The sequence below is a fragment of the Callithrix jacchus genome, chromosome 9 (genome assembly GCF_049354715.1).
Source record: "Callithrix jacchus isolate 240 chromosome 9, calJac240_pri, whole genome shotgun sequence".
In the NCBI taxonomy this organism is placed as follows: Eukaryota; Metazoa; Chordata; class Mammalia; order Primates; family Cebidae; genus Callithrix; species Callithrix jacchus.
In genome coordinates, this window is record NC_133510.1 from 119,922,822 (window position 1) to 120,155,855 (window position 233,034).

General features: G+C 45.9%; 2 protein-coding genes across 6 annotated transcripts; one reads left to right on the forward strand and one right to left on the reverse strand.

Moving 5' to 3' along the window:
- The first annotated feature begins 27,072 nt into the window (after positions 1-27,072).
- On the forward strand, positions 27,073-155,549 carry FBXW8 (F-box and WD repeat domain containing 8). Its single transcript, XM_035257753.3, is given in 12 exon segments — positions 27,073-27,351; positions 27,354-27,464; positions 44,553-44,657; positions 70,627-70,791; positions 75,103-75,191; positions 91,020-91,177; positions 112,871-113,067; positions 116,038-116,244; positions 136,831-136,958; positions 148,890-149,063; positions 151,876-151,986; positions 152,619-155,549. Coding segments are annotated over 12 exon segments (1,812 nt in total). The 5' UTR covers positions 27,073-27,129; the 3' UTR covers positions 152,764-155,549.
- An 8,539-nt stretch (positions 155,550-164,088) lies between these two features.
- TESC (tescalcin) lies at positions 164,089-222,388 on the reverse strand. Of its 5 annotated transcripts, none has more exons than XR_013522144.1 (8): positions 222,186-222,388; positions 199,012-199,081; positions 181,804-181,884; positions 173,917-174,095; positions 171,749-171,815; positions 171,544-171,651; positions 167,073-167,120; positions 164,089-164,378 (listed from the first exon to the last, which is right to left on the reverse strand). XR_013522144.1 is itself a non-coding variant. In XM_035257755.3 (8 exons), exons 1-8 carry the CDS (start codon positions 222,241-222,243, stop codon positions 164,301-164,303), a joined length of 645 nt encoding a protein of 214 aa, XP_035113646.1. In that variant the 5' UTR covers positions 222,244-222,388; the 3' UTR covers positions 164,089-164,300. The 5 variants fall into 5 exon arrangements, 4 of the variants coding, with proteins under 4 accessions (XP_035113646.1, XP_035113645.1, XP_035113648.1 ...); XM_035257755.3 differs by having other exon boundaries at positions 171,754-171,815; positions 173,956-174,095; XM_035257754.3 differs by having other exon boundaries at positions 171,754-171,815.
- Between the last annotated feature and the right edge of the window lie 10,646 nt (positions 222,389-233,034).

Sequence of the window (233,034 nt, forward strand, 5' to 3'; positions counted from 1 at the left end):
GACTGTGAAATATCTGGTCTTACTGTGGGGCACGTGTGTGGACATTTTTCTGTGTTCTTGGGAAGGGTGGGTTCTAGGATGTTTCCCTGTTCCTCTTCTTCCTCATTGGTGTCCTGTTGGAGATCTTTAAGGGAGGAAGAGTTTTAGGAGATTATTTTGGAAAACAGTTTGTGGAAATCCAGTTGATTGTACAGGGAAAACTTTTCTACCAGTTGCAAAAAAATGCAACCTCTCTCTCATGAAGTGAAGAAATGAAGCAGGCTTCCTAGTCCACAAATGTTTCCTGTGGTCTCCCGGCTTAAAACTGGGCACACAGCAGGCACTCAAACTTTGTTTAAAATGAAGATTCAGGCTGGGTGCAGTGGCTCATGCCTGGATTCCCAGCACTTTGGGAGGCCGAGGTGGGCAGATTGCCTGAGCTCAGGAGTTCGAAATCAGCCTGGGCAACACAGCAAAACCGCATCTCTATTAAAAATACAAAAAATTAGCTGAACGTGGTGGTGCATGCCTGTAGTCCCAGCAACTCAGGGGCCTAAGGCACGAGGATTGCTTGAACCCGGGAGGCTGAGGTTGCAGTAAGCTGAGATTGCACCACTTCACTCCAGCTTCGGCAATAGAGTGAAACTCTGTCTCAAAAAAAAAAAAAAAAAATTAAAAAAGAAATAAAGACTTAATGAATGAATGAACAAATAGTAAGCATCCTGATTTATCTTTCTCTCTTTCTGCTTTTTTTTTTTTTTGAGATGGAGTTTCACTCTGTTGCCCAGACACAAGTTCAGTGAGTGGCGTGATCTCAGCTCCCTGCAACCTCCGCCTCCCAGGCTCAAGTGATCCTCCTGCCTCAGCCACCCAAGTAGCTGGATAACAGGTGTGCTCTACCATGCCCAGCTATATTAGTAGCAACGGGGTTTCACCGTGTTAGCCAGGCTGGTCTCAAACTCCTGACCTCAAGTGATCCACCTGTCTCGGCCTCCCAAAGTGCTGGAATTACAGACGTGAGCCACCGCTCCTGGACTTTATCTCTTTCAAACATACACAATGATATATGTACAATCGCTATAATTATGTGTGTGCGTGTGTGTGTGTGTGTGAATCCTTTCCCCAACTTCTTTTCTTACCTCCTACAGAAATCAGTACTCAAGTGTGTTGAACAGGAAGGGGCTGGGTATTTCTTTTCTTTAATTAAAACAATTACCTATCCTGGTGTTTGAGACCAAGCGAGCCTTACCTTATGGTGTTTTAATTTGTGTGGCTTGGTGGAGTGGTAAATGAAAGTGAACAGCTGTTGCCTCCTCCAAACAGCTGTGTTTCCTGAAGCCATGCATTAAAGCCAGGGCCAGATTCGATGCCAGGAGCCTGCTTGGTGAACAACAGATTTCTTGAATTGGAGTCAGAGTTATAGCAGAGTGGTCTGACACTTGGAGCCAGAGAGACCTGGGTTTGAACCCCAGCCTCGCTCTGCAATAGTTGGGTACCTCGAGCATATTTTCCATCCCTCCGAGCCTCTACTTTCCCATCTGCAAAATGGGACTAATAAACCTCATATCTACCTCATTGGGTTGTGGGGAGGATTAAAAAGAGAACGCTTGTCAAGCGTTTAGCAAAGTAGTTGGCATTCAATAAATATTAGTTATGGTCTTCGTTGATATCTCAGGATTAAGCTGCCGCTTAAGAAACAGAACAGGGACCCTTCCCCAAGCCCACTGGGGAAACAAAAGGATTCAGATTTCAGTGAGTACCATATTCAATTACATCATAGCTATTCCCAGGAAAGTTCTCTCCATGCAATAGACCCAGATCAGGACAGGGCTGATTTCTCACATTTATCCTATTTAACCCTCCCATACCTGAAAAAAAATGGGGCAACCCCTTCTCCAGAGACCTCCTTGTAATTCATTTGATCCCTCTCCCTTAAGGATCTTGTTGTAAGCGAACGGAGAAGAGCAGATGAATGTCCACAGCAGGGGAGAAAAAATTAACCAGCCCATAATTATAGTCTCATCAATACTTTAAGTGTAAAGGGTAAACTTCACTTAAATAAAACCTAATTCCCTGATTACCGGAGTCACAAGAGATAGGGTTGATTAAATGTGCCCCCCTGCTGTGAAAATCCAGTCACATTGTCCTTTGCTCAGGCAATAATCACTTTATGGAAGGCAACTGAGCTCAGTTGAAACGTGCGAATCACTAGACTTGAAATTATACTGATGAGAGTGTAAATGAGGATAAATGCTGGAGAACAATTTGGCAGGACTGGAGAAACTGGAAATGCACATGGCCTATGACCTGGTGATCCACTTCCAGCTATTTACTCTAAACCAGTGGTTCTCAAATGAGGACAGCGTTGCTCCTCGGGAGACGTTTGGCAATGTGTAGAGACATTTTTGGTTGTTAGAACTGAGGGATGTTATTGACATCCAGTGGGTAGAAGCGAGGGACGCTGCTAAAATCTTACAGGGCACAGACAACCAGAAATTACCAGGCCCAAAATGTTGTGACAGTTGTCAGAATCAAAATGGAGTCACTAATGTGAAGAAAACCCTGACAGGGCCAGGCCTAGTGGCTCACACACGTAATCCCAACACTTTTGAGAGGCCAAGGCGGGTGATCTTGAGGTCAGGAGTTCAAAACCAGCCTTGCCAACATGATGAAACCCCATGTCTACTAAAAATACAAAAATTAGCAGGATGTGGTGGTGCATGCTTGTAATCCCAGCTGCTGGGGAGGCTGAGGCAGGACAACCCAGGAGGCAGAGGTTGCTGTGAGCCAAGATCACACCACTGCACTCCAGCCTGGGTGGCAAAGTGAGATTCTGTCGGAAAGAAAAGAAAAGGAAAGAAAGAGAGAGAAAGCCCCTTATATGCCTTTGGGAGGAGGGTGAGGATCCAAAAATATAACTATTGGGTACTAGGCTTAGTACCTGGGTAATGAAATACTCTGTACAACAAACCCCTGTGACACAAGTTTATCTGTCTAACAAACCTGCACATGTACCCCTGACCCCTGAACCTAAAATAAAAGTTAAAAAAAAGGAAAACTCTGACAGATAAAGCCATGTAGAGAAGGTTCTTGTGCTTGTGTGCCTGATAACAGAAATGATCACAGAAGCCTGCAAAACCCACAGCCTTACACAAGGCCTTTTGTGTAAGACCATCACAGCCTTACACAAAAAAATACTCCTGCAGGGGACATCTGCCCAGCAACTGCCTGTCCAGCTTTGGACCGGCGTCACCTTGTTATTGATCTTTGTCGCCAAGGATAATTATTTCTAAGCAATTATGTAATCCTCCTCATTTTTTTTTCCTTGAAAAACCCTTGTCTTCTTCTACTTCTCTGCATGCACACACAGTTTACTATGGCCTGCATATTCTCGTTGCAATACATTGCTCCCCAAAAAAATATTGTTTTCTAGAGAGCCTCTCTCTGTTTGTCCTTTAGGTTGACAATGTTGACAGTGCCCAGTGTGAGAAACCCGGCCCCAGGTTGTGTGCAGTGGTGCAATCTCAACTCACTGCAACCTTCACTTTCTGGGTTCAAGTGATTCTCCTGCCTCAGCTTCCCGAGTAGCTGGGATTGCAGGCACCTGCCACCACACCTGGCTAATTTTTGTTTTTTGGTAAAGACAGGGTTTTGCCATATTGGCCAGGCTGGTCTCAAACTCCTGACCTCAGGTGATACTCCCACCTCAGCCTCCCAAAGTGCTGGGATTACAGGCATGAGCCACCGCACCCAGCCAGTTATAAGATTTTATTGTTTACTTGTTAAGTCCAGAACAGGGGTTGCCAAACTATAGCCTATGGGCCAATCTGGTCTGCTTCCTGCTTTTGTAATAGATAAATCAATTATTGATTGATTGATTGATTGATTGATGGGGTCTCACTCTGTCACTCAGGCTGGAGTGTAGTGGCACAATCACAGTTCACTGCAACCTCAACCTCCTGGGTTCAAACGATCTTCCCACCTTGACCTTCTGAGTTGCTGGGACCATGGGCGTGCACCACAATTCCTGACTAACTTATTTTTATATTTTGTAGACATGGGGTCTTTCTATGTTGCCCAAGCTGGTCTCAGACTTCTGGGTTTAAGCAATCCTCCCACCTCAACCTTCCAAAGTGCTGGGATTACAGGCAAGAGCCACTGCACACAGCTGTAATGGTTGTGTTGACACTCAGTCATGCGTATTCATTTACATATTATTTTTGGATCCTTTTCTACTTCAATAGTGGAGTTGAATACTTTCAGTAGAGATTATATGGCCTGCAAAGCCTAAAATATTTACTATCTGGCCCTTTACAGAAAAAGTGTGCTGATCCCTGGTCCAGGGGAAGGCATGGCCTTTCGAGGTTGGATTTGTGGTGGACATATCTCATTAAAGAGCAGGCTGTGCCTGTGCTTCCACTCTGTCATTCTTAGCATGTTGGTTTTAGTCTTCAGGCTTATTGCCTCATGGCAGCAAGATGGCTGCCGCAGCTCCAGCTATCACATCCTCAATGCAAAAGGAGAGAAAAGAAAAAGGAAAAGATCTCCTTTGTGCAGATCTCTTGTTCAGGGGAAAAGCCTTTCTTAGAAGCCTCCCAGCAGATTTTTCTTAATCTTCTTGTCCACCAGTTGATCTCATGCTCAACTTCAGACCAATGGCTGGCAGAAGGTAATATAACTGCCAGATGTACTAGACTGAATAATGTCTCTTCCAAAATTCTTCACCCGGGACCTGTGAATGTGACCTTATTTGGAAATTGGGTGTTTGCACGTGTAAGCAAGTTAACATGAGGTCACACCGGATTAGGATGAGTCTTAAACAATGACTACTGTCCTTATAAAAAGAGAGGAATTTGGAAACAGATATACACAGAGGGAGGGTCGCTATGTGAAGATGGAGGCGGCTGGAGTTACCCTGCTCAAGTCAAGGAACACCAAGGACTGCCAGCCACCACCAGGAGCTAAAAGAAGCAAAGAAAAATTCTTCCCTAAGGCCTTTGGAGAGAGCGTGGCCCTGCTGACATCTTGACGTCAGACTTCCCGTCTCCAGAACCATGAGAGAATATGTTATGTCTGTTGTTTTAAGCCACCCAGTTGTTGGTAACTTGTTATAGCAGCCTAGAACATGAATATGCCATATGCATTTGGTTGGTGCAAAAGCAATTGAGGTTTTTGCCATTAAAAGTAATGGCAACAATTAGCCATTGGTCTGGAGGTGAGCACATGACCTACCGCTGGTCAATGAGATTAAGAAAAATCTGCTTGGAGCCTTCTAAGAAAGGCTTTCCCCCAAACAAGAGACCTGCACCAGGAAATCTTTTCCTTTTCCTTCTCTCTACTTTTGCATTGAGGATGTGATATCTGGCAGAAAAAGAAATCTCATTAGTTAGACTTAGGCTGGCCTGGCACAGAGGCTCATGCCTGTAATCCCAGTGCTTTGAGAGGCTGAGGCAGGTGGATCACTTGAGGTCAGGAGTTCAAAACCAGCCTAGCCAACATGCTGAAACCCTGTCTCTACTATACAAAAATTAGCCAGGTGTAGTGGTGTGTGCCTATAATCCCAGCTACTCAGGAGGCTGAGGCACAAGAATCGCTTGAATTCAGGAGGCAGAGGTTGCAGTGAGCCAGAATGCACCACTGCACTCCAGCCTGGTGACAGAGTGAGACTGTGCCAAAAACACTCAAACTGATGCAGGGCAGGCAAGTCCCAAAGTGGGGCTTAGCCTGCAAGAGTTCTTGGCTTCACCCAGGAATTCAGGGAATTCAAGGGTGAGCCAGTAGTAGGGTAGAAGAAAACAGCTTTATTGAAGCAGCAGTGTTACGGTCCTGGCAGGGCTACAGATCCGTGACTGCTCCTGCAGAGCAGGGCCACCCCATAGGCAGTGTGCTGACGGCAGCAGATGCGGGCAGTTCTGCAATCAGATTTATACCTACTTTTAATTATATGTGGACTAAGGGGCAGTTTATGCAGAAACTTCTAAGAAAAGGGTGGCAGCTTTTGAGTCTTCAGGTCATTGCCATGGAAAGGGGCAGTAACTCCCACGTGTTGCCATGGCAATGGTAACTGACACGGCATCCTGGTGGGCGTTTCTTATGGAAAGCTGCTTCCACCTGATCCCTGTGTTGGTCCTCAATTTGGTCCAGTGTCCGAGCCCTGCTTCTGGACTTTAATCCTGCCTCTTACCCCAAAACCACAGTGGCTTAAATAAGAGAATGTATTTCCCTCTCATATACACAAAGAGTGAGGAAGGTGGTATCGCTACATAGACATCAGAGTAAGAGAGTCCTTCGATCTTGTTCTTCCATCCACCAGCATTCCACACTGTCTCATGATCTGAGATGGCTGCTTGAATGCCTGCCACACTCTTACATTCCCAGAACTACCATTTAACATTTTCATGTAGGCTTCATATGTCAAAACGTAGCCGTGTGGCCACACCTAGCTGCATGGACTGCTGGGAAATGTAGTCTTTTGGCGAGACGTCAATGTGCCTACCTAATGTATGTTATTAAAAGGGAAGAGAAGAACAGAAGGTCTCTGCTTCACCATCATGGCCTTAAATCAAAGACTGACAAATTGTGAGCTGTGGCCAAATTCCTGCTTCCATCTGTTTGTTTGTTTTTAATTGGAATTTTTATTGAGATAAGTAGTCCCCCCCAATCCAAGGGGGATACTTGCCAAGACCCCAGTGGGTGCAGAAACTGAGGATAGTACCAGGCCCTGTATATATCTACACTTTGCTTTTCCTGTACATACATTACATACCTATTGTGAAAGGAAAATAAAAACCTGGGACCCCAATTCACTATGCCAAAAGAAAAACAAATAAGCTGGAACCTGAGAGTATGGCAAGAAACTGCCTTTCTGTTAGTTTAAAAGCTACAGATAAAAGGTTAATATCCCCCCAGGTCGCTACTCTATGATCACCTTATCTATGTAAAGTACAGATTTACTGAGCATGAGACACCACGTGCTCAGAATTGACTATTCCTCTACCTGCTCCTTTTCTCTTGCAACCTGTGGGTGACCATACCCTCCCTCTTTCCCTTCCAGTCCACTTTCCCCCTAGAAGATTGAAGCCCTCAAAGTCATCCTTGGAGAAAGGCACAGACTGTTTCTGTGATTCCATGTTCATTGCTTCCTGGCATGACCTTAACCTTGGTAAAATACACTTCTAAATGGATGGAGAATGTCTCAGATACTTTTTGGTTTATACCGTGATAAAATTTAATTTATAAATTAGTCACAGTAAGAGGTTAGTGACAATAATTTAAAAAATAGAACAATTATAGCTATATGCCAGCATCACCGCTCTTGTGCTTTGGGGCCGTTATTAAGAAAAATGAGGGTTACTTGAACACAAGCACTGCAATACCTCAATAGTCAACCTGATAACCAAGATGATGGCTATGTGACTAATGGATTGGTAGCGTCTATGGCATGAATGTGCTGGAGAGAGGGATGACTCACATCCTAGGCGGGATGGAGCAATGGACCAGGATGACAAGAAATTTCATCACTATTCAGAAGAGTACACAATTAAAAACTTACAAATTTTTTTTTTTGAGACGGAGTTTTGCTCTTGTTACCCCAGTCTGGAGTACAGTGGCGCGATCTCGGCTCACTGCAACCTCTGCCTCCTGGGTTCAAGCAATGCTCCTGCCTCAGCCTCACAAGTGGCTGGGACTACAGGCATGTGCCACCACGCCTGGCTAATTTTTGTATTTTTCGGTAGAGATAGAGTTTCACCATGTTGGCCAGGATTGTCTCAAACTCCTGACCTCAAGTAATCCACCTGCCTCAGCCTCCCAAAGTGCTGGGATTACAGGCATGAGCTGCTGTGCCCGGCCATAAATTTTTTATTTCTGGAATTTTCCATTTAATATTTCCAGAAGTCAGCAGATGGGGGGCAACTGACACCTTGGATAGTGTAGCCATGGGTAAAGGGGGACTACTGTAGTTATAGATTTATGTGAAATTCTAGAAGTAATATGGAGAGTCTCCTTCTACACAGTGCCCTAACTGTAATAGTTTACAAAACTGTAGTATAATATCGTAACCAGGATATTGATCCACTGATCTTAACACAGATTTCCCCAGTTTCACTTATATGCTTGGGTGTATGTGTGTGTGTGTGGGTGTGTATGTTAGGTTCCATACAATTTCATTGCCTACGTAGATCCATGTATCTGCTCCCACAGTAAAGATACTGATTCCATGGCACGGTTGTATCGTAGTTTGTTTAACCATTCACGCTTTGAAGAATGTCTGAATCGCTTACAGTTTTTGGCTATGAGAAATAAAACTGCTGTGAACATTTGCGGACAGGTTTTTGTGTGAACATAAGTTTTCCTTTTTCTGGGATAAATGCCCAGGAATGCAATTGTTGAGTCATATGGTAGTTGCATGTTTAGTTTTCTAAGAAACTGCTGAACTGTTTTCCAGAGTAGCTGCGCCATTGTGCATTCCCACCAGCCATGTATGTGTATGACCCTGTTTCTCTGCATCCTCTCCAGCATTTGGCGTTTCACTATTTTTTATTTTAGCCATTCTGATAGGTATATAGTGATACTTCATTGTGGTTTTTTGTTTGTTCGTCTTGTTTTTTTGAGACAGTCTCACTCTGTTCTCTAGGCTGGAGTGCAGTGCTGCGATCTCAGCTCACTGCAACCTCTGCCTCCCAGGTTCAAGTGATTCTTCTGCCTCTGCCTCCCCAGTAGCTGGGATTACAGGCACCCACCGCCATGGCCGGCTAATTTTTTGTATTTTCAGTAGAGATGGGGTTTCACCGTGTTGGCCGGGCTGGTCTTGAACACCTGATCTCAGGTGATCCGCCCACCTCAGCCTTTCAAAATGCTGGGATTACAGGCATGAGCAACCAAGCCCAGCCTCATTGAGGTTTTGATTTGCTTTTCCCTAATAAGTAGCCAATGATGTTGACCATCTTTTCAAGTGCATATCTGCTATCTGTTTATCCTCTTGGATCACTCCATCTATTTTTGTAAATAAAGTTTTATAGAAACACATACCTGTTCATTTATGTATCATTGCTGTCAGCATTTACACTACAATAGCAGGGTTAGGACAGAGATTATATGGCCTGCAAGCCTGAGATATTTCCCATCCTTGACCTTTGTAGAAAAATGTTGCCAATTGCTGTCTTAGGCAAATCATGATTTATTCCTTGAGGCAGCTGGGCACAAGGCTGTCCAGACACAATCAGGGTTTTGTTGGCAAGGGAGAAGAGAGGAAATGATGGTATCTGCTGTATTAGACAAACTCTTCCAGTGGTACTCAGAGATGTTCACTGCAGCATTGTTTGAAATAACCAAAATTTGGAAGCAACAAAAAGAGCCTCCAAGAGGAGACTGTGTAAACAAATGTGGTATATTCTTACTATGGAACAGTGTAACAAATCACAAGAAATGGACTAGATTTATAGATAGATGTATTTCAAAAATATAACATTGAGCAAAATAAGGCATTTGTAAAATGAGGCAATTATTTGTACAGTTTGATACTGTTTATGTGAATTTGAAATACACAGGAAACAGTACTATCAATTATTCATGAACACACACATATTTCTTTAAAATAGGCTGGAAGGATACACATGAAATATACAATGGTGGTTTTGCCTTTGCCCTTGGGAGTGGAAGGGTAGAAACAGCACCGGGATAATTGATGCAGGGGACTTTGGAAAGATACATGTGCACTGGTTAAGACTTTAAGCCAGGTGAGCTTAATAATCCCAGCTATTTATGAGGCTGAGGCAGGAAGATCTTGAGTTCAGGAGTTTGGGACCCACTTAGGCAACATAACAAGATCACCATCTGAAAAAAAAATAGATAATTTAAAAAAGTTTAAGTGCATTTTCCAAATATTTCAATTTCAGGAATTTTTTTTCTCTTTTATTTTTTTTGAGACGGAGTCTCACTCTGTCCCCCAGGCTGGAGTGCAATAGCGTGATCTTGGCTCACTGCAACCTCTGCCTCCTGGGTTCTAGCTATTCTCCTGCCTTAGCCTCCTGAGTATCTGGGATTACAGGTGCCTGCCACCACGCCTGGCTAATTTTTGTATTTTTAGTAGAGGCAGGGTTTCACCATATTGGCTAGGCTGGTCTCGAATTCCTGACTTCATGTGATGTGCTGATGCCTGCTCAGCACTCACTCCCTGCCTTTAGGGAGTATCCTTTAGCCATATCCCATTTCAACCCTGTACTTCTGATAGAGGCTGCCAGTCTTCTATCAGAATTACAGGGTTGAAATGCACTTCATTGGCCACAGAGGTGGGTACTGAACCACACTGGGCCCTTACATCTTCCTGGCCTCAGTACTTGCTTGGAGATGGACATGTGGCTAGCTTCCCGCTTGCTGTAGAAGCAAGCACCCTGCTGAGGTGTGGCCTTTGGAATTGATCCTGAGAGCTGAGCTCAGGATCTGTTTCTTCAGACCTCTCAACAAGCTTGCGAGCAAGTTAACCCACTGTGCTATTCCCTCTCTGCTCACTAGGAATTCTCTCCTGTACAGCTGAACTCTGACTGAAAGTCAGTAGATAAGCAAATAGGTTGGGCATCGTGGCTCCCGCCTATAATCTCAGCACTTTCGAAGGCTGAGGCAGGAGGATTACCTGAGGTCAGGAGTTCGAGACCAGCCTGGCCAACATGGTGAAATCTCATCTTCACTAAAAATACAAAAATGAGCTGGGTGTGGTGGCACACTCCTGTAATCCCAGCTACTTGGGAGGCTGAGGCACAAGAATCACTTCAACCCAGGAGGCGGAGGTTGCAGTGAGCTGAGATGGAGCCACTGCACTCCAGCCTGGGCAACAGAGGGAGACTCTATCTGAAAAAAAAAAGAAGATAAAATCTGGGACCTTACAGGTAGTATGTTCCCAGAGCCCCTCTCAAGAAGTAAAACAGTAAGTGACTCTATGGGGTGGAGAAATGCTCATAAAAGAATAATTGATCAAATGCAATTGAATAACTCTGGCGTACATTGTGATGTGCTACTCAGACCCATTTCAGCAGTATTTCTCAATTCTTGCTGCAGGTTACGATCACTTGGGAGCTTAAAAAAAAATCCTGATATCCTGGATATCTTGATACCCAAACCAATAAAATCAGAATGTCTGGAGCGGGAGCCAGACAGCGGGTGTTGTTACAGATCCCAGGTGATTCCAGTGTGCAGCCAAGTTTGAGATGCACTGACCTTCAGGAAGGAAAGGGTGTATTCCTCCAGGTGCTATGAGTGTTGCAGGAAGACTGCCCTCACCTCTCAGTCCCCTTTGGGAATTGCCTCATCCAAGATCATATTTCCTTCCAGAGGCAGTCCACATCTGTTGACTAACCAATAGGGGGTTACGAAGGCCTGGTTCTTTTGCTACAAAGGGAGAACAATGGGAGGTGACTGTAATGTACAGTGCTTCTTGTCACAGGAACCACATTCCGCAGCTACATTCTTGTGATTCCCTCCTTCCTTTTCTTTCTTTTCATAGGTAGTGATCCCGACTGTATCCTTAAAAAACTGTCTGCATGCTAATCTCCATCTCAGATTCCACCTGCCAGGAAACCCAACCTGTGACAATAACCACGTCAGATCTTCCACTTCTGACCACCTGACACGGAAGTCAAAGGGCAATGCAGGTGAGGTCACTGAATCGACCGGAGGGGTTACCTGATCGGAGACAGCCCAGGCAGTAAACCAATCAGACATGCTCTCTCGGATGGGACTCCACGCATTAGAGAGGATTTGCCAGTTGGCAGTGAAGAGAGAGAAGGAAGCAAGCACGGTGGCACCAGCTGATGGTCCTGTCCTTAGGTCTGTCTTGGATCCTAGTGGTTTTCGGTTGGAACTTGATCCACTCATTCTTCATCCATTCGTTCAGGAATAGGTGAGTTCTAGAAAGAGGGATTAGCTTTCTCTCTGCTTAGCATGTTTCTAGTCACTAACTGCTTAGATCAAGATTCCAGATTCAACTCTCTAGGTGTCTGGCCCATTCCTCCAGCTCTGAACAGCTTTTTTTTTTTTTTTTTTTTTTTTGAGATGGAGTTTTGCTTTTATTGCCCAGGCCGGAGTGCAATGGTGCAGTCTCAGCTCACCGCAACCTCCGCTTCCCAGGTTCAAGCAATTCTCCCACCTCAGCCTCCCTAGTAGCTGATATTACAGGCATCCACCACCACACCTGGCTAATTTTTGTATTTTTAGTAGAGACAGGGGTTTCACCATGTTGGCCAGGCCGGTCTTGAGCTCCTGACCTCAGGTGATCCGGCCGCCTTAGCCTCCCAGACTGCTGGGATTACAGGCCTGAGTTCACTATGCCTGGCCCTCTGAACTGCTTTACATTCACAATATAGAAAACTTTCACTCTTTTCACACAGAGCCTTCCATTTCTGAGGCTGCATTGTACTGCTTGTTGTTGTTGTTTTGAGATGGAGTCTCACTCTGTTACCCAGACTGGAGTGCAGTGGTGTGCTCTCAGCTCACTGCAGCCTTCATCTCCCAGGTTCAAGTGATTCTCGTGCCTCGGCCTCCTGAGTAGCCGGATTACAGGTCCATACCACCACACCTGGCTAATTTTTTTATTTTTAATAGAGATGGCATTTTGCCATGTTGGCCAGGCTGGTCTCAGACTCCTGGCCTCATGTCATCCTCCCACCTCAGCCTCCCAAAGTGCTGGAATTACAGGCGTGAGCTACCATGCCCGGCCCTGTACTGTTATTTTTTATTTTCATGAATGTGATCTGCCTTGAGGAAACTCCTTAAGGAAGGTACAGTGAGACTCTGTCTCCCTAGGGCCTTATATGATGTATGTACCCCCGAAACACATGCTAATATTTTGGGTTTTGATACTAGGAATGAGAAGGAAAAACATGAAGTTAAAGAAGACTGGAATAGAATGTGGGGCCTACACTACTAATTAGCATTCAACATTCAGTCATTCCATAGATATTTACTGAGCAATTCAGTGCTAGAAGCTGGGACCGAGAGAGTTTCCTCCATGTCTATGGGTAACATCATCCCTATTCCTCTAGAGAAATGGCCATCTCTCATTGCATATGGTTCTGATGGGACTGGCAATTATAGGACATGTATGTACTATGTGTATACAGGGTACATGTGATCAGTCCCAGCCTATCACAATATCACCCTCCCTGAATAGCACTGTGGACATGTGACCCAAGATGGACCAATCAGAGTCCTTCCCTGAGACATTTATCTGTGGATGCTGGAAGTGAGAAGTATCTTCTTTTCTCTGGTTCTACTAAACTGGAATAATATAAGCTTGGAGCTGTGTACAGCAATGCTTTTTCCCTAAGTGCAATAAAAGAAAGTAAGACCAACAGAGAAAAAGAAGAAAAGAAGGGGAGAGACAGAATCAGAAAGAGAAGGCTGAAGGCTGGTTTCAGAGCCCGAGTTTCCCTTTTTATTTTATTTTATTTTATTTTATTTATTTATTTGATAAAGAGTCTTGATCTGTCACCCAGGCTGGAATGCAGTGGTGCAATCTTGGCTCACTGCAACCTTCACCTCCCAGGTTCAAGCGATTCTTCTGCCTCAGCCTCCTGAGTAGCTGGGACTACAGGCTCTCCTCACCATGCCCAGCTAATTTTTGTATCTTTAGTAGAGACGGGGTTTTACCATATTGGCCAGGTTGGTCTCAAACTCCCGACCTCAGGTGATCCACCCATCTCAACCTCCCAAAGTGCTGGGATTACAGGCATGAGCCACTGTGCCCGCCCTCATGTTTTTTATCTTTTGAGACAATCTTGCTCTGCCACTCAGACTGGAGTACAGTGATGCCATCTCAGCTCATTGCAACCTCCACTTCCCAGGCTCAAGTGATTCTCCTGCCTCAGCACCCCTAGTAGCTAGATTACGGGAGTGCACCATCACAGCCAGCTAATTTTTGTATTTTTAGTAGAGACGAGGTTTCATCATGCTGACCATGCTGGTTTCAAACTCCTGACCTCAAGTGATCCACCTGCCTCAGTCTCCCAAACTGCTGGGATTACAAGCATGAGCCACCGTGCTCGGCCTGAGTGTCCCTTTTACCTTTGGACTTCCCAGAGCAAAACTGTTTCTATTTTTCGCTAAAGTCATTTTCAGTCGAGTTTTTTTTTTCAACCTATGGATCTTAAGTAATACAAGACTTAATCCTGTCTGGAGAATAAGGAAGGCAAGGAGGGCTTCTTGAAGGAGGTGACCTCTAAAATGAAACCTGGTAGGAGTTAGGCAGGTGCCGGTGGGAGGCGTGGAGAGTTCCAGGCAGGAGAGAGCATGACAAAGTGAAAGCTAAAAGAGGTTGTGATTATTAGATTAGATTGGAGACGGAGGATAGTGTTGAGAGGTCAGCTACAGATAGAAGTGGGGAGAGACCTCAAAAGGTTTTACATGGCATCCACCTTGGAGAAATCTCATAAAACTGGACATTAAGATTTACAAAGCAGATGGACACGTCCTCAAAGGACTCAAGTGTGTTCCAGACATTCCTGACTTATCCTCACGATGGCCCCAGTGACGTCCATCTGCAAAGTGCTTTGAGAAAATTCTGAGTGGCTTAGGGTACTTTGCGGCTATTAAGTGCCCATATAAATCCCAACTTATTGGCTCAAATGTTTGATTTCCTATTTTTCTTTCCATTTGCGTGTCACCTGTAATTAGAGTTCCAAAGTGCTTCATGTACCAAAGTGCTCAGAGTGATTTTTCTATTAAAACAGAAAGGAGAGAGGACTCATTGCTTCTGCACATTGCAAAGTGGAACAGGCAACTCTTTCCATCACGTGTCTGGGCAGTTGTGCTGAGATTAATGAAACTTACAATGATACCCCTCACTTTTTTCTTAAAGGACTGAATTTATCTTTCTCTCTCAAACTCTGTGTGTGTGTGGATGTGTGTACAATTGTGTGTCTACCTTTATTACTTGCAGGCTCATCAGCAGCACAAATATTTTTGTTTGTTTGTTTTCTTGAGATAGGGTCTCACCCAGGCTGTAACACAGTGGCATGATCACAGCTCACTGCAACCTTTATCTCCTGGGCTCAAGCGATTTTCCCACCTCAGCCTTCCAAGTGGCTGGGACTACAGGCATGTGCTACCATGGCTGGCTAATTTTTTTTTTTTCATAGAGACGAGGTCTTGCGACGTTGCCCAGGCTGGTCTTGAACTCCTGGGCTCAAGTGGTCCTCTTGCTTCGGCCTCCCAAAGTGCTGGGATTACAAGTGTGAGCCATTGTGCCAGGCTAAGCAGCACAGATATTGAGCATCACTATGTATGGACACAAATCTCAGAAACACCTTCTGTTCTCTCTGAGCTCCATCATTCATTCATCAATTGATTCATTCATTCCACCAAGCAAGAGTTACCGAGCACATTCTAGGAACCAGGCTGTGTGAAGGGGATGAGACCCTGATGAACAAGATAGGCACGGCCCCCAGCCTCAGGGAGCCTACCTTCTAATGGAGAGGACACACAAAACAAACAGATAATAAACAAAACCTCTTAGCTATTGAGGTACAGGTCCGTTTCAGTGATAGGGATAATCGTGTGTGGATGCATCACTTAGATGGAATGATGGGGGTGGTCACGTTCAAACTGAGAGCTGAAAGATGAAGAGACAACCTCACTGAGGAGTGAAGCAGGAAGAGTGTTTTAGGAAGAGGGAAGTAGGTTCAGAAGCCCCCAAGGTGAAAAAGAAGTTAGCTTTTCTCAGACTACTGGTAAGTTTGAATGGGAAGATATAAAACGCACACTGGAACCCTCACACAGTGCTGGTGGGGATGTAAAGTGGTGTATGGCAGGTCCTCAAGTGTTAAACCTGAATTCAAATGATTTAACTCAGCAATTCCACTCCTAATGATATACGCAGAAGAAATAAGAGGACTGTGCCTACACAAAACCTGAACAGGAATGTTTATAGAAGCATTATTCTATTTTGTTTAATAATTTTTTTAAAAGACAGAGTCTCACTGGGTCACCCAGGCTGGAGTGCAGTGGTGCCAACATAGCTCACCGCAGCCTTGACCTCCCATGCTCCAGAAAGCGATCCTCCCACTTCAGTCCCCCGAGTAGCTGTGAGGTGTGCACCGAGACTACAGGTGTGCACCACCACACCTGGCAAATTTTTGTATTTTTTGTAAAGATGGGGTTTTGATATGTTGCTCAGGCTGGTCTTGAACTCCTGAGCTCAAGCAATCCATCTACCTCAGCCTCCCAAAGTGCTGGGATTACAAGTATGAGCCACAGCACCTGGTCAGAAGCATTATTCTTAATGGCCAAAAGATGGAAGCACCTCAAGCGCCCATCAATATCTGTAAAATAGGGATTATTTTTTAAAAGATGAATTGAGAAACAAATTTTAGTCTATCCACACAATGGAATATTATTCAGCCATGAAAAAGAATGAAGTACTGATACATGCTGGAATGGGATGAACCTGGAAAAGATGATACTGAATGAAAGAAGCTAGACACAAAAGGTCCCAATCATATTGTATGATTCCATCTGTAGGAAATGTCCAGAATAGAGAAATCTACCGAGATAGAAAGCACAATGACGTTTGCCAAGGGAGGACTGGAGTTGACGGCTAAAGTGAGTAGGGTTTTAGGGTTTCTTTTGTGGGGTGAGGAGAGCATTCTAAAATTGTGGCAATGGTGATATATATCTATGCATACTCTAAAATACATTGAATTGTATGCTTTACATGGGTGAATGGTGCAGTATGTGTAATATATTTCAATAAAGCTGTTGCAAAATATGATCTTGTTTATTACTGCAAAAACAGTGGAGGTATCTTTAGGTGCTTTTTTTTTTGAGACAGGGTCTCGCTCTGTTGCCCAGGCTGGAGTGCAGTGGTGCAGTGGTGCAATCACAGTCACTGCAACCTCCGCCTCCCGGGTTCAAGCTATTCTCCTGCCTCAGCCTCCTGAGTAGCTGGGATTACAGGCGGGTGCCACCACACCTGGCTAATTTTTGTATTATTAGTAAAGACGGGGTTTCACCACATTGGCCAGGGTAGTCTTGAACTCCTGACCTTGTGATCTGCCCACCTTGGCCTCCCAAAGTGCTGGGATTACAGACATGAGCCACTGCGACTGGCCTTATGTGTTTTAAATAGGGAAATGTCCTGATCTGATTCATTTTTCCAAAAGCTCTCTGGCAGCTCTGTGATTCATTGGCAGGAGCGAGAATTGAGATGGGGAGACCAGTGGGGAGGTTCTGCAGTGGGCTAGGCTCCATGATGGTGCCTTGGATTTAGGGTTGTCAGATTTAGCAAAGAGAAATACAGGATGCCCAGTTAAATTTGAATTTCAGATAAGCAAAGAATATTTTTAGTATAATATATCCCAAATATTGCATAGGACAAAATTATTCTTTGCTTATCTAAAATTTAAATTTTACATGGGTATACTTACACTAAAATAATTCATTGTCTATCTGAAATTCCACTTTAACTGGGTATCTTGCATTTTACCTGGTGACCCTCCTTGGACAAGGATGGTGCTGGGGCAGATAGAGAGAAGAGACAGATTAAAGATACAGTTTTCTTTTCTTTTCCTTTCTTTTCTTCTTTCCTGTTTTCTTTCTCTCTCTCTTTTCTCTTTCTCTCTCTCTCTTTCTCTCTTTCTTTTTTCAGGGTTTTGCTCTGTCTCCCAGGCTGGAGTGCAGGGGTGCAATCTCAGCTCACTGTAGGCTTTACCTCCTAGGCTCAAGCAATTCTCTGGCTTCACCTCCCTAGTAGCTGGGGCTACAGGAATGCACCACCACACCCGGTTAATTTTTTTTTTAATTATTTTTTTTGAGAGACAAGGTTGCCTTATGTTGCCCAGGCTGGTCTCAAACTCCTAAGGCCTCTGCCTCCCAAATTGCTGGGATTATAAGAGTGAGCCACCTTGCTTGGCCTCAAGATATAGTTTGAAAGTAGAATTATCAGTACTTGAGCTGGGTGTGGTGGCTCTCGCCTGTAGTTTCAGCACTTTGGGAGCCTGACTAGGGCAGATCACCCGAGACCAGGAGTTTGAGACCAGCCTGACCAACATGGTGAAATCCTGTCTCTACTAAAACTACAAAAATTAGCTGTGCCTGGTGGTGGGCACCTGTAATCTCAGCTACTCGGGACGCTGAGGCAGGAGAATGGCTTCAACCGGGAAGGGGGAGGTTGCAATGAGCAGAGATTGCACCACTGCACCCCAGCCTGGGTGACAGAGCAAGATTCTATCTCAAAAAAAAAAAAAAAAAAAAAATTATCAGCACATGATACAAGAAGTGAGGGGGAGCAAGAACTCAAGTTCTTGGCTGAAGTATCAAGGTAGTGGCATCATGTGCTGAGATGGGAAAAACTTGGTTGGGTTGCAAAGAAATAAGATGAAAGGAATAATTTTGAATTTAATAATTTGAGAGGAATGATTTGGAATAAAGAAAATAATTTTGAGTCTGGGTGCGTTGGTTCACACCTGTAATCCCAGCACTTTGGGAGGCTGAGGCCAGTGGATGACGTAAGGTCAGGAGTTCAAGACCAGCCTGACCAATATGGTGAAACCCAGTCTCTACTAAAAATACAAAAATTAGCCAGGCATGGTGGCAGACACCTGTGGTCCCAGCTATTCAGGAAGCTGAGTCAGGAGAATTGCTTGAACTTAGGAGGTAGAGGTTGCAGTAAGCTGAGATCACTTTAAAAATACAAAAATTAGTGGGGTGTGGTGGCGGGCACCTGTAATCCCAGCTACTCGGGAGGCTGAGGTAGGAGAATTGCTTGAACCTGGGAGGTAGAGGTTGGAGTGAGCCATGATTGGGCCACTGCACTCCAGCCTGGGCGACAGAGCGAGACTCCATCTCAAAATAAAATAAAAAATAATTTTGAGGTTCTTTGTTACATAGGTGTCAGAGTTAAAGTCACACTAATGACAAGAGTATCTTTGCTTCATGTAAGCCCAGACGAGGCTGGCTTCGCAAGCTTGCCCTGGTGCCTAGACAGGCAAGGAAATTGGCTCTTGCTGTCTCAGGGTCTGAGCTGGAGTCTGGGCACTTATCCTGGGGATCCAAGCCATTGCCTCCTCCTTCAGCGCCAGCAGTAACTGAGCAAAGTGTCTCTCATGAGCATCAGGCTGCAAGTGAATTCTCAAGACAAAAAAATGGAGAGGTGAGAGAGAGAGAGAGAGAGAGAGAGAGAGAGAGAGAGAGAGAGAGAGAGAGAGAGAGAGAGAGACCCAAGAATGGAATGCAATGTTTTCTCTGGGGGAGGGTAACACTTTCAGAGGGAGAGGCTTTGGATCCAGACTGGAGAGATGAAAAAGAAAAAGCTTTAATAAAAGCAAGAGGGGATTGAGGAGAGAGAAAGAGGTGGGAAGGGAGTTGGGTCCATATGGGACAAGCTTTGAATGACTAAGTCTGAAGTGGCAGCTGACACTGAATCCCGTCTGTGCAGCATTTTTAAAAAACGGAATTATTGATGGGAAAGTTCTCAAGAACAAGGAAATTTTTTTAAAAAATTTTATTTTGCTACAGATCGTTTTTCTTTTATTTCAAGCCCAGTTTTTTTAAAAAAATTGTTTACAGAATTTTATATTTTGCTAATATGAAATTATAAAATAGCAACAGGGCAATAGTATCTACAGCAAGGGAGGCCTTGGGCGAGGCTGACATTCAGAATGGCCACTCACACCATCCCAACGCTTTGCTCATGTTTCTAAGCAACATACTTTAAAACCGTCACTATTTCTTATTTTCATTTTCATATTAATTTCCTGGTGTTCGCACATTAGTGATCCCAAATGAGGTGTGATTCTTCCATCTCTACTTACAAGAGGGAAGGAAGTAGTAATGTAAGTTGAAAGGAGTTTTGACTCAACTCATGTCTTGTTCAGGAATAAACTACTGTTTGCTTGTTTGCTATTTTTTTATTTTTGAGATGGAATCTCGCTCTGTTGCCCAGGCTGGAGTGCAATGGCTCAATCTCGGCTCACTGCAACCTCCGTCTCCTGGGTTCAAGCAATTCTCCTGCCTCAGCAGGAGGAAACTCCAACTCAAAAAAAAAAAAAAATTGGCTTTGTGCTCTACATGGACATCCATTCTCCAGTTTGTTACAGTCTGTGGCTGGCTCAGCTGTCCCACTTTTGTTTCTTGGGGTCATCTGTATGTGCTGATGAGCACTGAATGTGACCCCTCAAAAAAATCCAGGTCCTAATCTGTGGCACCTGTTACCTTAAATGACAAAAGATTTTTGTAAATGTTAGCCAGGTGTGGTGGCTCATGCCTCTAATCCCAGCACTTTGAGAGACTGAGGCAGGGGATCACTTGAGGCCAAGAGTTTGAGACCAGCCTGGCCAACATGGTGAAACCCTGTCTCTACTAAAAATATAAAACAATCAGTTGGGTATAGTGGTGTGCACCTGTAATCCCATTTACAGGTATGAAAATTGCTGGAACCAGGGTGTCAGATATTGCAGTGACCTGGAATCATGTCACTGCACTCCAGAGTGAGACCGTCTAATTTTTTTTTTTTAAAGTTTTTTTGCCAATGTCACTAAATTAAGGATCTTGAGATGGGGAGGTTATCCTGGATTGCCAGGTGGGCCCTTTGTAATCACAAGCATCATTCTAAGAGGGAGGCAGGCTGGGCATGGTGGCTCATGCCTGTAATCCCAGCAACTGAGCAGGCTGAGGTGGGAGGATTGCTTGAGGCCAGGAGTCCGAAACCAGCCTGGGCAACACAGCAAGACCCTATCTCTTAAAAAAATTTTTTTTAAACAGCCTGGGCAACATAGCAAAACCCTATCTCTACAAAAAAATTTTAAAAATTAGTAAGGCATGGTGGCACGCACCTGTAGTCCCAGCTACTCAGGTAGCCGATGCAGGAGGATCACTTGAACCCGGGAGTTCGAGGCTGCAGTGAGACATGATCATACCGCTCTTCAGCCTGGGTGACAGGTGGAGGCCCTGTTTCAAAACAAAACAAGGAGGCAGAGGGAGATTTGCACACAGAGACAGAAAGCAACATGACCACTGAAGCAAGATGTTTCACTGCTAGCTTTGAAGAGGGAGGAAGAGGCAACAAGCCAAGGAGTGCAAGGACTGTGAAGCCCAAATCAGGAAAAGGCAAGACAACAGATACTCCCTTGGAGACTCAGAAGGGAGCATTCTGCCAACACCTTAATTTCAGCCCAGTGAAATGGATTTTGGACTTCTCCCCTCTAGAGCTGTTAGAGAATAATTGTGTGTTGTTTTAAGCCACTTATTTTGTGACAGCAGCAAGGGGAGACTGAGACACGCTTTCTTACCTTGTACGTGAGAACAAATTCATCTCTGCTCTTGTCTCCCCCACCCTCACCACCTTTTTGAAATCTACTGAAGTACAGGAATTCTTGCACCTCTGTAGTCCTGTGTGTGACTGGTCTGAGGAAGGTAAGTAAGGTAAGAGGTACTTGGGGGAAGGATGATGACCATGTCTCTGCTGCCTTTCTGGGGCTCCAGTAGAAGCTGAGCTGGGGTTCCTAAGGGAACATATCACCTTATCAACAGTGAGCAGAGAAGACCCAGGTAGCACAGTGGAAGCTGAGCTGGGGGTCCTAGGGAAACACATCACATATATGAACAATGAGCAGAGAAGACCCAGGTAGCATAGAAGACAATAAGGCTGAATTCCTAGAATCTTCTCCCACGATAGCTTTGCTGATGCTATCTACAAAGTGGATAGTGGCCTAACATCCCTTCTCCCTCCTGTTTTTGGGGAACTCTGCCTCTTGTAGTTTATGTGGTCCTGGAAATCCAGCACATTGTAAACCCCTCCCCACTCAATCGAGAACTGGGAATGTGACTCCCTTAAGCCAGTCAGATGGTCCTCCAGGAGAGTGATTCTTAAACTGGGTTATGTATCAGAATCACAAGGAAGGATTGTTAAAAACACACATTGCTGGGGTTGGACCCCTAGTGTTTCCAATTTAGTGGTCTCGGCTGAGAATTTGCATTTCAAACAAACTCTCAGATATTGCTGGTTCAGGGGCCACACTCTGAGAACCTCTGCTCTGGGAATTTGAACCCTAGGAAATAGAAGATAAGCAGCGATCGGATCCTGCAGAGATGGTTCAGGAGTTCCTGTGATGAAATCCCTGAATCTGATCTGGTTATTGGTATTCATTCCAAGGGTCTGGTTATTCTTCTTTTTGTTTAACTTAGTGAGCCAACCTCTGAGTTCGATTCCTTTTTCCTTAAGGTAGCAAGAATTGGCGTCTGTTGCTTGCAAACAAAGAATTTAACAGATTGAGGTTGCAAAATATACCCTCAATGTGGAAAAAGGTGGGGTCCCGTGGAATACTGGATTTATAGAGCACAGGTTAGATGCAATCTCTGTCTGCCAAGACTGTATTAATATGGATCATAGACATCATTTATTCAATGCCTACATGAGGTTTTATGGATGCTAAGAGTTTTATAGGCATTTTATCAGCCTTACAGTTATACTGAAAGAAAGATATTTTTATCTTCACTTTTCACTTGAGGAAATGGAGGTCCAGGAATTTACTACTGGAAAGATATAAAATCAACATAAATATCATCAAGGAGTGGTAAGCAATACTGAAGAAAAGACAATATTTTCCTTCCTCTTAGCATGCTTCTCTTTCTGGTTTCCATTTTCTCTGGGTGACTAATGGCCCCGTTAGCCTGTCTGCACTGCCCATGTAAAAATTCTTTTAAAGGGGCAGCAGGAAACATTGATCTTGACCAGCATAATTGGGTGTTTAGAATTTTCCAGTTTGAGGCCAGGATTGGGGGCTTATGCCTGTAATCCCCTGAGGTGGGAGGATTGCTTGAGGCCAGGAGTTCAAGACCAGCCTGGGCAACATAGCAAGACTTTATCTCTATGAAAAACTTAAAAATTAGCCTGAGATAGTGGCATTCTTCTATCTCCCAAGTGTAGTCCCAGCTACTTGGGAGGCTGCGGCAGGAGGATCACTTGAGCTCAGGAGTTCGAGGCTGCAGTGAGCTATGATCCTGCCACTGCACTCCAGCCTGGGTGACAGAGCGAGACTCATCTTATTTATTTATTTTTTAAATTCCAGTTTGCTTGCTTCCTTTCTTTTCTTTTCCAGACAGAGTCTCACTCTGTCACCCAGGCTGGAGTGCAGTGGCGTGATCTCGACTCACTGCAACTTCCACCTCCCAGCTTCAAGCGATTCTCCTGCCTCAGCCTCCCAAGTAGCTGAGATTATAGGAACCCACCACCATGCCAGGCTAGTTTTTTGTATTTAGTAGAGATGGGGTTTCTCCATGTTGACTAGGCTGGTCTTCAACTCCTGACCTCAGGTGATCCACCCACCTTGACCTCCCAAAGTGCTGGAATTACAGGCGTGAGCCACTGTGCTTGGCCCCAGTTTGCTTTCTGTTTTAAGTGTTAGATGGTCCATAAAATCTGAAGATTTCCGAAGAGAAGATATCAGAAACGTGATATTTGGCTTTTGACTTGCAAGTAGATAATCAAAGCAAGTTTGCCTGACCTTGGATTTCACATGGAAGGCACACAGGGTGAATGAGATGTGAGCAGAACAGGAACAATTAGCTCATTGTTTTTATACAAATAATACTTATCGACAGCAGCCATTGACGAGCAGCAGCCAGAGCTCTGTGGTCTCCCATGTCTGTGGATCCCAATGAGGGTCACAAGATGAGGACCAAGAATGTGAGGAAACCCAGGCACGGCTGCTGCTGCCACTGCAGGCACCCACCAAGCACAGAAAGTTCGTGTGGACATGATGTGAGAGGTGTGTGGCTTTACTCCATGTAAGTGATGCACCTTGGAATTGTTCAAGGTCTCTGAGAAAAAGTGGACTCTCAAGTTCATCAAGAGGGCAGGTACACATGTCTGCACCAAGAGGAAGTGAGAGGAGCTGAGCAATGTCTTCACCTCCAGGAAGTGAGTGGTACCAAGAAGGACTGAAACTCTTTCCCCTTCTGTGTATAAGAAAACCTTTACAGGCCGGGTGTGGTGACTCACGCCTGTAATCCCAGCACTTTGTGGGGCCAAGGTGGGTGGATCACGAGGTCAAGAGATGGAGACCCTCCTGGCCAACACGGTGAAACCCCATCCCTACTAAAAATACAAAAATTAGCCAGGCATGGTGGTGCACGCCTGTAGTCTCAGCTACTTGGGAGGCTGACGCAGGAGAATCGCTTGAACCTGGGAGGTGGAGGTTGCAGTGAGCCGAGATCACGCCTCTGCCCTCCAGCCTGGTGACAGAGTGAGACTCAGTCTCAAAAAGAAAAAGAAAATCTTTACAGAAAAAAAGGGAATGCTTATTTGTATTGGATGCCTGTGTTCCATCGTGCATCACTTGATCGTCTTTTGCCTTAGTCATCGCTATAGCAACTGGCTTTGCGCACGTGTAACCTGACAGTGCTTCCTGTTAGTTGCACTGGGGACCTCCTGCTTTTTATCCTAGAGCATCTCTGCTGCCTTGGTATGGAACATCCATGAGAATCCATTTACTTATACCCAATCTAGAAGTGGGAGGTTGTTAAGACTCCTGGTCTGGCCTTTTTCCAGTAGGGGATGAGTCACTGGATAAATGCTTCCCTCTTCCGGCTCTTATTTCTTGTAAGGACCATTCTGAGCTGTGTTCTAAGTCTCCTTAGAAGGTGCTAGTGGGAGGAGCCTAAATTGCTACAGTCGGACCAACTCAAAGATGCTCTTTTCTTTTTTTTGAGATGGAGTCTTGCTGTGTCACCCAGGCTGGAGTGCAGTGGCGCGATCTCGGCTCACTGCAAACTCCGCCTCCCAGGCTCAAGCAATTTTCCTACCTCAGCCTCTCAAGTAGCTGGGATTACAGGCGTCTGCCACCACATCCCACTAATTTTATAGTTTTAGTAGAAATGGGGTTTCACCATGTTGGGCAGGCTGGTCTTGAACTCCTGACCTGAAGTGATCCGCCTACCTCAGCCTCCCAAAGTGCTAGAATTACAGGCGGCAGCCACCATGCCCGGCTCAAAAATGCTCTTTCAATTAACTGTCCGTTCTTCCCTGTCTCATTCTTCTTAGTCTCCCAGGCCTCTTTTCTGGAATCAGTGCTCTAAATAAACTAGCTGCCTACAAACCCAGGGCTCAGGCTTGCTTACTGTGGGAACCCGGGCTAGGACAACATTCACTGTAGAAAATTAGACTATACGGTTGGGCATGGTGGTTCACACCTGTAATTCCAGGATTTTAGGAGGCTGAGGTAGGCAGATTGCTTGAGCCCAGGAGTTTGAGACCAGCCTGGACACCATGGCAAAACCCTCTCTACTTAATAAAGAAATAAATAAGTTGGGTGTGGTAGCACATGCTGTAGTCCCAGCTACTCAGGAGGCTGAGGCAGGAGGATTGATTGAATCTGGAAAGTGGAGGTTGCAGTAAGCTGAGGCAGCACTTCAGCCTGGGTGATAGCATGAGACCCCATCTCAAAAGAAAGGAAGAGAAAAGAAAGGAAAAGAAAATTAGAATATGGAGATAAAGAAAAAGAATATGAAAATCACCCATAATCTTGCCTTCTCTAGAAATTTCTTCCATGCAAGTTTGGGTGTATATTCTTCCTTTTAGAATGCACATACACACTTCAAAAAAAAAAAAAAAAGATGCAACACAGTTACAATGTATATATGGTTATATAGCCTGACTTTTTTCACTTGCTATATTGTGAAATTCTCTTCATGTGATAAAATTTTCTTCTCCAATGTCACATTTAATAGCTTTACAGTAGTTCATTTATTCATCCATCATTTACTGAGCAGCTACTATGTCCCAGGCACTGTTTGGGGTGCTGAAAACATAGTAGTGAATAAAATAGATCAGGCCTCTATTCTCATGGAGCTAGCATTCTAGATAGGGTCTGTTTCTTTTTATTTTTTTTCTCCCTCTCTCCTTCTTTATTTTTCTTTTTCTTTCTCTCTTTCCTTCCTTCCTTTTCTCCCTCTTTCCCCTCCCTCCCCCCCTCCTTCCTTCCTTCCCTCTCTCTCTTGTCTTTCTTTCTTGCTTGCTTTTCCATTTCCATTTCCGTTTCTGTTTCCTTTTCCTTTTCCTTTTTTTTTTTTTTTGAGATAGAGTCTCACTCTGTCACCCAGGCTGGAATGCAGTGGCACAATCTTAGCTTACTGCAACCTCTGCCTCCCAGGTTCCAGCAATTTTCTTGCCTCAGCCTCCTGAGTAGCTGGGTTTACAGGTGTGCACCACCATGGCCAGCTAATTTTTGTATTTTTAGTAGAGACAGGGTTTCATCATGTTGGCCAAGATGGTCTCGATCTCTTGATCTCATGATCTGCCGTCCTCGGCCTCCCAAAGTGTTGGGATTACATGGACTTTGGGGATGGGAGGGGGAAGCGAGGGGAGGAATACATATATATGTATGTGTGTGTATGTGTGTGTGTGTGTGTGTGTATAGTCACATAAAAATAAAGTCATTCTTATGCCTTTGCATCCTCCTAGCTTAGCTCCCACTTATGAGTGAGAACACATGATGATTGGTTTTCCATTCCTTAGTTACTTCACTTAGAGTAATAGTCTCCAGTCCCATCCAGGTTGCTACGAATGCAATTAATTCATTTTTTATGGCTGAGTAGTATTCTATCTTATGTATATACCACAATTTCTTTTCCCACCTGTTGATTCTTTTTTAGATTTTAATTGAAATAACATCTTAGAGAGATTTTCACTATCAATCCTTACTCCTGCCCCTTGCCTTACCTTATTTTTTTTCTTCCTAATACTTATCACTGATTCAAATGTTCACATTTATTTGTTTAAAGTCTCCCTTCCCACTTAAATGACGTCAGGGTTTTTTGTTTTGTTTAAATGCTGAATTCTTGGGACCTGGCATATAGTAGTCGCTCAATGCATGTTTGTTGAATGAAGGAACAATGCTTGGCGCGAAGTCAGAGCTTAGCATAAGTGATAGGCAGGAGAGCTGATGGGGTGAAGAGCAGGTGCGTAGACGTCCGCCTCGGGCGCCACAAGTCACTAGCCTGACCAAGTGCGCACAGGGGCAGCCCGGGGGGCGTGGCGGGGGCGTGGCCGCCCACCCGGAACCCTAGAGCGACGGCGGCGGCGGTTTCCGGCCGTAGCGGACACTTCCCGTGGAGGGACTGTCCCGTGGCACCCAGTGGAGCCGAAGAGAACGCGGAGCGGCGACGATGGACGAATGCAGCTTAGAGGAGTTCCGTCGGCGCTGGCAGGAGGAGCTGGCGCAGGCCCAGGCGCCTAGGAAGTGGCGGCGGTCTGATGCTGCCGAGAGGCGGGCGCGACGGCCGGAGGTGGCCCCCGGGCGCAGCGAACAGGCCTTGGGAGACCCGGCGCTGGCCCAGGGTCTCCTGGAGGGCGCAGGGAGGCCTCCGGCGGCGCGGGCGACTCGGGCCGAGGCGCAGGACGTGGCGAGGCGCAGGACGTGGCGAGCCGGTCCGGTTTTCCTCGGGCCCGCGAGGGCGCCGGGGGCGGGGAGCAGCTGGTGGACCAGCTAATCCGCGACCTGGTGAGTGGCAGTCGCCTCTGGCCGAGGCCCGCGCCCGCCCCTGCCCTCAGGACAAACCCCTGCAGTGATTTGGAGAGTAACTGTGTGCCTCTAGTTGCCCGAGAAAATGAGTAGATGCACAAACACCGATGTTTGTGCGTGCATGGGGTCTTGCTGGAAGCAGCGCTTCTCAGTCGGGGCGATTTTGTTCCCCCAGATTTGGCAGTGTCTGCAGAGATTTTTGGGTATCTCATCGGGGTGTGTATGTGTGCATGTTACTCGGCATCTAGTGGGTAGAGGCCAGAGATGCTCGTGAACATCCTACAGTGCACAACAGGACAGCACGCACAAAAAATTATCTAGGCCAAAATGTCAGCGAGTGTGTGTGGGGTTGAGAAATCTTGCTCTTGAAAGCTACCTAAACTTTGAACAAAGGTTGCTTTTGAAAAGGAGGACCCAGGTAATGAACAGGAAGGAATTTTAACTTTTTTTTGCATACTGTTTGCACTAATTTTTGTAACCGTGCACGTATTTAAAAAGATTCAGGAAAAAAAGGAGAGGGGGAAGAACTCTTGGGCACTTTCATTAGGATTTCTTATCTTTTTGTGGGGCGTAGATCCTTTGGAGAATCTGGAGGAAACTGGGGACCCTCTGTCCGTTAAAAATCTGGGAAAAGCCAGATCATCTGATATGCATCTGTGGCTCCCAGGTTAAGAGGACAAGGCAGCAGGTTTTAATGGTTTGATTTAAATTAGGCTCAAAGAAAGGCTTTACAGCTTTCTAATTGGGAACAATTCTCCCCTCTCCCTCTCCCACCTCTCCCTGTCTCCTTCCCTCCTCTCCCTCCATCTCTCTCTCTCTTTTTTTTTTTGAGAAAGGGTTTTGCTCTGTTCTCTCTCTCTCTCTCTTCCTTTTTCTTTTCTCTCTCTTTCTTTCTTTTCTTTCTTTTTTTTTGAGACAGGGTCTTGCTGTGTTGCCCAGGTTAGAGTGCAGTGTTGCCCTCTCAGCTCACTGCAGCTTCAAACTGTCTGGCTCAAGCCATCCTCCTGCCTCAGTATCCTGAGTAGCTGGGACTACACGCAGGCGTCACCACACTCAGATAATTTTTTAAATTTTTTGGTAGCGACAAGGTCTCCCGGTGTTGTCCAGTCTGGTTTCAAACTCCTGGGCTCACGTGATCCTCTCAATTGAGAATAATTCTTTAAGTAGCAAGCTGTTTCAATAATGGCCTATTATTTTATGTAATATGTAGTTTACTCAAATGACATTAATAGCTACTGTTTGAGTTTTTACCAAGTGTTTGGTCCTATGCTTTGCCTAAATTCGAATACAACAATCCTGTGAGGTAGGTTTGAACTCTTCTTTTACAGATGAAGAAACTCAGAGATTCTCTGTAACTTGCCCAGGGTTATCTCACTGATAGATTCTGGGGATCCAGGTCTTTTCAACTCCAGATTTCACCAAGTTAAACTTGAGTTGGCATAAGAATCATGGGAGGCTTTGTTAAAATATAGGTTCTGGGCCTTCCCCAGACCTGCTAACTCCATCACCAGGGAAGGGGCCCTGAAATCTGATGACTGACTTGATCAGGCAAGTTGAAGACATTATGCTCTATAGCTTCCAGGTCCTGATTCTCAAGGCTTTCCAGTTGTAACCCTTAGAGGTATAGGCATTGATACCAAAAATTGTAAAGAAGTAAATCAAGTACAGTTGACCCTTGAACAGTGTGGGGGTTAGGGGCACTGACCTTGCAGTCAAAAATCTGCGTATAATTTTTGACTCTCCCAAAACTTAACCATGAATAGCCTACTGTTGACCAGAAGCCTTACTGATAACAGTCCATTAATGCGTATTGTGTATCTTATGTGTGTTATATACCGTAGCCTTACAATAAAGTAAGCTAGAGGAGAAAGTGTCCTTAAGACAATTATAAGAGAAAATGTGTTTACTATTTATTAAGTGGAAATGGCTCATCACAAAGGCCTTCATTCTCATTGCCTTCACACTGGGTAGGTGGCGGCGGTGGTTGCTGCTGCGAAGGAGGGATTGTCTTGCTGTTTTAGTGGTGGCAGAGGCACATTTGATGTAACGTGTATGGAAAACACCTGCATATAAGTGGACGGACCCATGTGGTTCAAACCCATGGTGTTCAAGGGTCTGCTTTATTCTAAAAACAGAAGGAGCCTGTGTACTGCAGGATCTAGAGGGCACATCCAAATCTGTTTCATGTTGCTGGGAAAGGCCTGCCGTGTCTTCTGGGAATTTATGTCCCTGGTCTTCTCTGCCCCCTTCAGAATCACCACATTAGGTACTACCAGGCTTTACTATGAGTAGCATACAACCTTTGGGGCACCTCTAATTTTAAAGAGGACTTTGTAGGCCAGGTGTGGTGGTACACACCTGTAATCCCAGCACTTTAGAGGCTGAGGCAGGAGGATCGCTTGAACCCAGGAATTCAAGACCAGCCTGGGCAACATAGTGAAACCCCGTCTCTACAAAAAAAATTTTTTTTTTTTAATTGAGACAGAGTTTCACCGTTGTTACCCAGGCCGGAGTGCAATGGCGCGATCTCGGCTCACCGCAACCTCTGCCTCCTGGGTTCAGGCAATTCTCCTGCCTCAGCCTCCTGAGTAGCCGGGATTACAGGCATGCGCCACCATGCCCAGCTAATTTTTTGTATTTTGAGTAGAGACGGGGTTTCACCATGTTGACCAGGATTGTCTTGATCTCTTGACCTCGTGATCCACCTGCCTCGGCCTCCCAAAGTGCTGGGATTACAGGCGTGAGCCACTGCGCCCGGCCCAAAAATTTTTAAAAATAAGCTAGATGTGGTGGTGCACCCCTTTAGTTTTAGCTACTTGGGAGGTTGAGGTGGGAGGATCACTTGAGCCCAGGAAGTTGAGGGTGCAGTGAGCCATGATTGTACCACTGTAATTCAGCCTGAGTGACAGAGCAAGATCCTGTCAAAAATAGGCAAAAAGCAGACTGTGTGGCTGGGCAGGGTGGCTCATGCCTGTAATCCTAGCACTTTGGGAGGCCGAGGTAGGTGGATCTCTTGAGCTCAGGAACTCCAGACCAACCTGGACAACATGGAGAAACCCCATCTGTACAGACATTGGCCAGGCATCGTGGCATGCTCCTGTAGTCCTAGCTACTTGGGAGGCTGACATGGGAGGATTGATTGAGCATGGGAGGTCAAGACTGCAGTGAGCCAGAATCGCACTACTGCACTCCAGCCGAGTGAAACCCTGTCTCAAAACAAAAACAAACAAGACTTTGCAATCATCAGTAACACTGCTATAAATAAAGTGATAATTCATTGTGTGTGTACTTACTGTCTCCTTGGTACTGTCTTAAGGGTTTAGAGACATTATAGTTTTCATTTCTCCCAACAACTCTTTCAAGTGATTATTTTCAACAGATTTGTAGATAAGCATTAGGAAAGTAACTGATTTTTGGATAATAAACCTGCCCCTTATCTCCAGTCTGTTAAATGATGACAGGGCTTATGGAAAAGGCTTGGATCTCTGTGTCAGTGGTTGCAAGCCCAGAGCCCATAGGGCTAAGGCAGGTGATGCATGTGAGTGAGGCAGGCTGGGAGTTGCACAGTAGGTCCTTTGTCCCAGCTCATGAGGTGTTTTTATGTGTTCTGGTCATAGTTTTATAATGATTTGTTTCATAGTGGTGACTGTTCTTTTTGTCACATTAAACATGTCTGATATTGTAGAAATTGTCTTGAAACATGGCCAACTTGGTCTTGTTTTCCCACTTTTAAAGTTTTTAAGCTCAAACTATGTCTTGACACATATAAGTCCTAAATGCACAGCTTGATTTTTTTTTTTTTTTTTTTGAGTCTTGCTCTGTTGCCCAGGCTGGAGTGCAGTGGTGCAATCTTGGCTCACTGCAACTTCTGCCTCCCAAGTTCAAGAAATTATCCTGCCTCAGCCTCCTGAGTAGCTGGGATTACAGGTGCACACCACTATGCCCAGCTAATTTTTGTATTTTTAGTAGAGACAGGGTTTCACCATGTCAGTCAGGCTGGTCTCTAACTCCTGACTTTGTGATCTGCCTGCCTCAGCCTCCCAGAGTGCTGGGATTACAGGCGTGAGCCACCGTGTCTGACTCCTTGATGAATTTTCAAGTGTACACATCCATGTAAGCAGCAGCCTGGTCACAGGACAGCATTATCAGCATGTCAGAACCACATCCCCCACCCTGAGTTCCCTTCCACCCAGGGGTAACCACTCACCTGTCATTTTTTTTTTTTTTTTTTTTTTTTTTGAGACAGGGTTGCTCTGTCACCTAGGCTGGAGTGCTCTGGTACAATCTTGGCTCACTGCAACTCTACCTCCTGGGTTCAAGTGATTCTTGTGCCTCAGCCTCCCAAGTAGCTGTGACTACAGGCATGCATCGCCATGGCCAGCTAATTTTTGTATTTTTTTTTTATTGCATTTTAGGTTTTGGGGTACATGTGAAGAACATGCAAGATAGTTGCATAGGTACACACGTGGCAGTGTGATTTGCTGCCTTCCTCCCCTTCACCTATATCTGGCATTTCTCCCCATGCTCTCTCCCTAACTCCCCCCACTGCTGTCCCTCCCCTATTCCCCCCAACAGACCCCAGTGTGTAGTGCTCCCCTCCCTGTGTCCATGTGTTCTCATTGTTCATCACCCACCTATGAGTGAGAACATGCAGTATTTCATTTTCTGTTCTTGTGTCAGTTTGCTGAGAATGATGTTCTCCAGGTTCATCCATGTCCCTGCCAAGGACATGAACTCATCGTTTTTGATGGCTGCATAATAGTCCATGGTGTATATGTGCCACATTTTCCCAGTCCAGTCTATCGTATTTTTAGTAGAGACTGGGTTTCACTGTGTTGGCCAGCCTGGTCTCGAACTCCTGGCTTCATGTCATCTGCCTGCTTTGGCCTCCCAAAGTGCTGGGACTAAAGGTGAGCCTCCGTGGCTGGCCTTACCTGACTTCTAACACGACATTTAGTTTGTTTTTGAACATATATTAAGTGGAGTCATACAGCGTATACTCATGTGTCTGAGTTCTTGTGAATGGCATTATCTGTGAGCTTGATCTCTATGAATATGCCATATTTTATCTGTTGTTGATGGGAATTGCTGCTAGTTTGTTGATAGCCGGCTTGGGACTCTCAGAAATGATGCCAACAGGGTACAGTGGCTCACACCTGTAATCCCAGCACTTTGGGAGGCAGAGCCAGGCAGATCACAAGGTCGGGAGTTCAAGACCAGCCTGGCCAATGTGGTGAAACTGTCTCTACTAGAAATAGAGAAAAAATTAGCCGGGTCTGGTGGCGGGCACCTGTTGTTTCAGCTGCTTGGGAGGCTGAGGCAGGAGAATCGCTTGAACCTGGGAGGTGGAGGTCGCAGTGAGCCGATATCGTGCCACTGCACTCCAGCCTGGGCAACAGAGCGAGAATCTGTCTCCAAAAAAAAAGAAAGAAATGATGCCAACATAAATGTTTTGTACATCTTTTGGAAAATGTATCCACATTTTTCCTGAGTATTCACTTGGGAGTGGAATTGGTAGGTTATAAGGTATGCATAGATTAGCCTTGGTAGATACAGTTTTCCAAAGTGGTTGTACTGGTTTTCTCACATTTGGTAGTAACTCATGTATGTGCAATGTAGTATTTCACTTTCTTCTTTACCATAATGAGATGACATGACAGCAGAACTTGACCACAGCATGAGCGAGATGATAAAGACACATTGGGAAATACATGCTGTGGCTGAGGTCAGGGTAGTAGCCACTGGCCCCATTAGCTGGTTATTGCCCTGTAGGAATGTGGTCCTAGTGTTGTAAGGTCTTTAGATTTTTAAAAAATTGGCAATATGTGTTTTTGTGTGGACTCTCAGTTTTTTCTGCATGAGAAAACCATCCAAGCTGGGCATGGTGGCACACACTTGTACTCCCAGCTGCTGGGGGAACTGAGGCAGGAGGATTGCTTGAGCCCAAGAGTTTGAGACCAGACTGGGCAACATAGATTCTGTCTCACTTAAAAACCACCATCCAAAACTTTGGCTTCAAACAACCACTATTTAGCTCACCATTTTGTAGGCTGGCAGCTTGGGCTGGGCATGGTTGAGCTCACTCCTGTGTCTGAGGTTAGCTGCAGTCACCCAGGCTGGTCTGCTTTTGGGGTTGACAAATTGGCTCTGTGTGTGTGTGTGTGTGTGTGTGTGTGTGTGTGTGTGAGAGAGAGAGAGAGAGAGAAGAGGCGGGGGGGGGAGGGGAGGGGGAGATGGAGAGGGAAGGAGAGACAGGTGTGTCTCTGGGTTATGAGTCATCATATAGCAGCTTAGCCCCAAGTGGGCTTTCTCAGAGTTACGAGAGAATCGAGGGCAAGCCCCAATGGCCAGATGCAGTGGTGCTTTTGAAGTCTGCGTAGGTCGTGTTTGTACTGTCATGTGGCCAAGTCCAGAGTCAGTGTGGATTTACCCAAGTGCTTGCTTACAGAGAGACATGAACAGATTTGGGGCCATCACTGTCAATCTGCCTCACAAACTCTTCCCATTTTTAATTTTTGGTAACTAAAAGAATTAACAAAATTTTAGGTGCTAACACTGCAGGTTAAACAAAACCTGCCTGTGGGCTAGATCTGCCTTGGGTAACCATATTATTGTCTTTGCCTTGTGCCTTCCCAAGAATCCTTTCTTCATCCACGGGTGGCTCCTGAAAGGAAGAGTTCATTCCATTTGGGACTCTCCAGAATCTCTAACAGAAGCTGATCCAGTTGACATGAATGGGAAATAAAATCCGGTATCACCTTCTTACACTTTCTCTCTGCCCTGGTTTCTTCTCAACCTTTGGCACACTTTCATTAGTGCACCCTGTTGTATTTCTGGTGCAGTCTCCTTCACTTGAGAGTCTTCAGTGTCTATCACTAGAGTGAAAACAACTAGTAAGTTAGCAGTCAAGAGTGAAGTTGCCTTTGGATAGGTAGGTGAGCAGTGCTGCCTTCGAGTGTCATCTGGCTGGGTATAGGCCAGAACCTCTGATGGGCAAGCAAAGCTGACATGAAAACATAGGACTTGGCCGGGCGCGGTAGTTCACGCCTGTAATTGCAGCACTTCGGAAGGCCAAGGAGAGTGGATCATGAGGTCAGGAGATCAAGACCATCCTGGCCAACATGGTGAAACCCTGTCTCTACTAAAATACAAAAAACTAGCTTGGCGTGGTGGTGCGCACCTGTAGTCCCAGCTACTCGGAGGCTGAGGCAGGAGAATTGCTTGAACCTGGGAGGCAGAGGTTGCAGTGAGCCAAGATCACACCACTGCACTCCAGCCTGGTGACAGAGCGAGACTCTGTCTCAAAAAAAAAAAGGAAAATGCGGGATTCCTCCCAAGCCTCATCTTTTATGAAGCTTTTAATAATAGTGCTTAGCATCCATTTCTTTTTAGGTGATGAGTTGGGAATACCTAAATTGGCACTTGATAGTGTTTTTAGTGTAAGTAAACTAACGAAAGAAACAACACATACCTGGTCAGAATTTGAGAGGCAGTCAGCACTTTCTCTGCTGTTGTCTTCCCTTCTCTTTCCATAAACCCAGGCTTCTTGGAGATAATGGATATACCTGAGTACAACTGCAAGTGTGCTGCTTTCTTCAGTGGAGTGGTTGTGATACCCACTTGCTTGGGCCCCATTTTTATTTAGGTGGTGTATCAGGACTCTGGGCTGTAAGCAACAAGCACCCAACTCAGACTGGCTTAAAAAACCCAAACTGACTTTACGCAAACTGGAATCTGTTGATTACTGTAACTCAGAATTCCACGTGGTAGTGTTTGTTTGGGTGCTTATCTAAGGTAAGTAGGAGTTGCCTTCTCTTAATCCTGTTTTCCTTTTGTTGGCTTTATTCACAGACAGGCTCTCCTCTTGGGGAAAAGCGGCTACCAGCCACTCTAGTCTTACATTCTATCTGCCTAGCAACTCGGGAAAGAGCAACAAGTCATGAACCTAAATTCCCATTGGTGCAAACTGGGTCATGGTTCCACCTTTGAGCCAATCACTGATTCAAATTGACCAGACTTGTATTCATTGCCCATTCCTGAAGATAAAGGTGAGGTCAGCTCCGCCTAAATCATGTTGACTAAGAGAGAGAGTGGGATGGTTTCTTCAAGAGAGGAAGTGGATATTGGGCAGGAAAACCATCAATAACTGATACCCACTTTAGGTGGGTGTGTGACACAGCACTAACTCTGGGAGTACAGTAGGCTCACCTTATCCACTGGGGATACACTTTAGGAACCCCAGTGGGTGCTTGAAAATACAGATAGTACTGAACCCTATTTATACCATGTTTTTTTCCTATACACACAGACCAATGATAAAGTTTATAAACAAGGCACAGTAAGAGATTAACAGCAACAAAAAAATAGAACAATTACAACAATATACTATAATAAACATGAATGTGGGGGTCTCATAATATTGTACTGTGATTAACTGATGCTGTGGAAAGCAAAACTGGATAAGGGGGGGCGACTGTGTTTTCTGTTCATCCAATGTATATTCATTGATCAGCTCAATGCTGGGGAATCAGCAGTAAACAGAATGGCTTCTTGTCCTCAGAGAGCCCTAAAGTCTTGTTTCTTTTAACTAAAAACATGACATTAATGGAGTCAGGACAGCCTTGGCTATGGGGCTGGGCTCTGCAGTCTGGTAGGCCCGAGTTCAGGTTCAGGCTCTGCTGCTATCAGTTTGCCTTGGGCAGGTTAATTTACCCTGTCTTAGCTGTCAAATGATGATGATGTTAGTACCTGTCTTATGAAGAGGCAATGAAATAAGGCATGGAACTTGCTTAGCACCGAGCCCGGAGTACAGAAAGGGGCCGATACAGTTAAGCTGGTGCTGTTATAATTAGTACTCAGAAGAGTTTGCTGTGCTGTTTTACTTCTTTGCCAAAACTTACCACTGATTAGCCCTTAGCATCTCTTGTGAATCTCTGGAGGGCGGGATCTGTTGCCTTACCATTCTGCCTCCACCTGCCTTTACTAGCACAGTAGAGGCTCTGTCTACATTTGCTGAGTTGAAATAACGTGGGCAAAATTATCTGCTTCTGACAGCAACTTTATAAAGAGGCTCTGAGGTGGTTAGAACCCTTGAACATTCAAAGCATCCTTCCAGGTTCAGATACGGAGTTTTAGGGCTGCTATAAGTTTTAATACTGCTGGCAATATTTATCACTCCCCATGTCAATATTTAACCTGTCAGATCCTGCATTTATGTTGCCAACAAGATAGATTTAATGGCTTAACTTTCTTCTATTTTTAAGTTAAATACAAATAAGGAAGCTCCCTAATGTAAACCCTTTTCTTCTGGCTAAGAAGCAGTGAGACAGCAAACCAAACCAAATGTGTACTCATGAATTGACTTACCTGGAATAACATTCTTGCCTCTTTCCTGTCCTTTGCCTGCCTTTTAAAGCTCAGCTTGAGTTCCATCTCCCGTGTTAATTCTTCCCTGATTTCTCCAGCGCAAATCTCTCCCTTTCCCCCAACTAAAAAGTTCTTATCTTCAGTGGCATTCGGTTTTTCACGTTATTCACGAATTCATAAATACAAACAGGCCTCTACTTAGGAACGTTTTGAAATGAGGCCTGTGTGTACCAGAACAACTGTGACTTACATCAGGTCTTTGTTGGAAGGATCTGCTGCGTGAATCAGCTTGGGTTTCATTCATTCATCCCACAGATATTTATTAAGCGTCTTCTTAGTACCAGCCACTGTTCTAGGCACTGAGAATATGCATCGAATAAGACAGAAAAAGGCATGTGTCCTTGTATAACTTACATTCAGGGGAATAGAGAGTTAGACAATGGTCAAATAATTGTCAGGTAATAAATAAGTGTTCTGGGGAAAAAAGCGGAGTGGATACAGTGTATCTGTCAGGGGAGGGGCTGTAATTTTCAATAGTGCTGTCCAACAAAGTCTTTCTGGGAAGGTCACATTTTGTGGAAAACTTAAAGGAGGTGAGGGAGTGAACATACAGAGATCAGGATGAGGGGATTCTAGGCCCAGAAGGCAAGTGAAAGGTTCTATGGTGGCCAGGACCCACACTTAGTTCAGTGCTCTGTTCCCTTGAAATTCTTAATCATTTTTGACCAAGGGACCCCACAAATTCTATAGCCAATCCTGATGGTGGGAATGTGCCTGCAGTGTCTGGGACCCTTAATGTGAACATCTTTTTGCATTTCATTAACAATACCATGCCCACCCTGGTACCTGTCTGGAGCCTGAAGCTTCTCCTCTTCTTGTCTTCTCTCTCTGCTGTGTTCTGAAGCTCAGATCCCAGTTTACCCTAAAAGGGGGCTCAAAGCAGAGGCCTACCCCATTTTGCTTCACATCACCCTCCTTCACCACCACACCCAGCCTCCTGGGTTTTCCCCCAGCACTTGCTTGTCTTTAGGTTGGCGTCTTCTACCTTCTTTCCTTGTCAGAGTCCCCAGGGGAGTGAGAATGTGTCTTGAAGCTGGAAAGCCTATTCCCGTAAAAAAAGGATAAATCAAATTCCATGGACATTTATTGTGCATCTACTGTGTGCAAGGCACTGAGCTAGTTAGATTCTGTAGTACTGTAGTTCACTTTTATCACCCGCACTTGTGATCGACAAATATTTATTGAATACCTTTTGCTCTTCCTCATAGCTAGGCATGGGGATTAGGTTAAACATTAAGAGATAAATTGGTTTTTTGTGCACCGCTTGGGAGCTTAGCCGCTCTTTATAGCATTGTTTGTTAGGAGAAATGATTTCCAACTTCTATATAGTTGGCTTACTAATGAACTTTGGAGTACCTTGGGGGATGATCTATATTGCCTGTTGTAGTCTCCTGTATTTATTTCATTTTACATGACAGTGACTTATCTCTACAAAGATTTTAGCTCTCTGAGTGTGGACTCCATTTCTTATGTACTTGCTAACAGCAGCTCTCTTCCCCCTAGCACCTTGTGTGGCCCTGAATTTAGAGAGTATTTTGAACATAAATTATCTTACTTTAAAAGTGTGTTGCTTTTGTGTGTCTGTGAAAATACCATGTGCTCACTGTAGAAATATTTAGGAAGTTCAGAAGAATAGAAATAAGAAAATAAGAATCTTTAGTGATGTCATTGCTTAGAGGCTACCATTGTTACATTTTGATGTGTTTCTGACATTCGTTTTTTGTTTCCTGTTTGAGACAGGATCTCTCTCTTTTGTCTAGGCTGGAGTGCAGTGGTGTGATCATGGCTCACTGTAGCCTCGACCTCCCAAGCTCAAGTGATCCTCCCACCTCAGCCTCCTGAGTAGCTGGGAGGCGCCACCACACCTGGCTAATTTGTTTGAATTTTTTCTAGAGAGGATGGCTCACTGTGTTACCTGGGCTGGTCTTGAACTCCTGGCCCCTAATAATCTGCCCACCTCGGTCACCCAAACTGTTGGGATTACAGATGTGAGCCACTGTGCCTGGCGTATTTCTGACTTTTTTTTTCTGTGTGTTTATCAGAATATATATGTCAAGACCAGTTGTGGATTATAAATGGATGCCTATTTATCTTGACTGCCTTTCAGACCTTCTCACCCTCACAACCAGCCAACCAGTTTTTTTTTCTTCTCAAAGAAGACACAGGTGAAACTGAAACTCATCTGTTTCTGCTACTGAGATTGTGTGGGTCTGCTCTACTCAGCTTTTGCAGTATGTGGAAAGTTGAGATAAATGCCTTTAGAGAACAATCTCCTTTCAGTCATAGATTTAGTAGAAATGTTATTGCAAATCTCTTCTTTGAACTCAAGGTGCTTTTCTCAGTTTCCTAAACCACCACCCAGAGGGATCTTTCATGTTCTCTTTGCCCTGGAGATGTACATTGGGAACAAAAACCTTAAGTCAGTTTCTTCACTTTTTACTGCTTTGGCTCTTAGTAATTATCCCTTCTTCTATTAAACAAGAGAAGACAGATTAAATTTCTAACAGTAAGGCACAAAACCAATCCATTTACAGAATTAGTCTTACATTAGCACGTAGGAATACAAATCAGCCTCCCTAGGGATGGATCTCTTTGCAATTTCTCTCAGTGTTTTTGGAGTAAGTCCAGTAGACTTTGGGAAAATCTAGTATTCACTGACTTTAAGTTAACCAAGTAATATGACCCCTTTGTAGTTTTTTTTTCCCCCCTTGATTAGGAAAGAGGGGATGGATAGATTTTTATATCTGCCTATGATGTAGGGTTGTGTTCTCAACTTTTAATGTGCATGAGGATTGCCGGAGAAAGAGGTACTTGAGGTGGGGTGCAGTGGTTCATGCCTGTAATCCCAGCACTCTGGGAGGCCAAGGTCGGGGGGATCACTTGAGGCCAGGAGTTCGAGACCAGCCTGGCCAACATGGCAAAACCCTGTCTCTATTAAAAACTACAAAAATTAGCTAGGTGTGGTGATGTGTGCCTGTAATCTCAGCTACTTGTGAGGCTGAGACACAAGAATCAGTTGAAAGTGGGAGGTGAAGATTTCATTGAGCCAAGATCATGTCACTGCACTCTAGCCTGGGCAACAGAGTGAGACTCTGTCTCAAAAAAAAGAAAAAACGGTGCATTAGTCCTATCCCTGGAAATGCAGGGCAGTAGGTCTGGGTAGGGCCCTGGGCATTTTTTTTTTTAATTCCACAGGTGATTTTGATGTATAATACAGGGCAAAAGTCTGCAGTAGTGATACAGAATCGATGTCTGAGCCATTGTCAGAGAACTAAAAGCAAGTTGTATGTTATCAAACTGATACTTTCCCTAACATTGAAGGAATACTAATATTTTGAATTTATTGGTCTCCTATAGAATAAATTTGGCTAGTCTCACATTGCTGGGAGCACTACTGCAAAATTATTTTCTCTAAACATTGTAGCCACATTGATATTTTTATAGTTTGACCAAATTTCCCTATATTCATATTTCCAGTGTCTTTAATTCCTTTTCCTTCTTGTTGGAATATCTTTGTTTCCAAAATACCAGGATGTCCATTTTCATGTTTTTAAGTCAGTATAGAGTTGGGTTAATGTGACCCAAAACTTTTTGGATGGCTGTGTGCTTCATAGTAGTCTAGGCGGAAGACCGATAGCACCTTTTATTTATTTTTTATTTTTAATTGATGCATTATAGTTGTACATATTTATGGGGCACAGTGTGATACATATATACAATGTATATGGACCAAATCAGGGTAATTGACACCTAAAACAGTTATTATTTGTGTTGTAAACATTCAAAATTTGCTCTTCTAGCTATTTGAAAATATGCACTAAATTGTTTTGAATTATAGTCACCCTGTAGTGCTACAGAACACCAGAACTCACGCCTCCTGTCTAGCTGCACTTCTATGTCCGTTAACCAACCTCTGGCTGATAGCATCTTTTAGATAAGAAAGTATTTCTCTGCACACTAGTAGCAAGTAGTATTTTTAACCTACATTTATGAACTGTGGGAAGTACCCAATCAGAGTGCCTAAGACATTCTGCTGCCGCTACAGTAGCAGGATTTACGTGGTTACTAGGCCACAGCTTTTGTCCAGGATGTGGCTTCATATCCTTGTCAAATCATCCACACCTATAAACGAGGTGTGTTTTCAGCCACAGGGCCAAATATGCTCACGGCTCTGCCTCTCGTAAGGTGTTTCCCAAATGATATTTCCAATAATAACAAACCGAAGTTGATGAATCAGTTACTTAACCTTGAATTTACTCTGGTTTGTTGGTTGGCTGGTGTAGTGACGTCACTCACCTGCATTCTAGTACCCTCCTTGAGTAGGGGAGAGGGAAGTAGCTTACCTGGACTAATGTCTCTGCAGGTGTGCAACAGAACCCTTGGGAATATATTGAACACAGGACTATCATGAGTCATGTCTATTGCTTTTCAAAAACTACACTCTGAGATGGAGATTTGCATGTAGGTGGTTTAGCGGGTTTTCTGTTCAGAGAGGTCCTGAACTGAGCAAGGGGGCCAGGCCTTTGTACCCAGCCATGGACTAGTCATTGGATGCAGGCTGCCCTAGAGGGTTGGAGGGGTTGCAACTTGGGTGAGGCAGCTCGTTTGGCCAAAGGCATTGCCTAGGAATGGACTCAGCTATGATTCAACAGCAGGCAGCATTTTCATCTAGGGGAATGAGGGGGACCCGAAGGGGGCATCTGAGTGACCCACGGCAGTATCTATGACAAGGACCATTGATAGAATGTCTTGCTGGAATTATTCTAAGTGTGCAGCATGAAACTTGAGCATTTGATCTCCTCACCTTTGGTGTGGGGGGTGGGGTCTACATATTTTCTAAGATGTGGACCATCCTTTAGTGTATTGGTTTCTGTTTTTTACCCTGCCATTTTCCAGTGGTTAGCCACAGAAGGTCATCTACATGAAAGTCCAGGACTTGATCTCTTTTGGAGTTTAGATCGTAATTTTGAGGGCACTGTTTTGTTTTTGTTTTAAGTTTGGCTGTGTAATGCCTTTCACAGAATTTCAATTCAATGCTTTGAAACAGTGGTTGCCCTTCAGAACTTTTAAATGATCAAGAACCATCATACTGCATGCATTAACAATGAGACCAGCATGGGTCTCATTTTTCTTCTTAATAGCATACCTATTTCATAGAGTGGTTATATCTGTTTTGCAGATGAGGAAGCACAGATGCACTTAGCCTGGTTGCTTGTTGGTAAGGTGGCCGAACAGGTTTATCAGTTTGAGTCTTTGCTCTGAACCTCCAAGCTGTGTTGCATCCCAGAGATTATGGTGGTTGGTATCAAGGATACCTGGCAGGGCTAGGGTGTGCCAAGGTACAGGCATTGTCTCCCAGGATGAGGGTAGAGGCTAAGCCAACTGAGTAGACAAAAGATGGAAGGCTTGGGGTGGGCACTGTGGCTCACGCCTGTAATCCCAGCACTTTGGGAGGCCGAGGCAGTCAGACTGCCTGAGGTCGGGAGTTTGAGACCAGACTGGCTAGCATGGTGAAACCCCATCTCTACTAAAAACAATACAAAAATTAGCCAGGTGTGGTGGCAGGCGCCTGTAATCCCAGCTACTTGGGAGGCTGAGGCAGGAGGATCGCTTGAACCTGGGAGGTTGCAGTGAGCTGAGATCACGCCATTGCACTCCAGCCTGGGCAGCAGAGCAAGACCGTCTCAAAACAAAACAAAACAACAACAACAACAACAAAAACAAAACTGGAAGGCTCCTGTTACCAGAAGTGTGACTTTTCTGCATCAGAATAGCTAAAAACAAAGATGATGTCCTGTGCCTCTGTGGAGTAGTGTCAAGCCCAAAAACCAGTTCATAGTCAGTCCTAAATAGAAGAAAGCAATGCCTGGCAAGTCTCTAAGAGGGAAAGGCTAAACGAGACTTCAGATTCAGTGAACACAGGCTTTTCTTTGGCTTTATTTGTATGAGGATAAGGAACATTTTTCTCTTATTTTTTTACCAAGTAGGTAAAGTAGTCCTCTCCACAAAGTCAAAATCCTAAAAAGAAAGTAGGAGGAGGACCACAATTGCAAAGGAAAGTTTCATCTTGAGTGCTGCTTTCCTTGGCAAACAAACAGTGACTCCCTCCAGTGTTGATTTGAGGAGTCTCAAGTTGTATCTAGGCCGAGAGAGAAAGTGATGCCTCTTTTTCCTGATGAGTGAAACCGATTAGTTGTGGGAGGGGAAGGAGCCTGACATTAAACCAATGACTTTCCTTTATTTTTTTAGGCACGAACCCCTGAGCCTTCTAATTACACTTGCAGATTTTTTTTCCTGTGTTTTTCTGTACGGCCAAAATTTCTCTTGATTTAACATTCTGTTCCTTCTCTTTGCCCACAGAGAGCTGTCAACTCTTACTCTTTTTTTCCTCCAGAGAACCCTTTTGGCCTTCATCCTTTGCACTGTTTTTACAGTTAAATACTGCATTTCCTTTTTATGCTCTGGGATATCTTTTAGTCCCGAGACCCCTAGATGAACAGAAATTTCATTCCAGAGTCTTGGTAGGGTCTAAATCAGTGCTTACACTCCCTTAAAAACAATGAGGCGATTTTTGTTTTGAGACAGCAGCCTTGCAGTATGTAAGACTGCTGCGTTTGAGTGGTGAATTAACAATTTGCTTGCAAGCACTAAGTCACTGATGTCAGCCAAAGCTTATTAAAAATGGGTTTTATTAAGCGAATGCTATTGGGACAAAGAGCACAGCTTTTCCTAGCTTTGCAGAAGCACATACCAAAGTGAGCTTTGGCAGGTGGATTGGGAACAGGCAGAGGGGTACTTACGTACATTTGGCTTTTTTTCTGTTTCACACTCATATTTCTTTGTGCTACCAGGATCGTCATGACAGCCTTATCTCTCAAGTAAAGCCTGTTACCTCATCTCTAATTGCTTATCCAAAGGCAGGCGAGCTCTGATTTCTCTGCATTAATAAATGACACCGAAGAAGAACTGCTTTGTTTGCCCTGGCTCGCTCAGGTTAACCAGTGTAAGCCCCTGAGAACATTGGGAAACCTTGCACTTTGCCAGTGGTCAAGGAGAGGTGGCGTTCACTGTGATCAAGAGCAGTGTTCCGCTTGTTTACTTTTTGCTCTCGTTTGTAGCCCTATTCTTTTCCCAGTGAAAACCCCTTAGTGACCTAAAGCAGCTTTTCTCTAGCTGTGGGTACCCACTCCCTTCCTACTTGGGAATAGTGGCGGTTGCCCCGGGAGGAGGGGTGGCTTCCCTGATTTCAAGGCTCACTTTCTTGGCTGCTTGCTGCTTACCTTTCCTTAGAAGTCAGGAGCCTCTCCACAGACCTTGGCACTGATTGCTGTGCCATACACAAGGCTGGAAGATAGCACCCCTGCTGCTCTGTGAAGCACGATGGGAAATGGGCATACAAGTTTCATAAGTAGATATGAGGAGTGGAGACGTGTGGGAGTCTGAGAATGGTGGATGGCTGGCAGGTTCTGCAATAGTTCCATGACTGCCTGGTGAAACAGTGCGGATGCCTACCTCCTGGGAAACAGCCTCAACTGTCTTGTCACCACCTAAGGATATCTCTGGTCATTTAAAGGGCCTGTACATTTGAGTTATTTCCATATCTAAGAATTGTAAACTTATTTCCTTTTTTGTCCCCCACAGAATGAAATGAATGATGTGCCCTTCTTTGATATCCAACTGCCTTACGAATTGGCAATCAATATATTTCAGTATTTGGACAGGAAAGAACTAGGAAGATGTGCACAGGTAAGCTGACGCCAACAGATGTTCAAGATTTCCCTAAATGAGTGATTAAAGTATAGGACACTCCTGGGTAATAGAAATTTACTTACAGAATTTAAAACTTTGCAGAATGAATGAATTGGATGGCAAGATTGCTTGAAGGAAAGCCACCTTGACCTTAAAGGATTATATTCCACATCACCACTCGGTGTGTATCTTTCTGTGACCCAAAAGCTCTCTTCTCCCTGCAGCCTGAGTTACGGCTGACCTGTGGCAGCGTGCTAGTGGCTGACAACTTGATGCTCAGCCTTTATTGAGCTTGCCTGTGCTGTTAATGTACTCACAGTTTTTAATGCAAAGATGTGAGCCCTTGGTTAAATCAAGCCAGTTGTTAGGTTAGTAGCTCAGGGTCAGCCCCAGGACAGAACAGTGAAGTCACGTTTTAGGTGCATAGTCCAAATTACCCTTTAAACTTTAGGATCTCAATCAGTAATGTGCAAGGCAGGTGAGAACTGAGACCCACCAAAGGAATTGCAGGTCAGTGTCACCCATCTCATGCATACTCTGGGTCATATGCCGGTGGAGTGGAATGATGGGAGATATCATTCAGGCCAAACTGTATTGTGTATAGGAATCATGGGGGGATCTTGATAAAATGCAGATTCAAATTCAGGAGGTCTGGGGTTGGCCTGATAGTCTATTTTCTTTCTTTTTTTTTTTTTTTTTGAGACAGAGTCTTGCTCTGTTGCCCAGGCTGGAGTGCTGTGGCACAATCTTGGCTCACTGCAACGTCTGTCCTCCCTTCCCATGGTCCAAGCAGTTCTCCTGCCTCAGCCTCCTGAGTAGCTTGGACTACAGGCACATGCCACCACACCCAGCTAATTTTTGTATTTTTAGTAGCGATGGTTTCACTGGCCAGGCTGGTCTCAAACTCCTTATCTCAGGTAATCTGCCCGTCTTGGCCTCCCAAAGTGCTGGGATTACAGGTGTGAGCCACCGCGCCCGGCCCCATTAATAGTCTGCTCTCTAAGCAGGGGATGCCAGCATGGCTCTGGCCACATTTTGAGAGAGGCAAAGGCTTAAAATTGTTCTTTTGTTCTCGCCTTTTTGGCCAAGAGTGTGTGATTGATATTTCTTTTCTTTTCTTGAGACAGAGTCTTGCTCTGTAACCCAGGCTGGAGTGCAGTGCCATGATCTTGGCTTCCTGCAACCTTTGCTTCCTGGGTTAAAGCAGTTCTCCTGCCTCATCCACCCGAGTAGCTGGGATTACAAGCGCATGCCACCATGCCCAGCTAATTTTTGTTTTTTTAGTAGAGACAGGGTCTTGTAATGTTGGCCAGGCTGGTCTCGAACTCCTGACCTCAAGTGACCTGCGCAACTCATCCTCCCAAAGTGTTAGGATTACAGGCATGAGCCACTGCGCCTGGCCTGATTTTTTTTTTTTTAAAATTTGATTTTATTTTTTTAAATGGACAAAGTTATGTATGTTTATCAGGTATAATATGATTTTTGAAATATCTATGCATTGTGGAATGGCTCTGTGGAGGTAACTAACATGTATTACCTCACATAATTATTTTCTGTGGTGAGAACACTTCAAATCTATTCTCTCAGTGATTTTCAAGACATCACTAACTGAAGTCACTGTTGTACAGTGGAGCTCTGAACTTATTTCTTCCATCTAACTGAAGTTTTGTATTCTTTGCCATCCTGCTCCGCCAGCTGCTGGTGACCACCATTTTACTCTCTACTTCTATGAGCTCAACTTTTTTAGATTCTGCATTTAAGTGAGATCATGCAACATTTGTCTTTCTGTGCCTGGTTTATTTCACTTACCATAATGCCCTGTAGGTTCAAACATGTTGTAAATGACAGGATTTTCTTCTTCTTTTTTTTTTTTTTTTTTTTTAAGACTGAATAGTATTCCTTTGTGTGTATATGCCACATTATCTTTATCCATTTATCTGTTGATTCTGTATCTTGGCTGTTGCGAATAACATTGCATCGAACCTAGGAGTACGGAGATCTCTTTGACTTACTGTTTTCACTTCCTTTGGATATATATCCAGCAACCAGAATTGCTGGATCATATGGTAGTTCTGTTTTTAATATTCTAAGGAACCTCTATTTCCTTAATGGCTGTGTTAATTCACATTCCCACTAACAGTGTGCAAGGGTTCCCTTCCCTCCACCTCTTCGCCAGCACTTGTTTTGTCTTTTTGGCAATAGCCGTTCTAACCGGTGTCATTTTAATTTGCATTTCTTTGAGGATTAGTGCTGTCGAGCGTTTTTAAATATACCTATTGGCCATCTGTATGTCTTCTTTTGAGAAATGTCTATTCAGGTCCTTTGTTCATTTTCAAGTTGGATTGTTTGTCTTCTTGCTATTGAGTTGTTTGAGTTCCTTATGTAGCATGTTGGATACTAACTGCTTATCAGATACATGGTTTGGAAATATTTTTTCTCATTTTGTAGGTTGTCTCTGTACTATGCTGATTGTTTCCTTCACTGTGCAAGAGCTTTTTAGTTTGATGTAATTCCATTTGTCTGTTTTTGTTGCCTGTTCCTTTGGGGTCATATCCAAAAAATCATTATCTATACCAGTGTCATGGAGTTTTCCCTCTAATTTTCTTTCTTATAGTTTTACAGTTGCAAGTCTTACATTTAAGACTTTAATCCATTTTGAATTCATTTATTTTTTTTTTATTGAGACATGCTGTTGCCCAAGCTGGCATGCAGTGGTGCGATCATAGCTCACTGTAGCCTTGAACTCTTGGGCTCACATGATTTTCCCACCTCAACCTCCTGAGTTGCTGGGACTATGGGCTCATGCCAACAGGACCAGCTAACTTTTAAATTTTTTGTAGGGATAGGGTCTTGCTTGGTTGCCCAGGCTAGTCTCAAACTCCTGGCTTCAAGTGAAAGTTAATTTCTTTATAATAGTGTGAGATGGGGTCTAATTTCATTCTTCTGTATGTGGCTATCCAGTTTTCACAACACCATTTATTGACGAGACTTTTTTCCCTCATTGTGTCTTTTTGGAACCTTCCTTGAAAATCAATTGACTGTAAATGCACAGGCTTATTTCTGGGCTCTCAAATCTATTCTGTTGGTCTGTGTATCTGTTTTTATGCCAGTGCCATGCTGTTTACATTGCTATAGCTTTGTAGTATATTTTGAAATGAGGTATTGTGATGCCTCCAGCATTGTTCTTTTTGCTCAGGATTGCTTTGGCTATTTGTGATGTTTTGTGTTTTTATGAATGTTTTATCATTGTTTTTTCTATGTCTGTGAAAAATGTCTTTGGAATTTTGATAGAGATTGCATTTCACTCACTTTGAGTGGACATTTTGATAGTATTCTTCCAACCCTTGAACATGGATTATCTTTCTATTTATTTACATCTTCTTCCCTTTTCTTCTTAATGCTTTATAGTTTTCAGCATACTGGTCTTCAGCTTCCTTGGTTGAATTTGTTCCTAAGTATTTTTGGTGTGGCTATTGTGAATGGGATTATTTTCTTGACTTCATTTACAGATAGCTTGTTGTTGGTGTGTTCTAATGATTTTTGTATATTGACTTTGTACCCTGCAACATTACCAAATTCGTTTATTAGTTTATTGGTGGAGTATTTAGGGTTTTCTATGTTTACGTTTATATTGTCTGTAAACAGGGACCGTTTAACTTCATCCTTTCCTATTTGGATGCCTTTTCTTTCTTTCTGTTACCTAATTGCTGTGACTGGGACTTCTAATACTATGTTGAATGGTGGTCAGAGTGCACATCCTTGTCTTATTCCTGAAGAAAAGCTTTCAACTTTTCACTGAGTATGAGGTTAGCTTTGGTTTTGTCACATACCTCCTCTGTTGTGTTAAGGTTCTTTCTATGCCTCATTTATTAAGAGTTTTTATCATGAAAGGATCTTGAATTTTGTCAAATGCTTTTTCTGCAACTGACATGATTATATCGTTTTTCCCCTTCTGTTAATGTATTGTATTACATTTTTAGATTTCTGTTGATTGCTCATAAGTTAAATGGGTGTACGATTGCTAACCATTTGGCTTTTGATGGACAACTGTATTCTCTAGGAGACACTGGAGTATCCATTCTCCATAACTGCCAAAACATTAGTTTGTTTAGTGCTTAGCATTTTCATCCCTGGATTCTATCATGCATTTTACACAGTTGTTTATAGATTTAAGAGAAAGGGATCGCAAAATTCAGTGGTAGGAAAACTGCACACTAAAATTGAAAGCACCACGGAGACTATGACGTTCAGCATAGGAAGGCGGTTTGAGAGTGGTGAAAACTGTAGCCAAATCTGGACTCTGCAGCTTGCTACCTCCATGGCAGTTCAGTGAAGTCACACATGATACAGGACCATTTAGATTTTTTTAAATTCTTTTTTCTTTTTTTTGAGATGGAGTCTCACTCTGTTGCCAGGCTGGAGTGCAATGGCACAATCTCGGCTCACTGCAACCTCCGCCTCCCGGGTTCAAGTGATTCTCCTGCCTCAGCCTCCTGAGTAGCTAGGACTACAGGTGTGTGCTACCACGCTCAGCTAATTTTTGTATTTTCAGTAGAGATGGAGTTTCACTGTGTTGGCCAGGATGGTCTCGAACTCTTGACCTGGAGTTCTACCCGCCTCGGCCTTCCAAAGTGCTGGGATTATAGGCGTGAGCCACTGCACCCAGCCATTCTCCTCTTTCTTTATGAAGCATTTTGCTTAATCATTTTTCTACTTGAATATGAATTTGAAAGGATTTTTAATGTTCTTGGACTGTTGCAGTATTGCTTAAGTTGGGGCATTGGCAAATATTTTTTGATGCAGAATGTGTGTCTGGGAAATGATGGAAATTATTTAAAGACTCAAATTCACTTTAAAAATGTGCTGAAATATAAACTCTGCTCAGAGCCTATCAGATGCACTAAGCATGAGTACCCATATTGTTTTCATTCCCCTTGGAAATTTGATTTGTTATATTCTAACTTTACACATTGGCCCTGCTCCCAAGAGTTGAAAACAAGAGTATAGCTAAGTGAGGCCAATTCCTGGATTTCAGCCTGATGCTGTTAGCCGAAGTCTTGGAACAGGGTCTAATAGCTAGCTGCTTTACACAAAGTCAGCATTAGACGATAAAATCTTCATTCTTGATAGCGAGCTGCTGTTTAAGAAATCATTTCTTTTAACATTGCTTTCTGCTCTCCTGTTTTGTAGAGGGCCATGTGGCTTTCACATCTGCTGCTGGTTTTCTCATCCAAAGAGTTTATCAGAGAAAGATAGGATCTAGTGGAAGAAGAGATCCCCTTTTGGTACAGTGGGGCTGCATTACAGGGTAGATTGGTTATGCTGGTGAGATTATTCTGCAGGTGCGAACAGTTTCATTTGCAACACAGTAGTCCAATTGTCCACCAGAATTCTCTCCTCTGTGGCCAGTTGGATTTGGCTTTTGGTTGTTGTTGTTAACCCAGTTTTTAGAGCACATGTATAAGTATAGAAAATATTCTTAAACAGAACCCCGTTAGGGTGCAGTGACTAAGTTGGCTGTGATCTGTGAAGTTAAGGTTTCTATGGTGCTCTTACATGAGAATGACAATAGGTGGCTAGTAGTTTGTAGAATTGGCTTTGATGCATCAATCGTTAAAATTAAAACCACAAAGTAATAAAAATCAGTAGCATTTTCATTTGTTTCTTGGGGTGTTTTTATTCTGAAACAGGGAGGAAGTTCTTCTGTGGAATGTCCTGCTGTGTTACGATTTTATTTTAGAGGGGCTTGCTTTTTTTCTCTCTCTCCATCTCTCTTTTAATCTAGGTGCCTTGGGATTTTAGTGAAATTGGGCCAGTTATGTAGAATTGGCACCATGAACTAAATGTATGCCCTTGGAGAAAACCTGTTTGCTTAGATCTTTATGCCAAATTGGTAACTGACTAACAGTAAGAAACTCTGTTACTGGGAGGCCTTTGAGATTTAATTATCCCACAAACCATGCCGGCGACTGATTTTGCTTTGACTTTGTCTCCTTTCCACATCCCCTCCTCTTTTCTGCTTCGGAGGCTTTGTGTTTTCAGAACTGAAGTCCCACTACATTAGTTTGTAATCCTTGTGTACTTTTGATGCTAAGAGCTCCAGCTCCTTCCTTTCAATAGTTGTCCCTCGGGGGACTTAATATCTCTGTGGGAGTGTTTCTTGCCAAAACGTCTTGCAAATAGTGTGGCTTTTAGTAAGCAGAGTTACTTGTTGGACAGTTCATTGAACAGCTTTATAATCTTGCTATCTATCATTTTCTGTTCATCTTTTTTTGTGCCCACAGGACTCCTGGCATTTAAAGGATACTATTTTTTAGTGAATAACAATGACACAGTTGTTGATTTCAGATTTACAAATTGGTTTTTAGGCGAAAAGTAAGTCTGCCATTATATTACAACATGAATAATTCTGAGGAGTGATGGCTTTTAGGTATTTACCAACATTCACTTTTTAAACTTTAAAAATTACTATAAATTCATAGGAAGTTGCAAAAAAATCATACCAAGAGTTCCTGTGTACCCTTCCCACAGTTTCCTCCGTTGGTAGTATCCCGTATCACTGCAGAATAGTAGCAAAACCCCAGGAAACTGACGTTGGTACAATTCACAAATCCTATTGATGTCACTAGTTCTACATGCACTTATTTGTGAATCTGTGGAAGTTTACATGGAGGTGGATTTGTGTGACCATCACTGCAGTCAACATATAGAGCATTCATTGGGAGAATCTCTTGTGCTACCCTTTCAAAGCCTTTTACAGCCACGCGAACCTCAAGTCCACCCCCAGCTCTATCCCTAACCCCTGGAAACCACTGCTCTGTTCTCCATCTCTGTAATTCTGTTTTCAGTTTTTTAACATATAGTTTAGTTCTGTGTATTTCCTAATGTGTAATTTTAGGAATTTCGCTTCCTAAGTAACGATGTCATGTTTTTCAAGTAAAAGACAGGAAAAACGTGCATAAACAAAGCAGTAAAGAAGAAGAGGGAGGACGAAGAGCTTAAAAACTTGAAATGTTTGATAATATTGGTGAGCAAGAAGTAGGTGACAGCAAAATAAGTAATTCTAGAACTAAAGACCAGTATATTAGATTATGGTATTTCAAGTTTCAAGGAAAATGTGATTTTATGTCCATGTAGAGAAACTAAAATCCAGGCGCTTATAGCTAATGATCTATAATCTTAATGAAGTCTGTGAAAGTCAGGAATCCAGAGCCAAGTGAGGCTGAATTGATTTTCCTGGCAGAAATGATTCTGCAGACCTGTGGTTGCTGGCAGGGTTCCCTTAGTTCTTCACGTTCACCCTTGCCACCAGACTTCTCTATCAGGAAGTTCTGGAAGGTTCCTTGTATGCTCAAGACCCAGTGTCCTCAGGAGTTGCTTTTAATTCATGTAATTATTGTGGCTGCCTCCTTTAAAGCACAAATTTAGAGAAAGGCAAAAATCACTCTAAAAAACAGATTGGGAGCTGGTGAAACAAGAATGGCAAATGAACATTGAACTAAGCAGTGGGTACTTTGGAGTTCTTTATACTGTTCACTTGACTTTTATGTGTTTGAACTTTTCCACAATTAAAAAATTTAATAGAAAAAAAGCAGAAAGCAAAATAATACATGTGAAGAAGGAAGAGCCTATGGAGGGCAGCACATGCCAGGAGCTGAGCTGTCTCTATGACCTTTGAGAATAAAAGCAATCCAATTTTTTAAAAAACAGTTGGACTTACTCTTTATCTCATTCAGTTATTTATATAGGGCTGACTGTGTGCCAGGTACTGTTCTGTATAGTGAAGACAGCTGAGAGCAAAACATAAAAAACCTGCTTCTCATACAGCTTCCATTGTATGCAGTAAACACATGATTACATAGAGTTATCAGATGCCAGTGAGTGCTACGGAAAAGAACAAGACAGTCGAGGTGATATGGGGGTTGCACTTCTGAGTGGCCAGGGAAGACTTCGCAGAGAAGGTGACCTTTGAGCAAAGACCTGAAGGAGGGGTGAAGGATGCTGTGCAGGTCTCTGGCAGAGGGGAGTAGCAAAGGCAAAGGACTTGAGGCAGGCGCAGCTGAAGCTCATCTGAGGCAGAGTGCACCTGTTGCGTTTGAGGAATAGCAGGAAGGTCAAAGTGGGTGATTGTGGTATGCTGAATAATGGCCCTCCCAAGTATGTTCAATCCTAATCCCTGAATTCCATAAATATGTTAACCTTCCATGATAAAAGGCCCTTTGTAGTTGTGATTAGGTTAATGAACTAGAAATGGGGTGATTATCTTGGATTATCCAGGTGGGTCAGGTGCATTACAAACCTCCTTGTAAGAGGGAGGCAGGACTTCACGGAGGAGAGGAAATGCTGTGTTGCTGGCCTTGAAGTGGAGGAAGGGGCCAAGGAATGTAGGTAGCCTGAAGCTGGAAAAGGTAAGAAAACAGTTTTCTTTCTGAAGCCTCTGGAAGGAATTCAGCCTGCCCACACCTTGATTTTACACTTCTGGTCTCCAGAACTATGAGAGAATAAATCTGTGTTGTTTTAAGCAGTTGAGTTTGTAGGCGTTTATGAGTGCAGTCATAGGAAACTGATATGGGGGTGTAGGGAGCAGAAGGGAGTATGAGGAGGAGAGGGCTTGGGATGTGAAAAGCATTTAATCCATTAAAAAATCTCGAAGTTTTATTGTGAATGAGATGGGAAGCCTTTGGAGTACTTTGAGCAGAGGGGTGACAAGGGCTGCCCTACGTTTACAAAGAGACCATTTGGGCTGCTGTGTGGAAAATTGGTTGTTGGGGGACAAGAACAGCAGCAGGGAGACCAGTTAGGAGGCCACTGAAGTCATCCAGAGAAGAGGCTGGGGTTGGCTTGGGCCAGGATGGCACCAGCAGAAGTGGGTAGAGTCAGGATTGCAGATGGGCTGGATGTGGGGAGAGAAGGAAAGGAGCCAACAAGGACTCCAGGGTGTTTGCCCTGAGCGACTGGAGGAATGAGGTCACTGTTTACAGACAGGAGCAGACTGTGGAAGGAGCATGTGTGGGGGAAGGTCAGTCATTGGTTGTGAGGCTGAGGATGAGCTCTTTGTTGAGCTCTGGGCCGAAGATGAAAATTTGGAAGCTGTCAGTCCACACTGATGGTATTTAAGGCCAGGGGACAAATGAGAACATGAAGGATGTGAGTGTAAATAGAGGAGGGGTTCAGGGATGGAGCCCTGGTGCACCTCAAGGGTTAGAGGCCGTGGACATGAGCAGGGTCAGCACAGAGGACTGGGAAGAAGTTAGTTCCCTGCCAGGCAGAAAGAAAAGCCGAGTGTGTAGTTCCCTGGAACCATGGGATAGACGTTTTCCAGGAGGAAAAAGTGATCAGAGGTAATTAAGCCTTGCTGTTCATCAAGTAAGGGGAGGACTGAGCAGTGACCATTGGGTTTTGCAAGTTTGAGGTCACTGGTGACCTTGACTGGAGTCAGTGGTGTGTCAGGGGCAAAAGCTAGTGATCAGAGGTAATTAAGCCTTGCTGTTCATCAAGTAAGGGGAGGACTGAGCAGTGACCATTGGGTTTTGCAAGTTGGAGGTCACTGGTGACCTTGGCCGGAGTCAGTGGTGTGTCAGGGGCAAAAGCTAGTGGGCTTCCGAGCAAGTGGAGAGAGAGGAAATTGAGATAGTGAGTGCATAGAGAGCTGTCTCTTTGTGGTGTGTCCTCCCAGCGTAGACTTTGTGTGCGAACCTGTGAAGGGAACAATGACACTTCCCCCCTGTGAGCCTCAATGGTAACCCTAATCCAGGCAGAACTAATAAAGCTAATTTTTGAGCCAAGAGCTTTTTTTTTTAATGCTGTGATTCACAGTGGTGCTATAAAGCAAAATGCTGGAGACACTTTTATTAGCAAGTCCTTGCAGCTGAGGCTCACTCAGTGGGGCTTTACTGAGCAAGGCCATTCCAACTCTGGTGTATTAAAGAAAGACCGTTAGGCCTCTGGAAAATTCAGGCTTGTAAACTTGCTAGATTTCATAAAACTTAAGAAATCAAAACAATTAACAAGATTTCCTTTTGGTGGGACCCTTTAACATTTGCTTGTGAAAGTTTAACTAGGTCTTTTTCTTGTTGATTTTTTTTCCTTCGGAATTAAAAGACATTTTTAAAACCTGTCATTTTTGTTCTCCTTTAAAAGAAGAAAGAAAAGCACCCTCCCTTTGTAGTTTGCTAAAGAAATTGTTGATGCATTTCTGTTTTTAATACCTAATTGTGGATACAATCCTGATCTCTTTTGGAAGTAATTCTCACCTCTACCTATTTTAAGTCCCTCAAAGAGATTTTTTATTTGTTATCCAGGACATAAACTTTAGTTTGACTATGACTTTTACAGAAGAGACACTGTGATCCAGGGTTAGGGATGTGAATGGTGACCACAGCATCAACTGTTCTGTTCTCAGGTTTTCATCCCATAACTTGTCGTGCAAATTTCAGGTTGTGTTGTTTAAATGATGTGGCATTTTCCTTGAAACTGGTATAAAAAGCTGCTTTCAGCTTCCAGCATCTTTAAGGTCTGACATTTGAGACTTCCTGAAAGTCTCATTGAAAAGTTTCCATTTTAAAGTGGCTGAGATTTGCACAGTTTTCATGAAAACTTACACAGAATGTTTCGTTTAATTGAGATTTTCTAGTTTGTAATCATTAAGCACTGACTTTGGATTTTCCTAAAGTGCAGATGATTCAAGAGGCTCCATCCAACAAAAGGCAGCCTTATAGCTCGTTTTTGAACACAGAATTAAAAAGATTGCTTCACCTATTTGGGGGCCAGTCTTGTGATCTAACCTGGGTGTGAGGGTAGGGACCCCAATATTTACCTATAGCTTCCTCAGCCAGGGAGCAGTAGCCCAGTCTGGGTGTGTTCATGGGATCTCTCTCATGTGCCAAAGGTTTTGGTTTCATAGCTTGAGGTGGCAAGTAGATGAGAACTGCAGGCCTGAGCGCCCAGTGCATACATAGTTAGTGCTCAAAGCATATCTTAACCGATTGACTCATAACCTATAGCAGTGTTCTCTAAAGTGACCTCTGTGGAGCACTGGGCTTTTGAGATACTCCTGCAAAAAGAGGTCAGGAACCAAATGAGTTTAGGAAATGCAACTTCTTATACAGATTGAACCTCCCAAATCCCAAATGCTCCAAAATTAGAAACTTTTTCAGTGCTTATTGGAGCATTTTGGATTTTGGATTTGGGGATTTGAGAGACTCGATCAGAATAATGCAAACATCTGAAATCCAAAATACTCCTGGTTTTAAACATTTTGTATAAGGGATACTCAACCTGTATCCCCTTCTTAGAGCTATGCAACACACGTCACTGCTGTTCAAAGCACTAAGAAGTTCTGCAGCAAGGAATTCTGCTCAGTTTTGTTTAAAGCAGTGTTTCCTAAGCTCGTTTGACCATGGAATCCTTTTTTAAGGAACTTATTAACACCTGGAGTGTTGTTCCATTGAGCATGCTTTTGGTCCATGTAATTAAATAGTGGCTGCATTTATATGATCTCTTAACTACTACGAGTCTTTGGTTTAGTAGCTACATTTCATGACTTTTACAAAATTTTATGGTTTCTACACAAAAGGTATATGTATGCCCAGGATCAGAGTAAAGCTTCCCTGTGTTTTGTGAGCATGTTCTGCCTTTGAGAACCCATAAAGGTCTCTATATGTTACCCTTATCTTACACCTTATTTAACCCTGAATTCCGGGGCTCAGTTAGGGGACATACTCTGCTCTGGAACTACTCAAGTTGGTCCTGGCTCCCTCAAAGCTGACATTGATCTAGTCCTATCTGTGCTTCATGATTGCCCAGTGCTCAGACTCACTCTGGCACAGACAGATGGACAGACAGCATCTGGGTGTAAAGGGTAGGCTCAGCTGTGGACCAGACATGCCAAAAATAAAACCATGGTGTTCTGTCTAGTCAAACTGGAGCTCCAGCATTGCTGCGTTGTTACCCTGTTCTTTATTGCCTGACCACTTGTGATCGGATGAGGATTTGTTTTCCTGAGCCCTTAAGGCTAAGATGGAGAAGTGTGGGATGACAGTGTGGTTAAGTGGATTTGTAACTGACACTATGGCCATGCCCGGGGTGGGCTGCATAATGGATCCATGTCAGCCTGTGGGGTGGGCTCCAGTGGTTTGGAGAGCTCTGTCTTTAGCACCATCTTGGTTACCATTTTTTTAAAAAAATAATTAAGATGGAAAGGCCCACAGACTGTATTTTGCAGATGACTTATGGATGGGAGAAGTGGCTGATGCTATGGATGACAGAATTGGGATTCAGAGATTATCTGGGGTGGCTAAAATGCCGGGGGGTGGGGCAGACATTGAGGTGGGGATTAAAATGCATAGAAAGTTTACAAAGTTAAGAATTTAGGTCTAAAAAATAGTGTGGTGAAAGTATGGTGGAGTTTTGTTTGTTTGTTTGTTTGTGTTTTAAAAGACCCTGAAGAATCATGAGAACCAAATTGAGGTTACTGTTGCGGGGAAGAGAATGTGAACAGCGAGAGATACACAGGAGTTTTAAGCTGATTGGCAATCTTTTCTTTCTTCTGCAGCGTGGTGAGTTCATGGGAGTTTAATAAATTAAACAGACTGCAGAAGCTTTAGTGGACCGTTAGTTGAGTAGCCATGTCGATGGCTGCAGGTAAAGCAGAAAACCAGTGTGTGATAAGATCCTTCCATGCGTGGCACTGCGCCACCCATATTTGACGTGTTATGGAGTCCTGAGTACATTTGAAGAGGGACACTTTAGATGTACAGATGTTTTAGGTTACATTGAGAAAGTGTTGGAATGGAAACTATGTGAAAAATGGTAGAAGGAAATGGATAATATATAGAGCAATGAAGAAATGACTAAGGTGAAATGTGATCGCTGTCTTCAGCTATTTGAGGGACTGTTAGGTGGAAGAGCAAATAGATTTCTTCAAAGGGGCATAATGAGAGCCATAGGTAGAGTGTGTTTTCTAGACAGTGGAAGCAAGCCCTTTCTAATATTCAGACTGCCTGTTGGTAGGTCAGACTGATGCAGGAGGTCAGCTCTCCCCTGGAAGCGTTGCAGGATTGCTTGGGCCCCACTGGCTGGGGATGCAGCGTGGTCCCTTCTTGCAATGAGGAGATGCACCTAGTTGATCTCTAAGACCTCTCTTGATTCTTCAGATTTTAAATCATTAGAGACTTGAGACAGCATGACACCCTCTGCATTAGGGTATGACATTTAGGTTCAGAAAAATGACAGCTTTGTCTCTTATTTATGCCATGTGATCTAACTTCTGATGCTGTGAATTCCATGCACAGCATCCATACCTGTAGGGAAAGTGATTGAGGTGATGTGACTTCTCACACATGAAACTTGTGTGCACACACATACAGCGGAAGCGTAATTAAGGAGGCCAGAACTTGAATGTTCCGTCAGTGTTAGGTTGGTCAGTATTGCTTTGATATGCTTTTGGTTGAATAAGGTATTGTAATGATTATTTTTGGCACAGTTGGTTTGAGATAGAAAGCCAGAACTTTTGAGACTGAGATAAACTGAGTTCCTAGATTCTCACTACTTTTACTAAGTTTTAGCCTCTTTCTTTGTGTCTTATGTCTTCTTTATACCTCTGTTTCTTCATTACTGTCTTCTTTTGTGTTACATAGATACTGAGTCGTATGCCATTTTAATTTCTTTATTCTATTTTTTGAGTTGTTTTCTTAGGGGTTGCCTACGGATTACAGTCAGCATCTTAATTTAAAATAATCTGGTTTGCGGTGGCTCAAGCCTGTAATCCCAGCACTTTTGGGAGGCCGAGGAGGGTGGATCACGAGGTCAAGAGATTGAGACCATCCTGGTCAACATGGTGAAACCCCGTCTCTACTAAAAATACAGCAAATTAGCTGGGCATGGTGGCACGTGCCTGTAATCCCAGCTACTCAGGAGGCTGAGGCAGAAGAATTACCTGAACCCAGGAGGTGGAGGTTGCGGTGAGCCGAGATCGTGCCATTGCACTCCTGCCTGGGTAGCAAGAGCAAAACTCTGTCTCAAAAAAATAAAATAAAATAAAATAATCGAATTTGGATTAATACCCACCCCTAATTCCAGTAGTACATCGGAAACTCTGCTCCGAGATAACTTCATTTGGTGTATGTTGCTATACTTGGGTCGTATCCCACAGGCCTCTGAGGCTGTGTTCATTTTATTCATTTTTTTTGTTTTGCTTTGTTGTTTTCATATTTTAGAGATGGGATTTCACTGTGTCACCTAGTCTAGAGAGCAGTGGTGCAATAATAGCTCACTGCACATTTGAACTCTTGGACTCAAGCCATCCTCCTGCCTCAGCTTCACAAATAGCTGGGACCACAAGCAACCATCACATCTGGCCTAATTTTTTTTTTTCTTTCTTCTCTTTCTTTCTCTCTCTCTTCTTCCTTTCTTTCCTTTCCTTTCCTTTCTCCTTTCCTTTCTCCTTTCCTTTCTCCTTTCCTTTCTCCTTTCCTTTCTCCTTTCTTTCCTTTCCTTTCCTTTCTTCCTTTCCTTTCTCCTTTCCTTTCTCCTTTCCTTTCTCCTTCCTTTCCTTCCTTTCTCCTTTCCTTTCTCCTTTCCTTCTCCTTTCCTTTCTCCTTTCCTTTCCTTTCCTTTCCTTTCTCTCCTTTCCTTCTTCCTTCCTTTTCTCCTTTCCTTCTCCTTTCCTTTCTCCCTTTCCTTTCTCCTTTCCTTTCCTTTCCTTTCCTTTCCTTTCCTTTCCTTTCCCTTCCTTTCCTTTCTCTTCCTTTCCTTTCCTTTCCGCTTTCCTTTCCTTTCCTTTCCTTTCCTTTCCTTCCTTTCCTTTCCTTTCCTTCCTTTCCTTTTTGCTTTCCTTTCCGCTTTCCTTTCCTTTCCTTTCCTTTCCTTTCCTTTCCTTTCCTTTCCTTTCCTTTCCTTTCCTTTCCTTTCCTTTCCTTTCCTTTCCTTTCCTTTCCTTTCCTTTCCTTTCCTTTCCTTTCCTTTCCTTTCCTTTCCTTTCCTTTCCTTTCCTTTCCTTTCCTTTCCTTTCCTTTCCTTTCCTTTCCTTTCCTTTCCTTTCCTTTCCTTTCCTTCCTTTCCTTTCCCTTCCTTTCCTTTCCTTTCCTTTCCCTTTCCTTTCCTTTCCTTTCCTTTCCTTTCCTTTCCTTTCCTTTCCTTTCCTTTCCTTTCCTTTCCTTTCCTTTCCTTTCCTTTCCTTTCCTTTCCTTTCCTTTCCTTTCCTTTCCTTTCCTTTCCTTTCCTTTCCTTTCCTTTCCTTTCCTTTCCTTTCCTTTCCTTTCCTTTCCTTTCCTTTCCTTTCCTTTCCTTTCCTTTCCTTTCCTTTCCTTTCCTTTCCTTTCCTTTCCTTTCCTTTCCTTTCCTTTCCTTTCCTTTCCTTTCCTTTCCTTTCCTTTCCTTTCCTTTCCTTTCCTTTCCTTTCCTTTCCTTTCCTTTCCTTTCCTTTCCTTTCCTTTCCTTTCCTTTCCTTTCCTTTCCTTTCCTTTCCTTTCCTTTCCTTTCCTTTCCTTTCCTTTCCTTTCCTTTCCTTTCCTTTCCTTTCCTTTCCTTTCCTTTCCTTTCCTTTCCTTTCCTTTCCTTTCCTTTCCTTTCCTTTCCTTTCCTTTCCTTTCCTTTCCTTTCCTTTCCTTTCCTTTCCTTTCCTTTCCTTTCCTTTCCTTCCCTTCCTTTCCTTTCCTTTCCTTTCCTTTCCTTTCCTTTCCTTTCCTTTCCTTTCCTTTCCTTTCCTTTCCTTTCCTTTCCTTTCCTTTCCTTTCCTTTCCTTTCTCCTTTCCTTTCCTTTCCTTTCCTTTCCTTTCCTTTCCTTTCCTTTCCTTTCCTTTCCTTTTCCTTTCCTTTCCTTTCCTTTCCTTTCCTTCCTTTCCTTTCCTTTCCTTTCCTTTCCTTTCCTTTCCTTTCCTTTCCTTTCCTTTCCTTTCCTTTCCTTTCCTTTCCTTTCCTTTCCTTTCCTTTCCTTTCCTTTCCTTTCCTTTCCTTTCCTTTCCTTTCCTTTCCTTTCCTTTCCTTTCCTTTCCTTTCCTTTCCTTTCCTTTCCTTTCCTTTCCTTTCCTTTCCTTTCCTTTCCTTCCCTTTCCTTTCCTTTCCTTTCCTTTCCTTTCCTTTCCTTTCCTTTCCTTTCCTTTCCTTTCCTTTCCTTTCCTTTTCCTTTCCTTTCCTTTCCTTTCCTTTCCTTTCCTTTCCTTTCCTTTCCTTTCCTTTCCTTTCCTTTCCTTTCCTTTCCTTTCCTTTCCTTTCCTTTCCTTTCCTTTCCTTTCCTTTCCTTCCTTTCCTTTCTTTCCTTTCCTTTCCTTTCCTTTCCTTTCCTTTCTGCTTTTCCTGTCCCCTCCCCTCCCCTGCCCTCCCCTACGCTGTTTACCAGGGTGGCCTCAACTCATTGAGCGATTCTTCTGCCTCAGACTCCACAAGTGCTAGGAATATAGACTTTTGTTTTTCTTTGTTCTTTTTTTCCCCCCATGGAGTAGATATACTCAGTTGACCTACTTTAAGTTTGCTGATTTTTTTTTTTCAAGACAGAGTCTTGCTCTGTTGCCCAGGCTGGTGTGCAATGGGTGATCGTGGCTCTCTGCAACCTCTGTCTCCTGGGTTCAAGCAATTCTCCTGCCTCAGCCTCCCCAGTAGCTAGGATTACAAATGTGCGCCACCATAACTGGCTAATTTTTTGTATTTTTAGTAGAGACAGGGTTTCATCATGTTGGCCAGGCTGGTCTTGAACTCCTGACATCAGGTGATCCACCCGCCTCGGCCTCCCAAAGTGTTGGGATTACAGGTGTGAGCCACTGCACCTGGCCAAGTTTACTGATTTTTCTCCTAGCTCAAATTTGTTGTTGAGCTCCTTTAGGGAATTTTTTATTTCAGTTACTGTACTTTTTATTTTTAATTTAATTTTTTTTATTTTTTTTGAGCTGAGTTTCACTCTTTTTGCCCAAGCTGTAGTACAGTGCCACAATCTCAGTTCATGGCAACCTCTGCCTCCCGGGTTCAAGTGATTCTCCTGCCTCAGCCTCCCAAGTGGCTGGAACTATGGGCATGCGCCCCCAGGCCCAGCTATTTTGTATTTTTAGTAGAGGTGGGGTTTCTCTATGTTGATCAGGCTGGTCTTGAGCTCCCAACCTCAGGTGATCTGCCCGCCTCAACCTACCAAAGTGCTGGGATTACAGGCGTGAGTCACCATGCTTGGCTTAGTTACTGTACTTTTTAACTCCAGAATGTGCGCGCACGCACACACACACACATATATTTTTTAATTGCACTTTAGGTTCTGGGGTACATGTGCAGAACAAGCAGGATTGTTACATAGGCACATACATGGCAATGTGGTTTGCTGCCTCCATCCTCCCATCACCTGTATCTGGCATTTCTCCCCATGTTATTCCTCCCCATTCTCCCTGTCCCCCACTGTCCCTCCCCTGTTCCCCCCAACAGACCCCAGTGTGTGATGCTCCCCTCCCTGTGTCCATGTGTTCTTATTGTTCAACACCCGCCTGTGAGTGAGAACGTGTGGTGTTTGATTTTCTGTTCTGTGTCAGTTTTCTGAGAATGATGGTTTCCAGATTCATCCAAGTCCCTACAAAGGACACGAACTCATAGTTTTTTATGGCTACATGGTATTCCATGGTGTATGTGCCACATTTTCCCTGACCAGTCCAACATCGATGGGCATTTGGGTTGGTTCCAGGTCTTTGCTGTTGTAAACAGTGCTGCAATGAACATTTGTGTGCATGTGTCTTTATAATAGAATGATTTATGATCCTTTGGATATATATCCAGTAATGGGATTGCTAGGTCAATGGAATTTCTATTTCTAGATCCTTGAGGAATTGCCACACTGTCTTCCACAATGGTTGAACTAATTTGCACTCCCACCAACAGTGTAAAAATATTCCTATTTCTCCACATCCTCTCCAGCATCTTTTGTCTCCAGATTTTTAAATGATTGCCATTCTAACTGGCGTGAGATGGTATCTCAGTGTGGCTTTGATTTGCGTTTCTCTAATGACCAGTGATGATGAGCATTTTTTCATATGTTTGTTGGCATCAAATATGTCTTCTTTTGAAAAGTGTTCATGTCCTTCTCCCACTTTTGAATGGGTTTGTTTTTTTTCTTGCAAATCTGTTTTAGTTCTTGTAGATTCTGGGTATTAACCCTTTGTCAGATGGATAGATTGCAAAATTCTTTTCCCATTCTGTTGGTTGCTGGTTCACTCTAATGATGGTTTGTTTTAAACTCCAGAGAGTTTAATTAGATCCCATTTTTCTATTTTGGCTTTTGTTGCCAGTGCTTTTGGTGTTTTAGTCATGAAGTCCTTGCCTATGCCTATGTCCTGAATGGTTTTGCCTAGGTTTTCTTCTAGGGTTTTTATGGTGTTAGGTCTTATGTTTAAGTCTTTAATCCATCTGGAATTAATTTTAGTGTAAGATGTCAAGAAGGGGTCCATTTTCTGCTTTCTGCACATGGCTAGCCAGTTTTCCCAACATCATTTATTAAACAGGGAATCCTTTCCCCATTGCTTGTTTTTGTTAAAGATCAGATGGTTGTAGATGTGTGGTGTTGCCTCCGAGGCCTCTGTTCTGTTCGATTGGTCTATATCTCTGTTTTGGTACCAGTACCATGCTGTTTTGATTACTGTAGCCTTGTAATATAGTTTGAAGTCAGGTAGTGTGGTGCCTCTAGCTTTGTTCTTTTTGCTTAGGATTGTCTTGGCTATGCAGGCTCTCTTGGTTCCATATGAAGTTTAAGGTGGTTTTTTCCAGTTCTGTGAAGAGGGTCATAGGTAGCTTGATGGGGATAGCATTGAATCTATAGATTACTTTGGGCAGTATGGCCATTTTCACAATATTGATTCTTTCTAACCATGAGCATGGAATGTTTCTCCATCTGTTTGTATCCTCTCTTATTTCGTTGAGCAGCGGTTTGTAGTTCTCCTTGAAGAGGTCCTTTACATCCTTTGTTAGTCATATTCCCGGGTATTTTATTCCTTTATAGTAGTTGTGAATGGCAGTTCGTTCTTGATTTGGCTCTCTTTAAGTCTGTTATTGGCGTATAGGAATGCTTGTGATTTCTGCACATTGATTTTGTATCCTGAGACTTTGTTGAAGTTGCTTATCAGTTTAAGGAGTTTTTGGGCTGAGACAATGGGGTCTTCTAAAGATATAGTCATGTCGTCTGCAAACAGACAGTTTGACTTCCTGCTTTCCTAATTGAATACGCTTTATTTCTTTTTTCTTGCCTGATTGCTCTGGCTAGAACTTCCAATACTCTATTGAATAGGAGTGGTGAGAGAGGGCATCCTTGTCTAGTGCAGGATTTCAAACGGAATGCTTCCAGTTTTTGCCCATTCAGTATGATATTGGCTGTGGGTTTGTCGTAAATAGCTTTTATTCTTTTGAGATATGTTCCATCGATACCTAAACGGCTGTTGAATTTTGTCAAAGGCCTTCTCTGCATCAATTGAGATAATCATGTGATTTTTGTCTTTGGTTCTGTTTATGTGGTGGATTACCTTTATAGACTTGGGTTATGTTGAATCAGCCTTGCATCCCCAGGATGAAGGCTACTTGATTGTGATGGATAAGCTTTTTGATGTGCTGTTGCAATTGGTTTGACAGTATTTTATTGAAGATTTTTGCATCTGTGTTCATCATGGATATTGGCCTGAAGTTTTCTTTTTTTCTTGAGTCTCTACCAGGTTTTGGTATCAGGATGATGTTGGTCTCCTAAAATGACTGGGGAAGGATTCCCTCTTTTTGGATGGTTTGGAATAGTTTCAGAAGGAGTGGTACCAGCTCCTCTTTGTATGTCTTCTAGAATTTGGCTGTGAGCCCATTTGGACCTGGGCTTTTTTTTTGGTTTGTAGGCTCTTGATTGCTGCCTCAACTTCAGCCCTTGTTATTGGTCTATTCAGGGTTTCAACTTCTTCCTGGTTTAGGATTGGGAGGGTGCAAGTGTCCAGGTATTTAGGCATTTCGTCCAGGTTTACTGGTTTATGTGCATAGACTTGTTCGTAGTAATTTGTGATGGTAGTTTGTATTTCTGTGGAATCAGTGGTGATATCCCCTTTATTGTTTTTTATTGCATCTATTTGATTCTTCTCTGTTTTATTAATCTGGCTAGCGGTCTGGCTATTTTGTTGATTTTTTCAAAAAATCAGCTCCTGGATTTATTGATTTTTTGAAGGGTGTTTTGTGTCTCTATCTCCTTCAGTTCTACTCTGATCTTAGTTATTTCTTGTCTTCTGCTAGCTTTTGAATTTTTTTGATCTTGCTCCTCTACCTCTTTTAATTTTGATGATAGGGTGTTGATTTTTGATCTTTCTTTGCTTCTCATGTGGGCATTTATTGCTATCAATTTCCCTCTAGACACTGCTTTAAATGTGTCCCAGAGATTCTGGTACGTTGTGTCTTTGTTCTCGTTGGTTTTGAAGAACATCTTTATTTCTGCCTTCATTTCATTGTTTATCCAGTCAATATTCAAGAGCCAGTTGTTCAGTTTCCATGAAGTTGTGTGGTTCTGAGTAAGTTTCTTAATCCTGAGTTCTAATTTGATTGCACTATGGTCTGAGAGACTGTTATGATTTCCGTTATTTTGCATTTGCTGAGGAGTGATTTACTTCCAATTATGTAGTCACTTTTAGAGTAGGTGCAATGTGGTGCTGAGAAGAATGTATATTCTGTGGATTTGGGGTGGAGGGTTCTGTAGATGTCTATTAGGTTTGCTTGGTCCATATCTGAGTTCAAATCCTGGATATCCTTGTTAATTTTATGTCTCATCGATCTATCTACTATTGACAGTGGAGTGTTAAAGTCTCCCACTATTATTGTGTGGGAGTTTGTCTCTTTGTAGGTCATTAAGAACTTGCTTTATGTATCTGGGTGTTCCTGTATTGGGTGCATATATATTTAGGATTGTTAGCTCTTCTTGTTGCATCAGTCCTTTTACTATTATATAATACCCTTCTTTGTCTCTTTTGATCTTTGTTGATTTAAAGTCTGTTTTATCAGAGACTAGGATTGTAACTCCTAGTTGCAACTCCATTTGTTTGGTAAATGTTCTTCCATCCCTTTATTTTGAGCTGATGTGTGTTTTTGTACATGAGATGGGTTTCCCAGATACAGCATAGTGATGGGTTTTGACTTTTTGTCCAGTTTGCCAGTCTGTGTCTTTTGATTGGGGCATTTAGTCCATTTACATTTAAGGTTAATATTGTTATGTGTGAATTTGATCCTGCCATTTTGATGTTAGCTGGTGGTTTTGCCCGTTAGTTGACGCACTTTCTTCATTGTGTCGATGCTCTTTACCATTTGGTACGTTTTTTTAGGTTGTTCCTTTCTCTTTTTTTTTTTTGAGATGAAGTTTTGCTCTTTTTACCCAGTTGCTGGAGTGCAATGGCATGATCTTGGCTCACCGCAACCTCCATCTCCTGGGTTCAAGCAATTCTCCTGCCTCAGCCTCCCGAGTAGCTGGGATTACAGGCATGTGCCACCATGCCCAGCTAATTTTTGTATTTTTAGTAGAGACGGGGTTTCATCATGTTGACAAGGATGGTCTCGATCTCTTGACCTTGCGATCCACCCATCTCGGCTTTTCAAAGTGCTGGGATTATAGGCGCGAGCCACCGTGCCCGGCCTTAGGTTGTTCCTTTCTATGTTTAGTGCTTCTTTCAGGAGCTCTTGTAAGGTAGGCCTGGTGGTGACAAAATCTCTCAACAATTGCTTGTTCGTAAAGGATTTTATTTCTCCTTTGCTTATGAAGTGAAGTTTGTCTGGATATGAAATTCTAGGTTGAAAGTTCTTTTCTTTAAGGATGTTGAATATTGGCCCCCACTCTCTTCTGGCTTGTAGGGTTTCTGCTGAGATCCACTGTGAGTCTGATGGGCTTCCCTTTGTGAGTAACCCGACCTTTCTCTCTGGCTGCCGTTAGCATTTTTTCTTTCATTTAAACCCCGGTGAATCTGACGATTATATGCACTGGGGTTGCTCTTCTTGAGGAATATCTTTGTGGTGGTCTCTGTATTTCCTGGACTTGAATGTTGGCTTGCCTTGCTAAGTTCGGGACTTTCTCCTGGATAATATCCTGAAGAGTGTTTTCCAGCTTGGCTTCATTCTGTCTGTCACATTCAGGTACACCTATGAAACATAGATTAGGTCTTTTCACATAATCCCTTATTTTTTGGAGGCTTTGTTCATTTCCTCTCACTCTTTTTTTCTCTAATCTTACCTTCTCATTTTATTTCACTGCATTGATCTTGAATCTCTGATATCCTTTCTTCTGCTTGGTCAATAATTGAAACTTGTGTATGCTTCACGACATTCTCATGTTGTTTTTCAGCTCCATGAAGTCATTTATATTCTTCTCTAAGCTGTTTATTCTCATTAACATTTCGTCAAACCTTTTTTCAAGGTTCTTAGTTTTTTTGCATTGGGTTAGAACATGTTCTTTTAGCTTAGATAAGTTTGTTATTACCCACCTTCTGAAGCTTGTTTCTGTCAATTCATCACACTTACTCTCTATCCAGCTTTGTTCCCTTGCTGGTGAGGAGTTGGCTTTGTGTGTTTTTATCCATTTTGCGCTGGTTTCTTCCCATCTTTGTGGATTTATCTGCCTGTGGTCTTTGTAGTTGGTGATTTTCGGATGGGGTCTCTGGACATTCTTTTTGTTGATGATAAAGTTATTTCTGTTTTTTGGTTTTCCTTCTAACAGTCAGGTATCTCTGCTGTAGGACTGCTGGAGGTCCACTCCAGACCCTGCTTGCCTGGGAATCACCTGTGGTGGCTGCAGAACAGTAAGGGTTGCTGCCAGTTTCTTCTTCTGTTATCTTTATTTCAGAAGGATACCCACCAGATGTCAGCTTGAGCTCTCCTTTATGAGGTGTCTCTTTGGATATATGAGAGTCAGGGAGCTGCTTGAGGAAACTGTCTGTCCCTTATAGAAGCTCAAGTGCTGAGCTGTGAGCTCCATTGTTTCATTCAGAACTGCTGGGCAGGTACGTTTAAGTCTGTTGCACTGGAACTCAACCACCTTTTTTCCCAGGTTCTCTGTCCTGGGAAGGTGGGGCTTTATTTGTAAGTTCTTGACGTGCTGCCTTTTTTCAGAGATGCCCTGCCCAGCAAGGAGATAGTCTAGTCACAGTCTACCAGCAGAGGTGTTGCTGAGCTGCCATGGGCTCTGCCCAGCTGCTGTGTGAACTTCCTTGCGGTTTTGTTTACAGCGGTATAGTTAGAACTGCCTCAGTAACGGTGGTCTGTCTCAGTAATGGTGGACTGCCTCAGTAATGGTGGACGCCCTTCCCTGCACAGAGCTGAACTGTCCTGGGTCCAGCTGCACTAGCTGTGAAACTCTCAGTCCAGAGTGTTTCAGATTGCTGGTCTTTGTCGGGGTGGGACTCGCTGAGCCAGATCACCTGGCTCCCTGTTTCAGTCCCCTTTTTATCAGTTGAATGGGTGACTCTGTCTCCCAGGTGTTCCCTGCACCAGTTGAAACGGCCTCCCAGATTTGTGTGAGTTTTTACGTGGAGACCCGCTGCACCAGCTGCAGCAGCCGTGCTGGAAACTCGTGGTGCTTTTCAGCCCGGGAATCTCCTGGTCTGTGGGCCGTAATGACTTGTTTGGAAATGCGGTGATCACTCACCCTCTGCATTGTTTTCGCTGGGAACTGCACTCCAGAGCTGTTCCTGTTCGGCCATCTTGGATCCTCCTAAGTCCTTCTATTTTTTTAACAGATAATTTCTATCTCTTTATCAGTGTCTTCTGTTTAGTAAGACATTGTTCTTCTACTTTCTTTTTTTAGACATGCTTTCTTTTAGTATTTTGAACATTTTTATAATAGCTTATTTAAAGTCTTTTTTTAGTGAGTCTAGTGTCTGGACTTCCTTAGGGATAGTTTCTGTTGAGTGCTGTTTTCCCTGTGTATGGGCCCTACTTCCTTGCTTCTTTGCATGTTTTTATAATTTTATTAAAAACTAGACATTTTAAATGATGGAAACTCTGGAAACAAAATCTTTCTCCCTCTGCAGAATTTGTTGTTATTGCTGTTGTTATTTTTGTTGTTGCTGCTGTTTGTTTAGTGACTTTTCTTGACTGATTCTCTAATTTGTATTCTTTGTTATGTGCAGCTATGAAGTCTCTGGTTGGTTAGCTTAGTGGTTAACTAGTGATCAAATGGAGATTTCCCTAAATCCATTGAACCAGTAAGTCTCCCAGCCTTTGCTGAGGTGCTTTCTGTATATTGGGGTACTGCCTCACCATTCTAGCAGCTTACAGCTCTGCCTTAGCCTTCACTTCCTGCTTGTGCAGAGCCTCGGGGTCAGCCAAAGGGGAGAGGTTAGGACCTTCTCAGGTCTTTCCTGGGCACACACACAGCCCTGTGCATTCATATGGCATTCCAGACTCCCTGGAATATATTGGAGCCGTTCAGAGCCCCCTGTGGACATCCCTTTTCTCAGCTTTTTCTTTCAAGCTTTTTGGTCAGCCTCTTGTTAGCCCCAGCTGACAATGCCACTCCAGGCAGCTGCAGAGTTAAGTAGTTTCCGCTTACTGTTTTGGGCAAATGCCCTGGAGATAGGACAGAGAGAGTGCTCAGTCAGGTTAGATAAAGACAAACCTTGAGAATAGAGCTTTCTGGCAAGCTGCCAGCCAGGTCAAATGGTGACAGTTCTCTGGGGATTTGATTTCTGGGGAGCTCTAAACTTATCTGGCCTCTCTAATGGCTGCCATCTTCATGAGGCTGTTGATTTTTAAGCAATCCTGGAGCTGGAGAAGGAAACTGAATTAGCACCCCTTAAAACAACTCAGACATCACCGGTCTTACTGAGATTCAGCCACTTTTCTTGGGTGAATTCTCCTTAGAATGTTGCAATCCTTTTATTACTTTCCAGATTCTGAAAAAGTTGATTGTGATCATTTTCGGCAGAATTCTTACTGCCATTACGGAGGAGCGGGTCTTTGGAGGTCTTTACTCTGCCATCCCGAAAGCTAACTCTGTCAGTGCTTTATCAGCCGAGGCCCTTTGTGCAGTAAGAGTCAGGTCTCTACTTGCTCTCATTTTCCTTCTTCCTGTCTCTGTCTCTGAGTCTTGAAGTGGCCCTAAGGGAGCGTTAAAGAGTACAGTGTACTGTAACCTACTGGTCACCACTCTTCATTAGGACCGAGTCTCAACTTTTGGATGGGCAGAAAGCATCAGGCACTTGCTCCTGCATTCCCAGAATGCTCTGCAGACCCGGATCATGCTGATCTGCTGGATCAGTGTCTCATCTGCCAACAGAGTCCATCTTTTGCAATCTGGCCAGTTTTGCACATTATCCTATGATGAAGTAAACCCATTGTTCCCCTAAATTAGTGTTGGAAAACAAAGTGCTCATAGTTAAAAGGGCCATTTCCTCTGGATACTGTTGGGATTTGAAAGTCAGGCCAGATATAACATTAATTTTTCTAAATCTGATCTTACAGTCTTGGCTAATGGCTTGAGTTTTCAGTTAAATATATGTATATTTAAAATCTAAATTATCACATGCAATTTAAATTAGAATTTTTTACATGACCAGGAGTTTGGGTTATGGGTAATTTTATGACAGCCTTTGATTTCAGAGGCCATCAATTTTCAGTTCTATAAGGTGGAAATATAAGTGCTCTTTGTCAAAAGTAAAGAGATTCTGTTCTGAAAAGCTCTGTATGATTATATAGCTAATTACCACATAAAAGTTTGTACTTTTTGCATGTTATGTATTTGTGTGTTTTCTTCTCTTATTTGTTAGATTACAATTTAAGTGAGTAGTCTAAAATGTGATATTACATGGTGGTACAACAATTTTGAAATCTTGAAAGATAAAACTGGAAACATTTGCTTGTATTTTTTTTCACCTCAGAGTGTTTTGTTAATGAGACATTTTATCCTGCCATAAACCCAGGCAATAATATAGGTGTTGATTGATTTTTGGATGACAAGGGGCTTCTCTAATTGCAGAATTTGACATTTGTGTCACTTCTGCTGTTTTAGGTGAGCAAGACGTGGAAGGTGATTGCGGAGGATGAGGTGCTGTGGTACAGGCTGTGCCAGCAGGAAGGGCACCTTCCGGGTAGCAGCATCTCCGACTGTTCTTGCTGGAAGCTCATCTTCCAAGAATGCCAAGCCAAGGAACACATGTTACGAACCAACTGGAAGGTGGGCAGTGGCCAGTATCATTACCTGGGAAAGAATAGCCTGCGAGGACATGGGAATTCAAGCTCTCGCCCATAGCCTGAGATTAATTCCCAGCAGTGAAGGGAGAGGGGTCCACTGAGCCGCCCCTTCAGCTGTTGGTGACTTGTTGCCCATTTTGTTCCCCATTAGATGATCGGCCTCCATTTTCAGCCTCAAGATTTGGGAGCATCCTCTTATTCTGCAGGAGAGGAAGGGTGAGATTGGGTTACCAGCCTCTTCCTCTCTGATATTAGGGTGGTCAGAGGAGTGCTCTGTAAAGCTCCTTTCACTGTCACGGACTCTCTGGAGGGACCCGGAAAGCAAAAGCACTCCCTGCATACAAAAGGGGGGCTGAAAATGCCATTTCCAGTAAATGTAAGAGGGAGATGGTGAAACATCCTAAGCACTGTCTTCTCTTCCCTCACGTAACCTACTGGCGTGCTTCCATAACATTTATCACTTCAGAGTCTCTACAGAAATATTAGATCACAGCTAAGAATGTGCACAGTGAAGTGTTTCCATAGGAGGTAACTGTCAAGAGCCTTGTTACATAAAGCTGTTTGAGGCATGACGAGGCAGCAGCGTGGTGGCAGTGTCTCTTTCCCACCTGGGAGGCTGGAGATTCAGTGGTAGAGAAGGGATGGAACCATTCTCTTTCCTCCCATAAAGGTCAATCCTAATAGACTTTGAGATTAACAAGCTTTTGTGCATTACTAATAGTGACATATTGCCTATGTGCCTGTCTGTCCCTAGTCATCTTCTAACCTGATTAGTGACCGATATGCTTGATCTGGGAAGGCTCACACGGTTTCTGGTAAAGTCAATAAGAGCGGTGTCTCTCTAATTCAGGGGTTCCCAACCGCAGCACTAGTGACATTTGGGGCCAGATAATTCTTTTTGTGGGGGGCTGTCCTGTGCATTGCAGGGTGTTGAGCAGTATCTCTGGGCTCTCCCCATTAGATGCCAGTAGCATTCTCCTCCTCCCCCAAGTCATGACAACGAGAAATGTCCCTAGACATTGCTGGATGTCCCCTGGGGGTCAAAACCCCCAAGTCCAGAACCACTGTTCTGAGAGTTAGTGTGGCTATCCTTTGTTAGCCCATTAAGGCACAACCACTAAGATGAGTCATGCTGGCCCACAGTGCCCGTTTCTATTCACCTAAGGCAATAAACTCATCTGGAGGAAGCCCCCGTTCCCTTTTGCCTGTGTGCCTGGGTAGGTCCATGTGATGGACACAGGCAGAAAGATGTGACAAAGAAAGCTGCCCAGACAAACAAGGGGCCAGAAAGCAGAGGGTCTAACCCTGGTGGGAGGTGCTGTAATTGAAGGAAAGCTTGAGAACTGAGTGTTAACAGGGCCTTTCTCTCCAGAAAGGGGGGATGCTTCGGAGATTTACAAGCAGGAGAGTCGGAGATATTTGGTGTTCCCAGGCTTGAATTCAAAGATATCAGACCCTGATAGAGAAGAGCAGCAGCTGTGTGTTTTTTGCTTCCTCTTTGGTGATAAAGCAGGGGAAGGGGACAGGTATGTCCTCACTGGGTCTGGAGGTGACAAAAGTGAAGATGTTTTAAAGACTCACCACCTAGCATCTGGCACTTAGTAACACTTTACAAGTTATGTATAGTCTAACTGAATGTCTGTTTATTATTTATTTCTAATGAACACAAAGTCATCTGTTAGGTAAGTACTCACTACCTGGTTGTTGATGGAGTAGAGCGAACTGCAGGCCAAATTGAACATGAGGGAGACTTCTATTTGGAGCGTCTCAGCTCCATCCTGACACTTTTAACAAGAATTCCAGGAGTGAAATTTTAAATGATGTATCTTTTATTAAATGTAATGGTAGGATTCTTACCGAAATTCTGGAGTGAAAGAAAGCCTTATCAAAACATGAAAGGTGGCCAGGCACGGTGGCTCACTCCTGTAATCCCAGTACTTTGGGAGGCTGAGGTGGGTGGATCACTTGAGGTCAGGAGTTCCAGACCAGCCTGACCAGCATGGAGAAACACCATCTGTACTAAAAATACAAAAATTAGCCAGGCGTGGTGGTGGGCACCTGTAATCCCAGCTACTTGAGAGGCTGAGGTGGGAGAATTGCCTGAACCCTGGAGGTGAAGGTTGCAGTGAGTTGAGATCGTGCCACTGCACTCCAGCCTGGGTGATAGAGTGAGACTCCATCTCAAAAAAAAAAAAAAAAAAAAAAAGAAAGGCAGTATTAGGGCAAGTTGCTTTACTTTTGTCTGCTCCGTTTTCTCATCTCTTGAGTGGGACTAGGAGTGGTACTGCCCATGGCATCCTGGTGAGGATGACTGTCATCACATGTCTGCCACTCCTGCAGAGCCCACGCTCTGCGCTCAGGTGAGGTTGGCTGTAGGAGCGCATAGGCCTCTGCACACAGATGCAGGGTTCTGTGCTATGTGTGCTCGACTTCAGGATGGGTTAGGCAGGCGATTTGGTTTGACACCTCATAAGTCAGTGTCTGGGGAGACTCTAGAAGGGACCTAGGGTTCTTAGGTACCTCCACAAAGGGAATGACCTGTAAATGCGTGAACTTACCTGGAAGTGCAGTTCAGAGCCAACCTGGAAATGACTTGGTAAACTGGTCGTGGTGGCCATAGTGTTCCTTCTCCTGGTGTTTGCATAAATGCAGGCTTTCATCTTAGGCCCTTTCTTTTCCTTTCAATACGTTTTCCCTCACAAGAGCTTTTCTGTTATTGTACCCTTGGCTGTGGCCCTCACACAGCTGGTGCCTAGCTCCTTGCCTTCCCTCCCCATATCTCCACTTGCAGGATGGCTCCATGTGGATGTGTCCAGTTTCGTCTCTCAGACTTAGACTCATTCCTTGGATTAAGTTAAGACCATCATGCAAATTACTTTGCTCAGTTTCTGGAGTCTAGGTGCTTAGTAAATGTGTATTTTAATGGAATGATGTCATCTTTTTCCTATTAGTAGAAATAATAATGGCTACCACTTACTGGACACTGTCTGTATGTTAAGAACTGTGCTGGACACTAGCACTAATTCTAGTTCAAACTTGTCCCAGTTTGGTAAAGTTGAAATTATGGGATTCTTGAATACCTTTATTCATGCTTTGTGGCTTAACTTTTCCCACCCTCCCACATGTAAATATTTTATATCCATTTAGATTCCCTTCATTTTAATTCAATTTAATTTTTTATTTTTTTAGAGATAGGTTCCCACTTTCTTGTTCAAGCTGAAGTACAGTGTTGCAGTCGTAGCTCACTGCAGCCTTAAGCTCTTGGACTCAGGTGATCCTCCTGCCTCAGCCTCTCAGATAGCTGGGAATACAGGTACATACCACTACACTTGACTACCTTTTTAATTTTTTGCAGTGATGGGGTCACCCTATGTTGGTCTCAAACTTCTGGGCTCAAGTGATCTTCCTGCATGAGCCACTGTGCCTGGCTTAGTTTCCTTTAAATACCATTTCTATGAAACCTCTGACCTCTCAATTAGAAATAGTATCATCTCTTTTCCTTTTCTCATCCTGATCTTTACCTATTTGTATACAATTTTGCATTTTATTCTGAGAGTCCTTATAAGAGTTAACAGGTAAGGTATCATGTAATACTTTCTCTCTGCTGCACTGAACTTTTTCATATACTTTATAAGCTTCTTTTTTTTTGAGATGGAGTTTCGCTCTTGTTACCCAGGCTGGAGTACAATGGCGCGATCTCGGCTCACCACAACCTCCGCCTCCTGGGCTCAGGCAATTCTCCTGCCTCAGCCTCCTGAGTAGCTGGGATTACAGGCATGCGCCACCATGCCCAGCTAATTTTTGTATTTTTTTTTTTTTTTAGTAGAGACGGGGTTTCACCATGTTGACTAGGATGGTCTTGATCTCTTGATCTCATGATCCACCTGCCTCGGCCTCCCAAAGTGTTGGGATTACAGGCGTGAGCCACCACGCCCGGCCTATAAGCTTCTTTAGATACTCGCCACTCCAGTAGATACGTGCCCACCTACTGTGGATGGTAGTTATTGGTGAGCACATATTTCCTTTCTATTCTGTAACCTCCTGGAGGACAGGGACAGTGTCTCACACAGCCCATATCCTCGAGTTATTGCCTTTGGGATATGTGGTAGCTCGCACATGCTTAACAGCCTAGCATGTTAGGTATCATCTTTGTCCTTTTGAATGCCCATAGAACTTTGAATGCAGTGCTGTCCGTGCTATAGAGAATTGCTGTGGAACGTAGGTGAAAGCACAATGCTTGGCTTTCGGGCTGTCCCAACAATAGTCTAAACTATATCCCCTTTTCTTCATGCAGAACCGCAAAGGTGCCGTGAGTGAGCTGGAGCACGTTCCTGACGCGGTTTTGTGTGATGTGCATTCTCATGATGGCGTGGTCATTGCTGGGTAAGCAAAACTGTTTCTGCTGAGTGCTCTGCATCTGAAGGTCTTTCAGTTTTCATGTACCACTCTCTAAGCAGCAGTGACCTTAGCTTCCCTTGAGAGCATGTACCTTCCTCAGTTACAGCCCATGTGGAGGAGGGAGAGTCTTCGTGATTTTGTTCCTGAGGACGTGAGAGCGCTGCAGCGAGGGTGAGAAGCACATGGTGCGGAGCAGATCTGTGATCCATTTGTCTCAATATGTCTTTCCCAGCTTTTAAATCACTCTTGCGGCATGTTATATGAGATTTTCATTAAGGCAAACAGTTTGTATTTTATGAAGACATAAAAAAGTCAAGCAAAAATAATAAGTGTTGGCACAGACAGGCCCTGTTCTCATTCGCTTTTTCTGAAGCCCTTATTGTGAGGAAGGGCTGTGACCGCACATAATCTTCCTTCCCCACCGTATAGTTTGTATTTGTTACTTAAGTTGTCCTGAAATAGGTTTTTTTTTATTAGTCTCCATGGCCAAGAAATTTAATTTTAGCTTCTGTAAATTCCTTCAGCCTCTGTCCCCAAAACCACTTTGATGAAGCCTCCCTATTTTGCTACAGAGGTACATTTATATATTTATTTACTGTACAATAAGAAGATCAGTTTTCTTTTTGGGTTAGGAATATGTCGTGAACTACAACCTCAGGTTGTATACTTCATGCCATAAAGTAGAGACCAGAACACTTAAGTTTCTTAGTCTGGACCAGCTATGGAATGAGACGGTTCAGGGAAGTTCCTGCCTAGGGAAAAGAAAATCAACCTTGGCCTTCTCTCTAAAGAAAAATCTTTCCTTAAGCAGCATTCCTTAAAGAGCACCTTTTGAATAGAAATCCCAAATAGTCAGTTTATTTTAATATTTTGTGGTACACAGTGCCTATGAAAAAAGTATTTCTGCTTTAAACAAGATATACGCAGGAGGAATGCTTTTCCTTGGCTTCTGTTTTCCTGGCTGTGATTTAGAGGTGAAAGCCCTTCTTGGGAGTGCTGCTGAACTAGTTGTACAACATGCAATTCTTCCCATTACGTTATCTGTGCACGTTGGACTTCTCTACCTCATTGCTAAAATGTGGGCCTACGATCACCTGATATGCAGCTCCTTTCTACCCACAAATGTTACAATTTCATGGGAACTCCAAAAGGTACTTAGATCATTCCAGCTTAAAGGGATCTCTGCCTAGAGTGTCAGAAGATACTTAAGGATGGAATGCTGAGACTAGACTGAAGGAGTCGCAAAAGAACTTAAAAATAAAGGAGAACCTTTCATCTCAAGGCCAATTACAAATTTCTTCTCTGGAGCTCCCGAAGGGCAGGCCCCCTACGAGTCCAGATGCCAGTCCTTCTTTCCCCGCCTCTCTGTTCCCTCGGGGTCTGTTCAGCATTACAGATCGTGCCAGCACAGAGCAAACGATGGCCGAGTTCTGCGGATCAATAGGATGAAACTTGATCTGTGGGTCAGAGAGGCTCCTTGCGGCTCCTCTTTCTAAGAAAACCTTACACTGATGGCTTAGCATGAGAGACTTCAGTCTTGCTTGTATATAGAGCATCTTGTGTTTATCATTAAAATTTTATCTGGTGGTTACGATGCTTGTTTTCTGGGTCAGATCTTGAATCCCTTTTCATTTGAGACAGCGGTGTTTGTGGTTACCTCATTCCCAATCAATGTTGAATTCACCAGGCTTTCTACAGTTATGTATCTCCAAGGAGCTTCTTAAAGAGACAGTGGCCATCTCACCACTTCTTTCTCTTGTACTTACCTTGTGTTTCTCTTAGTTTCTTTTTTTTCTTCCTTTTTCTCTTTCTTTTGTACAAGTGGAGTCTGTTCAGAGACTTAGTCTTAGATATCTAGAGCTAAACTATGAAGGATTTTTGCATTTACACCTAGTAGGTACGTTTCACATCGTTGATGGAGAGCAAAGACTGCTGCAGTCTCTTCTCACCTTTTCGGCTTTCTGTGTCAGTCTTCCTAGTTTGGAGTCATGTTGCATAGACCCAGATTGATATTTATTGCAATGAACCTCATGATGGACCCAGTCTTGGTTCTTCCACACTCTTCTCTTCACTTAAACCAGCCAAATCTGAAAATAGTTACTCGTTCATAAACGCATTTGACACTCAAATACCCATCATGTGAACAGGACCTGGCCCCTGCCTACCTGAGGCTTGTTTTTCCAGTGGGGAAACAGTCGTTTTTCCCAAAGCATTTGATTGTTTACCCTTTTGTCCATGAGTCTTTGTTTACCCTGCAGTCTTACAAATAATTTCCAGTTAACTTTTCCTCACATTCGGAGTTCTTTGACATTTCTTTCCAAGCTCCGTTCTTCCTTATTACTCTTGTCAAGTGTACCTTTGTTTTCCACACTGTTTTGTTTAGTTACCTCTGACCGCATCATTTTTTAGTTGAGATAAGTCATATGCTGCATAACAGCGTTTAAGTCAGTGATGGGCCCCATCTATGATACTGGCCATTCGTGTACCCTGGGTGTATGGTAGGCTCTGTCATCTGGTTTTTGTTAGAACACTCTATGATGTTTGCACGATGATAAACTTGCCAAAGGATGCGTTTTTCAGAATGTATCCCTGTCGTTAGGTGACACATGACTGTATAATTCACATGCCATAAAATTCACCCTTTCAAATTGTATAATTCAGTGATTTTTTTTCAGTAAATTTCCAAGGTTGTGCAACCAGCAGCACTGTCTGATTCCAGAACATTTTCATCAACTCAAAAAGAAACCCAGAACCCATTCTTTAAGGCCTACTCCAGTCCTGTCTCCTCCCAGAGGTTCTCTAGCACTGTAGCCCAGCATCCACTCTTCTCAGAACTCCTGGAGAAGGGACGGTCTGCCACTGACAGGGCAGCTCAGCATGTGGCCTCACCAGTTCCCTGAAACATTTTTGTCTTATATTATTATTTTACTTGGAAATAATATTTAACTTTACAGCCATGTACTGGATTTTCTTTCCAGCAATTTGTAAGCATGTTTTTAAATTTAAATTTAAATTTTTATTTTTTTGAGACACAGTCTCACTCTGTTGCCCGGGCTGGAATGCAGTGGTGCGATCTCAGCTCACTGCAACCTCTGCCTCCCGGATTCAAGTGATTCTCCTGTCTCAGCCTCCTGAGTAGCTGGGACTACAGGCCACCATGCCCAGCTAATTTTTGTATTTTTAGTAGAGACAGGATTGTTGGCCAAGCTGGTCGCAAACCCCTGGCTTCAAGCAGTCTGCCCACCCTGGCCTCCCAATGTACTGGGATTACAGGTAAGCACTTTTTAAAACTCTTGAGTAGTAAGATTTCATTAAATGCATACTGTTTTATATAGAGTAAGCAATAAAACTGAATACACAGACTTCCCTTGCCCCCCACCACTTGTATACTGTGTTATGTGGGAAACTAGAGAAATACACATGTCTATTACTTTTCTCAACCTGCAATGATACACTTTTAAACCTGGAAGGAACTTTAGAGATGATCCTTTCCCAGACCCTCATCTTGCTTGAAGTGGTGGGGGAGGCTCAGGGCCAGGCTGGGTGTGTGTGAGCCGCTCTGCTGTGTGTCTGCAGCATCCACAGGCGGGGCTGGGTGGTGAGGCTGCTGTCTCCAGGCCCCATTTGCTGCTCTGAAGCCTTGGCTGTTACAGCGTCTTTTTGGTTTTTCTTTCATGGCATGTGTCTATTTAAAAAGAAAAGCAGTGGTAAAATCATGTTGTTTTGTGGCCATGTTAGAAAGTAGAGCAGAGAAAGCCACTCAAATTCAAGGCTGGAACACAGCCTTTATTAAGGTCTCCCACGTGTCCGGTTTGGTTTTCAGTCTGTTTTTCTATGCATGTTTTTTCATAGTGCAATTATAGCCTTTGTTACATTTGTGGCTTTTTTCCCTCACCAAACCGATGAATTTTTTTCATGTTGTATATTTTTCATTACTTTCTTTGACTTGTTGCAAAAACACCTTGAATAATTATATCCCAATTTTCCTATGTATTCGCCTAATAGTGGACATTAAGGTCAGTTATACTGACCTTATATACTGTTTTGTTATATGTATGTTATGAATATTTTATGTCTGCAAATTTTTCTCCTTTTTAGCACTACAAATCTTTATTTTAAAAGGATTAGACACATGCTACTGTAGAAACTTGAAATTCTATGTAAGTGTATAAAATAAAGAGTTAAAGTTCTTTCATCATTCTCTCCTAGTCTTGCATTCCTGATAATTTTCCTAGGCTAGAGTCCTGTAAGCAGAATTACTGGATTTGGGGGAATGAATTTTTCTTATTTTCCAGATTAATAAATTATTTAAGCATGCTTTTGTAGCCCTCAGCTTCTTTACAGTCTAACTTTTGACTTGAAGTCTCCAAACCATCCCTACCATCTTCCTGTCAGTGCTGTACATAATGAGAGCCCATACCTCCTGCCTCCCTTCCTTCCTCCCTGTCTAACCTCCCTCCAGCTGGCTCCATCCCAGCCCTTCCACCGCGCTGCATTTTCAGAGGTCAGCTCTGATCTTTTGGTCAACAAACCAATGGCCTTTTCTTGGCCGATCCTCTCCAGCCTCTTGACAGCATTCAGTCCTGTTGGCTTTCCTCTTAAATGGTGGGGCCATGTATTAAGCATCTTGGTGCCCTCAGAATCTAACATCATTCCCAGGACCCAGGAAGCTTTGAGGCAAGTGTGTAAGGGAGGAAAACTCCCCTTTGGCGACCCCACACTCTCTGGGCTTCCATTATCTCTGTGAGCGCCTTCACTGACCCTCGCTCTTGACTTTCTCTGCTGTCACTTGACCACTTAACAGGGATATACAGCAGCCCAGAAAAGACCTGCAGCCGTTATTTTTCTTTGTTGGCTCAGCTGAGCCATTCAGATGTAACTTTTACTTTCCTTTTTCAGTGAAAAGTTCTCATTTCTTTAATTTGAGAAAAATTTGTGTTCAAAAGTCATCAATCTCTACAGAATCAGTCACCTGTCTTTCTCTCAGAGTTCAGCACCTGTCTGCATTTTTCTCTGATCTGCTGGACCTCCGGAAACACTAGTAAGGTTTTATGTATGTTTCCTTTGTGTTTTAGCAGAGAGGTTGTCTGAAAAGTTAGTTGATCGCAACGTGTCTTTTGTTTCTTTGATTTATTGTGGTAACAGCTCTTAGAATTTTAGAATGTTTTGAAAATTAGATGTTTATCCTGGAGGAGAAAGAATAGAAGAAAGGGGGATGTGGACATATCCCTGTTCTGTTTTGTGATGCTTGGACTGTTCTCCTTCTCCCCAGTTGCCCTCTAGAAGTTGAGTGCTGCAAACAGATGACATCACGAGTTCAGAAAGGTCACAGTATAAAACCTGAAGTGCAGGGCTAGTTTTCGTTTGCCATAAGTAGTGAAGGAGAGCCACCTAGTGAAGGAGAGATCTCAGGTAGAACCAGGAGCCCCTTGGAGGCCTTGTGCCAGCTCTGTTAACCATTAAGCTGTTAGCTCACCAGAAGCTTTTATCAGATGCACAGGAATATGATGGTGTTTTGGAATAAACTCCCTCCTCATTGTTACTTGAGATTCGTAAGGCCAACGTATTCTAGCTGGCATGAGAAAACACACTTTTCTATTCACATGAGAGGACATTTTCCCCCTTTTGGTTTTAAAAAAACATCAAGCACCCAGTTTGTATTGAGGTTTTTTTCATTACTCCTAAATATTTTGTCCCCCGATTTCTGCCTTTGTAGCAGTTCCTGCCTTTACTGGAAGGAACAGGACTGTGTATCCTGTTTCTCCTCTGCCAAGTGTGGTTGGAAGGAGAACTGTATCATTTAATGTTGCAAAATACTCACTCTCTTCTTTCCCTAAAAACACTCAGTTGTCCCATTTTGCCTCGTTCCTTTCGAGGCAAGTGCGCCCAAGGAGATACAAAACAAAATTGCCTGTACCTCTCTAGCAACCAAGTGATCTCTGACTGCTGCTTCTGCTGCCAGACATGACCTGATTTAACTGTGTTTTTATTTTTCTTAGCCTGGTCCATACAACCTGGCAGCACAGTGAGAGGGTTTCTAGTTCTTTGTAGATAGGAAGCAAAAATTGGAGCTTCTAATTTATATATGTAAAAATTGGTGTCTGAATCTTTGGTTGGTTCAGTTTGCCTGTTGGCCCTTCAGTGGAATTGTATCATTGTTTTACAGTTAAGAAGTATTGGAAGATATCATTTTAAGCAGGCCGGGCACAGTGGTTCATGCCTGTATTCCCAGCACTTTGGGAGGCCCAGGTGGGTGGGCCACTTAGGGTCAGCAGTTCAACATCAGGCTGGCCAACATGTTGAAACCCTGTCTCTACTAAAAATATAAAAATTAGCTGGGTGTGGTGGTGCATGCCAGTGATCCCAGCTACTCAGGAGACTGAGTCAGAAGAATCACTTGAACCTGGGAGGCAGAGGCTGCAGTAAGCCGAGATCGTACCACTGCCCTCCAGAGTGAGACTCCATCTCAAAAAAACAAAAATAAAAATAAACAAAAGTCAGCTAAGGTATTTCAACTTGAAATACCTTGCTTTTCGCCACATTGTCCTCTACTTTTTCCAGTAATTAAAGATGTACCTTATTATTAGCTAAGCACAGTGGCATGCCTGTAATCCTAGCACTTTGGGAAGCCAAGGCAGGTGGATCACTTGCAGCCAGGAGTTCAAGACCAGCCTGGCCAACATGGCGAAACTGCCTGTCTACCAAAAATATAAAAAATAGCCAGGCATGGTGGTGCACACCTGTAATCCCAGCTACTTAGCTGGCTGAGGCACAAGAATTACTTGAACCTGGGAAGTGGAGGTTGCAGTGAGCCAATTTCATGACCACTGCATTCCAGCCTGGTCAAAGAGAGACTGTCTCAAAAAAATTTTTTTTTTTTAAAAAGGACCTTTTTATTGACTGTATACCATGACAAAATCTGAATAGTAACTTTAATGTGAAATAGTATATGTTTACCCTGGATTTAAAAATATTCTCTGTTCAGGAACTGAAGCCCTCAAAGATGATGTTTCCAGCACTCTCCTAGTTTTGCATGAATGCGTAAAAAATAGATTCTGCTTATGGATTAGTTTGGGGCTATTGAGATAACAGACGCTTCGTAAATAACATAGGTATATGGTGGTGTGAGATAAATGTTGCCCGTACATACTTACTGAGGATGTGCTTTCCATCTTTCTCCTTTTAAAAACGCTTTTTCCCCTAACAGTTTTCCTTTAAAGCTTGTTTCGCATAGATTTTCTGCTGCTGCTGATTGTGACATTGGACTGTGTCCCATAAAGAATTTGATCATTACCCGTTAGGGACCTCTTTTTAAAAATACTTTTAAATTTATTTATTTTCTACTGTGAGGTACACATGCTCTTCTGGTAAATAAGTCTGAGGTAAGATATTGATAAGTGAGTAGAGGAGAGCATTACATTTGTTATATCTTTAATGAAGGAGCTCCAGAATATTCTTAATAAATACTGGTGAACTCATGACTGCATTTATCCATCTCTGGTTCTCCAAGGAATAATGGGAAGGGCCACAGCTACAATAACTCTGCATAATCATCATTGACTCTCACTCTATTGATTGTGATTAACCAAGATGTATGGAAAACAGTTTTAAGTGTGTAGTGCATGTATCTCGTAAGGTCCATTAAGACGTTCATTATTTTTCAATTGATGCGTCTTAAGCCCCACTTGATGTTTCTTGTAGTGCATTTCCACAGAAGGACTCTGCACTGTGGGATTGAGTTCATTTTGTTAATTGCATAATACAACCCTGCCATGTTTCGTGGAAAATAGTAAATACTCTTGCTTTTATTGATTGGTATTTTTTGGTATTACTGAAGAAGGTATGGAGCAAGTGAATAGTTCTTCAAACCTTTACATGCTAAGGGCATGAATGTTTCTTGAAATGTGGACACTGCAGTTTTAGGAGCCTCTGCCTGATTGCTCAGTAGGCTTTAAACCACTTCCATCTTCAGGTTTAAGTCAGTAGTTTCATTCATTCCATCAGCATTTACTAAGCATGGATGAATAATACCAAACTCAGCCCCCTTGCTCATGGGAAGTTTATAGGCCGGCAGGGGATCCAGTTACTGGTGTTTTCATTGTGGGAGGTGTTAGGGTTGGGGAGGAGCATGCTAGGGAGAGGCATCTTGTACAGGGTCAGCATCAGGCTAACTTCCTCCTTGGAAATGACTTTTCACCCGAATCTGGAAGGACGACTAGGACTTGGCCAGGTAAGAGTTTTGTATGGGGCAGAGATGCTACCCTCCCCACTCCCCAGCCAGTAGTGATGACGAATAACCCATTACTGCATTTGTGTTTCTGGTAAGCTAGATGAAACACAGCTTCAGCATCCTTCTCAACACAGGGCTCTAGGCAGCCACACACAAATGAAACCATTTGCTGTTCCTGGCTTGAAGCCTCATAACAGAGCCTCTCTTGGCTGCTCTGGGTACCTGATCAGAATAGAACTGTGACTTGGTTTGGGAGTGGCTGTTTGTGTATGAGCCTGTAGAGAGAGAAGCCTTACTAACGGTTCCGTATCTTCTCCTGCATCCTCTGGAAGGCAGGCATGGGAGGCACAGGTTGCATCTGCTCAGCCCACAGTCCTGCTCCCTGCCTACTGAGCCTTTTCTGTTGGCTTCTCACTTTCCACTTGCAATTTAGTGGTCGAATTGATGGGTTAGGGTCAGGGGCTGTGTCCTGCAAACCTGAGTCACAATATTGAAAACAATAAATTCCTTATATTGCACTTAAATTGGGATGGTTCTTAAAAGCAGTATTTGTTTAAAGACAGTGTCATCTGAGGAGGCAGAGTGGCTTGTTGGCTAAGCAGTGATTGAGGAAAACCTAGGACACATTTTGACCCCAGCTGTGCCTCTAAAATGTTTCTTGTGACCCTGGGTAAGTCACTTAACCTTACTTCTCAGCATTCTTAAATCAAAACAACCCCCCAGCTTCCTAGGAAGGGCCTTAGAAAATTTTGTTTTTAGCAAATAAGAGCTGACATGTGGAACCAAAATGGAAGTGCTGCTGGATACTTATGAAGAAGAAAGTTTGTTTTTTAGCTGTACAGTATTTCTTCCTTCTTATTTTTCTAGTCCCTTGGTCCAAATCAGTAGTCTGCTTATTGGAAACTTACTGGTTAATGAAAGCTCTTTGGTGGTAAATCATTTTAAATTGGCAGTCGCTCTGGCATGCAGAGCTTGAGAGAGGCTCTATTCCCATTCTTTCAACAAAAAAATCAGCTATGGTCTCTGACTTATTTATTTAGAGGTAAATTCAACCTTGCCAAGTATAGAAAAGACTGGGAAAGCACACAGCTTCACTGGACTGGGCATATCCTCATTGGAAAAGGCTTCTTTCTTCTTCAGTTTTTCCTGAGTGTTCTTACATCAGCTTGTGTATTAGTTGCAGTTGTACTTTGCACAGACACTAATTAGAGAGCCATCAACATTGGTGTCCAAAGGCTTACTGACAATGCAACTGTCATCGTGGCGTCTTAATTGGTTGAGTGTTATTGTCATTAGGCAGCGATAAAGACATCTGGAGCTCTGGAGAAAGATCAGCCTTTTTCCCTACCTCCATTCGTTATCTGTTCTTGCTTCTGGCCAATGTTGTTAAGCACTTTTAGATCACATTTAGGGCTTGGTCTAGGTCCCTCTGCCCCAACCAGCGTTTTACCCTTCCAAAAATGTCTGTTTCTTTAGCTAAAGTTCATTAGCATGGAGGCTGCATCCCATGCTCTCGTGGCTTTCACTTGTGTTAGATTTGAGAGCCTGCTGCTGAGTCATAATGCAGTACCTGCTGCAATAGGATATTTGGTCTCAGTTCCTGTCAATACAGAAGATGTAGAGGCTTTTATATCTTACCACCTGAGTCATTCTGCAGTAAAACATTTATGTTATAATCATACCTTTTGATCATGAAGAATGAAGTTAATTAAATAGATACATGGAAAATTTCACATTTATTGAAATAATTTAGCTTATTCCATGTTTTATAGTTTTCAATCAGTTTGGAAATAAACGGAAGCAATCTAATGGACATCAATGTGTGCATTCTGGGTGTTTCACTAATCATTACCACTGGAAGGTGGGCAGTGGAAATAGAGGTATCCCTCAAACCAGTTGGGTTACCTGTGGACACCCCCTTTCAATAACCATTTCTTTATTGTTAACCCTGAGTAAGGCAGTGTGATGGAGGCTATGGCATTGCAATAGGGCCTTCTTGAAGACTTTACAGTCAAGTTGAGGAGATGATCAGTGCAGATGGGCTGTAGTAATAAAAGCTTTTTCATCAGATAAAGGGCATAGTAGTTGAGTCAGAAAGTTTCAGGCTTCATGGAGGAGGGGAGGGCCTATGTTAGACCTTGAGGGATTGGTAGGATTGGGCTGGGTTGGTGGTTCTGTCTTGACTGTGTATGGAAAACATTGTTGCCTTGTTTCATCCCAAGATGGTCAGATTTAATTGGCCTGGGAGGCTTAAGTGCAGCGGCAGGATCTCAGCTCACTGCAACCTCCACCTCCCAGGTTTAAGTGGTTCTTCTGCCTCAGCCTCTCAAGTAGCTGAGATTACAGGTATGCACCATACCCAGCTAATTTTTGCATTTTTAATAGACACAAGGTTTCACTGCATTGGCCAGGCTGGTCTCGAACTTCTGACCTCAGGTGATCTGTTCACCTCAGCCTCCCAAAGTGCTGGGATTATAGGCATGAGTTACCACGCCGGGCCTGTATTGGGACTTTTTAAAACATTCCAGACAATTTTAATGTGCAGCCCAGACTGGGCCGGTCCCACTGGGCTGAGAGGTGAGGAGGTGAGGGACTGCAGGCAGGTGAGTCGGGGAATCAGAGTTCTGAGGCAAGAGCATTTGGGAGCTTCTCTGGAGGCCGGCTTGTGTGAAGGGAGAGTAGAAGATGAGGCTGAGGAGAGGGGTGGAAGCTAGTTTGTGGAAGGTTTTCAGTAGATCCCATAATTAAAACTTCATTCAATAAGGTGTTAAGATGAAAGACTTTATAGAGGGATCCCTGGGTATGTGGCAAGCGTGTTCTAGTCTGACTCTTCTAGTCATTGCATGCACAGCTGTGAAAAAAACACAAGTCCTGAGCTCAGAAGCTTCAAGCTGGTAGGGAGGTGAACAGCGAGATGATCACAGACACCCACAACTGCCATGAGAGAGATGTTCAGGCTGCCATCAAGGTAGATGGTAGTGAGGCACAGTGGCATGTAAGAGAGAAAGTGAGTGTTTCCAGAAGAAAGATTTGTGCAGTCAGGTGTTTTAAAGGGCTTTACAGATTCAACGCTATCCCCATCAAGGTACCAATGACCTTCTTCACAGAACTGGAAAAAACCACCTTAAATGTCATATGGAACCAAAAGAGAGCCTGCATAGCCAAGTCGATTCTAAGCAAAAAGAACACAGCAGGAGACATCACACTACCGGACTTCAAACTATACTACAAGGCTACAGTAATCAAAACAGCATAGTACTAGTACCAAAACAGAGATACAGACCAATGGAACAGAACAGAGGCCTTGGAAGCAACACAACATATCTACAACCATCCTATCTTCGACAAACCTGACAAAAACAAGCAATGGGGAAAAGATTCCCTGTTTAATAAATGGTGTTGGGAAAACTGGCTGGCTATGTGCAGAAAGCAGAAACTGGACCCCTTCCTGACACCTTACAGTAAAATTAACTCCAGATGGATTAAAGACTTAAACATAAGACCTAACACCATAAAAACCCTAGAAGAAAATCTAGGCAAAACCATTCAGGACATAGGAGTAGGCAAGGACTTCATGACCAAAACACCAAAAGCATTGGCAACAAAAGCAAAAATAGACAAATGGGACCTAATCAAACTCCACAGCTTCTGCAATGCAAAAGAAAGTCATTAGAGTGAATCGGCAACCAACAGAATGGGAAAAAATTTTTGCAGTTTACCCATCTGACAAAGGGCTGATACCCACAATTTACAAAGAACTAAAACAGATTTACAAGGAAAAAAACAAAGAAGCCCATTCAGAAGTGGGCAAAGGATATGAACAGACACTTTACAAAAGAAGACATACATGAGGCCAACAAACATATAAAAAAATGCTCGTCATCACTGGTCATTAGAGAAATGCAAATCAAAACTACATTGAGATACCATCTCACGCCAGTTAGAATGGTGATCATTAAAAAATCTGGAGACAACAGATGCTGGAGAGGATGTGAAGAAATAGGAACACTTTTACACTGCTGGTGGGAGTGTAAATTAGTTCAACCATTGTGGAAGACAGTGTGGTGATTCCTCAAGGACCTAGAAATAGAAATTCCATTTGACCCAGCAATCCCATTACTGGGTATATATCCAAAGGATTATAAATCGTTCTACTATAAGGACACATGCACACGAATGTTCATTGCAGCACTGTTTACAATAGCAAAGACCTGGAACCAACCCAAATGCCCATCTATGATAGACTGGACTGGGAAAATGTGGCACATATATACCATGGAATATTATGCAGCCATAAAAAATGATGAGTTTGTGTCCTTTGTAGGGACATGGATGAACCTGGAGACCATCATTCTCAGCAAACTGACACAAGAACAGAAAATGAAATACCACATGTTCTCACTCATAGGCGGGTGTTGAACGATGAGAACACATGGACACAGGGAGGGGAGCACTACACACTGGGGTCTGTTGGGGGGAGTAGGGGAGGGACAGCGAGGGGTGGGGAGTTGGGGAGAGAGAGCATGGGGAGAAATGCCAGATGTAAGTGAAGGGCAGGAAGGCAGCAAATCACACTGCCACGTGTGTACCTATGCAACTATCTTGCATGTTCTTCACATGTACCCCAAAACCTAAAATGCAATACAAAAAATGTTGATTGTAAAAAAATAAAAATAAATAAAGGGCTTGGCTTGTGCAGGGAAGTTTGAATGGAAGAAGCTCAGAAGCAGGGATCCTGTAGTAGTTGGGTGTGAGTGTGAGGTGTTGGGGGTTTTGGACCAGGGTGGCCTCTCCGGGAATGTGCAGAACAGAATGAACTTGACACCTGAGCATATATAGTGGTGTGCGTGTGCGCCACGCGGTGTTGAAGGAGCCCCTTTACTTCTGTACCAGTGACCTGGGACTGATGCTGCCATTGATAAAGATAAGCGATTCAGACACAGGCTAGTTTGGCCATGAGCTGAAGCATTTGATTTTAGACCTGTGGAGTCCCAGTGTGAGTGGACCAGCCTCCTCTGTGGGAGAAAGGCTTGCCCAGGAGCCCCTCAGATATGAATAGAGCGCGGTTCTCCGTGGAGTTCCTACCGTCCCTCTCTCCTCTTTTCCTGAGTAAGGAGCAGGCTCAACAGTTTCTGTCTGACAGCTTACTATTGTCTGGTTCAGCAGCTAAAGCACCTTTTTTCCAGGCTTTGTTGTTTTGCTGTCATTTTGGCTCAGAACTCTTTGTGTTTAGGGAGCTGGGGGGCTGGAGCTGAAGCCATCGAAACCGTCTTTCCTCTCCACCCTCTCCTCCCCACTGTGTCTCCTGGGCGGGGCGGGGGGGGCACCACTAAGAACAGTGTGCAGACTGTTGACATGGTGTGACACATGGCTAGCAGGAAGCAGAAGGACAGAGACTGGCAGGAAGGAAATACAGTTTCCTAGTTTATGTACTTCTTCCTCAGTGTGCCTTACTCTTCTGATCTCCTGAATTCCCTGTATTTTTTTTTTCACTTACCATCTCTGTATTTCTGAAAGACGTTGCCATCCTTCTCATCTTTCCTGAATTGGCTAGTTCCTTTCACATAGAATTTAACCTTCAGAATCTAGTCCCACACAGTCTAGCCATTCAAACACGTCACACCTGTTCAGTGTCTCTGTAGCGAAGCAAGTGGCCTTACTCCAGAGAATGGCCTGAGTCGTTCTCAGGGTGTCACACTGAGCTTGGTATTTTGAGGGCAGGGGGTCTGGGGTATGTGTTCTAGTGTAGGGCTCCTCATTCAGAAGGGTGAGCTGACTGCGGCCTGGAGAGCTGGGGGGCAGGGGCCATGCTTTGGTGGCGGTGATACTGGTATCTGCCCTTGCCTGCACATTGCCAGGCTTAAGGACATTCATCTTGTGTTTCTGTTTACTGGAGGATCAGTGGTCAACCCAGAGGTACAGCAGGCCAGTATCAGAAAGCACATTTCTCCCATTTGGCTCTTTACCCACATGCACACTCTCTGGGTGCCACCTTGCAGGTAGAGAGCTGAGTTCTCCAACCAGGGAATTGGGGTGACAGAATGGCCTTTGGACTGTGCAGTATATGTATTTACTGTAGATTAATAATTTGGATGCAGTACTACTAGAAAACAAAGCACTCCTGAATCAGAGTACTTTTCCATAAGCAATTCCACCTGAGGCCAGTTGCAGTGGCTCACACCTGTAATCCCAGCACTTTTGGAGGCTGAGGTGGGTGGATCGCTTGAGGCCAGGAGTTTAAGACCAGCTGGGTCTAAAACCCCATCGCTACTAAAAACTGAAAAAACAAACTAGTGGGGCTTGGTGGTGCATGCCTATAATCCCAGCTACTCGGGAGGCTGAGGCAGAAGAATCGCTTGAATCCAAGAGACAGGTTACAGTGAGCCAAAATTGTGCCACTGTACTCTAGCCTGGGCAACAGAGTAAGACCCTGTCTCAAAAAAAAAAAAAAAAAAAAAAAGAAATAAATTCCAAATTGATCTTCTATGGCTACTTCACTAATGTATCATAGATTTCAGTGACTCAGTGAATCTCAGAGGTTATCTCATCCGCTCGCCAAAGAAACGCTGCAGGAATGATGGCTAGGGCCACAGGAAATCTGTGAACCCCCTTAAACTCATCAGCCTGTCTTTGCAATTACGTGGTTCTATCATGGGGCTGTGGCCTCAGGAAGACTGTGAACCCCTTAACCTCATTGGCCTGTCTTGTGTGGTTCTATCATGAGGCCCTTAAAGGCTTCTCTCACCCCTTTTCCTCCATAACACTCAGTTGCTTTACAAGTGGAATAAAACCCTCTGCAGCCGACATAAGCAACATAGCTTAAATACCTTGGTGGTGGGCGCACCCTACTTAATCATCTGGCCATTCTGTCATCCTGGGGGCCTCATGTCTGAGTAGGTTCGGCCTGGCCGTGGCTTTGATGGAAGGAGTCATTTGTTGGAGTGGCACTAGTCATAGGGGAGAGTGAGTACTTCTATTTTCTAAGTGGGCAAAACCAGGGAGTGTTGTGCATTCAGCAAGAGCTTTTCATGAGCAGGCAGCATTGTCTGGCTGCTAAAGGCAAGATTTAATTGTTTCAGCAAATCAATTAGTCTTTAGGGACTTTAATCAGTCAAATCTGATGCATGGATGAGGTATTAGAAAGCCTGTGCCTGTAAGACCATTAGTTCTGAGTATCCCTGCCACAGCTCTCTCTGTCTTTCGTGAGTGAGTGTGTGTTTGTGGGTAGTGTGGCTTATACAAATTTCTGCGAGTGATCCCTGTAGTGGGAGAGCTTGCAGGAGCAGATTGTTGCAGTAGTGTAAAAGGAAAAGCAAGGAGATCTCACTACCCATGTCTTGTTATTGTTTTCTCAATTGAAATTGTCACCATTGTGCTGTGAGAATGTGAAGCGTGTTCGCAGCCTTCTGTCATCTAGTTGACATTTTCTCCTGTTGGAGTCACTCATCTAAACAGTGCTGCAGGAGTGGTTCCACACCACCCGATTCTTACTTGTCCGTTGTTGTAAGGATCTATGCATTTTCCCCCACCATAGCCCTGCTCTTCAATCCCCTTCTGGAACCAAGGGTGTCATTCTCTTCCAGATATACATCAGGGGATGTGAGAGTGTGGGACACCCGCACCTGGGACTACGTAGCCCCCTTCTTGGAATCAGAGGACGAGGAGGACGAGCCTGGACTGCAGCCAAATGTCTCCTTTGTGAGGATAAACAGCTCACTGGCAGTAGCAGCTTATGAGGATGGTAAGTAACCACAACCCTCCTCCCTATTAAGGAAAAAAAGCTTTACAAAAATTAAGCAGCTGTGGCCAGCTCCCCCCTGTAATCCCTCCATACGTACACGTGGGCACACACACATGTTCACACACATACACTCACTCTTGTCTTTATGTGAAGAAGTTGGCCAACAACTGTCAATGCATTAGTAGGCATTGGAACACAGCACCCATTAAAACTGGTGTTTAATTCCTACTGGAACTGTCAGGCTGGGCGCTAGTGCCAGACACAAGGCTGGCCAAAGCTTCTTAAGCAAATAACTTGTTTGATATAAAATATTAAATATACTTGGCCTACTTTTCCTTTAGCCTCTGCTCAGCCTAAAGGCAGTAGTGAAAAAGGGGACAGACATAGATCATCTATCAACAAATACGGATACAGAAAAATGAAAGTCAGTGCCTACCTTTTCCTGGCACTTAATATACCATACAAGATAATTGGTGGTAATATGTTTTCTCTTTGACATTGATAGAATTCTCTTTGTACATGAGCAACTATGGATTTTTGGAACTAGATAGGAATAGTCTGAAGTTAGCTTTACCTATGTAAAGGAACTCTTGACAGTGTATAGCTACTAGAAATGGTCATTTCCATGGCCATGGTATCCAGCATGCCTACCTCTCATGCTGCTATCCTCCATTATGTTACGAAGTCTTGAATCTCTACAAGCCTCATGTCCCCACTTGCCCAAAAGCTGGGACCACAACGTATTTCAGAATTTTAAGTGTTCATGTCATGGCACCACTGCAGATCTTCAGAGTCAGTGTGACATTAGCAGTTGGCTCAGAGGGACAAAACTAAAGTAGTTAATGGGGGATTTTATACCCATGTGCTGTTTAAAAATTAAGGCTGAAATCTTACATATGTATACATATACATATTTGAGACAGGGTCTTACTTTTTTGCCCTGGCTAGAGTGCAGTGGCACTATCTCAGCTCACTGCATCCTCGACCTTCTGGGATCCAGCAATCCTCCCACCTCAGCCTCCTGGGTAGCTGGGACTGCAGGAGCATGCCACCATGCCTAGCTAATTTTTTGTATTTTTTTTTTTTAGAGGCTGAGTTTCGCCATGTTGGCCAGACTGGTCTTGAACTCCTGAGCTCAAGCTATCCACCTGCTTCAGACTCTCAAAGTGCTAGCATTATGGGCATAAGCCACTGTGCCTGGCCTTGAAAATACTTTTATATTTTATATAATTACTTTAGCAATGTGATATTGGTTTGATGTTAGCAGACACTATTGATGGATTTTCTTTTCAGCCTACCCTAAGAGCAGCTTGAACATGTTTGCTACTTTTCAAATTATCAATGAGTTTTTTTCAAAATACCTATTCAAAGATTGCAGTACTTTTAAGTTAGACTCATATAGTTTTAAAATCATCTAATAGTCTTTCCCTGCCATTCACACACACGAACGTGCACCACACATATTCTTCTACAGATGGGGAAGCGGAAGTGCAAAGAAGCCAGCTAGGTTGAAGTCAGCAGTGAATCCAGAACTGCGATTGTGTCTCCAGGGCTGTAGTGGTCGTGCTGTTTATGGAGTCCTGAACATAGAGACTCTTGTGGAAATGTGCGCCCATTTGATTTGCAGCCCGTGTCTCATATCTTGTTAGCTTGAAAATACAGCTTGAGGTGATATGCAAGGGTGCTGCTGCTGGTTTTATATTGTTGGTTAGAATTGTCTTCGTTGCCCCATCCCTGTTGTTACATAGAAATATTGGAGAATAACGTATGCATGATAAAGAATCTACTTTCTTTCTGTCTTGGCAGGATCTTGCTCTGCCACCCAGGCTGCAGTGCAGTGGCGCGATCTTGGCTCACTGCAACCTCTGCCTCCTGGGTTCAAGTGATTCCCCTTCCTGCCTCAGCCTCCCAAATAGTTGGGACTACAGGTGCCCACCACAACAGCCAGCTAATTTTTGTATTTTACTAGAGACAGGGTTTTGCAGTGTTGGCCAGACTAAAAATCTACTTTCTTTGGTAGATGCTTAGCAAGTGATTGCCAAAATATATTTTAAATTCTTATGTTTTTTTTTAAAGTCATAGTTAAAATTCAAACAGAGCAAAAATGTATATAAATTGACAAAGTATGCAAAAAGAAGTCGAGGTGTTCCCCCATTCCCCCACTTCCAGGCCCTCTCACATTTTACACATGGGGGGGTCCTACTATATATACTTTTCTGCATCATTTTTTTTAACCTAATGGCACATCTTGGTGATCTTCTATATTCACACTTACAGGGTAACCCTCACTCTTTTTAATGCCTGTGTGGTACTGCATTATGTGGCTGTACCATCATTTGTTTAGTAGGGCCCTCGTTACCCATTCGAGTTGTTTATTTTTGTTATCGAAAACAGTGCTGCAAAGCAACATGCTAGAACAAATGCAGGGTGGACTTGTCCACGCGTGGCCATGGGGTGAGGTGGCCGCGATTGCTGGGTTGAAGGCTGTGGCTGCTTTAGGCTTGGATAACCATCGCCACATTGCCCTCCACAAAGGTTTCACCAGTCTATAGTCTTCCCAGCAGTATGTGCGAGTAACTGACAGGTAAAAATGGTATTTTATTGTTTTTATTTGCCTTTCTTTAGTTATATGTGGACATCTTTTCTTTGTGTGTTGTTAGTTGTTTCTGTTTCTTTCTTCGCAAATTGTTCCTTTCTTCATTTGTCTTTTCGGTTGTCATCTTTTCTGATGGATAAGAAAGAGCTTGAGAAATAATCCTTGCCTTATTTATTTCTGATATTTTTTCAGTAAGTCATTTATTCTGGTTTGTTTGTTTTGAGACAGAGTCTGGCTCTGTCATCCAGACTGGAGTGCAGTGGTAAATCTCAGCTCGCTGCAGCCTCCACCTCCTGGGTTCAGGCAGTTCTCCTGCCTCAGCCTCCCAAGTAGCTGGGATTATAGGCACCCGCCACCACACCCAGCTAATTTTTATATTTTTAGTAGAGACAGGTTTTCACCATGTTGGTCAGGCTGGTCTCAAACTCCTGACCTCAACTGATCTGCCCACCGTGGCCCCCACAAAGTGCTGGGATTACGAGCATGAGCCACTGTGCCTGGCCTGTCATTTATTCTTTAATGGACTTGTTTTCTAGAAGGAACTTGGTGTGTGTATGAACGAATTTAATTTTTTATTCTGTAAGTGAGTGGGTTTTCTTTTGTAATTTGATGTATATTACTGCATTTTTAGGGTTCGAAGATGAAAATAATATAAAGTTACACACTGAGAAATCTTGCTGCCCCCCACTCTTGTGTGCTCCATTCTGAAGTAACCATATATTTTGCTTTCTTGTATATCTTTGTATTTTAGCATCACAAGTACAGACAAATATGAGTGTATATTCTTATTGCCTCCTTTTTAAAAAAACAATAGACAGCATACTATTTACTTTATGTGATTCCACACCTTGGCTTTTTTCTGTAAATAGTGCATTTTAAAAGGCTATTCATGTCTGTGTAGAGAGAGTAACACTTTTGCACGCCTGAATGGTCATTCCATTGTGTATAAGCACTTTGGTTTATTGAAGGACTGTTGTGTTTGCTGTTACAAGCAGTGTTGTGGTGAAAAACCTTGTAAAGGTGCCATATCATGCAAGTGCAGGGAGGATTGTTTTCTATAACAGGCATTTCTGGGTTGCCGGGTAAATGCAAATGGGGTTTTACTATTTTCTGCTCTCTTCAGCAAGGCATGAAAGCGTGTCCATTTCCTCATAGTTTTGCCAGCAAAATATCTTTCTAACTTTTGGGTATACATCATTTTGAGAAGAAATGGTCACCAAGTGTAGTTTTAGTTTACATTTCTCTTAATGTGAGAAAGGTTGAATTTTTTTTTTAAATGGGTACCTGCTGCTTGTAGTTCTTTCTTTTTCTCCTGTCACTGTTATGGCTTACTTTTTATACTTTTATCTTGACAAGTTTGTCTGGATTAGTATGCAGTATGGTTCCAAGTACATCTTTTTCCCAGCATTTCTTCTCAGAAAGCTCATCTCTGCCTAACTGGTTTGGGGTGCTGCCTTTATAAGCTTTTAGCTATGAAATTTACTCTGTATCTGGGTCTGTTTCTGAACGTCGTGCTCTGTTTCAGTTGGTCTGTCTGGCAGCTTAAATTTGCATCAAGCTTGTCAGTCTTGTCCTTTGGGGTTTCACATCATGCTTGGGAAGATGATTACTCAATGACTGGGTAAAATCTATAGTGCTTCCAAGGCTGCAATGTTTCCATGAAATCTTTGATTCGCCTCAAGTTCATTTTGGTATGAAGGGCTCTTGCTTTTTGAGTTCTTGTGTTTCCCTGCTCCTTTCTCATGCTGAGCTTGTTTTATTGGTCTGATTTGGGTCGTCACTGTTTCTGTCATAAACAGTAATTTCTGTTCTTCCCCCAGACCTCAGGTGGCGTTCTCTTTGGTCCCCCTTCAGCGTAACAGATCGACACTACGATATTTACACCAGTATATTCATGAATAGCTACTTCTGGGCAAAGACAGGTTGAAATAATGAAACCCAATTTTTACATTGCTTCTTTCTAGGAGCAGCTAACTGGCACTTCTTAGGCAGAAACATGGTAAAAAAAGGAAATTTACCTTGTGGGCACTGCTGTATAAAATTGTGACATGGAAAAGAAGAATACGACACTAAAATGAGTTAACAAACTTCATTTCTCTGGTTGTGCCAAAGCCAGGCTCTGTAGCCACTGAGACGCCCTTGCTGGTTTACACACACATTCTCGGTGGAGGGAATTGTATCCAGAGGGGAGATGGAACCTGCTTTGGGGAAAGGGAGTCATTCCTGCATCCCTTTTAGCCTCTTTGCCCTGTAGGAACACTGTACATGCACCTGGGGTGTTGAGATTTGGCAAGGTGATCCACAGTTGTGATTTTTTGAATTCCAACCCACTGGCCTCATATTTCTTCTGCCTTGTTTCCGATTGTCAGCACTGGCCGTCCTCCAGTTTGATTTTACCACTAATTGTGTTGCACGTTACCATACCGAAATGAATCAAATCAAAATGCTTTTCCTGGAGCATTAGATAAAGCAGGCGAAGGTTCTGAGTAATGAGCAGATGCTGCTGATGCAGGGACGGCAGAGACCTTGCCAGGACTCCATCTGCTCCGTGCTTGCCTGCCTTTGGCCTCACGCCACAGCATTAGGGAATGGCAGTGTGCTTGAAACCCACTCCCTGGTCACAGAGTTTGTCTTGAAAGCTCACTCTTTGGTGAGAAATGAGATTACACACTTCTTGGGTTCAAAGAAGTTTTTATTTGTCCCCCCTCAGTGGAGAGAGGAGAGATGCGATCTGGTGCGTATTAGCATGAGGAAGCCTGGACGGGACAGCCAGCCATCCTCTTTATACAATGCCATCAAGCACAGCAAAGTGACTTATCCACCTCCGCAGCACTCCCAGTGCAATTGTCTGAACACACACATGCCCCATTGTCAGGGACTATGGCTGCCCGGGGCCGAGGTGACTATGATTTTTCATTTACTGACATATTAACAATGGACAGGGGTGGGTCTCTCCAAGCTGCTTTTTAGCGGTAAACAGTAGGAACATATTTTACTTAGATGGCTGTGGAGACTAGGTGCTTCTAAAGTTTTATTTAATATTTTGTTTTTAGTAAAATATCAGTTCTTCATTTGTTTTGCTTATGTCTTTTGTTTGTATGTTGATGATGTCATTTGGATATGATGGCATGGCCTTTGAATGCTATAGACGACATTGAAGTTTTAGAAGTGGTTTCCTCCTTTTTTTTTTTTTTGTGATGGAGTTTCACTCTTTCACCTAGGCAAACTCTTGGTGAAGCAGTGCAAACTCTGCCTTCTGGTTTCAAGTGATTTGCCTGCCTCAGCCTCCCGAGTAGCTGGGATTACAGACACCCACCACCATGCCTGGCTTATTTTTGTATTTTTAGTAGAGACGGGGTTTCATCATACTGGCCAGGCTGGTCTCAAACTCCTGACCTCCGGTGATCCACCCAAAATGCTGAGATTACAGGTGTGAGCCACCGTGCCTGGCTGGAAGTGGATTCTTAACATGTTAAAGGATTGCTTGGGAGAAGACCAAGGCAATTGACTGCATTGTGGAGAACTTGATTTTTTTCAAGGCCTTTCTTTTCCAGTCATTCTTTTTCTAAAAGTTTAAATAATCAGTTCGTGCCTGGTGCCTTTGTCTACTCACCCTAAGGTCCAGGAATCTAGTCTTCATATTCAGACACATTGCAAACAAAACGGAATGAGGCAACTTTCTAATGAGAACCAAAAAGAAAAAAAAACACATCAGGCTCAGTCCTTGTAAAAGATAGGGTATGTTTACAAAATTAGCTTTTTGTTTTTTTTAAACAGGAGGAATGCTCACATTTGAAACATATTCAGAAGGGAATGAAAACATTTAAGCTGGTTGTGGTGGCTCAGGCTTGTAATCCCAGTACTATGGGAGGATCGCTTGAGTCTAGGAGTTGAGACCAGCCTGGGCAATATAGTGAGCCTCCATTGCTACAAAAACTAAACTAGCTGGGCATGGTGGGGTGCACCTGTGGTCCCCACTTCTTGGCAGGCTGAAGTGGGAGGATCACTTGAGCCCTGGAACTTGAGGCTGCAGTGAGCTGTGCTTGTTCTGGTACACTTCAGCCTGGGTGACAGAGCAAAACCCAGTCTCAAAAAAAAAAAGCAGAATTCTGAACTGAACGGGGTTTTGGTGTGTAAGAAGCCCTTCTTAGGGCATCGCACTTTAAAGCTGACCTCCACCAGGCTCATCTAGGATGTTAGAGTTTGTTTCACAGACAGGCCATAGAGACCGTATCGGGCTTGAGGAAGTTGCGGAATACAAACAGTCCTTTAAAGTTTTTTCTATTCCTCAGTGACAGGAGCTTGAAATGGTTTGTGCTCTGGATAGAATCTGTGTTATGATCCTCACATGAGAGTCCACAGATTGGATTTTGGGCGAGAGCTGTGAGATCTATAGGAATTTTTTAAGAATCTGTGTTTTTGTTTGATAATCTTAAAAAATAATAACCCAGATCTTCTGACCCCATGACTGAACTGTGCTGTGCAATCTCAGTACCTGGATTTACACTTTGTGTTTGAGGCTTTTGGTACCAAGTGACCACCTGCATGCCTGCCTTGACCTTGTCATGAATTGTTTTTCATGCTGAGGGGTGTCCACAGTGAATTTTTAGGGAGCCACAGGCCCTCAAAGTTAAGAAAAACTGGAGAGGAAAGTTTTTATGCTAGTAAGCACAGACTAATGGATGACCAATTTCTGGGATAACTATAGATTTTTGAAGTTACCACTGAAAATAATTTGAAATATTTTTTCTCGTGTAGAAAAACATGGCACATGAAATTTACAATATAAGATTTAGCGTTCATCTTTTGGTTTATTAGAGGTGGTTTTACTGAAAACTGCTTTTTAATAATAGACACTAAGATACATAAATTCACAGTAGCTGTTCTGTTTTATTACAGTTGAGTTACAAACTGAAAGGAGCAAATGGTAGCACAAGGCAGCTTTTGGGAGATAGTCTAGACTAGAGAAATAAATTGCCCAAGTCCTTAAGCGTACCTAATGACAACTGAGCATGAATTTATTTGCTTTCTCGAGGAAGGTAAATCGAATTTTAAGTGAGAGAATGTAATTTCCCTTTCACTATGTACAGTTTGGGTTGTAGCGTTTATTTCATTCTGAACCCTAGGGCTTCATCCAAGCAGAAATAAATATATTTGTGGAATGAATATATTTCTGTTTGAAAAGCAAAAGTCATCTGCTTGCCTGCCTTTTTATTCAACAAGTTATTACATGGGCCCGAGTGGAATAGAAAGGTGGTCTGAAGGGCCAGGGACGGTGTGAGAGGGAGGCCAAGTGAGGCAGTGCCCTGGGAGCTTGGCAGTATGCAGGGAGACTGAGCAGGTAAGCATGTAAAGGCTCATGCTTGGAGAAGGAAGGTTCAGGTGTGAACAGGGGATGGTCAGAATGAACCCAGTGGGGCTGGATTGGAATAGGAGGCATCAGTGTGGAATTTATGGTGTTAAATATAGATAGAGAAGTAAACGGAGATGTACATACATGTTGTATGTTTATACATTTATATGTGTTCTGGCTTTGTTTTATGAGAACGGGTAAGAGCAGCAACAGCCCAGTAGCAGTGAGGACACCTCGTGCCCAGCTCTTGAAAATGTCATTGTCTACTAAAAGGAACCAGGGATGCTTGGAGAAGTGGTGGACTCCAGGGCTGGGGCAGTTAAATAACAAAGTAAGCCTGGTACTTCTGATTGCTTCACTGAAGTGAAGAAGTGCCTGAAGAATAATGATGGCATCTCACAAGAACACGAGTGAGCTTGAAGATGTTCCCAGTGGCCAAATCTGGGGCAACTGGCGTATCAAAATCAATATTGACAGTAATAGATTATAACCCACTGAATAGGAATCCACAAGTGTACTGTGACAAAAATAAACAGATAAGTAAATAAAAAGGAGAGAAAAATTTCTTTACAGTAGAATGTCAACTAATAAATGTAGAAAGCACAATGGGATTAGAAAATTATATATTGGCAACCATCAGGGTAATAATTGATTCAGGCAAAAAAAAAAATCAATGGAGGCTAAAACCAGAGGATGAGGTAAGGAGTTTTACATGGTCTCAAAAAAATCTCCCCGCTAAACATTATTAATTAACAGGGAGAAAAAAGTAACTCTGCAGTCGAGAAACCTAACAGGTGCCATCTTAATAAAGGGGTCAGATTTAACATCATCAGTAAGGGTCGAATTGATATCCTGCGCATGTGACAGGTTGCAGTGAGAAAAACACAGAATCACCTCTGTGATACTATTCCAGCCAAAAGTGGACGATCTGATCAAGAGGAAAGATCGCATAAGCCCAAATTGAGGGACATTCCACAAAATGACTGGTCTGTCCGCTTTAGCACTGTCAAGGTCATGAGAGTCAGGGAAGGTCTTAGGAACTCTTCCAGGTGGAAGGAGAAGAGAGAGACATGACAGCCGAATGTGGTGTGTCATCCTGGCTTGGGTCGTTTCTCTACAAAGAACGTAACCGGGACAGTTGGCAGTGGAATCTGAACAGTGAGTATATAGAAGTTCTTGCAGCTTTTCTGCAATTTTGAAAGTTTCAAAATGAAAAGATAAAAAATAAGATGTTTTTGAATATGATGAAGTAACAGGAACTGGATTTATCTATCTGCATTAAACAACTAGAGAACTGGACAAAATATATTAAACCATGGTTTCTAGACATTGGAAAATAGGTAGCCCACCCTGTGATCTCTTGGAGGAGAACAAGCATGGTGAGGCCCACAGTTACACCAGCTCACCAGCCGGAAACAACTCCAGACAGGGAGGGGCACCTAAACAGAGTCTGGTGACCTCCCTGACTCGAGGAGGCCCCAGTGAAGGCTCAGGGAAGCCAAGGTGGATAGAATTTGTGGGCCAGAGTATCGGAGAAGAGGGAGCTTCCAGAGGGAGAACCCCAGAAATTGGCTGAGGATTCCCTTGAGTCTTTGGCTGACTCTTGCTCTGCACATGTGTAAAAGGAAATACCTGGACCAGAGAAAGAACTACCTGAAAGGAGAAGGCACAACAATCCTTGGAGCTCACATGGGGCTAAGAATAATTTACACTTCCTCAAGAGTAGAAAGACCTCATAATACATGGGTTGTTGAATAGAATCCTCAGAAGGGTACCATATTTTAGTAATGGGGCTAACTCAGCCCTAGACTGAAAACTGCTCAAGATTCCCTAAAAAAAAAAAAAAAAATTGGAAAGCAAGCCTCAAAAGGATCCAACTGATTCTGAGTGTCTTCGTTTTGCATCAGAATAAACTTCCATGCTAGTTTGTAGAATACAACAAAAGCTAGCAACTAGTAATGTAAAATTCACAATGTCTGTCATCCAATAAAAATCAGGCATGACTGAGGCAGAGGATCACTTGAGCCTGGGGTCGAGGCTGTAGTGAGCCATGATCATGCCACTGCACTCCAGCCTGGGCACAGAGTAACACCTGCCTCTGAAGAAAGAATATATTGTGCTACCCTGGTAACATTAAGCACAGCTAGTGCCCAGATTTGGGTTTCTGAATGTTCTTTAATAACACAAACCAGGGATAGGGCAGACAAATACAAGATGAATCTGGAACATCTTATGGGACCAGGAAGTAAGGATGTTTAAAAAAAAAAGGGCAGGGCATCTGTAGGACAGTGGAACTAAATTGGAGCTCCTGGGGGCTAAAGGAAGGACACCTTGAGCAACAAAACATGATGATAGGAATCGATTATAACCTATGGATAAATACCCATGAGTCCATAGGTATCAGTAAATAATTGAATAAATAAAGGCAAAGAGACAGCTCTTCCTTATAGTAGTATCTCAATTGCTATATGGAAAGAGATGACGAAAACAGAAAATCACTATTTGGCAAGCACCATAATCATAATTGTTGCAGGCAGGAATCACCAGTGGATGGTAAAATCAATGTGATGAATGTCTCTGTCTGTTTGGGCTGTTATAACAAAACCCTATAAACTGGGTGACTTAAAAACAGCAGAATCGTATTTCTGACAGTATTGGAGGCTGGGAAGTCCAAGGTCAGGGCACTGGCAGATTCTGTGTCTGGTGAGGCCCCTTCCTCATAGGTGGTGCCTTCTCTCATGTGGTGGACGGGGCAAAGGAGCTCTCAGGCTCTGTCCTCATGACCTGATCACATCCCAAAGGCCTCACTTCTGGTACCATCACTCTGGGGTTTAGGATTTTAACACTGAAATATTTTTTTTGGGGGGTGGGACACAGCATTCAGATGATGGCAGTGAGTAACAGGGCATTTGCATGATGTGAAATTATCACTCCGTAAGAGAAAAATAGCAACTTCACAGTAAACTGGCAAATACCATCTTAACCAAGTGACCAGTATGAAACTTTGATATGATGTACCTCCTGATACATAATGCACTGGAAAGGCACAGCATTCCTTCTGATCTTAAACATGAGGAAACAGCAGGCAATTGAGAGACCTGCAAAATAAATGAGCAGTACTTTTGGGTCCTGAAGAACAAGGAAAGACTGAGTAATTGCTCTAGATTGGAGTCGATGAAGGAAACATGGCAGCTAAATGCTATATGGAATTCTGGATTAGATCCTGGACCAGAAAAAAGATGCTGGTAAGAGGACAGGTGAAATGCAAATATAGTCTGTAGATTAAATATACTGCATCAGTGTTAATTTCCTGGCTTTCATCATTCTGCTATGGTTATGTAATAGGTTAACATTTGGGAAATCTGGGCAAAGCTATATTGAAACTCTTTGCATAATTTTTTTATTTGCATAATTTTTATAACATTTTTATAAGTCTGAAATTATTTCAAAACAAAAAAACTATCAAATTACAGTATTAAATAAGATAGGATTTTTTCCCATAGCAATTTAATGCCATTTAAAAGAAATACTACATGATTACTTCGAAAAGAATGTGCTTGCCGCTTTTCTGTGTCTGGCTGACTTGGAGGCCTGAGGTTAGATGGTACCCCTGTTTTTGGTGGTGGTTATACAACCAGGGATCCTCAGCATTTCTCTTTTCTGTATCTTACTCTTTACCTTTGAGCTATTTCCCACCCCCAACCTCCCCTTTTCTTAAAAAAAAAAAAAAAAAACATGCACAATGATGAGTACCTAATCTTTGGGTTTTGTTTCTAAAGTATACTTTTTTTTTTTTTTTTTTTTGAAACAGTCTCACTCTGTTGCCTGGGCAATCTCAGCTCATTGCAACCTCCACCTCACAGGTTCAAGCAATTCTCCTGCCTCAGCCTCCTGAGTAGCTTGGACTACAGGCACCCGCCACACTGGCTTTTTTTTTTTTCTAATTTTATTAGAGATGGCGTTTCACCATGTTGGCCAGGCTGGTCTCAAACTCCTAGCCTCAAGTGATCTGCCCACCTCAGCCTCCCAAAGAGTGCTTTTTAAAGAATAGTGTAGCCATTTTATTTTAAAAGGTCAATATTTAGAAGTTATGTTTTTGCCACTACTTACAACTTATGACAAAAAAGTTTTATCAGTTTCATGTATAAAATGGGAAAGGAAGATCTTGTATTTCAAAATCATTTCACAGGGTAATCAAAAAAGTCTGAAGAGCACTGGTCTGGAAGGCAGGTGGCCATGTGGGTCTCCGTCTCTGTTGGACTGTTGTGATTCACTCTGCGGACACAGGGGAGGGAGACCCTAGAGCCCCATTCCAGACATCAGGGGCCTTGTGGCAAAACTGTCTGTTGGGGAGATCTGCACTGGTCTCTGAATGCCCAAGTGTGATGTTAGACCCTCCGCGGTTTCCATCTTCTCATTCTCACTTGGTGTTAGGTAACTCAGAACTGACTGCAGTTTCGCCATAATCTAAATCTCCAGGCTTTTTCCCCTGCTTTTTGTTGGAGCCATTTATTACTTTCCTTGAAAGGAAATGAATTGATACTACAATTTTAAATTTGATTTGGAGTGGGATTTTTTTTCTTTTTTTCTTTTTGAGATGGAGTCTTGTTCTGTTGCCAGGCTGGGGTGCAGTGGCGCGATCTCAGCTCACTACAATCTCCACCTTCTGGGTCCAAGTGATTCCCCTACCTCAGCCTCCTGAGTAGCTGGGACTACAGGCACGTGCCACCACGCCCGGCTAATTTTTTTTATATTTTAGTAGAGATAGGTTTTCACCATGTTGGCCAGGATAGTCTCAATCTCCTGATCTCAGGATCCGCCCACCCTGGCCTCCCAAAGTGCTGGGATTGCAAGCGTGAGCCACGGCACCCGGCCCGGAATGGGATTTCTAAAGGCTGCAAAATGTCCTCACTGGAATTTTCACCATAGATCTGAGAAGACACTTAGTCTGCAGTGTGGCTGCTGAAAACATTTGTAAAACACAAATTAATGTATTCTTACTTTTGTTATGATAACCTTTCAAATGATCATTCTTAAAAATTCTTTTATGAAAAATTCAAAATACACAAAAATGGAATGAATAGTATGATGTACCCCCATATACCTATCACTCAGCTTCAGTAGTTATTACTTTTTTTTAAATCTACCACCCATTCCACTGATTCCCCAGTCTCCTCCCTAGACGCATCTACTGCTACCAGTGTCTGCTAATCTCTTCCAGATAGAGCCTATATTATGTATATATCAGTATAGGGAAGATTGGCCACCTCCTGAGGCTGCTTGCACAGTGATGTCTCTTTCTCATTATTTTAAAGGTTCATATTTCTAAATATTACATAGTGTGTGGATGGAATTATTTTTGATATAAATATTTTCCATTTAGCAATAAACACTATTTTTTTAAGAGAAGAGAGAGAACAAGGAGGCTAAAACTTAATGCTAGTCCTGGGCCAGGACCTATGCTGGGCTGTCCTGAATCCATCTGACAGGTGTGGTGGTGGCAGTGTTTTATGGACTTCTTTAGCATTTAATTCACCTTAACATATTGATAGGTCAGACATAGAATGTGAGCTTTTAATTTAGTTTTGTACATCAGAATTATATATTGATTTTTAAAATCATGCAAATGGATTATAATTAGAAAAATATCCCATCACCAATCAGAATATTATTTATAAAGATGTGTATACAAATTACAGTATAGTAATTTTTTTTTTTTTTTTTTTTGAGATGGAGTTTCACTCTTAACTGCCCAGGCTGGAGTGCAATGGTGTGATCTTGGCTCACTGAAACCTCCACCTCCCAGGTTCAAGCAATTTTCCTGCCTCAGCCTCCCAGGTAGCTGGGATTACAGGCACCTGCCTCCATGCCCAGCTAATTTTTTTGTATTTTTAGTATAGAGACAGGGTTTCACTATATTGGCCAGGCTGGTCTCGAACTCCTGACCTCAGGCGATCTGCTTGTCTTAACCTCCCACAGTACTGGGATTACAGGCATGAGCCACTGTGCCCAGCCCAGTATAGTAATTTTTAATATAATATTACATGTAGAAAAAATCCAAATAGTATCAAAGAGTACATAGCAAAAAGTAAATCCTCTTTTTTTTTTTAATCTACTATCACCAGTCTACTGATTCCCCAGTCTCCTCCCTAGACGCATCTACTACTACCAGTGTCTGCTAATCTCTTCCAGGTAGAGTCTATATTATGTGTATATCAGTTATAGAGAAAATTGGCCTCAATCTGAGGCTTTGTGCATAGTAATGTCTCTTTCACATTACCTGCCCTCTGGAACTTTCCCTTGTGGAAGCTGGTCCAAATTCTTTGCATTCTCCATCAATCTGTTTTTCCTTTGATGTTAACTGTAAATTCTTCTATCTAGTCACATTGTCATAGTCTTAACAATATACAGTTTGCCTCCTTTTCAGTCTGCTGTCTCGTCATTTTTCATTCTTCTTTTTCAAGTGTTCTTTCTGCTTTGAATTTGAGAGCTCCTAAATATGTCCAGTCTTATTTCCTCTTTTCTTGACTCAGTTTCTCCTTTGGTGATCTCGCTGCTTTGCTTAAGCCCTAACCAGTCGCCTCTTCCACAAGCCCATGCAGATTCTTTTATTTGTTAATCTAAAATGCAGCTTCCAGAATGTTTTCTGTTTATTTTCTGCCTTAGGCGACAGAGCTGTAGAGCTGTGGTCAGCGGGAATGCAGGATGGCATGCCACAGTAGCTGCAGTGACAAGAATCTTGAGTTTTTTCCTTTTTCATGGCTCTCCATGGTTTAGCTGTTCTTTATGACTTGTCTACACTGATACTAATCTCCCACCGGCACCTCTTCCATGAAGAGCAAAAGCTTTTGTCCTGTCCAACTTTATGCTAGCTTTATGTCTCTGGCCTGCATTTCAGAGTGGCAATGTGTGGACTTAATGAACAAAGAGGTACTTGCTGAGTAAGTGCTATGGGTATATTTAAAATTTTTGTCAAAATGCCTTTTCCTTTGTTGCAGAATTCCTTTTGATTTCTGCTTAATTTTTGATAGGCAAGTGTTTATTTACATGGTGGAAATTGAGATTGCCAGCTATCTTTATAAATAGTCAACTTCATTCATTATCTCTGAACGCAGTTAACTGATCTTGTCTATTTAGCAGTCATGAAGTTGACACCAAGCTTTAGGTGTTTATTGTCCAGGCTCAAGAGGATGGGAGCTCATGGCTGAAACAATTTCTAATCAAGAAAGCACTAAAGACCACAAGACCAGCTCTGTAATTCAAGAAGGGACTAGTCTATGGCCTTCGAAACTGTTAACCTATTTTAAATTTTGTGGTGCATGGAAAAAATCAAAGGGGAGGGAGGAATATACCAATTGTGTTTTTTTCCAAAACCAGTTCAGCAGTTATTTACCTTTCAGGCAATTAACATAATTACCATTATGCTAAGAAGTAATTTTGGAAAGTTCTGCCCTGAGCTCTTATGACTCCACCGGGACAGTTTTAGTTGGGACTTATCTTTTTGATGGAAGCTTAATTGCAATTTTGGCTTTGTGCACACAAACAGAAGCAGCTAATTGTTTAGGCAAATAGCAGATTAATTTAAATATGCATCCCTAATAAAACAAAAATGGTATCCATTATGGTCCTTGTTCCCATGACGAAGAATATAAATATTCTGTGCAAGTACCATTAGACGGAGGTCTTAAGGATTGTCGACATTATATCACAGTGGTAGCACTTTCCAGATATCGAGTAATCTTTACAAAAGCTAACATAAATCAGTTTAAACTCATTTAGATCCCATTTCCACTATGTGCAGTTTCATTACCACACTCTGGCTGGCCTCCTTAGGGAGGTGGGAGGAGCCTGCTGCAAACTGGCATGGGTGCCCATCCACAGCTGCTGAGCAGGCTTTATGTCTCCTCAAAAGACTGCCCATCGTTACTCATGTCATTGTTAATGACTGTTCCTAGTCTAGGCTGAGCTCGGAGTTCCTTCGGCCTGGCTGCTGCTTGTCAAGGTGGAGGGTCGGTCCTGAGCTCAGGGAGCCGGTGGGACTGCCAGACCCTGCCCCTTCTCCTTATTGGGCCAGTGGTCCTCACTCGTTGTCTTATGGATATTTCAAGAGACGACCCAGTTTCTTCTTTTGTCTGCATCCTTTTCCTGTTTGTTATGAGTGAAACAGTATTGCGATCCCAGCACTACCCAGAATTAATCATCTTTTATCCAGCTATTGAGGTTTGGTCAGGAAGGAAGAAAAATACTTGCTCTGTTTCTCTGTTGTGGGGCCAAATGGGGGCTATAAACTCCGGCCTTCAGGATGATGCCTGGTGCAGGGAATGGCAAAAAAAGACTTGCTTCTTACGCCACTGCTAAGAAACCAAATAGAACCTCCCTTTGTGTTTGCTGAGACTTTTTTCTCTTATTTTACCTTGACCTGCTGTGCAGGAGAGATGTTGTAGAGACCTTTGTGGGGTGTCTCCTTGCTCTGAGGTCCCTCCCCAGGCTCTCTCCATGTGGGCAAGTTCATAGTATTTGAGTTAGTCTTTTGGCCTCAGCTGACTGGATGAAGGATGGGGCTCCAGTTCTGGGGGAAGCTGATTCATGGACTGGGATGGACTGGTGGGGACTCAGACTTTGATGTATGCTTGGAGTAGAAGATCTCCTGGAATGGAGACAGCCGCCTTTCTCCATGTGCCCAGGGTTGAGAGAAAGCTGGTTTCTGAAGAGAAGAATGAAATAGAATTGCAGAGAGAAGCAGAGACAAGATCTTTGGTGCACACAAGATACATATACTGCCTTGGTTCTGCATGTCTTCCTACTTCGTGATTCTGATACCCGATCATCTCCAGCTGTACTTCCTGCCCTTGGGCTCCATGAAATAGCTTCACTCCTTTCCAGCCAGTTTCCTTTTTGTGTTTAAGCCAGTTTCAGTGGGTGTCTGTTTCTTACAACCAAATGTTCCATTGCTGAAACATATGACAGGCATTCAGCAAACCTTTATTGATGTTCAGCCACATCCAGCACTCTGAATTCCCTACCGAAGGGCATATAGAGGGAAGAGGACACAGTCTTGCCACTTCACAAGTCCACACAGTGTCAGGAGCCAAATCCTCTTCATTGCTACGTCAGCAGTATGACTAAACTTGACTTTTCAAATGAATTTACATCAGATTAAAAAAGTACCTGTTTGAAAAGTGAATTTCCTTGGCTCTGACAGTCATTGACTACTTCTTCCTTAGTAGTTATGCAATAGCTGTGGACCTGGTTCAAGTCAAAACATCTGGAGAAGTTAGCGGCTCCTTTCTGGGGTCTTAAAATAGTGTGACAGCATGACCAGAAGTTAAGCTTGTTCATTGCTCCTTTGTGCTTTGTGTATATCTCTCTGTGATACTGTGTTTTATTTTACATTTTAGTTATTAAATATTTGTTTCTCTCCAGTGTGTGTTTTGTAAGAATAAGTATCATATTCTTTCAATTCTTACATGTCACTAAAATGTTGGCTCCATCAGTCAGGGACTTTTTTCTTGTTGTATTTTGTCTTATTCACTATAATATCCGCAGTACCTAGAATAGCGCCTTGGTGCAAAACAGGGAGCTCCATTACTACCTGTTGAGTGTATCATTGCACTGATTCCTTTTTGGCTAAACGTTGGTTAACATGGATGGTAATCAGCCACAATATTATAGAGCATTCTTACAATTCAGTTATTCACTGTGCAGGTCCTTGCAGTTTTGAGATTATAAAAATAGTCATGATATAACTGTAGTAACTGATAAAGTGACCATTTATAAAATTAGCTTTCCCTCAAACATCCCTCCCTGTTAGCTTCTGTATCTATTCCTGCCCACTCTGCCCATATGCTTTTGGGGCAGATATCCAACAATACAGTTCAAAGTGACATTGTAAGCCTTGTACAAACTGCAGGACTTGTGATGTTGAAAGTGACAGTGAAAGAGCTAGAAGTGGTAAGTACATGGATAACTGGAAATGGCTTTTTTTCTTATTATTTAAATATCTTTAAAAGATAATTGCCTGTTTATGCAAAAGTAATAACAATGTATGTAAGGTTTACAAAATGTACAAATAAACAGTTTGTAACATATGTGAAAGTAAAAAGTATGACAATAATAGCACAAAGGCTAGAAGGGAAGAAATGGAAGTATGTTACTGTAAAGTTTTGTTTGTTTTTTTTAAATTAAGACAGAGTCTTACTCTGTCACCTAGGCTGGAGTGCAGTGGCAAGATCTCAGCTTACTGTAGCCTCCACCTCGCAGGTTAAAGTGATTCTCGTGTCTCAACCTCCTGTGTAGCTGGGATTACAGGTGCCCGCCACCATACCTGACTAATTTTTGTATTTTTAGTAGAGACGGGGTTTTATCATGTTGGCCAGACTAGTTATGAAATCCTGACCTCAAGTGATCCACCCACTTCAGCCTCCAGAAGTGCTGGGATTACAGGCATGACCTACCACACCATACCTGAAGTTCTTATGTAACATGTGAAGTGATACAGTATTACTTGCAGGTAGACTGGTAAGTTAAATACTTAAGATAAAATCCAAAAGCAACCTCTAAAACAACGTAACAAAGAGTTTTGGCTAAGAAGCCAACAAAGGAATTAAAATGGAATAAACACATTCAGTTTTCACAAATACTCAATCCAAAAAATAAAAAAGGCAATGAAAGAGGAGAAGAGGGAGCAAAGAACAAATGGGATGAATTTTAAAAATTAGCAAAATGGTAGATTAAACCCAACCTTATCAATAATCACAGTAAATATAAATCATCTAAACACCCCAATTAAAAGCAAGACCAACTATAAGCTGTCTATAGAAACCCTGCAGAAAAGGCATCTCTTTTAAATATATAAAGACACAAGTGAAAAGATGAGAGAAATTCTGCATGCTAACACTAATAGAAAGCTGGAGTGGCCATGTCACTCTCAACATGGATTTCAGAGCAAAGATGATAATAACCAGGGACACAGAGGACTTTGCCTGTGATAAAGAATCAACTCATCAAGAGGACATAACAATCCTAAATGTTTTTGCAGCTAAAAATGATGTTGAAGGCCTGTGCAAATGATAGCCCCACTGACAAGTGCGGATATGACCAAGTGCGACATTTTATAATTGAAGTAGAGGAAACTGAAAAAGATGATGACACAACAGGCTTTCAGGAGAGAAAGATTTGACTATAAAATTGATGAAACCCTGGAATTTTCTTTTCCCCCAAAACTCTTCTCGGGATGGCTCTATGGAACTCAACCTTGTGGTGAAGGGCATTTTATTGCATAAAGTTCTGTCGGAAAAATGATGCCAGCAAAATCAAACTTGATTAATAATGAAAAATGTGTTTATAGATAAACTCCATGTGGCTTAGAGTGAGCTGTGGTTAAATAGCTTCCACGCTTGGCAGCACCCAGGGTGAGTTTGATGGTGTTCGTCACTCATTGAGCTCATAGTTATTTTATGCACTTACCAATGCAGCCGCTCATCCTGCACTTTTCTAGCTAAATTTCAGCCCAACTTCGTGACATACCAAGTGGCTTTGGACCAAGTTGTTTAACCACTGGGTGCTTCTGTTTCTTTTCTGGGAGAGGAGTAAAATCGTGCTCCTCCCAAGATGGAGGTGAATGCTCAGTGAGAGGAGACACGTGAGTTTCTGAAGACACAGAAGCTCTATGCAAATAGCAGTTTTTATTTCTCTTTACTGTTGGGATGTCTCAAAACAAATGCAGTGCGAAGTGTTTGAAGGAAGCCCATGTTAAGACCAGGCATCTTGGAGAGCCTGTCTCCTATCTGATCTGTAGAGCCGCTGGCATTTTCTGCAGCATAGTTTTCTCTTCTGAGTCGGAATGGAAAAAAGTTACCCAAATAGATGCCAGGGGAATGTGCTGTGGAACCTTTTGTAATCTGCTTATCCCCCAAGTTTATGATGATTCTGAAGAGTACACTGTTTCAGATGCAAAGCAACAGTTAGCTTGAAAAGGCTCTGCTTTTGTTTATGATTGCTTACTTAGCCTACTGACAGTTTGAAAGTCTGGCAAAGCAGCCCAAATGTATTATTTTCTTCCAGTTCTCTATATTTATTTAGTGCTGAATGATTCTTTATAGTAAGATCCTAAACTCAAAGCATTTACAGTTTAAAGACAAAGTAGAAGTCAAGAAAAAAGAAAAATAGGAAGACACTGCCAAGAGAAGGAAAGCAAAAAGCTTGGTCTGTTCGAGATAATAGGAAGTTATAGAAAATAGGACTAGATTTACAGATGAGAAATAGAGGGGAAATAAGCATTATTGATAGATTAAATATGTTTTATACTGCAGCAGGAACTATAGACTCCGTAGAAATAAAGGAATGGTCCATCTTAAGCGCTTTGTGTGGCTGGTCTACTTTCATCTACCCCACAGTCCTGTGCAGTAGGTAATGTTATCTTCAACTTGACAGAAAGGCAAACAGGCTCAGAGCTGTTAAGCAGCTTCCCTAAGGCCTTCAGCTAACAAGTGCTGGAGCTGGATTTGAACTCAAATAGCCACAGATTGTGTTACCTCCACACATTTATTTCTCGGTGAATGAACTGGAATTGGAGCAGGGCATTAACCAGCCTAATGCAGAAAGTTATTATTTTCTTGGGTAACTCTTTGAGGGAGAGGAAATAGTTTTGTGGATGGGAATGAAAAAAAGAAAGTATTTGTGAGGAAAGAAGAATCAATGACATGCTAAGCACAGAAAAGTTTAGCTGACTGGTAGAAAAGCATAAGCTCCCGTAGACCACTGGCCCTAATCTCAAGTGGACATCGCCAGAGTTGCTGGTGCCTGACAGTCTGCATTTCTAATAATTCGCCATGTGGTACTGATGCTACCAGTCTGCAAACCACCCTGGAGAAAGGTGGTGACATGGCCAGTGTGCAAAAGAGGAATTAATCTGGGTAGCAGCATTCAAGGTGCTGGGAGAAGAGTGGAAAATGGGCATTTTTGACGAGTGTGGGATATGGAAGCACATATTTTAGAACTGTGCAAAATAAAGCGCTGCTGCTAACAGAGGCTTTAGGAGAATGGGGGTGACGAAGGATGTAAAATACATTTGAGCATCCCTAATCCAAAAATCCAAAATGCTTTGAAACTTTTGAAGCACTGACATGATGCTACATGTGGAAAATTTCACACCTAACTTCATGTGATGGGTTTGTAGCCAAAACACAGCCGAAACTTTGCTTCATGCACAGAATTATTTAAAATATTGTATAGACCACGTATGTTGGCTCGCGTGTGTAATTCCAACGCAATGCAGTATTGGAGGCAGAGGCAGGAGGATTGCTTGACCCCAATAGCTCAAAAAAAAAAAAAAAACCAGCCTGGGCAACATAGTGAGACCCTGTCTCTACAAAGACTTAAAAATTAGCCAGGCATGGTGGCATGTACCTACAGTCCTGTCTATTTGGGAGGCTGGGGCAGGAGGATCACTTAGGCCCAGCAGTTCAAGAATGCAGTGAGCTGTGATAGCACCACTGCACTCCAGCCTGGGCGACAGAGTGAGACATTGTTTCTAACAAAAAGTAAAATAAAATATTGTATAAAATTACCTTCAGGCCACGTGTGTCAGGTATATATGAAACATAAATGATTTCATGTTTAGAACTGGGTCTCATTTCTAAGGTATCTCTTTGAAAAAATTTTCTTTTATATTGCATGTTTTAAAAATAATTGAACATAATAAACAAATGTAAACTTGTTTCCTGCATTATTTCTTGCTGCACAGGGTTTCTCAATATTTGGGATTTAAGAACCGGAAGGTACCCTGTTCATCGTTTTGAGCACGATGCAAGAATACAGGCACTAGCCCTCAGCCAGGACGATGCAGCTGTGGCCACGGCTTCTGCTTTTGACATCGTGATGTTATCCCCCAATGAGGAGGGGTACTGGCAGATAGCTGCGGAATTTGAAGTTCCGAAACTGGTGAGCCTTTTAGTCTGGTCATTTTATCTCCTATTCTTAGAATCTCTGGGTCTAATATAAGCACGTACTGATAGTGTTGGCAAACTCGCATTCACTCAGAGCTTCCTATGGGCCTTACATCTATAAATCTAACTACAGCCTTACAAAATACGTAGTAGCATTTTCCCCATTTGCCAAGAAGCCACTTGACGCTTAGAGCAGTGAACTGACTTGCCCCAGGTCTCAGAGCTAAGACGTTGTGATGCAAACCTCAGGGCTGACTTCAGGGCCAGAGCTGCTCATCACTGGTTCCTTGGCCTTCTTCAGACTAACGCTGTGGAATCTCACCCTTGGGAATCGAAGATCAGTTTCTGACCTAATATATACCTGAGAATGAGTTCAGTGATGTTATCCCAGTCCATATGGGAAGAAGGTTTCCATTCCTACACTTTCTTCATCCCAAGACTGTCTTGCCTAAAGTTAAAAGTAACTTGAGTGAAGATAGATTCAAGTCGGTGTTAATTGGGTAGCCATGTTCCAGGATGTCACATGTGAAGCTCAGCCAGCCTTAAGAATTCTTCATGTCGAGCTTATTTCTGAGTTCAGTTGTACAGGAACCTCTCTATTTGTAGAGTGGGAGGTGATTTGGTGCTAGAAGGAAGTGCTCAAATCTGTCTATTCTGAGTTTGGATTTAATTTAAACAAACTTGATTTTGGCACTGGTAGGGAAGTGAGCAGAAAAGCCAACACTGAGTGATGAATTGATGGCCTGACCTGGAACCAATCCTATTCCTCCCTATTATTTCCCTGGTGGAAATCTTCTTAGACTAGAACTAAACTTAAAAAGCCATGGCATCACCACTTCACCTCCATGAGCCTCTGCAGTTTGGATATAGTGCTCCCTAAAACGGCCTGATGCTGTCATGTCATCTGGGTTTCATTAGAAAAAAAAATGTGAAAGTATATTTCTGTTCTTAAAACTTCCATAGTGCTTACTATTTAGTCTGTGATTAAAGAATACTGTAGACCAGCGATTCACTATATGGACCTAGATACTTCCTTAAGATGCCAGTTTCTCTGTAAAGTGCAAATCCTGCCTTGGCAGTAAGGTGGCATCCTGGCACAGACTGGAAGCTTTTTGAAGTAGTTTACAGCCCCCAGCAAATAGCACCACCATCAATCTGAGCCTCATGGTCTGTCAGAAAGCCAGCGTGGAGATACAGTTAAAGGGCTAGATGGAGGATGTCAGTTTTAGGAAAATAAGAAATGATTTGGGGGCATGAGAGGAAGCAAGCAGCCATTGTTTGAGGTTTGTTTTATGCACGTTTTAGGAATTATTTTTCATTAGGTGGAGGGTTGCCACAAAATGCTCTGAGTATCCTTGGAAAAGTTGCCCCTGGCCCGAAGAGCTAAGCCAGGGTTGTCCCTTTCATATATGCCCCTGGATGGCAGTGTTAATGTTAACAGGTCTGTGATATTAGCCTCGAGCGGCTGTCCTTTGTGGTGGACCTGCAGCTTGCGAAGCCAGCCCGAGGATTAGCAGAGTCCCCCGGATGCTGACGCTCCCTCAGGCTCCTCTGGATGGTATTCTGGAGGCCAGCTTTGAACTCTTTGGCATATGATCAGGGCAGCGCTGTCCTTTCACACTGTGGATTTTCATAATTACACAGTGTGGCTCACCTTCCACGTGTCCTCTTGTGATTTACTCGCGGAGGCGACATTCTGTTGTGAATGGCACCATGGAGAAATGGGCTGCCTGTGGATGGACAGAATCAAATTATTCTTGAAAAGTACACTCAGACTCATGCACATGAGAGAAAGTGCTGGTGGTGACACAGTCAGGACTGGGGAGGGGGGGTGGGTAGAAAAATGTGTGTATGTAGAGCCCTTCCTACCCTCCGGTGGCCAAGTGGACCCTGATGACATTGAAACCAGGAGAGAGCAGATAACTTGGATATTTTTAACCTTTTAGCCACACATTTTGGCAAAAATGTTAAAGTATTCTTTTTTGAGAATTTGGAACTGAGTGAATTTTATTTTATTTATTCAGTTTCTTGTAAAAAAAAAAAATCCCAACCTTTTATTTTTTGAATTGCTATTACATCCTCATGGTTCAGAATTTAAAAGACACAATAAAGTTGATGGTAGGAAATCTCCCCATCCCACAATCCACTGCCCTCCGTGAAGGCAGCCATTGTTAGAAGATTTATGGATGTGTGAGGCAAGCACATGGTCTGCTTTCCCCGCCCTGCCTTGTACACTTGTCAGCAGGTGGGCTGCCTTACTCATCTTGCTTCCTGCTTTACCCACTAAGCTTATCTTGGAGAATCATCCCATTTTTTTCATTTTATATAGAACGTTTTCATGCTTCCCTCTAGTACTGCATGGTATTCCAGTGTATAGATACACTAAGTTATTTAATTAGTCCCTTAGTAATGGGTGTTTCAGTTTTTCTAGTTTTTAGCTAAGACACATTTGTATTACAGTTCATGAATAACCTTGTACATAATCATTTTTTATATGTGTGAGTTTATTTGTGAGTAACTTCTAAAAGTAGATGTCCTGGCTCGGAGTGCATGCATACTTGACATTTCGATAACAGTTTCCAAAGTTCCCTTGATGGAAATTGGAAAAGATTATGTCCCCACCAGCGGTAAGTGGGATCCAGAAACATGATTTTCCCCTCCTTCACTTCCAGCCCAGGGTGTTAGCTGATTTCTTGATCTTTACGGAGATGAAAGTTGAAGCATCATATTTCAATGAATTTTCATTGTGTATTTTCTCTTTTTAGGGGTGTCTTGTGTTTCTCTTACACTGAGCATCTTTCCAGTTGTGTAAGAGCTGTTTGTGTTTCATTTCCTGTGACCGTTCCCTTTGCCCATCTTTTTCTGTTGGGTTGCTGGTCTTCTCAATGATGTGTAAGAGGAACTGCATATTTTTGACCAAGTCAGGATGAATTTGTACGACTAAACAACTCTTACCTTTTGCCAGGTTCAGCGCCTTGAAATAGTTCCAGAAACCAGAAGGTACCCCGTGGCAATAGCTGCTGCTGGAGACCTGATGTACCTGCTTAAAGCTGAAGACTCCGCGAGAACCCTCCTTTACGCCCACGGCCCGCCTGTCACATGTCTAGATGTCTCGGCCAACCAAGTTGCTTTTGGTGTACAGGGTCTGGGATGGGTGTACGAAGGGAGCAAGGTACACGACTAGCAAAATGTATAATTAACAAAACACAGATTTAGTTTTTAGAAGGAAATTGAAAAGTTAAAGCTCTGATATTTTTCCAGATATATTAGGGCAATATGTAAGCATGGTCCAAAAATTCAGAAACTTCAAAAGGATCACAAATGAAAAGCAATTATTTCCTTTCTCCCCTCTTCCCCCAGCTTCGCTGCATAGAAGAAACTATTGACAGTTTTTAGGTATCCATCTAGGAAAATTGAATGCATATATAGGTACATTTGTATACTAAGGACATATTGTTGTAGGGATGGGATCATAGTATGTATACTGTTCTGTACCCAACCTTTCTACTCAATAATACGCCTTGGAGGGAGTATTCCATGTCGGCTTTTGCCAAGCTCTCCCTCCCTAGGATTCCAGCATATGCTACTAGTCCATAGCCTGTTTAGCCAGGCCTCTCACTGGCTAAACTTGCCAGTTTGCCCTTCACAAGCTTTAGCTTGCTTTCACTGTTTTGGCTGCTATAAGCAGTGCTACGATGCATATTGCAACTTGCAGACGTTCTGGTATATACAGTGCATCTCTAGGACGTGTACTTGAGATAGTGATGGACACCGCCAAGTTGCCCTTTCTAAAAAGGTACATCAGTGCACAAAAGTGCCTTCTGATATTCTTTGAGCCAGAAGCAGGAAGACAGGTTTTTATTGGAAATTCTTTGAGTGATGACTGAATTTTATCACTCCCTAGCATCTTGCTATCCTGACTGTAGGCCAAATCCTTAGTCTAAAAGCTGATTTATAGAACTCTCCCTACCTGTGGGACCGGGGGGAGATAGAAAGTTTTCATTTCATTTTGTGTTTTTTTCCAATTTGCCTGCTCCTGACCCTTTCTGGCAGTTAGTGGGATTCCTGGGAAGGAACGTGTCTGGGCCAGCAGACCCTGTGTGACTGTTAGTAGGTTCCTTAACCCTCTTTATGCCTCAGTTTCCTCATTTGTAAAATGGAGTTCATAATAGTGCCTGCTTCTTAGAATTGTAGGATTAAATGAAGGGCTTGAGGCATGGTGCCTGGCACATAAGAGCTAACGACCTGTTAGCTCCTGAGCCTCTTGTTATCCCTACCACCCATAGTTCGAGTCCTGCCTCTGGTGGTGCCTATTTTTATATCTTAATTTCCTCCACGTATGTGACCTGTAAGGTCAAATCTCATTTATGTAGGTGTCATGGGCTTTGCAACCTAGCAAATGGTCAAGAATGGAAGCACGTTGGACCCCAGTGGTATATTCTTCATCCAGGAAGACAGATGAAGCAGTAGAAAATACGCATGGCGCCCTGTAATCTCACTGCGAAAAGGCGCTCCCTTTGTGCTGCACACTTTGTGTGTATTTGGTTGGGGCATCTCCGTTGTCCGAGCTGGAAGGTGTGTCATGATATAACTCCTGAGTTTTGTCTTCCTAGGAAGTGGGGAGGGAGCAGGAACTAGTTTCCTAAGGCAGTTTCCTTTCTCATGCTCTGAAAAAACTTTCTTTTCCAATCCCTGGTGAGCTCATTTGTTGAGAGAAGAGAGACTGTTTGCTTTCTAATTTTCCATCTGGTATGCTTTCAAATTTTTGTTATCTCATTTATTTTTAGAGCTCTCAGTGTAGTGAGGTGATAGTTATAATCAGTACTAGTCTGGTTTAAGTTTTTCATACTTTTTATAAATGTTTTATCTGGTAGGTTCTTTTTCTCTTTGACTTATCTGAACGGATTTATTCCTGTGGTGATACAGTTGTGAGGATACATTTGAGAAACTACTTAACAGGGCAGTTCAGCACAAGGCTCCTTCAGATACAGATGTAAGGCAGTGGGGTTGTTTTGATTCCTCTCAAAATTTCCAACCCAACTGAAAGCATTAACTGTAAGAATCAACTGATTAATACATTACTTTTGTGAAAATTCTTGATTAAAAATGTATAGTGCCTGGCTGGGCATGGTGGCTCACACCTATAATCCCAGCACTTTGGGAAGCCAAGTCAGGAGGATGGCTTGCAGCTGGGAGTTTGAGACCAGCCTGGGCAACGTATCAAGACCCTGTCTCTACCAAAAGAAAAAAAAAAGAAAAAGTATAGTTCCTCAAATGTCTTGTTAGCTGGTGTTCTCATTGGTGTTTTAAAATTAGGAGTGGAAATAAATTTGCTACAAGAATGTTTCTAAGTGTCTCTTTGGAGGCTGGCAGTAGCGTTTAGTCATCCAAATATTTTGTGAGCACAGCACCAGCCCTCCAAACACTCGTGTGGGTGAATGGCTGCTTGTTAGTAGTGCTGGTGGTGACTTCGTGTTGAGATGTTTCTCCAACAGGGACGCCACCCACTCAGAAGTAAGAGGAACACCAGGCTTCGACTGTGTCACTTCGCTTTTTTTTTTTACAGAGATGAGACTTTCCATCTGATTGTGCTTAATGGATTTTCTGCTTCCTCAGAAAAACTTGCATTTTTAAGAAACATAATTGTCCTGTAACAGCTCTGTGTGAAGTAAGTCATGTCGTGGGTGACTCTGTGAGGTTTTAGTATCATCCTGCTGTGCCATAATGTGATGTCGTAATTCCCAAATAGTCTCATGTGCGAGGCTTGGTGTCACTCTGCTTGCAAATATCATGTTTTGGCCATGTCTGTGCTTCAGCCTGGTGGCAGCCTGTGTCCCAGCACGTTTTATTAGGCTGGTGTGAGACTATTAGCCGTGGAGTTTGCCTGGAGCTATGTCCACGCGAAGGTTTGTGTCTGTGCCTCTGGCCTGTATATCTAGGATTCAGATGAAGGTTTTATGAGAGCAGAGTATTTGGTTCATATTTGTTTGTACCTGATACAAAACTGGGGTTTAGCTATAGTTCATTATTGATTAACTGTGATAAAAGCAGAGAGTGAAGTCCAAATGTCGAAATTGACTTTGAGTCAGAAACTCAAAGCTCCCTAACCTGTAGAAGTATTCCAGAGGCATTATTTTGTTTAGTTGGAGAATATTCTCACACCATATGATGCCTGCATTAGCATGTTATAGGCATCTCAGCTGCATGAGCATGGAGTAATAATGGCTCAAATCCACCCATTCCTATATCTGGCTAGCCAGCCCATTGTGTATTCATCACAAATACTGAGCACCAGTAGTGTTCCTGGCATTGGGATGTTAAAACAGCATTACACACAGATTTGAGCAAACTGGTGCTTGTCAAGGAACCTAGCTCTGTTAATAAACATAGTTTTCTAAGGAAACAAAGCTGAGTAATTTAGCAAAAGCTTATCTATTTAATCTTAAAAAAAAAAAAAAAAAGGCCTTCAAATGTAGCTGGCTGATCAGTCACCTCCAGCTCAGGTAGGAAGGGATCAGGCAGTCGGTGCCCGGCAACGTCTTGATTTGCCTGTGGCGCCGGGGCTCCCGGACTTGGGTTTCAGATGTCGGAGTTTGGGGCCACACCTGGGTTTGCCAGTGATGTTTTGGGCCATGTAAAGACATAGAAAAAAAATGGCAAATATGTATTTTTGCCCTTTTTTGGAAGATCAGATTTTTTTTTTAAATTAAGATCTTTTTATTTCAGTAGCTTCAGTGGGGTAGAAATGGTTTTTCATTACATGGATGAACTGTATAGTGGTGAAGCTTTGGCTTTTAGTGTACCTGTCACCTGAATAGTACACATTGTACCCAGTACCCTTCTGAGTCTCCAGTGTCCTCCAACACCATTCTATGCCTCTGCACACCCATAGCTTAGCTCCTGCTTGTAAGTGAGAACATGTGATATTTAGTTTTCCATTCTTAAGTTGCTTCACTTAGGATAATGGCCTCCAGTTCCACCCAAGTTGCTACAAAGAACATTATTCTGTTCCTTTTTATGGTTATTATTCTATTATTCTATATGTATGTATGTGTATATATATGTATATACACACCTATGTACATACATATGTATACACACACCTATGTACATACATATGTATACATATATATACACATACACATATATGTGTGTATATATATACATAAATCACATTTTCTATGTCCACTCATTGGTTGTTGGGCACTTAGGTTGGTTCTGTATCTTTGCAGTTCTGATTTGTGCTGCAGTAAACATATGAGTGCAGGTGTCTTTTTTATATAATGACTTGTTTTCCTTTGGGTAGATAACCAGTAGTGGCATTGCTTGATCAAACGGCAGATCTCCTTTTAGTTATCTGAGAAATCTCCATACTCTTTTCCATAGAGATTGTACTAAGTTACATTCCTACCAGCAGTGTATAAGCATTCCCTTCTCACCACATCCACACCGTTGGTTTTTGTTTGTTTGAGACGGAGTCTTGCTCTGTCACCTAGGCTGGAATGCAGTGGTGCGATCTCAGCTCACTGCAACCTCTGCCGCCTGGGTTTGAAGAGATTCTCCTGCCTCAGCCTCCCGAGTAGCTGGGATTACGGGTGCCCACCACACCAAGCTAATTTTTATATTTTTAATAGAAAAGGGGTATCACCATGTTGGCCAGGCTGGTCTCAAACTCCTGACCTCATGATCTGCCCACCTCGGCCTCCCAAAGTGCTGGAACTACAGGCATGACCCACCTCACCTGGCCTGTTTTTTTTTTTTACTTTTTAATAATGGCCTTTCTGGCTGGGATAAGGTAGCATCTCATTGTGGTTTTAATTTGCATTTCCCTGAAGATTAGTGATGTTGAGCATTGTCTTTTATGTTTGTTGGCAATTTGTATATATTCTTTTGAGAAATATCTGTTCATGTCATTTGCTTGCTTTTTAATGGGATTATTTGTTTTGTTTTTCCTGCTGATTTGTTTGAGTTCCTAGTATATTCTGGATATTAGTCCTTTGTTGGATATATAGTTTGCAAATATTTTCTCCTGTTGTGTGGATTGTCTGTTTGTTGTTTATTTCTTTTGCTGTGCAGAAGCTTTTTAGTTTAATTAGGTGCCATTTATTTGTTTTGTTACATTTGCTTTTGGGATTTTACACATAAATTATTTGTCTAGGCCAGTGTCCAAAAGAGTCTTTCCTACGTTTTCTTCTAGAATTTTTATGGTTTCAAGTCTTAGATTTAAGTCTTTAATCTATCTTGGTTAATTTTTACATATGGTGAGAGATACGTATCCAGTTTTATTTTTCTACATGTGGTTATCCAATTTTCCCAGCACCATTTACTGAATTGGGTGTCCCTTCCTCTGTGTATGTTTAAAAACAATCCTAAAATTCATATGGAGCCAAAAAGAGCCCAAATAGCCAAAGCAACCCTAAGAAAAAGGAACAAATCTAGAAGCATCCTATTACCTGACTTCAAATTATACTACAAGACTATAATAATCAAAACAGCATGGTACTGGCATAAAAGTAGATATGTAGATCAGTGGAACAGAAAAGAGAACACAGATTTTTAAACATCTAAAGAAAAGTATTTTTTTTAATGGGGTAATGCATTCACCTAATTCAGGAATCAAAAGACAGGAATGAAGGGTGTGCGGTAGGAGGATTCCTTCCCACTTCCTCCAACCTGCCACGCAGTTTCTTTATGTAGAGACAAACCAGTGTTCCCGGTTTCTTGTGCATTCTTCCTGAGACAGTTTATGCACTTATAATCAAATTGCCATATGTGGTCTCGACCCCCATTTAAAAAATGAAAATTGTAAAGTGCTACATTATTGTTCTGCAGCTTGCTTTTTCCTGCAACAGAATCTCTTGGAGATCATTTCTATGACATAACAAATAACTTTTTGGTGTTTTGCTTTTGATTTTTTACAACTTCATGATGTACTTTGTGGATGTGCTTTAATTAATTTGCTAGCTCCCTATGGATGGATGACAAACTGCTCCTGGTGTTTTGCTATTGTAAACAACACTTGGTCCACATGAATTTATTTGTAGGATCGGTTCCTTCAGGGAGGCACGCGGGTCAGAGGGACCTATGCCTCCATGATTCAGATAGACACTGCTCTCCACAGAAGTTGTACTTTGGGCAGTGCTGGATGGCAGGGCATTCCATTCCCCTAGTGGTTTTTTTTATGGCTTTTCTCTGATAGGCTTTACAGAACGACTATAAAAAATGAGGCCGGGGGATATACATAGATCTGACTGGTCTTGCCCTTCATTTAAATTATTTTTCAGCTCTCTGCTTTTAGAGTGAATGACTGGAACACACAACTTCACCTAGAATCAGTGCAGCATGACTGACAGCCATATGAGGCCAGTGTCATGGTGGAAAGAAAGAGCTGTAGCATCCACTGATACGCTCCCCTTCTGGGCTTATTCGGTGCCCATTTGAGGAAGAGCCCACAAGTCTTTCAACCTGACCTGCTCCTTTTCTCTTCTGTAAAATGAGGAGGGTTGAACACGTGACATTTGGGCTCCTGTCCTGAACCACATTTCTGGATTCTTTAAGCAATGTAGGTGGTTTAAACCTTTTGGCTGTGGAGTTGTGTTGAGCCAATCCACTGGAGGATTCTGAGTTACTGAGGGCATCTGAAATGGGCTGAGGAATCCATTGTTCTAATATTTCTTCTCTAAGCATTGCCCAAGAGTTCCTAACAGCTCTGCTTCTTGCTGGCAGAAAGTACTGGGCAGGCAGTGTTTGGTATGTTTTCATCAGTTCCTACGTCTTGCTGGGTAAGCTGTATGTAGGAAGAAGGGCTGCTTGAAGGTCTTTTACTTTTGGACAAAAATGGATTCTTAAGTTCTGATGTTGCATTCTTGGGTTCTCAGACTTCGGTGGCATGCAGGACATCACAGATAGTCACTACTAAGTGGCATATGATTGTGAAAGAAAACAAATGTAAAAGTAATTACTCTGGCGTCATCTCTTGATGGTCCTGTGTTGCAAAAATCAGTGTGAACTGTTAATGTAGCCTTCGTGCCCAAGCAGCCCTTTGAAATTTGTTTTTATGTCTCATAGTTCCTGACTCTATCAAAAATACTTTCATCTGTGAACGCATATTTATGAGACCATATAATCTTTATTAATTCTTTTGCTGCCTGAATTAAATTCTGCTCTCAGAGGTGGAGGGTTATAAGAGTGAATTGCCTTGTTTAAGAGCATGAGGTTGATGACGAACCTCAGGCCTCATAAAGGAAGAGAGAGATCCACTTAGGGCTCTTAGCATCATTCTATGCATTTGGACATATTTCCTAATTTAGGTCTGAAGTACTTGGCATTTGATGGCAGATTGTATTAAGCAGCACACGGCGTGCATCCTAATCAGAGAGCTGTGAGTGAAGTAATCCAGGAGGCTGGAATGCGCGTGACAAGGACGCTTGCTTGGCGCTGCTGCCTCAGCTTACATCACGCTGGAAAATCATCGCTAACGTCTCTTATGATAATTATTCCCCATACAGGGACGTGAAGAGACTCTGGATTGGTTGCTCGCACTCATCACGAGTTGAAATATCTGTCTGGGAGAGCCTTTGGGATCAGAAATGCAGTGCACATAGATTGTGGCCACATTCTCCCATACCTCCACCCGAACAGGAAATCCCTCTTTCCTTTTGTTCAAGACTCTAGTCCAGAGAAGAAAAAAAACTTGGTATTTTACAAGCAGGATGAAAACGAAATTAGAATTTTAAATTTAAAGAATTGAAAGTTCACAAAGTAAATGTCTAACTTCATTTTCATTTTTACCTTAAACCTTTAACATTTTTAACATTTATTTGCTTCATGGAGAAGCGTAGACAGATAGCTCGTGAAGACCAGTTTTCTGGGCTGTCGAGTGGTGCTGACTCCCAAAGGGTCCATTGTTGTCATGGAGGTTGCTGTCATTGTCAATGAATGCTTATTGAACACATGCTACGTGATATCTGATTGGCACTGGAAATGTAGAGATGAGTCACATATCACACCTGCCTCGGCGATTACAGCCTTGTGGTCCTTCACAGTGACTTGGCGATGTAAAGGAGGCGTGTTGGGATGGACACGCGGTCATAAGACCTTCATGATGAACTTGGTGAATTCCAGAGTGATGGAAAATCATATAGATAAATAAATGAGGAATGAACATTCAAAGGCATTTTGTACATGTTTAATATTGAAATGGTATCCATAGTTGATATAATTGTTAGTATATGGTTAATGATAAATAATAAATGAAATTCTTCTCACTTGTTGTGAAGGCCTTGAGGCACCTCCACAGAGCCCTAGAGTTTCTCAAGACAAGAGCGAAAAACCTCTGGCTTAGAGAACTTTGAGGACTGGACCGTCTCTGATACTCTGTACAACTGAGTGGATTATTCTGTGAAGAGTGTCTGTTGGAATATTGCTTCTTATTACAGAAGCCATCATCTTTAGGATCTCTAGGGATCCTGGAAGGGAGTGATAAAGTTATAGAATGTAGATAGAGGGAAAAGTTCCTTTCAGCTACAGTCAGGGTCATAGCTGCATCACCACTGGAGACTGAGCAAGGGTTCTGGAGTCAGGTAAACCTTAGGCAAGTTACTTGCCTCACCTTCCCCATGTGGATACTAGAGCTAATACCCAAGAAAGCGGTAATATGCTTTGTATGGGGCTGGTGCTCAGCACTTGTTAGGTTCCTCCTTCACCCCCCTCCTCAGCAGCTTTAGGGTCAGGTTGGAGTTCATCAGGCAAAGCCTGGGAGAGAGCAGTCTAAGCAGAGGCAGCAGGGCCTGCAGAAGGGGGTTTCCACTGTCTGGAAGCAGCGCCAGGTGTATTCAGGCCTGCAGTAGCACCAGCAGCCCTGGGCTCCTGCGGGAGCTCTGCTGAAGCCATGCCTGTAGGGATAGTGGCCCATGCTTCTTCACAGGATTCACTTTCCCAAGAATTGTTTTGAAAGAATGCATTTGTAGGAGAATGGGACAGGTCAGTTTAGCTTCCATGCAGAACTAATGCAATAAGCTAATGTGAATGCTGTCACTTCACGTGAGAGCCTTCAGGATGCGAAGCCTTATTGGAGAGGGCTGGCACCAAGTCTTTAGTGTCTTTTGTCTTTATTCACACTTGCCTAGTTCCTGTATGCCACTAACATTTGTGCCATTTTCTGATTTTTAAAGGAATTAGTCTTCTTGAGGCTCTGAGCAAGTTTATAGAACCATTTACATTGAAGAATATGATGTTCATTGCCTTTCTTCTCTTTTGGCTTTCAAATTAAGCTTAGAATGTTATTTAGAGCCTGATTTTTCTTCCTGGTGATTTATGTGGAATTTCCTTCCCGGTTTAACATTCCACACCCATGGAAGAGCATGAACTTAGAGCTAACTCTGTTTATTTCACCTTCACAGATGGGTAGGGCTTTGGTTTGTTTGTGCCAGATGAGCCTCGGCGTGAACACTGCCTGGGCATTGTTAGCGTTAAAAATCAGCTCACTCTCCAGTTCGTGGTGAGCTAAGGGAGCCCTGTTGGAAATGTTTGCCTTTGTTCCAGAGGTGCAAACACTAGTGCTGCAGAAGAGGTTGTGTGCTTTCCCTTCGTGTCCAGACAGTTGAGACTGATGTTGGTTTGGAGCAGAGTAGGAGCAAGAGGGCACTCAGCAAATGGCCTATGTGAGTTGAATTTCTGAATATTTAAAACATTTTACTGTTTCAAAATACACCTCGCAGTTTAGACACTCAAAATATTACCAAGTACAGAACCTTTTGTTTTTATTCAGCACGTAGATGACTATGATTTATTCATTTCCTCTGCACTTCAGTCTTCTGTAAGGCACTGGGTTAGAGAGTGGGTTTATAATTAACTTATCAATTATTGAGTTGCAGATGAATCCTTCTAATGGACGCAAAGTTACTCTTTAAAGCATTCCCTCAGTGTGTTATTAATTTACTGGGTAAATCCCCTTTGTAGAGAGGCAAAGGAAAACTCCTGCTCAGCCCACATCTGAGCGGTCACATTCCAAACTAAGGGACTTGGGAGGAGCCATGGGGCTGATGATGCATTAACATGAGGAAGTGCATGTGTCCAGGGAGCCGCTCTACTGGACCTGGCTTCCAGCCTCAGCTTGCCTCTGATGCAGGAGACCTGTGCCCAGGACATGGGATGACTGACAGGCCCCAGACTGAATTGCTCATACAGATTTCTTTGCAGGTGAGGCCATCTGGCACAGATAGCTTCTTTGCACTGTGCCGTTTCCTTGGATTGTGAACTCGTACTGTGATCTCATGATCACAGTAAGTTTTAAAGGTATGTTGAAAATGACATGGAAATGACTCCCTGAGTGCATTTGCCCTTTCTGGCTTGCCCCTGCCCTTTCCTCACCTTTATACTCTTGTGGCACCTGCCTACTTGTCAGTGCCCCTCCTCACGGTCCACTTCGGGTTTTATCAGAGCACTGGCTGCATGGCGAGGAGCATGGGCAAGGCCCTGGTGCCTGCCTTCAGCCTGGCCTTGTACACCGTGGGGAGTCGGGCATCATCTTAACTCCTAGCTCTCTAGTCCTGTGCTTCCAGAATGAACCCCTGGCTCTAGTCAGGCCCCCAGCCAGGCTAGTGCCATCCTGAATGTACCACATTCATTCCTGACTGGGGACTGGCACCAGCATCCTCTCTTCCTCTTCTGTCTTGCCATGTCCTTTTGGCAAAAGAGTCCTACTCACCAGAAGCAGCCTTACCAACTGTCTGCCTCTCATTGAGCATCAGAGCTCTGGCTCTGAGCTCGTATAGAACATGGGGTCTGCATCTCACGTTTTCATATCATCATTGCCTAGCACTACAGCTTCACCAGATTGGCAGCAACTGGGAAGCAGGAAGTAAACATTGATAGCTGAGTAACACTTGCCACTTTAATGGCTGAAGTTCTTTGTTAGCGTGAAAGGCAATATAGGTATAGCACGGGGGTTCTCACATGCCAGCGGGCATCAGAACTTGCAGGAGACCTGATTAAAACACTGATCACGGGCCCCACCCCCAGAGCTTCTGACTCAGCATAGGGTGGGGCCTGAGAATTTGCATGTCTAACAAATGCCCAGTGCATCTGAGGCTGCTAGTCCCAGAACCACACTTTGAGCACCCTGGGGTAGAGGTTTAAAGGGCATGAGCCAGCCCAACCACCCAGGTTTGAATTCTGGTGCCAGAACTTCCTAACTGGGCAAGAGGTTTGAGCTCTGTAGGGCTCCATATTCTCCTGTGTAAAGGGAGTAAAATCATAGTTTCTACGTTACAGGATTGTGGGGGTCGGGTGAGATAACACATCATAGCAGTGTTTTGCAGGTAAGAGAGTATTATAAATATTATGAATATTAGCAGGTAAGAGTATTATAAATTATAAAGTATTATAAATATTAGTATTTTGGCAAGACAGGAAAGACACTGAGATATGGTAGCAAAGTGACGTAGGAATGACACAAGCTGGGCTCCACCTAGTGCTGCCTCAGCTCCTTTTGTTACCCATGTAATTTGGGGGCAAGCTTTTTTTTTTTTTTGAAGTATATAAGCCTCAGTTTGTTGATGCACAATGTGTAGGCAGTAGTATTTGTCTTCTCTCCCTCTTGGCGGTTGTGAGATTCAAATGGAAGGCTATTCCGAAGGGATTTGTGTGAAAGGCATGCCCTGGGTATTACGAAGCGCTTATATGTGTAGTGTTCATTTATGTGCAGAATGCTGCTGAACACATGTCTCTGCCAACCATGTAGAGTGAGTAGAGGCGGTTATGCCTTAGGGGGCTGGGGGAGCCCCGGGGTGACTTACTGCCCTCCACCAAAGGCCCTGATTATTCACAGCAGCTTCCCAGGCTCTCCCTGTGGCTCTCTGCTTCAGTGATCTGATTTTAGCTGCCTGCCTTCCCTCTTCTAAGCCTTTGTCCAGTCTAACATGGGGCCAAACTGCAAATTGCCAGGCTAGTCAAAAGAACGTTGATAACCAAACTAGTGTAATATACCGAATTTCATGTATGACATTCATTAAGCGCTGTCGGCATACAGATACTTGTCCATCGTGAGCATCTCATGGTAACCTTTTCATTTTCAAAATAATATGTAAGGTGCCTTTAATTTTAAAGAGTTCATTTCATAGTTTGCAGCCTCAGTTTTTACCCCGTAAGATAGATTTAATGACCTTCTCTTGGGGATTCTTTCTGTGTGGTCAGCATTTGTGGCATTTTGACATTGCCCATGCTCTCTGTGGGGATGAGACCTGTTGGGAGCATGACGGAGGAGGTGAGGGTTTTTGGCTCCCAGTCATACGTTTGCATGATGATGATCATCTCTTCCCTGGACTCACTGCTCTGAATATTCCCTGTTTGTTTTGTGTGAGCGTTAACCAGTTCTTCATGATCACATTTCTTATCCTTACCCAGCACTGAGACGAAGATGAACTAAAGGGACCCAAAAGCAAAGAGAGAGCCATATTCTGCTCACTCCACAAAGTAGACCCCGCCTTCTTTTATTATTCCCAGCAGCCTTGGACATGCTGAGAGAGACTGGCCGATTTGGATGGTTTTTACCCGAGTATACTCTTGCTCTCTGGGTTCCTTTCAGGCTTAGGTCACAATAGGTGTTGGATTGGCCTCGCTCCGGTCCTTTGTAGACATCTGCCCACATCACAAAGCCCCCACGTCTGGCACAGCCTGCAGCAGTTGGCACTGCCTCCCCGGGAAGAGTCCAGTCCTGGAACAGCGGGGGTTGCAGGTGCACTGGCACGTGGTGGTGGGGAGCGCACACAGGCCTTGCCTACCCAGCGCCTGGCGACGCTCAGCAACACTGTCCCATCCCTGAAATATCTTGGCCTCGTGGGCTTGTCACTCCAATTAAAACTTAAACATGAAAGCAGCTCAGGCTGCTTCTCCCTTTGTGCTGAATTTGAGCGTGGACGGTGCCAGAAGCATGTCATGGAGACTGTTAAGGGCTGCCATGTTGCAGGGAACGTCAAGGGTGTCAGGGATCCATTTCTTCAAGATTTGCATCTTGCTGGTTGCTGCTGCAAAGTGCACCTGAAAGGCAAGGTTCTGTTTGCCAACAGACAGTCACCTTTGGGATGGTGGTGAAAGTCATTTCCCACATGTTCACAGATACGGCCGTGTTACCAAGCCTCATGCTATGACTTATCTCTGGCAAGGACTTACAAAATAGTCTCTCTGGCTGATTGTCAAAAATTACATCATATTGGAGTAAACTGCTTTTAAATCAGACATCCATTATTCATGTATATTAACTGCTTTTTTATTTTTTTATTGGCTGTTTTGTATATGATTTACTCTTTTCTCACTAGCTCCCCCTCTCTCCCCAATTGTCTTTCTCATCCCGTTTTTTTAAAAAGTCTTATCTCATCTGTGAATTTATAGAGACTGTTCACTTAGCTTGTGCATGAAAATTGATATGCAGACCTTGCATTTTTGTAGTTAAATTCCACATTTCTATGGATCATATTTATGTTGGGTCAGAATAGCAATGTGGGTCATTTACATGAGTGAGTTCTACCATGAAGATGTATAGGACTTTTTCTTTGGTATCTTTTTTTTTTTGAGACGGAGTTTCGCTCTTGTTACCCAGGCTGGAGTGCAATGGCGCGATCTCGGCTCACCGCAACCTCCGCCTCCTGGGTTCAGGCAATTCTCCTGCCTCAGCCTCCTGAGTAGCTGGGATTACAGGCACGCGCCACCATGCCCGGCTAATTCTTTGTATTTTTGGTAGAGAAGGGGTTTCACCATGTTGACCGGGATGGTCTCGATCTCTTGACCTCGTGATCCACCCGCCTCGGCCTCCCAAAGTGCTGGGATTACAGGCTTGAGCCACCACGCCGGCCTCTTGTGTTTTTTAAAAAGGAGCATTAGGAGTCTTTTCCCTGAAGATCTGCACTGAATAAAAGTGTACCTGGCACTCAGCAAACAGTTGGTGGACGGCAAATTGACTTTGTGCCTTCATTTGCATGCGTGAAGCCTGTCTTTACTGTAAGACAGCATAGCAGTCACCTGTAAGGGATAGAGGCACGCAGACATGTGCAGTGTGTATTCATCTGTTCATTCTTTCACTGAATGTGGTGCTGAGCCTCTCCTACGTGCCAAACACAGCACAGGTATCCAGAGGGGCTTCTGTTCTTTCCAGACAATAGTGCAGGGGGCAGGGGTGCACTCTGCGCCTCTGGCATCTTTATGGTTATGGTATACTTTCCTGATTCATGGCATTTGACTGGTTGGAATAAAGACTATGTAGAGATTATTCTATGTATTTTATCCCAAAATCAGCACTGTTGTTTTGCAGATAGCATCTGCATACTTTTATGCCCGTACTTGAATCTTTGTTGATTGTTTCTTCCAGCATCTCAGACCTTTTTTCTGGAATGATTTTCTGTCTCCCAAAAGTGCATTCTTTAGAAGTTTCTTCAGTGAGGACTTTTTGGTCACTGAAGTGTTTCCTGTGTTTCTTTCTTACAGCACCTTCACTTCACCCTTATCCTTGAAAGAGAGTTTTGCTCGTCTTTTACAGTTCTAACTTGACGGTTATTTTCACTCAGCCTCTGAGGAGATGACTGACTGGTTTTGTCTTCCACTGACACTGCTGACAAGTCGGCTGTCAGTCTCACTGTCGTTCTCTTTCAGGACTTTCTCTCCTTTTGGCTGCTTTTAAGATCTTCTTGTCTTTAATCTTCTGTGGTTTCATGCCAGTGTCTCTACGTGTGGATTTATTTACTTTTGTCCTGTCTGGGATTTCTTGTGCATCCTTCCTTTCAGTAGTAGAGAATTCTCGGCCCTTATCTTGTTGGAAATTTCTTGCAGTGCAGCCTGCGTGGAGCTCAGGTGAGGTGTGTGTGAAGGCAGCTCCTCTCCTCTTCCGCGATGCTCACTGCTCATTCAGCGTTCCCATTCCTCTCCACGTTGCATTTCCCGTAATTCCTCGACTCCATCTTCTAGTCCACAGTTTCTCTCCTGGGCTTGTTATTTCTTACTTATCTCATCCACTGACTTTTTAATCTCTAGAAATTCTATGTTTTGTTTTTTAAATCTGCTTAATCCGATTTTCTGCTTTTTATCCTCTCCTTATCTGTAAACATTTTCAGCATGCTTATTTTGTATTATTTATCTGATCATGCCTGGAAGTCTAATTCTCCTTATTTTTCTGTCTCTCACATATGATAAATTATTTCTAGCTGTATTTGGATTTTTTTTTTATTGTGAGCTAATACTCAGCTGATCTTGATTCGTAGGTTTCTTAAAGGGGCCTGAGTTGAGATTGTTTCCCTCCTGAGAAGATTCTGCCGAGGTACCAGGAGGTATGTTACCAACCCGAAAATACTTTATGCAGTTTGGGTTCTTCTAGCCTTGCAGGTGGTGTAAACTCAAACCCAAACCCAGAACTTGTGTGGGGCAGACCTGTGACTGCAGAACTGTGTTCCACCCTGAACTGAAGCTGAGCAGGCAAGTTTCTGGGTAAGCTCTCTGCACCAGTAGATATCTTCCCCTCTTGCTTGCTTTTACTGAGTGTATGCAGCCTGCAGGGGCCCAACTGTATGTTCTACTTCATGCTGGGCAGACGCTTGGTCTCCTGTTTCCCCAGCTCTCCATCCTGATACTGGAGGAAGACCCCACACTAGCTCCTTGCTTGAATGCTCACTTACCTTCCTGGGTTTTGTGCTCTCTTCATTTTGGGCTCCTGTGAATTTCTCTGATTGCTTATTACACAGAATGTCTAAAGGATTGATGATAGGCTGAGTCTTATCCAGCATGGTCACTGTTTGTAAATGGCAGGCTTTTCCAGACATTCTTGTCGGCCCTGTTGTCAGAAGTGGGACGGTTGGACTGGATGCAGTTGGGGCACTCTGGCATCTGGATAGTATGAGGAGATCGCTGTGGAGCCATCTTCTGTTTTGGGTAGGATGGAGCAGTTCCTTTGTACACACCAGCAGCAAGATCCAGGAGTGAAGGAAGGTGTTAAGCATTAAAAGCAACATCTGAATATCTGTGGGGTCTGAGACTGTGGGAAGCTCTGGATTTGCCTGGCATTGTGTACCAATCAGTGAACCTACAAACACAAATGCAGGCACTTAGTGAGATGTGGCAATGCATAACTGTCACTGTAGCTGGCACGTGCTGGCCTTTAATAACTGCTACATGAATGAATGAATGATAGGATCTTTGACCCAGAAACCTAGAGTTGAAGCCTAGGAGAGTGTTACAGCATGTGGTGTGATGTTGTGTGGTGCTTGTTAACAGTGCTGCAGAGCCTCCCCTGACCTGCTAGAGTCACGGTCTCCTCCCCTCCAGTATCTGAGAACCACAGATCTGGGGAAAAGCCAGAAGAAGATAGGGCACAGATCAGGATGGCCCTGTCAGAACAGCACGTGACATCCGTAGACAGCGAGGACTTTCAGCGCTGACCAGAGGAACAGGCACTGTGTGCTGAGGATGTCACGGAGAAGAGAGCACAAAGGCCGCTGGAGCGGACGGAGAAGGAGAGAGGTTTAACTGCCTTGCCGTCCAGCGTCTGGCTTCTGATCACAACTTCCTGCTCACAAGAGCCACATGTGTGAGGCAGTGATGGAGACAGGTTACTAGAGATCAGAAGAGAAAGTGGGTAGACGGTGTCATCTCCAGGAAGTGTGGTCACATCTTCCTCTTGTGCCTCTTCTCTTAGACTCCGCTCAGCCCAGCACAGCACCTCCTAACCTTTGGCTCTTTGCCACTTCCCCTTTTTAAATTGCGGCCAACAAATCCTCTTTAACTGAAAAAGCGTTTAAAATGCTTGTAAGGAAGCCTTTCGACCCTTCTGAGCTGCTGGGCTTCTGGGGAGCTGACCAGCTTCTGGCGTGGTGGTTGTCGGTTTAGTGCCTAAAGCAGATATTGGAGTATGAAGACTCAGTATTTCAGTAAAATTAAAGAAAACACAGAGTTCCTTTCTTCATTCATCAGTATAGGACCAAAATTCTGGGAGGGCAAGGCTCTATAATCTCTTGACAGTGATTTCAGTCTCCAAGTGGTTCATGATTAACTATGAGGGTGGTAGCCCCCAATTTAGGAAAAGCTTGCAGTGTTAATAAATCTGTTTCTTACTGAGTGAAGGAGGAAGTTGGTCTGCCTTGAGCTCACCCTGCTTCCCCCCCACCTCCCCCCTACCCCCCTACAACAGGGACAAGACAAGAGCCATCTTTCCGCTCTTTCCTTTATAGTTTGGCTAGAAAGCCAGTCTAGGCCACACCTGGACACTGCGGGGCCCGCCTGCCCATGGCGGTGGCTGGTGCCTCCCAGTTGTTGGGCCTGTGGCTGCTGTCTCCCTCCTGACTCTAGACTGCTGCCCCTGCTGCTTAAGACACCAGCTGCGAGGTACAGGGCCAGAAGATGGTCGGTGGGTCTCCTTAGAGAGGCAGGCCCCATCTATGGAGGAGCAGGACAGCTGGCGGTCAGGCCCCAGCTGGGGAAGAGGCGGGCTCCATCAGCTGGCAGCAGGCTGGGACTTCCACACATCACCCAGTGTCCCTGCTCGTTCGTTCCAGTGCCTAGTGTGTAGAAGATGAATCACAGCATTATTTATTTTATCTAAAAATTAGAAACAGTCCAGCTTTCCACCCATATGGAATTGTATATCCACAGAGAAATCCTATACAACCATTAAAAACAACAAGACCCATCTATAGATACTGACATTTATGGAAAAAGAGGTGTAAAATAATCCCATTTAGGAAAAAAATGTATATACACACATATGTGCAGAAGAAAAGTCTCTAAGTGTATACATCACACTGTTAAAAGTGGTGATTTCTGAGAGATGAGTGTACAGAGGGCTACCACTTTCTTTATATAAGTCTATCATGTTAGAATTTGTTGTAAGATTATTATACTTGAAATCAGAAAAGGATTTGTAGAAATAGATTTCAGATAAATCAGAATCATTGACAAAATTGCAAGTAAAGATTCTAAGACTAGGATTTATGGAAATACTTTAAGATCTCTAAGGAAACAAATAGATGAATAGAGAACTTTCTGTTAAATTTTTTTAAAGATAGTGCTTGCTTTCCCCCCATTCCCTTCTAGGTCTACCTGGAAGCCAAACAAGAAAAAACTCTTCCCTGTGTCATGCATTTCCTATAGTTACCTTTGTGAAACACACAACCAGTCTCTACATGGTTTGGCTGTTTTAGCTAATTCTTACGGATACATCTAATCCCTGTAGAGATTTGCTGTGTAATCACTGTTCAAGTTCTTCTATAATCTATACCTGGTTCTTAAAAGGACACATCCTCAACATCATCTTTCCACCTGGCAGCCGCATTAGTGCAAAGTATTTTCTCCAGGATTGGAGTTAGGGGTAGGTTTTCCAGCATATCTGTACACCTCTGAGAATGAGTCAAGTGGTCACGGGTTGAGACTCACCCAACTAGGGCAATAAAGAGAAAAATTAGTCTAATGCATGGTCTTAACAAGAGGGAGAGTGTGAGCATGAATAATTAATCTCACTAGTCTATGGCAATCAGATAAAATGAAGTCCCATTTGCTCAACCTTATTAAAAGAGAGAGAGCATGGGAGGGAGGGAGAAATGGTAAAGGTCGTTAAGGGACTTGTAACATAGAAAGAACTGCCTTTGAGATGGGTAATGTGTTTTCTAATCTCTGTGGTCTTTAACTAAACGTCATGGTAAAGGTACTCTTCAGATAGTTCTGATTCGTTGAATTATTAAACATTTTAGAAAATACTTGACTCTGGACTACTAACTTAGATGTCTTTATGATGAATTTGCAGAGAGTCTTTTTGGAAAGGGATTATATCTCACTGTATCACTCAACTAATTTATCCACTTGTCAAAAAAGAACAACTGGAAGACATAAAAGACACATGAACCTCCTCAGTATCAGATTCAGTTCTTAGATTTACCATCAGCATGTCACTGATTTAAAGGCCTTACCTTCCTGCTGCAGAAGTTGAAGTATTTTAAAAACAAGAGACTATTGAGTCCAAATTTTTGAACACACTATAATGATAAGTAGGTGCAGAATACTACTTTTGTAATAGACTGTGAGGTTGCTCTGTTTATTTGCTCCCTCCAGGTGCTGATTTTATATAATTTTTAGGTTATTCACTGAGGATAGGAGATTTGGTGATTTCTCTATACTTACTTGGAATAATAACTTTACTTTCTATATTTTCGAATTGTTGAAATTTCCTGCGTCAGAAATTTTTCTTTTCAACTGCAATTGTTCTCTGGAGGCTTGATGGATTAAGAGGGCATTTTAAATTTGGAAAGTGTCCTTTTACCTTCCAGACACTGTTAGCAATAGTTAATATTATAGTGCTGCTTTGACCATTAGAAATTTCCAAAGATTCACTTGTTAGAAATGTGTGTTGACAAGATTGATGATTTTCAAGGTAGAGAATGTTTATTATTAACTTCTTAATACTAAAGTAAAAATTGTATACTGTTGACAAGAAGAACAAACACACATCATTTCCATGTATTTGCTGAGGGATCTTTCTACAAAATATTACTATTAAAACCTTTGGCTGGGTACAGTGGTTCATGCCTGTAATCCCAGCACTTTGGAAGGCCAAGGTAGGAGGATTACTTGAGCTCAAAAGTTTGAGACCAGAAACAAAGTGAGACCCCTTCTCTAATTAAAAAAAAAAAAAGAAAACAAAATCAGTGGGCTGTGGTGGCATATACCTGTAGTTCCAGCTACTCAGGAGGCTGAGGTGGGAGAATCACCTCAGCTCAGGAATTTGAGGCTACAGTGAGCTCTGATGGTGCCACTGCACTCCAGCCTGGATTACAGAGTGAGACCCTGTCCCCGTCCCCCCCTAAAAAAATCCCTCAAAAACTTTTGAGATCATTAATTTAAAAATATCAACCACATGATCAACAGGATTGAAAGTGCTCAGAACTTGGTATGTGTTTGTGTTAATGAGGAGGATACTTCTGAATGTGAATTTGGGGCAAAGACTGTATCCTCAGCACCTGCAACAGTGACTGACCCATAGCAAGCATTTAGTGGTCTTTGAATTAAGTTGAATTGATTTAATACTTTTTTAGTAAAAAAACATTAATTTTTTTTTCCCCCCACTGGAGAGAAGGCACAGAGGTATTCTAATATAACGATGCATTGTCTGGAAATCGGGGTACCTCTTCTTATTTACTTCCAAACCCTATGAAACAAGGCATCCTAAAATTAGCAAGCAGAGAGTGAACAGAAAAGTGTTTGGGAGTAAGAGTTTGTGTTTCGGTTTGTAGTTCAGTCTGCAGAACGCATCCAGTCGCTAACTATGCAAACTTCACCTTCCTGGTCTTTGTACTATTCTTTCTTTTCCCTCCTGTGATATAAATTCAGATGAGAACTCATGCTGGTTCATCTGCAAGTTCCCTGATGCCTTGCAAGCTTTCCCATTCATTCCAAATCAGAAGCAGTCAGTGGCCCTTAGTTTCTGGATGTCTTTCTCTTTTTTAAGAAATTAGAATACCTGATTTCCCCACTTGGCATTTTCCTTGTGGCCTGTGAGTTAGCACCTTGGTCTGAGGAATTCATGGGATTTCCTTCTATCTTCCTTTGCATTTCTTTCTAGCATGCTAATAGCCATGTCCCTATACAATCAATAAGCTGAAAAAGATCAGGAAAGGAACTGCCAGAACATCTTCCTAGGAGCCGAGTGCCCTCCCCATCGATGAAATGAAAGTGTTTGATGTCTGCCAGGTGTACAGAATTGTGGGCCCACACATTTCTCTTCCTCTCTCAGATTCTGGTGTATAGCCTGGAAGCAGGATGCCACCTCTTGAAGCTGGGTAACGTTCTCCGTGACTTCACGTGTGTCAACCTCGACGACAGTCCTCCCAACCTCATGGTCAGTGGCAACAGGGATGGGAGGTACGTGAGTTGAAAGGGCATTGCCTTGCAGCCCCACAGCTTCTGCTAAGGCCCCCCACTGCACTGCTTACACTGCCTGGTTCTCTCTCAACAGCCCTGCCCACCTGAGTTCATCCGATCCCGTAAACACTCTAGATGCGGAGAACAAAGTCCTGTATTAGGTAATGGTTGGATGTAGCTATGTCTCTGCTTCATTTCTGAAGCACCACGGGAAGGTTTTCTTTTAAGCCATTTGGTGGACGCAGTTGGTAGGAGGTCCAGGGAGACCACTTGGAATATCTTTTGTCCCCCTGCTGCAAAATTTGTTTGGCACTTAAAAGCTCACTTTCTCATATTAAAAACAATAACCTAAGGGATGAATCATGTTCAACAAAATAGGGTTGCCTGCCAAATGATGTCAAGAGTGTATTTCAGAACACTGTGGTGTCCCTCTGGTGATGGAGGGAAAAAGAGACTTCATGTGAACAGATTCCAGTTTCTATTTAGCTGATTAGCAGCCTTCTCTTTAACACATTGGCTTAGGGAGTCGGATTTTCCCGGTACAGGGGCTCGTGCCAGCCCCCGGCGCCCCAGGAACCATCAGCATGAAAGGATTAAAGTGTTCGAAAAGACCCTCTGAGTCCAAATTTTAGGTTTCTTCCCCCTCCTCGCCTCCTCTCTCCTTGTTTTTTTCTTTTCCTTTTCTTCCCTGCCCCCACTTTTTTTCTTTTTTGGCCAGTTATCTGCTGTGTCTGATCCAGTGCCCCAAAGAGAGGTGGCATGGCGGAGGGCCAGGGGCTGCTGGTGCCCCCTCCCCTGGGCCCGGCCCCAGGCTGCAGGTGGCAGGCTGCTCAGAGGCGGGTGTCAGATCGTGAGACGGGCGCCCCTCTGTGCCAGAGTCCAGATCTCTGTCCTGCCACTGCAGCAGCTTGCAAAAATAATTACTTCATCCAGTAATACTTCCAGCTCCTGACCTTCACCCCTAGCTACCCCCCAACTTACAGCAAGAAGATCATGTGAGTATGCTTTATCAGGAAGAAAAATAATCAGTTTTCCTCATGGCCTCCTAAAATGGCTGATACTGCAGTGTTTGAGGGCTGAACTCCTCAGTGTGCGTCTGGGCACGCACTGGGCTAGTTCTCCTTAGAAGTCAGGCTTGGTAAGTGGCCCACATGTGGCACAGCAAAAGAATCAAGTCAGTTTGTAGTTTTAATCCCACATTTTAGTCTTCAAGCTGAGCTATACAGAGGCTCCAAGCTCCTCTCCTAGCATCTCCATCCACTGACCTGGCAGGTTTTTGTTTCCAGGCAAGGCGATGTAGAGGGCTTTTGGGGATGTGGGTGAAGCTCAGAGTTTGCTCGCAGTGTGCGCGTTTAGAGCTTCAGTCACAGCTAGGCTCGCCAGAAACCATAAGGGTCCTGCAGAGAGGAAACCTCTGCTTTCTGCATAATTACAAAAATATTAAGAAAAAAATTCTACAAAGTTCCAAAGAGCAACACTTGAATTTGCAGCAAGCCAGGTACTGTATTGAATCCATAATGAAATGATGTGTAGGCATTGTATTACGTATTATAAGTAATCTAGAGATGGTTTCTGTGGGAGGCTATGTGTAGGTTATATGCAAATACCACACCATTTTCTGTGTGAAGTGGGACCTGAGCAGCTGTGGAGTTTGGAACCCGCAGGGGGTCTTGGAACCAGTCCCCCGTGGATGCTGAGGGATGACTGTATACACTCAGTAAAGCTGACTTTTCCTCTGGAGCAGGCTGCCTCATTATGTATGCGCTGCCAGAGAGGGGTTCCATGCCTGGTGTCACAGGGTTCTCTGGTCAGTTTGCAGTCCAAATTTGATCATGTGAAGTCCATTTTATTAGTAAGCCAATGTTACATTTTTTAAGAAATGCTCTATCTCTGTGGATGAAAAGAACAAACTAGTGACTTCGAGTTGGAGGTGGGGCATCCAAATTGGTATTTAACCACTGTGAGTCCTAGAACAGTGCCAGCTGTGTGCCCACTGCTGGTACATTAGGGGCCAGCCATCATGTGTAAGAATACTCCCCGAGTCAGGTGGCTGGGTCAGCAGCTTAGAATACAAGGTAAAATCTGTTTTTGTTGTTTTAATAAAATTGCACATCTAGAAAAAAGGAATGAGGAAGCTAGACTAAGTGTGGAGAGAGGTCTTACTTTTTTCCCCCCGAGGCTTGGTAGCTATGAGTAAGATCTCTTTAGAGATGCTGGCCCAGGCTTGCATAGCTTATGTTTTATGTCAAAAGTGGGAGTAAGGGGTCAAATACTATGAAGAGAACTATGTCCTTGGCTGTCACTTACTGACTGATGCAATTTTTTACAAACCCTAGAACCTGCCTGTTTTATTATAAAAACTTAATTTCCACTGTATTTTCTTAGTGCTTTATAAATAACTTGGGAATGAAATGGACTCTAAAGGTACATAAAACTGCCCCAAATTAAGACAAAAATATGTTTCCATTAAAGTAAGGAATCAATTTTAAGTAGTTTGCAAACATGGGTGGAATTTTGCAGAGTTTTATTTTGGGGGTATGGGGGACAATGGGCTTCAATTAAAAATGAAAAAATATCTAGCCTATCACTCTCTCAAGAAAAACCAGACACTTGAGGTCAGGAGTTCAAGGTCAGCCTGGCCAGATGGTGAAACCCCATGTCTACTAAAATACAAAAATTAGCCAGGTGTGGTGGCGTGTGCTTGTAACCCCAGCTACTCAGGAGGCTGTGGCAGGAGAATTGCTTGAACCCAGGAGGCAGAGAGAGGTTGCAGTAGCCGAGGTCACACCACTGCACTCCAACCTTGGTGACAGAGTGAGACTCCATCTCAAAAAATAAAGAAAAACTAGAGAATAAACAGAGTCTAATGAAGAGCAAGAGAAAGATTGGGGCAGAAACTGAGTTACTGTTAGAATATGCTTTTCCCTCACTGGGAGGGAAGGATTGTAAACATGGAGATGGAGAGAAAAGTGGGATTTTGCCTAAGAGTTATATTAGTATAGATAATGAGTTTTTCTGAATGCATATTTTGTCTTTTCTTGCTAAGACTAAGAAGAAAGAGCAATGAGTAATGGTACTGGGGAGTGATGCACGTTGGCATTAGGACTGGCTGCTCCTGTCCATTCCACTTACCACACTCTGGTACTCAGTGGGTGTCTAGCACAGTATATTTTTCTATTCATTCTAAGATGTATGTTTAAAAAAATTTCACATCTATGAAATCAGAATGGACTTTTATAATTGCATCATAAAATGGCAGCACTTTAAAAAGTTACATAAAGTAATGACGCTTCTTGGAATCAATGGTGATTTCAATGAAATGAAAGTATATATTCACTGAAGGCAACAATGAATTAATAGCTTAGGAACTGGGACATTTATGAGAAGCTTGATGAGCCACTAAGGAAGAGTCTGCAGGAAATAATCTTTTTCTTTTCTTTTTTTTTTTTTTTTTTAATTTAAACCCTGTCTGGAGTTTATTAAACATTTAGAATCTGTATATGTATGTCTTTCACTAAATTTGGTAAGTTTCCTGCCATTATTTTCTTATATAGTTATTCTGAACTAATAATCTCTTTCTCCTCCCTTTCTGATGACCTCAATCCTGTAAATGTTAAACCTTATGAAATTTTCCAACAGGTCACCAAAGCTCTGTTCATGTTTGTTTCCAAATCTCTGCATCATCTCTGTTGATCTAACTTCAGGTTTATGGACTCTTTCCTGTGTCATCTCCATTCTGCTGTTGAGCCTATCCAATGATTTTTTTATTTCAGATTTCATATTTTCTTAGTTAAAAATTTCCGTTCATTTTATATGTATAGTTTCTGTGTCTCTGCTGAGGTTGTCACTGTTACTGTGCCTGTGCATTTTACCTTTACCTCGTGGACTATAGCTACACAGCTTCTTTAAAGTCGTTAAGGATTCCCAAACTGGCTAATCTTAGGGTTGACATCTGTTAATTGTCTTTTCCCTTTTACTGTTTGGCTTTTGGTTTGGAATATGTCAAGTAATTTTGAATTGTATTCTAGACATTGTGGAAGTTGTGTTGGATACCCTCTGGATCCTGTTATGTAATCCTTCAAATAATGACTTTTGTTTTGTTTTGCTTTTAAACAGGCAGTCACCCTGGTTAGGTTCAGATGGCAAGTTCTATTTTGCCCTCTGTGGGTGGTGACTCCAGTGTCAGTTTGCTTTCCAAAGCTGTTTAATTTCTTTTCTGTTTTTGGTCTGCACATGTGCCACTTGGGGTATTCTGAGGCTTGGCAGTGATTCAGTCTTAGTTGAGCTCTTAAAGCCTTTTGCTGTCCTGCTTTGAATCTGTCCCACATAGCCCAAGGATGAGCCTGGGATTTATGTGGGTTTAGACACAGTATCATGAAATCCTTTTCTCTAGGTTCCTCCTCTCTTAATCCTTACACTTTCCAGCCTTCAGGGACTCGTTTCCCTTATAGTTCTCTGGTCAGAAAGATGGGGTTTCTGTCAAGAGTTCTACCTACCTGCATTGCTGCCACCATGCAGCATGTGACTAGGAACTGTCCTTGGGGCACAGCCACAAGAAAGAGGAAAAAATCCACAACAACCCTCACCCCTATTCTTTGGGGAATGCAGGGCCCCCCGCTGTTCCTCTGGTCAGAAGGCTGGAGTTTCTATTGGAGTTTTGGCATCCTGCACCACCTCACAGTGCTGCATATTGTAGCCCATACTCAGGGCAAGGCTGCAAGAGGAAAAAGGGGGAAAAATGGGAAACTCCTTCCCTATACGGCCACTTCCATAGGTTTGACTCTCCTCTGCAATCTGTCGGGTTGGGTTGACTCTCCAGAGTCCTCAGGTGTTTGTATTTGTGTTTTGTCCATAGGTTTTGCTGGCAGTCAGCAAGAGAGAGGCAGTAGTGGGCTTATTCCATCCTGGCCAAAGTCAGAACACCCTCCTTTCTTTTCAGTGACTTAAGTCAGCACTGTAGCTGGCGGCTGAGGGCTGTATTAAATGAGGGCCCTTCCCGTTCTGTAGCTCTCAGTCTTCTCATCTGTGATCTGCTCATTTTCGCCAGTGAAACTGGGGATGTAGCAGGGAGAAGCTAATCCATGCTATGGAGAACCAAGAGCTGGTGCTAAGGGCAAATGCCAGGCTGTGATTGGGTTGCTAAGGCAATAGTCATTGAGCCAGCAAATTCCAGTGTTTTCCCCCATAGTCTCAAGTTTATTTTTTAGGAGCTGTATTGAGATTTAATTTACATGCCACATAATTCACCAATTTAAATTGTACAATTTAGTGTTTTTAGTAGGTCCACAAGGTTGTGCAGTCATCACTACAGTCCATTTTAGAACATTTTCATCACCCCAAATAGAAACCCCATACCCATTAACAGTCACTCCCTATTTTCTCATCCCCTCCAGCTTTAAGCAACCACTAATCTACTTTTATTTCTCTAAGCCTTTGCCTGAACATCTCCTATAAATAGAATGATGTACCTTGTGACCTTCTAGGACTGGCTTATTCCACTTAGCACGTTTTTAAGATAAACCCAATTTGTAGAATATATCAGTAGGTCATTCCTTTTTCTGGCCAAGTAATATTCCCTTGTACAGATATACTACATTTTCTTTATCCATTCATCAGTTGATGGACATTTGGGTTGCTTCCACCTTTTGACTATGATAATGTTACTGTTATCATTTACGTGTACGTTTGTATGTGGATGCATATTTTCAGTTCCATTGGGGAAATACACTGGGAGTGGAATTGCTGGCTTTTGTGGTAAGTCCATGTTGAACCATTTGAGGAATTGCCAGACTCTTCTATAGCGGCTGCACCATTTTACATTCCCACCAGCACTGGATTGAGGGTTCCAGTTTCTCCACCTTGTCACCAACCCTTGCTACTGTCTTGAATTCTAGATTTGCATTTATCCAGTGGCCAGTGGTGATGAATATCCTTTCACGTGCTTATTGCCTGTTTGTATATCTTCTCTGGAGAGATGTCTATCCGTCCTCAGCCCATTTGTTAATTGGACTGTTTTTTTTATTATTATTAGAGTTGCTTATATAGCCCACATACAAATCTCTCATCAGATATGTGATTTGCAAAATATTTTCTGCCATTCTCTGGGTTGTCTTTTCACTATTTGGATCATATTCTTTGAAGCACACAAGTTTTCAATTTTGATGACATTCCATTTATCTATTTTTTCCTTTTGTCATTTGTGCTATTGATGTCATAGCTAAGGAACCATTTCTTAACCCAGGCTCATGAAGATTAACTCCTAAGTTTCCTTCAGAGGGTTTTATAGTTTTGGCTCTTACACTGAGGTCTGTGATCCATTTGGAGTTAATATTTATATATGGTGTGAGGTAGAGACTTAAACTTCATTCTTTTGCATGTGAATATTCAGCTATTCTGGCACCATCTGTTGGAAAGACAATTCTCTTCCCCATTCAGTTGTCTTGGCACCACTGTTGAAAATCAATGGACTGTAACTCTGAGAGTTTATTCTGGACTCTCAGGTCTATTCCATTGATCTGTATGTCTGTGTTCTGGCACTGCCACACTGCTTTGATTACCTACAGCTTTTTGATTACAATATCTCACCTTTTTTGAAATAAGTAATATATAGTAAACTTGCAAATGTCAGGCATGTCCAACAGCATCACTGTGTATGAAAGCAATATGGATATAGGACATATTCATATGACTTAGTTATAACTAAAAGTTTTAGTATTTCCAACTTGGGATTATGTGCCCCTTTTTTGGCATTATACACATTATCATCTTTGTCCACTGGGTGGACTTGTTACAGATCTCACAATGTAGGGTCTAACAGATCTCTTCAAGACCATCTAATGCTGGACCAGAAAGGTTCAGTGGCCAGTCTGAAGGGCTTGTTAGTTACTCTTGGCCACATAGGATTTTATGTTCTACTTACAGAGAACTCTAAACTTCAGAGGTACAGACTTAAAATACAGAGAGCACTAAGCTTAGGCTAGTTAGATTGAACAGCAACTAGAGAAACATGTATTTCCACTTCTACCTGAAAATACATGTTTTTCTAGTTGCTGTTTAAAATGAATCTTTCACCAAAGGCCATCGTCAGTGCTTTGTAGATAAAGCTATTGATTTTCGCATATACGGTTGTATTTAAAATCCTCTTTAATAGCCCAAGGTTCAGTGAGACCAAACAGAATCATGTATTGATTTCTTTTTTAAAAACATACTATTTTAAAAATTAATTCGGTCATTTAAAAAAAGCCTCCATTGTAACACCTTATTGCTTGTTCCCTTTATTTTCTGGATAGAAATATAGCTGAAGGTCAAGTCCCCCTTAATGAAACTGCCGAGCCAGACACTGAATAGGCTTCAGCTTGCTGTCAGATACAGTGTGCCTCATTATCATATAGGAGTATTTAATCCAAGCCAATAGGAAGCGCGCCCTGAGTTGTGACCCCCCCAATTACAGAATCTCAGTGCTTGCTTCTTGCCCTGACAAGTATAAAGTTGTGTGCTGTGCTCGTGCCACTGCTGCCTGCTGTTAGAGAGAGAGTGATTGTGGCGTAAATGTTGCATTTGCTCCATCTGCAAGTGTTATAATAAGTTATTCAAAGCCCTTAACACAGGACCAACCAGAGCGTGCCTCCCTCTCGCTTCCAGCACGTTTTCCTGCCCATCAGATGGATGCTCCTCTGTTGGAGTCTTTGGAAGGTTCTGGTGTCTTTTGTTTTAATTGGTGGGCTACAGCCGACTCCTATGGTGTGATTTTCATTAGAGAGGGGCTAGAGAGAGGGAGTGTTGGAACCATCCTCCAAGCCCAACCATGAATATTAAACATAATACAATTACAGCTTTCAGACCAATTATTTTTCTTTTCAATGGGCAAAGTTGATGAAATACTCGCTAGATAGGGATTCACAATATCTACCATTGGCTCCTCTTTGTCCCTGGAATCGGCTGTCTTGGCATGTTTTGGTGCCATTTGCTGTGCTACCTGTTTCCCAGCATCGAGTATTTATTTGGTTCAAGGACTGAGCCGACGACGGGCTTTGTTTGCCAAGGTGCACAGCGTTCGGGCCGGTGCTGCGTGCTGTCAGATGTCCGAGGCAGGTACCTGTTTCTTCATGTGAATCTGAATGGCTTGGGTGGACTTAGCATACTGTGCTGTCTGCTCTTTCTGTCTGTTGACGAGAAGCCAGAGCAGTGCTTCTCTAAGGAGATGTCAGAAAAATGTTTTTCCTTTTTTCTTATGGGGAGACGCTGAAGGCTGGTTTGGCCTATTTTTTTTTTTCCTTAGTGATATAAAAGACACTAAGCCTGTATCATTTGGTTTATTTGTTTATTTTGTTTGGAGCCATCCATACTGGTATCTAAATACAATAGGAAAACAGATGGCAAACTTTGAACTTCTGGACCAAATTTGTGTTTGCCTTTGTCTCCTTAACAGCCAAACTGTAAATTATGGAGTATAAATATTCAACAGAGGGGCTCTTTATGGAAATCACCATAGCAGAATAGACTCTGATTAACCAAATATGCACTGAAAACTACTGGGTAAACATTTCCGCTCCCCCTTCCCCAGTCCTTTTCAAGTTCCCACTCTGGCCTAAAGTCACAGTTTCCTTTCCAGCATTTATACTTCTCTCTTCTCTGCCCACACAGCCCGAGTTCTGTTACCTACACATGCCTAAGGAGAGGTGTCTGTAAGTGCTTCCGAGAGACACCTTGGTTTTCACTGTAGTCTTCATGCTCTCTGCGTCTTTCTGGTCCCAGATCCCTCACTGGCAGGTCTGGGACTGAATAGCATTTGTAGCAACGGACTTCTCTGTTCTCCTGCGTTGCCTTGTCAGTTCACATGGCCTAGCAGGAAGAAGAAACAGTCCCTCCTCCATGTTCTCAAATGATGTGTTGTTACCATCCTATTTTATTTCACCTTATCTAAGAAATAGATGAAAGTATTGTTTTTTAAATTATGAAACAGAACAGATGTATGGGAGCATATAGAAGGTATGTGTACAGTTTCAAAAACAACAGAGAATGCCTCTCAGCTCCACCTCTCAGCTCAGGAAACAGAGTGTGACCAGTACCGCTGAAGGCCTCCCAGTCACGGATGAATTCTTGTTTTCTAAACATGGCAGTGTTCAGAATAAAACACAAAAGCCTCCTTTATTGCCCTCATTCTTCTCCAAGGTAATTGCTGTTAATGTTCAAGTTATGTGCTTCCAGAACCTCGTCTTTAAAATTGTTTGGTTTTATTTAAACAGGAAGTACGCACATTCATAATGGGACTGAAAAGCAAGGTAGCATAGAGGGCGAAGTGCATCCCTCTTCCCGAGCGGCCTCGTCAGCCTCGCTCATTGCGACTGCTCAGTGTGAGCGTTCTGCAGGGCACGCCCGCACATGCACAACCTGAACACGTGTCCCCCAGCACATGCCTGTGTGCACCGCTGCCAGTCGGCCGGTGTGGTTCTGCCCATTCTCTAATGACTACGAGGGGTCCCACTGTATGGATGTACCGTGATTGCTTTAACTAGCACTCAGTTGATGAGCTGGTTAATTGTGCCACCTACATCCAGTCATTCCGATTCATGATGGCTTATGTGTTGTTTCTAATTTTTCCTGTCAGTATAATTATCTTTCCTTAATAGGTCATGGCTTTTTCTCTCAGGCTGTTTTTAAGACCTCTTTGTCTGCGTTTTCCCATTTTTTAAGTTACTCTTAGTTATGTATTTCTTTCTTTATTGATTAGTGTGCATTGAGTCGGCACTCATGTCTTTCATTAGTTCTGGGAAGACATCAGCTCTTAACTGTCTGCACTCTGTTTTCTCCTTCCGGGACTGTGGGCATATGCGGCACCACCCCTGTGTCCCTCATGTCTCTTAACCCCCGCCGCCTTCAGATTTTTCTTCTAATCCACACATTCTCTGTTCTGCTTCCAGCCAGTCTCCCGAATTTAATTTCAGGGACTATACTTTCATGCTTTTGTATTTAAAGCAGGAATCTCCACACTCCCTTCCCTGCCTTTGGTGGCCCTTCAGTGTTTGATGAACCCATGGACCTGAGCTTGGCGCTTGCCAGCAGCCTCCCCCACCACACTGGCAACTGAAGTCACAGCTCACCCTCTCCCATCTGGTTTTCAGCTCAGGTCCGGGGGATGTCACTTACTATGTGAACTCAGCAATGCCCTTAAAAGTTTGTTAGTTATATTTATCCAGCACTAGTAAGCGTTTTGCAGTGGAAGTGTCAACATGTCTGAAACAGAAGCCTCTTTTGCGACTGAGAGCAATGCTTTGGTGACTGGCTTGTGTCTATGTGAAACATGTAGAGCTGCCTCCTAGAAGTAGAATTGCTGGCTTAGTGAGGGGCGTGTGGTATTTGGTTGGATATTGCCAAGTTACTCCTTAAAGAAGGATTTCTGCCGTCTCTACTTAAAAAAAAAAAAAAAAAAAAAAAAAAGTAGCTGGGCATGTGGCACATGCTTGTAGTCCCAGCTACTTGGGAGGCTAGACGATCACCTGAGGCTACGAAATTGAGGCTGCAGTGAGCGACGGTGCCACTACCTTCCAGACGGGAGTGAGGCCCTGGCTTTAAAAAACAAAACCTGTACAAAACAAATTTGATCGCCCCCTTCACTGTCATAAAGTACTCTCAGCTCATGCTTTTCGCCTTTCCTACTATCACAATTGTAACATCTTTTCCTCCTCTTGTGCAAATGTGCTCTTCATGCGTAGCATGTATTTTTACTTTATGATCCATTGGCAGCTCTTCTTGTTAACAGACCTAGTAGGTTTGCCCTGTGTGCCTCTGTGGACCCAGCAGACACATGAGGTCCCACTTAAGCCATCTGTCTTCTTGTTCTGGTATATTGCTGTGCCACTTTCTTTCAGAGAGTATCCCCAGGTAGTTCATTGTGAGTCCTTTTCTGTTGAAGAGAAAAAGTCTTTATTATGCCTTTCAACTTGGTAGCTAAGCTAGGTTTAGAACTTTTGGTTCAAAATAATTTTCCCTCAGAACTTGGAAAATCAGTGGGTGTGTCTGCCCACGTGACTCAGGGCACAGGACATGTAGACATGCGTTTCTGATCACATTGAATCATGTATCCGTGTGTCAGTCCTGTTCCCAGATGGATGGTAGGGTCTTTTCAGGGCAGGGACTGTCTTTTTCCACTTGCATCATGGGGTCTCTGAAATGCATCTTTACAGTTATTACATGTAATGAATTGGATTTACTTTTAGCCTTTGTGGCTTATTGTGGGAACTACTACGTATGGTGGTGGTTTTACTGGATAAGAGATTTCTATCCCATTATCTTAATTTATCCTGTGAAACATTCAACATATATAAAAAGTAGTTTTTAAAGAGGTTCTTAAAGAAATGCGGATTATTATAAGGCAAGTAATTATTTCAAGAAGTGACTGCACAGAGTGCACACGCCCTTATCCCTGCTCTGCTGTGTGTGCTCAGTATAAAGGCGTTCCCTTCCTCAGCTCCAGCAAGACAATGATGAACTCAGAGTCGAGTGGATTTTCCTAACGGGTGAGGATCCAGGTTTACCCACAGCAAAATTACTGTGCCAGGCAGCACAGCTACTGCTGGGACAGGTTTCTCAGGCCAACCCGCTTGTGCAGCCACTGAGTCAGGCAGATCTCAGCTGCCTCCTGAGTGACGCAGGTGCCCCTTCCCTGTTAAGCAGATCAAGTGGGCAGCCACTATCCTTGGCCTGTGTCTTTCTTGCTCCATGTGCTTTTAAACCATTCTGATTAGACGGTTGTAGGTCCTCCCTGACAGTGTACTAATTAGGAGATAAAAGTCTGATATTATATTGATGTTTGCAGCTGAGTTCTTTCATAGCAGTGTTGTGCACAGACCAGCACAGCGGAGGGGGAGTTTGTCATTTCAAGCTTTGACTCTAACCCCATTTCCGTTCTGTGCTCTTCTTGGGCCTGTCCAGGGTGAGGATCCACGACCTCCGCACCAGTAACGTCACGCTGTCACTCTCCGCCCACCAGCTTGGGGTCTCTGCTGTGCAGATGGACGACTGGAAGATTGTCAGCGGAGGCGAGGAAGGCCTGGTGTCCGTGTGGGATTATCGGATGAACCAGAAGCTGTGGGAGGTGTATTCTGGGTAAGATGCATTCTAGACACTCTTGGGAGTTTCTAGTAGGAACAGGGAAGGCAGCCCTAGTCAGCCTGAACCAGGCTCAGTGCTAAATGCCCCCTAACCCTGGGCTTTGCTGGGTGAACCCTCACTGTGACCCTAGGAGCCAGCTGCTGGACCAGCACCACTCTGCAGAGGAGGAAACAGGCTTGGAATGGCGCTGGCAGTAGGGATGCAGTTCCTGTCTCTGACATCATTCAGACCGCCACAGTTCATATCCAGCTTTCTCTAAGAATGAAGCTGCTATTTAGGTTTCCTCCATCTTAATAAACAGAAAAGGTGACTCAGAAACATAGGAAGCTCACTGAGCTAGAGCATGAGGTGACACACCACCTGCTCACAGGTGGAAAGCAGGGCTGGCCCAGCTCGCCATCCTCCATTCGAGCCCGTCATGGGTGACCATGGTCTTCTGCCTGATGCATAGACTTCGCTGATGACGTTTAGATAGAGGAGCACCTAGGACTGAAGGGCTTCCGGCTCCAACAAACGAGAAATGTGTCGTCATTTCCACCTTTAACACCACTATTCGAGATATAAATAGATACTATGCTCAGCGCAGGCTGATGGCTTCACAGATGTAGGTTTCAGCCAATGGCGCCTGCTTGGTTAAGACATTTTCACTGAGCCTGCCCCTGATCTTTAAAGCAGCAGCCCAGGGCAGGCTCGAGGCCACCATCTCTGCCTGGCCCCTCAGGCCTCAAATAGGAGACTGCTTTTGAGACAGGTGGGGACAGAGGCAACTGGCCCTCTCCCTCACTGCCGCTGTGAAGAGACATTCGGCCAGGCATGTACCTGCGGTCCCAGCAACTCAGGAGGCTGATGGGGGAGGATTGCTTCGTGGAGCCCAGGAGTTTGAGGCTGCAGTGATTGTGCCACTGTACTCCAGCCTGGGGAACAGAATGAAACCCCATCTCTTTAAAAAAAAAGATTCTGGGCCAGTGGGCTATGAGCATGACAACAAAGCTGAGCAGAAACAGGGCGAGGCCCTTGCACATGAACTGAGACTTGCTCCCCACTTCCTGCAAATCCAGATAAACGCAACCTCAGAGAAGCAGCATAGTCTTCCTTCAAGTGCAATGGCAGTAATTTGACAGAAGTCTCCACGAGGCGGCAGGGATAAATGCAGAATGGGCTTCTTCCTTGGACGGCAGTGCTGGTGAACACTGTGGCCGGCAGATTTTATCAGACACAACCCGGGTCCCGCCCAGCCTGCCCCTCTCTGTGGCTGTCCTGTCCCAGAGGCCTCAGCCCTTTTTCTGACTTCCATGGTGATGCACCAGATTGCCACCAGGTGGCGCCAAACAGCAACTAAAACTCCCGCAACAAAATTCTGGGAAGCATTTGCCCTGGAGGAAAACCTAGTATTTGTTATAAAGCATTGAGTGCATCCACCTCAGGGATGTCGCCAGCCCCAACTCCAGCAGCTCTCATTTTTGTCTCTTGAAAGCTTCACTCCCTGGGACAGGCCACTGAGATGAAGCCTTGTAAGGACGGCCTTCCTTCCCAGGGTGTGGTCCTGTCCCAGCACTGCCTCAGTCCCTTAAGCAGTCACTGTTTTCAGCAACACAAGGCTCACGGACAAACAGTCTCCTGCCCAGACCTCACTGACTTGCTCAAGTCCCCATCTGCGGTGCCTGCTGCCAGGCCCGAGTGCTTATATCCCCGGGCTGGCTGTCATGTCCCTCCCACTATCTACTTCAATCTCTCCAGCCCAGGTCCTCTCAGGGTTCTCCCTTTGGTCCTCGCCTGCCTGACAGGGCACTATGAGTCTGCTAGGCTGCAGGCCTCCACCAAGCCTGCCCTCCCTCCCTCTGTGGGGTTTCTCATCCTCCAGGCCTCATGCCAAGTCTGCCACCACTCTCCTCCTGTGGGTGTCCCCACCCCAGGGAGGCAGGGCTCCACCTGCTCCCCAGCTTCCCTCCCAAGAGTCCTGTGCATTAGTCAAGGGGTGCAGCCCCAGCCGCCCTGGGATCAGCCACACAGGCCTTGTCCCTCCTGTGCCCCCTCCTGGCAGACCCTTTCAGCCTGCCGCGCCTCCTGCTGCTCCTCCCAGCGCTTCATTCTGGGTCACACGCTCTTTGTAGCTTGTAAGGTCCCTCGTGCTTCAGAAGCATTGGTCACATTTTCTGGGACTGCATCTTACCTTCTTCACTAGCTAGGGCCCTCCCTGGGGCAGACATCCACCTGGATGAGACATCTTTTTAATCCATCGTCTCCTAGCTCAGTGCCGTGACCACGGCAGGTGCTCCACCAGGTTCAGAACCAACACAAGCCTCTGTTCAACAAACTTAGAAGCATTTTGTTCCAAGATTGACTGAACCTGCTTTCACCACCCAGGGTACATGCATCACTGCAGCCCTGTGAGCAGGTGGAGGCGCCTTTAATGGCCTGACACTTGACACGCCCCCAGTGCCCTCTAGATGATGGGGCGCCTGACTGGGAGAGCTCAAGGGACTTGCCCAGGGAGGCATCGAGGGGCCAGTCTCTTGCATGTGGCTGATTTGTTTCCAGTAGATTGTCAGAGCGTACCAGGTTGCTGGGGTAGGCACCAGCATGGGTACGGGGCACGCAGACCTGTTTAGAGTCGTGCCCAGAGTGTGGCCTTGTCACCTGAGCTTTGGGAACTGAGGTGAGACACTGCTCCCTCCTGTGTAAAAAAGAAGCTTAGCTTCTCGGTTCTAGAATCCCTACAGTTCTGAAGCCCCAGATCCACAGCAGCAAGGGCAGGACGCAGGCCGCACAGACACAGCCTTCTGAGCTCTCTCCCGCTGCCTTCCAGACACCCCGTAAAGCACATCTCATTCAGCAGTCGAAGCCTCATCACAGCCAACGTGCCCTACCAGCCGGTGGTGCGGAACGCCGACCGGGACAACTTCACTCCTCACAGGAGGTGAGCGGTGGGCGGTGCTGGATCTGCCCATGTTCAGAAGAGACCATCTTAGTTTGACCGATGTGTAGAATCCCCTCCCCGCAACCCTGTAATGCACTGCATCCTATGGGCTATACCATCAGGCAGGGCCCTGCTTTTCTAGGAATTGGGAACATAAACGTGGATGCTGACCTGTACCGAGCTCCCAGCATCTGATGCGGGATAGCCCTGTGGGGCGGGTCCACTCTGTCGGCTGCATAGAGAGGGAGGAAAGCCATATGCTGAGAAGCCTGCTGTGCTTAGAATCCGGTCATGGGGGCAAGACCCTGTCCTCTTTAAGTCGAGTCCTTGTACTCAGTCTGCTGGGCGACTTGGCTGACAAGCAAGAGACGCCCCCCCGCCCAACCCCCTTGCAGGTAGGTGCAGGTGCCTCTGTCATTAGATGTGGCCTGGGCTCCTTGCTTCAGCGCCTCGCGCTGTGACACTTGCTGTGCCCACCCACTGACCACTAAGCCCGGGACTGTGAGTGACTGACACTGTGTGCCAGAGGACACCTTTGTGAAGATGAACCTCTGTCTGGCCTCAGGCAAATGCAGCCGGGCGAGGACCAGTGAGGCAGCCCTGACCTGTCGTTCTCTTTGTGCTCTCTCTAGACACCAGGGGCTGATCCGCGCCTATGAGTTTGCGGTAGACCAGCTGGCCTTCCAGAGCCCACTCCCTGCCTGCCGTTCCTCCTGCGACACCATGGCCACTCACTACTACGACCTTGCACTGGCTTTTCCCTATAACCATGTTTAGAGAAGTGCCTCAGCTGGGAGCAAGGAGAAAAATGGGAAGAACCAGTTTTATCCATCTTAAAACCACAGGCAGCTCTGCACAGGGGAAGAAAGCAGCCCTAGGCACAGTGCCTGACACACGCGTCTCTCCTGCCCCTACCCGATTGCCCCCGGCACCTGGGAAAGCTGCCGTTGCTGGGGCTCGAGTCCCACATGCTTCTGACTCAAACATATCCCAGCCCTGGCGCCCCCAGCCATCCAGCCACCCTGGCCTCGGATCCCTCACGCCACCTTGGGACTCTCACTGAGGTCCCACACGGCCCCTGTTCAGCCTCTTTCCCCTTTTCCTCTGAGGGCCTTTGGATGGGCCTGTCCCTGGCCTCCAAGGCATTAATCTCCACGTCCGTTTCCCTATGTTTACTTAGGGTGCTCTTCTGCCACCTCGCCACCATCACCTTCCAGCATCAAGCTGGTAGGGCCATACTTTCTCTTCACAGCTTTTACCAGGTTTATAATTATATACTTGCACAGTTTAGTCATTAATGACTCTTTTGCTAACGATTGTCTATGATATGTGATATAAAGTAACTATTTTCTAAATATTGACTAAGCAGCCATCAAGATGAAACAGGACAGGAGAAAACAGAGCTGCCATTTCCAAAGCATTCCAGAAGCAAGCCATTGCCTTACTGTTGATTTTCAACATTTCTAAACACTGGCATCCACCTACTGTACCTTCAGAATATCAAAGCAAAAACTGATAGAACTACAAAGAGAAATAAAATCCATTCTCACAGCAGGTGATCAGCAGACCAACTCAATGAGAAAAACTTAAAAGATCTGGAGGATTTACTTAATATCCCTAACAAGCTGGATCCAGGAGGTGTGTAGGGAATTTCATACACACGTAGACCATGCGCAAAAGGCCACCACGTATGAAGGCCACGGAGAACATCTCAGATGTGCAAAGATTCCAACCATAAAGGCCACATTATAGAACCACCCCCCACCTCCCCGCACCGTGACACATCGCACCCTGTGCGCTATACCCTCAGGCAGGGCCCTGCTTTTCTAGAAATTGACCCCAATGCAGAATCACAAGGAATCAACAAAAAGCAAAGTAGACACTCCCGAGTTAACTTGGACTTAAAAAGTTTACTAAAAACAAAATATAAACTCATTAGACTGAGTTGACGGTAAAAGCGCCGAGTATAAAACCCAGGGGATGAAGCTGGAAGGGACTGAGAGGAGCCCCAAAGCAAGCAGAGGGAAGAGCTTACTCAGGACAAAAACAGACACTGATGGAATTGAAAACCGATAGCTAATAGCCAAAAGCAGGTTTCTGTGGTGTTTCTGTAGGTGGAGTCTCGCTCTGTCACCCAGGCTGGAGTACAATGGCCTCATCTTGGCTCACTGCAACCTCAGCCTCCCAAGTAGCTGGGATTACAGCCCCCCCCCCCCACCACGCCCAGCTAAGTTCTGTATTTTTAGTAGAGACCGGGTTTTGCCATGTTGGCCAGGCTGGTCTCAAACTCCTGACCTCATGATCCGCCTGCCTTGGCCTCCCAAAGTGCTGGGATTACAGATGTGAGCCACCACACCTGGCCCAAAAGCAGTGCTTTAAAAAACAAACAACGCAACTCTGGATAAAACAAAAAGGTGCAAAGGGGCTATGCGGAAAAGAAGAGGAAGTGATGAGGTAGGAGAAGCACCTTTCGTGTGGGAATCATTCGCCCACATTCATCCCAGGAAAAAAACACATCCTCAACTGCACATGTGTATGTATCAGAGGGAAGTGCTTTGCCATTCTCAGAAACCTAGAACTTTCAAGTCATGAAGGTTCTGGATCAGATTGCTTAAGATAGCCATTCCACATTCATCTCCAAATACACAGGGGAATGGAGCAGACAGAGCAGCGACTGGGAAGCATCACCTCCCTGTCCAGAGGGCACTGCTTTCTTTCAGCCCCTGCCTTCCTGTGAGGCAGATGGACCAGAGGGTTTTCTGCTTCCTTTCAACCAGATGGCTTCCTAAATGGAGACGCCCTGTAGGGAGCAAATGCAGGGTTTCGTGTACTTCTGCTGTCATCATGTGGTGGTCAGACTGCTCACTGGTGACCTCGCTCTGTAAGGCTTTCTTCGAGCCCCACCCTTTCTCTTTCATAGTCTTAATGCATCTGGACCACTGAAATGGTTTTCTTTTCAAAAAGCAGCCCCGTCCAGTCTGCATTCACAGTTCATTTTGCAGGTACATTCTCCCTTCCTAACTTTGCAGCAATTAGAGATAACAAACTTTAAAAGACATTAGACCCAGAATACGGCCAGCCAGCAGCTGGTCCAGCATAAAAATGTCACAACTGCAGCCCCTCCCACACCAAAGCCTGTTTGTAACCCACCTGCTATTCATGAAAGTTGCCTGCATCTTGTAAGAAGATTGAACCCAAACTGTAATCTTCAGGCACGCCAACTTCAGACCATGTCTTCTGCTGCAAACCTGAACATCCTGGAAGAAATCACATGACAGGGAAAGGGTAGATGCTTCTGGATAAGCCAACGTTTATCCAAATCAAGTCACCTTACCTTTATCCAGGCCCTTTCACAAGTTCTGAGTTTTTAGGGATGAATCCTCTCCTTTAGTCCCCTCAGACTCCTCCATCTGTGGCTCCCCCAAAGGTAGAAGAGACAAGCATGCTGGGGGGAGCTGGGCAGCGCAACACCGAAGATCTCATGTGTCATCTCAAACCACTGTCGGACTTGCTTTGTACTTTATTATGTCTGTATTGTTCTGATATTAAATGTTTTGAATGTATTTATTGGTGAAGTTATCGGGCAAGACATACAGTGATAACCCTGGTATGCCCTGGTTCCAGCTCTCTTCCCACCCCCTTGGTATCTTACCTCCCACCATGGCTTTGTTTTGTAAACCCTCAGGCAAGTAGTTTTCCCAGAACCTCCACTATAGGGGCTCCTAGCTCAGGATCCAAGAAACCCACAGCATTATATAGTAAGTCCTCACCAACCGTCTTTAATAGGTGTTCTTAGAAACTGCAGCTAAGCCAAAGGAGGTATAATGCAACTCTAATTTTGCCTGGGCACAGTGGCTCACACCTGTAATCCCAGCACTTTGGGAGGCCAAGGTGGGCGGATCACCTGAGGTCAGGAATTCAAGACCCCCTGGCAACATGGGAAAACACTGTCTCTACTAAAAATACAAAAATTAGCCAGGCCTGGTGGCATGCACCTGTAATCACAGCTACTCGGGAGGCTGAGGCAAGAGAATCACTTGCACTGGAGAGGCAGAGGTTGCAGTGAGCCGAGATCGCTCCACTGCACTCCAGCCGGGGCGACAGAGCGAGACTTTGCCTCAAAAAAAGAAACAGCAACTTTAAGCATAATGATGTGTGATGACACTAATTTTACTGTAGGCTAATTAATGTAAACAAGAGTTAAGTTCCCACGGCATATTTCTGGCCATAAAAACATCACCAAACTTTAGAACTTTAAACCACTTATAATATTAAACATTCAATAAATGGGAGTTATACATATGTTTAAGAAAAATTACTAAAAACAACAAGGTAATTATTTACCCAATTTTTGGTGACTCGGTGCTGGCAGCTGCAGCGCTGGTGGGTTAAATCACGAAATGTTTGCAAAGCAGAAATTGTCAGGAGCACCTTCCACCACACAGGTCACACGCTGCAACGAACCGGCCCACCGGGCTTCTGGATGGCGCCATTTACTGTCGTGCATGTGTATGATTATGCGAGACTGAATTTTTATTTTATTCACTCCTCTCATTTTCCAACTCAAGTTATTCCAGTTCAAGGTGGTGGGTGACCAGAGCCTCTCCCAGGGGCCCACGTGTGTGTGTGTCTAGTGGTGGGAGGGTGTCCTGTCCTGACCCACCCTGGACAGGACAACCTCCCACCACTAGACACACACACACATACACACAGACCACAACTATTCAGACACCAACAAACTTCATTTGCACATTTTTGGGGTGTGGGAGGAAACCAAAGTGCCCAGAAAACTCGCACAGACGGAGAGGACGTCCAGACTCCATACAGACGGTGGACCCAGCCAGGAATCAATTTAGTTCTCAATGTTATAACATAATGACATTGAATGAAACGATGTTATTCAAGGACCTGCTGTGTGTGAAACAGTGCATGGGGGCATTTTCTGGGAAAAAGCATGGTTACCTCTCATCAGATTCTCGAAGGGCCCACAGCCCTCCTGAGAATGTCATCTCTGCCACTAGAGTGCGTTCTGTAACCCAAGCCCTGTGCTGCCCTGTTGCCCAGGCAATAATTCACATTTCAGAGACACTCCAGGGACGGCGCCACCTTCTCCTACCAAGCAGAACTCCCTGCCCCAGCTGAATGCTAGGGTTTCAGCTGACCAAAAGGAAAGTGAATTTCCCCAGGAGAAGGGCTTGGTCCTTTCTGAAGGGGACGGCTGATACCCACAAGATGAAGTCCTTCACTCCCATCCCACCTCTTAAGAACTGGAGGCCCCGCGTTTCAGGGGCTAGAGCTTCCCACCCCACATGTTAGAGGCAAATGCTGGTCGCAGCAAACCCACTTTGCTTACAGTTGCAGAGAAACGGCTTCCCCCAGTGATGGGCCAGCCTTCTCATGACAACGGTCCGGTGGCTGCTATTCCGGGCAGGCCACCACAGGGGCTCCCACAGGGCAGTCACCCGCTGCCTGATGGAGCCTCCGCTCTGAGCAGCAGCTGCGGCAGCAGTGAGCTTACAGCGCTGGCCGGCCAAGGTGCTGTAAGCCACACAGGCCTGCCCGCATCACCCATGAGGCCAGGCCAGATGGTTACCTGGCTACCGCTGCAGGGGCCTGCGGCGACTTGGACCAGGGCTGCCTCTAATGTTCGATGGCACAGTCCCTCTCACTGGGCTCTGGCGGGTGCCTTGTCCCCAGCCCACTTTCGGCTTCTAATGCCGAGTGTGGGCTTCCAGAAGCAACCGTTTGACTGCTCTGCACGGGGGGCTGTTTCTTTCCCTGCAGCTGAGCTGTTGCTGTGTCTCTTCTTCCCTTGCCCCCAACGCCCGGGCACATGCTGCCTTGTCATTTCTCTAAGACAGACATGGCAGCTAGCTCCTCAGTGGGACCCTCCACCACTGCCACTCCATCACAGCCACTCTTGGGGTGCCAGCCCTTCCTCTATGAGACCGGAGCCCAGTTCCTCGCTGACTTGGTTAACAATCAGATTAGAGAGCCGAGCAGCCACCACGTCCTCCTCGGAGTCGTGAGTCCTCCTCGGACCAGGCTGGTCCACCACTAAGCCCCTGCTGACTGCCACGTGCAAATTCTGCAAGAAGACAGAGACGATACGGGGAGCGGTTCCGCCCTGGCTCCCCCTACTCAGCTCTTCCTGGCTTTCCCAAGGTCGCTGTGTGGGAGGACAGCCTGCAAGGCAGGTGTTTGCAAATGGCTTGCCAAGGCAACTTGTATTTTTAACTCTCCATCAGCCTACTTAAGTCACACGGCGCTGTTTCCAGCAGAGTTCAGCCTCAGCCTCGTTAACTGCAGGCAGGTGAGGACAGGTTCAGCTGCCCTGTGACAAGGATCAGATCCACAGATGACCCGTCTCCTATTAGCAAAGTGTAAAAAGAACTTTCTAGTCCCTTGGCCCAGAAAACAATAGCATTGTTTTGTTAAAGTCTAGCAATAATTCGTTCCCTAAGAGGGTATTTGGCCAGCGCTGGAAGCTGCTGTCATCTTACTCTGTTCCCTTATCCATAATTCATGCTTAACGTGGCTGCAGCATGTCCCCTGAGCTGCTCATATTAGATTTCCATCACACAGCCCTTTTGTAAACCTACCAAATTAGAGCGTTTGTGTCAAATTGCCATATTCTTTCAACATCCAAAAGCCAACCTTTCCCCTTGGTAATACGGCAATATTAGTACAGCTCGCTTTAGACTATTCCTGGCAGATGGCTGAAGAGTATGGACACAGGTGACCTCCCCCGACGTCCAGCAGGCCGAGGACGCCGCCCCTGCTCAGCCTTCTCCACCTACGACCTGTGGCCTTCAAAGGACAAAAGGCCGAGGACGCCGCCCCTGCTCAGCCTTCTCCACCTACGACCTGTGGCCTTCAAAGGACAAACTTATCAGCTTTCTTCAAATATTTGACCTAGTGTTGATTTCTGCCGAGTTCCTTTTAGTCACGGGTGTCAGGGTGTCATTTCTGATGGAAGGAAGGCTGTTAACCCGTTTATGTGGTTATCACTCATCTGCTGACCAGGCTTCCGGGCAAACATCACCTCCTTCGGGCTGCCAGAGTGGAGGTGCCCCAGTCATTCAGTTCCTATCCCCATCCAGGGACGAGAGGGGCTTGCTGCACCTGGGGGAGGGTCTGTGAGGCCAGAAATCCCCTTGTGGGCACGCCCCATTGTCCAGCAGGTAACGAGAGCCATTTCCAAACCACCTGCCTCCAGCCTGAGGCACAGACCGCAGTGCCCAGATGGTGGGGCTGACCAAGATCGGTGCCCGGAGCAGCAACCCTCAGTCTCTGTTGATCAGAGGCCAGCAGCCCCACAAGATGCATCAGCCTACCCCTTCTGGGAGCAGGTTTGCACCAACTCATCACCAACCCTGATGGCTCCCAGGATGCCACAGACAATGCCAGGAGCCAGGCAGGAGAGCACCAGGTGATTTCTGCATCCACAGTCTGGTGGAAATGAGCCCTAACCCTGCCAATTAGAGGACACCCTCAGTGATTATGCACAAATGAGCTTTCTTCTGAGCGGTGTGGACTGGGCTCACGGTGACTCAACCTCATTTTAATTAGCTGTTTAGGTAAGCGGTGGCCTGAAGCTTCAAAGGCATCAGGCTCAGCCCTCAGTGGCCCCAACAGGGCAGCATATTTGATGCGTGCCCGTCGTAGCCACATCTCCCAAACTAAAACTCGGGGCACGGGGCTGATGGAAAGTGATTTATTATTTATAAAAACACTTCACATTAATGTAGTGCCTTTGTTGAAAAGAACCAAATCTAAGCAAACTGGGAGGGTCCCAGAAAGCCAGGGGCCTCTGGTGGTGGTGCCAGTGTCCCTCCTGCTCAGTGGTACCAGAGATTGTCCCGCTCACATGGGCAAGGCAGGGCAGGGCAAGGTGCGTGGGGGCTGGGAGAGGGTGGTTCTTACGGTAAGGCTGATCCCCACCAGGCTGTCCTAGTGACTTTCTAGGTGCCTTCCGCTGGCAGCCAGGGGATTAAGAGGCTCCCAAGCAGCAAGGGAAGGCAGGGAGCAAGGGTGAGAGGGATCGCGTCCCACTTCCCTCTGGAGGAAACCTCCGGGATCCACTTGGAAGCCCCAGGGCTTTGTCTCCCACACAGTAGCCAGCACTTGAGGACAGGGAACAGACCTCTGTCTTTGCCCTGCAGCTTTTCTTTTTTTTTCTTTTGGGACAGAGTCTTGCTCTGTGGCCCAGCCTGAAGTGCGGCGGTACAGTCTCAGCTCACTGCAACCTTCACCTCCCAAGTTCAAGTGATTCTCCTGCGTCAGCCTCCCGAGTGGCTGGGACTACCAGGCACCCACCACCACGCCCAGCTAATTTTTGTATTTTTAATAAAGACAGGGTTTCACCATGTTAGTCAGCCTGGTCTCAAACTCCTGACCAAGTGACTCATCTGCCTCGGCCTCCCAAAGGCACAGGCATGGGCCACTGCGCCTGGTCCGCCCTGCAGCTTTGAGTGCTGAATGGAGTGCTAGACTGAGAAGCTGAGTTCTGGAGGTGATTTCAGACCATGCAATTTCCCTGCCCCGGAAAGACTGAACCTGCCTCCAGCCACCGACCTGCAGAGAGCAGAGGCCTCAGGAGAGCCTGGGGTGGCACATGCTGCTGTCTGGTGTCCACCAGGCTCTGCCAGGTGCTTACAATGACAATGACGGCACAGAGTCAACAGCCTCTCAGCGGCAGCTTGGTACCTGCCCAGGAGGTGCGCATTAACCAAAGCGAGCCTCCCCAAGCCGCACTCACTTTCCCAGGGCCCTTTTCCTGCTCCCTGAGTGGCGGGTCACCTGGCCGTTTAGCTCCCTGTGCTGCTTGGCTGTGTTTTTAAATTTAAGTCCTGACTTTCAACTCATACTAAGCAGTATCCCATGGGCTCCCTGGCATGGGGTAAAGTTCCTTTCTTTCTTACACATATTAAAAGAGGAATACACCTGTTGAAGTCAGTATTCATCCATGAAACACCCAGAAGAACCCTCTCAAGCACCTCTCGAGGGGGCAGGGGCATGAGAGCCCTCGGGGAACAGATCCGTGGGAATGCATCCAACAATGATTGTTTCTGTCTGCTGTGCCCACCATTGCCTGAGATGTGACAACTGTCCACATGCACGTGGCCAGGGGTCCCTGGTCTGAGGCTGAGAGAAGAGGCTCCCCTGCAGCCACTCCACTGCATGGGGTTCCCACTGGACCACACCAGGCTAGACGCTGGAGTGGAGATGGGGCATCTCGGTGCCATCTGGGCTCCGGGCATTTGCAGCATTAAGCACAAGCCACCGTCTCCTAGAACAGTTGTCCAGGGGCTGCGCTTATGATGTGCTGGACCGAATGGACTCCCTGAGCCTTTAAAGTGGCAGGGTGTGGCTCAGCGCTGTGGCTCACGCCTGTAATCCCAGTACTTCGGGAGGCAGAGGTGGGTGGACTATATAGGCTCAGGGGTTCAAGACTAGCCTGGGAAACATGGGGAGACCCTGTCTCTACTAAAAATACAAAAGTTAGACGTGTGGCGGCAGGCGCCTGTAGTCCCAGCTACTTAGGAGGCCGAGGGAGGAGGATTGCTTGAGCCAGGGAGGCAAAGGTTGAAGTGAGCTGAGACTGCACCACTTGCACTGCAACCCTGTGCTCAAAAAATAAATAAAATATAAAATAAATATAAAATGGAATAAAAGAAGGGGCCTGCTGAGCGGAGGCCAGAAAAGCAGACACCCTGGGCTCATCACTTCCCCTGTTCACACGTCTCCACCTGGAACCTCGCAAAACAGACACTGAAGGCTTGTAAATATCACCATTTCCAAAAAGTGGAGTTGTCAATAGCAAAGACTTGGAACCAACCCAAATGCCCATCGACTGGATAAAAAACGTGGCACATATGCGCCATAGCATACTATGCAGCCATAAAAAAGGATGAGTTCATGTCCTCTGCAGGGACATGGATGAAGCTTGAAACCATCATTCTCAGCAAACTGACACAAGAACAGAAAACCAAACACTGCATGTTCTCACTCATAAGTGGGAGTTGAACAATGAGAACACATGGACAGGGAGGGGAGCATCACACACCAGGGCCTAAGGGATTGGGGGATAGGGGAGGAATAGCAGGGGATGGGGGGATTGGGGTGGGATAGCATTAGGAGAAATATTTAATGTAGATGACGGGGCGATGGAGGCAGCAAACCACCATGGCATGTGTTTACCTATGTAACAAACCTGTGCGATCTGCACATGTACCCAGAACTTAAAGTATAATAAATACATTTTTTTAAAAGTGGAGTGAACTAAGAATGCTGACGCACACATTTGCTTACACGTGTGATGGCTCGGGAGGGACACCTAAGGCAGCAGCTAACACACCCGCCTCTGAGAATGGAGCCTGGGGCTGGGGTCGGGCAGGCTCCACGGCCTGCCTTTTCGAACCTTTTAAATTCTGAACTGCGAGGCATGAGCTTGTAGTAAAGAAGATAAAGCACGTTTAATATCAAAACTATGAACATGTCAAGAATGCAAATACTAGCCACTGCCAGTTATCGAGAGAGCTCTCCTGGGAGGCCAGTACGCCGCCACCCAGGGAGGGTCAATAAAGGAACAGGGCGTTTGTGAACTTAAGCCCCAGAAAGAGGCCTGGAAAGCCAATGCTTGCCAGCCTTGCACAGCGATGGGACTGCGTCATCCAGGGTCCCCAATGTCACACTCATGAGCTGGCAGCCTACACAGGGAGTTGGGGAAGTCACACTCAGCAGGCTGTCCCAGCGCCTCCAGGACACAGCTCTCCAAGCCCCACAGGTGCCAGCCTGCTGCTGACTCCAGGACACCACAACCGAGACCAACAACCTTTGCCTCCCTGTCCCCAGCTCTAGCCAGTCCCCAGATCGAAAGATGGTAACTGAAGTTGTCAGAGACACTTACCTGGGCCAGACACCTACCCAGCTTCCATTGCCGCTGCTTCCTGGAGGACTGCAAGGCCCTGGGTCCTGCAACTGGCTCAGGACTGCCACAAAGAGCCAGGGGCACAGCCATGGCTGGCAGAACCCCTGGGGAGGAGCTGGGAGTGCCTGGTCAGCCAGCCAGCTCCTGACTCTCCCCACCGTGCCCATGGACCAACAGAGTGGGCTAGGGGCATCCCCGCAGCAGGCACAGGCTCGGGGCTCCAGATGTTTTCTCCATCAGTCTACGGATGTGGCTGTGACAGTGCGGAGGCCCCCCTGCCTGAGTCCTGGCCCCCTCAGAAGCCCACGAACGGCCGGAGCTGCTTCTCCTTAACTGACTCCCTGAGATGGAGAAGGCGGATGGGTTCCTGGGACTTACACAGGGAGAAAAGCAGATACTTTATGAAAAATGAACAAAAGAAACCTGGAGACCATCGTCCTCAGCAAACTGACACAAGAACAGAAAGTGAAACAGCGCATGTTCTCACTCATAGGCGGGTGTTGAACAGTGAGAACACATGGACACAGGGAGGGGAGCATCACACACTGGGGTCTGTGGGGGAGAATAGGGGAGGGACAGTGGGGGGTGGGGAGTTGGGGAGAGATAGCATGGGGAGAAATGCCAGATATAGGTGAAGGGGAGGAAGGCAGCAAATCACACTGCCATGTGTGTACCTATGCAACTATCTTGCATGTTCTTCACATGTACCCCAAACCTAAAATGCAATAAAAATAAATAAATAATGGACAAAAGAAAGAGAACACTCCTTCTGCCAAACCAATCTTTTCATGTTATTTAGGCTGGGTGTGTGTGGTGGCTCGCGCCTGTAATTCCAGCACTGTGCGAGGCTGAGGCAGGAGGATCGCCTGAGCCCAGTTGTAAGAGACCAGCTTGGGCAACATATTAAGATTCTGTCTTTGCAAAAAATGTAAAAACTAGCCGGGTGTGGTGGTGCAAGCCTGTAGCCCCAGCTCCTTGGAAGCCTGAGCCCAGGAGGTCAACGCTGCAGTGCGCCGAGATCCCACCTCTGCACTCCGGCCTGGGCGGCAGAGGGAGGCCCTGTCTCCTAAACAAATAATTCGGTTGTTGCTTATTCCTCACAGTCAGTCTCAGGCTGACTGAAGTGAACTGGCCACTTTAATGGACATGAGGAACTGACAGAGGCCACGTTCATTAACAAACCTTTTTTTTTTTTTTTTATTAGAGATAAAAACAGCAAAGTCCCACATACCATACCCTACAAGACACATGGTGAGCGGACGAGCCTTAGCTATGCACCAGGGCTGTAGGGAGAGGCCGTTGGCCTGGCCTGGGCTGCTCCAGCATCGTGGGGAGGTGGCCCCAGTGCAAAGTGCAGTTCCTCCGTGGAGGCAGCGGCGGCTCAGTGGCAGAGGGCCATGGTCTCCATGTTAAGGAAGCGGACGTGCATCTTGGTCTCAATGTCGATCCCCTGCCAGATCTGGAAGGGATGGAGCCGCATTAAGGGCACATTCCCACCACCACCTCGCACCTGACCAGGCCCCGGTCCTTGGCCCTTCCCCACCTACGTTCTGCTACTGCCAACAGGGACGCTTTCTCTGGGCAGGTGAAAACCAGAGCGCTGCATTTCAAGACTATGAGCTAAGCGAGGACGAAAACTTCCATCTGTCTTTTTTGCTGGTTAATTTGGCTCTGACATTTGGATTCTGAGATTGTCACAGCAAGTTATTATTAAGTACTGCATCCAAGCTCTTAGCTCCAAGTCATCTGAATCTCACCCACCACTTTAGGCACTGTGATTTTCATGCAAATTACATAACCCCATTAAGTCCCCTTTCCATGGGTACAATGTGGGACCCCCAACCTGTGCCACCCACTTCACGGAACACTGTGGGCTGTAATGGACCCATCCTCATCACGGAAGCATTCTGTAAACTCTTAGGGGCTGTGCAGTTACAAGGCTCTTTTAGGCCATCACCGTCAATTTCACCATCTCCACAGTGGTCTTGGCAACCTCCCTGGGATAAGGGATCATGTGTACTCTAGAAAGACAAACTCGCGTCCTAAAAGGTCATTTCCACCCAAAGATCACATCATGGCCCCAGACCTGGCACTGGTACTGCCATCAGGGTCCACCCTGGCCCTGGCCCTGGAGGGGCCTTTATGCTACAAAGCCGTGCACTCACACTCTCAAGGCCTTGCCTGTCAGCTCCTGAGCAACTCAGGGCCCACGGGGGCCACAGATGGTGGGATGGTGGGGTGCGAGCAGGAACGGAGGGACGTGGTAGGCGGGTGACTTCTCACTGCCTCCCTGCTTATGTAAGAACTTCAAACTCTCAGGCTGTCACTCTCAGCATCTCCGGGAACAGCCACGAGGCTGGTAATGGGGGGAAAGTCAGAGCCCTGTGGGTACCCAGGTGACAGGGAGGCTTTGGGACATGTCTGGCCACTGCTCCATGGCCCACAGCCCCCAAGGTACTTCCTGCTTTCCTGAGCCTGTTCTGAGTGTCACAGGGTGTGCAAAGACAGCTCTGGTTCCAGTCAAGCAGCCCCCATCCTTGCTGGGTGCATGAGGCGTTCTCAGGGTAAGACATGTGGACACTCATGGTGGCTTCTGCTAAGTGCCAGGTGGGCACTGGAAGGAACCAGGGAATGGGAGGAGCTGGCTGGTCCCCAAAGACTCCTCAGGGGTAAGGGGGACAGGCTTGGGGAGCACTAGGGTCCTGGCGGAGGCCAGCCTTTAGGGGAAGGAAGTTGGTTTTAGAGGCAAAGAAATTCATCCTTCCTCCCCAACCCTCCCTCTCTCCTCTACTCATCTAGCTCTTTGTTCTGTTGTCTTGCTCTGGCAGACATCGCCTTCTCAGGTGACCGGGCCCCCTCAGCATCAGCCAGAGTGATCCTGAAGCACAAGTGCACATTCTGCCTTCTCCCTGTCTGTCCACCCCGCTGGCCCTGGGGTGGGCCATCTGTACGGCAGTGCTGGGTGTGGGGCAGCGGACCTCCGCTGTCTCATTTCAGCCTTTCAATCACAGCCGGGCCTCGCTTCCTGCCTGTCCTCTCTCCTGCCAGGTCTAACTGTTGGCTGCTAGGCTCAGCCTCGGCTCCACGGGGCTGTGACCCTGAAGACCTGGGCTACCTGGCCAGAAGCAGTGATCCTTCCTCCCTAATCCTCTCTCTTCTGTTGGGCTTGTGCTCCCCTGACCTCCTTTGTCTTCCCTAAGCCCCCAAAAACACTTGGGAACACTGTTGTGATGGCCAGGGCTGACGTGGGGGGAGGGGGTGGGGGCGTCATCTCCCTGCCACAGGGCATCTGATTATCAAAATGGCCAGGAGCAGGTCTTGATTTCCAAGGCCAGCACTGGTCTAACTGCCATCCACTCGCAGAGGCTGGAGAAGCCATGGGGGAGGAGGGCTGAGTGGGTGGCCATTTTATGAAAGTGACATCTTAGGACATGGCAAGGAAGGCCTGGGCACACCGTGTGCAGTCGGCTCCGATCTGAGCTTCCAAGAAACAGAAAGTTCCCAGAATCCCTGCTCCAATTACAACAGGGGTTACTTTTTTTTTCTTTTTTCTTTTTTTCTTTTTTGAGGCAGGGTCTTACTCTATCACCCAGGCTGGAGTTCAGTGGCGTGATCTCGGCTCACTGCAACCTCCACCCCGAGTTCAATTCTCCTGCCTCAGCCTCCCCAGTAGCTGGGATTATAGGCATGTAACACCACGCTCAGCTAATTTTTGTATTTTTAGTAGAGATGCTGTTTCACCATGTTGGCCAGGCTGGTCTTGAACTCCTGACCTCAGGTGATCTGCTGAGATCACAGGCGTGAGCCGCTGCACCTGGCCTGCAACAGAGATTACTTCTGAGAAGAGGCACGGGATGCCTCCTGCACTCCCCAACCCACAGGTGGGAGAGAAGTTGGTTTTCACTGTATACCCATTTGTACTGCTTATGTTGTTTTGACTAAGTGTGAATATTACCTTTTCCATCAAAATAAGAAAAACCAGCTTAAATTGCTTTAAAGGCCATGCCTAGGTTAACCCCTTCCTACTGAGATGCCCATCACCCAGGAAGCCTGTCCCTTGCCACTGCAGATAACGAACCCTCTCCCATCCTGACCAGTGGGCCACATGAGGTCTTCAGGGGTCCCCTGAGGCCCCCACACCCAGGCCACTCACCTTCAGGAAGTCCTCGAAGGTGATCCCCTCATATACCTGATCAGGCTCCTGGGGACAGAAACACAGGGCGGACAGTGAGTGTGCGGGGCCCCACACAGCTTCTGCAGGGGCACGACGGCCCACCAACTCCCCGTCCCACTGACAGCCGACACCCAGATGTAAGTGGTTGGGCTGTTTGGAAGAAATCATGAGAAGCGGGTAACGTTCCAGATCATGTGCCTCTAGCATGCGACGGCGGATCACCCTGAACCTCCAATATCCTCATTCACGGGCTCGAGGGTGGGACGGGAGCTGAGTGTGGCTCACCAGGGCCCTGGCAACGTGTGACTCAGATGGCATCCTTCCCATGCCCAGCCCCCAGGGAGAATCCCAGGTGTGGAGGACACGAGGGCACGGGGCTCTGCTTCCCCACTCAGCCCACCTCACCACTAGCCCCCCAGCAGCTGGACCACCAAGACGCCTCCTGCAACCCCCACTGCCAGGTCTGGCCTCCTCATGCCTGTGCTGCACTGATAAGATGATTCGAGGCTAATCTAAGCTTACAGACCTCGGGGGAGAGGTCAGGGAAACACAGGGCCAGCCTGCGAGGCCCACGCCTCATGCCCTGTGAGTCACCGTGATAACCCCGGGCCACCGGGGAGGCAGGGCTGGAGGGTAGCTGCAAGGAGCCTCTCCCCATCGAGTAGGGTTTGCAGTGCCAGTTTCCATGACCTCTGCGTCCTCCCTGCACTGGGAACGATGCCAGGAGCTCCTGCCCCCCTTTCACCGACAAGCCTCCAAAAACCTCACCTTTGCAGCATCCTTTGGGACAGCAAAAAGTTGCTGACGTCCCAAGTGCCTGTCAATAGAAGGCCGGGGACATAAATCTCAGTCATCCATGCCATTGATTCCCATGCAACCCTTATGCCTAGTGTTCCATTACTGGAACGTTAAGCATGTAGGAGTTATTTATATCCTCCTGCTCAAGGCCGTCGTCAAGGTCTACTTATAAAAATTCAAAACCTACAACCTCAGGCAAAAATGGGTTAAGAAGGGGTTGATTTATACATCTTACTACAGAAAAGCTCCAAGAGATGTATACAGCAGATAAAGAAACACCAGCACCCAACAAGCAGAAGGGTGTCTGCAGGTCTTCTCAGACCGATAACCAGACCCCACCACCTGCCCTCTGGGACATGGGGTCGTGCAGAGAGAAGGGGAAGCCAGGTCAGTTCAATTCTGTTTTGCATAAATCAGAAATAAAAGACATGCATGTATGCACTGGTATATATAGGAAAAAAACCCAGCCAGAGGGATTCCCTTTAGGGAAGAGAATCTGGGCTGGTAGGGGCAGGAGAGACTCAAAGCTCTCTCTGTGACTCTGCAATTCTGTACAATGTGCTTTTAAGAACACAGAGGCACACTCAAAGCTTGTTATGTGCCAGACATGTACGTCCCAAGTGCCTTCCAAACGCTATTGTTTTGTTTCTGAAATGGAGTATCACTCTGTTGTCCAGTCACTGTGACTTCTGCCTCCCAGGTTCAAGCGATTCGCCCACCTCAGACTCCCGAGTAGCTGGGATCATTACAGGTGTGCGCCACCATGCGTGGCTAATTTTTAAATGTTTTAGTAGAGACGGGGGATTCACCATATTAGCCAGGCCAGCTTGGAACTCCTGACCTCAAGCAATCCACCCGCCTTGGCCTCCCAAAGTGCTGGGTTACGGGTGTAACCAAATGCTATCGTTAGCATTTAATGACAGATGCCAATCTCCCAACAGGCGCTGGGCTGGGCTCTGGTCTCCCTCCTCTATTACAGATGAGGGGCACAGAGGGGTGCTGCCTGTCCTGCTGGGAGCATTGAGCTGGCTCCAAGCAAGTCCTTGAAGGCTTGCTAAATCCTTCTACCAGCAGGATTTTGCAAGCTTTTTAGTTCCCTCTTTATACCTAAAAAAAATTTTGGCCAGGCACAGTGGTTCACATATGTCACCCCAGGACTTTGGGAGGCCAAGGCAGGAGGACTGTTTAAGGCCAGGAGTTCAAGACCAGACTGGTCAGCATAGCAAGACCCAATCTCTTTTATTAAAAAAATTTTTTTTAAAGTAGCTCAGTGTGGTGGTGTACACCTCTGCGCCAGAGGCTGAGGGAGGAGGATGGCTTGAGCCCAGGAGATGGAAGCTGCAGTGAGCTATGATCACACCACTGCATTCCGGACTGGGCTACAGAGCAAGACTCTATCTCTTAAAAAATAAATAATAAATAATTAAAAAAAAAAAAAAATGAAGCCCAGAAGTTCTGGGCTAGCCTGGCCAGCCCTATTCCTAAGGGCTCCTTCCCCACTCTCTTCCCACTCACGGGCAGAGGGAAGTGACTGCCTTCTCTGCCAGCCACCCTAGCTTCCCAGGCCAGACAAGGGGAGCTAATTATAGAAAAGGCCCCTGTGGTCAGAGTCCGGGGCTGGAAAGGGAGTGATTGGTGCAAGGAAGGAGGGCGGCAGGGGACGCCCCCACTGGCTGAATGCCCAGTGAAGCAGTACCCTCTCAAGCATCGATGGGTGCGACCTCCTGAGGAAGCACCCTCAAAATATATCCTGAGGGCTGGGTGCAGTGGCTCATGCCTGCAATCCCAGCACTATGAGAGGCCAAGGTGGAAGGATCACCTGAGGTCAGGAGTTCAAGACCAGCCTGGCCAACATGGTGGCCCGTCTCTGTGAAAAAAAGAAAAATTAGCTGGGCATGGTGGCACATGCCTATAATCCCAGCCACTCGGGAGGCTGAGGCCGGAGAATCACTTGAGCCGGGGAGGCAGAGGTTGCAGTAGGCTGAGATCGTGCCATTGCACTCCAGCCTGGGCAGCAGAGTGAGACTTGGTCTAAAAAAAGAAAAAACAAGAGCTCCTGCCTCAGTCAATAACTTGACTTTGGAAGCCCACTGAAGGGGGATCGTTTGTCTTCGGCAGGTGATGCGGTCAGAACGGGAAGTGTCCTCAGAGGCCGGGTGAGGCTGAACCGACACAGCTACCCCTCGCCCCCAGCTCAGGCCATACACACAGCTCGGTCTGGTTTATCTGGTCAAGCTTTATACCAGAAGGTATTTTAAGAGCGCCCAGAGGACCCAGGAGTGAAGAAAGGTGCCAATGAGCCCTCTGCCTCACAGCTGCTTTCCTGGCTCCAGTGCTGCCCCTACATGTGGGGGTCGGGGGGGGGCAGCAGGATGGACCCCGAAGCCCAGCCTCTGCCCCGAGATGCCTCTGCTTCCCAGGCTGCCGGGGTTTTATGCAGATCAGCAGCTGGCAGCTGCCAGCAATTTCACTACAGCAAATTAAGAAAACTGTCGCCAATTGAAATGAGTGGGACAGGGAGCAATTTGAAGGAGAGTGTAATTAAATCAAATGGGAACTTGGCCTGATGACCTGTCGGGGATCCCTGCCTTCCCCACCGAGGTCACAAGCCCTCTCCCGTGGTGGTTCATCTGCTGAGCACAAAGGTTTCACCCAGACCAGAAGCTTCCTGCTGGGCTCCAGAGGCAGGCAGACAGATAAAACACACACCAGGAAGCTGGCTGACCACAGCCCCCTCCCTCCCCGCCCCCCCAGGGTAGGCCCAGGCCTGTGGCCTCCTGTCTGATCAAGAATGGGCTTGGGGTGGGCACAGACGGCAGGCTCCAGCATGAACACCCCTCTGCTCTGGGCTGGGCAGACACAAAGCCATCAGGGTGTCTAGAGACACAGCCACTTTAAACATACAGGGCAGAGGGCTGACCGCATCAGTGGGGCCCTCCAAACCCCTCAGTGAACACACGACATGCAGGCGGTCACCTGCCTGCCTGAGTGGTCCCCAGAGGCTTAGAGCCTTAGGCCTGGGAGCTGGTAGGGCTGCACCTGGCCTTACAAGAGGAAATCCACCCAGCACAGCAAAGACCATATGGTCTAGAGGATTCTCTATGTGCTCTAAGCCTTAGTTTCCCCATTTGTCAAAATGAGGCAAAATTTATGAAGTGAAGAAAATGAAGGCCTCTCTTCTGTGTCACTTACATACCAGCCCCCACTTCAGCTCCTCCACCTGACCATCGGCTCTTCTCAGCCCCAAATAGGGCTCTCCGCTGACCCCTGCTCCAAAGCCAGAAGTCACTTCCGAGTCACTTGTTAAGAAATAAGCTAATTAAGGCAAGCCTGTGCCATCTGCTTTCCAGGCCTGGCCCTGGGGCTGAGTGCTGCTGTGAGCACTGACTGAGGCCGGGGTGGAGAGGCTCCTGGACCCCCCGAAGCCTGGGGTCTCAAGCTCTGCTTCCCTGTCTTGTGCAGCTCTCTGGGGGCTGGGACCTACAGTTTTCCTGGGGGACAGAAAGAGCTGGGAAAGGTTTCTGAGCCCTGTAGGCCACAGGTAAACCAGGTGGCAGGACACACCTGGCCCCTGCCCCGTGAGGCCTTCCAGAAATGCAGACCATGAGTGGGAAGGCGCCATGCGTCTCGGGAGGGCTGCAGGGGCACTCACCATCTGCCCCACGCACACGCTGGCCGCCTCCATCATGGCCCCGTCAGCGATGGAGCGAGCAGACTCCTTCTCGATGTGGGGGTTTCCCGACAGCAGCTCCTCGACCACCTGCCGGGCGGGGTAAAACAAACGGTGACCTGGGGCCTCCATCAGGGACGCAGGACGGGGGAGGTGCCGGGCGCGAGGGCGGGGCGGAGGAGCATACTTTACATTTCGATACTCTTCCAAGGTGATGCGCCCGTCGCTGTCCGAGTCGTACATGTGGAACAGAACTGGGGTGGCAGGGGAGAGAGGGGACTCTGTCAGGCGGGGCTGGCCGCTGCTACCCCTTGAAAGCTACACCAAGTAAGCAAATGACACCAATAACCAAATCTCAACGCCAAAGCCACAGGGATCAGGATCAGCTGTGGGACCAGACTGACCGCTTCTTACTGGATGACCTCGGGCCACTGACCTAACTTCTCTGAGCCTCAGTCTCCTCATCTGTGAAATGGGAATAACAACAGTGTCTACCTCATGGCCTTGGGAGGGCTGGGAGCTAGCACTGTGGCGCTGCCCAGTAAGCATGGATATGTTGACAGGAAGCGTCACCCATTAACACGAGTCAAACGGTGTTGAGTTCAAAATATTGTTCTCACAGCCCAGGAGGGCATCATCATCTCAGCTGTGGCAGGTGAGGGTCCACAGTGCTTCCATTTGGGCCCCTGCATGCTCTGACATGGGCAGCCTGAGGGCCAGCATCAGGGAGGTGCTGGATGGGAGGGGACCTCTCCTTGTTTTTCCCAGCACGGCCTTGGGAGCTGGAGCTCTCCAAAGTTTTCTTTGTTGGCATTTTTTAAAAAATTATGTATTTATATTTTTGAAATGAAGTCTCGCTCTGCCGCCCAGGCTAGAGTGCAGTGGTGAGGTCCTGGCTCACTGCAACATCTGCCTTCCTGGTTCAAGAGATTCTCCTGCCTCAGCCTTCCAAGAAGCTAGGATTACAGGTGCCCACCACCACGCCCAGCTCATTTTTGTATTTTTAATAGAGATAGGGTCTTGCCAGTTTGTCCAGGCTGGTCTTAAACTCCCAACCTCAAATGATCTGCCTGCCTCAGCATCCCAAAATGCTGACATCACAAGTGCAAGCCACGGGCCCAGCTGGCATTTATTTATTTATTATTGTTATTTTCTTCAGAGACGAGTGTTGCCCAGGCTGGAGTGCAGCGGTGTGATCGCAGCTCATTGCAGCCTCCATCTCCTGGGTTCAAGCGATCCTCCCACCTTAGTCTCCTGAGTACCAGCGACCACAGGCACATACACTGTGCTGTACTGGTTTTTTAATTTTCTAGAGCCAGGTGTCTTTCTCTCTACTGCCCAGGCTGGGCCTTGAACTCCTGGCTTCAAGCAATCCTCCCCTCCTCAGGCTCCTAAAGTGCTGGGATTCCAGGCATGAGCCACTGAGCCCGGCTGCCGTTTATGGAGCCCTGACCAGATGCCCAGGTGTGCAAAGCGCTTCACAAACCTCTCCCCCTCTCACCCAAACCCATGAGTTCAAGGATGCCTAAGTCTGCTTCCCAGACAGGCAGTCAGAGCTCACGGAAGTTAAGGCATTTGCCCATGGCTATACCACTAAGGGACAGGAAACCAGGGATTTGGACCTGAGTCTGTCCTGTTCCACGCCCCTTGGAGCAGACAGGAAGCCAGGCTCACACCAGGATCCCCCGCCAGGGCTGTTCCCACCAGCCCCACGTACACATTCCAGTGCTAAATATAGCCAAGCCTCGTGTTTACATTTTCTTGATGAGGAGGCTGACCTGGGGTGGGGCACAGAGGGACGTCAGGAGTCATGGGAAAGGCCCCGGGAAAAGATGTGACTCAGGCCACTGCCTGGGACCTGTGCGGCTGGCCAGCTGGGACCACAACAGAACCACTCGGGGGCCAGACATCGTGGGGCTCGTCCCAGGAACCCAGCAATAGATAGCTCGTGGTGGAGGAAGAGGAGGAAACTGATTTTAGGGGGCACTTCCTGTATGCCAAAGGCTGACTGTGATCTTACCCAGCCCCCAGAACCATGTATCATCGGCATGCCCACGTTCTGGGTCAAGGTTCAAGGTCATATGGCAGGTAGGGGAGAGGGGCCACACTGGAACCCAGGTCTCTGCCCCAAGGGCCTTGTTGTTTCACATCCACCACAACCCCCTTCTAGTCCCAGGAAGCCGAAAGCTGCTGAGCAATGATTAGGATGAGGCTGCCGGGAACAGGAGGCAGCAATGCCAGCCTCATGGGGATGGGGGCTGGTGTCCCCAAGCCCTCCCAGCACCCCAGCCAATGCACACCCAGCCTCCTGCTGCAGGGACGCTCTGTGTTCTGAGGACTTAGGGGAGGCCGCACCCTGGCCACGTGTGAGTAAGGGGACTTGGAGGCACGCACATCTCAGCTTCTCCTTCCGGGACAGCTCCACCTGCTCCTCGCCCATGGTCGTGTCGATGGGCCGGAAGTAGGACATGATGGTCAGAAAGTCCTCAAAATTGATCTCATCAGCCAGGCCACTGGGTCCCTTGCGCAGGTTCCTATGGGAGCAACAAGGAGGGTGCTGGAAATACATTAAGAACCAGGCCTTGTCCTCTTGCTGCCATTACCCCCTGAAGACTCAGCTCTTGGGGCGCACACTGTATCCACGACAGCTGCTCTCATCTTGAGTCTGTGCCCCAAGAACCTGCCTCATGGGGGCTGGGGGCTCCAGAAGCTGAAAGGCAGCCCCTGCCCTGCCCTCACAGAGCTCACCATCAGGGAGGTGGAGGAGACAGGCTGCTGCATGATTGCTGATCCTGGCGGGGACAGAGGGACTCGACAGTGTGTGAAGGTGCACACGGGGGAACTAATGAGGAAACCAGGCAATCCAGTAACTCACCAAGCACATCTCCCGACCCGTTCCTTTAGCTCGAGGGTTAGCAAACAGTGCACGGACCCAAGCTGGCCTGTCATCTATTTTCACATGAATATTAAACACTTCTTAGCCCATGAACTAAGAAGACTTTTCGGGCTGGGCATGGTGGCCCACACCTGTAATCCCAGCACTCAGGATCACCTGAGGTCAGGAGTTCGAGACCAGTCTGGCCTACATGGTGAAACCCTGCCTCTACTAAAAATAAAAAAATTAGCCTGGTGTGGTGGTACACACCTGTAGTCCCAGCTACTTGGGAGGCTGAGGCAGGAAAATCTCTTGAACTCAGGAGGCGGAGGTTGCAGTGAGCTGAGATCACACCACTCCACTCCAGCCTGGGTAACAGAGGGAGACCCTGTCTCAAAAAAAAAAAGAAAAAAAGATTTTTCACATTTCTATATTAATTTTTCAGATTTGGGGTCCCACTCTGTTGCCCAGGCTGGAGTTCAGTGGTACGATCACAGCTCATGTCAGCCTTGAACTCCTGGGCTCAAGTGATCCTCCTGCCTTGGCCTCCCAACCTGCTGGGACTACATGTGTAAGCCACACGCCTGGCCAGTTTTCAGATTTTTAAATAGTTGAAAAAATGCTTGTCAAAAAAAAAAAAGTCAAAAGAATAGTATTTCATGACAGGTAAAAATTACATGAAATTCAAATGTCAGTGTCCATAAATAAAGTTTTATTGGCACACAGCCATGCCATTTCATTGACGCTTGTCTGCAGAGCCGAGTAGCTGCCACCAAGGCTTCATGGCCCACAAAGCCGAAAATATTTACTCCTTGTCTTTTTACAGAAAAGGTTGGCCAACTTTTGCTCGCTCTCACTAGTTCAAAATTTTAGGATGGTGACTAGCTGCAAGCATCTCTAAGTAATCTGTTTATACCCAAGTACAAAGTTCGCCAATGATTCAAAGTTTGTGATAAGTTAGGGCAGGTTTGAGGCTGGCCGTATCCATGTGCTTTTTGGAGGCGGCACAAAAGGGCTGGCGTTTGGGGGGCAATGACACAGGGTATCCGTGCCCCATGCCTGGCAGTGCCTGACACCCAGAGGAGGGCTTCAGAAATGTGTGGTCCAGCCCAGATCTTGGCAGTTGTTAAGAAAATAGCTTGGAGGCCAGGCACAGTGGCTCACGCCTGTAACCCTAGCACTTTGGGAGGCCGACGCAAGCCGATTGCTTGAGCTCTGGAGCTCAAGACCAACCTGGGCAAGAGGGAGAAACCCCATCTCTACAAAAAAAAAAAAAAAAAAAAGATTAGCTGGGTGCAATGGTGTGTACCTGTGGTCCCAGCTACTTGAGAGACGGACATGGGAGGATCACTTGAGCCCAGGAGGCCGAGGCTACAGTGAGTTGAGATTGCGCCCCTGCCCTCCAGCCTGGGTGACAAAGTGAGACCCTGTCTCAAACAAAACAAAACAGCTTGGAGATGATTCCAAACTCAAGCTCCTGACCTACTCTCATCAAACCCGTATCACTGACCGACTGTGACAGTGAGCATCCGAGGCTGCTGGACAGGCTGTCAGATGGCTGGCCAGCTGAAGGTTCTGCCACAGCCCCTCACTGGGGCCCTCTGGAAAGGGGCAGTGCCTCGCCGGCCTGGGATAACTAACACTTCATGGCTAGTGCTTGGATATAGTACTTGGGTCCTATCAAATACGTTTGCAATTCTCTCTTTAGAGGTTCAGCTACTACTCCTTTTCAGCACCCAGGAAATATGCTAACACCCCTACAACAGCCTCTAAGTGTCCCCTGGACTCCCAGTTTTAAAATTTTTCTCTTCCAGGAGATTTTCCAGGGAGAGGTGGGGTCCCCAGCCTGGATTAGGGAAGGCAGCTCACGAAACTGCCCATCTGCGGGATGAGACCGTCCTTCCCTGGGCTCGGGAAGCCCCGCCCTGATGTGTTTTCGCAGGTCTCCCTTCTCTCTCTTATCGTAGGAAGCTGCACTCCGCTCCTGCCGCAGGCTTTAAGAACCTCAAAGTTCTCACTGTGGGCGGCACAGGCCAAATTTACAGAGTGTAAAAACAGCCCCCAGACTGACTGGGCTGCTCTGGAAGCACTTCCCATAGCAGTTGGCTCACATGTCCTTCCGAAGTGGTTCATGCTACAGCAAGAGGGATTAAGGTTAGACCTGGAGGTCTGTCACATCTTCATCCACATGACAGAACCCCCCTTCCCTGGGGGTCACGTGGGTGAAGATGTGACAGACTCCCAGGGAAGGCAGAGCGTGTGTCCCTCTCTGGGAGTGTTGATACCTGCACTGTTTCAGCCTAAGGACTCGATTTAAGGAACGAGGGTCCCTTCCCCTCCCAGCGCTCCCATAGGTCTGCAGAGACCAATACCATGGTCTCCAAAGGCAATGAGAGCCAGCACTGAGGAAACCCAGACAGAGCACCTGGAACCAGCCCTACCTGCTCTCCACTCCCAGTTTTTAAATAGAAGTTTTTTTGCTTAGAGATGAGGTCTCGCTATATTGCGCAGACTGGTCTTGAACTCCTGGGCCACGAGCAGTCCTACTGCCGCAGCCTCCTGAGTGGCTGGGCTTACAGGCGCATGCCACCACACCCAGCCCTCTACTCCCGTTTCTAAAATGAGCACCAGGATGAGGATCCGTGGACAGAAAACAGGGACCACATCTAAATCTGCAACCCATGAGGGCAGGTCATGTTCATTCTTTTGGCAAAGATGTCCCCTTAACTTTCCCATTACCCTGTAAGGAGTGGAGCGCCCCCTGGAAGTGGAGATGGTCTCTGCTGAAAACACCCCTTCCCCAAGACCTCTTCCCAAAGTCTCAGGAACAAAGGCTGAGGCTGCTATTGCTTGAAGGGAAAACCCTGTTTCCAGCACCTCCTCTGACATCCTCCTCCAGCTCCTTCTCAGCATTTACAGGAAGTGACGTGAAGCACTTTTCCAGTAGTTACTGGCTCCAGCTGTAGCCCACGAAGTCGTTCTGGGTGCGGGCCAGAGGAAAGCCATTTTACAATCATCCCCTCCTCCCTTGGTGACTTCTGGGCCAGCCTCAGTCACTGGCACCTCCCTTTCTCCACACCCAGTTTCTCCAAGGAGCGGCTGGAGGCTGAGGTCTGGGGACCTACAGGGGAGGCTCTCGCCACCCCATACCTGGCCACCGCCCTCCGCCTCTGGCTCTGCCCAGGAGATCCCTGGCCATCTTTCAATGGCAGCTCCGTCAGGCAGGCACCATGAGAGCTGCCCTCAGCTCCAGACCCAGAGTCTCCAGGATGCCCCCAACACCCCCACATCCAACCACCACCAGCTTCATGCTTCACGTCAATTCCCTGGGATCCTTCCTTTTCTCTCCTGGCCTCTGCAGCTGCCCGGCCCCACCTGCACCTTCCTGTGCACTCCATATGCAGCCGGAGCGAGCTCTGCAAAATGCAAATCAGAACCTGTTGCTCCCTGCTTAGCACCCTCCTGGGGCCTCCCCGGTTCTCCTGGTAACCCCCAATCCCACCTGGCCTCCCAGGGCTGCAGGGTGGTCTCAGTCACCCAAGCCAGCCCAGAACTCACCACCCCTTCCTGCCTATCCCTGCCTGGAGTCCTCCTGAGATATGGCCACTTGTTTCAATGCCTACCTTCTGAACACTCAATATTCCCCAAATGATTGTGGTCCCTGCCCCCATCCTTCAAGGAGCCCCACGCCTGTGCCCCCATGGCTCTGTCCTAAATTGGATCCTCCAAAGGAGGAGGGTACTGCCTCCATCAGCCTGTCCCCAAGTCTGGCAGCTGCATGCCCAGCATGCTCTCTTGTCTTCTGAAAACAGGGAGGCGTCGCCCTAGCCCCTTCCCCACCCCCGTCTCCTGGAGAGCCACTGTTCATGGAAAACAGCCTGGCAGGTGCTGTTTTCCCAAGAGCCAAAAACACAACTTGGCACCCCAAGAGCTAAAAACACAACTCCTGAGTCTGTCCAGGATTGTGAGGCAGACAGACCCGAAGTGGAATCCCAGTTCCTACAGGTGACAGCTGACAGCCAAGTCACCTTGGGTCAAGTTTTTGTTTAAGAAATAAGAACATACACTAACATGCACAGATCTTGTGTTTGGACAAGCATACGCCCTTGTGAAATCCACCTCTCATCTGCCCCAGAAGTTCCCACTTCCAGCTTGATGGCTGGCCAGAGTGGCACCCAAGCCTTCGGGAAACAAGCCTCATGCATACACATACCCCTTACACGTGCATGTGTGCGCTTGCTCACGCATTCTCTCTCACACACACACACACATGCACGTGCACACACAGGCACCCACTGGGCTCTGGCCCCTGTGCCGTCTTCCTGTCAGTGCCACCAACTCTAGGTCCCCTGTCAGGGCCTGAGCCTCCCCTCCAACGCCTGCTCTGGCTCATTTGGGGACTGGCTTAAGATGCACTGCCCTCCTTCGAGTCCTTCCTCTGAGAACCAGAATTTAAAAGGAGGAGGGCACTGGATTCCACTCTGACTTTGCCACCGACTATGAAACTTCACACACTTCACAGTCACTCAAGCTCCACAGGCCCCTCCTCTCTGGCAGACGCGACATCTGGCTGTGAAGATGCCTGTGGGACCTGGTCTCTCACTCCGACTCCCAGCTCCAGTCCTTCTTCCTTATCTAGAACCTCCCAGGTGGCTCAAAGCTGCCCCTGCTCCCCAGCTCCACAGGGCAGCCTGGGACCAAGCCTTGCCCCTCCCTGGCCTCCACCTCCTGTTCCCACCCCTACAACCGACCAGCAGCTGTGGTGACCTCTACAAAGTGCAAACCTGGCTTACCTACCCCTGACACCCTCACATTAAAGTCCATCAGCACCCCCCAAATCCACTCTGAGGCTGAAGGGAAGTTCCCTGCTGCTGGTCCACAGATGCTGCCCGATGCGGCCTGCCCTCCCCAAGCCATGCTGGCCCCTCTGTGATTTAGCCAGGTCTCTCTCCTCTGGGCTCCTCAAGCTCCCCATGCCACAGGGCCTTTGCACACACAGTTCCCATCACCTGGAACCTTCTCTCCCTGCATCTCCGGCTTAACTCTTGGTCACTGTGTCATCAGGCCTTGCCCCACAGGCTGCAGAGGACGGCCCTGCATCTCCAGGGGCAGCCGAAGCACCTCCTCCCCATGAGCAGCACCCCGGGCTTCCAGTGGGACTCAGGGAGGCTCAGTGCCTGGTCCAGGGTCCCACATCCCTGCAGAACCAGGGTGAGTGGCTCCTCCCTACACAGCTCAAAACCCAGCAGGGAAGTCCCATGGTCTCATCACCACGCCACACCTGTTCCCGTCCTTCCTCTTTCTGCCCATCCTCCGTTTCTCAGCCATCCTTGCAGACATAGAAACACAGGCAAACAGGCTGGCTGGCCTCGGTGTGCCTGCCACAGGCCCCAACAGCATGGGGAGGGTGTGCCCACTCCCACATCCCCTCCCAGAGCCCCAGACACCTTCGGGCTCCATCCTAGTCACCCAAGTCTTTCACCTTAAATAATACTGGACATCTGGGACATGAGCTCTGGTCTGCCTCAGCTCTGGGACGCGGGCCAAGGTGAGCACCTCTTTGTAAGCCACGGTGATGAACGTATGAATAGCTTCCCCACACACACCCCCAGCACCCCTCACAGCAACCCTGCTAGGCAGATGCTGTGATTTTCTCCATTTGATTTTGAGACAGAGTCTCGCTCTGCTGCCCAGGCTGGAGTGCAGTGGTGCAGTCTCAGCTCACTGCACCCTCCACTCTCAAGCTCAAGCAATCTCCTGCCTCCGCCTCCTGAGTAGCTGGGATTACAGGTGTGCGCCACCACGCCTGGCTAAGTTTTATAATTTTAGTCAAGACAAGGTTTCATCATGTTGGCCAGGCTGGTCTCAAACTCCTGACCTCAAGTGATCTGCTGGCCTTGGCCTCCCAAAGTGCTGGAATTATAGGCGTGAGCCACTATGCCCGGCCAATTATCTCCATTTTAGAGATGGTAAAACTGAGGCATCCTCCCAGATGGCCCCCAAAATCCCTGCCTCCTGGTAGTCACATCCCTGTGCTCCTCAAGAGTAGGGTGACCCAGTGACTTACTTCTAACAAAGAGAGCAGAAGGGATGGGGTGTCACTTCAGAGATTGAGTTACAAAAAGACAGTGGCCTCCATGAGGGATGTGCCCTGAGTTTCATTCAAAGAGCTGGCTCTGGAGGAAGGAAGCTGCCACACTGTGAGCAGCTCCGTGGAGGGGCCCAGGAGAGGCCTCCAGCCAGCAGCCACAGGCTGAAGCTGGAAACAGCCTCCCTGGGTGAGCCACGCGGTGAGACCTCAGCCCCAGTTGATGCCTTGGCTGAAGCTCACAAGACTTTGAGACTCCCAGCTAATCTACACCCAGATTCCTTTCCTGACCCACAGAAATGGTAAGATAATAAACGCTTACCAATTTTTCTTTTCTTTTTTTTTTTTTGAGGAGTCTCAGTGACTCTCACCCAGGCTGGACAATGCAGCAGCACAGTCTCAGCTCACTGCAACCTCCTCCTCCTGGGTTCAAGAGATTCTCCTGCCTTAGCCTCCTGAGTAATTGGGATTACAGGTGTGTACTACCACACCCAGCTAATTTTTGTATATTTAAGAGAGACAGGGTTTCACCACGTTGGCCAGGCTGGTCTTGAATTCCCGACCTCAAGTGATCTGCCTGCTTCGGCCTCCCAAAGTGCTGGAATTAGAGGTGTGACCCATTCCGCCTCGCTAATTTTTATAATTTTAGTAGAAACAGGGTTTCACCATGTTGGCCAGGCTGGTCTTGAACTCCTGACCTCAGGTGATCCATCCACCTTGGCCTCCCAAAGTGCTGGGATTACTGGCATAAACCATCATGCCCAGCCTTGAATTTTCTTGTTTAAAAAGTCTTCCTCAATAGTTTTCTTAGAATTTTTCTAAGAGAATTTGTTTTTTAATTGTTATTTTTCATTTTTTTATTCTTATTTTTTTGGAAACAGGGTCTCACTCTGTTGCCCAGGCTGGAGTGCAGCGGTCCGATCACAGCTCACTGCAGCCTTGAGCCTCTGGCCTCAGGTATCCTCTCACCTCAGCCTCCCCACTAGCGGAGACTACAGTCACACATCGCCATGCCTGGCTATCGTCTTAAGTTACCAAGTTTTGGGGTGATTTGTTACACAGCCAGAGATAATGAATACAAAGGCCTAGAGAGCTTGAGTGAGCTGCCCAGTCACCCAGCTATAAATCCAGAACGGTCCAACCCCAAACCTGTGCTCATGACCCCTACCCAGCTTAGCCTCTTCTTCTGGGCATCAGCTCAAAGGGCCGTTCTGAGCAATGAGATGTCACACAAGACAAAGGTACCTGCCACCGGGCTGGTTCACGGGAAGACGCTCACCTGTTGTCGAAGAAGGCACGAACAATTTTGGATCGGATGGGGTTGAGCTCCAGGTCCGGGACATTGTTGAAGTTCTCCTTGCTGGTTTCCAAGAAGGAGAGATCAGGAAGAGAGTAAGAAAAGCAGCAGATGTCAGCTGGCATTTTCATCCTGTATCGCGCTGTATTCTGGATCCCCAGCAGGCCCCACAAGAATAGTTCAGAGGTAGGAGACAGAACTGGAATACACTTCACTTATCTGCCCCTTCCCCTAACCGTCAGACTGGGCAAGAGCAGGGAGAATCTCGAGGCTCAAGATACTTTTCTTTTTTGAAGAAAAGGGTCTCAATGTCACCCAGGCTGGAGTGTAGTGGTGCGATCATAGCTCGCTGCAGCCTCGACCTACTGGGTTCAAGCAATCCTCTAGCCTCAGCCTCCCAAGTAGCCGGGACCACAGGTGCAGGCTGCCACGCCTAGCTAATTTTTTAAGTTTTTTATAGAGACAACGTGTTGACATGTTGCCCAGGCGAATCTTGAACTCCTGGGCTCGAGCAATCCTCCTGCCTCAGCCTCCCAAAGCACTGGGGTTACAGGTGTGAGCCACTGCACCTGGCCTTGAGATACTTTTGAGAATCCAAGAGGTGGAATGGATGGTCATCTCCAAAAAAAAAAAAAAAAAAAATGTAGAGACATGGGATTTGTGGGATTCTGGGTTTCTGGAAATTGCCTGAAGCCCATCCTTAAAGCCCCAGGTCAGTATCCAGAGCAGTGGGGTGCTGGCTTGGAGCTCTGGAAGACAGTCTGGCAGGTCCTCAGAGGTTAAACATGCAGTTAAAAGATGACCCAGCAATTCCACTGGGGATATGCCTGAGAGAAGTAAAAACCTGGGCATGAATTTCATAGCAACACTGCTCACCCATAAAGCAGAAACAATCCAAATGTCTGTCAACTCATAATTAGAGGAAAAAAATGTGGTCCATACAATGAGTTTTTTGTTTGTTTGTTTTTTGAGATGGAATCTCACTCTGTCACCCAGGCTGGAGTGCAATGGTGTGATCTCTGCTCACTAAAACCACAAGGGAGTATTTTTTAGCCATAACAAGAAATCAAGTACCAATACATGCTACAACAGAGATGAATCTAAAAAACATGATGCTAAGTGAGACCAGGCACGGTGGCTCATGCCTGTAATCCCAGCACTGTGGGAGGCCAAGGCGGGTAGATCACTTGAGGTCAGGAGTTTGAGACCAGCTGGACAACATGTTGAAACTCCATCTCTACTAAAAATACAAAAATTAGCCAGGTATGGTGGTGCACATCTGTAATCCCAGCTACCGGGAGGCTGAGGCACGAAAGTTGCTTGCATTGGGAGGTGGAGGTTGCAGTGAGCCAAGATCGCACCATTGTCCTCCAGCCTGGATGACAAAGCAAGACTCCGTCTCAAGAAAACAAACAAAACATTACGCTGAGCGAAAGAAGCCAGATACAAATGGCCACAGATTACACAATTCCATTTACATCAAGTATCTAGAATAGGTAAGTACACAGAGGCAGAATGCAGATTGGTGGTTGTCAGGGGGCTGGGGAGAGGGGCATGTGCTGTGCCAGCTGAGGGTACAGCTTTCTTTCGGGAGTGATGAAAACGTTCTAATATTGACTGTGGTGCTGGATGCACAACTCTGTACATACGACAAAAGTCGCTGAATTGCGCATCTTAATGACTGAGTTGTATTATGTGAATTATGTGTATTATGTGAATTACATTTCACTGAACTGTAAAAAAAAAATAATAATAAATAAGGCCAGCTAGGGGTGGTGGCGTGGGCCTGCAGTCCCAGCTGGCAATGCAGGAGGCTGAGGCAAGAGGATCGTTTGAGCCCAGGAGTTCAAGGTTACAGTGAGCTATGATGGTGCCACTTCACTGCGGCCTGGGGTGACACAATGAGACCTCATCTGTTAAAAAAAAAAAAAAAGCTTGGCTTGGGACAGGGGAGGGAGAGTGAATTTCACAGGACACCCTATAGCTGGCACAGGCATTGCTGGGTCCTAGAGGCTGCAAGTTTGCAGGCACAGAGGCAGAGGTGTCAGCCACTCCCTCACCTGCCTGCCCTCTTCCCTGCCCTTCACAGAAGGCTGTCCTGGGTTCTCTGAATCTGCTTCCTGTTCACCTTTTCCTTCTGCTACATGGGCCTCCACAGGCAGTGTCTTGGGAAGGACCCAGCGCACAAGGCTGGTGATCCTAGGGAATAAGGGGTCAGGCCCAGGTGGGGAAGGCAGAGGATATCAGCCCACTGAAAAGGAGGACGTCCGGGTGGGAAGTGATGGCGGGACAGTCATTGGAAGTGGGATTCAACACTAGGACAGACAGATGCTGGCGAGGAGGAGGCAAAACAGACACAGATTCCAAGCTGTTTGAGTTGGAAGATTCCACGAACACCTCACTGGCTCCTGTGCTGCCCGTTTTATGCACTGGATGGGTAGGGACAGAGGTATGGAGAGGCATAGCAGGACCTGGCCCTGGTTCCCGGATCCCTCTGTATCCCCGGCATGGCCTCCTGTCCCTCCCCCCCAAGGCCTTTCGGCTGAGTTCACTCGTGGCATCTGGCCAAAGTCAGGAGTCGCATCAGGGAAGACTCATGTTTTAGATTCCCAGGAACCCAGTTCCAAAAAAAGAGGCAGACTCAGGACAGCTGGGCGGGAGAGAGGGGATGTTATTGGGCCATGAAAAAAATAAGGGTTTTTTTTGGCCATAACAAGGTTTTTTGTTTCATTTTGTTTTTTTTTTTTTTGAGACAGAGTCTTACTTTGTTGCCCAGGCTGTACAGTGGCATGATCTCAGCTCACTGCAACCTCCGCCTCCCAGGTTCAAACGATTCTCCTGCCTCAGCCTCCCAAGTAGCTGGGATTACAGGTGCCTGCCACCATGCCTAGGTAACTTTTGTATTTTTAGTAGAGACGGGGTTTCACTAGTTGGCCAGGCTGGTCTTGAACTCGTGACCTCAGATAATCCACCCACCTCGGCCTCCTACAGTGTTGGATTGCAGGTGTGAGCCACTGCACCTGGCCAGGAACGAGGTTCTAATCCACACCACAGCATGGCTGTACCTGGAAGACATGCTGCTCAGTGGAAGAAGCCAGACACAAAAGGCTCGTTGGTGTACGACATCATTTACAGAAAACATCCAGGAAAGACAAACACAGTGGAGAGGTGTGGTTTCCAGGGGCTGGGGACGGGGGCTGATGGGTACGAAGCTTCTTTCTGAGTTGCTCTAAAATGGACTGCACATTTTCAATGGGCAAATTTTATAATATGTTAATTACATTTCCATGAAGCTGTTAAAATTTTCTAAGTCTTAAAAAAAAGAGCCACTGTGCCACTGTGCTACTGCACTGTGACTCCATTTACGTAGAGAACAAAAAGCAACAACACGAACCTCTGCAGCTAGAAGTCCGGGTGATGGGGAACCACCCGAGTTGGGGGTGATCGGACGGGAAGGTGAGGGGCTTCTGGGGGCTGGGAATGTTCTGTCGCATGTTCTGTCTGTGAAAGTCCCTCGGTGTGTGACACACCCTTTTTTCTATGCAGGTCCCACCCTCACTGCTCGCAGACAGCTAGATGTCCTGCCCTTTTTCCCCATTAGTGGGAGGGGACCACAGGAAGGGGCAGAATAGAGAGACCAGATTCCTGAATGAGCCAAGGTTACCAGGGGAGATGATCACATTCTACAAAATCACAATCCGATGACAGTAACAGCGACAGCAGCTCCCAAGTGTGCAAACGACTTGGCCAGAGCCATCTTGTTTACCGGGGTAACCTCACAAGAGCGCCTACTATCCCCGACACGACACTTTAGGATCAGCACAAAGAGGTTCAGGACCTGCCCCAGCTCTGCCGGTGGGGCCGGGGAAGAGCCAGCTTGGAAGCCCGGCACAGTCCAGCCAGGCTCTCACCCCCAACACCCTGCTTCCCTACTCTCCCCCGCTGGCCAAACGGAACCCATTTTCCAAAGCCCAGATCCCTGACTGAGAAAGGGACCATGTGGAGCTCCAGAGGGACTCCTGGAGCCTCAGTTTCCTCATCTGTGAGACGGGTGCAGACCTAATCCTTCCCATATCAAAGGGGATGGTTTATAGTTAAACACAAGGTGGGGAGAGCGGTGCTGGCCCAGGTCTGCACCTCGCCAGGCACATGTCTTGTGTAAGTCACGGCACATCTCCAAGCTGTGGATTTCTCATCTATTTCTCATCTGTAAAATGGGGATCATAGGAATATCCAGGTAGCATGATGGGGCTGACATGATCAAATGAGAGAAATCCATATAAGGTGCTGAGCAGACTGCCTGACACAGGGCGAGCTCTTAATTTAAAAATAATAACAGTAATAATGGCGGCAGCAGCAACAGTAATTGCTGCAATAATAATGTAATAGCAGCTAATCTATGTACACTCAAAATATAAGGTACTGTTCTAAGAGCTTTACATTATCACACAGGGCTCACAACAATCCTATAAAGTAGATAGTTATGCCCATTTTATTTATTTTTTGAGACAGAGTCTTGCTCTGTTGCCCAGGCTGGCGTGCAGTGGTGCCATCTTGGCTCACTGCAACCTCCACCTCCCGGGCTCAAGTGATTCCCGTGCCTCAGCCTTCTGAGTAGCGGGGATTGCAGATGTGTGCCATCACGCCCAGCTAATTTTTGTATTTTTAGTAAAGACGGGGTTTCGCCATGTTGGCCAGGCTGGTCTCAAACTCCTGACCTCAGGTGACCTGCCCACCTCAGCCTCCCAAAGTGCTGAGATTATAGGTGTGAGCCACTGCACCAGGCCTGTGCTCATTTTAAAGATAAGGAAACTGAGGCAGAGAGGTGAAGCCACTTCTCGTTAAGAATGATGACGGCTGGCTCGGGCAGTGGCATGGAGCCTGGCCCCCAGGGACTTTCCCTAAAAATTGCCAACATCCCTTTTCAACAAGGAGAGCACAGGCCTTGAGTCAAGCGCTTAGGATGGGCTAACCTTTCCGTTTCATCAGTTTCATGCTCCGTCAATACTCATGTCAGTTTTGTTTTTCTTCCTCCCCAGGTCCTCACTGGGCTGGATGAACCGGCTCCGCTAAAGGTATCTCAGCCCAGGCTGCAGCCATGGGAACAGGCTCTGCCTCACCTTAGAGCCCAGGGCTGAGGCAGGTCACTGCCCTCGGTGGGAGCCGATTCTCAGTGGCCAGTGGTACCGTCCCAGTGACCATCAGGGTAGGGGGTTGCCCATGAGGGCTCCAGAGCCACACACTGTCCAGGCCTCCTGGGGTGGGGAGCTTGAGCTGTGGTAAAGACAGGGTTTCACTTTATTGCCCAGGCTGGTCCTGAACTCCTGTGCTCAAGTGATCCTTCCACCTTGGCCTCCCAAAGTTCTGAGATTACAGAACCTGCATTTTAATGCAATCCCCAGGGCATTCATGACAACGTCCCCCTGGAGTCCCGAAGGGCTCTTGTGACGTCAAGCTGTGCTAAGCACTGCACACTTAATCACCCCACATAATCACGAGTGGCAACAATGATGATCCCATTTTACAGACCAGAATACAAGGCCCAGAGAGGCAAAGAGACTAAGCCACAGTCACACAGCTAGAGTTGGCACGGAACTCCAGCTCTGCCCCCCACCGCTAGCTCAAACTATCTCACGCGCTTCCTCACTCGCACCACTTCCTTCCGGTTGTGCGTTTTTACTTTAAAGAGAGAGAAAGAGCGAGAGAGCTCATCCTTCACCATCTGCTCCCACCCAGCCCCCAGCCCGAGAGGCCCCAACTGGGACCCGGGAAGAGGGCAGGACAAGCGTCAGGCCGACAAGAAGGGAAGGACCCAACTCAAAACACCACCAAGGACTCTGCTGGGCTCTTCCTCAAGCCTCGTGGTCTGGGTTGGTTTCCGGCGGCTTTTGGGGCCCAGCTCAGTTGCAAAGGTCTCTCTAGGGGTATTGAGCTCAGAGCTGCCCAGCCCCTCCAACCACCGCAAGGCTAACCAACCGCTAAGGGGTGGGTACAGCCAGGCCCAGGTTCTCAGGCTGGAGCTCCTGCCTCCTGCTGTCCACCCACCTGGCTCCCTGCACTGAGGGAGGCCACTGCGGTGTTTCCTCCACAGGGCTGCCTGCCCAACGCCCCACTGAGTTCCCCTTCCTGCGCTCACCATTCAGCTTTGTTGTTTCCCACAGTGGGGAAACTGAGGTCCCCAGGAACTCTTGAAGGCAGAGACTGTGTGTCATTCAGCACATGTCTTCCCAGTAGCAACACTACTCAAAGTGTGGTTCCTGGGCCGGCAGCATCAGCATCACCCGGGAGCTTATTAGAGATGTGCCATCTCTCTCTACCCTAGACCAACTGAATCAGAGCCTGCGTTAATACGGTGGTGTGATCATGGCGCACTGCAGCCTTCAACTCCCGCGCTCAAGTGATCCTCCCTCCTCAGCCTCCTGAGCAGCTGAGACTACAGGTGTGTACCACCACGCCCAGTTAATTTTTTTTTTTGTAAAGACAGAGTCTCACTATGTTGCCCAGGTTGGTCCTGAACTCCTAGACTCAAGTGATCCTCCTACCTTGGCCTCCCAAAGTGCTGGGATTACAGAACTTGCATTTTAACGCAATTCACATGCATATGCTGGCCTCTTAATCCCTCAATGTTTCAAAGTACCTGGAATTGTCCAAATGCACCAGACAATTCTCCTAACCATGTTTTTGCACAGAAGATTCCAGCAAGAAAGGCCTGGTCCTTTTGCTCCTGGAAAATGCCTCCTCCAAAAGCTGGGTAACATCACCAAGACCATTCTCCAGGGAAAAAACCTTCTCATCCCTGTCCCTTCCCCTTGTCAGCCCCCAACTTCCCGTGACACCTGGCATTTCCTTCTTATAGTGGGAGCAACTCAGCGACAAGCATTTGAGCCCCTTCTAGGAGCCAGGCCCTGTTCTGGGTGCCAGCTACAGAGGTAAATCAGACAAACAAAATCCCTTATGGAGAATCCAGGAGAGCACAAAAAAGGTGCGAAATAGGGTATCTCAGGCAGTGACAAGTACTTTGCAGAGAAATTCAGCAGAGAAAGGGGGATGGGGACCACAGGAGGCTGGTATGAGTTTAAATGAGGTGGTCAGGAAAGGCCACAGCGACAAAGGTGACATTTGAGCAGAGACCTGAAGGAGGGGAAGTTCTCGACTCCCAGGGCACATGTGACAATGAGGGGAACAGAAAGAATATTCATGTAACTCAGGCAAAAAGAACTGGGGAGATGAGTGTAGCAGGGGCCTGCAGGACACAGAGAGGCCTCAGTGGTGGCTCTGACTCCCAATGGGTGAGACAGAACATCTTCAGCGGAGAAGAGACATTCTCACAGGACCTTCCCACACAGGACTATGAGCCTGGATGGTGGGTGGGCAGTGAAGACAGACACAGGGGGATCAGGGAGGGGGCTGTTGCGGTGGCCCAGGCCAGAGACCATGGTAGCTGGATGGGGGTGGGGCTGGAGGAGCAGAGGAAGAAGGGGAGAGAAGCAGCAAATCCTGGGCTTGTTGGGAGGTAGAAATGGCAGTTTGCTGATGAACTGGAGGCAGGGCTGAGGAAGGGAGGAATCAAAGGTGACCCCGTAGGGAACTGTAAAGCTGCCATTCACCGAAGAGGAATGGGGGACCTCTGGGAGGGAGGAGGACTTGCTTGCTTTGGGTTTTTTTTGTTTTTTTTTTTGAGATGGAGTCTTGGTCTGTCTCCAGGCTGAAGTGCCTGGCATGATCTTGGCAATCTCTGCCTCCTGGGTTCAAGCGATTCTCCTGCCTCAGCCTCCTGAGTAGCTGGGATTACAGGCATGCACCACCACACCTAGCTAATTTTTGTATCTTTAGTAGAGACAGGGTTTCACCACGTTGGCCAGGCTGGTCTCGATCTCTTGACTTCGTAATCCACCTGCCTCAGCCTCCCAAAGTGCTAGGATCACAGGCATGCACCACCGTACCCAGCCTGCTTTGGGGCATGTTAAGCAGCATGCCATTTGGATATCAAGTAGATGGGCAGTTGCTCTGTGAGTCAGGAGCTCAGGGGAGAGGTCCTGGGAGGACCTGGCCAGGCACAGTGGCTCACACCTCTAATCTCAGCACTTTGGGAAGCTGAGGTGAGTGGATTGCCTGAGCCCAGGAGTTCGAGATCACCCTGGGCAACAGGGAAAGACCTCATCTCTACAAAAAATCCAAAATTAGCCAGTCATGGTGGTACAAGCCTGTAAAGTTCCAGCTACTCGGGAGGCTGAGGGAGAAGGATTGCTTGAGCCTGGGAGGTTGAGGCTGTAGTGAGCCGAGATCACACCACTGCACATGAGCTTGGGTGACAGAGCAAGATCAAAAACTAGTAAGTAGGAGCTAACATACAGGTGGTGTTTCAGGCCACATCTGTGCATTTTATTTCAAGGACAAAGAAAGCCCAAGTCATTGCTATGGCCAAGGCAACCCTCCATGATCTGCCCCCACTCTCCGGTTCTCCTCTTGTGCTGAGCCCTCTGCCTACAGCTCCCTCACTCTTCTCTTCACACACCAGCTCCTTCTCTCCTGGTCTCAGCCCAGATGTGGTATCCTCAGGGTGCCTTCTATGACAACCTACCCCAAGGACCCTCTCCTCCCTATGGTTCCGGGGGTGTCTGTCTACCCCATTTCCTTCCTTTATTGTACTTCTTTTTTCTATCACCCAGGCTGAAGTGTAGTGGCACAATTTTGGCTCACTGCAGCCTCCACCTCCTGGGTTCAAGAGATTCCCTTACCTCAGCCTCCCGAGTAGCTGAGACTACAGGTACCTGCCACCACGCCTGGCTAATTTTTGTATTTTTAGTAGAGACAGGATTTCACCATATTGGCCAGGCTGGGTTGAAACTCGTGATCTCAAGTAATCTGCCCACCCCAGCCTCCCAAAGTGCTGGGATTACAGGCATGAGCCACTGTGCCCAGATAACCTTTAGTATTTCTCATGCTACAGCATGAACTGGCTGATGTGCTAGTGTTCCGTCTCTGACTACCCCTCACGCACACAAGCATCACAACAGAAGCACCCCGGGAGGGGAGGGGGAACCTCCCCTTCTCAGCCCCACAGGATCCTCAGCTCTAAAACCCACCACACAAGGCCCTGGACACCTGCAGGCTTGTAAGCAAGGACCATGACGTACCAACCATTGTGGGAAAAGAATCTCTATAAAAGTTTTATATGCGCGTACCCACTAATAAAACTAAGACCGTTTAGAAAGCTGTTTTTGGCCTTGGGAATGCCTCCGTACCTTTTCACACCAAACTATCCCCTTGGCGGCTCTCCTCCTCACGTCTGCCTTAACACTCTCACCTAAGCAGATGTGCGAGTCCAGCTGCCTCACTCCCGCTGTCTCTTCTGGGCAACTTTACAGCTACCGTAGCAGGTTTTCTTCTTTAAGTGAACATGCATCATCCTAGCTGAGTCTTTTAAAGGGAAGACTCTCTGCCTTTTGGAACATAATAAATTCTGATGGTGAAACAGCCAGCTGAGCTAGGCAGGGCCTCGGCAGCTTCCTTGTGAGTATAGTATTTCTAAAAAAATAAATAAATAAACTGTTGAGGTTAGGCACGGTGTCACATGCCTATAATCCTAGCACTTTGGGAGGCTGAGGTAGGAGGAATTCTTGAGCCAGGAGTTCGAGACCAGCCTGGGCAACATAGCAAGACTCACATCTCTACAAAAAACATTTTGTTTTTTAAATTAGCTGGATGTGGTGGTGCACACCTGAGGTCCCAGCTACAGCTAAGGAGGCTGAGGCAGGAGCATGGCTTGAGCCCAGGAGTTGGAGGCTGCAGTAAACCATGATTGCACCACTGCCCCCCAGTCTGAACAGAGCGAGACCTTGCCCCACCCTCTCAAAAAGCGGTCATATCATAGGCAGGTTAAAGCAAAGTGACTAGGTGACAAGGGGATGCGTGGAGAGCACATCGCTGCAGCAGTTTGGTGCTACAGCTCTACAGTCAGCCAGCTTTGCTTTTGAACTGAGGCCCTACTGTGTAATCTTAACTTCTTCAGCCTCAGTTGCTTAATCTATAAAATGGGGATAATAACGTCAACCTCAGAGGGTTCCTGAGACTACGTGAGTGCTGAGCCCAGCACCTGGCACATGTGAGCACTCAGCTGATGGCAGCTGGGCTCCCGTTTCTGCACACAACCCTGTGCTATTTTTTCTTTTTGAGATGGTCTCGCTTCATCACCTAGGCTGGAGTGCAGTGGCGAGACCTCAGGTTACTGCAGCCTCAACCTCCCAGGCTTGAGTGATCCTCCCACCTCAGCCTCCCGAGTAGCTAGGGCCACCGGTGCATGCCACCATGCCTGGCTAATTTTTAAGTTTTTTTTTGGAGAGACGGAGTCTCACAAGGTTGCCCAGGCTGGTCTCAGACTCCTGGACTCAAGCAATTCTTCCACCTCGGCCTCCCAAAATGCTGAGATTACAGGTGTGAGCTACACACTGGGCCAACCCTGTGCTAACTTCAAAAATGGCAGAGCAGTGGTAAGAACACTGCTGAGGGGATGGGCGCAGTGGCTCAGGCCTGTAATCCCAGAAATTTGAGAGGCCAAAGTGGGCAGATCACCTGAAGTCAGGAATTCAAGACCACCCTGGCCAACATGGTGAAACCCTGTCTCTAACTAAAAATACAAAAATTGGGCCAGGTGTGGTGGCTCATGCCTGTAATCCCAGCACTTTGGGAGGCCAAGGCGGGCGAATCACGAGGTCAGGAGATCGATACCATCCTGGCTAACACCATGAAACCCTGTTTCTACTAAAAATTTAAAAAGTAGCTGGGCATGATGGCACGCACCTGTAATCCCAGCTACTTGGGAGGCTGAAGCAGGAGAATCACTTGAACCCGGGAGGCAGAGCTTGCAGTGAGCTGAGATTATGCCACTGCACTCCAGCCTGGGTGACAGAGCAAGACTCTATCACAAAAACAAAACAAAACAGAACAAAAAATTAGCCGGGTGTGGTGGTGGGTGCCTGTAATCCCAGCCACTTGGGAGGCTGAGGCAGGAAAATCACTTGAACCTGGGAGGGGGCAGTCACAGTGAGCCAAGATCGCGCCACTACACTTCAGCCTGGGCGACAGAGTAAGACTGTCACAGAGAAAACAAAAAAGAACACTGTTGAGGGAAGAAAAAAAGGACCTGGAGTTAGGAAGCTTTGCTGATGTCCCGCTGTCTGAGCCATCAGAACATAGGGCTGCATGCTGGTGGCCTTCGACACGGAGCACGGAGTCCTTTTCTCTTCCCTGTGTACGTCTGTGGCTGCGTTTACCTCCGGAATTACTCCACATTCAATGGTTTGATGAATCTAAAAATATTTTTGTAACGTGGCTTTATCTAATCAAGCCTCCTAATGGCCTGACCACTATGCCCGAAGTATTCCAGAGCGTCTATATCTGGCGTTTCCGAGCCTGCCAGGGTGCTATCGGGGAGTTAAAAATTGCTGCTCAAAACATTCACCAGTTAAGGGGCCCAACAAGAGAAAGAAAAAGTGCAAGAAGCCATTTCTGCATTTCCTTCATTATCTAAAGTTTTGACCTTTTAACAGGTTTACCTGGAGGTCTCTTCCACTTGCAGGACATTTCTGAGGACAGGCAAAGGGCCGCCTACATGGTAGGAAGCTAATGAGCGTGCTAGATAGAACTCCATAGATATACCTTTTTTTCCTATTCAGGCATTTTGCCAAGAGGCTGCAGAACTCAGTGCTTTGTGGTCTGGATGAATTCAGGTCTTGAGGATCCTGAAGCATATTCAATTTTGGGGTAACCTCTTTTAAGAAGGGAATATAACAAAATCATTTTTTTTGAGACAGAATCTCGCTCTGTTGCATAGGCTGGAGTGCAGTGGTACAATCTCAGCTCACTGCAACCTCCCCCTCCCAGGTTCAAGCAGTTCTCCTGCTCAGCCTCCTGAGTAGCTGGGATTACAGGCATGCACCACCACACCCAACTGATTTTTGTATTTTTAGTAGAGACGGGGTTTCATAATGTTGGCCAGGCTGGTCTGGAATGCCTGACCTCAAGTGATCTTCCCACCTCAGCCTTCCAAAGTGCTGGGATTAGAGGAGTGAGCCACCATGCCCAGCCAACAATATGAATGTCCTAAAAATCAGGAACTGAGCTCTGTAAAGAACCCAGGCAAAAGGAAAGCCTTGAAGTGGGGCTTTCAAGGCCGTATGGCAAACCCTCCCCTAGATATCCTGAGACGACCTTGGAAAGAGACGGGACCAGACCCAACACAGATAAGCAACGGTGGCTTAAAAAGAAAATCAATTTTGGTCCATCAGTTGCCTCATGGGAGTTTGTAAAGCTATATTCAATTTCCCAAGCCGCACGTTTAGAAACTCAATTCTTTCAGCTTTTAAGTGCAACTTGCAACTTACAAATCTTATTCATCTGCATCTAAAGCCTGTGGGTTTTGAATGATCGTTTTTAAAAGGCCTTTTGCATTCAAGGTCTTCACAAGCCTCCTGTGGGATCCTCATAAGCACGTGGGCCCTTTGCTTTCTAAGAGGGAGAGGGCAAAGGGAGTGGCACCCTCTCCCCCATCGCAGATTGCAGTGGGGTGCCAGCGGTCTTCACTAGGAACCCCAATCCATGCCATGCTCATGTGGTGGAATGTCCCCAGAAAGAAAATGAATTTTGTCCATGCTCAGAAACCCCAGCACAGCCCCTGGGCTATGGCCTGTCAGACAGTTTCCAAGATGTACCAGGGATCTGAGGGGGTTGAAGACCAGGCCTGGAGTCACTTAAAAAACCCCTGGCAGAGTGGGGACAGCACTGGGGACCAGTTCCCAAGCCAGGGCTGCTCAGGCGAAGACAGGCAAGGAAAGCTCAGGGGAACCTTGAAGAGCTGCCCTATCTCCCTTCTGGAGGCCCTGGAGGGTGCATTAGGATTAAGCAAAGCAGTTCTGGGAGGCTGGGAGGAGGCCCTTCCTGTAGGCCTGTTTGCATAAGAGGCTGTGGTCTGTCACCTCCTTCCTGCAGGCTGGGCCAGGGTTGTCACTATGTGCAGCTGACACAAACCTTGAAACTGACTGTGAAGCTCTGAGACCAGGGCGGTGGTGATGGGAATTATACACACACCCCTGCACTGAGGCAGAGAGACTGAGGTCCTCAGAGACCACTCGCAAATCAAGGCAATGTCCCTGGCTTCCTACAGGAGGATCTTGGCACTGGGTTCAAATCCCAGCTCCTCCACGTATAAGCTGTGTGACCCAGGGCCGGATACATGGCCTCTCTCTCTCTAGCTTTACTTTCCCATCAGCAAAATAGGGAAAGTGAGCATCCCTACCTCTACCTCCTGTGGGGTTCTATAGGACTGAAGTCAGCCTGAGTGACATGGTAAGACCCCACCTCTACAAAAATACGAAAAATTAGCAAGGTGGTACACATCTGTAGTCCCAGCTACTAAGGAGGCTGAGGCAGGAAGAGCACTTGAGCCTGGGAGGTCTAGGCTGCAGTGAGCCGAGATTGCAATATTGCATAACAGCCTGAGCAATGACATGAGACCCTATCGAAAATTTTAAAAAAGACTGAAGAATACACTCCTGCTGTGTAGCACATAAAACAGCTTCAAGTAATAAGAGCTTACATTTGTGAGCTGTTTCTACGTGCCAGGACCGCTGCTAAATTCTTTCACCTGGATTATGTAAACCTAACAAGGGAAGTACTATTAATGGCAACAGGCCTCACTGTGCCATGCTTCCTGTGTTGTCAAGAACTTTGTTAGTCATTATATTCACTCCTCATTCCTTTCATTCATTCATTTATTCATTCATCCCTTCACTCATTCATTTAACTACGCTCACAGCACCTACTGTGTTACAGGCCCTGGACTCAGCACTTGGGCCAAGGAAAAAGATGATCTGTTCCTACACCCCTAGGAAGCCAGTCTGCTGGGGTAAGGGGATGGGGGCCAGTTATAATTTTGTGCTGTGAATGTGGGAATGGGGCACCCCCAGGAGGAGGTTGTGGGGCTTCAGGGGACAGGAGAGGTATCTTGGAGGATGTGGTCCACCCTGAGGCCTCAGTAAAGCAGAAGCCAGCATCTACACACCTTTGTGAGCCCCACATAAAGAGCACGAAGATGACCTTGATGGCACTAGGAAGCCACTGAGGGCTGTTGAGCAGGGGCTGCTCACTGGGTCTTTTGAATGATTCTGCCACGCAGACACATTGAGGGCTTGTGCAAGGTCAGTCCTTGGGGATGGGTGTACAGGAGAGGGGCAAACAGGGTTTGGGGTGGCAGGGCAGAACCAACAGTTCACATTTCTAAGCTGAGCCTGGGCAGGTGAGGCCTGGAAGGTAGGAGTCTCTGGCGCCATTAGCACAAAGAGTTGGCAGGAGGAGGACGCTCTACCCACTCAACCCTGGAGGACCTACTGTGCGCTGTCCACAGTGCTGGGTAACTGCTGCACTTGTTAGAAATGCAGAGTCTCAGGCCCCACCCCTGAGACTGCAGAAGCAAAACCTGCATAGCAGCAAGATCCCCAGGTGATCTGAGCACACTCAAGTTGGAAAAAAAATGTTGTAGGGAATGCCATTTTAGTAGGTCCCCCCATAAGCCTATGATGGGGTGCTAGGCAATGCATCAGGGGCTCAGTGCCTAGAACCTAAAAGTGGGCAGGGCCTCCAATGGCAGCACATCCTTTTCCTCACACAGCAGCTGGGCCCCCTCCACACTCAGATTAGACCCTCAGGACGGGGTGGAATAACAGCCCCATTTGCCAAATGCCTGTGAACCCAGCTTAGAGCTAAATTGCCCTGCTTGCACCTGCTCATGTTTTTTTTCTAGAGATAGGGGTCTCGCTGTGTTACCCAGGTTGGCCTTGAACTCCTGGGCTCAAGCGATCTTCCAGCCTTGGCTTCCCAAAGTGCTGAGCTGATAGGCGTGAATCACAGAGCCCGGCCCACAGCTCATTTTTAATGCTCAAATCAAATCCCTGGTGACCACGCTCACTTTCCAGATGAGGAGACTAGCTCGGAGAAACAAAGTGACCAGCCCAAAGTCGCACAGCCAATGGCTGTGAAGGATTCTAACATAGTTGGACTCCGAAGCCTGGGATTTTGCCTCTGCATCTCTATGCATGTAGAGTATGAGTCTAAAGTTCACCACCCAAGGTGGGATGGATCTAACACCGATGCAGAACAGTAAGTCCAAGGCAGTTTGTTACAGGGCTGGGGGTTCCACTTGCTGGGAAACTGTCTCGAGGACAAAGGGGCTTTGCCTTCCCACATCCTCCACTGTGAGCTCCATGGTGGCTGCATCTACCAGCATAAGTACCAAGCACCCAGTGCACAGCAGATGCACATGAACTTTTTAAGAGATAGGGTGTCTCTGTTGCCCAGGCTGGAGTGCAGTGGTGCACTCATAGCTCATAGCAGCCTTGAACCCCCAGGTTCAAGTGATCCTCCTGCCTCAGCTTCCCAAGTAGCCAGGATTCCATGTGTGCACCACCACCCTGGCTAATTTTTAAATATTTTGTAAAGGAGGGGTCTTGCTATGTTGCCCAGGCTGCTCATGAACCTCTAAAGAAATAAGCAAAGCATCCCCTTGACAGTTTTCCAACATCCAGTATCCACATGTGCTACCTCCTCTTTACACCTCAGTGCCCGGCTGACTTATGTCACCCTACAAACTCCTCAGCCTACGGCCCCATGAGGATTCACCTTGCCCTGGTGAAACCACCCACCCTCCATCCCTGCCCTTGGAGGAAACTGAGACCAGGCCCCCGGCCCTTACACCTCTGTGGGAAACATTTGTATGTCTAGTCTTTGGCCATGATGATTGGCTCAGACTCAGGCACATGACCCAATCAGAGCCAATGAGAAGATAGGTGACTCTTCCACTGGGCTCTGGGTCTCTCTCCTCCACTGGGCTAGGCGGGCAAGATATGTAGAATTACAGGTATAAATTCTAATTATCTTTAAGTCAGCCCTGGATGCAATCAAACTGAGACTAGAGGCCACAAGAACCATGAGACCGTCAGAATCTAAGCTTTGGAAATTGATTTAAGAATGCAATATAGGCTGGGCGCTGTGGCTCACACCTGTAAACCCAGCACTTTGAGAGGTCAAGGCGGGTGAATCACGAGTTCAAGAGATCAAGACCATCCTGGCCAACATGATGAAACACCTTCTCTACTAAAAATATAAAAAGAAATTAGCTGGGCATGGTGGTGCGCACCTGTAGTCCCAGCTACTCGGGAGGCTGAGGCAGGAGAATCACTTGAACCCGGGAGGCAGAAGCTGCAGTAAGCCAAGATTGTGCCACTGCACTCCAGCCTGGCGACAGAGCAATACTCCATCTCAAAAAACAAAAACAAAAACAAACAAACAACTGGAAGAACAATACGCCTGTGTTTAGATACACAAGAGAAAATGGCTATTTACTGTCAGTTTCCATAAAACCTAGGGGAAATTTAAGTCTGTTTACTAAGAAGGAAGTTTTCCTGGAGTATTAAAAGGTTTGTTTCAAAGTTCCAACAAACTGTAACCTTGAGACCCTGAGTGCTTACTTAGGAAACTACGCCTGTTAGAAGTTTATGGTAGAAATTTGTTCAACTTGAAGCTTCCTCATGAACCCTCTGTGATGACCAACTCACTGACAAGGACCTCTCACTGACCTAGTTGCAGGTAATTCAAGCAGCACTCACTTATAATCCCAGCTACTCAGCGCTGATTTTCCTTAACAGAAATTTGAAGCAGCCACCCCCATCTTACCTGAGGCTGGAACTAACCCTGAAGAAGGCGAGTTGGGGGTCCTGATGACTGCCCGAGCCCCTACTTGGGGCTGTACCACAACTGATTCACCTTTGTGTTCCTGGCAGTTGGCAGGATCCTGGAATCTAACAGGCCCTCCATGTGTGTCTGAGACTCCAAGCACATTCCATCTGAGGAAGTCAGGGTAGGGCAGGGGGTGGCTGAAGAGCCCTTCCTCACTTCTGCACTAGTTATAATTTATAATTGTGTGATCCTCATAGAAATAGGAGTGGTTCTTTCCTCACCATTTGGGAACTTCTTGTCTTAGAAGAGACCAGAAGCATTAACACAGCTACAGTTTTGCTGCAGGAAACGGGACACGCCAGGGGCTCTTTGAGAGCCACTCGGCATTCAAGGAAAGAAACATTACGAGAAATCCGAGAAGGCAGGGACCCACCCAGCACCCAAACCCACTGCTGATCTTACCGAATGGTAGGCTGATCTCCACTCAGCTGCTTGAATCTCCGATGGAGCTGCTCGATCTGATCCGATGAGACTGAGAAGTGGGGGAAAGAGAGAAAAATGAGACAGAAAAACACATCGTTGACTGTGGGGAGAGTCTGCAGATACTCTTCTGCCCATCCCCACCGGCTGCTGCACCTCTTCTCCAAGCATCTCCCACCATGGCAAAAGCGAGCGCCGGGTGAAGCAGCAGAGGAAGGATTTCCCATTCTTCCCAGAAACACAGGTCTGCAGTGATCAGTTCCAACTGCCTTAGTAATGATAATACAACTAGTACTAAAAGCTCCCGAGATAGGGCAGTCATGAACCAGGCCATTCTCCCAACCTCTGACCTTTCCTAGTCTACTAAAGAGCAACTTTTTTTTTTTTGCCCTGAGGCAGGGTTTCACTTCTGTCACCCAGGCTGGAGTACACTGGCACGACCTTGGTTGGCATCTCAGCTCGCTGCAGCCGCAGACCCTGCCTTCTGGGTTCCAGCGATCTTCCCACCTCGGCCTTCTGGGTGGCTGCAACTACAGGCGTGCATCACCATGCCTGGCTAATTTTTGTATTTTTTTTTTTTTTTAAGAGAGACAGGGTTTCACCATGTTGCCCACGCTGGTCTCAAACTCCTGGACTCAAGCAATCTGCCCGCCTAGGCCTCCCAAGGTGCTGAGATTACAGGCATGAGCCACCACACCAGGCCTAGAGAAACTTGCATCTGCTTGTCTGACCCTTCCTCTTCAGCTCCAGAAGATGGTTTTTTCCTAGTTAAGAAAGGGGCTTTGTATAGTCACAGACTCAGAGACAGATGAGTAGGGAGAGGAAATAAGGGTGCAGGCTGGTGTTGGACGTGATCTGGGAGACATATAGTGAGAAATGTATGGAGCCAAGAAATGGAAGGACTCTAATCTGGGTGACAGAGCAAGACCCTGTCTCTAAAACATGCACGATATTAAACAATGATCTGCGTTTCTCACTTCATTATCAAAACAAATTAATGAGTGAATGTTATCTCAGGTTTTTGTTGTTGTTGTTATTTTTTGAGACAGAGTCATACTCTGTCACCCAGGCTGGAATGCAGTGGTGCAATCTCAGCTCACTGCAACATCCAACTCTGTGGTTCCAGCGATTCTTGCACCGCAGCCTCCCGAGTAGCTGGGATTACAGGCATGTGCCACCATGCCCAGCTTATTTTTATATGTTTAGTAGAGACAGGGTTTCTGTTGGCCAGACTGGTGTCAAACTCCTGACCCTCAAGTGATCCACCTGCCTTAGCCTCCCAAAGTGCTGGGATTACAGGCGTGAGCCACTGCACCCGGCTATTATCTCAGCTTTGTAATTTGAAAACTGCAGCTCAGAGAGCACGTAAGATCCACAACACACAGAGGCAGAGCTGGGACTGAACTCTAAGTCCGTCCAACCCCAAAGTCAGCCTTCACCACGAAGTAACATCGCCTGTCTACCCAGAGTACCTTGGTGCTCAAGGCATTTAGGTCTGGTTCCTAGGGACTATATACAGTTCACACAAACCTTTCCAAAACACTGGCTGGACTGAGGAGCTGTGACCTCAATCCTCCCAGCATTCCCTGCCCTAAGCACCATTTTCCTCCTGTTACAGAGACAGCTAATTTCTGGGGCCAACTGGTCACCTCACTTCCTGCTCATTGTTTTTTGGCCTCAGGCTCCTCAACAATCTACAGCTCAGAATTCTCAAGCATCTCCAGCAGCTGATTAAGGCTGCCAACCTGGACTCAGGGCTCCCCACTTACGGTGGGCACGGCTCCAATGATGAGCTTATCTCTTCCTCCCAGCACGCAGGGAGGGGCTGCATCCCCCCGTTACAGATGTAGCCACTGACACTTGGAACGGTTAGGTGAATAATGAAAGTGCAATTTCTACCTTTCTGCAGGAAAATATGGCTATTTATATCATAGGTATGTCAGTAAGGACAATGGCATACTTCATCGCCTAGCAATTCCACTCCTGGGTACATACACAAAAAATGCATACTTCTGGTCACCCAAGCATATGTACAAAGATGTCATGGCGGTGCCGTTGAAATCACCCTAAACTGGAAACTACCCATATGCCCAACAATGGCAGAGTAGAGTGCTAATGGGTAGTATCAAGCAAAGTAAGAGCACACAGCAACAAAAATGAACAATATACTCACAGACAAAAGCAGCCAGACAGAGGCTGGGCGCGGTGGCTTATGCCTGTAATTCCAGCACTTTGGGAGGCCAAGTCAAGGTGGGTGGATCACGAAGTCAAGAAATGTAGACCAGCCTGGCTGACGTGGTGAAACCCCATCTCTACTAAAACTACAAAAATTAGCCGGGCATGGTAGCAGACGCCGATAGTCCCAGCTACTCGAGAGGCCGAGGCAGGAGAATCACTTGAACCTGGCAGGTGGAGGTTGCAGTGAGCTGAGATTGCACCACTGCACTCCAGTCTGGAGACAGAGTAAAACTCCATCTCAAAATAAAACAAAACAAAAAGCAGCCAGAGAGAAATGTGTACATACTTTATGATTCTATTTGCATAAAGTTCAAAAACAGGCAAAACTCAACTACTATGTTAGAGGTCAAGATAGTGGCGGTCTTAAGGGAGGCGCCGTGGATGACGTGAACATTGAGAGTGAGTTTTGGAGGATGAGATGAGGAGTAACTTGAATGAAGAGCAAAGGGGAGGTCTGGGTACAAGGAATGCTCAATTCTAGATCTGAGCACAGTTTACACAGTTGTGTTCACGGAAACCTCAAACTGCGTGCTCATGAGTGACGCACTGCTCTGGATGTGCACTATGCCACAATAAAAAGTTTACTATTAAAAAAATGTGTTACTCCTCCCTGACTAAAGGAAGCTTGGGAAGGACAAAGAAAAATAAAAATGTTTAAAAAATTGTAATTTCACTTGGCAGGAATGTACCCTAAAAATAATAGACGCAACAGGTACAAAAATATGAATACATAAATGTATTCAACTTTGCATTCTTTAAATAGCTTAAAATTGGACTTGCCCTAAGTGACCGTCAAAAGCAGACTGGGGCTGGGCAGGGTAGCTCATGCCTATAGTCCCAGCCCTTTGGGAGGCTGAGAAGGGCAGATCACTTGAGGTCAGGAGTTCGAGACCTGGCTAACATGGTAAAATCCCATCTCTATTAAAAATACAAAGATAAGCCATGGGTGGTGGTAGGCGCCTACAGTCCCAGCTACTCAGGAGGCTGAAGCAGGAGAATCACCTGAGCCCAGGAGGTGGTGGTTGCAGTGAGCTGAGATCACACCACTGCACTCCAGCCTAGGCAACAGAGCAAGATTCTGTCTCAAAAAAAAAAGCAAAAAACAGATTAGTCGAACACTTTTTGGTATATCTAGCCAATTTTTTTTTTTTTTTTTTTTTTTTTGAGACAGAGTTTCGCTCTTGTTACCCAGGCTGGAGTGCAATGGCATGATCTCGGATCACCACAACCTCCACCTCCTGGGTTCAGGCAATTCTCCTGCCTCAGCCTCCCGAGTAGCTGGGATTACAGGCACACACCACCATGCCCAGCTAATTTTTTTTATATTTTTAGTAGAGACGGGGTTTCACCATGTTGACCAGGATGGTCTTGATCTCTTGACCTCATAATCCACCCGCCTTGGCCTCCCAAAGTGCTGGGCCAATTTTTTAAAAGTATACTGCCTTTAGAGTGCAAGAGGGAGAAAAAAAACTTTTAAGTATATTGCCTTTAATAGTGACAGTTGTGTATTTGCATAGAAATACATTCCACATATAATGTCTGAAAACAGCTTGCTACCAAAAGAGCACAACTCTCTCTTGTGGAAAAGACATAAAAATATACAAATGTATTTAAGTAATTTAAATATCCTAGAGTTCTTTTCCCCGAAATAATTATTATTATTTCTCATCTCGATACCGGGATTAAAGACGGTCTTCCTTTTGATTTATCTATATTTTCCAATTTTTCTCTAATATATAATGTATGTGTATTAGTCATGTAAGAGTTTTTCGGCCGACAACATGATCCCATCTGGATGGTGGAGAGATCTCCTAAATATCGTTATTGAGTCATTCCCTGGCTGAGTACCGTGTCCCAGGCACACATCATTTTCTTTAGTCCCTTCCATGGCCCTATAAGGGACATACAATTCCCGTTTTAAAGAACAAACTGAGGCTCAGAAGGAATGTAAGTTACTCAAGGTCACTGACCTTCAGGAGTTTGAGACCAGCCTGGCCAACATGGTCACTGACCTTGAGAGGGGCAGACCCACAACTTGAAGTGTCTGCCCAGAAAACATAGTTCAGGCTGTGCACAGTGGCTACTGCCTGTAACCCCAGCACTTTGGGAGGCTGAGGTGGGTGGATCACCCGAGGTCAGGAGTTCAAGATCAGCCTGGCCATCATGACGAAACCCCATCTCTACTAAAAATACAAAAATTAGCTAGCATGGTGGTGCATGCCTGTAATCCTAGCTACTTGGGAGGCTGAAGGAGGAGGATCACTTAAACCCAGGAGGTGGAAGTTGCAGTAAGCCGAGATCGGACCACTGCACTTTACCCTGGGCAACAGAAGGAGACTCCATCTCAAAAAAAAAAAAAAGAAAAAGTGTATAAAAAAATCATTCTGTTTTGTGTTTTGTTTTCTTGTTTTATTTGTCTCCCTTTGTTTGATCACGTAACCCCTAAAATACACTGATCTGATGATAAATAATAATTAGAAATTACAGCTAAACAGATGCACCTAAACCACTATTAAAGTTGAGTTATGGCTGGACATGGTGGCTCACATCTGTAATCCCAGCACTTTGGGAGGCCGAGGTGGGCAGATCACTTGAGGTCAGGAGTTTGAGACCAGCCTGGCCAACATAGTGAAACCCCATCTCTACTGAAAATACAAAAAAAAATTTAGCCAGGTGTGGTGGCACCCACCTGTAGTCCCAGCTACTCAGGAGGCTGAGGCAGGAGAATCCTTGAACCTGGAAGGTGGAGGGTGCAGTGAGCCAAGATCGTGCTACTGCACTCTGCCTAGGTAACAGAGCAAGACTCCAGCTCAAAAAAAAAAGACAAGTTACTCTGAAAGCATCCTGGTGAGTGAAAGAGGCCACTGCAGAGGCCACCCACTGGATAATTCCATTTGCATGAAATACTCAGGTGGACAAATCCACAGGTACAGAAAGTACACCAGTACATGCCTGAGGCCAGGGAGGGGAGGGGCTGGAGAGGGAGAACAGGGAGGCGCTGCTAATGGGCACTGGAGTTTCTTTTGGAGACAGATAAAAATGTTGTAAAATTAGATTGTTTTGATGGTTGCATAACCCTGTGATTATACTAAAACTATGGGGTTCAGTTTAAATGGGGAGAATCTCATGGTGTGTGAATTATATGTCAATAAAGCCATTTAAAAAATAAATTACATACATAAATCATAACAACAAGGTCAGACATTAACTGAACATTTACCGTGATCTGGCGTCTGTGTTCAACTCTACTTGAATAAGCCTGCGCTGATGCCACCCTGTCACCAGTTCTGTTACGTAGGTATAATTCTACGCTCATTCTAGAGATGAGAACTCTGAGATGTGCCCAAGGTCCCACAGATAGGAAGAGGTACATAAATCATCCTAGTCCAGGTTTATCTTACGAAGTTTCCAGTTAACTGCATCCAAAGTGTATGCAAGGCTGTGTACAGTGGCTCACGCCTGTAATCCAGTACTTTGGGAGGCTGAGGTAGGTGGATCACTTGAGACCAGGAGTTCGAGACCAGCCTGGCCAACATGGTAAAGCCCTGTCTCTACTAAAAATGCAATAATTAGCCAGGCCTGGTGGGATTGCACCTGCAATCCCAGCTACTCGGGAGGCTGAGGCAGGAGAATCACTTGAGCCCAGGAGGTGGAGGTTGCAGTGGGCCAAGATTGCGCCACTGCACTCCAACCTGGGCGATGGAATAATACTCTGTCTCAAAAAAAAAAAAAAGTGCATGCAGACACATGCAAACTCACACACACATACGCCCTCTGTCCTGCCTGACTGAAAGCAAAGGATTAGAAAGACAACCTTCCATCTCTGAATTGCTCATTTTGACACCCAAATCCCTGGAGCCAAAGACTCAGCTCATAGCTCAGGCGAGACTCCTCTGCCTCTGGCACAGTAACTGTGAGAAAGGATGATTTCTGAAGCCTCAGGAACTGACTTTCAGAACACCCCAGGCCCTGGCAGGTGGAGCTGGTCTAACCCGACGTGCCTGGTGAGCTGCTTCCTCCTAACCACCCCCCGACCTTGGGCCCCCAAAAGAGCCCCTCGCACAAGCACCTGATGCACGTCTGCCTGCATCACAGCACCAAAGCCCACGGAAGGAGCTGTCTTTCTCTCGAGGGCTCCGGGGCTGGAAGCTTTTCCAGTTTCCTGGCTCCTCACCTCTAAGCTCTTCTCCAAGGCTCCCCTCCCCCACCCCGAGGTCACAGTTGCCATGGGGATGATGGGCAGAGATGGGCTTTGGTTCCTGGCAGCTGGACCTCATTATTTCTGGTTTTAGATTTCAACCTAAGGGAAATTCACACCAGTTCATGGGGCTGGTGGGAGTTTCACTGGCCCAATCTTCTGGGGGTAGAGGTGAACTGTCACTTTGTATCAAAAAAAGTCAACATGAAAGAGCACACCTGCCTGTCCCAGTGGCCCTAAGCCCTTGAAAGGTGGTGAGCCCAGACGGAGACGTGCTGAAGTGGAAACCACTCGCCAGCTGGCCAAGCCTAAGTACAAAAAAGAATGTAAACCACTGCAGTAACTTTTGCTATTGATTATATGGTACAATGATATTTTAAATATAATGGGCCAAATAAGATACACTACGAAAATTCATCTGACCATTAATTTCTTGACTTCTCTTAATGTGTCCATGAGAAAATTTAGAATGACATTATATAATATAATGTAATTACATCATAGCTACTAGAAAATGTATCATGATTACACCTCACATTATTGTTTGTGTTAGGCAGCACTGGTCTATACCCTTTAACCAGAACTTGATCCCTAGGAACAAATCCTGAGAAATTAAGACAGGCGTATAAAGATGAACAGATGAGAGTAATCATGGTTGCCTGTTTAGAAGAAGAAATTGGGGGGCTGGGCCCAACGGCTCACACCTGTAATCTCAGCAATTTGGGAGGCCAAGGCAGGTGATCACATGAGGTCAGGAGTTTGAGACCAGCCTGGCCAACATGCTGAAACCCTGTCTCTACTAAAAATACAACAATTAACTAGGTGTGGTGGTGCATGCCTGTAATCCCAGCCACTTGGGAGGCTGAGGCAGGAAAATCACTTGAACCAGGGAAACAGAGATTGCAGTGAGCCAAGATCGCGCCACTATACTCCAGCCTAAGTCACAAGAGCAAAAACTCCATCTCAAAAAAAGAAAAGGAAGAAACTGGGAGAAATGGGCCAGGTTTGGTGGCTCATGGCTGTAAACCCAGCACTCTGGGAAGCTGAGGTGGGAGGATCACTTGAGCCCAAGAATTCAAGACCAGCCTGAGCAACACAGGGAGATCCCATCTACACACACACACACACACACACAAAAAAAAAACTCAAAAAATTAGCTGGGCCTGGTGGTGCACACCTGTGGTCCCAGCTACCAGTGAGGCTGAGGTAGGAGGATCACTTAAGCCTGAGAAGTTGAGCTTGCCACGAGCTAAGACTGCACTCTAGTCTGAGCAGCACAGCGAGAGGCTCTCAAAACAGAAAGAAATTAGGGGACATGCTGAGCTGCAGAACACAAGACAGATCCTGAAGTCGGAATACTACATAGCATTTACAAACGTTTTTAAGATACTGTGGGACATTGGAAAATGTCATTATTGCATGGAAAATCCAACAGACTAAGATCTCATTTACACTCCGAAGTTCATAATGATATACACAGGTGCACAGAGAAAACAGGAGAGTATACAATGAAATAATAGTCGTCAACTGTTTTCAGAACGTAGAGTTAGGGAACATTTCTCTCCTCTCCTCCCTTTGACCCTATGTTTGGTTATCTGTCCTTTAACTTCTCTCCAATTAACGGAGATTACTTGTATAATTGTATTTGGGTTAAACATTTTTTAACCATGATGACTATAGTGATAAACAAAAGAAATAATAGATGCTGATGGGGCTGCAGAGAAACCGAAACTCTCATACATCACTAGCAGGGATGTAAAATGGTACAACCACCATGGAAAACAGTTTGGTAGTTCCTCCATTAATTAAACCTAGAATTACCATGTGATCCAGCAATTCAGCAACTCCACTCCACTCCACTCCAAAACAATTTTTTTTTTTTTTTTGAGACAGAGTCTCGCTCTGTCACCCAGGCTACAGTGCAGTGGCACGATCTCAGCTCACTGCAATCTCCGCCTCCCAGGTTCAAGCGATTGTCCTGCCTCTGGCTCCTGAATAGCTGTGATTACAGGCACATGCCACCACTTTTGGCTAATTTTTGTATTTTTAGTAGAGATGGGGTTTCACCATGTTGGCCATTCTGGCCTCGAATTCCTGCCCTCACCTGATCCACTTGCCTTGGCCTCCCAGAGGGCTGGGATTACAGGTGTGAGCCACCATGCCTGGCCAATAATTCCATTTATACCCAAGATAAAAGAAAATGTATGTACACACCAGAAACCTGTAACCAATGTTCAAAGCAGCACTCTTCGTAAGTGCCAAGAGTTGGAAACAATCCAAACATCCATCAACAAATGAATGAGTGAACAAAATGTGGCGCATCCAGATGATGGAGTATTACTCAGCAAAAAAAGAAATGAAGCATTAGTAAATGCTATGGCATGGCTAAACCTTGAAATAATTACAGGAAGAAGCCAGACATACAGGGCCACATGTGTATATGTGTATGATCCCATTTATATGACGTGCCCAGGACAGGCAAATCCACTGAGACAAAGTAGACTGATGGTTGCCAGAGGCTGGTGGGTGCTGGGGGAATGAGAAGTGACTGGCCATGGGTATTTCTGGGGGGTGACAAATTGTTCTATAATTAGATAGTGCTGGCCAAGCACAGTGGCTCACACCTTTAATCTCAGCACTTTGGGAGGCTGTGGCAGGTGGATCATTTGAAGTCAGGAGTTGGAGACCAGCTAGGCCAACAGGAGGCTCCGTCTTTACTGAAAATACAAAAACTAAGCAAATGTGTTGGCACGCACCTGTAGTCCCAGCTACTGGGGAGGCTGAGGCAGGAGAATCGTTTGGACCCGGGAGGTTGCAGTGAGCTGAGATAGCACCACTGAACTCCAGCCTGGGTGACAGGGCAAGACTCCATCTCCAAACAAAGCAATAAAATAAGGAATTAGACAGTGGTGATGGTGATGTTTGCATAACTCTATGAATATACTAAAAGCCACTGAATTGTACACTTTTAAATGGTGAATGTTATGAGCTGTGAATTAGGTGTCAACATAAAAACTATTTAACCTTGGGTATGATGGGGCAATTGAAGCCAATTCCTTCCTCAGATGCTGTCAAGGTGGGGTTGAGGATCTCAGTGTCTCCAGGGCCAGAAAGACATTAAGTAAGAGAAGGGGCCTGTGCGGCAGGAACTGGAGCCCCCACCCTGTCCAAGGGGCTGCCACCATTCCCTCTAGCCAGTTGCTGCCACGGGCAGCCAGATCTTCCCCTTTCATTAAGAGGAGGCAGAAATCTGCTGGGTTAAAAAATATTGGCGGCCAGGCACAGTGGCTCATGCCTGTAATCCCAGCACTTTGGAAGGCCAAGGCAGGCGGATCATGAGGTCAGGAGTTTGAGACCAGCCTGGCCAACATGAGGAAACCCCATCTCTACTAAAAATACAAAAATTAGCTGGGTGTGGTGGTGGACACCTCTAATCCCAGCTACTTGGAGGAAATCCCGGAAAACAAAGGTGAGCTGGGCTGGATGGAAGGGTGAGCTCCTGACTGCACTGCCGGGGGAGGCTGCTGTGGGTCTCTGCTCAGCATCCCACTCAGCTGTTGCCCTGAGCTCCCGAGGCTGCTTCCTCCTCTGTGATACCGAGATGACAACAGCACCTCCTCCCTTGTGAGGTTGTTCACGCCACGAAAAACCACCACAAGCTATTCACAATCGCCCAAAGGTGGCAACCACCCAACATCTACCAACTGGTGAGTACATAAACAAAATGGGTGTATCCAGGTGATGTTATAAAGCAGTACAAAGGGAGGCAGCCCTGTCACACTCCACGAAGGGCAAATATAGAGGTACAGGGCCCACCTACTGCAAGATGACATTTATATGAAATGCCCCAGACAGGCAGATCCACACAGGCAAAACAGAGATTAGTGATCACCAGGGGCTGGGGGAGGAGAAAATGGGGAGTGACGACTAATGGGTATGAGGTTTTTTTAGGGGGCAATGAAAATGCCCTAGAAATAGATGTGATCTTTTAATATCATTGTGAATGTACTTAATGCCACAGAATTGTACACTTTAATTTTTTTTAATAGAGATGGGGTTTCACCATGTTGGTCAGGCTGGTCTCGAACTCCTGACCTCAAGTGATCTGCCCACCTTGACCTCCCAAAGTGCTGGGATTACAGGCTTGAGCCACTACACCTGGCCTGAATTGTACACTTTAAAATGGTTACAATGTAACTTTTTTTGAGACAGGGTCTCACTCTGTCCTCCAGGCTGAATGGAGTACATTGGCACGATCACCGCTCACAGCAGCCTCAAACCCCTGGACTCAAGTGATCCTCCTGCCTCAGCCTCCTGAGCAGCTGGGACTACAGGTGCACACCACAGCACCCAGCTAATTTATTTTTTATTTTCTTTTGTAGAGACAAGGTCTTGCTATGTTGCCCAGGCTGATCTCAAACTCCTGGCCTCAAGTGATCCTTCCACTTCAGCCTCCCAAAGTGCTGAGATTACAGGTGTCAGCCATAGTGCCCAACCTAAAATGGTAAATTTTACGTTACATGAATTTTGCCTCAATTTTTAAAAAGATCATGCACACCCTTAGCATAGGATCTGGTAGGAGACACAGGAGTCGCTGGAGTGGCCGGGACTGTTACTGTCCCCTAAGTAATCCCGTGATACTGTTGTGGCTGCTCAGCTGGATCCACGCTCAGCAGGGATGCCTCGACTTGCCTGCTTCCTGTGGCTACCACCAAAACAATGACTAACCCTGGGCCTTGGGAGGGAGACGGGGAGGGACAGCCTCCTCAGCTTTGCAGGATCCACTCCACGTGGGACTGCCCTCTCATGCCTGGCACACGCAGGGCACTTCACGTTTCTGGATGCCGGCTCCTCCCCGTCACCTGCCTTTTCCTTGGATGCCACATGCTGAACGCGTACACATCATAGACCACTCCTAGCTGCTGGGGTGTTAAAATTAACCAAAGATGCATTTGGGTGCACTTGGCCTTGAGAAGGAAGCTCTCAAACCGAATTCTGTCCTTCAGAGGAGTAGCAGCAGCTCGAAGACTAACTGCTGGCATTTATGACGCACCTTAATACCCTTTCACGCCAACTTCCACCCACTTTGTAAGTGCGAAAGCCAGTGAATTCCTGGTAAGAGCTATCGCAGGCCCACATCAGCAGCACTCATTTCAACCTCGGAAACCAAGGGTCTTGTTAGGATCTCTGTGGGGTTTTTCCTCCCCTGAATGAATCCTCGGATTCTCAGGATTAAAGGGGAAGCTGGGACAGAGTGAATTGACTTTAGAATCTACTGTTCTCTCATGAGCAATAAGGCAACTGAGAAAGCTGTCAGAGTGGGTGCTCATGACTTTAAAAATCACAGTCTGTTTTGCTCATCTATGTTCCCTCCCTACAGCTATGCTCTGTTCTTTACCATGTGCCTTATAGCGGTAATAATAAACACCATGTGTTTTAGCTGGGTGTGGTGGTGCACAGCTGCCACGCCAGCTACTCAGGAGGCTGAGGCAGGAGAATCGCTTGAACCTGGGAGGTGGAGGTTGCAGTGAGCTGATATCACACCACTGCACTTCAGCTTGAGTGACAGACACTCTGTCTCAATAAATAATAATAATCACCACCACCACATGTTAACATTTACCTAGAGGCTAGGACTCAGTCCTCCCTTTGAGGTACCTGAATTATCTTATTTAGGTACTTCCCTCTTGGGGTAGTAATCACACCCATTTTACAGATAAAGAAACTGAGTATCAGAGAGGCTAAGTCACTCCCTGAAGGTCACACAGCTAGGAGCAGCAGAACAGGGATTTAGACCAAGGTCCATGACTTAAGATTCTGTTTGCATAGCCATTTGCTAGGCTGTATGCCCAAACCGAGAAGTGAGGGAACCATAAATACATTTCATTTATGTAATCAGAGGGAGAAAAATGTCTCCATTTTAATAAAAAGACTACAGATGAAAAAGGGGGAAAAAAGCAACAGTGAATCAGGAGAGATTTTGAGAGTAGGCAAGTGGGCGTCTTTCAGAGCATCTAAGAAACAGGTTTTCACAGCCTTCCAGAACTATCTTCAGTTCCAGATTTATCCTGAGGCCAAATCAAGCAGAGATAGGCTTAACTAAAGTACAAGCCTGGCCAGGCGTGGTGGCTCATGGCTGTAATCCCAGCACTTTGGGAGACTGAGGAGGTTGGATAACTGGAGGCCAGGAGTTCAAGACCAGCCTGGCCAACACGGCAAAAACCTGTCCATACTAGAAATACAAAAATTAGCTGGGCGTGGTGGTGCATGCCTGTAATCCCAGCTACCTGGGAGGCCAAGGCAGGAGAATCACTTGAACCTGGGAGGCGGAGGTTGCAGTGAGCTGAGACTGCGCCACTGCATTCCAGCCTGAGCGACAGAGAAAGACTCTGTCTCAAAAAGAAAAAAAAGTACAAGACTTACTTCAGTAGGATACTTAGATTAAGAATTCCAGGTGCTGCTACTTAGAGCTAATACAGACTCTGCCTTCCATTACAAACATTGGATAAAGCAAGAAACAAATGTAATCCCCAACTAAATGGACGGAAAGGGAAATACCCAAGTGCCAGGGACCAGGAGGAGACCGGGAAGCAGCAGGGTTAGTGACAGATGCTGCTGAGATGGCCTAGGTGTGTTAGAGTGGTTTCAGGCTCCAACAGCTAAGGGTAGTGACTTCAACTCCACAGAAAAGGCCTTGGGTCTGCATGAACTGGAACTGAGCCGCCTCTAAAAAGCTGAAACACAAAAGGCCGCTCCTGCACATCAGGTGGGCCAGAAAAAAACGTTCCCCACTGGTCCAGAGAATAATGAGAAAGCCATCTCTGCTGGGAGATGGAGAAAGGAGAAAGAGCAGGCTTCTGCAATGAATCCAAACTCCAAGCCTGAGCCACACACTGGTGAAAAATCCAAGCCTCTGTGATGCAGGAAACCCAAACCGAGGAGTTAATGGGAAAAATGTTTGCAGACTGGTAAAAACCCTGACATATCTAGCACAAGAAATGCAATTGCACTGTGTAAGGTTCTTCACAAAACTCAGGGCACACAGGACTCCTGTGGGGCAGTGCGGGGAAGGGCCGAGGGGAGTCAGGAAAAAGCCCAAAGATGAACTCGTAATCAAAAACCAAACCATACAAGCAAATGAACCACCATATGGGAGAATCTGAAGACAAAATTAACAAAGGAATAGCACCCCAAGAAGGTAAAACAGAAGAGACTATACAGTAAGCTTTCAATTATTACAAACAATGGAAGAATAGTACCCTATGTGAAAGAGGTGAATTTGAAAACTAGCACTTATAAACATTTTTTTACAAGTCATTGAAATTTTTTTGAAATTTAATAGGTTAAGGCAGCAAAGTTGTAATAGCTGAAGAGAGAATTAGTGAACCAGAAGACAGATCTAAGGAAATGACCCAGAATAGGGCACAGAGAAATATAAAGAATATATGAAAGATTAAGAGGCATTCAGGACAGAATGAGATGATCCAACATTTTTCTAATAGGAATTACTAATGAAGAAGATAAAGAGAAAAGGGATAGATAATATTTTCATAATGGAAGACATGAACCTTCCTTAGAATCAAATAACATAAACCATTCCCAGGATAAATAAAAATAAATCCACATCTAGACATAGCATGTACAGAACACCAATGACACAAGTTTTAAAGCAGGGAAAAGGGAAAATAGGTTTCTACAAGGAAGTATCAATTCGAGAGAAAATAGGTTTGTTTCTACAAAGAAATGTCAATTAGACTAACAGCTGACTTCTCAACAGCAACAAGACCAAAAATGAAGTGCTGAAAAAAACCCAGCAACCTTAAATTTTACACCCAGCCAAATGATCATTCATGCATGCCTGCAAAAATAACAATATTTTCAGACAAAGTTTACAACTCACAGAGCCTCACTGAAAAATCTACCGAAAGGTGTATTAAATAAGAAAACGACATCCATCAGGAAGACAGGTTGCAAGAAGTAAGAGTGTCTGCATAAAATAGTAATAATGAACAATATGTAGGTTCTTAAATACTATGGAGTGCTACAAACTAAAGTACATTAAGGTCCCCAATTATGAGCACAGGGCAGAGACGGTGATTAAGTTTAGGCACGTCTAAGATGGCAAGCATGTAAAAATTAAAATGAATTACCAAAAAAGTCATTGAATGCCCTTTAAAAGGAGACATGCAGCCAGCTCCTGAACTGTTCACCATTGAAATGATTAGTAACTGCCAATAACTCTTAAGCACTGAGGACGGGTCAAGAGCTTTGCCCAAATTCTAACTTAATCCTAGCAACAATTCGGTGACACAGGTTCTATTTTTTCTCTCATTTTACAGATGGGGAAACTGAGGCTCAGGGAGGCAAAATGCCTTGCCTAGACAAGTAAGAGACACTACCATGATTTGAACCCATGTCTATCTGCTGGAAAAGGACAGGTGGTAAGAAGCCACCTGTGTGCCATTGTAGGACTCTGGCCAAGGTCCTTGGAGAATGCAGGCAAGGGCAAGACAGGGAACTCCCTTAGAACTACCAGGTGAGTGAGGCCTGCAAAGTGCTGAGTATTTACTCAGGGTTCCCTAATCACTGGGATCCTGGCATAGGTGCTCAGAAGGAACTCAGGGAACTCTCTTCCAATCTCTGCACCCAGGGCAAGCTGGCCTCTGCAGCCTAACTTTGGCCTCTACAAACCCCCTTCAGGGACTGCTATCTCCGGCCTGGCCACCTGCCCTCCCTCCTGGAGGCACCTGGGCCCTGAGATCTCCTCTGACCTGCCAGGAAGCAGTGCCCAGAACGAAAGTCTTGCTCCTGACAGTGTGCCTGTCTGCAAAGGTCACACCACTGGGACGACAAAGGGCCTTTTTATCCCAGTGCTCAGTGGCCACCACCACCAGCGGAAATCACCCACTCGACCTCCTGGTTTTATAAATTAATAATTAAGCTGGAGCAGACAACAGGAAGGCTGCCCAGGCCCTCACCCTGCACAGTAACTCCAGCATGGACAAAAGAACAAAGAGGCCCTGACTTTTCCTCCTAGAACCGTGGGCCCTTTTGAGCTGAACACACCTCATTCCCTGAGCCTGAGATAACACATCCTGAAGTGCTTTGCAAAGGGAAGAGCATCTTATCAACACCCAGGGTATTCTGTTTGTCTTACTGGGCTGTATGGTGTGTCTGAGCATTGATTAAATTTCCACGATGCATTCTGGAGACCATTAACTGACAAAAAAATATCCTGCCAGGGTGGCAGTGGGGGAGGCAAGAGAAAAAGATGCAGCAGCGATCTAATTACCACTAATCCGTGGAGCGAGGACGTCTTGGAGAGGACTGCCAGTGGGTGGCACAGAGAAAACACAAATTCTTCCGAAACAGACCTGAGCAACCCAGTAAGACCTTAGGAAACAGAGGGGGAGCACCCTCCTGCCTCTTCCTCCCAGCCGGGGTCCCCACTCCCCTCCCACTGCCCACTACTGAGCTTATCTCCAGGGGCAGCCCACCTATATTCTAGAACTTTCCACATCATCCAGAAGCAATCCTGCCTGCCTCGAGGTCCAGCTCTCCCCTTGCCGTCTCAGTAAACCATGTGTGGAACACTACTGATGAGGCTGTGGGGTGAGAGCATGGCCTCCCCTGGATCATACAGATGCATGGACTCTCAGTCTCAGTCTAGAGTGTGTGGGGTTCCTGGCACGTGGGAGAGGTGGTTTCTCCTGGCATTTGCAAATTCCACTAGAAGGCCTGGTTTTGAGTCTAGGTCCCGTACCTGGCAGCTAAGTGCCCTTGGGAAGTCATATCCTGTGTCTGAACTTCAGTTTGCCCATCTGTAAATTGGCAACAACAGTCCCGCCTCCAAAGGACTCTTCAGAAGATCAGATGATTGACGAGTGCTCAAGAAAGAGCAGCTGTCGCCTGATTCACAGCTGGCTGCGTTTTTTAAGGAGCAGGACTGGTGGCTGAGAGAGACACAGCCCGGATGAAGCGTCTGAGCAAAGCAGCGAGGACGACTCCAGTGCTGAGCTTAGTGCACACGGAATGCCAGCCTCCAGGGTCCCCCTCTGTGGCTGCTGCAGATGGTGAGGTGATGGGGCCCAGGTGAACGGAATGAGAAACACCAGCAGGGGCCAGAGCAGGCAGGTACCTTTGGTTGATCCCCAGCCCTTTGGGAAGCTTCCACAGCGGGCCTTCTCCTGCCAGTTTCCCCTGTGAGCTCCCAGAGGGGAGGGCAGGGGAGGCTTGGAAGCCCCCACCTGATCAAGAGAGAAAGGGTTCCAGAGTCTGGGAGTCCCATGATCAGGACCACTGTGTGGATGACTCCAAGCCAGGGCCCTGGACCCTGCCCCAGAGCTCAGCACCCCCTCCCCAGCCGTTCACATTCATGAATGTGAATGAAAAGATCACATTCATTCTCCTCTGCTGAGGAGCCCCTGTCTGAGGAGGGAGCCTGAGGCGGAAGGATCACTTGAGCCTGGGAGTTAGAGGCTGCAGTGAGCTGTGATTGCACCGCTATGCTCCAGCCTGGGCAACAGAGCAGGACCATCTCAAAAACAAATTAAATAAACAACAGTAAGTGAATCCTTTTCTTACTGAGTTGTCATCTACATACAGTGGAAGGCCTTCACAGTTTGGACTTTGATGAGGGCGGAGGGCCCCTCCCCAGAGGCACTCAGACAATTCCCTATCCTATTTCATGGGGTTCATGGACACCCTGAAGATCCCAGGGGAAAAGCCACAGTTCAGCCCAGAGGAAGAGAGAAGGCGCGGGTACGTTTGGCTGGCTGGTTGTTCAGGTTACCAGGCTTTGGCAGACAGAACAGTGTGGAGCTGGCCAGTCTGCCCAGGCCCCATCAGAGTCTTCCTCCTACTACACTTCAATTGTCGGGATGCTCCCCTACTCCGCTCCAGCCCCTGAGCTTCTGGAGGGCAGGGACCGCATCTGGTCCACCCTGATAGCAGAATATGGCAAATGGTGAATGGGCCACGGTCACAGTCTGGGACCACTTAAAGACTTTAGAACCCAAGAAGTATTGCCCAGGGGTGAGAAGGCAGTGGGAAAACCAGCGCCACCCCCACCAGCTGCCCTTGGCATTGCCCATCCTCCCGCCATCTCTGGTTCCCTCTCCAAATGAGATCAGACCAGGGATGGAACCTGACTCTCTACTTCTTTTTTTTTTTTTTTTTTTGAGACAGTCTTGCCATGTCACCTAGGCTGGAATGCAGTGGCACCAACTCGTGGTCTCAAGTGAACCTCCTGCCTCTGCCTCCCAAAGTGCTGGGATTACAAGGCTGAAACCACTGCAGCAGCCTTCGACTCTACTTCTCATTATGATGCCTGTGGCCTTGGGCAGTCTCGCCCTCTCCTGAGCCTCGATGTCTGCATCTGTAAGGCGGGAAACCAACGGTGTTCCTGGGAGGGTTCCATCAGCTACTGCAGACCCACTGCCTGGCTCAGCTGAGTGTCTGGCAGATGCCACGTGCCCGAGAAACATTCACTGCTGCCATCATCAGGTCTGAACTCTAGGTCTGGAGATTTTGTTTTTTTCCTTTTCCTTCTGGCAGCTTCTTGGAGTCGACATAGACATGCCTGCGAAGCTGTTTTGGAGCCTGAAGGAAAAAACAGACCCTCCACCTTTCCCAGAATCCTCCTCTTATTATTTCCTTTCCAACTCCAGGAGCAGACACGGATGGGGGGAGGTCAGGAAGTGGGGCTACCTCCAGGTCAGCTCAAGGTGGCGAAGGGGAACTGACTCACGTGAATGATTCCCAAGGAGCCTTTCTCTCAGTCAGGACCCATTTTGCACCTTGGTCCACACGCTAGGCACCACTCGGCTCCTGGCACCGAGGGTGCGTGGGGAAGGTGGTGAGCTCAAACACACCCGAGACACCTTCCATCAGGCTTTTCCTATGAATCTTAATCATCCAGGTGTGAGCTTTCTTGGCTCAGAAAAGATGCCTTGGGAATACTCAGTTCTGGTTGAAATCAATCAATGAGACTCTAACAGGCAACGAGAAGGAAGGTGGGCATGCAGACCTGACAATGCCCTGTGTGGGCGAGCTGCTGCTCAGGCATATTTTTGGTGAAGCTGGCTCGGTGCTGATGCCAAGAGGGTTCATCGTGTAGGGAGGGAACCAGAGATGCTGGGAGGGCTGGTGGCTGAGGACAGCTGGTGAGGGTAGCACTGGGTTTTCCACCAGCTGCCTGTTCTGAACAATACACCTTGGGTTTTAAAGTCCCCGGGCACTGCACCCCTTTAACGTGAGCCTCTTGTGTTTTCACCGTGAACCACCAACTGCATGCAAAGGTGAACAAGGCACATTCTTTCTGCTCTAGGGAGCTCCAAGTTTCGAGGGGGTAGCAAGTGACAGAACTGACAAGTATAACACAGTGTGATGCCCGTTATTGTGGAAGGGAAGGAAGGAGCTCCAAGAGCCCCGAGGATGGGCGTTTAACTGTTAAAGGCTGGATGGAGAGATGGCTTTCTGGATGGGAGCAGCAGCTAAGCCGACCCCTGAACAATAATGAGCATTTGCTTCATAGAGAGAGACGGTCAGGGCTGTGCGCAGTGGCTCACGCCTGTAATCCCAGCACTTTGGGAGGCAAAGGCAGGTGGATCACATTAAGGTCAGGAGTTCGAGACCAGCCTAGCCAACATAATGAAACCCGTATCTACTAAAAATACAAAAATTAGCCAGGCATGGTGGCGGGTGCCTGTAATCCCAGTTACTCGGGAGGATAAGGCAGGAGAGTCGCTTGAACTAGGAGACAGAGGTTTCAATGAGCTGAGATCACACCATTGCACTCCAGCCTGTGTGACAGGATGAGACTGCACCTCAAAAAAAAAAAAAAAAGACAGGGTTAAGAGGAAAGGTTTGAGATCCTACCCTGGGTGGAGAAAGGTTCCCATATGTAACCCCCTAATTGTGCGCATCAAATGAAAACAGTGCTCCAGACAGAGGAACAGCTTGTGCAAAGGCCTGAAGGTGAGAAAAGATATGGGCAGTCTTTTTCTACTCCTTGCTGGTTCCTAGAAATTCAAGTGGCAGCGACACACAGTGAAAGCATGCTGGCAGTAAGAAAGCGGCTTTGGGGCCGGGCATGGTGGCTCATTCCTGTAATTCCAGCACTTTCAGGAGGCTGAAGTGGGAGGACTGCTTGAGGCCAGGAATGTGAGGCTAGCCTGGTCAATGTGGCAAGACCCCTGTGTCTGCCAAAAAATTTAAGATGAGCTGGTGTGGTGGCACACACTTGTAGTTGTAGCTACTGGGAAGGCTAAAGTGGGGAGGATTGCTGGAGCCCAGGAGTTCAAGGTTGTGGTGAGCTTAATCATGCCCCCCCTGTACTCCAGCCTGGGTGACAGAGCAAGACCCTATCTCAAAAAATAAAAATTTAGTAGAAAAACGAAAGTAGACTTGGGCATCCTGTGATCTCCAATTCCTCCATTTAGCAGCTGTGAGGCAGCAGGCAAGCTGGTTTACCTCTCTGAGCCTCAGTTTCCTCATCTGTAAAATGGCCCTAACACTACCTTCCTGGGGGATCATTACTCTAGAGTGTCATGTGAAGAGCTGCAGCATGGAGCCTGATGCTCAGCAGGTGCTCGGGGAATGACGTTCATTATCACTATCCTCAGCCTGATATTCTGGTCCTTTCCGGATGGTGTTCTCAGAAAGGGATCAAGCCGATTCCTCCCCAGGAAGTCAGGGGTCATCTTGATCCTCAGGGAGGCCGGGAGAGTCGGCAGCCCTGCAGGCTCAGCCTGTCCTCTGGCCACCTTACCCGGAGGCTCTTCTCCGTTTTTCTCGGGGAAGATTCCCAAGGGAAAAGCTTTGAAGAAAGGACCCTGCCTGACCCACTGGGTCTCTGGGAGCTGACGTTCCCATGCCAAGCCAAATAGCCTCACATACATACCTACGCAACCTTACTGAATGCACACAACACCTTCAGGATCCAGGTGAGGGTACTGAGGCTCAGAGAGAGAAAATGACTAGCCCAGGGTCATGTAACTGGGAGGGGTGGGACCCAGACTTAACTCTCAGTATGGCTCGGAGTGACCACAACATACAAAACTGTTTGAAGCATGGTCAATAACAAACACGGACGTGTGTTTAGTCTAACACCTTCCCGTGTATTAACTCACTTAATCCTTCCCAACAACTTCAAGGAAGGTACTATGACTATGCCCATTTTATAGTAGATGAAACTGAGGCTCTGAGAGCGTGACATGCCTAAGGTACCTGACAAGGCCCCTGAAATCAGGCTCCTGCCACAGCCTAAGCCCTGGCAACAGCTGTGTCCTCATGTCCTGTATTCTCATTTACTGTTGCCTGCTCGTCCCTGCCACAGGGCCTCCACATTTGCTGTCCCCTGAGCCTGAGATGTCCTTTCCACTGATTTGCAGACCCCTGGCTCCTCCTTACTTGGATTTCTGTTCTATTATCACCTCCTCAGGGAGGTCCTCCAGATCCACCCTAAAGCTCCATTCTCATGCCACCCCGCTATGCCTCATTCACAGTTTTAACACCTATGGGGTGTTTTTTTTTTTTTAAACTGTGTGTCCCCCTTCAGGAACAGCAGCCTCTCTGGGCCATCTCTAAATCCCCAGCCCGTGCTCTATAAATATTTGCTAAGTGGGTAAGAGTGACCAGATTATGCAGTCCCTTTCAGAGGACTGAGGGCAACTTTCCACCTACCTGAAGTTCCACCTACCTAGTCTGGTCTAACCTCAGAACCTCCTCTCCCACCCTCTCCATCTCCCTTTGGATTATGAAATCTGAGCTCTGGGCAACAAGAAGGGAAGCCGCTGCAGCTACATCTAGAAAGGTTACAGAGCAGGAACACAGCATCTGTCATCCCAGTGGGAGGCTGGACCCAGGAAACTGACAAGTCTCCCAGCATGCTCTGCAGCCCCTCCTCCCCATCAAACCCACAACCAGGCGGAATTCTCAAGTGCCCCGGTGGACTGCCAGAGAGCCCAACCTTCCAGCGGGGATCCCCACCACGGAGAACACCCATCGACACCCATCCAGATTCAAAGCAGTGGGAGGCTGGAAGAGGGCACTTGAGAAATAATAAACCAGGAGACCTAGGCAAGTAAGAGCTAGAGGAATCCCTCCTTTCTCTCTCATAAATCTTCAGATTGAAGCGCATAAAACTTAAGTAAAATATTCAACATAGTTCAAAATGAACTTAGAAGTTTACAGAGAAAAAGCTCACTCTCCCTTCATCCCTTCCACTCCCCACCCCCAACCCACAGCCCCCACCAAGTATCCATTTGTACTTTCTGGTGGGTTCTTCCCGTCTGTAAATATAGCAATTACCAATGTGTACCCGAATTTTCCCGTTTACATTTTCTATTTTTTTACTTTGCAGCCGCAGCTCAAAGGATCATTTAAAAAAAAAAAAAAAAAAAGGTACCATATTAGATATGCTACCCGCCACACCTTTTACCTCCCTAGTTGTATATAATTCTACATTTCTACACAGGAGAGAGATACAGATATAGATGTGTAAGTGTGGGCACACACACACAAGTTATGAATGGTTTTCTGCAATTCTCCTCCCATTCTCCTGGAAAGGGGTATTTAGATTGGGAGTCAAGAGGGGTTGCTTTTCAGCTGACACGCAAACGGTGGGGCCACCCTCTCTTGGTGGTCAATATTAGACGCTGGTTCTCTGCACCTTAAGCAGGTGCCAGGAGCTACCTCTTTCCGAAAATATCTGCAGCTCCCATTCCCTGAGCGTCCACCAGGTACTAGGAGAACTCTGTAACACAGAGAAGGAAAGCTGAGAATCAGAGAGGTAAAGTGACTAGCCCAAGGTCACACAGCCAGGAAGCGGAGCTGGCAGGATTCACAGCCAGTCTGTCCCTCGCTAAAGCCGGTTTGCTCATACACCTGACCGCCTCCCCGCCACACACCGCCACGGTCTCCACCACCAGTGGCAGAACCCGCCACGCCGAAGTCAGGACCCAAGGCTAAGTCCCCAGCCCAGCTGAACTCGGGCGGACAAGCGCTTTCTCCGCCATTTCCCTGCGGGCAACTTGTCCCGGCCTCCCAGGGCGCCCCGCCCCAGGCCAATGCGGGGCGCGCAGCCTTTGCAGGTCCGGGGAGACCCAGCGAACCCAGGGGAGGACGCCGGGCTCCGGGAAAAGTGCTCTGCGGCCGCTGCCTCGCTTAAGCCCTCCAGCCACCCATGGGGGTGAGGCCGTCTGAACCCATTTTACAGATGCCAGGACAAAGGCAGGCGCGGAGAACCGACTCTCCCGCCTAAGGTCACCCTGCTGGGGAGCGTCGGAGCCCGGCTTCCACCCGGGTCCGCCAACTTCAAAACTTTCCGCCCCTACGCTCGCGAATGCAAAAGATTCTCAGGTGCGGCGCGCGCGCCCCAGCCGGGCTGCCGGAGGGGCTCGCCAGCCCGGCCCGAGGCACCTGCCCTGCGTTTGGGAAGCCCGGGCCCTGCTCCCTCCCCGGTCCGCAGTCCCCCAGCCACGGAGTTCCCGGGCCAGTCGGAGGCTGAGCGGCTGCAGCACTGAGCTTCGCAGCGGAGCTCCTCGTCGCAGCCGGCGAAGTGGCCGGCGGGGACCCATTTGAAAGAGAAGGAGACTGAGGCGCAGAGAGGGCCTGCCACTGGCCCAAGGTCACACAGCGCGGCGGCGGGCCGGGGCCCCCAGCAGTGGCCGTTCGGAGGTCCCGTCCAAGTCCCTGCGCCGCCCCCGCGGGTACTCACAGCCGGTCTTGCCCTCGAGCTCCCGCACCTCCTCGGACGCGGAGTGGGCAGCGCCCATGGTGCCCGCGGCGGGGGCCCCGGGCGCCCGTCCCTCGCAGGCCCCGCGCTGGCCTCGGCTGCGCTGCGGCCGGACTGGCCTCGGGGCTGGCCTCGGGTCCGGCTTCGGGTCGGAACGCCGGGGAAGGCTTGGAGCCACGGGTTCCGCGTGGGGCCGGAGCGCGGCCTTATATATAACGGCTAAGGGCGGCGCGGCGCGGTCCTAGCGCACGCCGGTTTCGCTCACTGCGAGGCAAGGGGAGCGCCCCGCCCGGGCCCGGAAACCGCCGGGAGGGGGACCCCGGAGCCCACCGCCTTGAGTTCTCAGTCAGTGCAGCAGCGGCCACGTGCCTCGCCCATTCCTCATCCCTGCTGGATCTGGGAGGAAGCAGGTGTGAGCAGAGTTGGGGGCGTGGGTAGGAGGGGTGGGACCCCTGGGGGTGCCATGCCCACCCCCAACTCATCCCACCTCACATCCTCCAGACTTAGGAGGAAAACTCCACTGAGACAGTCTAGGAGGTCAGAGAGCAGGAATTAGCTCTGTGGAGAACAGCAGTAATAGTAATCCTATTTGAAGGCAAACCATGCGCTTTGGTTTATTCCAGGAAAGCCCCAGCAACCTTCTGAGGTGAACATATCCACGTGGTGGCCCGTGGGGGCCCTGCATAGCCCAGTGGCTGAAGTGCACCTCAAACTGCAGGAGCGGGCTGCGCGCGGTGGCTCACGCCTGTAATCCCAGCACTTTGGGAGGCCAAGCCGGTAGGATCACTTGAGCTCAGGAGTTCAAGACCAACCTGGCCAACATGGTGAAACCCAGTCTCTACTAAAAACTCAAAAATTAGTCTGGTGCGGTGCCACATGCCTGTAATCCCAGCTACTCTGGAGGCTGAGGCAGGAGAATCGCTTGCACCTGGGAGATGGAGGTTTCTGTGAGCTGCAGTCTCACCACTGCACTCCAGCCTGGGCAACAGAGCAAGACTGTCTCTCCCCACCACCAAAACAACAACAACAGCAGCAGAAGCGGGCCCAGGAGGCTGCATTTGGGGCAAACTGCTAGAGAGAAGGCAATGCCAGTGGTCCCCATGCCCGCTAGGGAAGTCCTGGGTTAAGAAGGCTTAAGGGGTTGGCTCTCCATCCAGGTCAGGTGACCGGGGCCAATACTGTTGTTGCCTGTCTAACATGATTCCTCCTCCTTAAAATAAGGATAAGTTAAGAAGATGTCCACCAAAGGGCCTGGCATGGACACAGCACAAGGTCACAGAGGCTGGTTGGCACTATGGAATCTTGTCCTCTGGAAAGGCACACAACAGACAGGGCAGAACGTCAAGGTCAAGGCTCTGCTGTTCTGAAGGCTCTACAGTGCTTAGCGACACCACTGTCAATGACCATCAGGTATCAGGTCTGTTCTGAACGCTAGGCTCCATGATAAATGTTGGGGGGAAGGGAGACAGGGTATGGGCAGGAGTTTTTCAGTGCCCACAGAGGGGATTTAGGTGGACCCACCTTTTTCAGTTTCACAGGCTGCTGAGAAGGGAGCAGCTGAGAACTGCTGTTCATTCCTGCACACTGCAGGCTCAAGCCAGGGTCCCAGCCCTTTCCAGGGGTGGGGGGTGACTTTCAGAGCCACGAGGTAGAGGATGGGGGTTGGTCCCAAAACTTCCTAGAGCAGCAGAATCAGTCCCTTCCTGGCTGCAAATCCAGCTCTGGCCAGGTGCAGTGGCTCATGTCTGTAATCTCACCACTTTGGGAGGCTGAGGCAGGAGGATTGAGCCCAGGAGTTTGAGACCAGCCTGGGCAACATAGCAAGACCCCATCTTTACCAAAACTTAAAACTTTTTAAAAATCAGCTGGTCACGATAGTGTGTGCCTGAAGTCCCATCTACTTGAGAGGCTGAGGCAGAAGGATAGCTTGAGCCCAGGAGTTAGAGGCTGCAGTGAGCTATGATTGCACCATTGCACTCCAGCCCAGGCAACAGAGCAAGACCCCGTCTCTAAAACAAATAGAAAATCCAGCTTCCCCTTACACTGCCTGTCTGCATTCATAGAGCTAAGGCAGCATCTGCAATCTGCACTTAAAAGCACTCTCCAGAGGGCAGTGCAAGACCCGATCAGGGTGGACTGGTCTGAGCCGGCTGGACAGCTGACCTAGGGGCTCCATTTCGGGTTAGAAGGATTCTGGAAACACAGGCAGGCCTCTGCGATCAGGAAAAGGATCCTCAACACCCCTGGGAATTCTGAACCTCTGGGCCAACCAATTACATACAGCTGCTAGGAGCAATTTCATTCCAACTTAAAATGTCCGTTCCTGGAATTTTTTTATATTAAACTAGTCAAGGATTAAATGATGGAGCTGTCTGCTGGGGGGATAGGAAGTGGCATTCTCTGGACATCAGCCCCTCCTTCTTGGCACAGTTGCTCCCAGAGTTGGAGATAGTAGGGTTGGGGACAAAAGCCCTGAGGCAAGGAGTGGGGCACATGGCTTCACTCTGCCTCTTGGGTACTCTCGAGGAAGCTGGTGGTATCTGTCCTACCAGGCTGTCTACCCTGACCCAGTGGCCACTCTTAGCTCCTAGGCAAGCACTTGCACCTGTTCCTTTTGCCGGAAACTCCCTTCCACTCCCTCTTCCGACCTCAGTGGAAACTCACATCCTCAGGGAGGCCTTCTCAGAGTCCTCATCCCTTCTCCTATGTCCACAGCCAAACAAGCCACCGTTGCCAGCCAGCAGGGAGCTGGGAGGGAGGAAGTTTTGCGTAGGATGACAAAGAAGGATTTATTCCTAATCGCAGGGCTTGGAGAAGTCATCAGGAGATCCCTGGAGCAGCAGGAAGGAGGAAAAAACCAAGGCACAATTTATGCATTTGTTCGATCATTTATTCATTGCACATTTATTACGCACCTACTATGTTCGAGGCTTTGGCTGGGTCCTGGAGCCACAGCCAGGAATAAGATGCCACCTTCGTTGAGGAGCTCCTGGTGGGAAGAGGAGACAGACACATGGGCAGTAACAAGGCAGATGGGTAAACAAGGGCTGACGTGATGGAGCCCACAGAGATACGGAATGTCCAAACCAGAATGAGGCCCTGAGAGACTGTGTCGTCTCTAAAGCTGAGCTTCAGGAAGTCCAGGACTGTCCTCAATTGTGGTCCTGAAGGGATACAGCAAAGCCAAATTCAGGGTGGATAGATGTCTCCATGTGGGCCCCTGCAGTGGCACCTACCATCTGCCTAGGCTTTGCCCTCACCTGGCAATGCTGCACACACCCGCAGGGCGCCCTCCACACAAAGCCAGTCGCTGCCTGTTCTAGGATGTCGTGGCTTTCATTCAAACCTACCAATGGCTCTGCAGGCATCAACGGAGCAAGAAGCAAGAATGAGGTCTGCAGCTTTGTATGGATTTGTTGTCTAGAGCCCTGGAAGAGGGGCACCCTGTGGGGGGTGAGCTTCATCCCCCCCCATAACACAGCGTGACTTTTGGAGGACAGAGAAACACTTGAGTCACCAGGCAACTGCATCTTTTCTCCCAGAGGACCTCCTCCGGGAGAAGCTGATTAAAAGTAGTGGCCACAATTCATATACCTGGTCCTTGTGAAGCCACAAAGGGCAGCTGAGCCCAAAGATGGCCAGGATGGTCTTCAGTTGGCCTTCCCACCTTCCTGTCACAGAGGGCTATGGAACCATACTTGGGCAAGTTAACCTCTCTCATCCTCAGTTTCCCCAACTGTAAAGTGGCAATAACATTGTGAGGGTTAAATGCAGATTCGTATATGTAAGGTGATTCATAAATGTAAAGTGATTATGAAGGTTAAATGCAGATTCATATATGTAATGTTGTGAGGGTTAAATGCAGATTCATATACGGAAGGTGCTTAAAACTGCCTGATGTAGTAAGTGGTAGCCGGTGGTGAGCTGGTCAACAAGTTCTCTGAAAAGGGCAGGAGGGGAGGAAGTCCTAATCTGTAGCAGTTGCCAATTTCTGTGTGTAAATATTTCTACCATAGTCAATTTCAAGTTACTGACAATTTAATAATAGGCTTGCAGAATCCCTGAATTTTGTTTTTATAGATACCGAGTCTCACTACGTTGCTCAGGCTAGTATCAAACTCCTGAGCTCAGAGGATCCTCCTGCCTCAGCTTTGCAAGTAGCTACAAATACAGGCATGTGCCACCATGCCCAGCTTCAAAATCCCTGAATATGGAATCATTTGCTCTCGAAAGCCAGTCAAGTCTAGGAAACGACTAGTCAGTTGACTGTGCTATGTGCGTTTGTGTATTCGTTCATGCATTCACTGTTACGCGCCAGAAGTTTGGAAACTACAGTGAAAGTGATAGTCCCTGACCTCAGGAATCCCAATGTATGCAAGGAAAGAGATGTGAACAGACCATCATGGTATGCTAGCTGGTACCAGTCACTGCAGGGGCCTGGAGGAGAGGCACCCAGCACATCTCCATTTTATTGGGAGAAAAACCAAGGTGTTCCCGAAGGATTGTAAACCAGAATCAGACAGTAGACCTGAAGATGCCTGAAGAGCAGGTTCTGTAATTCACCTGCCCCTTCTGATGGTTTAGCTTGGGGCGACTCCCAAGGCATGGGAATGTTCTAGGAGTAACAAGATATTTTTCTTAACATTTCGGCCACTGGCCAAGAGATTTATGGGGACTCCAAATACCATTGAAACCATCTTTGCAAAAATTGTAACAGAAAGTTATGACTCTGAGAGAGTTCTGATGTAACCAACAGTCATCTTGCCTCTAACCTCCAAAATGCCCTTGGTCATTCCCGGACTTGAGCCAACCTAACTTTGGGAGAAATTTAATTTATAGTTTATGTTATTTATTTATTATTATTTTTTGAGATGGAATTTTGCTCTTGTTGCCCAGGCTGGAGTGCAATGGCATGATCTCTGCTCACCGAAACCTCCACCTCCCGAGTTTAAGTAATTCTCCTGCCTCAGCCTCCCAAGTAGCTGGGATTACAGGCATGAGCCATCACACCTGGCTAATTTTGCATTTTTAGTAGAGACTGGGTTTCTCCATGTTGGTCAGGCTGGTCTCGGCCTCCCAACCTCAGGTGATCTGCCTGCCTTGGCCTCCCAAAGTGCTGGTATTACAGGTGTGAGCCACCGTGCCCAGCTAATTTATAGTTTAAATGATAATAGCCCTCCCCCAAAACAAAACTGCCTTCACAAAACTAATGAGTCTACCAGGTGGTAGGGCACACAGGCTTACACTTGTAATTCCAGCACTTTGAGAGGCTGAGGTGGAAAATTGCTTGAGCCCAGGAGTTCAAGACTAGTCTGGACAACATAGTGACACCCTGCCTCTACCAAAAAAAAAAAAAAAAAGAATTAGCAGTGCACGATAGCATGTGCCTTTGGTCCCAGCTACTCTGGAAGCTGAAGTGAGAGGATCACTTGAGCCCAGGAGTTTTAAGCTGCAGTGAGCCATGATCACACCACTGCATTCCTGTCTTGGGGACAGAACCTGTCTCTTAAAAAAATGAAAGCAAAGAAAGTCCAATAGGTTAGGAGGATGAGGGGGTCCTAAATTCTGCTAAGATGCAGGCATAGTTAAATGACAACCAGCCATTATTCCAGAGGTCCTAAGATTTGCAACTGACCCCAATTCACTATTGTAGAACCTAAGATTGGCCTTTTGAGATGTCTTTTCTTGCATTTCTGATGACCAGATGACCAGATGACCACGCAGACCCTCAACTCTTGGCTCAGCTGGTCCTGTGGCCCCACCCAGAAGTGGACTCAGAGCACGAGGACCATTTTCCACACCCCTATGATTGCATCTCCAACCAATCAGCAGCCCCCATTCGCCTAGCCCCGTGCCTGCCAAACTATCCCTTAAAAACCCTACCCTCCAATATTTCTGAAAGACTGATTGGATTTGCACAGGGGTGGCCAGCCTTGTGTTAACTAAGCTCTTTCTTTATTGCAATGCTGTGGGCTGAGTGAATGGGTTTGTCTGCACAGTGGGCAGGAAGAACCCATCAGGTGGTTACATCATCTGGCTTGGCCTCTTAGTGAAGACCGCACCTAAACCACATCAAACGAGCAGTGAGTAGTGATGCTCTCATGAAACAGGTCCGGGAGGGAGACCACGCAGGTGTCCTGCATCAGTGATTTGGCACAGAAGGGTTTTCACCTAAGATCATTCAGGCTCCCTAGGCTGGTTTCATATGTCATGGTCTCTTCGTTTTCGTGTCGGTGGGAGCAGAGATTCATCATCTCCATTTTGAACTTTGAAATTAAAGTTATCCTTTTATTTTCTTTGGAACAATCTTTTTTCCCCGAGGCACCCTGATCTTCCCCCACTGCCGTGGGCATGCTGTGGGAGAGAGATTCAGATCTGGCTGGGTACCGTTAGGTTGGTTCCATTGTAACTCCAAACCTCAATGTCCTCGTCTGTATAATGAGCCCACAATCCCACTGAAATGGCTGTTGTAGAGCACACCCTTCCCACTGTCTGCTCCTTTTTTGGGGGGTAGTTGGATATCACAAACTTTATAGCCAGTCTGACTCTCCTGTCTCTGCTATCCTCCCATCCCCCCCGGCCCTGTGACTGCCGGGTGCTACAAATTAGTGAAACTCAGACTGGAACCTCTGTCTAGCTCCCAGTTCTTACTGAATCAGGTTTGGTCTTGGGAGAATGATCGCAGCAGGGGGTGTTTAGAACAGTTCCTTCTCTTCATTCTCTGAGAACTTTGAACTCAACCTCGAGTTGGAAAATCATCCTTTGCCCCTTCCTGAGTGGCACAATCACCGCCATCACCAGCATCGTTGCCTTAGCCCCGGGCTGGAGCCGAGTGCCCAGACCTCAGAGGGATGCAGCCCCATAGGAGGGCGGGCTGGCTGCCTAGAAACAGGAGAAGGAGACTGGGGTTCTTGGGGAGGGCAGTTTGAGCTTGTTTTTCTATTATTTATATAATTATAAATAGTGACCAATTACTGGAACTTGCAGGGGGCAGATGGAATGTTGTCCCTGGATGGGCTTCAAACTCTGCATTGTTGTCCAAGAAACAAAGTTACCAAGCAGAAAGAAGTGGCAAGGGCCCCAAATCTATTTTCACTTCACCATCACTTTACATCGAGCGGTGGGGGGAGCTGGGCAGCGGAGTGGGAGCTGTCCAAAGAGACAGAAGAGTCAGCATTTGGAAGGCTCAGTGAGGACCCCCTCAGGCAGAAATACAACAGCCCCAGGTAGAGCTACTTTCACGTATTCATCGTTTGTGATTTGGGGAGAGGCATCCTACACCATTAGACAGGGCTGTGTGGTAGGCAGAACAGTGGCCTCCAAAAATGTCCACACCCTAATCCCTGGAACTTGTGAATAGGTTTGGTTTCATGGCAAGAGGGCATTAAAGGAGCAGATGGAATGAAGGTTGTTAATCAGGTGACCCTGAGATGGGATGGAGGAGATTGCCCTGGATTATCTGAGTGGGTTCAGTATAATCACAAGAGTCCTTATATATGAAAGGGGAAGGCAGGCCGGGCTTGAGTCGTTGCTAATCAGGTGACCCTGAGATGGGATGGAGGAGATTGCCCTGGATTATCTGAGTGGGTCCAGTATAATCACAAGAGTCCTTATATATGAAAGGGGAAGGCAGGCCGGGCTTGGTGACTCACGCCTGTAATTCCAACATCTTGGGAGGTTGAGGCAGGCAGATAGCCTTAGTCCAGGAGTTCCAAACCAGTCTGGGCAACATGGTGAAACCCCATATGTATAAACAATTCAAAACAATAAGCCAGGCATTGGTAGTGTGTGCCTGTAGTCCCGGCTACTCAGGAGGCTGAGGTGGGAGGATCACCTACATCCAGGAGGTGGAGGCTGCAATGAGGCATAATGATACCAGTACACTCCAGCCTGGGTGACAGTGAGACCCTGCCTCAAAAACATCAAAACCAACCAACCAAATCAAAGACGAAGGCAGGAGGGTCAGAGTCAAGAGTGACGCAATATGAGAAAGACTCAATCAGCCATTGCTGTTTGAAGATGGAGGAAGGGCACCAAGGAAAACAGGCAGCCTCTAAACGCTGAAAATGCAAAAAAATGCATTGTCCTCTAGAGCCTCTGGAAGGAACACAGCCCCGATCTTAGCCCAGCATGACCATTTTAGACGTCTGACCTCCAGAACCATCGTCAACTTTTTCTGACCTCCAGATTATCAACTTTTCTGTTATAAGCCACTGAGTTGGTATAATTTGTTGCAGCAGCAATGGGAAATGAATACACACATGCTGGGTTTGCACTTGGAAAAATACAGTGCCAAGGAAACAGCGTTGACCAGACTGTCGTCCTACATAGATTTTTTTTTTTTCTTGAGACAGGGTCTCGCTCTATTGCCCTGGCTGGAGTGCAGTGGCATGATCCCGGCTCCGTGCAGCCTCAAACTCCTGGGCTCAAGCAATCCTCCTGCCTCAGCCTCCTGAGTAGCTGGGATTACAGGCGCACACCACCAAGCCTGGCTAATTTTTAAAGCTTTTGCAGAGACAGGGTCTCGCTATGTTGCCTAAGCTGGTTTTAAACTCTTGGCCTCAAGCAGTCTGCCTCAGCCTCCCAGAGTGCTGGGATTATAGGCATGAGCCCAGCCCTAGAGGGATGATTTTAAGTTCTGTGTGCATATAATCATTTTGGTTCTTATTTAAATTCGGATTCTGGAGTCCAGGGGTTCTATCTCAGGAGACGCAGGAATGCATTTTACATTTTCTGTTTGTATTGATATATCCTAGTTTTATTTTGGGGGCGTGTGACACTTTGATATATGTATACAATGTGTCATAATCAAGTTCATTGGGATATGCGTCACCGCAAACATTTATTTTTTCTTTGTACTGGGAACATTATAATTTTTCTCTTCTAGCTGTTTTGAAATGTAAATTACTGTTAACTATAATTCCCTGCTTACGATCAACTTCCCTACTTACTATCAAATACTAGAACTTATTGCTTCTAACTGTAATTCTGGACCCATTACATGAAGCCTTGTTTTTTTGAGACGAAGTCTCACTGTGTTGCCCAGGCTGGAGTGCAGTAGCACGATCTTGGCTCACTGCAACCTCCACCTCCTGGGTTCAAATGATTCTCCTGCCTCAGCCTCCCGAGTAGCTGGGATTACAGGTGTGTGCCATCACACCTGGCTAATTTTTGTATTTTTAGTAGAGACAGGGTTTTGCCATGTTTGCCAGGCTGGTCTCAAACCCCTGACCTCAGATGATCCATCTGCCTTGGCTTCTCAAAGTGCTAGGATTATAGGTATGAGCCACCGTGCCCGGCCTCTTTTTTTTAAGATATCTTGATCTGTTGCCCAGGCTGGAGTGCAGCGGTATGAACATGGCTCACTGCAATCTCAAGCTCCTGAACAACTAGGACTACAAACACATGCCATCACACCTGGCTTATTTTTAATTATGTATGCTGCCCAGGCTGGTCTTGAATTCCTGGGCCCAAGCAATCCTCCTGCCTTGGCCTCCCGAAGTGTTAGGATTATAGGCATGTGCCACTGTGCCCAGCCAGGAATGCATTTTAAATGAGAACTCCGGGTAATTTTGGTAGAGATGGTTTTGTGTGTGTTGTAATGGCTTGAGATATTCTTCACATATGACGCTTCCATTTAAAGTGTCAAAGTCAATAATTTTTTGCATCTTCACAGAGTTGCACAGCCATCACTAGAGTCAATTTTAGAAGATTTTTGTCAGCCCCAAAAGAAACCCTATGCCCCCATCTGTCACCCCTGAATTCCCCCATCCTCTCTTCTCTGGCAACCACTAATCTCTTCTCTGTCTCTGTGGATTTGTCTATTCTGGACATTATACATAAATGGAATCATGTGGCCTTCTGTGTCTGGCTTCTTTCGCTCAGTGTAAGGTCTTTAAGGTTCATCCATGTTTGGAGTACCTGTCAGCGCTTCATTCCTTTTTATGACTAAGTAACATTCCATAGAGACCACGTTTTGTTTATCCATTCACAGGCTGATGAACACTTGGGCTGATTCTACCTTTTGGCTCTTGTGAATAGTGCTGCTGTGAACCCTGGTGTACAAGGGTCTGTTTGAGTCCCTGTGACAACCCCATTTTGACACCCACAGACACAGTGACTAGGAAGTCATTTTCCTTACTGTATGTATTGCTTCCAGAGCAGGGACGAGTGGCAGTACCTACAGAGCATCACTGGAACTGGAGGGTCTATACATGCCAATAACTGTCCAGCTTTCTTTAAAGTACCTCATGTAACTGTCATGGCCAATGACAGAGGCTTGGGCAATTAATCACCACCATGTTGCCAATGTGGAAACAGACTCATAGAAGCTCCAATCACTTGCTTGAGTTCACATAGTCTGCAGATGATACAGCCCTGGTGGGTCCAAGCCCCTGACCCACTTCTCGCAGCGCCTGTCTCCACCGGGGGTAGCCCAGCTGGCAAAACAGGAAAATGTGCAAAATCCAATTCTTCCGTCTGCTGAATCAGATGGCCAAAATGCAGCTCTGAGTAATGACCGAGGAGTTCCCCTGTGCAGAGTACTAAGCGCTTTCTAGATTTTATTAACCTTGCTGCATCCTAAGACAACACTACAGAACGTGCATTCTTCACCTCTCTGTTATGAGCGCAAGGAACTGAGGCTTGGCAAAGCGACCCCCGGCTGCCATAGGATTCCTTGTGTAAAAGGGGGGCCCAGGAATCTGCATTTTAACAAGGACTGCACCAGGAGGGGGCGGTTAAGAAGCCCCTTAGACCAAGATGCTAGCTTCTCACGACTTCACTGTCCCTGGACACCTGCAGGAATAGACCCCACACTCAGGGGCAGGGA

What these genes read in the sequence shown, in the direction of transcription:
- TESC (XM_035257754.3), bottom strand. Translation starts at nt 222,243, where the DNA reads ATGGGCGCTGCCCACTCCGCGTCCGAGGAGGTGCGGGAGCTCGAGGGC. An exon ending in CGTGCCTTCTTCGACAACAG is followed by an intron (nt 174,096 to 181,803) that starts GTGAGCGTCTTC and finishes TTGCTCCCATAG; the next exon opens with GAACCTGCGCAAGGGACCCA. An exon ending in CTTACTCACACGTGGCCAGG is followed by an intron (nt 171,816 to 173,916) that starts GTGCGGCCTCCC and finishes CTGCCACCCCAG; the next exon opens with TTCTGTTCCACATGTACGAC.